Source organism: Schistocerca cancellata, chromosome 1, assembly GCF_023864275.1.
Source record: "Schistocerca cancellata isolate TAMUIC-IGC-003103 chromosome 1, iqSchCanc2.1, whole genome shotgun sequence".
In the NCBI taxonomy this organism is placed as follows: Eukaryota; Metazoa; Arthropoda; class Insecta; order Orthoptera; family Acrididae; genus Schistocerca; species Schistocerca cancellata.
The window spans coordinates 816937035-817203052 of record NC_064626.1 but is presented as its reverse complement, the minus strand read 5'-3'; the positions used below and the strand labels follow the sequence as shown (position 1 = coordinate 817203052).

At 43.1% G+C, this 266018-nt stretch overlaps 1 protein-coding gene and 1 non-coding gene across 2 annotated transcripts; both read right to left on the bottom strand.

The window, feature by feature from the left end:
• Nucleotides 1-122549: 122549 nt before the first annotated feature.
• LOC126188164 (trypsin-1-like) lies at nt 122550-264986 on the bottom strand. The gene is made up of 7 exons (XM_049929682.1): nt 264704-264986; nt 183725-184042; nt 171175-171329; nt 160980-161098; nt 147031-147290; nt 142261-142439; nt 122550-123021 (listed from the first exon to the last, which is right to left on the bottom strand). The coding sequence occupies exons 1-7, from the start codon at nt 264792-264794 to the stop codon at nt 122854-122856; spliced, it is 1290 nt and encodes a 429-aa protein (XP_049785639.1). The 5' UTR covers nt 264795-264986; the 3' UTR covers nt 122550-122853.
• Trnar-gcg (transfer RNA arginine (anticodon GCG)) lies at nt 216612-216685 on the bottom strand. The gene has a single exon. It is a non-coding gene; the product is annotated as a tRNA-Arg (tRNA).
• Nucleotides 264987-266018: the final 1032 nt, after the last annotated feature.

The following is a 266018-nucleotide window of genomic DNA, read 5'->3' as shown; positions in this document are numbered from 1 at the left end:
GCTGGAGGAGGTGCAGCAGAGTCCTAGGTTGACGCCCATGGAGGAGCTCTGTGGGGCTGCGGTCTCCCATTGGTGTGGTCCGGTATGCCGTCAAGAAAAACGTCAATGCTTCCTCTGCAGGAAATTCGTGCACATACTTTTTCATCTGTGTCTTAAAGGTGCGCACCATGCGCTCAGCTTCCCCATTCGATTGTGGATGGAAGGGGGGAGAGCAAACGTGCCGAATACCGAAGCGCCTACAAAAATCCTGGAAGGTCTGCGAAAGAAACTGTGGTCCATTGTCCGAGACCAGGGTGATTGGCAGACCTTCCACAGAAAAGATTTTTGCTAGTGCCTGGATTGCAACTTCTGAAGTGGTTGAGGAGCAGCGAACCACATATGGGAATCGGGAATAAGCATCAATGACAATGAGCCAAAAGCCATTGAGAAACGGGCCCGCAAAATCGATGTGAACACGTTCCCATGCCTGGGTTGCCGGCGGCCATGAAGAGAACACTGCCCTGGGAGATGCTTGTTGGCTCGCACACTGGGAACAGGCGGCCACCAAGTGCTCAATTTCTCTGTCAATACCGGGCCAGTACACATGTCTGCGAGCCAAGGTTTTAGTACGGGAAACACCCCAGTGCCCCGCATGTAATAACTTGAGGACCTCCCTTCGTAAACTTGCAGGAACAACCACGCGAGGAGCTGTATCATCGGTAGCCAGAAGGAGAACTCCTTCCAAGACCGAGAGACGGTCTCGTAGAAGAAAATAATTACGAAGAGGGTCCGAGGCCCGGCCCGGAGGGCGGGACGACCACCCCTGCTGAATGAGGCGAACTACTTGCCGGAGAACCGGGTCAGCCGCCGTTTCCCTGGCGACTCGAGAACTAGTGATCGGGAAGCCATCAACCGCTTGGCGGGACGCCACATCCAAATGAAAACACAATCTCCTCTCGATCAAATGTAGGGTCCGGGCCCACCGGAAGACGGGAAAGAGCGTCGGCGTTGGCATGCTGGCCTGTAGGGCGAAAACAAATGTCATAATGGTACTTAGAGAGGAACAAGGCCCAGCGCTGGAGTCTGTGGGCTGCCCTATCCGGAATCTGAGAGGCGGGGCCAAATAACGATATTAACGGCTTATGGTCAGTGATTAACTGAAACTTCGTGCCATACAAGAAAGGGTGAAACTTGGTAACAGCGTAGACAATGGCCAAAGCCTCTTTTTCCACCTGGGAGTAATGGGCCTGCGCGGGACTAAGCGTTTTCGACGCAAACGCCAGTGGTTGCTCGGAACCATCTGCGTTGCGATGGGCCAGGACCGCCCCCACCCCATACTGCGAAGCATCCGTAGCCAGGACCAACGGCTTATGGGGATCAAAAGTAGCCAAACAAGGGGCTGACGTGAGGAGGCCCTTCAACGAGGTGAACGCTCGCTCGCATGCAGGCGACCAAGCAAAAGGAACACCCTTGTGCAGAAGGCAGTACAGGGGGTGGGCTATAGTGGAAGCCCTGGGAATGAACCGGTGGTAATAGGCTATCTTGCCTAAAAAAGCTTGTAACTCCTTCAGCGAAGTGGGCCGAGGAAGGTTGACAATACCTTGGACCAAACTTCCTAGTGGCTGGATGCCGTGCCGAGATATGGTGTAGCCCACATACTCAATGGACGGTTGGAAGAAGGTTGACTTATGCAGGTTGCAACGCAAGCCCACAGACCTGAATTTGAGAAAGAGGGTGCGAAGGTTGTGCAAGTGGTCCGTCGTGCTGCGGCCCGTGACAATGATGTCATCCAGGTAATTAATACAATGAGGGATTGTCGACGTGACATGCTCAAGATAACGCTGGAATATCGCCGGGGCACTGGATATCCCAAAAGCCAACCGCTGGTATTGGTAAAGGCCAAACGGGGTGTTGACGACTGCCAGCCGTTTGGAGTCCTCATCAAGTGGTATCTGATGATAAGCCTCTGACAGATCAATTTTCGAAAAATAGTGGCCTCCCGCCACAGCGGAGAACAATTCATCAGCACGAGGCAAAGGATAGGTGTCCACCACCAATTGGGAATTAATGGTGGCCTTAAAATCGCCACAAAGACGTAATTTTCCCGAGGGCTTCTTGACAATAACGAGGGGCGAAGCCCACTCACTGGAAGAAATGGGAAGAATGACCCCCAGGGCTGTCAGCCGGTCGAGCTCTTCCTTTACCTGAGGGCGGAGAGCCAAGGGGATCTGCCTCGCGCGTAGAAAACGCGGGCGAGCAGACGCCTTCAACGTTAAGTGAGCTTCAAAATCTGAAACACGCCCCAGGCCCTCCTCAAAAATATCTGGAAAGTCTGAGATCAAAGATTCCAATGAGTGATAGGGAACGTCTTCGGAGACCAACTGTATGGTGTCAGCGATAGAAAAACCGAAAGCTTGAAAGGCATCCAGGCCAAAAAGGTTAGCGGAGCTCGCATCACTGACAACAATAAAAGTAATAGGCCGAGTGACTGATTTGTAAGTCACATCGGTAGTGAGTTGACCCAGGAGGGGAATGAACTGTTTACCATAACCGCGTAGACGCCGGTAAACTGGCGCCAACGGGGGCGATCCAAGGTCGGAATACGTTTGTGCATTCAACAACGAAACTGCCGCGCCCGTATCTACCTGCAGTTGTAACCGGCGCGACCGAACCGACACCTCGATAAAGAGTTTGCGTGCCGATGCGTCGGGAGTCTGGCCTGATGAAACTTCCTGAATGTCAACGTCCATGTCCTCTGTACTTGCTTCCTTCGATTCCTTTGAGGCTGAGCGGCAAACTTTAGCAATGTGACCGTTTTTATGACATTTGCGACAAACGGCCCAACGCTGGGGGCACTTAGACCGATCGTGATGTATATAGCACGACGCACAGGACGGCAACAGGGGCCGGCGGCCGGAATTCTGTTTACGCGCCGCGCGGGAGCGGCCGTAACGGCCGGATTGTACCGCTCGCACGTCGTCCACCCCGGACACAGTCGACGCGGCCGCGCCGCCCTGAACCTCCGCGACGTCGCACCACGCCTCCAGCTGTTGACCTGCTGCGTGAGAGACTTCATACGATTGAGCAATGGACAGGACTTCCTCGAGGGAAGGGTCTTCTAACTGCAGGGCCCGTTGCCGGACCTCCCGATCAGGGGCCGAACGAACAATGACGTCGCGGACCATAACATGGGCATACGACTCCCGCGACTGCTCCGTGACAAAATGACACTTGCGACTAAGACCGTGCAGGGTAGCGGCCCACGCCCGGTAAGACTGATGGGGCTGTTTCTTGCATTGATAGAACTCGACCCTAGCCGCCACAACATGCGTGCGGCGGCGATAATATGAAGACAGCAATGATCACAATGCGTCAAACGACAAGGACGAGGGTTCCTGCAACGGCGCTAGCTGCTGCAAAACTTGATACAGCGAGGGAGATATCCAAGACAAGAAGAGAGCACGACATACCTCCGCATCGGCAACATGAAACGCCTGGAAATGCTGCCGAAGGCGATGTTCATATGCGTCCCAATCCTCTGCCGTCTCGTCATACGGGGGAAAGGGAGGAGGGAACTGCGCCGGAGCAGACGGCGCGGAGAGCAACGCCGGAAGCACTTGTTTCATGGTGGCCATGAGCTCCGTCTGCTGCGCAACCAAAACCCGCACCAAATCCTCCATGCCGTGGAGAAACTGCGAAACCGGAACAACGACGCAACACGCGAAAGAACGACCCTACTCGTCGCCAATTGTGTAGTAACACTGTTCACGTTACGTCGCACTTCACTTAGCGTAGACCGGGACTGTGTCCTAGGCATGCCCGATGTTGACTGACTGCGCACGGCCTGTCCTGCCGGAGTTGTTGTTGTTGTTGTTGTTGTTACGCCGGCAGAGGTCGCGTCCGAATTCTCGCGTGCCCTCTGGTGGACGGGACTCTACTGGCGGCGACTACCGTTCGTGACGCGCCGTGCCAATGTGCGCCTCCCGCGATCTTTCTGGTGGCTACTACACCTTGGATAGTTTGAGAGGATCAGGAAAAAACCCTTCTATGAGACACAGGTTTATGGAATATGTTAATGGTGCTGCAATGTAATGTATGATTTCTTTCAATAGATTGTTCGACATATTAAAAATATCTGTACTGTATGAATTTTTCATTTCTTGGACTATTTTAAGAACTTCATGTTGGCATACCTCTTTGAAGTGTTTCAATGATGATCTGGCCCTATTATGATTTAGGTTTGCTCTCTTCAGATAATCTATACATGTTACATTGGATTTACTGATCAGCTTTTTGATATCATCAGCACAGCTTACAAAATATTTATTGAATGTATCTGCTGGTATTGGGACTGTCTTGTCAAAGTTTCTAACTTCACCTTTAACAGTATTAATTACTGACCAGGCTGTTTTGCATTGGTTTCTACTATTTTTTTATGAAATTTGTGTTGTATCTTAGTTTCGCCAATTGCAACTCTTTCTTATACAGTTTCTTAGTGATTTTTTCGAGATCCTTAATTTCATTAGAATTGTTTACTTTGGCAAGGCGCTTCAACAGCAGTAGCTTATTTTTTAGATTCTCCAGTTCTTTGGTGTACCAAAATTTACCCTTTCTTGTTTTATGGTATTTCTTTTGAACAAGATGGGCTTTTAAAATACCTGTTAAGTAATTGTGGAATGTTTCATAAACTGTTTGGGCACAGGAATCACAGTTTTGAAATAATTTGTCCCAGTTTGTTATGCTCAGCTGGTGTGTTAGTTTTATGAGATTGTGTTTTGTTAATATTAAGGTATTAGATTTTGTTAACTTTTGTGCAGCCTTGCTCTCATCCCCTTTTATAAAATGTCTTAACTCTACTGTTAACATGGAGTGGTCTGAGAAAACAAATTCCTTTACCTTGGTGGAGTACATATCACGTGCACAGTTGACAAAAGCATTATCCAAGCACGCTTGTAGTCTTGTTGGTTCTGAATTTACATGATGGAAGTTGTGCTGCCTTAGCATATTCAGTAACTTATTTACACTGGGTTTGTTACATGTTACATCAAAGCTGGAATTAAAGTCTCCCCCAATTACAGTTACATACTGTTTCCATTTCGTTATGTAGCAGAGTACACTGTCTAAATTATCTAAAAAAGTTTTATCATCTGAGTCAGGGGAATGGTAGATACATACTATGATAAGTTTCATTATATCACATATGATCCTGGTAGTTTCAAAGTGTTTCTCTACACATGCCCAACTAAGATCTAGTTCTCTACACTCTATTTCATTTGAAACATAGATAACAGTACCACCATTACAGTACTGAGATCTGCAAAAACTGTTTCCATATTTATAACCTTCTGGTACATAGTATTGTATTTGTTCTGGTTTAAGCCAATGTTCTGATAGACATAAGAAAGAATACTTATTCTGTGGCAATGACTCCTCCAGAATTTCAACTTTATTTTCAAGACCCTGAATGTTTAAAAATAGGATGTTGTTGTGACTTATCTGTGAGTTAGCAGGCTGGTTTTTCACATTTTTATTTTCTTCTTGGCTTGAAACCATAAAAAATTATCACTGAATGACACAGATGTATTTTTCCTTTGGCTCCTCCTTAAGCGTTGCTGTGTTGCTGCTCCAGTCGTTGTTGGTTCTGCTGCTGTTGCTGCTTCTGCTGATAATGATGGTGCTGCTGCTGTTTCACTTATTTCTGGTGTTTGTTGTTCCATAACTGCTGTGCCTTTCTGTGAATTATTAACATTTGGAGTGTTCACTTGCATTAATAAAATTTCACATTTGTCTTGGAGAGGTGTAGCTTCACTGACAGCAGATTTCACATTGGAGTCTACAGGATACACACACTTCTTGTCCATGAGAGGTATGACTTTTCTATCTTCACACTGCACATTTGAGATTTTATTTACAAGTTCTAAAATTTTTGTTGCTATTACGTTTTTTCCAAGTACATTTAGACGGGAACCATGTGTTGTGTGAAATCTTTTCCCTAAATTGCTGATGTTCACAAATGTTACATTTTCAAATCGCTTGCAAATATTTTGCATCTCTTTATTTGCAGTTTCAATTTCTTTATTTACACAGGACCATTCTATCAAGTCGTAACGGTGTGGCACTGAAAAAACAATAACATTTGTTCCTCTCAGCTCATACAGTTTTCTTTTTAGCGAGATTAAGAGATCGTTTTTTTCGTTCCTAGCTATATCATTTGATCCCGCCAGGAAGATGGAAAAGTCCTTTTTGCTCAGTGAGGAAATTTTTTCTTGACTCATTGACGTAGCAGCACTGAATTTTGCTCCTGGTTTTATTGTACAGTTAAAACTAAAATCCCATAGAAAAGTTGGAACATGTGAGGCAATACTGACCCTATGACTTATCTTAGAAGAAATATTAAGGAAAGGCAAACCTCCGTTTCTAGCATTTGTAGACGTAAAGAAAGCTTTTGACAATGTTAACTGGAATACTCTCTTTCAAATCCTGAAGGTGGCAGGGGTAAAATACAGGGAGTGAAAGGCTATTTACAATTTGTACAGAAACCAGATGACAGTTGTAAGAACTGAGGGGCATGAAAGGGAAGCAGTGGTTCGGAAGGGTGTGAGACAGGGTTGTAGCCTCTCCCCGATGTTATTCAATCTGTATATTGAGCAAGCAGTAAAGGAAACAAAAGAAAACTTTGGAGTAGGAATTAAAATCCATGGAGATGAAATAAAAACTTTGAGGTTTGCCGATGACATTGTAATTCTGTTAGAGACAGCAAAGGCCCTGGAAGAGCAGCTGAATGGAATGGACAGTGTCTTGAAAGGAGGGTATAAGATGAACATCAACAAAAGCAAAACGAGGATAATGGAATGTGCTGTATCCATAGTGGATAAGCAGAGCAAAAATGTGGGTTCGGTTCGAGGAAGTTTTCCAGGATGTGAGGATATGCAACACAAAGTAAACAATTAGTTACAACTTGTATTAAGAAAAATAAACAGATTACATAACTTCTGATATGTTGAGCAAAGCAAAGTACAGGATACAATGTTCATAGATAATTTGTTCTTCTCCACTGGCTAGCTGGTGTAAGTCCGCTGTATGGCTCGTTGTCTTCTGAGCAGGAAGACTCGGTGCTCTTCTTCTATTGGCTGCCGTGCGGCGGGGCACCCTTGTGGTGGCACGCAGCAACTCTGCTGCGAACCTGCATTTCTTCTCGTGGCAGGTGCAGTATTGCAGTTATCGATACTGCAGAATGTAGTCAATTAAATCGGGTGATGCTGCGGGAATTAGATGAGGAAATGAGACGCTTAAAGTAGTAAATGAGTTTTGCTATTTGGGGAGCAAAATAACTGATGGTGGTCGAGGTAGAGAGGATATAAAATGTAGACTGGCAATGGCAAGGAAAGCGTTTATGAAGAAGAGAAATTTCTTAACATCGAGTATAGATTTAATTGTCAGGAAGTCATTTCTGAAAGTATTTGTATGGAGTGTAGCCATGTATGGAAGTGAAATGTGGACGATAAATAGTTTAGACAAGAAGGGAATAGAAGCTTTTGAAATGTGGTGCTATAGAAGAATGCTGAAGATTAGATGGTTAGTTCACATAACTAATGAGGAGGTATTGAATAGAATTGGAGAGAAGAGAAATTTGTGGCCCAACTTGACTAGAAGAAGGGATCGATTGGTGGGGCCTATTCTGAGGCATCAATGGATCACCAATTTAGTATTGGAGGGCAGCATGGAAGGTAAAAATCATAGAGGGAGACCAAAAGACATAAATACACTAAACAGAGTCAGAAGGATGTAGGTTGCAGTAGGTACTGGGAGATGAAGAAGCTTGCACAGGATAGAGAAGCATGGAGAGCTGCATCAAACCAGTCTCTGGACTGAAGACCACAACAACAACAACAAATATATATATTGTTGACAAAGACCTTAATGGCCGAAAGCTATAATTGTGAGAATATTTGTTTGTGCCTATCTGTAACTCAGCATCTCCTCTATATGGTGAGTAGCAACTTTCCTTCCCTAATATTGTTACATATTGTAAATCCATACTCAATGAGGAGAAACTCAGCACAATGGCTGATTCAGATTGTATCAGTCAATGTAAATCAAAAGCACTTGACTGGAACTGACAGATTTTCTTTGCTGCCAACCTGTGTTAGCAGACAGCACTGAGTTTAGCTTACCATTTATTTTGTATGCGAAAGCAACCTTGGTCGGTGGAGTTAACGATTTCTGTGTGTCCTACATCCTGGAGGATCTCTTCACTATGGATCTATTAGAACAAAAATAACATCTGATCTAATTTAAATAAAGCTAATCATGGCAGAGACAATGTGATTGGCAACAACAATGCTAATGTAAACTAAATTGTATTCTGAGCTAATGTTAATATTGACCTGAAACAATGTCAGTCCAAGGTCATACTCTGTTTTGTGACTTTGTTGACGATGCCACTCCCATTGGCCACTGCTTTGAGTGATTTCTTAAAAGTGCACAGTTGGTACATGTAGTAGTAGTAGTAGTAGTAGTAGTAGTAGTAGTGGTAGTATTAATTTCACTGATCTATGAATCATTTTTACAGGGATGTTGAACACATCATGATATAACAATTTAAGAACAAGAAAAGATACATAATTCATATACCAATATTATGAACAGGATCATTGCTGCTCTCCATAAAGCAGAGATGCTGAGTCATGGATAGGCACAACAAAAAGGCTGTCAGAAAATTAGCTTTCAGCCAACAAGGCCTTCATCGAAAATAGACAGGACACACATACACACATTCATGCAAACACAACTCGCACACACAGGACAAGTATCTGGCTGCTGAAGTCATTGTTTAATTCATATATCATGCATTTATGTGCTTACTGGTTTAGTTTGAAAAGGATGGGACAGGTGGTCGGCCGTCATAATATGCACCACCCTATTAGTAGTGGATCAGTGGGCTTTCAAGTGCCAGATTCAAGGTCATGGTGTAAACTGATACCCTGTCCATGCCTCTGGGGAACTATGTGTGATACATTCAAGATCTGAGTGTAAATCTGATACCTGTTGTGTCCATCCACACATCTCAGGCAACCGTACAATGTAAAAATTGCACAAAATTAAGGACACCCATCCATTGTGATGCTTCAATCACCAGATTCAGGGTCACCAATTGTAATAGGACACCCTCCTCTAACATTACCTTTTTTTATTAATTTATTTTATTTTATTTTTTATTTATTTATTTTTTTATAGAAATTACCTATACCATGTATACTATCAATTCTTGTATAGGTGAACATTCTCAGCTGTTTAACTAAATGAACTTCATATGATTTTGTATATGGTGTACTATATTTCAGGCCGAAATGTATAAAAAAGAAATTAATTTGTTGCAATCATTACGTACTAATATGTGTATGCAGTTACAATTACTCTTGTTTTAAAAATATTTGAAATTATGAAATATCTGGCTTATTTAAAATTCATATTATTAATCACACAATCTAATGCTAATTATTCAATTTATTTCTGGATTCATTTATAAAATAATGATATAACTTAGTAAAGATTCTTCTTTTGTCAAGAAAATTTGTAAACTCTTTTGCGATGTAAACTCTTTGGGAATATAGTTATTACTGCAGAATGTAAGGGAATAGTGGCATGCATCTGCTGGAAATGCACATGTTGTTAATTTTGTCAAAAACACTTTAATTGATTGTTGTATGAAAATGGAGCTTAGAAGTCAGTGTGATATAGAAGAATGGGATAAAATAAAAGAACATCATGACAACAGATAGTACTTCATCAGTTATTTAGTCACCTGGAACCCCGTAAGTCAAAATTCCAGCCACAAGAATGTACCCCTAGACACAAGAACTGCAGCCAACAACAACCACAACAAGAGAAAATGATGATAAGTAAAAAGTTTTTCTTTTCTATATCTTATGCCTCTCGAAGGCTTTGAAACTAATGAAGACAGTAAGAAAAATTTAATAGTGATGTGCGGGAGGGTAAGATTACAAGTGTGGGCATCCACAACCGCAATACCAGATCAGATACGTCTAGCATCTTGGCTGTACTTTTACATAACACAAAATCTTTCTCCGTGTCATTCTCCATCTCAGCCATACGACTATGGAACGCGCTCCCCTGTGATCTGCGTCTTATCCAGAACCACTCAACATTCAAGAGGGAACTCAAGACTTACATATTAGGGACGGTATAGCCACAATTGTTGTGCCCCTCTCATCTTTTTCTTTCTCCTCTCCATCATAGCTTCGAATTTTACCATTCTATTTCTCTTCCTCTAACCGATCTACCTCTTCTATATCTCTTTCACCCCATTCTATTGTCTTATGTCTCTGCTTGATGAGAATAACTCACAAGCTGCAAGAATATAACGAGAAAATTCCCAACTAGCAATAGGACTGACATTCATAAAAGAAAAATATGTTTACTTTCATATACATAGTCATTATTATTATTATTATTATTATTATTATTATTATTATTATTATTATTGATTGTTATAATTATTTTTTGATTTTTATAATTATCATTGCACTACTTTTATAATCTCTATTTTTTCCCTTTAACATTAATACTGTATAACATGTTATATGTCCTTAATGTTCTGTAGAAACTGAAATTTGTTGAACCTGAGTATGCCTGGTTAGGTGTAAGAGAGGGCCTGAAGGACCTAATCTTGCCAGGTAAAATAAATGCATAAATAAATAAATAAATTAGCCATGATCTGTTGACTGATAATGAGGTTGTGTCTGTTGCAGAAGAAGAAAGGACAATTATTTGTGTATTTACAGTTTTTATGTTAATGGACTTCAATCACTCAATGAAAGCAGACCTGAGAGCTGCCCACCAAAGTTTGTATCTGTCCTGAGACGCCATGACCGGCCTCATTTGAACTCTTCTGTTGGGAGAGTTAATTTGGAGTTGGAACGGCTGCTTGGGTCGGATGCGGGGCTCATATTGGTGTGGTTCCTGTTGATTCTCTCAGTAGGTGGGACTATACCAGACATGGCCTACATCTCAACAGGAAAGGGAAGGGGAAACTGGCTGGGGTAATAGCAGGAAATTTAACGGGGGGAGGCACTGCCATGAATGGTAAAATACCAGTGGTTACAGGTGTTGGAGCAGCACCTTTTTTAGGATAGGTAAGACAGAAAGATGTCAAGTTCTACGAGAGGTCAGGATTGAAACAAATCTTCAGTTTAGGAAAGAAATTAAACAGCACAATTCTAGCACATTGGATCACCAATCACAGCTGTCAATTATAAATTTTCACCAATCACCATAAATTTTATCTCCACCAAGTTGTATCTCAGTCCTAGGTAATTGCATTGATGAATTAAAGTCACCCAACCCAGTTGACATAATCTGCCTCTCTGAACACCATGTGACCACTGTTATAGCATCTAGGCCTAAGCATAATGAGAAACTCAGACAGGAGAGTACTGCAAATGTTAGAATAAGGAAAGGTTCTCATAAAAGTATAATTAAAAATAATGTAAGTATATTTCATCAAAATATTGGGAGTTTAAAGAATAAAATAGATGAGCTTCTGGTTTGTTTAGAAGATTTAGAAGCTGAGGATGAAATAGATATACTATGCCTGTCTGAGCATCACATTGTTACTGATATGGATAAGGTAAATGTAAGTGGATATAAGCTCTCTGCACATGTAATGAGAGAAAATATGGAGAAAGGAGGAGTTGCCATATATGTCAAAAGTTATCATCGTGCAAAAAGTATAGAAACAAAAAAGTTTTGTGTAGAGAAACATATAGAAGCATGTGCCTGTGAGCTTAAATTAAATAAAGGCACATTTATAATTGTAACTGTATATAGGTCCCCATCAGGAAATTTTCATCTATTTCTGAAAAATTTGGACTCCTTGTTGTGCTATCTGTCAGACAGGGGGAAGCAAATTATTATTTGTGGGGATTTCAATGTAGATTCTCTGAAAGAGGGTAATAGGAAAAATGACCTTGAAGTATTACTCGGTTCTTTCAATTTGACACCCGTTATTGATTTTCCTACTTGGGTGGTAAAGGGTAGCAGCTCACTGATAGTTAACTTCTTTATAGACCAAGATAAGTTTAACCAGATAAATGCTCAGCCTGTTGAGAATGGTCTTTCTGATCATGGTGCACAGCTAGTTACAATATACGACATAGCTCCATTCAGCGATACTAAACAGTCCTCTAAAGTAGTACGTTCACTCAACGATTTAACAATTGCAAATTTCAGGGAGAGCCTACAGCAGTTAGACTGGGATGAGCTGTACCGTGAACCTGATGCCAATTTAAAATATAATTTATTTCATGACATTTTTGTAAATGCATTTGAAAACTGCTTCCCCAAGAAAATAGTTAAATATACTCGTAAGAAACCTTGTAACAAACCATGGCTTACTAAGGGTATAAAAATATCTTGTAACCGGAAAAGGGAAATGTATCTGACAGCAAGAAAGAGTAGTGACCCAGAAACTATCAAACATTATAAAAACTACTGTGTTATATTAAGAAAAGTTATTAAAAAATCCAGAAGTATGTGTATCATGTCTGAAATCAGCAACTCTGATAATAAAATTAAAACAATTTGGAATATTATTAAAAGAGAAACAGGTCAACCAAGAGCACAGGAAGACAGTATTACCATCAAATTGAATGAAAACTTTACGAACAAAAAGTCAGAAGTTGAAAATATTTTTAACAATCATTTTCTAAATGTTGTGGATATAGTAGGATCCAGGTGTTCATTAGAAGATGCTAGGCTGTTAATGGAAGAGGCCATACCTATGCAATTTGATACAATTGAAATCTCACCCACTTCTCCCTCTGAAATTAGGAAAATAATAAACTTGCTTAAAAGCAAAAACTCACATGGAATTGATGGCATTTCCAGCAAAATACTAAAAGCTTGTTCTCAACAGGTAAGTAAGATTCTCAGCCACCTGTGTAATAGCTCTCTGGAACAGGGCATTTTCCCTGATAGACTGAAATATGCTATTGTTATACCTTTGCATAAAAAGGGGGATAGATCTGATGTCAACAATTACCGTCCAATCTCCCTTCTAACAGCTTTATCCAAAATTTTTGAGAAAGTAATGTATTCAAGAGTAGCTTCACATATCTGTAACAATGAAGTACTAACAAAATGTCAGTTTGGTTTCCAGAAAGGTTTTTCAACAGAAAATGCCATATATGCTTTCACCAATCAAATTTTGAATGATCTGAATAACCTAACACCACCCATTGGGATTTTTTGTGATCTCTCAAAGGCTTTTGATTGTGTAAATCATGAAATTCTGCTAGAGAAGCTCAATTATTGTGGCATGAGTGGGACAGTGCACAAATGGATTAATTCGTACCTAACTGGAAGAGTGCAGAAAGTTGAAATAAGTAGTTCTCATAATATGCAAAGATCAGCACATTCCTCAAACTGGGGAACTATCAAGAATGGGGTTCCACAAGGGTCAGTCTTGGGTCCTTTGTTGTTCTTAATATATATTAATGACTTGCCATTCTATATTCATGAAGAGGCAAAGTTAGTTCTAAGGTAGAATATTCAAAATTTTTAGGTGTATCCATTGATGAGAGATTAAATTGGAAGAAACACATTGATGATCTGCTGAAACGTTTCAGTTCAGCTACTTATGCAATAAGGGTCATTGCAAATTTTGGTGATAAACATCTTAGTAAATTAGCTTACTACGCCTATTTTCACTCGTTGCTTTCATATGGCATCATATTTTGGGGTAATTCATCACTGAGGAATAAAGTATTTATTGCACAAAAGCATGTAATCAGAATAATAGCTGGAGTCCACCCAAGATCATCCTGCAGACATTTATTTAAGGATCTAGGTATATTCACAGTAGCTTCTCAGTATATATACTCTCTTATGAAATTTGTTATTAACAACCAAACCTAATTCAAAAGTAATAGCAGTGTGCATAACTACAATACTAGGAGAAAGGATGATCTTCACTATTCAAGATTAAATCTAACTTTGGCACATAAAGGGGTGAATTATACTGGCACTAAAGTCTTTGGTAACTTACCAAATAGTATCAAAAGTCTGACAGATAACCAACAAGTATTTAAGAAGAAATTAAAAGAATTTCTGAATGACAACTCCTTCTACTCCATAGAGGAATTTTTAGATATAAATTAAAAAAAAAAAAAAAAACAAAAAAAAGAAAAACAAAAATATTAATAAAAATAAATAAAAACTAAAAAAAAAATAAAAATAAAAAAAAACACAAAAATAAAAAAGTTGTTATATTAACTTAAGTATGTTGTTAAATTAACTTAATTATGTCATGTATTGGAAAATTTGACTTGTTCCACATCATTACGAAATATCATATTCATGATCCATGGAACTAGTATTAATCTAATCTAATCTAATCTAATATCAACAATGATGAGTATTTCATATATCAACAATGACTGACCAGATGACTTGAAAGAGGGCTTGACTGTGTGATAATTATTACAGTGACATTCGTCAGTGCAGTGCTTCGACACCGGACAATCGTGCCAAACAATGGACTGCAACAAACGGGGACTATGTTGCAAATCCCAGTTCACTTTTCCACCGCTCTTCCATGCTTGTCCTTAATTTGCAGCATTCAACTACCAACATTTCTCTCGGGCCAACTTCCAATGTGGTTCATGGCTGTGAAATATATATTCTCCTCTTATGGAATCACCAACGAAAGTGAAAAATACCTCATACTCTTCAGGCACCTAAAGGACTATCATTATATAATTATGGACATTATCTGTGACAATTTGAATGACAAGTACACCAGAGCAAAAGCCACTTTAATTCAGCTCCCGTCACCAACGTCACAGGAACAATTTCAGCAAGGACATCTTACTGATCAACGACAATGCACCAATCACACTGACGACAATGCCGGCTGTTTCTCAATGCAACACAGGACGTGCCACACCTCCCTCTACGCAGCACCTGAGCAGTACCAACTCTGCTCGACTGCTACCGACAGTGATGTCACGGCCGCTGCTTGCTGGCTCACTTACCTCGAAACAGTCAAAACAAACAGCTGCGTGACATATGGTCCCGCCACGGCTACCACACCCAAATCTTGCTAACAACTCGCCGACACTATGCACGCTTACTGCCCGGCCATTTACTGCCCGCAGCTTTTTCACCCACCCCAGAAGACGATTTCAGCCGTATCAATGCTTCATACAGCAGTGAACATGTTCTCACTCCACCGCCGCCGAGTACTAGGTTTCACATTCATGATCGCACACATGACATACATTTTTGCCTGAACAACTGCAACAGCTACATGAGCAAATTGCGACATACAACTTGTTGGTACAAGATCGGTTACACTTGCTGCAGCTGACACCAACCGAGCATGTCATGCAATGAGATGCTCCTGTCATTGTTCCGCCTCTTATGCTGACGCTTCTTTACCCTACTACCAGCTACAACCAATACCCTGATGATCACACTACATGGATCTATGTCCCAGATGTCACAACTGTCATCATCACGCCGCCTCAAGTGGAAATTCTACGTTACTGATGAGATACAAGCAACTTATTTATGCTGCTGCCACCTTTCCTTGGTAGTTCCAGACACTTCGTTTCTGTACCACAGCATAACCAGCCAGATTCCAGTGCTGCTTGCTTTGCTGCCCTCTTCACTACCTCCACAATGTACGACCAACACATCTGCCATTTCTGCTTCAACGAGTGAGCATCTTTCCACTACGACACACGACCGTGCAGCAGTTTCACGTGAGCAGCTTGCAGCCTTACGACTTGACTGCAGCACCAACAGTGACAGCACACATGTAGCTCCAGTTCCATCAAACTGTGTCACCTCTCCGCGATGGACCAGTAGTTCATCCGCCGATTCGACTTCTTCACGTTCACATTACGTCTCATCGCCTTCCTGCTCTGACCATGGTTTTGCCGACCACGTCCGTCTTCCACCACCTCTCGCTGTCACCATGCCTCATGCACAGGGCTCATGGCCACGCCCCCCAACCTTCGATCATGGCTGTTTCGCACATCAAAACACCGACACTGTCAACTCTGCTCGGAACATCCTGCCATCTACCGCTGTCACACACTCACCATCCACGGAATCTGAAGTGACGCTTCCGTCTACACCGAAGTCATCCGCTGCCAACGTCAGTCATGTGCAGCTTGCTGTTTTCTGCCCTGCTGCGACATCAAGCGCTTCTATAACTCTGTCATTACCGCGAGTGTTACTCATCCAGCATCTCTTATGCAACCTGTTAAGCCACAGCATGCTTGCTCCTTTATGTCATATGGCCAATAACAAACTGTTACCAGACATGTTGCACTTACCGTGGCACTTGCCAGCAAATACTTTGGCAATACATCGCATCGCATCTTGATCGCATCAAAACCCCACTACACCGCACGTCCTCGGCACGACGATGTTCTCCCCACTGACATGCCGCCGCCTTCTGCTTCCACCATGCCATCAGCAGCATGGCACTGCCAACCTGTGGACGTCTTCTGTGCCTCCTTCCCTCCACTGGTTTTGCCTACCAAGACATTGAGAAACAGTCAGATCGCGCCTCACACTAGCGCCTGCCACGACACGATAGGTCACGTGCACCTGCGCCATCAGCCGGCCGGGTGCACACACGCCTCTCATCATCCTTACCTCTGCACTACTGGCAGGGGTCTCTGTGGCAGTTATCGACTGCAAGAGTCGACCCCCCTCATCTTTGAGAACGAACTTCTTTGAAAACTGTTGATCTCAGTGTGTTCCGAACTCTGTATTCGAGCAGATGTGTTTGTACCGACATGATCAAAATAAAGTTAATTCATTATAAACAAGTGAATACTTCATGTTGGGTTCAATATTACCGTACATAACATCTCGACCCCCACACAGTGTTACTGATGTACATAAAACAGGTGATGACTATCCTGGATCTGCCGGTGGTATTTTTGACGTAGATGTGCATGGCAGCTGTGAAATGCCTGAGGTTGGTAAATCTGAGTCTCATAGCTTATTGCAAATGAATGTAGGTGAGGTGTCTGGCTTTGATGGTGATGAGACTTGTGTTGTTAACAATGTTATTGATGAAGTAATTTTGGAAGAATATGATGATGATGATGATGATAATGATGATGAGTATCAGGTATTTTTGGAGTTTAAGAATAATGAAGTTTCGTAGTTACTTGAGAATACAGTTAAGGTAAGTAATGTATGTGATGATGTAAGTGAGAGTCATGGGATACGAGCCCAGTCAAAGCAGTTTTTCATTAATGTCGTGCAGAGTAATGATACAAATAGTGAAGGTAAGTTATCTGTAATCCTAGAGAATAAAGGTGAAAACGTTTTGAAATTTGTTTGCAACCAGATTGATGATAACAGAGATAAATGTGCATTCTGAAATAAGCTGTAGTTAGTCAAAATTTGTATCCAAGTTGGTGGAATAAAGTGAAATAAGATCTAAGTAGGAAATGTAATTTTGACAGTAATATATTTTGTGTTCCTTCCATAATAAATGATGTTAGTTATACTATGGCATCCACTCAGTGTGTTCAATCTCTACCTGACAACATGTGTAACCAAAGTAGTGCTATGATACCAGTTAAGTTGATAAAACCCTGCAAAAACAGTGTGGATGAAGCATTTGATGAAATTGAAAGTGATCTCTTACATGAAGTGTGTAATAAGGGAGATGATGATTCAAATTTTGGATGTCCTTACATTAAGATTAAGACTGATCAGTGGGAAGGGAACGGTTTGATTGATACGGGTAGCCTGATTTGTGGCATATCTGAACAATTTAGAGATAGGATTAAGTATAGTAAGAATTTTGTAGAAATGTCCATTGCACATGTAAAGATAAGAGGAGCCATTGGTAAGCAAAGCAAGTATGTAAAACGTCAAGTACTTTTAATAGTTAGTATAGAGGACAAGACCTATGAACATGAATGCATAATGATCCTTAGTCTAGAAGAAGATATACACTTTGTCTGTAGATTTATAAAACTATGTAATTGTGTTTTGTTTGCCATGGGTATAGCATGTAAAATCGTGCAGTTTCTAGAGTTCTATCTTATCCATTGACTGAGTTTAAATGTGTCTGTAGATTCATTAAACTACATAATTCTATTTTGTTCATCTGGAATTTAGAATGTAAGATGATGTGAATTTTAAAGTTCTATCTTATCTATTGACTAGTTAAAAATCTGTGATCACTATATAATTATGTCCTGTAATAGATTTATGCTTTAGAATTTGATACATATATGCCCTGAGACTAAATGAGTAAGATCTTTTTACAATTTTGAAGTGGGACAATGTTCATAATTTGTGCTGTAAAAATTAGGAATATTTTTTTAGTATATCTGTGTGTAATAGCTTATTAGTCCATTTTTTATTGCATTTAACCCTGTTTATTGATGTTTCATGTGTGAACACTTTTTAATTTCAACTGACATAAATCCCATATAATTGACTTTGAAAAATGACTACGGAGAGCATATCTTGTGTGATCCGAAGAAGGTGTTGAACAAAATATTTATTTCACAAAACAATGTTTCAGGAATTGATGTGAATGCTAGAGAGGAAGTTACCTATCTGCTGGAGCGTGTGATGAGAACTCTAAGGAGGAAACTGAAAGATGTGGGCGGATCCAGTCCCCACATTGGTGTATGGCTGTGACCTGCTGGCAATTGAATTACAAGAGATCATAGGTGCTGGGTAACATACTCAAGCACCTGTCAGCTACATCTGTGTTGTGTCTGATATTTGTGAATTGTTAGCCAAGACTGCTGAAGACAGTGTAAGTCTGCATAAATGCATGTTTTTTTTTCAAGTATGGGGACTGACTTTACAATGCATTATGCAACTTTAAATCACTATGTATTTTTTATTAATTGTAAATTAATCTTCTAGACTTTTATGTATGTAGATTAGTTTGTATGGACAATTAACAAATAGTGTGGAAGATATTTACTAGTATAGACAATATAAATCTGCTTTCATACACTGATTTTGGTTCTCAGGCTACTGGATTGTGCCATCATTCAAAGCTATTTATGACTATGTTTACCTATTGTATCTGACTGGAACTTGAGTTGTCTTCACTTTCATGCTTAACTCTATTTTGGGTACCCCTGGTCATCGCAACTCTCTCTCTCTCTCTCTCTCTCTCTCTCTCTGTCTGTGTGTGTGTGTGTGTGTGTGTGTGTGTGTGTGTTCATTCTGTTGCATTGAAACCTTTTTGCTGGTTTGTACCCGGTGTGGTTTGGATTCATTGGTCGATCCTCACATTGTAAACTTTTAGGCCCCAATATTTTTCCATTATTTCTTCCTTTTATGAGTCAACATATCCTCAAATACTATGGTGTATGTGGCTGATTGACTCCTACTCATGATTGAGTATATTCCTCTAGTCTGTACCCCCTTCGTCGTGGTTTTTCGAGTTGGCTCACTTGTCGTATACTTATGTTCTGAAATTTTTCTCTTCTCTTTTGAGGATTTTGAAGGTTTAATTGTATGGATGTTAACTTACAGTTTATAATTCTAGTAATTTATATCATCTCTGTATTTATTTCTGTAGTTTAGTGGTGTAATGTTGTAGTTTTGACCTTGTATTAGTTGTACTGTTCCACAGATCTGCAAATCTAAATGCCATATCCTGATATATGTATAGATTATGACTTGTATAGTAGATATTTCTCTTACATTTTCTATAATATGTTATGTATCAGATACTTCTATATGTCTATATTCTATCTTGGGCATCATTTTGTATACTGTTTGGCAGACCTGAAAGTCTGTCCCAAAATATTGTAAATATTCTGTTTCCAAATTTTGTGAGAAGGGATATTGTAACAGGATACCCTCCTCTAACATTAGCCTTTTTTTATATATAGAAATAACCGATACCATGTATTCTGTCAATTCCTGTATAGGTGAAGATTCTCAGCTGTTTAACTAAATGAATTTCATGATTTTGTATGCAATGTAATATATTTCAGGCTAAAATGTATAAAAAAGAAACTAATTTGTTTCAGTCGTTATGTACTAATCTGTGTGTGTGGTTAAGATTACTCTTCTTTTAAAAATATTTAAAATTACAAAATATCTGGCATATTTATAATTCATATTATTAACTGCACAATCTAACTCTAATTATTAAATTTATTTCTGGATTCATTTATAAAATAATGATCTAACTTATTAAAGATTCTTCTTTTGTCAACAAAGTTTTAAACTCTTTTGCTTTGTAAACTCTTTGGGAATATAGTTAATACTGCAGAATATAAGAGAGTAGTGGACATGCCTCCACTGGAAATGCATGAGTTTTTTAATTTTGTCTACAACAATGTAATTGATGGTTGTATGAAAATGGAGATTGTGGAGTCAGTGTGATATAGAAGACTGGGATAAAAGAAAAGAAAATCATAGCAACAGATCGTATTTCATCAGTTATTTAGTCATATGGAACTCAGTTAGTCAAAAATTCAGCTGCATAAATGTACCCCTAGACACAAGAACTGAAGACAACAACAACAACAACAACAACAACAACAAGAGAAGATGAAGATAACTTTAAACAAGAAAAATTTAATAGTGATGTGTGGGAGGGTAAGATTACACAATCCACTTTCCTGGTTTTGGCTCAAAAATTAACATCACCCTCCCCCCTTCTCTCTCTAGACCAATAGGAATCAAGTTGCCCCTTCTCCCCTCAGTTACTGTTCCAACTGTGTGACTTTCATCATTCAAGGTCTGTACACTGTAGTGAAAGGGTCATGAAATGCCAGCAGAGATCAACCACTGCCTCCAGCCAGAATAAAGACACCTGTCACATTCAAAAGTATGTATTTATCCACCAATTTCTGTCATTATTATTTGTTTATCAATATATTTTGTATGTTTATACTTATATTTTTTTTCTTTTTCCTGAAAGGACAATGCCCCCTTTATGTGGTATTAACTGAAGTGTTTGCCCAGGACACACATGTGTTCGAGGTTCTGTTGTCTGCACTACCACAGCAGCATCATCCCCCAGTTGGCCTACCAGATTTATCGGATCTTTCATTTGAATATCCTGCAACATCACAGCAGCAGCAGCAGCAGCAACAGCAGCAGCAGCAGGTAACTGAATTATGGGATCAGGAAATGCAGGTGTATTAACAGCAGTCATAGCAGGTGTCGAAGTTTCCTCAACCTGCCTAGCTGCAGATAAGTGATTCCAGAATACTGCTCTTTGCCAATACTTATAATTTGACTGCCAGAGTGTTAAAACGTGTAAATGGAGGCACAGGAGCAGATTGTGACTACTGTGTATTAACAGAAGTCAAGACTGCTCAACATGTTGGTACTAAAGTGCAATATACATATTTGATTGGGACTATCTGTTAAATAGCATAATGGATTTCACTGATAATGACCAATTATGACTAATCTTATACACCTATTGAAATCCATATGTTTGGCAGGAAGGTGTTCATAGTTGATTCAATTTGGTTGAAATCGATCCAGGGGTTTACAAGGAAATTTTTAGCCGTAGCTCTGCTTGCATGTATGGAAATGCAATACTGGAATTAACTACTGGAGATTCATCTGTTCATTTACATCATTTGAGTGTTATGAACTTATGCAGTCTGGAAAGTGGTTTATGTATTGCAGCAGACAGGCTGAGTCCCTGGCAGCCATATGACTTTTCCCTATTCAGTGGCTCAGTAAGCTATTTTCTTGAGCATAGAGTGCATGTGGACAGTTTAGACAATGTCCACCAAAGTCATCATTATCCTCCCCATAAGTATAAAATACATAGAAGAATTCACGGATGGAATACCTGAGTGTATTACTACCCCATAGCTTTGGATATGATACAGCCCAAATTTAAGGTGTGCAAAAAACAATTATTTGCAAAATATCATGAAAAATATTGACTGTAATTTTATATATAAAAACAAAGATGCGGTAACTCACCAAACGAAAGCATTGGTATGTTGATAGAGACAATAAAAAACACACAAACAAACAAACAAACAAACAAACCTCTATCAACATACCATCGCTTTCGTTTGGTAAGTGACAGCATCTTTGTTTTTATATATGTTTTTCCCACGTGACTGTAATTTTATGATGATAAGCAATGTTTATGTAAGTATACAATAAAAATAATATTTCCCACAAACATGTTTTATTTCCTCACATCCCTTTCTGCTATTCAAAAGTTTTATAAAGATGTATAGCCACTTTGGACAACCACTGCTTTGTATACTTCATAACAGCTCACTGGAGTGATATCTGGCCACTGTCAGCAGTGTCAGTAAGCTGACGGAACTCAACTCGCAGTGATCATGTGCTGCTGCTATTCACACATAAGAAGTCAACCTTCTCCAATGGTAAGAAACATCCCATGCACCTGACAGATGAGTGTTCTATGTCACTCTGGCTAAAGACCAACTGGAATTTGCAGCAACCTAACATATGAGAGAGATGCTACCTCTTCCCAGCACTGAGGTAATAGTCACACCACCTCCTCATACAGCAGCAGCAGCAGCAGCAGTTAGGATTCAAAAGTGAATTAAAAGTTAACAAAGGCCTGTAGCCATCAGGGCTAAATGAGTATGATGTTTGACACTTAAACAGAAATAGTTCCCATTATTATAATCCAAACAACTAGCCGAGCGTCAATGACTACATATATTATTGTCATTGTTAAGAAAAAAATAATACATTGAGAAATCATTTTTAATTTGCTCATTTTTAGGACCTTAACATTGCAGTTAAATGGGGAGAGGTCCATCAATTTTATGTTGTGTATTCAGATTATGATGCTTGTAGCAAAGTTCATACTTAGAAATAAGCACATCACTCTTACATACTTGAGGTAGCAAGTGAAATCTATGTGAAATATCACATAACAATGATATAAGTTATTTAGAAAACAACTAATAGTCAATTATGTTCCCACTGTGTCATCTTTCTTTAAGTTCCCTATAAATGTCTAAAAGCAGATTACACACATTTTTAGATCCAACCCATTCAAACAAGTAACAAGTATACTGTGTTCCTCTTCCTTCTCATATTGTCTATATTCCTCTAGTTGAAGCAGCATCACTGTTCAGGAGTAATTAGTTTCAGAATATTTAGGACATCCAGGATTAGTAGATATCTTAAGGTCACTATTATACAGCAGTCATCATTTTCCTTTAAGAATGATGTAATGGATGTGTTCAAAGTAATGGCAGATGCTCTAGTGTTCAGAACTTGCAATATACATTCACTTCCCTTACTCAAGTTAACAACTCTGCATTTATCAGGTTTAATTTACAGAGGTTAATAAATTTTTCACCCAGCCATGTGAGATCTCTCAAAGGGTAAACATGTTGAAATGTGTAGCACCACTCCCCACTGTTGTGACTCGCCGATCATTCAAAGTGCCACCGCGCAATTACGCGCGTCCTCTACGTGCGGCGCTGTCTGCCAGCCATGCAGCAGCTGCGCCACCTAAGCGTCCAGCCGAGCAGTGGCCGCTAGACTGGGACTCAAGGCTCATTTGAATGCTAACGTGTACACATGTCTTGCTTGTCAACTTACTCTGTGACTTATATGTGTTGTGTTGTTCTGAAATATGTGTGTTAAACTTGACGTTATAACAATTGGCAATGAGGATGGGATTTTTCCTTTTCACCGTTGACCCACAGGTTTCCATGGCTACTGTCGAGCAACTATTGCAAAATCTCCTTGAACAGCAAACGCTTCTAACAGCGGCGATTCGCGATTTCGTTGCGGCGTCAAATGCGGGGCGTTTCTTGTCGTTGGCTATACCTCCTTTTCCTCCTTATGACAAGACGGCGGAAGACTGGTCTGATTATGAAAAACGTCTTCGACAGCACTTCTTGGCATTTCATGTCACGGACGAACAACCATGTAAGTCTCTGTTCCTTTCCTGGATTTCACCTCAAATGTATCGGTTGTTGTCGCAATTGGCTCCTTTGAAGGATCCTGTGTCTTTGTCCTTTGCTGAAATGTGCTCACTTCTGTCTGTCTATTTTCAAAAGCAAATGCATGTGGTAGCCTCTCATGTTGCCTTTTATCGTTATCAAAAACAGCCACATCAATCCTATCGCGCTTGGGCTGCTGAACTTCACGGCCTCAGTCGAAAGCGTCAGTTTGTTACTGACGTTCACAAAGAATCCTATGCCGATTCCATGGTACGGGATGCTATTATCCAGTCGGCGCCTGACAAAGAAGTTCGGCAGCGTGCCCTTCAGTTGGCGAATCTGACTCTAGATGAAGTTCTCTCCATTGTGCAGTCTTTTGAAATTTCTCGCGCCGCTGGGGTGCAAATAGAGGCGTGGGGTGATGTTGGGGAAATACAACCTCTGTGCGCTGTTGACAATGCGTGCGGCGCGTCCCCGCCGGCTGACGTGGCCGCAGTGCACTCCCACGTGCAGCCTTGGCCTAGCCGTAAACAACCCGCTAAGAAACTGCAGCAAAACCCCCGGCAACTTCCTTCATGTCCGCGGTGTTTTACGGAACATTCATGCGAGGATTGTCCCCAACGTTGGGCTGTGTGTCACAATTGCAAAAAGAAAGGTCATGTGTCTTCCGTTTGCAAATCCGACCACATACACTATGTTCATGAACATGACGTTGATTCTGTGTTGTCTGTCAATTGCTCTTCTTCCCATTCAGGGAAGTTATTCCTCACGGTCCAAATCCTTGGTTGAGATGTTCGCATGCATGTGGATACCGGTTCTGCTGCCACTATAATTAATTCTCAGACATATCTTCAGTTGGGTTCTCCACTCCTGTCACCTGTCACTCGGCAATTATGGATGTACAATAAACAGAAGATTTCTCTCTTGGGACAGTTTAATGCTGAGGTATCTTACAAATCTGTCGTTCGCACTGTTCCCATATTTGTGGTCGACCAGAGCAACGCAGAAAATCTTTTTGGTTTCGATGCCTTTCGTGTTTTTGGGTTCTCCATAGATGACTCTGTCAATATTGTCTCTGATGCTATTCCTTATGCTCAACTGGATTCCTTGTCGACAACATTTTCGTCCCTTTTTTCTCCTGGGTTAGGCCGTGCAAATGACTTTGAAGTTCATATCACGCTCAAACCCACTGCTCGGCCTAAGTTTTTTCGGGCTCGGCCCATTCCTGTGGCCCTTTGTGATCGGGTAAACTGGGAGTTGGATCGCCTCACTACTTCAGGGGTCTTGCTTCCTGTCACTTCCAGTGAGTGGTCCTCTCCTGTCGTTGTCGTTGCTAAGCCAAATGGTGATATTCGTCTCTGTGGCGATTTCAAAGCCACTGTAAATGCTCAATGCCTCATCGACACTTACCCTATGCCCCATCCTGAAGAACTGTTCACTAAACTTGCTGGAGGCCAGTATTTTTCTAAAATTGACCTGTCAGAAGCTTATCATCAACTTCCTCTCGATGCTGCTTCCTGGCAGTTTCTGGTCCTTAACACGCCTTTCGGCTTCTATCAATACCAACGCTTGCCATTCAGGGTTGCTAGTGCCCTTGCTCTCTTTCAGCGATTCTTGGAACAATTATTGCTCCCTGTCTCTGGGTGTATAAATTACATGGACGACATTGTTGTCACTGGCTCCACCACTGAAGAACGTCTTCAAAATCTCCTCACACTTTTTCATGTCTTACAGACTGCCTGTCTTAAGCATAATCTTCAGATATCACAATTTTTTCAGGCATCTATACGTACTTGGAGTTTCAACTCTCTTGGGATGGTATTCGTCCACTTCAGCAAACTGTCGCTGCGATCGATGCCCTTCCTCGCTCTACATCTGTTAAGGAACTGCAGTCCTCCTTGGGGAAAATAGCATACTATCACAAGTTTTTACCATTTGCGGCTTCGGTGGCTCAGCCGTTGCATCACCTGTTGCATATAAATGTGCCTTTTCACTGGTCCGTGTCATTCGAAGTGGCTTTCCAGAAATTGAAGACTATGCTAAACAGGCTACTTATCGACCTGGCCAACATCTTGTTCTTGCCACAGACGCCTCTCAATACGGGGTCGGTGCAGTCCTTGCGCACCGTTTTTCTGACGCTTCGGAACAACCCATTGCTTATGCCTCCAAAACGCTCACGGATGCCCAACAAAAGTATTCTCAAATTGAGAAAGAAGCTTTGGCCATTATTTATGCTCTTCATAAGTTTGGTGTTTTTCTCTATGGCTCAAAATTTCATCTTGTTACGGATCACAAACCACTTGTTTCCTTGTTTCATCCATCAACGTCACTTCCTGACAAGGCTGCACACCACCTCCAGCGTTGGGCTCTTTACTTGTCTCGTTTCAATTATGAGATTCATTTCTGGCCAACGGCTCAACATGCAAATGCTGATGCTCTGTCTCGCCTTCCCATGGGTCCTGATCAGGCATTCGATAGGGACGAACTTTTGTGTTTCCACCTGGATGTTGCTGAGCAGTGGGTTGTGGACAGGTTTCCCATCACTGGGGACAGGCTGGCAGCTGCTACGGGTTCTGACCCTACCCTTTCCCAGGTTTTACGCTGTATTCAGAAGGGTTGGCCAGATCCCCCATCCGCTAAGACTTCTGATCTGTTGCGGAACTACTACCCTTTGCGCTACCGCCTCACGGCTAGGGATGGTGTTATCCTCCTCTCCACTGACAATGCTTCACCGCGTGTTATTGTACCTGCGTCTTTGCGTGCTTCGGTCTTGCACCTCCTTCACCAAGGGCACTGGGGTGTGTCTCGCACAAAATCTCTGGTGCGCCATCATGTGTACTGGCCTGGCATCGACTCTGAAATAGCACACATGGTCGCTGCCTGCAGCCCTTGTGCGTCACAGGCCGCTGCCCCGAAGTCATCTTTGTCACCGTGGCCTTCGCCTGAGAAGCCCTGGGAGTGCATTCATGCTGACTTTGCGGAACCCTTTTTAGGTACTTATTGGCTCCTCGTAATTGACGCCTACTCTAACTTTCCTTTCATTGTCCGTTGCACGTCGCCTACCACCGTGGCAACCACCAGTGCTCTCGCCCGCATTTTTTCTTTGGAAGGCCTCTCCACTACTCTTGTTACTGATAATGGTCCGCAATTTGACTCATCCGAATTTGCGGATTTTTGTGCTCGTCATGGCGTTATGCAAGTCACGGCCCCGCCGTTCCATCCACAATCCAAAGGTGAGGCGGAACGACTGGTCCGCACATTTAAGGCTCAGATGCGGAAACTTCTGACTTCTTCTGCTGCTGATGATGCGCTTCTCCAGTTTCTGGCGTCTTACCGTTTCACTCCCATGGGCGACCACAGCCCAGCTGAGCTATTACATGGCTGACAGCCCCGCACGCTACTTCATCTTCTGCGGCCTTCCACCTCACGGCCGCGGGTGCCTTCACTTGGCCGGTTCACCACCGATGACCTCGTCTGGGTACGAGGATATGGCAGGTGGCCAAAATGGAGCCCAGGCCACATCTTAAGACACCGTGGCAGATGCCTGTATGAAATCCAGATGGACACGGGTGTTGCAGTGCATCATTCGGACCAGCTTCGGCCTCGTGTGCCAGCAATGCTTGTTCCGAATGCTGCTACACCACCTTTGGCTCTACCTGACACTCGGGATCTTGGCATCTCTCAATAATCACAACGCAGCCCTCTCACCGTCATCGCGATGCCAGCACAAGAACGGACGCCACCAGGAGACGTGCCCATGTAGGAACCGGATGACCATCCTGTCAGAGCAAATCTACTTGCCTCCTCCTCCAATGGACAGTGACACATCGCCTATGTCACCTGTCATATCAACTGGACTTGCTGCAATGGGCAGACTGATGCATGGGGCCCCAGCAGATTCGACCCCTACGTCTCCTGTCATCTCGACCCGTTATCATCGGGGACACTTCCGTCTGTACAGGAAGCCTCCTTCTCGAGACTTTACGGCAAGTCAAACAATGGCTATGGACGTTAGCCATCTCGAGGACATTTCCATCAAGACTAGTGCAACAATTTTAAAGGGGGGAAAAGTGTTGTGACTCGTCGATCATTCAAAGTGCCACCGCGCAATTACGTGCGTCCTCTACGTGCGGCGCTGTCTGCCAGCCATGCAGCAGCTGTGCCACCTAAGCGGCCAGCCAAGCAGCGGCCACTAGACTGGGACTCAAGGCTCATTCGAATGCTAACCTGTACACATGTCTTGCTTGTCAACTTACTCTGTGACTTATATGTGTTGTGTCGTTCTGAAATATATGTGTTAAACTTGACGTTATAACACCCACCACAAGACAGCCATAATGAAAGTATTAGTAACAATGATGATGATTATTAAGAATGTAGCTACAATTTTTTTTCTTTATTCTGCACAGGTGAGGCAAAGTCATCGCAGCCACTGGATGGAATGAAAATAACGCTATTTAATATGACTTGTGAACAGCAGTGGCAGTAAACACATCAGTGTGGGAATGATCTCAGAACACGAGCTCTTCCCAGTGGTGGCTTTCAAAAATCCTCAGTAGAGAGATACAAAAATCATATTATCCCAGGACTAGTGGATTTGTCTATTCAATACTTCAATGATAATTGCTGCCACATTCTACAGCAATGCTTCCTCTCCCTCAGTGATACTAGGCGATCACAAAATCTCTACAGGGGACTTCTCATATCATCAACAAGAACATACATTTAAAAACTTAGTGTTTGCCAGTTACATGATCCAGGATGCTCAAGATAGTAGGTCTGATGGCAAATGTATGTTCACACATTCTGCAAGAAAGTATGGACCACTTTGTTGGAGTTAGCATGCCAAACTCTACGCCCATCGAAAGAAGTACAAGTATGTTTTCAGTTGGTTTCAGTTCTCCATAAAATTCACTGTATTTTAATGTAAAAACATAGTCATCACCATGACTGAGTGGATAAATGCCCCATTCACAAGGGTCTCACGGTAACTGACTGATCCTGCAATGATACTCAAAACCAGAAGAAAGAAGAAGAAGAAGAAGAATGGATCACTCCTTCCTGATAATATACAGGCTATAATTGTTGGACCATCTGAATGCATTAAAAAAATGTTGCTCTGTCATTGCTTCATTGCGTCATTGCTTCAGGCATGTACATATCATCATCATCATCATCATCATTTAAGGCTGATTATGCCTTTCAGCGTTCAGTCTGGAGCATAGCCCCCCTTATACAGTTCCTCCATGATCCCCTATTCGGTGCTAACATTGATGCCTCTTCTGATGTTATACCTATTACTTCAAAATCATTCTTAACCGAATCCAGGTACCTTCTCCTCGGTCTGCCCCGACTCCTCCTACCCTCTACTGCTGAATCCATGAGTCTCTTGGGTAACCTTGCTTCTCCCATGCGTGTAACATGACCCCACCATCTAAGCCTGTTCGCCCTGACTGCTGCATCTATAGAGTTCATTCCCAGTTTTTCTTTGATTTCCTCATTGTGGACACCCTCCTGCCATTGTTCCCATCTACTAGTACCTGCAATCATCCTAGCTACTTTCATATCCGTAACCTCAACCTTGTTGATAAGGTAACCTGAATCCACCCAGCTTTCGCTCCCATACAACAAAGTTGGTCGAAAGATTGAACGGTGCACAGATAACTTAGTCTTGGTACTGACTTCCTTCTTGCAGAAGAGAGTAGATCGTAGCTGAGCGCTCACTGCATTAGCTTTGCTACACCTCGCTTCCAGTTCTTTCACTATGTTGCCATCCTGTGAGAATATGCATCCTAAGTACTTGAAACCGTCCACCTGTTCTAACTTTGTTCCTCCTATTTGGCACTCAATCCGTTTATATTTCTTTCCCACTGACATTACTTTCGTTTTGGAGATGCTAATCTTCATACCATAGTCCTTACATTTCTGATCTAGCTCTGAAATATTACTTTGCAAACTTTGCTGGCATGTACATATATTTTCAAAAATATTATTTCAGCCAAAATACCATCTATTACAGGCAATTTTGCATGGCATTGATGGTGTAATCTATCAGACCTTCAGTGAAGGCAGTGATATCCCACCACCTGAAAAAGTAGAGCCTAACAGTATTATCATATTTGACTATGTTGTAGTGGAAAACCAGGATCAAATACAGATTTTTTTTTTCAGCTGCCATATTGGGAGCGATGTTTTTTATTTGAGCCAAACATATTCCAGGATATCAAAGCAGTTGGTGAGGGAAAATGCAAATCTTATTATTACCTTCAAACAGGACAATATGAATTTTTTAAAACATATTTATGAAGCAGATGTAGGCACTGATGTGACGTTCAATGAATTTATAATCATATATGGGGATTGCTGGAATGTCACACAGTACAAGTTTCTGGTTACTGATAAAACAGAAAATCAAATCTTTAGTAATATAAATGAAACTTCCAGGAGAAGAAGAAGGATATACTATTGTCAACGGCATTAACCATCACAGTATTATCAACATAGATGTAAAGTATGGTGTCAGCAAGGATCAACCATATATACTGGGAAAGCATCCTTTATGTTTAACTGAGTACACAGTACAAATTGAGGATGAGGAATTTCAAAGATTACCCTGGTTTAATAATATTCTTAAAAACTTTGAAACATGGTGAATATTCGTGAAAAGAGATACAAATTTATACTGAAATATTACGTATGACTAACACACATAGGCAAAACAATGCCCCAAATGGACCAAACAATAAGAAGTACAGGGATATTATTGGAAGTGCATTAGGTGGTGTATTTAGTGCTGGTGAAGGTATTGACATTCAGCTTATAAGACTGAACAACAGACCTCAGAAGTATATACATTATATTGACCCCAACAAAATAACAGAATGGGTATGACTGCTCAGAGTATCAGCTGCCACAGGGAATACAGCTCATATGAATGCAATCATACCAATAATGCTGGAGCTTTGTGGAAGATGAATTATTGAACAATAATGGAGACGGTAGTATAAGAACTCCACAAGCCAGCACTCAAGATGCTTAGATGTGTGATAATATGAGGTTTGCGTGATTTACAGAAGGCAGATCTCATAAATGTGAGACAATATTCGTGAGTGAATAAAGACTTCAAATGTATTTTAATGGTTGTAGACACATGTTCCAAGTTTGCTGGGACCCTGTTTGTAAAAGCAAAGACTGAGAAGCAAGTTGCATGGGTGTTTCAACAACTGCTGAAACAGAGAAGAATCATTGCTCAGACACTCATTAGACCAACCATGGATGTGAATTTTACAATAGCTATACTAAGATTGTAAAAGAGAAATATGGAATGCACTACTCCTGGACATTCTCCCACCTGAAATCAAATATTGTGGAACATTTGAACAGAATGATTAAAAAATCACATATTTAGATGCATTTAATCTTTGAAGGTCATACAAATGGCCTGATATTCTCTCACAAATAACTAAGCAGTATAATTGAATTAAACATCATTAAAAAAAGGACATATTGATGTTTGTGATAATGAGCTTCTAAATAAAGTATACAGTCATATTAAAATGGTAGATCTATACAAGCAGAAATTCAATGCGGGTGATTTTGTGTGTATTTCAAAATACAGCACTGTATTTGAAAAAACTCTTACCTACTGAACTAATCAATGGGGATATTTACAGCTTCCAATGTGCAATAAACAAACCCAGAAAATTACACCTTAAAGGACAGCAAAGGTGTAGAAATTTCAAAGAAACTATGAACTGGATGTGTTTCTCATAGAATGAGTGATTGTTGGGCAAACAATGCTTTAGTTAAATGGCTTGGCTTTCTATCATCGCACAAAAGTTAGGGGAATGCTCATGATTTGGTATATAACAGGGTGTATAAACCACAAACAGTGCTGTAGCTTGACGTGTGTGAGGAAACGCATCAGATGTGGTGACATATTCTTGATAAGCTACCAGCTGAATTTAATATCCCTGGATATAACTAATATGGACCTGAAATGAAGCTGAAAAAGCCTCTAGCTCATGGCAATAAAGCTATACCTTCAAGGAACATGATTTAATGTGCACTGCAAAGAAAGCGGCAGAATATCATAGTGCAGATCAAGTTTTAGCTGATAAAGCCAAGCAGATACATTGAAGAAAGGATGTAAATATTGCAAAATTCACAGTTGATAAAGGAATGCATGCCAAACTTAAATTGAGGGCTGGGATAAATTTTCAACAACTTGTACATGCTGAGCATCATACACTAAGGAAGCAGAAGAAAAAAACATGTGAATGTTTAAGACATTGCATCCAGTCAGCAGTGTCAGTGGCTAAAAATGCATTGAAACAGTAAAGAATAAGAAGAAGATTGGTTAAAATTCCTAGGATTCTATCAGTACCTAAGAGATCTGTTCGAATTCTCCATTCCTAATTCCTATCTTGCAGAACTATCAGCTACAGATGCTTTAGCTGGAGGGGCGGCAATATAGACTAAACAATGAAGAATGTACAAAGCATAGAAGAACAACTCCAGGAGTCAAAAAGGCATAATAGCTTGGTGGAAGTTGTTGCTATAGGGAAAGTACTATATTAAAAACTGCACAAGAAAGAACTTGGACTGTTCTTAAAAAACCACCCTAGCTGTAATACATGACAGACTGCTTACAAATACAAATCAGCTTAAATTTGTTAAAAAATTCAGCATTCCAAGATTTAGTGGAAAGTTTGTGGAGAATATGATGCTAAAGATGTTTAGGAAAGCTAAAGAATGTTGGATTATAGATTTAGACGTTGGAGGAGGATGCGGACGCTACTGTGTTGCATATGTTAAAAAATTGGACTGATGTATTCTACTGTGACTCACGTGGTGACTTACACTGACCTAAAGAATTGTACCATTGCTTTACCAACAATCATGTGCTCTACAGTTTTTGATACTACAAGACTCTGATTCACATCTCTGTGAAAATTTTGGCCTCATGTGCCTCTTGACAAATGCATAAAAAGAAGCAGCATGCACATCACAGCATCAGTTGAGGTTTAGATGTTATGTCATACACTCTATCTTGAAACATGAACTACTTTCTGCCAATAGAACTAACCAAGGAGGATTGGAGTACTACAATGATCGGTCTGGAAACATACAACAGCATTCCCAATGTCACTGAGGCAAATAATAAACTACACCTAGGAACTGGTGAAGTATGATAGTGATGATTTAAATGCATTTATAAAACAATATATAAAAGGGTTTGAGCTATGTGTAAACATTAATACTGTGGTATTATTGGTGTCTTCATTAACCACACCCAGCACACCACATGTAGCACAAATCTACATGGGAAACAGCACTTTTAAACCTTCCACAAGCATGCCACTGGCAAGCTCACTATTTTATCATTAACTGTCTATGATGTTTGGCGCCACACATACAAGCCACCAGTGAACTCTGAATTCATATGACGTCTGCCTGTGACTCTGATTGACTGGCCTGCCTTTTTAAGCAGCCACACATGTGCTTCACTCCAGATTCAGTGGATCTTCAGACTTGTATCAAATTCTGTACAGAGACCACAGTGGAAAAATCCATCACTGTAACACAACAATACTAAGCATTATTATTAGTCAGGGGCTTATCAGATTTTATCAGTGTTCAAGACTATTTATTTCTATTAATAACATTACTCTCCTTATATATAACTCAGCACTGCAGAAGAACTCGCATACATTTATGTGCATATTGCAAATAAACAAATTAATGTGTTACTTTTCTGTAGATCTCCGATTGTCTTCCTTGGCCACCTCATTTACTGACTCAACAGATATTCATTGGCAAAGAGTTTGATGTTTAACTGTGGAGGTTGTTAGCAATTTGTAAAATTTTCATAATTTTTGTGTGGAATATATCTATAAAGAGTCTTTAATTTGTGTATGCTATGTCACGAAGGTCTTTCTTTTTGTTTGTGTGTAGGTGTGTGTATTTTTAGGTTGGTAGGAAGTTGTTCCTTCAGTTAGAGCCCCAAAACTACTGTATGAAGACAGTGTTAGTGAAGTGGATGACTTCTTTGAAGCTCAGATGCACATAGCTGCTGCTCGTTTAAAATATTTTTGCATTTGTCATCACTATAATCAGTCTTACAAGGAATGGATTGCTGAACTTGAGGGCATGTCTAGGAACTATGAATTTAATTGCTGTTTTGGAGCCTCATTTCAAGACAAAATGCTTCATAATACCATTATTCAAAAACTTTCTGATAACAGAATGCAGGGTGAGATTCTAAAGCACTGCAACTCCTGTCATGCTCAGCTGATTCCTCCACTAGTCTAAGCCTTCTGAAGCTTTGTGTGAAATGTTATGTAATGCATGACTACAAAAACTGCTGTCTTCACCATGCAGATTGCCAATGGTGCCATAAATCAGGACAAACACAGCAAGTATGTATGCAAAGGAAACACAGAGTAAATTCTATTTCACAAATTTTGACTTGAAACAATGGAAATAAATATGATCTCTTATTCTGAATCTGTACCCACTCCTCCTGGCAATCCACATTGGAACAATGAATGAAAGTGACAGAATTGCACAATGAAACACATAGTGCACAATTTGCCTCATTCTAATCAGCTCTCCTGTAATAGCATACAGCTAAAGGTGTCATCAACCACAATTCAAAGACAGTCTTCTGCAAGCCAGAACAGATGGTCAAATTCAGAGGGCAAATCACAAACTATTCATCACACTGTGGATTTTCAATTGATCTGTGCCATTTCATTCAGATACTGGCGATTCAGTCACAATGATTAATAAAAAGGCTTATGAGCAATTGGAACATCTTCAACAACAAAAACATCACTTTTACTCCTCACATACAGCAACGACGAAAGTATCTCAGTTCTTGCAATGTCCAATATGACATCAGTGCCTTTCACAGTAGTTAAGTCATGTTCTAGTCCCAGTATTTTTGGCATGGATACTTTTGGTTTATTTGATTTAGATATTCATGACAGTGTGCATGATATTGATACGCGAATTTCCCATGCCAGTATTCATCAGCTGCATGAAAAATGTGGATATTTGTTCTCTGTACATTTGTACTCTGGGACTTGGAAAGAATTTTCATGTACAAATTACACTAAAATACTATTGAAAGTCTAAGTTTTACTGTGCTTGTGTGGTACCGCATATCATTCATGATGAAATTGCTTCTGAGCTCAACAGATTATAACAAATCAGAGTTTTTACACTTGTTACTTAAGTTGATGAGCATCTATCCTTGTAAACACACAAAAAGCAAATGGAAAGATAAAGCTTTGTGTCATCTTTAAAGCTACAGTTAATGCTCATACAGTGATTGATTCCTTCCTGCTTCCATGTGTAGATGAATTTATGGATTGTCTAGTAGAGGGAAGCTCTTTTGAAAAATTGGTTTAGCTAATGCTTATCTTCAACTTCCGCTGGATGAAAAAACCAAAAAATGTATGGTGGTTAATGTGCACGTCAACCCATCCATATGCAACAGTCTGTGCAAATGTCTGTGCATGCAATAGATCATTGCAAATTTGGTATGTTCATGTGACACAAGTTCCAGTCTACTACTCACCCTCTAATGACATAGGAAAGAAATTTCAGCGGCAAGTGAGTGCACTCTCATACAGTGACCTCAAAGTTTATTTCATTTATTCAGAAATGAGTAAATTTTATTAGTGTCTGTGTTTGCAACCTGTGTTACTAAAAAAATGCAAACAAAACACATGAAACAGAAAGACAGATCAAAATGGTCTATGCAGTGTCTGCTAGCAAAGGCATTTTTACACATAAATTTACTTCAGGAGTTTCAGGGCAAAATCAACAAATGACATAATTATTTGAGTATGGACTTAAAAACACGTAATTATCTCTTGTTGCTCATAACTCCTAGTATATAAAATTTGTATGAGGATAGCAAATTTGCTTCATGAGCGGCTAGCAGTGAAGTTAAGATTACTGGCAATAGGAGCTACAAGGATCTAGAATTTACTATTGCAATTTAAAAACAAGCACATTAAGCTATTTTTGTTGTCCTGAAGGATGGTTTCATGAAAGCAAGTAAAATACTATACCTCAATTCTGCCAAGTTACAGATAACATGTTTACAGTTTTAGATGTGCCTGAGATATAGTATATTCTTAGAAGTTACTAACGCAACCAATGAGCTATAGTTCAGTTTATTTCTGTGTTGAGTTTGTAACAACACTAACGTTATCCTACTGTATATGTAATAAATTTTTTTTCTTCTGAATTTCAATAAATTAGTATAATCGATGTTCTGATTTCATTTCTTTTTTGTTTCATGCCATTATGTTGAAGAAGCTATAAACAATTTTCGATGTAAATTTTAATATTTATATCAAATTTCAAGCAATGTTGTAATCAAAGTGAAGTGTAACTAATGTTGGAAATATGGTAAGATGTGAAAGTTGTAATTGTATGCCTGGTCCATACGTAGGCAATGTATTAGGATAAGTAGAATGTAAAACCTTTGGTGAAACCCTGTCTGTAGGGGAGCGGTAAAAGGTGGAGGCAGGCGAGCGCGGGAAAATGCACACGGGCACGGTACGGCATAACGGGCTCAGCAGTAGTAGTCGGAGTTGGGCATTGATCTGAGAAACACGTGCTGGATCGAGGAGGCTCTCCTGGAAAAAGTGGTTTCGTTGAGCCTCGGATGCGCTGTTTCCGACGTCTATACAGCATGACAATATTCCATAGGCACTAAATGGAAAAGCATTGCGACGCCATGAAGAAGTAAAGTGCCGATATTTCATGAGCCATTGCTGTAATTGCACGTGTGCTTTGTGCCTCGCCATCTCGCCGCCTGCCTCATCGATACGAACAGGTTGAAACTTTCAGTACTGTATTCATGTGGACCAGTGTTACTTTTGCTACATACTGTTCAATAACAACTTAAATTTTACCAGAACTGTCCTATCAATTAATTATCCTCACAACTAACCTAGACAGGGTCCTTTCCACATGTTGTGAAATCCGAGTATCCCAAGATGAAGATTTAAAGTTTATGTTAATAATAATTACCTGCTGACCTATCAATGTTAAAATGATGTTTAAAGAACTTTGTTGTTAATGAATACTGGATGAATAATATAGGTCTGACCAAGTTGGAAGATAATGTTGAAATTGGTTTAGTAATGAAGTTTATTTAAATTGAGACAAAAATAACGGTAGTTAAATGAGCAGGAAATAAGACAAAAAGAGCGGTAAATCATATTTTGGAAATCTTGAATGCTTAATGCTCTCAATAATCAAACTTTCACTACAGTGATCATAATAGTTTCAGCCCCCCCCCCCCTTTTTCCTTTTCTATTCATTTGAATTCTGAAGTGTACTGAACTGATTTGACCAGCAAAGTTAAAGTCAATATAAAACCTAAATTTATCAGTGTTTTACCCTTCTTAAAATTGACATTGTATGTGTGTTTCAAAAGTGCTATTTCTAGGGTAACCTATGCCCGATTTCAGTCAGATCAATAGACAAAACACAGTTTGTAGTAATCATTATAGTGTAATGTTGTGTTTTTATAGCTTGTCCAAATTAGTACAGAAAGTAAAAATATTAGTTCAGTAGATTTTTCTGGTTCTAAAATTTTCCATATAATGCAGTATTACTACGTGTTGTTATGCTTGCACGTACATCCACTTGTACAGGGAAAAAACTCAGTTAATGCCTAATTAGGCTGGCGACCATATTATTAACAATTGGTAGCATCTGCTGTGTATGTTTCTTGCCCGTCCTAACGTGTAGTTGCACTTTTGACTTGCTTGACGTATCATTGCTGTTATTGAGTGGGTGTAAGTCTGATTTTGCCTCCATTCAGGTACACGTGGTCAACATATTTACTAAAATCCTTTCTTATAAGGTGAAGCCCATCAACTTACCATAGTACAGGCTTTAAAGAGTTAACGTACGCCCGAGCGTAGACGTTACAAGTTCCCTGCCTGAAGTCTACAGGGAACTTTTGCACCAGAATATAAAATTCCATTCCATATATCTGGAAAGTTTTACTTCTAGCATTGTGGTAGGGAATTCTGCAGTTTGTCTCTAAATCACTCTTGTTAAGAACCACATATTATGTTAGGAAGTAAAAGAAGTGTAATAATACAAATAGACTTTTTTCTCTGCTCTCACAACTCTCAAATTATGGCTGAGTGAAAGAATGCTAGCAATCCCCCCTGGCACTGGATCAAAAAGATTTCATTACTTGTTTACTTCATTGCGGTAAAGAGTCTGCATTGAACATTTTTCTTGTTCACTGTCAGGTCCACCTCTCATAATTACTCTGTTAAAAAATTATAAGCAACTGCCTTCTTACCCCTATCACTGTATTCCCCAATTAATTTTCCACAAACATGTATACACTTATGCATTCGAGAAATTCGGTGATGAACAGTCTAGTACACTGATGTGTACCTGTAATTTTAAAATTTACTATGCACACAAAGATGACAAACACCTAACTGAACTAACAGTTAACTCAATCAGGATTTAGCACCAGATTTGTGGTGATCTCTTGTCCATGTGCTCCACTTTGTCTGTGCAGGTTTGTGCACATCTCAAATCTGCACAAATCTACTGTTCACTTGCAACAATCTGTGTGTGCAGATGTGATGTGTGCTAAGATTAGCACAGACAGATCACTGCATTTGGACTGGCCTTTTATCAATACCAGCACCTTACCTTTGGAAGTGCCTCTGTTCTGGCATTATTTCAATGCTTTCTTGAACAAGTGACTTTGAAAGTTCTTTCCTGTTCAATTTATTTGGATGACATCACTGAATCAGGTCAAACACTGGAACAGCATGTAAAAACATTGTAGACTCTTTTTCAAGTTTTAACCGTCGCATGATGTAAAGTTGGCAGAAATGATCATTTTTAACACTGAAATTGATTGTTTGGGACACATCCTTAATGCCCATGGCACTCATCCAACAACTAAGCATTTAGAGATCTCATTGACATTACCTTCTCCTACAAATATAAGAGAACTCAAAGATATTATTGGCAAATTGACATACTATGTCTAATACATTCTGAACACAGTGCAAATTGCCACTCCTTTGCATCGTCTTGGGCATAAAGATATTCCTTTTAAATTGACTGGAGAACACAGTCAATCTTTTCAGAAACTGAAGCATGCATTACTTAGTCAACCACGTCTTACGCATTTAAATCCACAAAAACCAGTAATGCTTGCAGGTGATACATCATCACGTGGAATAGTGGCAGTTTCATCACGCAAGATTGGCAACACAGAAGCCTCATAGCGTTCATGTCCAAGATATTGAAGAACTACAATCAGTTGGAAAAGAAAGCTTTAGCCATAATTTATGGTGTCACAAAATTTCATCATTATCTGCATTGTAGAAAATTTTTTTCTTGTGACTGATCATAAACTGCTGACTGCTCTTTTCCACCCAGTGAAAGATATATGACCATGCAGCATAGAAGCTTCAAATTTATCACCACTTCCTTCCAATCATCAATATGAAATTCTTTATCACCCTATGGGAAAGTGTACAAATGCAGATGCTGTGTCTCACCTATGGGAAATCTGGATTTCAACACTTAAGAAGTTTCTTGTTTTCAAATTTGTTAAGTCTGATTTGCAAGCACTGCAGGCTTTTCCCATTGATTCTCAGTAGATTGCACAGGCTACTGAAACATGACCAATCACTATGATTGCTCAAGTACTACATTCAGATGTATTGGCTTCATAATCCAAAAACAACCTCAGGTGCAGTACTTTGCATATCCTATGCACAACACATCAGCCTTCCTCTCCAGAAAGGTGTAATTTTATTGTGTTCTCCCAGTGAATGGATGGGAGTCTTGATACCAACATCATTGCAACAAAATGTGTTTAAACAATTACATGGAGGACACTGGGGAATCACTTGAACTACGCAGCTAGTGCACCGGCATTGTTCATGGCTCCAGCTTGATAAACAAATGGAAGATATATCAGCCCATTGTCACACATGTGTGATAACCAGGCAGCATCATACCAAGAATTTTTTCAGATGGCCTTGACCTTATGGTCCTTGGCAACATTTTAATATTGATTTTGCTGGTCATTTCTCAAACATACAATAGCTTATTGTCATCAACGCATATAGCAGATATCATTTTGTCCCTCCAGTGCATTTGACTTCTCGCACTAGTACCAGCAAAGCACCCACTTCTGTTTTCTGCTTAGAAGCTTTGCCACTAAAAGCTGTTTTGGGCAATTACCAAGAGTTTCTTTGGCAGAATTTCAACAATTTTGCCAACGAAATAGAATTCAACTTTTCCGAATGTCACCATTCTCCCTTCAATTAAAGAGTGAAGTTGAATGTTTCATTCGCATTCTCAAGGTTCAGATGTCCAAACTTCATGCTTAGCATTCAAGGGAAAATGGTTTGCTGATGTTTCTGAACACCTATCATGCTACGCCTGCACATGACACTCTGGCAGCAGAATTTTTTCATGGTCAGCACCGTCACACACTACTGCATCTCTTCCACCCTTGCCACTCTGTTTCCGATGCTAACTCCACAATGAAACACCACATGAAGGACAAAACCACACAACTGGAAACCTGGAATCATCAGTTGGACATCTGGTCATGCTCATACACGGCATGGTTATAGTGGTTCTACCAAAGATTTTAATTTTTCAGGCATGCTGCCTGCAACCCCACCTGCTACCTCCTGAGCAGTCCTTGCTGGTGCCTGACATCTGCATGCATGGTTCTCTCGAAGACTCTGCTATGAAGATTTTCGACCCCTGCCTGCCTACACAGCTGTTGCTGCCGCTGCAGCCACTGCTACAGCTATTGTGACCATCACAGTACATAGTGAGGGCAGCTACAAACATCAAACCAACATCAACCTTTCAGCCTTCTGCATCCTCAGCATGGCCAAACCTGCTTCCACTGGTGCCACTAGATGGATGTTCTATCTCGGATTTTCCAGCAGATGTTCCCAGTGGCTCACAAGGCATATGTTGGGATGTAGGTTGGTTGGCACCATCTGTACCACGCCATAGCAAACCCCATCACCAGCACCAGAACACAGCCTTCCTCCTCATCAGCCTCCACACCCACACTAAGCAATGGTAGTGCCCAATTTTGGAGGTAGGTATGTGGTACTGCTGGCATCTTTGTTCAACCACACCTAGTGCAATGCACATCTCACACACAGTTATGTTGAAGACAGTATATTTAAACCTCACACTAATGCACTGCTGGTGGGCTTAGTCTTTCATTGCTTCCCATCTCTGATGGGTGGTGACAAGCATATATGCCATCAGAGAACATTGAATTCACATGACATCACTGACTGTGACACTCATTGAAAGACTCTTTTTTTTTTTTTTAAGCAGCCACACTCAGAGCTTTACCCCAGTCTCTGTAGATCTTTAAACTTGTCTCAATCTTGGTCTGGAAGACTAAAGTGAGAAAAATACATCAATTTAGCATGAGGCTACTAAGCATTATTACTGGTTAGAGGCTTATCGGATTGCATCAACATTGTTTCTTTCAAGAACATTACTCTTCTTGTACATAATCCACAACCATAGAAGAATTCACATACTCAAATTTATGTACATTTCTGTTATTAAGTGTAGGTCATGTAAATAAACCTAGTAATGTGTTACATTTCTGTAGATGTCTGATTATCTCTCTTAGCCACCTCAGTTACCAATACATTGCATAAATTTAAAGTAGAGGTGAAAATGATGGAACAGACAACAGAATTTAGTCAGGAAAGTTCAGTAGGACAAGTATTGGGCTTCTCAAGGAGTCAATTTTTTGAGAAGAGTTCTGATAACATTTATGAATTGGAATAAACATTTGATATACCACCAGTTAGCACAATTTGTGTCAGGTGTAATATTACAACAAATTTGTATTGCAATGTGACACATTAATTCATACAGTGTATGGATCCTTCCCTACTCTACAACCAGGATATAAACTTGAAAAGTGCCAAGCAGTGCCATACACTTACCAGTTACTGTTCAGACATTACACAACCTCGAGCTGAATGTTTTGGACAAGGACAAGAATTTAATTGATTTTCAAGCAGGGGAAATAGTGGTATGTCTTCACTTGAAGCAGCAAAATGGGCGTAAGGTACAAAACCAATGTACATGGTCAGCAGTACATCACTTCACAGTGGAAGCACAATGTGATAAAATGTGAGAATAGCACATTCCTTAAAATGATAGGCTGGACACCATGTAATGATGTCACTTGATATAACAGCCCCAGTTCAATATGATGAGTGAATCATTCACAAGAAACATATCTCTTACTCGCTTTTTGCGTCAGTGACATTAGATAATAATAATGAGAAGGATTCTCATTCAACACCAAGATGATTTAACATTTCTGAGTAACACCTTCCTATGTATGGAAGGTAGATTTTAGAGGAAGTGTGGAAGCCCTGCAGTAGCATCATGACTTATACATAATGCATTGACTTTTATGTTTCAAGAAATAAGATATGAATTAAATGGCATACAAACTGACGACACAAGAAATGTTGGAATCACATGAAACCTCAAAATATGGTTTAAAAAATAAAGGATGGTTCATAGATAGATTGATAAGTATTGCTTTAGTGTGTGTATCCTACTCAAAATGTTTATGAGGTACTTTGAGGATATGAAATGCATCATCATGAATGCTAAATGAAAACTAATTCTGGTATAAAATACACTGAAGAGTCAAAGAAACTGGTACACCTGCCTAATATCGTGTAGGGCCCCCAGGAGCATGCAGAAGAGCCGCAACAAGATGTGGCATGGACTCAACTAATTTCTGAAGTGTTTCTGGAGCCACTCTGTGGGGTGTCACATTTTTCTGCTGGAATTGCTCAAGTCTGTTGGAATGCATAATGGACACGAATGGATGCAGGTGATCAGACAGGATGCTGTCAGAGTCATATCTAGACATTTCAGGGGTCCCATATCACTCCAACTGCACATGCTCCACACCATTACAGAGCTTCCAACTGTTTGAGCAGTCCCCTGCTGACATGCAGGGTCCACACACGTCCATTGGCTTGACACAATTTGAAACAAAACTTGACCAACCAGGCAATGTTTCCAGTCATCAACAGTCCAATGTCAGTGTTGATGGGTCTGGGTGAGGCATAAAGCTTTGTGTCATGCAGTCATCAAGGGTACACGAATGGGCCTTCAGCTCCAAAAGCCCATATTGATGATGTTTTGTTGAATGGTTTGCACACTGACACTTGTTGATGGTCCAGCACTGAAACTTGCAGCAACTTTCAGAAGGGTTGCACTTCTGTCACATTGAACAATTCTTGCAGAATCTTTTTCCAGCCACAGAGATGTCGCAGATTTGATGTTTTACTGGATTTATGATATTCATGGTACACTTGTGAAATTATCATATGGGAAATCCCCATTTTATCGCTAGCTCAGAGATGCTGTGTCCCATCATTCATGCGCCAACTATAACACCACATTCAAACTCACTTAAATCTTGATAACTTGCCTTTGTAGCAGCAGTAACCAATCTAATGACTGTGCCAGACACTTGTCATCTTATATAGGCATTGCTGATTGCAGCACTGTATTCTGCATGTTTACTTATCTCTGTATTTGAATATGCATGCCTATCCAGTTTCTTTGTTGCTTCAGTGTACAATGGGTAATAATCCATGCAGTTAAAGAGAGCAGGAAGAGAATAAAATTGTCTTTGAGAAATTGGTATGGAAAATGCTCCAAACTTCCATAATGGATGAGCAGTGCCTGAAATTTTTCAGGTATTGAATTCACATATTTGGCAACTTTTAAGTTCCTGTTCATGGGAACTGTTTGAATATCCAGCTCTACTGATGACATCCAGACAGACGTAGGCCATTAGAATAGCAACTCATTCAGAAATGCCTCAATTGATGAAATGGGCTCTGCAAATTGACTGGAGAGAAATATGGAAGAGGATTCCAGTACATTCAACAATTGTAAACTATCCAGCGGCAAAATGTACTTGAATTCTGAATTTTACCCATACAATAATGTATATCTTGACCGGTGTAAAACATTCTTAGCCTGCTGTGTGAGATATACATGAGGTTTTGCTCTTGTTACTGTGAGGTCAGTGAATTTGGATGCATGCTCAGTCCACAGCAATCTAAAGAGCTAGCTCCAATTGCCATGATAACTATGTAAAACACAATGAAATTATAAAACTGGTACCAATGGACATCTGTACTGAATTTGAATCATCAGACAATTCCCTCCAAGCACTTTAACATTTGTGTTATTGCTGTATGATAACATAATCAATAGGTCACTTCTCACAAACAATTGTGCAGCAAGTTGTATAAATTAAAAGTGTAAAATCACATGTGAGGCATTTGACAATGACACATGGCTGTAGACACATAGGACTTCTGTGAAGAGTGATGGCAATTTGTATTTAAGGATATCATATTCATTGCATTTACAAATTCTGTACATGTAATAATGACATTCTTCACAGTTGTTGTATCACACAGGCCTTTCAGAACAGTAAAGTGTATCAAGATCAAGTCTTGTAGTAATTCTGGGAAAACATTGGAAAGGATTATGAAGATATGATGACACTGCTCAGGATCTTTGATTACATAGATGTATCATTTACACCAGAGGCTGTGAGAAGGTGTCATGCATTCAGGAAAGTTACAAGAACAAATCTATTCACAACCCCAAATCATACAATTGTCTAGCTATTTGACAATTGAAACAAATGTATGGTGAAGAAGGAAAGAATGGTTTTGTGTGTTTTTCAGATAATGTACAATTACTTTTAAGCTGGCTTACCAATATCAGAGATATTGTTTTTAAAATAAAAAACTTTGTATTTTTTCATTCAACCTCTATCGCTGACAAGTTTCAGGATGTGTGACTTTTTGACCACACACACTGCCTATGGACTTGATTGACAACAAGAGATATAATTTTAGATACTATTTTGTGTGTCTTTGGAAATGAAAATGGTTCCTTGCCATCTGTTGCCAAGTATCTATCTGAGCCACTCAGTAGACAAAATCCCAGGCAGTTGAATAGCAAACAGAGTTATACTCAGGATCCACAAACCATACTTGCTGCATGTTTTTGATAAATCACCTCTCTTCCAGTCGTATTTACACTAACAGAGAAATGTATATTTGTAGTAGTAGCAGTAGTAATAGTAGTAGTAGCTTTATTCATCTGTAGATCTCTTTTTCAAGGAAATAGGACATGTCAAAGTATTTACAAATTTAGATCAATTTAAAATAAGCTAATTCATATACAAATATATTTACAGACTTCTAGTTAGAGACAATCATTAGATTTACTCCTGGTATACAATACTTTTTTTTACAAATAACTCATTAAATAATGTAATGGGGCCATTTTCTGTACCACAACTTCCCATTTGCTATCCTGAAAAACTGAGTCATCATCCCTCCACAAAGAGTGAGATGTTGAGCTCAGAAAGAGGAAGATGTGTTAGTATTGTGCCATGCATAGCTTGGGGGTAAATATTTATAGAAAGGAAAAAAAGAAGAAAAAACATAAAGTGAAGGTGTTATGTGGAATGTTGGCTATTTTATAATCATTATTATTATTATTATTATTAATTATTTGTATAACATTTTTATCAAACCCCTACTCTGTTTTAGCTAAGTAATCCTTCAATTTATAAAATGTATTGCATAACAGGTACTTTTTAGCTGCGTTTTTAAATAAGTGTATTTTTGCAATTTTTTTAATCTCTTTTGGTTATTTATTGTACAGTTTTATTCCTTGGTCGAAAATGCTGTTTTGAGTTTTATGTTTATTCTTTCTTGGTAAATGTAAGTTGAGTCTATCTCTTGTTGCATGGTCATGGACAGAACTGTTTGTGCAGTAATTACAAATGTTATTTTTGATGTGTACAACTGACTGGTACATGTATTCACATGGAGCAGTTAAAATCCCCAGTGTTCTGAACAGATCTTTTCAGTGAGCTTGACTAGTATTTTTGATTGTTGTTCTGATGGCTCTTTTCTGGAGTTTGAAAATTGTGTTCATATTTTGTGCATTTGTACCCCAAAAAAGAATGCCACAGCTAAGAATTGAGTGTACATATGAATAATATGTAACTAAAAGACACCGCATGCTACACACTGATGATAGGATTCTAAGCGCATAACATGCTGATGACATTCTGTTTGCAAGCACCTTTGTGTGTTCACACCACTTCAACTGAGAATCAATATTCATTCCTAGACATTTTGCATTTGTTACACAGTCTATAGAGGTGCCATCTACATTTAATTTAACTTTGTCATTTTTCCTCTTCAAGCTGAAATTCATGGCATTAGTTTTCTTTATGTTCAATGTCACTTTATTACTTATTGACCAATTACAAACTTCCTTGAGAGTATCATTTGCTTTCTCTGCAAGGAGTTCTCTTGTTTACTCAAAGACTATAATATTGCAATCGTCAGTGAAGAGGATTTTTTCACCATGGGTAACACTACTCGGAAAGTCATTGATGTATATCAGGAATAGTAATGGTCCTAATATGCTACCTTGCAGAACCGCTATATTAATGTATTTTGGTTCTGATAAGTGTTTTACTAAATGTTTAGATCTATTTGAAGTATGTGTTATATCTACTCTTTGTATCCTATCTGTTAGGTATGATCGAAACCAGTCATTAGCTACCCCTCTTTTTCCTAATGCTTCTAATTTGTTTAATAGAATCTTGTGGTCGACTGTATCAAATGCCTTAGAGAGATCCAGAAACATGCCTGTGACACACTCATCTTTATCAAGAGCATCAAGTACAACTTTTGTGAATTCTACTATGGCTGACTCCGTATTTTTGCCGCTTCAGAAACCAAACTGTGATTCGCTTAAAAGATTGTATTTATTCAGGTAATTCATTAATCTGTCTCTCATAATTGCTTCTATTATTGTTGAGAATGCTGACAGCAGGGAAATGGGCCAGTAATTTTCTATGTCTTCTGCATTACCTTTCTTAAGCATAGGTACTACTCTTGCCTGTTTTAACTGCTCCGGAAATGTCCCTGATGTGAAGGATTCATTTATTACATTTGTTAAGGGGCCTTGTATGATCCCTATGCATTGTTTCAGTACACACATTGATACTTCATCTAAGCCTACTGACTTTTTATTTTTTAGTTTTTGAATTGTTTTATTGACTTCATTCTCTGTGGTTGGAAGTAACATCATTGTATTTAGTGCAACATTATTTACAGATGTTATATTTGTTTGGGGGAATTTTTGCTGTAGCTTCTCTGCAATACCTGAAAAATGCTCGTTTACATAGTTTGCTAAGTGCTGTGGACCATTTATTACTTAATCACCCTCTCTTAGCAGTTTGTTATTCTGTGTTTGTTTGCCTCTCCCCGTTTCCTTTTTTATAACATCCCAGACTGGTTTGCTTATATTCTCTGCATTATATATTATTTTGTCATTAAATGACTTTTTTGCAGCAATCAGCATCTTCCTATAGATCTTTTTGTATCTACATATAATGAGCAACTACCTACATACAGCATGCAGAAGTTAGTCAGCAAGTGCTAGCTGCATGAGCTGATATTGGTTGTGGTAGCAACTGTCCAGTGCTGGATGCCCACATGTGGCTTCACTTACACAATGAAATGTTCATACTTCTTGGCAATAGCATGTCAGGACGCACTGGTAGTAACAACCGTGTGACTGTGCGATGCAGAATAAGATATTGTCTTCTTTGGCCAGTATCCACTTATGGCAGTGATGTCGGAAACAGTGTTTTCTTAACAGCTTCATAGGATTCCACAAATCATTAGAAAAGTATAGCTACATATGAGCTCATGCTGGCAGTGATGGTGGAAGTACTCTCTGGGAACAGTTTTGTGGGGATCTATTTGCTTTTCCCTATGCATTGGGAATAACCATCCTAAATCGCTTGTTTCCTATTGGCCTGATACTGCACAGACTCTAGATGTAGACAGTTTTCTGTTTTCTGCCTCTAAACAAGATGCGATTTTGTGGCAGAAACCGTTTCAGCCTTAGTCTGAGCCTTGACAACATATGTCTGCCTGTGTCTGTATATGTGCGGATGGATATGTGTGTGTGTGTGTACGAGAGTATACCTGTCCTTTTTTCCCCCTAAGGTAAGTCTTTCCGCTCCCGGGATTGGAATGACTCCTTATCCTCTCCCTTAAAACCCACATCCTTTCGTCTTTCCCTCTCCTTCCCTATTTCCTGATGATGTAACCATGGGTTGCGAAAGCTTGTAATTTGTGTGTGTGTTTGTGTGTTTGTGTGTTTTTTGACTCTGTCAACATACCAACGCTTTGGTAAGTTACAGCATCTTTGTTTTTAGATATATTTTTCCCCACGTGGAATGTTTCCCTCTATTATATATATAATACACACACACAAACACACAGACATATATGCATGTGTGCACATGCACATTGTATATAGTTTCAATCTGATGAATTTTGTTTTGTTGCAGGTGGTAGTATACCATCACCACTCATGCAAGATAGCAAGCCAAATGAGTTAAATGAGCTAATAGGCTCTCCGAGTGTGGCAGGTTGTTCAGAATTAATGAACCAGCAGCTATAACAAGCCAATTTTGCAATAGCAAGTACACATTTTTTTATATAAATTTTTGTTTGCATGTGTGTATGTGAATAATAATATGATTACCTGATGTAATGCTTTTTTCCCATTGTAGAGTTTTTCAGTGAGGTTTTGGCAAAGTGGATGGGTAAAGTTAAGCACAGCCCTATGTGTATGTTCACCACACACACACACACACACACACACACACACACACACACACACACACACACACACAGTACAGGTATCATACATGTGTCATTTTGGACAGAAACCCTGAAAGATTTTTTTCATGTATACCACAACAGCATGGTTTCGTAATTTTCCGATAGTCAGCACACATGGTGAGTTCAGGTGCGGATGTTTAGAACCAAGTATGGTAAGTAGCCACCAACACGGAAGGCCATTTACCACTGGCACAACAAATTCATTATGAAGGGTTACTTGTGCCCGGCAAAGAGAAGCAGACGTCCCACTGTGAGTGGATTGAATGTGGAGTGCGTACGAGAGACATTCATAAAGAGTCCAAAGAAATCAGTGTGTCGTGCTTTCTGTGAACTTGAAACGGCTCCAATGACAGTGTGGAAAGTCCTGTGACAGAAGCTGTCTATGAAACCATTCAAATTGGAGCTAGTGCAGCAGCTTAATGATGATGACAAAGACAAGAATTTTGAGTTTTGTTTGCAGTTGCAACAATTGAATGAGGATCGGGATGGCATTGTTGATCGCTTAAGTTTTAGTGATGAAGCCACTTTTCACACTAAAGGGAAAGTGGACAGGCACAATTGTTGAATCTGGGGTACAAAGCGTCCACGCATATGCATTGAATTTGAATGTGATTCCCCAAAGGTTAATGTTTTTTGTGCCTTGTCACATCGAAAACTGTACATGCCATTCTTCTTCACCGAGAGCACTGTCACTTGTTATTCCTACTTAGACATGTTGCAGCAATGGCTGATGCCTCAAATGCAATCGGACTCTCCGTTCATCTTTCAGCAGGATGGGACCCCACCCCATTTTCATGAAGAAGTTCATGGGTACCTGAAAATTGAGCTGCCGCGTTGATAGATTGGCCGCGCTACAGAAGGGGACAGTTGTTTCATGAAATGACCTCCCCGAACACTAAATCTCACTATGTCTGACTGTTTTCTATGGGGTCACATTAAAGATCTGGTGTATGTACCATCTCTACCACATGATGTGGCAGAGCTCCAGGAGAGAATATGGGAAGCGACTGCCACAATCAATGATGCCATACTGGGACGGGTATGGCAAGAATTCGATTACCGTGATTACCGTACTGACGTCTGCTGGATCAGTCATGGTTTGCATATTGAATGTTTGTATGACATCTGTACGGTGTTTAGTTCTTGTGCAATAAATAATTGAAAGTGTTCCCCAACTTTATTTACACCCTGTGTATAAATATATGATATACCTCTGTGTGTGTGTGTGTGTGTGTGTGTGTGTGTGTGTGTGTGTGTGCATAATACTCATGTACGACATAATCTCTTTTGTTTTTATGGAAATACCGAGTGTTGATCATGTCTCTTGTGTAGATAGTGAGGGCTCCTGGGACTTTGCCCAAACTATGAATGTGTATGTGGTATCAGTATTTCACTTAACCTGACAGTGGTGTGTAAAGCTGTGGTACATACCTTATGATGAATTTCTGCAGTTAACTGCTGGATGGCATGTCACACTGCTTTGTGATTCCTCGTAGCTTCTATGAGATGTCAGTAGGATGGTATAAGTGTGTTTTTTGTTTTTGCAACTTTAGTTGAAAATAGGACTTTGTGAGATGCTGTTGAAACAAGTTTGAGGATGTTGCAGCTTGTGAAACCCCAACACATCATTCTCATCTCAAGAAAAAAAGTCAAGGTAGCTATTTCACTGCATTATTGTGATTATTTAGCATAATTCATGACATTTGATCATTAATTAATTGCAGATATGTAATATATGGGTTGTTATGGTCCAGAAGGAAACAAAGTGTGATCACTGTGTGACGAAGCAAGCTGGAATCTCTTGACTTCCTCTCTTGTTTTTTCATCTACCTCCTTAAATTCATCTTATTTTAATTTTTGACTAATTACCATTAACACACATGAGTATAATCTGCATTTACATAAAAGAGAAAGGTTGGCTTGCAGTCTTGAGAAACATAGCACCAGATCTAATTTTGTGCTTAGTCTTGTGTATGTAATTAATTTCCTGTTTTATTTTGACTATTCCTAGTTAATATCTTTTGTTATAGGGTGAAATCAGTATATGTTTTGTGGCCTAGATTCTATTGTTGACTTACAAACAAATATATATTCTATATTAATTATAAACATTAGCAAGAAGAACTACTAGGATTCTTAAAGTATTTATTTGGCTTGATTCAAAAACATATTAGCAAATTAATTAATTCCAAAATAATTCCCAGGTCTGTCAAAAGTATTGTGTGTAAAACTAAGTCCGTTAATTTTACTATTTAAAGAAATAATTTGGCCTAACCTTTGCATTAGATGAAACTTAAAAATAACCAATTTTTTGATGTCTCAAGTTAATTGAATGAGTTGTGTTTTAATTGTAATTTCTATAATTTAAACATTGAACAATGTATAGTTCCCCCCCCATGAACCATGGACCTTGCCGTTGGTGGGGAGGCTTGTGTGCCTCAGCGATACAGATAGCCATACCGTAGGTACAACCACAACGGAGGGGTATCTGTTGAGAGGCCAGACAAACGTGTGGTTCCTGAAGAGGGGCAGCAGCCTTTTCAGTAGTTGCAAGGGCAACAGTTTGGATGATTGACTGATCTGGCCTTGTAACAATAACCAAAACGGCCTTGCTGTGCTGGTACTGCGAACGGCTGAAAGCAAGGGGAAACTACGGCCGTAATTTTTCCCGAGGGCATGCAGCTTTACTGTATGATTAAATGATGATGGCGTCCTCTTGGGTAAAATATTCCGGAGGTAAAATAGTCCCCCATTCGGATCTCCGGGCGGGGACTACTCAAGAGGATGTCGTTATCAGGAGAAAGAAAACTGGCGTCCTACGGATCGGAGTGTGGAATGTCAGATCCCTTAATCGGGCAGGTAGGTTAGAAAATTTAAAAAGGGAAATGGATAGGTTAAAGTTAGATATAGTGGGAATTAGTGAAGTTCGGTGGCAGGAGGAACAAGACATCTGGTCAGGTGACTACAGGGTTATAAACACAAAGTCAAATAGGGGTAATGCGGGAGTAGGTTTAATAATGAATTGGAAAATAGGAATGCGGGTAAGCTACTACAAACAGCATAGTGAACGCATTATTGTGGCCAAGATAGATATGAAGCCCACACCTACTACAGTAGTACAAGTTTATATGCCAACTAGCGCTGCAGATGATGAAGAAATTGAAGAAATGTATGATGAAATAAAAGAAATTATTCAGTTAGTGAAGGGAGACGAAAATTTAATAGTCATGGGTGACTGGAATTCGAGTGTAGGAAAAGGGAGAGAAGGAAACGTAGTAGGTGAGTATGAATTGGGGCTAAGAAATGAAAGAGGAAGCCGCCTGGTAGAATTTTGCACAGAGCACAACTTAATCATAGCTAACACTTGGTTTAAGAATCATGATAGAAGGTTGTATACATGGAAGAACCCTGGAGATACTAAAAGGTATCAGATAGATTATATAATGGTAAGACAAAGATTTAGGAACCAGGTTTTAAATTGTAAGACATTTCCAGGGGCAGATGTGGACTCTGACCACAATTTATTGGTTATGACCTGTAGATTAAAACTGAAGAAACTGCAAAAAGGTGGGAATTTAAGGAGATGGGACCTGGATAAACTGAAAGATCCAGAGGTTGTAGAGAGTTTCAGGGAGAGCATAAGGGAACAATTGACAGGAATGGGGGAAAGAAATACAGTAGAAGAAGAATGGGTAGCTTTGAGGGATGAAGTAGTGAAGGCAGCAGAGGATCAAGTAGGTAAAAAGAAGAGGGCTAGTAGAAATCCTTGGGTAACAGAAGAAATATTGAATTTAATTGATGAAAGGAGAAAATATAAAAATGCAGTAAGTGAAGCAGGCAAAAAGGAATACAAATGTCTCAAAAATGAGATCGACAGGAAGTGCAAAATGGCTAAGCAGGCATGGCTAGAGGACAAATGTAAGTATATGGAGGCTTATCTCACTAGGGGTAAGATAGATACTGCCTACAGGAAAATTAAAGAGACCTTTGGAGATAAGAGAACCACTTGTATGAACATCAAGAGCTCAGATGGAAACCCAGTTCTAAGCAAAGAAGGGAAAGCAGAAAGGTGGAAGGAGTATATAGAGGGTCTATACAAGGGCGATGCACTTGAGGACAGTATTATGGAAATGGAAGAGGATGTAGATGAAGATGAAATGGGAGATACGATACTGCGTGAAGAGTTTGACAGAGCACTGAAAGACCTGAGTCGAAACAAGGCCCCCGGAGTAGACAACATTCCATTGGAACTACTGACGGCCTTGGGAGAGCCAGTCCTGACAAAACTCTACCATCTGGTGAGCAAGATGTATGAAACAGGTGAAATACCCTCAGACTTCAAGAAGAATATAATAATTCCAATCCCAAAGAAAGCAGGTGTGGACAGATGTGAAAATTACCGAACAATCAGTTTAATAAGCCACAGCTGCAAAATACTAACACGAATTCTTTACAGACGAATGGAAAAACTAGTAGAGGCCGACCTCGGGGAAGATCAGTTTGGATTCCGTAGAAATACTGGAACACGTGAGGCAATACTGACCTTAAGACTTATCTTAGAAGAAAGATTAAGGAAAGGCAAACCTACGTTCCTAGCATTTGTAGACTTAGAGAAAGCTTTTGACAATGTTGACTGGAATACTCTCTTTCAAATTCTAAAGGTGGCAGGGGTAAAATACAGGGAGCGAAAGGCTATTTACAATTTGTATAGAAACCAGATGGCAGTTATAAGAGTCGAGGGGCATGAAAGAGAAGCAGTGGTTGGGAAGGGAGTAAGACAGGGTTGTAGCCTCTCCCCGATGCTATTCAATCTGTATATTGAGCAAGCAGTAAAGGAAACAAAAGAAAAATTCGGAGTAGGTATTAAAATCCATGGAGAAGAAATAAAAACGTTGAGGTTCGCCGATGACATTGTAATTCTGTCAGAGACAGCAAAGGACTTGGAAGAGCAGTTGAACGGAATGGATAGTGTCTTGAAGGGAGGATATAAGATGAACATCAACAAAAGCAAAACGAGGATAATGGAATGTAGTCAAATTAAGTCGGGTGATGTTGAGGGTATTAGATTAGGAAATGAGACACTTAAAGTAGTAAGGGAGTTTTGCTATTTGGGGAGCAAAATAACTGATGATGGTCGAAGTAGAGAGGATATAAAATGTAGACTGGCAATGGCAAGGAAAGCGTTTCTGAAGAAGAGAAATTTGTTAACATCGAGTATAGATTGAAGTGTCAGGAAGTCATTTCTGAAAGTATTTGTATGGAGTGTAGCCATGTATGGAAGCGAAACATGGACGGTAAATAGTTTGGACAAGAAGAGAATAGAAGCTTTCGAAATGTGGTGCTACAGAAGAATGCTGAAGATTAGATGGGTAGATCACATAACTAATGAGGAAGTATTGAATAGGATTGGAGAGAAGAGAAGTTTGTGGCACAACTTGACCAGAAGAAGGGATCGGTTGGTAGGACATGTTCTGAGGCATCAAGGGATCACCAATTTAGTATTGGAGGGCAGCGTGGAGGGTAAAAATCGTAGGGGGAGACCAAGAGATGAATACACTAAACAGATTCAGAAAGATGTAGGTTGCAGTAGGTACTGGGAGATGAAGAAGCTTGCACAGGATAGAGTAGCATGGAGAGCTGCATCAAACCAGTCTCAGGACTGAAGACCACAACAACAACAACAATGTATAGTTTCAGTGCCTATTATTGTGAGGACTCGATTTTTGGTCCTGAAACAGGCAATCCACGGCTGTTTTTCATATGGGAAGTCTGTATCAGTTAGAGTAACAATAATGCAGTGGAATTAGTGTAACACCAAATGGCTTGGTGTTAAAACAATGACAGTGTCTGTTCAATTTATTTGAGAAATGGTGTCACACGTGCTGTTCTGAAAGAACTGTGAACTGTGTGGTTTGGTTTTTACTGCTCATGGATGTTCAGCAGCAAAATATTGTAGGAGTATGCTGATATCTGCCTGAAAGCTATTAATAAGGCTTATCTAAATTTACCGATAGTGAACTGGCGATATATCTGTGTAATATCGAGGGGTTGTGAACAATGAGAGTAAAGAACTGTGAAACACAACTGAGCAACTGTCAACAACATCATTTATAGTAGTCAGTGTTGACCTTACACCCCCCACCCCCCACCCTCCCCATTTTTCAGCCAGTATAAAAATGCAGTATGTCGACACCGAGGACTATCAATGAAGAAACAAAGGAAATAAATGTCACAATTCATGATTGATCATGTACTTGATTAGGAGCCAACTGATTCTGATGATGGAGATGAAGAGGATACTGTTATTGTCCGTGAATAGGAGACATCATCAGATCAGGAAGGAGATGAAAATGATGAAGCTGAGATCAGTGTTAGTTTTTATTTGGGAAAAAGATGGAGTGACTAAATGGAGCAAAGTATTTCCACAAACTAATGTTAGAAAAAGGTTGCACAGTAGTTTTATCAACCCTACAGGTGTTGTTGGTGATATCAATCAATGTGTTATATCATTAGAATGTTTCAGTCTCTTTATATTTTCTGATATTATTGAACAAACTGATATGTTTGCAGTGCATAGAAAGTCAGAGAGAGAAGTATTCACAAGAGAATAAACTAAAACCTATAACAAAGCACGAAGTAATGGCAGTGGGCTCCTGCATTTAGCAGGAACCTGCAAAGCAAGTAGAATGAATTTGGAAGAACTTTGGCCATCTGTTGGGACTGGGATAAACATTTTTTGGGCTACTATATCTCTCCAAAGATTGAGATTACTCATGTGCTGCCTTCATTTTCAGGACCAAGATACCTGAGCAGTTAGGAAGGAAGTAGGAAAGTTGGTTCCAATTAGAGATGTTCTTGAACAGTTTGTGATTAATTACAAGCAACCTTTCTTTGTCATTGGATATGTTACATTCGGTGAGAAATCAGTAACGTATGACTCAATATTTGTAACTGATATGTGACTAATAACTCATAGATAATATCCCATTTTATTACTGACACTGTAAATGAATAAAATATAACATTAATCAATAGTAATAACTCACCTTGATCAAACTACTAATTTCAGTGTTAAAATACTCAAAACATGTAAAAAAAAACTAGACATGATGCACACCATACAGTACTGATGTTAGAATCCCAGGCCACACCACTGCTGAGCTAAGACTATTGTATTGACAAGATTGCATGTAATGCTTAGTGAAAAGTTATTATTTTTCTGGGAGACCCAACCCAGACAACGATGCCTTTCTCTAGTATGAGTTCACTGGAGTAGGATTCTATTATTGATGAATGCATACAAGCATATATGCCATAACTGATATTTCTTCTTCTTATTCTGCAAGAATAATTTGCAGAAAAATGCATTGCTTGTGAGATGTTCTTGTTTCTTTCTAGATGCTATTGATAACAATATGACTATAGGAGAGTGGGTTGACACCGCAGCTGCAGAGATCCAACTGAATGGCCCATTCTTCATCCTATCCCAAGCCATGACACCTTCCTCCAGTGTGAGTTCATGGGGTGTGACACAATTCTTGAGGGACAGATATGTTAACAGTAATTCATTTTTTCTTTCTACAATAAAAAATAATTTTGCACTTGCATGCACTACTTGTGAAAATTTTTTGTTTCTAGTTGCACTCAGTAATGATACTGCTGCAGATCAGATTGACTGTCAAGCAGAGATGGATACTATGCTGAAAGAAAACATGGCAATTGACGACAAGCAATAAATCTACAACATTATAGATACTGACAAATTACTGCTTGTTGTTGTTGTTGTTGTTGTTGTTGTGGTCTTCAGTCCTGAGGCTGGTTTGATGCAGCTCTCCATGCTACTCTATCCTGTGCAAGCTTCTTCATCTCCCAGTACTTACTGGAACCTACATCCTTCTGAATCTGCTTAGTGTATTCATCTCTTGGTCTCCCTCTACGATTTTTACTCTCCACGCTGCCCTCCAATGCTAAATTTGTGATCCCTTGATGCCGCAGAACATGCCCTACCAACCGGTCCCTTCTTCTTGTCAAGTTGTGCAACAAACTTCTCTTCTCCCCAATCCTATTCAATACCTCCTCATTAGTTACGTGATCTACCCATCTAATCTTCAGCATTCTTCTGTAGCACCACATTTCGAAAGCTTCTATTCTTTTCTTGTCCAAACTATTTATCGTCCATGCTTCACTTCCATACATGGCTACACTCAATACAAATACTTTTAGAAATGACTTCCTGACATTTAAATCTACACTCGACGTTAACAAATTTCTCTTCTTCACAAACGCTTTCCTTGCCATTGCCAGTCTACATTTTATATCCTATCTACTTTGATCATCATCAGTTATTTTGCTCCCCAAATAGAAAAATTCCTTTACTACTTTAAGTGTCTCATTTACTAATCTAATTCCCTCAGCATCACCCGACTTAATTCAACTACATTACATGATCCTTGTTTTGCTTTTGTTGATGTTCATCTTATATCCTCCTTTCAAGACACTGTCCATTCTGTTCAACTGCTCTTCCAAGTCCTTTGCTGTCTCTGGCAGAATTACAATGTCATCGGCGAACCTCAAAGTTTTTATTTCTTCTTCAAGGATTTTAATACCTACTCCAAACTTTTCTTTTTTTCCTTTACTGCTTGCTCAATATACAGATTGAATAACATCGGGAAGAGGCTACAACCATGTCTCACACCCTTCCCAACCACTGCTTCCCTTTCATGTCCCTTGATTCTTATAACTGCCATCTGCTTTCTGTACAAATTGTAAATAGCCTTTCGATCCCTGTATTTTACCCCTGCCACCTTCAGAATTTGAAAGAGAGTATTTCAATCAACATTGTCAAAAGCTTTATCTAAGTCTACAAATGCTAGAAATGTAGGTTTGCCTTTCCTTAATCTTTCTTCTAAGATAAGGCGTAAGGTCAGTATTGCCTCACATGTTCCAACATTTCTACGGAATCCAAACTGATCTTCCCCGAGGTCGGCTTCTACCAGTTTTTCCATTCATCTGTAAAGAATTCGCGTTAGTATTTTGCAGCTGTGACTTATTAAACTGATAGTTTGGTAGTTTTCACATCTGTCAACACCTGCTTTCTTTGGGATTGGAATTATTATATTCTTCTTGAAGTCTGAGGATATTTTGGCTGTCTCATACATCTTGCTCACCAGATGGTAGAGTTTTGTCATGACTGGCTCTCCCAAGGCCGTCAGTAGTTCTAATGGAATGTTGTCTACTCCTGGGGCCTTTATTTTGACTTAGGTCTTTCAGTGCTCTGTCAAACTCTTCACGCAGTATCGTATCTCCCATTTCATCTTCATCTACCTCCTCTTCCATTCCATAATATTGTCCTCAAGTACATCGCCCTTGTATAGACCCTCTATATACTCCTTCTACCTTTCTGATTTCCCTTCTTTGCTTAGAACTGGGTTTCCATCTGTGCTCTTCATTCAAGTGGTTCTCTTTTCTCCAAAGGTCTCTTTAATTTTCCTGTAGGCAGTATCTATCTTACCCCTCATGAGATAAGCCTCTACATCCTTACATTTGTCCTCTAGCCATCCCTGCTTAGCCATTTTGCACTTCATGTCGATCTCATTTTTGAGATGTTTGTATTCCTTTTTGCCTGCTTCATTTACTGCATTTTTATATTTTCTCCTTTCATCAATTAAATTCAACATTTCTTCTGTTACCCAAGGATTTCTACTAGCCCCCGTCTTCTTACCTACTTGATCGTCTGCTGCCTTCACTACCTCATCCCTCAGAGCTACCCATTCTTTTTCTACTGTATTTCTTTCCCCCATTCCTGTCAATTGTTCCCTTATTCTCTCCCTCAAACTCTCTACAACCTCTTGTTTAGTCAGTTTATCAAGGTCCCATTTCCTTAAATTCCCTCCTTTTTGCAGTTTCTTCAGTTTTAATCGACATTTCATAACCAATAGATTGTGGTCAGAGTCCACATCTGCCCCTGGAAATGTCTTACAATTTAAAACCTGGTTCCTAAATCTCTGTCTTACCATTATATAATCTATCTGATACCTTTTAGTATCTCCAGGGGTCTTCCATGTATACAACCTTCTTTCATGATTCTTGAACCAAGTGTTAGCTATGATTAAGTTGTGCTCTGTGCAAAATTCTACCAGACGGCTTCCTCTTTCATTTCTTACCCCCAACAGATATTCACCTACTATGTTTCCTTCTCTCCCTTTTCCTACTCTCGAATTCCAGTCACCCATGCCTATCAAATTTTTGTCTCCCTTCACTATCTGAATAATTTCCTTTATCTCATCATACATTTCATCAATCTCTTCTTCATCTGCAGAGCTAGTTGGCATATAAACTTGTACTACTGTAGTAGGCGTGGGCTTTGTGCCTATCTTGGCCACAATAATGTGTTCACTATGCTGTTTGTAGTAGCTTACCCGCACTCCTATTTTTTATTCATTATTAAACCTACTCCTGCAATACCTCTATTTGATTTTGTATTTGTAACCCTGTATTCACCTGACCAAAAGTCTTATTCCTCCTGCCACCGAACTTCGCTAATTCCCACTATATCTAACTTTAACCTATCCATTTCCCTTTTTAAATTTTCTAACCTATATGCCCGATTAAGGGATCTGACATTCCTTGCTCCGATCAGTAGAACGCCAGTTTTCTTTCTCCTGATAACGACGTCCTCCTGAGTAGTCCCCGCCTGGAGATCCGAATGGGGGACTATTTTACCTCGGGAATATTTTTCCCAAGAGGCCGCCATCATCATTTAACCATACAGTAAAGCTGCATGCCCTCGGGAAAAATTACGGCTGTAGTTTCCCCTTGCTTTCATCCAGTTTTCTTTCTCCTGATAATGACGTCCTCCTGAGTAGTCCCCGCCTGGAGAGCCGAATGGGGGACTATTTTACCTCGCGAATATTTTTCCCAAGAGGACGCCATCATCATTTACCAATACAGTAAAGCTGCATGCCCTCGGGAAAAATTACGGCTGTAGTTTCCCCTTGCTTTCAGACGTTCGCAGTACCAGCACAGCAAGGCCATTTTGGTTAGTGTTACAAGGCCCCTGCAACTACTGAAAAGGCTGCTGCCCCTCTTCAGGAACCACACGTTTGTCTGGCATATCAACAGATACCCCTCCGTTGTGGTTGTGTGATATTTCCAGCAGAGAGTACGAGTGTAGGACAGTAAATCTTTGACGAGGGCTGTTTGGTTGAATCTGGGAGTGGGGCTGAAGGTGAGGCCTTTGGATAGGACAGATGTTTCGGATTGGGAGAGAGGTTTGGAGGAAAGGTTAACTACTGAATTAGGGTGTTGTGGTTCCAGATTGTGTTGACTGGAATTTTGAGGTTTTGGAGGGAGTGGAGCTGGAAGTGGGAGATTGAGTAGATGGGAGAGACTGGGTTTGTGTGCAATGAGAGGAGGTTGAGGTTTGCTGGAAAGGTTGTGAAGGGTGAGTGAGTTGCCTTTCCGGAGGTGGGAAACCAGGAGATTGGATGGTTTTTTGAGGTGAAGGGTGGCATGCTGTTCTAATTTGCGGTTGGCCTGTAGGAGGATGCTCTGAACAGCCGGTGTGGATGTGGGAGAGGAAAGATTGAGGACTTTTATTAAGGATAGGAGTTGACGGGTGTGTTCATTGGCTGAGTTGATGTGTAGGTGAAGGATTAGGTGGGTGAGGGCAATGGATTGTTCAGTTTGGAACTGGTACAGGGACCGATGGAAAGAAGGGTTGCAGCCAGAGATGGGAGCTTTAAGTGTGAGGCCTTTGGGGGTAATGCTAAATATCAGACAAGCCTGAGAAAATAAAATATGCGAGCGTAATCTGGCTAGGGTGAAGGCATGTTTGCGGTGGGAATGTAAATAAAACTTAATGGGGTCGTTGTGGGGGTGTTGTGAGGGTGACATGGTCCGCCCCCGGTGTAAAACCTGTCCCATGCACCCTCCCACCACCACCTACTCCAGTCCTGTAACCCGGAAGGTGTACACGATCAAAGGCAGAGCCACGTGTGAAAGCACCCACGTGATTTACCAACTGACCTGCCTACACTGTGACGCATTCTATGTGGGAATGACCAGCAACAAACTGTCCATTCACATGAATGGACACAGGCAGACAGTGTTTGTTGGTAATGAGGATCACCCTGTGGCTAAACATGCCTTGGTGCATGGCCAGCACATCTTGGCACAGTGTTACACCGTCCGGGTTATCTGGGTACTTCCCACTAACACCAACCTATCCGAACTCCGGAGATGGGAACTTGCTCTTCAATATATCATCTCTTCCCGTTATCCACCAGGCCTCAATCTCCGCTAATTTCAAGTTGCCGCCACTCATACCTCACCTGTCATTCAACAACATCTTTGCCTCTGCACTTCCGCCTCAACTGACTTCTCTGCCCAAACTCTTTGCCTCTGTATATGGCTGCTTGTGTCTGTATACGTGTGGATGGATATGTGTGTGTGTGCAAGTGTATACCTGTCCTTTTTTCCCCCTAAGGTAAGTCTTTCCGCTCCTGGAATTGGAATGACTCCTTACCCTCTCCCTTAAAACCCACATCCTTTCGTCTTTCCCTCTCCTTCCCTCTTTCCTGACAAAGCAGCCGTTGGTTGCGAAAGCTAGAATTTTGTGCGTATGTTTGTGTTTGTTTGTGTGTCTATCGACGTGCCAGCGCTTTCGTTTGGTAAGTCACATCATCTTTGTGTTTAGATATATTTTTCCCGCGTGGAATGTTTCCCTCTATTATATTCATATCATTAATTTGAACCCAACAATTACGTTTGTTATTGTCACTGTTGCATTTCGAAATCTTTTCTGTCGTCTTATTTTCTCTTTTTGTTTTTGTCGGTAGTTTCACTTTGTATTCAGCTTCTCCTTTTTACCATAATCTGCTATACAATTTTATCGCGCCTATATATACTCAATAATGCGTCACCGACGTCCAAACCATAACAAAAATTTTCCGCTTTCAACACTACTGCTGCTATAAAATCCACCGTTTCTAGTTCACAAACAGTTCCTTTCACCTATTAAACAACCATTTCGGCTTGTTCTGATAACTTTCGCTTTATTTCCATTTCCGTTTTTCCCACATCACTGATAATTTTTAGCCGCTTCCCACAGGCTTTAACATCATTATTTCTTCGCCAGACAATTGTTAGCCTCATTTTCATAATCTGCCACCACAAAACCATTCCTTTTAATACATTTACACGCAGTTTTTTCGAAATTTTCCCGAATTTCTCCATCCTTTAACGTGTTTTGGCGGCAACACAACCACCTAACCTTTGTGCACATCGTTGTCTACCAACCCAAGTTCACCACAGGATCAACATAGCCCAGCTTTAACCAATAATTTTTCGCCTTTTTTCACAACAGATCTCCAGTTACTTTCTAGTTCACCTTTACCTCTCCCCATATATTTTTATATTCATTTCAACCTCATGTTACACTTTGCACCTTCTAATACCATATCACCCTCACAACACCCCCACAATGACCCCATTAAGTTTTATTTACATTCCCTCTGCAAACATGCCTTCACCCTAGCCAGATTACGCTCGCATATTTTATTTTCTCAGGCTTGTCTGACATTTAGCATTACCCCCAAAGGCCTCACACTTAAAGTTCCCATCTCTGGCTGCAACCCTTCTTTCCATCAGTCCCTATACCAGTTCCAAATTGAACAATCCATTGCCCTCACCCACCTAATCCTTCACCTACACATCAACTCAGCCAATGAACACACCCGTCAACTCCTATCCTTAATAAAAGTCCTCAATCGTTCCTCTCCCACATCCACACCGGCTGTTCAGAGCATCCTCCTACAGGCCAACCGCAAATTAGAACAGCATGCCACCCTTCACCTCAAAAAACTATCCAATCTCCTGGTTTCCCACCTCCGGAAAGGCAACTCACTCACCCTTCACAACTTTCCAGCAAACCTCAACCTCCTCTCATTGCACACAAACCCATTCTCTCCCATCTACTCAATCTCCCACTTCCAGCTCCACTCCCTCCAAAACCTCAAAATTCCAGTCAACACAATCTTGGACCACAACACCCTAAATCAGTAGTTAACCTTTCCTCCAAACCTCTCTCCCAATCCGAAACATCTGTCCTATCCAAAGGCCTCACCTTCAGCCCCACTCCCAGATTCAACCAAACAGCCCTCGTCAAAGATTTACTGTCCTACACTCATACTCTCTGCTGGAAATATCACTTTGCCACGAAGAAAAATGATCCTAATCCTACTCCTAATGATCGAACTCCCCAAGACACTATCCAAATTGAACCCTGCCTGGAACAGTTCCGTCCTCCGTCACAGCAGGACCCACCTCCTCTTCCTCAAAATCACCCTCTCCAAACCTTCCAGGAATTTCTGACTTCCAGCCTTGCCTCTCAATCCTTCTTTAAAAACCTTAATCCTACTCCCAACATCACCACTGCTGAAGCCCAGGCTATCTGTGATCTGAAGGCTGACTGATCCATCGTCATCCTTCCGGCGGACAAGGGTTCCACGACCGTGGTACTTGATCGTCGGGAGTATGTGGTTGAGGGACTGCGTCAGCTTTCAGACAACACCACATATAAAGTTTGCCAAGGTAATCCCATTCCTGATGTCCAGGCGGAGCTTCAAGGAATTCTCAGAACCTTAGGCCCCCTACAAAACCTTTCACCTGACTCCATCAAACTCCTGACCCCACCGACACCCCGCGCCCCACCTTCTACCTTCTTCCTAAAATTCACAAACCCAATCATCCCGGCCGCCCCATTGTAGCTGGTTACCAAGCCCCCACAGAACGTATCTCTGCCTACATAGATCAACACCTTCAACCCATTACATGCAGTCTCCCATCCTTCATCAAAGACACCAACCACTTTCTCAAACGCCTGGAATCCTTACCCAATCTGTTACCCCCGGAAACCATCCTTGTAACCATTGATGCCACTTCCTTATACACAAATATCCCGCACGTCCAGGGCCTCGCTGCGATGGAGCACTTCCTTTCACGCCGATCACCTGCCGCCCTACCTAAAACCTCTTTCCTCATTACCTTAGCCAGCTTCATCCTGACCCACAACTTCTTCACTTTTGAAGGCCAGACATACCAACAATTAAAGGGAACAGCCATGAGTACCAGGATGGCCCCCTTGTACTCCAACCTATTCATGGGTCGCTTAGAGGAAGCCTTCTTGGTTACCCAGGCCTGCCAACCCAAAGATTGGTACATATTTATTAATGACATCTTCATGATCTGGTCTCACAGTGAAGAAGAACTCCAGAATTTCCTCTCCAACCTCAACTCCTTTGGTTCCATCAGATTCACCTGGTCCTACTCCAAATCCCATGCCACTTTCCTTGATGTTGACCTCCACCTGTCCAATGGCCAGCTTCACACGTCCGTCCACATCAAACCCACCAACAAGCAACAGTACCTCCATTATGACAGCTGCCACCCATTCCACATCAAATGGTCCCTTCCCTACAGCCTAGGTCTTCGTGGTAAACGAATCTGCTCCAGTCCGGAATCCCTGAACCATTACACCAACAACCTGACAACAGCTTTCGCATCCCGCAACTACCCTCCCAACCTAGTACAGAAGCAAATAACCAGAGCCACTTCCTCATCCTCTCAAACCCAGAACTTCCAACAGAAGAACCACAAAAGTGCCCCACTTGTGACAGGATAATTTCCGGGACTGGATCAGACTCTGAATGTGGCTCTCCAGCAGGGATACGACTTCCTCAAATCCTGCCCTGAAATGAGATCCATCCCTTCGTAACCTCTTAGTTCACCCCTATGAAATCCCCAAGCCACCTTCTCTACCCTCTGGCTCCTACCCTTGTAACTGCCCCTGGTGTAAAACCTGTCCCATGCACCCTCCCACCACCACCTACTCCAGTCCTGTAACCCGGAAGGTGTACACGATCAAAGGATGAGCCACGTGTGAAAGCACCCACGTGATTTACCAACTGACCTTCCTACACTGTGACGCATTCTATGTGGGAATGACCAGCAACAAACTGTCCATTTGCATGAATGGACACAGGCAGACAGTGTTTGTTGGTAATGAGGATCACCCTGTGGCTAAACATGCCTTGGTACAGGGCCAGCACATCTTGGCACAGTGTTACACCGTCCGGGTTATCTGGATACTTCCCACTAACACCAACCTATCCGAACTCCGGAGACGGGAACTTGCTCTTCAATATATCATCTCTTCCCGTTATCCACCAGGCCTCAATCTCCGCTAATTTCAAGTTGCCGCCACTCATACCTCACCTGTCATTCAACAACATCTTTGCCTCTGCACTTCCGCCTCAACTGACATCTCTGCCCAAACTCTTTGCCTCTGTATATGGCTGCTTGTGTCTGTTAACGTGTGGATGGATATGTGTGTGTGTGCGCAAGTGTATACCCATCCTTTTTTCCCCCTAAGGTAAGTCTTTCCGCTCCCGGGACTGGAATGACTCCTTACCCTCTCCCTCAAAACCCAAATCCTTTTGTCTTTCCTTCTCCTTCCCTCTTTTCTGATGAGGCAACCATTGGTTGCGAAAGCTTGAATTTTGTGTGTATGTTTGTGTTTGTTTGTGTGTCTTTCGACCTGCCAGCGCTTTTGTTTGGTAAGTCTCATCATCTTTCTTTATTTATATATATATATATATATATATATAAATAAAGAAAGATGATGAGACTTACCAAACAAAAGCGCTGGCAGATCGATAGACACACAAACAAACACAAACATACACACAAAATCTAGCTTTCGCAACCAACGGTTGCCTCGTCAGGAAAGAGGGAAGGAGAAGGAAAGACAAAAGGATATGGGTTTTAAGGGAGAGGGTAAGGAGTCATTCCAATTCCGGGAGCGGAAAGACTTACCTTAGGGGGAAAAAAGGACAGGTATACACTCGCACACACACACATATCCATCCACACATACAAGACACAAGCAGACTTTTGTAAAGGCAAAGAGTTTGAGCAGAGATGTCAGTCAGGACGGAAGTACAGAGGCAAAGATGATGTTGAAAGACAGGTGAGGTATGAGCGGCGGCAGATTGAAATTAGGAATTAGCGGAGATTGAGGCCGGGCGGATAGCGAGAAGAGAGGATATGCTGAAGGGCAAGTTCCCCTCTCCGGAGTTCTGACAGGTTGGTGTTAGTGGGAAGTATCCAGATAACCCGGACGGTGTAACACTGTGCCAAGATGTGCTGGCCGTGCACCAAGGCATGTTTAGCCACAGGGTGATCCTCATTACCAACAAACACTGTCTGCCTGTGTCCATTCATGCGAATGGACAGTGTGTTGCTGGTCATTCCCACATAGAACGCTTCACAGTGTAGGCAGGTCAGTTGGTAAATCACGTGGGTGCTTTCACACGTGGCTCTGCCTTTGATCGTGTACATCTTCCGGGTTACAGGACTGGAATAGGTGGTGGTGGGAGGGTGCATGGGACAGGTTTTACACCGGGGACGGTTACAGGGGTAGGAGCCAGAGGGTTGGGAAGGTGGTTTGGGGATTTCATAGGGATGAACTAAGAGGTTACGAAGGTTGGGTGGACGGCGGAAAGACACTCTTGGTGGAGTGGGGAGGATTTCATGAAGGATGGATCTCATTTCAGGGCAGGATTTGAGGAAGGCGTATCCCTGCTGGAGAGCCACATTCAGAATCTGATCCAGTCCCGGAAAGTATCCTGTCACAAGTGGGGCACTTTTGGGGTTCTTCTGTGGAGGGTTCCGGGTTTGAGGAGATGAGGAAGTGGCTCTGGTTATTTGCTTCTGTACCAGGTCGGGAGGGTAGTTACGGGATGAAAAAGCTGTTTTCAGGTTGTTGGTGTAATGGTTCAAGGATTCCGGACTGGAGCAGATTCGTTTGCCATGAAGACCTAGGCTGTAGGGAAGGGACCGTTTGATGTGGAATGGGTGGCAGCTGTCATAATGGAGGTACTGTTGCTTGTTGGTGGGTTTGATGTGGACGGACGTGTGAAGCTGGCCATTGGACAGGTGGAGGTCAACGTCAAGGAAAGTGGCATGGGATTTAGAGTAGGACCAGGTGAATCCGATGGAACCAAAGGAGTTGAGGTTGGAGAGGAAATTCTGGAGTTCTTCTTCACTGTGAGACCAGATCATGAAAATGTCATCAATAAATCTGTACCAAACTTTGGGTTGGCAGGCCTGGGTAACCAAGAAGGCTTCCTCTAAGCGACCCATGAATAGGTTGGCGTACGAGGGGGCCATCCTGGTACCCATGGCTGTTCCCTTTAATTGTTGGTATGTCTGGCCTTCAAAAGTGAAGAAGTTGTGGGTCAGGATGAAGCTGGCTAAGGTAATGAGGAAAGAGGTTTTAGGTAGGGCGGCAGGTGATCGGCGTGAAAGGAAGTGCTCCATCGCAGCGAGGCCCTGGACATGCGGAATATTTGTGTATAAGGAAGTGGCATCAATGGTTACAAGGATGGTTTCCGGGGGTAACAGACTGGGTAGGGATTCCAGGCGTTCGAGAAAGTGGTTGGTGTCTTTGATGAAGGATGGGAGACTGCATGTAATGGGTTGAAGGTGTTGATCTACGTAGGCAGAGATGCGTTCTGTGGGGGCTTGGTAACCAGCTATTATACAACCTTTTCGGCTAGTTTTAACATATTTTGCTTTATTTCCAGTTCCGTTTTTCTCACATCATCGATCATTTTTAGCCGCTTCCCACAGGTTTTAACGTCATTATTTCTTCATCAGACAATTGTTAGCTTCATTTCCATAATCTGCCACCACCAAACCACCCTTTTAATACATCCTCACGTAGTTTTTTCGAAATTTTCCCGTATTTCTCCACCCTTTAACGTGTTTTGGCGGCACTAACCTTTATGCACATCATTATCTACCTACACAAGTTCACCACAGGATCAACATAGCCCAGCTCTAACCAACCCTTTTTCGCCTTTTTTCACACCAGATCTCCATTTGCTTTCTAGTTTTACCTTTATCTCTCCCCATATATTTTTATATTTATTTTCATTTTCATTTCAGCCTCGTGTTCCACTTTCCACCTTCTAGTACCATGTCACCCTCACAACACCTCCACAACGACCCCATTAAGTTTTATTTACATTCCCTCCGCAAACATGCCTTCGCCCTAGCCAGATTACACTCCCATATTTTATTTTCTCAGGCTTGTCTGACATTTGGCATCACCCCCAAAGGCCTCACACTTAAAGTTCCCATCTCTGGCTGCAACCCTTCTTTCCATCAGTCCCTATACCAGTTCCAAACCGAACAATCCATTGCCCTCACATCCACTCAGCCAATCAACACACCCATCAACTCCTGTCCCTAATAAAAGTCCTCAATCTTTCCTCTCCCACATCCACACCGGTTGTTCAGAGCATCCTCCTACAGGCCAACCGCAAATTAGAAAAGCATGCCACCCTCCACCTTAAAAAACTATCCAATCTCCTGGTTTCCCACCTCCGGAAAGGCAACTCACTCACCCTTCACAACTTTCCAGCAAACCTCAACCTCCTCTCATTGCACACAAACCCAGTCTCTCCCATCTACTCAATCTCCCACTTCCAGCTCCACTCCCTCCAAAACCTCAAAATTCCAATCAACACAATCTGGAACCACAACACCCCAATTCAGTAGTTAACCTCTCCTCGAAACCTCTCTCCCAATCCGAAACCTCTGTCCTATCCAAAGGCCTCACCTTCAGCCCCACTCCCAGATTTAACCAAACAGCCCTTGTCAAAGATTTACTGTCCCACACCCGTACTCTCTGCTGGAAATATCACTTTGCCACGAAGAAAAATGATCCTAATCCTACTCCTAATGATCCAACTCCCCAAGATACTATCCAAATTGAACCATGCCTGGAACAGTTCCGTCCTCCGTCACAGCGGGACCCACCTCCTCTTCCTCAAAATCACCCTCTCCTAACCTTCCAGGAATTTCTGACTTCCAGCCTTGCCTCTCAATCCTTCTTAAAAAACCTTAATCCTACTCCCAACATCACCACTGCTGAAGCCCAAGCTATGCGTGATCTGAAGGCTGACCAATCCATCGTCATTCTTCCGGCGGACAAGGGTTCCATGACTGTGGTACTTGATCGTCGGGAGTATGTGGCTGAGGGACTGCGTCAGCTTTCAGACAACACCACATACAAAGTTTGCCATGGTAATCCCATTCCTGATGTCCAGGCAGAGCTTCAAGGAATCCTCAGAACCTTAGGCCCCCTACAAAACCTTTCACCTGACTCCATCAACCTCCTGACCCCACCAACACCCCGCACCCCTACCTTCTACCTTCTTCCCAAAATTCACAAACCCAATCATCCCGGCCGTCCCATTGTAGCTGGTTACCAAGCCCCCACAGAACGCATCTCTGCCTACGTAGATCAACACCTTCAACCCATTACATGCAGTCTCCCATCCTTCATCAAAGACACCAACCACTTTCTCGAACGCCTGGAATCCCTACCCAGTCTGTTACCCCCGGAAACCATCCTTGTAACCATTGATGCCACTTCCTTATACACAAATATTCCGCATGTCCAGGGCCTCGCTGCGATGGAGCACTTCCTTTCACGCCGATCACCTGCCGCCCTACCTAAAACCTCTTTCCTCATTACCTTAGCCAGCTTCATCCTGACCCACAACTTCTTCACTTTTGAAGGCCAGACATACCAACAATTAAAGGGAACAGCCATGGGTACCAGGATGGCCCCCTCGTACGCCAACCTATTCATGGGTCGCTTAGAGGAAGCCTTCTTGGTTACCCAGGCCTGCCAACCCAAAGTTTGGTACAGATTTATTGATGACATTTTCATGATCTGGTCTCACAGTGAAGAAGAACTCCAGAATTTCCTCTCCAACCTCAACTCCTTTGGTTCCATCGGATTCACCTGCTCCTACTCTAAATCCCATGCCACTTTCCTTGACGTTGACCTCCACCTGTCCAATGGCCAGCTTCACACGTCCGTCCACATCAAACCCACCAACAAGCAACAGTACCTCCATTATGACAGCTGCCACCCATTCCACATCAAACGGTCCCTTCCCTACAGCCTAGGTCTTCGTGGCAAACGAATCTGCTCCAGTCCGGAATCCTTGAACCATTACACCAACAACCTGAAAACAGCTTTTTCATCCCGTAACTACCCTCCCGACCTGGTACAGAAGCAAATAACCAGAGCCACTTCCTCATCTCCTCAAACCCGGAACCCTCCACAGAAGAACCCCAGAAGTGCCCCACTTGTGACAGGATACTTTCCGGGACTGGATCAGATTCTGAATGTGGCTCTCCAGCAGGGATACTCCTTCCTCAAATCCTGCCCTGAAATGAGATCCATCCTTCATGAAATCCTCCCCACTCCACCAAGAGTGTCTTTCCGCCGTCCACCCAACCTTCGTAACCTCTTAGTTCATCCCTATGAAATCCCCAAACCACCTTCCCTACCCTCTGGCTCCTACCCCTGTAACCGTCCCCGGTGTAAAACCTGTCCCATGCACCCTCCCACCACCACCTATTCCAGTCCTGTAACCCGGAAGGTGTACACGATCAAAGGCAGAGCCACGTGTGAAAGCACCCACGTGATTTACCAACTGACCTGCCTACACTGTGAAGCGTTCTATGTGGGAATGACCAGCAACAAACTGTCCATTCGCATGAATGGACACAGGCAGACAGTGTTTGTTGGTAATGAGGATCACCCTGTGGCTAAACATGCCTTGGTGCACGGCCAGCACATCTTGGCACAGTGTTACACCGTCCGGGTTATCTGGATACTTCCCACTAACACCAACCTGTCAGAACTCCGGAGATGGGAACTTGCCCTTCAGCATATCCTCTCTTCTTGCTATCCGCCAGGCCTCAATCTCCGCTAATTCCTAATTTCAATCTGCCGCCGCTCATACCTCACCTGTCTTTCAACATCATCTTTGCCTCTGTACTTCCGTCCCGACTGACATCTCTGCTCAAACTCTTTGCCTTTACAAATGTCTGCTTGTGTCTCGTATGTGTGGATGGATATGTGTGTGTGTGCGAGTGTATACCTGTCCTTTTTTCCCCCTAAGGTAAGTCTTTCCGCTCCCGGGATTGGAATGACTCCTTACCCTCTCCCTTAAAACCCATATCCTTTTGTCTTTCCTTCTCCTTCCCTCTTTCCTGACGAGGCAACCGTTGGTTGCGAAAGCTAGATTTTGTGTGTATGTTTGTGTTTGTTTGTGTGTCTATCGACCTGCCAGCGCTTTTGTTTGGTAAGTCTCATCATCTTTCTTTTTAAATATATTTTTCCCACGTGGAATGTTTCCCTCTATTATATATATATACATATACACACATATATATATATATATATATATATATATATATATATATATATATATATATATATATATATATATATATATATTTTTTTTTTTTTTTATAAAGAAAGATGATGAGACTTACCAAACAAAAGCGCTGGCAGGTCGATAGACACACAAACGAAGACAAACATACACACAAAATTCTAGCTTTCGCAACCAACGGTTGCCTCGTCAGGAAAGAGGGAAGGAGAAGGAAAGACAAAAGGATATGGGTTTTAAGGGAGAGGGTAAGGAGTCATTCCAATCCCAGGAGCGGAAAGACTTACCTTAGGGGGGAAAAAGGACAGGTATACACTCGCACACACACACATATCCATCCGCATATACACAGGCACAAGCAGACATTTGTAAAGGCAAAGAGTTTGGGCAGAGATGTCAGTTGGGATGGAAGTACGGAGGCAAAGATGATGTTGAAAGACAGGTGAGGTATGAGCGGCGGCAGATTGAAATTAGAAATTAGCGGAGATTGAGGCCTGGCGGATAGCGAGAAGAGAGGATATGCTGAAGGGCAAGTACCCATCTCCGCTAATTTCTAATTTCAATCTGCCGCCGCTCATACCTCACCTGTCTTTCAACATCATCTTTGCCTCTGTACTTCCGTCCCAACTGACATCTCTGCCCAAACTCTTTGCCTTTACAAATGTCTGCTTGTGCCTGTGTATATGCGGATGGATATGTGTGTGTGTGCGAGTGTATACCTGTCCTTTTTCCCCCCTAAGGTAAGTCTTTCCGCTCCTGGGATTGGAATGACTCCTTACCCTCTCCCTTAAAACCCATATCCTTTTGTCTTTCCTTCTCCTTCCCTCTTTCCTGACGAGGCAACCGTTGATTGCGAAAGCTAGAATTTTGTGTGTATGTTTGTGTTTGTTTGTGTGTCTATCGATCTGCCAGCGCTTTTGTTTGGTAAGTCTCATCATCTTTCTTTTTAAATATATTTTTCCCACGTGGAATTTTTCCCTCTATTATATATATATATATATATATATATATATATATGACACCTTGTTGTAGACACCATATTGCAACTTAAAGCCAGTCTGTTGTGCCATGATGACAAACAGTTCGTCTTTTGAGGATGGGATGGAGATGCTTCCACTGTCACACTATTTACTTGCATGATTGAGTGTGTGTGTGTGTGTGTGTGTGTGTGGAGAGAGGTCATCTGTTGTTAATCGTACTAGTCAGTATTATTAATGTCTTGTTCCCAATGTAAATAATAAAAGCATCTATATATTAAGCCTATGGTATAAAAAGTGTCTATTACATAAAAATAATCATACAAGAAAAGAATGATTGCTGTAAAATAAATATTTTCTGTTATGTAAAAAGCTTATCAGGAGAGAATGAGTGAAATTTTTCAAAGACCAGCATGGGTAATAGAGTATATATTATTTACTAGTATTAGTGTAAAAATAGTACCTGTGTGTATATATGTACATAAGAAATAACTCTGTCAAAAAATGCTAGTATTAGCATACATTAATCTACATTACAGAGCTTTGGAAGTAAATTTTTCCAGAAAAGAAAAAAACAGATATTATATTGTGAAAGTGTTATGTGAAATGACAGAGATTTTTTTTATTATTTTTGTTTACTTGTGCTGTATTTTTTACCAAACCCCTATACAATTATATCTACATAATCCTTCACTTTATAGAATTTATTGTTTAACAGTCAACCTAGCTGTAGATCTATAGTAACTCCATAACATAACAGTGGAGACTTTGTCAGATCTGATTTAGCAATTTGTTCATCGCAGAGTTGTTCAGTATCATAATCAGTGGGATATTATTGTCGGAGTAATATCCAACAGAATTTGGTGCTCATGTCATCTCTTCACATTGTCTGGGTTTTAGCTACATCCAGTAAGGACTTTGTGTATTTCTATCTTACTCCTTTACTTCTTTGCATAATTCTAATAAAAGTAATTCACATAATCAGTAACTGAATGCTGCAATCAACAAGAACATAGAGTGCAAAACTGTGCTGGAGTGGTGATAATTGCAATGAAAGAAACAGTTAGCCACTGAATGACTATTCTGATCTCATTTTAACTTTAAAGAGAAAATTATCGGTACATCCTATTATGGAACAGCCCCCAAAAATGTGTCCACCAACTTTGAGAGTGGATGCAACTGTGCCTGCATGGTTTGCTATGGATTGAATGACAGAGGTAGCCATGTGAGTGTGAGTTTGACGGTAAATGAGGTGTGGAAATGGGCCACATGGGAGCCATGCTGAGTTGCCCACAGTGGCACCAGCTTTGAAGTATTTGAGATGTGGTGCTACAGAAGAATGTTGGAAATGAGGAAGTTCTTTGTGGAACCAAAGAGGAAAGGAATGTATTTAAGACACTGACAAGAAGAAGAGACAGGATGACAGTACATATGTTAAGACCTCAGGGAATGACTTGCATGCTACCAGAGGGAGCTGCAGAGGATGAAAACTGAAGATTGTTGTTGGCTGATTCAGTGGAGAGGACCAAACAGTGAGGTCATTAGTCCCATCAGGTTAGGGAAGGATGGGGAAGGAAGTTGGCTGTGCCCTTTCAAGGAACCATCCTGAAGCAATTTAGGGAAACCCAAATCAGGATGGGCGGATGTGTGTTTGAATTGTCATCGCCCCGAATGTGAGTCCAATGTGCAAACCACTGCACCACCTTGCTCGGTGAAAACTGTAGAGGAAGACAGACATTGGAATATATCTGGCACATAACTGAGGATGTAGGTTGCAAGTTCTACTCTGAGATGAAGAGGTTGGGTCACATCAAAGCAGTCAGAAGACTGAAGGGAAAAAAAAGGAGGTGAATAGTCTGAGTGAGTCTGGCAGCCATTGTGGTGGATTACTCATGAGTCACTTGCAAACACGTAGAAATATTTTTGAACTGAGAACTTTGAAGATTTTTCATCAAGGAATGATTCAGAACTTTGAAATTTCACTGTCAACTTTAGTGAGTGGTTTCTGGAACTTGTAAGTTTGCCAATTTGCAACTGAGGAACTTCAAGTGAATAGTATATAGAGTTGTTGCAAGATTCTGGTATGTGCAAGATACTGTTTGGGTTTATTTAAGTTCTCATGTTGGTGCAATAACAGCCAGTATTGGTATTCATAAACTTATGACTGTGAGAAAAATAAGAAATAAATTGAATTTTTTTGACAAATTTAAACCTGTGAAAGAATTGAACTCTCTTTCTTTCTGCCTCCATTCAATCTAAAGTTTCCTCTTTTTAATTGAGGATTTTAGAGCAAATGTGGTGAGTGATTAATTTGATACTATACTTAAATGCAGCCAAATTATGAAAAGAGCCAACTACTCATGGTGGTCCTTATTAGTGCTACCAACTGGAACACTGATTCATTGATAATCTGCACAATAGTGCTGTGGGCTCTGTGCTAATTTTATTATTTTTTGGGTATAATCTTTTAAGAGACAGTTTCAGTTCTCTTTTTATAATGAATTTTTTTATGTGTTAGTGTGCACCTGAATTGAACACTGAATTCACATATAGGGTCTTGGTCCAGCATTGTTCATCCAGAACTGTCCTGGTAAGCAGAGCGGGATTGCTAATGTGAATAAGGCTATGATCTATGAAGTATGTCATAGCAGCAGCAACAACAGCAGCAGCAACAGCAGTCTGCATTCAAGCTATGCCTCTCGCCCAGCCAGGGACAACAACCTTGATCACTGTGAGTCAGTGCATTGTTGCACCACATCATGCAACTTCACAGACAGAAACCAGTGGGAAGCAGTCTACAGGGATTCTACACATGCCTTACTGCAGCAGCAGCAGCAATCTCCAGCATCGTAAGAGCCACAGCAAGCTACAAAGTTAAGTTTTGCACCAGGCACATTAATTGCTGTTTATAATTCTAGCTCTTTTGCTATCCCCAATGGTGAAGCATGAGATAAAGAAGTTTCCCAGTGATTGTAATTCACTGGGGAGTGGGAGTGAGCCTTAGAGTCCACAAAGACAAGAATTAGTGAAAATGATCTAATAGGAGGAAATGCTTACTAGTTTGTTGATTCAGGTGGGGAGTTTAAAAACTGAAATTAAAGCTGAACTAGGAAGTTCTATGGGTAATTTGGACAGTAAAATTGGAAGTTTGGAGAGTTCAGTGAATAATAAAATTGGTAGATTAGAAAATTCAATGAGTATATTACAAAATGAAATAACGGTTGACTTAGTAAAAAATTTGGAGGGCCTAATAGCACAACAGGCAGTTTGAGGAAAGAGATGGAACAGGTGGTTGCTATGAACAATATCAAAATTAGCAAAATAAACAACAGGCTAAGTAACTTAAAATTATGCAGTGCTTCTGTTAATGGAGGGTGGCCTGTAATGAAGGTACCCTATAGTGAGATTTTTTCAGTCGAGAGTAAATACCATGCTGTGGATTTTCTGGCAGGGTACAAAAATTGTTTTATATCTAGTATGTCTGACCAATGTCAGGATAAATTTGTTAAGAGGTTGTTAAAAGGTTCTATCTACATCTACATCTACATCTACATCTATATCTACATGGATACTCTGCAAATCACATATAAGTGCCTGGCAGAGGGTTCATCAAACCACCTTCACAATTCTCTATTACTCCAATCTCGTATAGCATGTGGAAAGAATGAACACCTATATCTTTCCATCTCAAGCTCTGATTTCCCTTATTTTATCGTGGTGATTGTTTCTCATTATGTAGGTCGGTGTCAACAAAATATTTCTGCATTCGGAAGAGAAAGTTGGTGATTGGAATTTCATGAGCAGATTCTTTCACAACGAGAAACACCTCTCTTTTAATGATGTCCAGTGCAAATCCTGTATCATTTCTGTGACACACTCTCCCATATTTCGCGATAATACAAAACGTGGTGCCCTTCTTTGAACTTTTTCTATATACTCCATCAGTCCTATCTGGCAAGGATCCCACACTGTGCAGCAGTGTTCTAAAAGAGGACAGACAAGTGTAGGCAGTCTCCTTAGTAGATCTGTTACATTTTCTAAGTGTCCTGCCAATAAAAACGCAGTCTTTGGTTAGCCTTCCCCACAACATTTCCTTCCAGATTAAGTTGTTTGTAATTGTAATACCTAGGTATTTAGTTGATTTTATGCCTTTAGATTAGACTGATTTATCATGTAGCTGAAGTTTAATGGATTCCTTTTAGCACTCATGTGGATGACCTCACACTTTTCGCTATTTAGGATCAACTGCCAATTTTCGCACCATTCAGATATTTTTTCTAAATCTTTTTTCAATTTGTTTTGATCTTCTGATGACTTTATTAGTCAATAAATGACAGCATCATCTGCAAACAACCTAAGACAGCTGCTCGGATTGTCTCCCAAATCATTTATATATATAAGGAAAAGCAAAGGGCCTATAACACTACCTTGAGGAATGCCAGAAATCATTTCTGTTTTACTCGATGGCTTTCCATCAGTTACTATGAACTGTGACCTCTCTGACAGGAAATCACAAATCCAGTCACACAACTGAGATGATATTCCATAAGCACGCAATTTCACTACAAGCCACTCATGTGGTACAGTTCAAAAGCCTTCCGAAAATCCAGAATTGATCTGAAATCACTTATCAATAACACTCAACACTTCATGTGCTAGATGTGTTTCACAAGAACAATGTTTTCTAAACCCATGTGGACTGTTCAAAAATGGGTAAATTAATGTGCTGATCAGTTTGTTTCATTTGAAGCACTTGAAAAATTGTTTTTGAATGGATATTGGAACCAAGCAGAGCAAAGTAGGTTGCAAAATGATTTTCTGAATTGTCTAGTATACAAGGGAGGGGGGGGGGGGAGGGGGGGTAGATACACCATGAGAGAATTTTGCCAGGAAGAACTAAGGAAGTTGGTGCATTTAGAGAGACCATTGGGGATACTCAGTGAGATTTCTACTTTGAGGAGGAGATTGCTGGAAAATTTGCAGTGGGAGTTGTCATATTGTCCAACTGATTCTATTTAAAAAATTGTAGATTTTATTGAAAATATGATTCAAGCACTGTTCCACAAACCAAGTATTAGGGGAAATAACAATATAAGTAGTCAGAGGGATCAACATGATAATAGGAGTAACAGGAACTGTGAAAAAAGCCAACAATGTCATAGTAGAGAGATTAAAATGGATGAAAGTTGGAGAGGAAATGGGTATGTTTAGTGGTGAGGATGGGTATCAAAGGGGATCATGGGAAAATGATAACAGAATTGAACCAAGGCCATGAACAGAAGTGGAATTAGGAGAGGGGAGCAGAATAATAGAGGACAAAAGGGACAGAGTTCAGATAACTAGTAGTTGTTCCAAATGAGGTTCACTTTGGGGCAAGGAACAATGAAAAAATTAGGACCAAACGATAGGTTAATAATTACAGGGAGAACAGCAAGACTTGTTTCAGGAATAATAATAATAACCATAATAGAAGTAAAGAGGTAAAGGAAGAAAGAATTTGTGAGATGTATGCAAATCTGGGTAATGAAAGTTAGTTTGGGGCTTGAGGTATGCAGCATGACAAAAGAAATGCAAAAAGAAGGAGAAATTTTAGGGAACCTAAATGTCAGAATGGAGATATTAATTTGGAAGTTTGTTTGGTGAAGGAGCTGGTAGTGTAGTAAGTGTTGAAAAAAATACTGTTGGGTTGGCCTCTGTGCTCAATCAAACAGGATCAAATGTGCAACCTGAGGGATGGATGTGTCCTGTGAAGTTCAAAGTGGCAGTGTGAATGACAACAGTAATAATATGGAGCTGGGTCTGTTGGATCAGTTACAATGGATTCTAATGTCATTACTGTTGAGGTCATAGTGCTTAAATCTGGAGGTCTTGTCATGCTGGTAATGGTACTGAGGCCATGGTGCCTGTAGCTAGTGTTTTTGCAAATGGAGGTGTACCTGAGAGTAACCACTCCAGTGATATAGATGAGAATAACTGGAAGTAGGCAGAGAATCCTTCTTCAAATGATTTTTACGAGCAGGCAGTGGGATCTGTGTCTAATTTTTATGAGGAGAATGATTATGATTTGTGGAATGGAGCTGCAAATAATGTTTTTGTCGTAGGAGCTGTATCTGTTGCAGTAGAGTCTAATGATGTAAATTCTATTAATATTTGAGTGAACCAGGTTGGACAGCCACCTTTATTTGTTGAACCATGGGAGAATAAAGAAGTGTGTGATTTTGATTTAAAGGATTGGTTAGACAGAGCCAAGCGTATCCAAAAGTGGGCACGAGAAGAGTGGGCACTTTCCAAATGTGATTATGTTAAGCAGTTAGGGGAGTGAGGAGAGAAGGATGAAGTGTACTATGATGCTCTTACACAAATATTTGATCAGGACAGAGAATTTGATGTATTAAGGGGAGAGTGTGTGCTCATGATAGAAGAGGACAGGATGAGGAGTAATAGAAACACAGTAAATAATGGTTCAGATAGTGAAAAAGAGAATGCAGATAATGGAATCCAGACTTTATTGATTTATAATGATGAATGTCATATGAGTGTGGGTGAGAATACAGGGTGAATCTAGGAAGCTGAAAGCGACTATGAAGCCAGTTATTGGGTAGGTTTTTCAAAATATATTTAGAAAGTGGAACCAAAAATAAAGGAGAAAAGAAAATTTAGTTTTGCTAGGAGGCTAGGGGGTTGAATGTAGGGAGTACAGAATTTCAAAATGTGTTTGAGTTAATATTTGCAGAGGACAATGCAGTATAAGTGTGAAGTGGGGTTCAGATGTGTACCATGGTGAAAGATTGGGAACTTCTAGTAGAGCAGGGTGTTTTAGCCAAGACTGAATTACAGTATGAATATGCTGAAAAGATGAAGCCAGTAATTAATGTTCAAGGGGGAAAAATATGTGAGACTGCTCTGGTAGACACTGTCAGTTACATTAGTGGAATAACAGTAGTATTTTATAATCATGACAGGACTGATAAGATCATCGAATTTCCAGTCACAGGGCTGAGAGTTAAAAATGCTACTGGAAATTATAGTAAACCAGTTAGAAAGGAGACCATATTAGATATAAACATTGGGGGTGAATTTTTTAGTCATATATTCCTCGTAATTCAAACCTTGAGCTTAAATATGGTGCTTGGCACTAATATTTTGTGTAAGCAAGGGGCACATATTAACTATAAGGATCAGGTGTTGGAACTGAATGTTGGAGTAGGCATGAATAATGCAAAATTCAAAAGTGCAATAAATGATGATGACTTAGGGGCACGCTTTCATGTGGCTCAATGTATAATGGGTGAGGTAGAGGGTGAGGTGAGGAAGAGATAAGAAGGAAAGTGAATGATACTAAAGGTACCTATTAAGCAGAAACAGAGGTGTATTTTTGAAGAGGCCAGGTAAGGAGACAAATTTTTTTGTATTCTCTTACGATGAAACCACATGGACCATTTATTGCATCAAGCTGTCCTTGCCCAAATACATACTAGTTAGAGTATCCCAATTTGAGGAAGACACTGGGAGTCAGAAATGTGACTGAGCTGCACCTGTACAAACAACCAGTGCAAAGAGAATGCCTATCTTGGTAATATACTTTATAACTCTATTTAGGGGAGTAATCTGTTGTTTACATGCAAAATTTTCAGAGGAGTAATTTTGATGTGAGTATATATTCATGTTTAATTGTGGGGGTAGAATCATTTTTCTGTTAGATGTAAGAATTTTTGAGGGGCTGATTCAGAGCAAATAGGTACAATTGTGTTTAATTTTGGTGAATGAGTTAAAATGAGCGGGAGATGGCAGAGAAGAGGATAATCATGGTACTATAAGTGGAAATAGCTGTAGTACAGCTTAGAAATTAATAAGTAGCTGATTTGAAGAAGAAACGAAGGGTATTAATTGAAATGTAAGATGGAATTGTGTTTGGAGTTTCTATTTTGTTTTGATAATTGGCATGTGCTGTTACACTCATGCATGTATAGAGATTTGATTTTGGACACACACCAAATAATTCTTGGTGCATGTGCGTCCAGCTGGTGGCCAAACCTGCCCAGCTAATGAAGAGCAGAGTAACTTAATACTACTTTTAAGTCACTGGTATGATGTTTCAAGGGTTGTACTTCTGTATAGTTTAGTATTTTGGTTCACGTTTCTGTAAACAAATGCAATTTTATTGGGTGCACGTACAGCATTGATTAATATGTTGGTGTGAAATAGCATATGTCTTTGAATCCTTTGATAGTAAACTTAATTTAAGATTTTATGTAACACCAATGGGAATTTAGGGTTTTATTCATAAGAGGGCTACTTTGTTTGCTGAACATTTTTCATGACATTAGTCACTTGTAATCAACTCTGAGTGTTAACCATGCCATATGATAATTTCATTTTGATGGGAGAAACATTGTCTCAGCAAAGTAAGCTGCAATGACTTTGGCCTTTCTGTTTTTCAATGGAATAACTTGTTGTGACAGAAATGGAAAGTCTGTACTTAGCAAGATTTTCTTGCAAACACTAGAATCTGTTTATTAATGTCAGGCCTCACCTTGAAATTTGGTGGTGATTTTGTGAATTCTGAAAGGTAGAGGCGATGGGGTTCGATCCAACTGGTGTTCAGACAATCATCAATCACAGAGAGCTCATTGGGTGACTTTTATTTCTAGCCAGTGTCATGTCAGCTAGGTGAGCTTGAAATGGCGCCTATGACCAGAGCTGCATTGTTGTAATGATCGTGGTTGGCTCACCAGAAGATGATGAAAGCTGCAGTGATTTTAGTGTCTGTGCTTTGTTAATATACAGAGAAAAGTGCATCACCAAAAATAGTGATTTTTTTTAATAGTTAAAACGAATTGGGAGAAAAGGGACAATGTAGTAGCAAAATGCAATTTTTTTAACAGTGGAACTGTGCCCAATGGAGTTTTAATTTCAATTGTCTCTTGTTTATGATGTTTGCCAGATAAAACTGTACTTCATATAAATACAGAAAAATGTGAGATGATAGTCATTAGTTTCTAGGTTCTATTTAATTGTTAGGTTTTGTCTATGGATTTATACTTGTGTATTTTTTATGCACAGTAGTACCAATATTCAAATATGTGTACAGGATAGGCTTAGGGTAGTAAGTGCTGCTGCATAAGTGAATTTTAAGTTTTCTTTAAGTTGTCTGTACTTAATGAGTCAGAGAGGTAATAAGAGGACTTGATACTATACTTCCGGCTAATTGCGACACTTCTCTGTGTGAATGGAACTGCAAGTGGTGGTACTGTGATGGTACAGCCCCCAAAAAGTTGTCCATAAAATTTGAGAGTGGACGTGGCCATGCCACATGGTTAGTTGTGGGTTGAATGACAGATATAGCCAAGCGAATGCGAGTTTGACAGTAAAAGAGAAGCAGAAACAGGTCACGTGGGGGTCACACTGAGCTGACCACAGCAACACCAGCTTTGAAGTTCCACCACTAGATGTCGACACTCTTTGAGCCTCTATTGGGTCTTTCAAGAAGTATGAAAAATCCTGGTGATTAGGAGTCATTAAGGATGCTCTGAAAACGTGTTCGGAATTCGCTGTGCTCGCTGGCCTTTGGAGGCAAACAATGGAGTAAAAGGCCGCCATGACAGGCCAGAATAACCAGTAAAATTCTGAATATAAGATATCTCAATTAATAAGTGAACCCATTAAAATACTGGAAAGTCAGTGCCACAAATAGAAGAAGAAAATTACGTTGAGTGCGAGGGTTTAGATGTGCTCTCTGTACATTGTATTGTTTCGGAGTTATTCTACATAAAATATTTTGTGAACAGTATAAACTTTAAAACAGAAACTTGACACCTTTACCTATTTTTATAAACAAAGTTTCTATCAAAGAGTAAAAACACAACTGTTATAAACGTTAGCAACTTTCAAATAAAGAGAGGGATGTTTATTTCATGTGGGAAACTAGTGAAGTTTAGCCATAAGATTAATTAACATGTTGAAAGCAGCGAGAGTATTTTCACGAGGGGTGTTCAGTAAATAATGTAACACATATCTTCATCATCCACATTCGATTAAAAATGAAGAAGTTGTTGTGGTATATTCCTGCTTCAGTCCCTATAGTTTCATGAAGGTACAACATGTGGCGGTGCCATACATAGCCTTCAAAATGGAGTCTGTAATGCAGGTGCATTTCAATCAGAGAGCTGTCATTCAGTTTGTTTTGGTGGAAAATGAGAGCATCGCAGAATGTCTGCGGAGACCTGGCAGTGAACAAAACCATGGTGAGTCATTGAGCGAGATGTCTTATCATCATCGTAACAGGGTCTCGTAAACCTGTCCGATTTCCAGGTGCTGACTGGCCAAATATAACTGTGACTCCTGCAATGTTGGGACGTGTGGACACTCTCATTGAAGGTGATCGATGGATCACAATCAAACACCTTGCTGCTAACTTATGTTGGCTCCAACGTGTACTGATAGAGTGGTACCATGTGGGCATATAGGCCAGTAAGGTGGCATAAGGCCATCGCAAATAACAGAGTTGTATTGAAAGACTATAGAGTTCTGTAGCAAAAAGAGTGGGGAATAACATGGTGTATTGGAATCCCGAATAAAACCAGCCTGCTTTGAGAAAAAAGTGTTGGATTACATACAGAACACCTCTCGTATTCATTACAGAATTTTCATACACCATACTATTTTTAGGAAGTGTGACACCAGACACTCGATAATGGAGTGCGGGATTTCTTTGATTGTGACCCGTTGTCCTTTTCATAATAATGAGCATGCTGCTGTACCACGGATGTTGTGTGCCGTGCCGAACTGCGTTATTGCCTTCTTCGAAGTATTATTGTCAAGTTGGTTACTAGTAGTATCTCTACTAACTAACTAACTTTGTGTTCTGCCTTACGGCAGGTCTTGTCATGGGGGAAGCCTCGTCAGAGAATTCCACCGCATGAGCGTCTAGGGAGGTGATTTCAGTGGTGGTTTCCCGTTGCCTTCCACTGATGATGATGAAAACACAACACCCAGTCCCTGACCGGAGAAAATCTCCGACCCAGCCGGATGTCGAACCCGGGCCCCTTGGAGTGACAGACCCTACAGCAGCGGATCAAATTTCCCGTGTTCTCCTTACGGTAATTAACAACAGATAAATGCAGCGCTGCCTGGAGCATAGTTTGGTTTCACAGAACGCCACCTGTGGTAGTGTGTGCACTGCGCGCTTTCACAGCAGCTTTTTTGTCTTCATCACGAGAAGACATCCAAGAGTGCATTATGCCATAGCTTCCTGCGTAAGGAGTCTTGATGCGTTAGTTTATTTGACAGCAAGAGAACGCTTCTGCCAGACATTCAGTCAAGAAATGAGGCTAATCACCTGGACTTCAGTAGGCTAAAGCCGGAAACAACGATCATTCATATTTTTCGGGGCTGGCATGGCCTGACGGAGTCTGTGACCGATGCTTTAAGTCGTCAGCTGAACCCACTTCTAAGTAACTCAGACCTTGAGGGAGAAGGAAGTAAGCGTCTGGCATCGAAAGACGGCAGCACAGTCAGTTTTACATTTACTGGGTAGTTCTCCAACAGGCCTTTCTCTTTCCTAAAAACATCCGCATTCGACACACATCTTCCGATATTTTCAATTTGTTTTCCGGTGGTGAAAGCTATATAAGTAGCTACCAATATTGTTAACCGTGTGTTATGGGTTTTCACAAATCACAATACTGATTAGTTCCACTCTGTAATTTACTGTACTTATCTGACATCTGGACGTGCCTGAATGGCCATCATTGTATCTCTTATCGAAAGTACTTATAAGAGTTTTATTATGCTGTAACACATCTACTGTGGGGAAGCCACGGGAGAGAAACTTCTCCGACCGACGACTACCTCCTCGCCAAACATATCTTTGTAAGGCGGCTCAGTTCGCTCTATGGCTGCCAGGTACACTACTGGCCATTAAAATTGCTACAACACGAAGATGACGTGCTACAGACGCGAAGTTTAACCGACAGGAAGAAGGTGCTGTGATACGCAAATGATTAGCTTTTCAGAGCATTCACACAAGGTTGGCGCCGGTGGCGACACCTACAACATGCTGACACGAGGAAAGTTTCTAACCGATTTCTCATACACAAACAGCAGTTGACCGGCGTTGCCTGGTGAAACGTTGTTGTGATGCCTCGTGTAAGGAGGAGAAATGCGTACCATCACGTTTCCGACTTTAATAAAGGTCGGATTGTAGCCTATCGCGATTGCGGTTTATCGTATCGCGACATTGTTGCTAACGTTGGTCGAGACCCATTGACTGTTAGCAGAATATGGAATCGGTGGGTTCAGGAGGGTAATACGGAACGCCGTGCTGGATCCCAACGGCCTCGTATCACTAGCAGTTGAGATGACAGACATCTTATCCACATGCCTGTAACGGATCGTGCAGCCACGACTCGATCCCTGAGTCAACAGATGGGGACGTTTGCAAGACAACAGCCATCTGCGCGAACAGTTCGATGACGTTTGCAGCAACATGGACTATCAGCACGGAGACCACGGCTGCAGTTACCCTTGATGCTGCATCATAGACAGGAGCGCCTGCGATGGTGTACTCAACGACGAACCTGGGTGCACGAATGGAAAAACGTCATTTTTTCGGGTGAATCCAGGTTCTGTTTACAGCATCATGATGATCGTATCCGTGTTTGACGACATCGCGGTGAACGCATATTTGAAGCGTGTATTCGTCATCACCATACTGGCATATCACCCGGCGTGATGGTATGGGTGCCATTGGTTACACGTCTCGGTCACCTCTTGTTCATATTGACGGCACTTTGAACAGTGGACGTTACATTTTAGATGTGTTACGACCCGTGGCTCTACCCTTCATTCGATCCCTGCGAAACCCTACATTTCAGCTGGATAATGCACGACCGCATGTTGCAGGTCCTGTGCGGGCCTTTCTGGATATAGAAAATGTTCGACTGCTGCCCTGGCCAGCACATTTTCCAGATCTCTCACTAATTGAAAACGTTTGGTCAATAGTGGCCGAGCAACTGGCTCGTCACAATACGCCAGTCACTACTCCTGAAGAACTGTGGTATCGTGTTGAAGCTGCATGGGCAGCTGTACCTGTACATGCCATCCGAGCTCTGTTTGACTCAATGCCCACGCGTATCAAGGCCGTTATTACGGCCGGAGGTGGTTGTTCTGCGTACTGATTTCTCAGGATCTATGCACCCAAATTGCGTGAAATGTGATCACATGTCAGTTCTAGTATAATATATTTGTCCAATGAATACCCGTTTATCATCTGCATTTCTTCTTGGTGTAGCAATTTTAATGCCAGTAGTGTATATCAAGTGACAGTGCAAAATTTGCCGCATTACTTAGTTATCTAGGTGAACACGTAGGATCGATCTCTGACATTATTCTTTTGCCCGTAGCTGGTAATAAATATCACTCCATGAAATCCGCTCTTCTCTAACGCCTTTCCCGGACGCCAGAGCAACAGTCAACAAATAATTTACGATGAACAAATGGGGGTAGGACGCCTTCACAACTTTGGCGCCAGTTATGCACTCTAGTGCATTTCGGACTGTTGCCAGACCACACATTTCGGACCGTCAAACTCCAGCCTCAAGTTAAACTTACAACAATTTTTTGTGAACATGAATCACTGGATTGCAACTTAAAATTGGCGGACAGAATACTGACGATATTACATCAACAACCTATGAATGCTGCAAGGCCTTCCAGTGTAGCTGACAACAGCCTTGCTGAGCCCGCCGCTTTGCTGCAGCTAAGCCGGACCGAGCTCGGCCGACTGCAGTCGGACGTGACATCAACTCCGCCACAGGTGTCGATGTCCTTCACGCTACCACACCAAATATACTGACAACTGACAACCGCGCCCTTCACGCTGACATAGCAGTACACGGACGGTTTTATTGATTCCACACACAGTTTGGAGATACTGTGCGGAACTGCCGCCCACCATACACGGACCCAAAAGCAATGTGCAGTGTTGCGCACCAGATCATGAAGGCCTATCAAGTTGCCTTACACCACGTCGCATCAACAAAATGTCTTGCACACCACCCTCATCACACGGTAGTAGATATTACATCTTTGACCACATCAATCTACACTATTTCCTCATCGATATGGGTTACAATATGAGTATCTCGGCCCCGAAGTCTACCTTCAGCATCGAGTTTTGTTCCCGCCATAGTTCCATGTGGTGAATGACTCTTCCAACACTGTATATGGGGCCGAGTCTCACACTACGGATCTTGGGCTTGGGGAATTGTTTACATACACCTTCCTTAACACAGATGTCAGTGATGTGGTGCTTGGCACTGACTTCCTTCATCATTTTCGACTGTTACAGGACAGAGGTTCAGAGCACTCTTTTTGCCCGTGGGATAGGAATTGCCCCTCAAGGCGGAAGAATCAGCAATGATCAACAGCATGGGGACGCAGAAGGCAATGGAGACCGTTGCATTAAAGACAAATAATGTATATCTGGGGGACATGTGATCTGTAATTGAAAATGTCATGATGATCTCTCCATTGGAAAAATATTCCAGAACCATTCGGATCTCCAGGAAGGGACTGCCAAGGGAGAGCTGATAATAAGAAAGAGACTGAATAACTAACGAAAGGATGATGTCCTACGAGGTGGGCGTGGAATGTCATAATCTTGAACGTGATAAGGAATGTCGAAAATCTGAAAAGGGAAGTGAAAAGGCTCAATCTAGGCACAGTGGGGTCAGTGAAGTGAAATGGAAAGAAGACAAGGATTTCTGGTCAGATGATTATAGCGTAATATCAATAGCAGCCGAAAATGCTATAAAGAGGGTAGGATTCGTCATGAATAGGAAGGTAGGGCAGGGAGTGTGTTGCTGTGAACAGTTGTTCTCATCAGAACTGACAGCAAACCAACACCGACAACAGTACTTCAGGTATACATGCTGACGTCGCAAGCTGACCATGAAGAGACGGAAAAAGTATATGAGAATCTTGAACAGGGAATTCAGTATGTAAAGGGAGATGAAAATACAGTAGTCATGGGGGTCTATAATGCGGTTTTAGGGGAAGGAGTAGAAGAGAGAAAATGGTCTTGGTGCTAGGAATGAGAGAAGAGAAAGACTAATTGAATTCTGGCGTAAGTTTCAGGTAGTAATAGCGAATACTCTGTTCAAGAATCTGAAGAAAAGGAAGTATTCTTGGAAAAAGCCGGAAGGTACGAGGAGATTTCAGTTAGATTACATCATGGTCAGACAGAGATTCCGAAATCAGATACTGGATGGTAAGGCATACCCAGGAGCAGATATAGACACAGTCACAATGCAGTGATGAAGAGAGGCTGACGTTCAAAAGATTAGTCAGAAGGAATCAATAGACAAAGAAAAGGGATATGGAAGTATTAAGGAATGAAGTTCTCTAAGGCTATAGATATTGCAATAAGGAATAGCTCAGTAGGCAGTACAGTTTTAGAGGAATGGTCTTCTCTAAAAAAGGTAGTCACAGAAGTTGGAAAGAAAAACGTAAATACAAAGAAGGTAACTGCGAAGAAACCATGGATAATAGAAATGATTGGTTTATCGATGAAAGAAGGAAGTACAGACATGTTCAAGGAAATTCGGAATACAGAAATGCAAGTTGCTGAGGAGTGAAATAAATAGGAAGTTCAGGAATGCTAACACGAAATGGCTGCATAAAAAAGTCAAGAAATAGGAAAAAAAAAAGATTGTCAGAAGGACTAACTCAGAATATAGGAAAGTCAAAACAACATTCGGTAAAATTAAAAGCAAGTGTGCTAACATTAAGAGTGCAACGGGAATTCAACAGTTAAATGCAGAAAAGAGAGCACATAGATGGAACGGGTACATTGAAAGCCTGTATGAGGCGGAAGATTTGTCTGATGTGGTAGAAGAAGAGACGGGAGGAGATTTAGAAGAGGTAGTGGATCCAGTATTAGAATTAGAATTTAAAAGAGCTTTTGAGGACTTAAGATCAAATAAGGCAGAAGGGATAGATAACATTCCATATGATTTTCTAAAATCATTGGGAACAGTGGCTACAAGACGATTATTCACGTTGGTGTGTAAATTGTATGAGTCTGGCGAAATACTATTTGATTCTTGGAAAAATATCGACACAATTCTGAAGACTGCAAGAGCTAACAAGTGCGAGAATTATGGCACAATAAGCTAAACAGCTCATGCATCAAAGTTGCTGACAAGAATATACAGAAGAATGGAAAAGAAAATTGAGAATATGTTAGATGATTATTAGTTCAGGTTCAGGAAAGGTAAAGGTACCAGAGAGGCAATTATGACGCTGCGGTTGGTAATGAAAACAAGATTAAAGAAAAATTAAGACAAGTTCATACGATTTGTAGAACTGGGAAAAGCGCTCGACAATTTAAAGTGATGCAAGATGTTCGAAATTCAGAAAAAAATAGGGGTAAACTGTAGGAAGAGATGCGTAATGTACAATATGTACAAGAACCAAGAGAGAATAATAAGAGTGGAAGACCAAGAACGAAGTGTTCGTATTAAAAAGGATGTAAGTCATGGATGTAGTATTTTGCCCCTACTGTTCAATCTATACATTGAAGAAGCAATGATGGAAATGAAAGAAAGGTTCAAGAGTGGAATTAAAATTCAAGGTGAAAGGATATCAGTGATAAGATTCGCTGATGACAGTGCTATCCTCAATGAAAGTGAAGAAGAATTACGTGATCTGCTGAATGGAATGAACAGTCTAACGAGTACAGAATATAGACTGAGAGTAAATCGAAGAAAGACGAAGGTAATGAAAAGTAGCAGGAATGAGAACTGCAAGAAACTTAACATTATGACTGACGGTCACAAAGTAGATGAAGTTACCAAATTTGACTACCTGGGCAACAAAATAACCAATGACGGACAGACCAAAGAGGACGTCAAAAGCAGACTGACCCTAGTAAAAAGGGCATTCCTGGTCAAGAGAAGTCTGCTAGTATCAAATATGGGCCTTAATTTGTGGAAGAAATTTCTGAGAATGTACGATTGGAGCACAGCATTGTGTGGTAGCGACACATGGACTGTGGGAAAGCCGGGACAGAAGAGAATCGAAGCATCTGAGATGTGTTGTTACAGATGAATGTTAAAAATTAGGTGGACTGATAAGGTAAGGAATGAGGAGGCTCTGCACAGAATCGGAGAGGAAAGGAATATATGAAAAAAAACTGCCAAGAAGAAGGGACAGGATGATACGACATCTGTTAAGACATCAAGAAGCAACTTCCATGGTACTAGAGGGAGCTGTAGAGGGTAAAAACCGTAGAGGAAGACAGAGACTGGAATACATCCAGCAAATAATTTAGGACGTAGGTTGCAAGTGCTACTGTGAGATGAAGAAATTGGCACAGGAGAGGAATTCGTGGCATGCTGCATCAGACCAGGCAGAAGTCTGATAACCCAAATTAAAAAAAAAAAAAATTAAAAAAAACTGGACTGGCCTTCAGTACTCTGATCCATCAGGACAGCGGTCGCTCCATTACTGGCGTTATCAGTTATGGCCCTCCAACGCCACGGCATGCTTGTCACATCTGTATCAGATGACACTCAGCATTGTGGCTCAACTGATGAACATCAATGATACCGATCAGAATGTATCGCATCCTGCGTCGAACTGCAACAACTTCAGCTGCGTTATTTCAACATGAGCATGGAGTCATTATGTCTACGGGACGAAAACAGTGCTATACATCAAGCAGTTCGCCAGGTGCTGGAGGAACTCAAGGCCACGTGACGCTATTTGGATGGTTGCCAGGTGCGACATCCACTCGCGCCTGTTACGACAACTTTGCCGCACCATCTCTGTTCAATCTCAGCACAACAACGGCCGTCTACCTAGCAGCATCTTAATCCACAATCCACACAGACTACTCACAAGACCAAGATCAATAATGAGCTTCTTGCTGTTGTGCCCCCCCCCCACCCCACCCCACCCCCACACTGAAACTTCCGAGTCATCGTATGCGCTCCGCGCAACCACAGGTGTTATTTACCCTATGTGCTATTTGCAACGAAATGTTCCACAATTTACCACCACCCGAGGCCATTCTGTCCATCACAGGCCGGACAGATTACCACCAGACAAGGTGCAGTTGATGACCTTTTACAGGCTGGGATCATGAGACATTCTGATAGTTCGTGGGCTTCTCCGTTAAGTTGGTGCCCAAGAAAGACCTGGACGACATTCTCGTCTTCTCCCGTGCACCAATTGCATCTTACACAAATTCTCTACGTGCTCGCTGCCAGTGGCACAGAGTATTAACGATGACAAATGGCAGCCTGAAGCCATATTTCTCAATCACATCGTCGATGCAGACGGTCTTTGCCCTACAGCACAGCAAACAGACGACCTAATCTGCCAGCTGCCACCACCACAGGACTTCTACTACTTGCTACGTTTTCTTGGGACAGTTAATTTCTATCATTCCCCCCTCCCTCATGCCGTCACCATTCAGGCACCACTCAAGGATGTTCTCAAGGGCAAGCTACAGTGGACCCCTCGAATGCAATACCCCTTCGAGGGAATGAAAGACTGTCCCATCAGAGCCATGACGGTGCCACATCCACATCCTCACATAACTGGTAATTACTACCCACGCGATTGACTTCATTGGTAGTTCTGCAAAAAGAAGTGGCAGGTGTACTCCAGCCGCTCCAGTTTTTATTTGCAAGTGGTCGGCCCATGCCCATGTGTACGAAGTGGGTCGTCAGTTCAAAGACGATGTGGAAGCAAACTACTCATCATCTACACCAACCATCAACCTTTAGCAGACTCGATGCGTAATCCTGCTAAGAACATGTGCCCTCGACAGTTCCACCACCTCAGATATATGGCACAGTTCACAAGTGATGTTAGGCATCTGCACAACATGGGAAATATTGTGATCGACTGCCTGCCGTACATCAACGTCCTCTTTGCACAGATCGACTTCGGCAAATTCGCAGAGGCACAGCTGCAAGAACAAAATTTATGAGTTTACTTCACGGCACCACGACCAACTTGCGGCTGGAACATTGCCTTGTTCTAGGCACAGAGGAAAACCTCTCGTGTGACGTTTTACAAAATCACACTCGTCCCCTTGTACACGGCACAGCTTCACGATCTGTCTCACCTTCGCATCCACCCAGTGACACTCGTCACGAATTGCTTTGTGGGGCCTGATGAAAGAAAGGATTGCAGAGAGTGGACACGTGCATGCATAGCCCACCAATGTAGCAAAGTGTGACATTGCATACAGCCGCCCCTTGGTCAGTCTGAGATGCCAAAAGGACGCTTTCAACATGTACACCTCGACCTGGTAGGGGCACTGCCCATATCTGACAGCTGTTGATACATACTTTCGGTTATCGACGTCGTCATGAGGTTAGTGGAGGCGAAACCCTTAAAGACATCACAGCAGAATAGGCGGCCAGGGCTTTCGTCGATACATGAATTTCTCATTTCGGTTGCCTAGCCTCTATAACTACTGAATCGGCTGGCACCCCATCCACCGTACACAGGTCCTCACAAGGTTCTTTATCACAAGGTCCTCACAGTTTACATCTTGCCTCAAGGCAAGTCTCTGATGATTAGGATCAATCGACTCAAGCCAGTGTGAACTTTACGTGACAACACTTCGATCGACGATGCACATCTGCTTGAGTGCAAGAGAGGAACCTCACTGACTATCGACTGCGTCCATACCAAACATTTCTTTGTAATTTGGGCTAGTTTGATCTATGGCTGCCAAGCAATTCACAAAAGATGTGACATTAGTCGAGATGAAGAAGATGGTTGCACTTCTGAAGAACTCTGACGGGAACCAAACTGCGTCAAACAATCAAAGGCACCAGCAGCTCCTCACTTGTAAGGGCTTCCGAAAGTACGGTAAGGATGGAATGGTTCTACGTCTGATAATAAACACCATCAGCTCACCGACCTATGTACTGGCGAAATATGAAGTATCAGGCAGAACTGCTGAAGCCTTCAGGTGGGCACTGTGCGCACCGAGTGAAGAACTCTTATGAGTTTGCGAAACTGCTGAAAGGCATTCGACTCGAGAAAGATAACCTGCTGGTGAGCTTTGATTTGACTTTATCATTCAAAAATGGCTCTGAGCACTATGGGACTTAACATCTGAGGTCATCAGTACCCTAGAACTTAGAACTACTTAAACCTAACTAGCCTAAGGACATCCTGCCCGAGGCAGGATTCGAACCTGCGACCGTAGCGGTCGCGCGGTTTCAGACTGAAGCGCCTAGAACCGCTCGGCCACACCGGTCGGCTTTATAATTCACTTAAATACCTCTGAACGATATGTTGATATTGCTTTCGCAACATTTCGAGCCACATCTGGCGAGACTTTTTCGACAAGCTTTCACTTCCATTTAATTTCAGTGCAGCGAGCGTTTTTATTGGCTGGTGGATGATGCGGCTATGGGATCTCCCGCGGTACTGGAAAAGCCAGTATGTATGAACTCCGCTGTATAAAAAAAAAGCAACACTTTTGAGTAAGAAACTCGGGATTGATCCAGAAACCTGAAACTCAACAAGAAAGAAATTCTTCGGGAAACTAGGCAGTCAAATACCACGAACTGTAAAGAACTTGCAGATGTGCTGAAAAACACTATGAGATTAGGCCAACCCCCAAGAAAGAGGAAAAACAGGTGGCGGAACATTGTGTGTAATCGAGCAACAGAAGAGTGTCTACAAACATGGGAAAGTTTCAGTAGCAACAAAACCCAAGAAAAATGCTAGGAGTTTTTACAGATACAGAGTAGATCATCCTATGCTATGCGAAGAGAAAAACAAAGGTATAATAACTAAAAAACTAAACTCCGTCAGAACAGGCCATGAAAGCCTAACGGAACCGACCGGCCGCCGTGTCATCCTCAGCGCACAGGCGCCACTGGGTGCGGATATGGAGGAGCATGTGGCCAGCACACCGCTCTCCCTGCCGTATGTCAGGTTACGCGACCGGAGCCGCTACTTCTCGACCAAGTAGCTCCTCAGTTTGCCTCACAAGGGCTGAGTGCACCCCGCTTGCCAACAGAGCTTGACAGACTGGATGGTCACCCAACCAAGTGATAGCCCAGTCCGACAGCGCTTAACTTCGGTGATCTGACGTGAGCCGGTGTTACCACTGCGGCAAGGCCGTTGGTTATCATATAAATTGGCTTGAAAAAATTGAACAATTCTTTATTAAGAACAGCGCCGAACATTTTATAAAATTTTACGTATCAGGGCATCAGCCACCTAATCTGCACTTTCGCCTGCTCAACGGATCACTGGAAATTTTCACCCAAGTACTTTCACTCACTTCTCAACTGTCGGCCCCGGCAGACAAACTAGATTTTCAAAGCCCTCGTCCAAATCCGAATCAAAACCGTTATCTCTCGAGGAACGAAATGAAATAATCAGTTCTTTGACAAAAAATAAGTCTCTTTGTAAGACGTAATCATAGCAGAAGTTTGGAAATAAAATGGTACTAATCTCACCCAAGTAACTGACAGAACTGTATCAAACATTTGGAACACTGAACAAATACCTGCGGTAGGGAAATGAGCATTAATTCATCCTCTCCACAAAAAAGGAGACGAAACTGATACGAATAATTACAGAGGCATTTCTCTGCTTCCTATCGTATGCAAAATGTTTTCGAAAGCTCTGTTATTCGACTGGAATGACAGGCAGCTCCATTAAAAGGGGGTATTTTGTAGGGTTTTGCAAATTGTAATCTTGTATAGAACAGATATGCAACCTAACGAAAATGTTGCAAATAAGATGATGCAGTAATTCTGTGGTAATTTTTGTAGACTTCAAAATGACTTATGCTTCCTTAGATAGGCAAACATTATCCAAGACTTTAGAGGAATTCAAATTCGACAAGCAAATAAGACAAGCAACAGACATTAAAGGATACAATCGGCAAAGTTAAATTCTCATTCCCCAAAATTAAATTCACGAGGGAAATTTCGGAATCACTTCAAATCTATATTGGTGTTCCTCATGGGGGTGGACTCTCCCCCTCCTATTTATCACATTTTTTTGCAAAAATATGTGAAGGCATGAGAAGAGAAAATAAAGGAATCCAACTAAAGGATAAAAAAAGAGCAGAGAATGAGCACAGAGTGTCTGGCTTTCGCAGACGATTTTGCTATTCTGCCAAACAACAGAGGAGGAGCCAGACTTGTCCTAGAGAAGCTTCACGAAATCTCCCAGACAAAATGGCCTACAAATCTCCTACGAGAAAACCTGATACATAGAAAGGAAGCCTGCAGATAATATCCCCATTAACCTGGTACAGGAGGGAAGTGTCACAAGTCACGCACTTTCAATATCTAGGAGAGATCATCCACTCATCAGGACTGAACAGAACAGCCAATCAAGAAAGAATATCAAAATTACAAAAAGCATATAAGCTCACGTGGAGTCACTGGAATAAAAAAATCCAGTTCCGTCAATACAAAACTAAGGCACTCTACGCTGTTGAAAATTTTGGACACCTTATATGTCGGATGCCTCAGTTTTACGTGTCGTATATAGTGTTGCAAGACACTGGTTTTTCAACGTGGGACGGGTTCTTGTGTCTATGTTTCACTTGTTTGAGATTCATGCTCAGACAAAAAGAAGAGAGACTGAAAAGCTGGAAAATTCTCAGGAGCAGTTTTTGTGATGGAATTTGGATAAAAAGGCCATAGAGAGAGATCTTCAAACAACCAGCAACGATAGTGGACATCTTTATCAAAAGAAGGATAAAACTACACTCCTGGAAATGGAAAAAAGAACACATTGACACCGGTGTGTCAGACACACCATACTTGCTCCGGACACTGCGAGAGGGCTGTACAAGCAATGATCACACGCACGGCACAGCGGACACACCAGGAACCGCGGTGTTGGCCGTCGAATGGCGCTAGCTGCGCAGCATTTGTGCACCGCCGCCGTCAGTGTCAGCCAGTTTGCCGTGGCATACGGAGCTCCATCGCAGTCTTTAACACTGGTAGCATGCCGCGACAGCATGGACGTGAACCGTATGTGCAGTTGACGGACTTTGAGCGAGGGCGTATAGTGGGCATGCGGGAGGCCGGGTGGACGTACCGCCGAATTGCTCAACACGTGGGGCGTGAGGTCTCCACAGTACATCGATGTTGTCGCCAGTGGTCGGCGGAAGGTGCACGTGCCCGTCGACCTGGGACCGGACCGCAGCGACGCACGGATGCACGCCAAGACCGTAGGATCCTACGCAGTGCCGTAGGGGACCTCACCGCCACTTCCCAGCAAATTAGGGACACTGTTGCTCCTGGGGTATCGGCGAGGACCATTCGCAACCGTCTCCATGAAGCTGGGCTACGGTCCCGCACACCGTTAGGCCGTCTTCCGCTCACGCCCCAACATCGTGCAGCCCGCCTCCAGTGGTGTCGCGACAGGCGTGAATGGAGGGACGAATGGAGACGTGTCGTCTTCAGCGATGAGAGTCGCTTCTGCCTTGGTGCCAATGATGGTCGTATACGTGTTTGGCGCCATGCAGGTGAGCGCCACAATCAGGACTGCATACGACCGAGGCACACAGGGCCAACACCCGGCATCATGGTGTGGGGAGCGATCTCCTACACTGGCCGTACACCACTGGTGATCATCGAGGGGACACTGAATAGTGCACGGTACATCCAAACTGTCATCGAACCCATCGTTCTACCATTCCTAGACCGGCAAGGGAACTTGCTGTTCCAACAGGACAATGCACGTCTGCATGTATCCCGTGCCACCCAACGTGCTCTAGAAGGTGTAAGTCAACTACCCTGGCCAGCAAGATCTCCGGATCTGTCCCCCATTGAGCATGTTTGGGACTGGATGAAGCGTCGTCTCACGCGGTCTGCACGTCCAGCACGAACGCTGGTCCAACTGAGGCGCTAGGTGGAAATGGCATGGCAAGCCGTTCCACAGGACTACATCCAGCATCTCTACGATCGTCTCCATGGGAGAATAGCAGCCTGCATTGCTGCGAAAGGTGGATATACACTGTACTAGTGCCGACATTGTGCATGCTCTGTTGCCTGTGTCTATGTGCCTGTGGTTCTGTCAGTGTGATCATGTGATGTATCTGACCCCAGGAATGTGTCAATAAAGTTTCCCCTTCCTGGGACAATGAATTCACGGTGTTCTTATTTCAATTTCCAGGAGTGTATATGGACATATCCACAGGATGAACGCTGTAAGGCGTCGGGATTTTGGACACCTTATATGTCGGGTGCCTCAGTTTTACGTGTCGTATATAGTGTTGCAAGACACTGGTTTTTCAACGTGGGACGGGTTCTTGTGTCTATGTTTCACTTGTTTCAGATTTAATACACGTGGCATCGAGAGTGACGAGAATAACTCACTTACGTAAATTTGCAAGTTTAAGTTAGGTAGAAACAGGGTGGAAGCATCACTGGAGGGGAAGCCAGTTTTAGTTAGCCACGCTGTGACAGAATGGCCTGCACAGCCGCAGCCTAGTCAAGGTCAAGCGCAGGTGACGGGCACGGCAGACAACTGGGGGAAGAACAGTATACCACGTGAGCGACGCGTGAGGGCATAACTTACCACCCTTAATAAGGGGGCTGACATATCTGGCTGTTCAGTTGAAAGCCAGTCAATTATACGACACTGTACTTAGTAAGTCGTTTGCTGATTGGGCAGCCATGGCTACTAGAAATCAAAGAGCGATTGCCATTGGCTGTTCCATCCAGTGTCCAACCCAACTGTAGAGGGAAGGGAAGCTAGGCTGACGAGACGCGCAACTGCCCAGCGCGACAAGCACTTTCCCATGGGACGTTATTGTGTGTGGTCGGAGGGCATCCCTCTCTGACATGACGACAAGGAAAGGAGATGTACTGGTGTGAACACATTGTTCATCCGGCTCCAAATTTCAGTCGAAAGCAGGCTGAATTAATTTTGTAAATCTCTTGAGCGGAGAATGAAGAGAGCCAATATAGTTAACCTCTTGCGAGAACAGCGAGGACAAAGTAAAACATGGTAGCCATTAAAGGCAGACTAGGGCGAAGTTAACGTTTTTCACTTCACGAAAACGTAGATCCGACGACACATGGCAGCAGCCAAGCCGACGGCGCCGGCCGCGGTGGTCTAGTGGTTCTAGGCGCGCAGTCCGGAACTGCGGGACTGCTATGGTCGCAGGTTCGAATCCTGCCTCGGGCATGGATGTGTGTGATGTCCTTAGGTTAGTTAGGTTTAAGTAGTTCTAAGTTCTAGGGGACTGATGACCACAGAAGTTAAGTCCCATAGTGCTCAGAGCCATTTGAACCGTTTGAACCAAGCCGACGGCACTGTGCAACCAACAAGGTAAAGAACGCAGTACCCCATTAAATGTGAATGTCGTGTCACAAGCCAGTTTTTACTGCAGTGGTACGAAGCTCGAAGTAGGAACACCTGTCTTCCTTGTAGTATTTGCCGCAATCAACGTATTTCCTTCGTGCGCTCGATGACCACGTTTGATTAACATTTGTGGGGAAAGAATAAAATTTGTTAGAGCCAGTAACATTGTTCAGCTCGACATTAGGATAGTGTTCCACCAGAGAGTCTCTCTCTCAGTTAACGTAATTAACTATCTTGAATTCTGTGATACTGTTGATCTTTCATATTTTATGTTATTTGAGAAATTTAATATCAGGATCCCCATGTCTGAAAGGCGATACTTGAGATTTCCCTTGTGCATTGTAATGATCCAACATGTTCAAAAGTGATTCTAATAAATACAATCACAGAGAATAGTTGTTGTTTATTCTAAGATAGAGGTCCTCTTCCTACCTCACTGGAATATTTTAGGAACCGGTGGTGAGCAATAGCACGTTTCCTTACAAGTCGGGTTCAAACTGCGTCATGCACGCTAAGTGGAATTGTGCGCACAATGGAAACATAGCATTCACTTATTACCAACCAGAGGCGTGGTTAGAACACGAACAGATTACCAAGGCAAGTCTTCGATAAAGCAAACACTAGCAAAAACAAGACAAAATGAATCATTGAAACAGAAGAAGATTTTAAAGAACTGGGAGTCACAAGATAACACAAGCAATTGAGAACACTTCGGAAAAATCATAAAAAATCATACGCTCAAACAGAAACGGGAAAGAGAACAGGAAAAGAGTGGTCGGAAGAGTGCAAGACAGAACATATCGACCGTATGAAGATAACCTGGGAAGAACGAAGGGACAAGAGGAAATTGTTACTATAGAAGTTCAAACGTCGGATGGATAAAAACGACGTCTCTCATTGCTGTACTTGTGGACACGGAAGAAACAAGATGGAACTTTAAGTCACTGTACAGCAAACAGACGCACATGAGCTACCTCATTTTCAGATGCCAAAGCTGCAGATGTACGAGTACTGTATATCGATTCCTACATCACGTGCCTGAAGGTGGAATCTTGTAGCTTCGTTATCGGTTAAAGTGAAAAGTAATAAACATAGCTGCTTGGATATAGAAATAAAAAAGAGAACAAATCATTTTTATCTTGTGCTGTGAAAATTTAACTGCGTATGCATCACTTCGGGAAGGCAACGAAAAAACTCGGCTGATATAATTCCTGACGCTGTCAGAGGTGCATGAAGTGTCAGTGACACTTTCTTTATTTAATGGACTGATAATATCTTCCACTGACTTTATCAAAATAATTCCATGATGTGCTGATTATGGCTGACATCTTTTTTCCTGTTTTCAGAGATGACTTTCCTAACAGGGACTTTTTTTAAAAATTTTTCGTGGTAACGTACGTACCCTACATTGGGAGTTCAAGTGATAAGAAGGGGACATATCAAATGTATCCGAGTATGGCTTTTACCAATTCGGCTGTCTGGTGTCTGGAGAACCTCTTTGAGACTCACTTCGAAGCTGAAGCCAATCGATCATGATTTCCTACTGCTTTGCTAAGGCAGCCGTCTTGCCTATAACAAGCCGATGATCGATAGCAACTGTCGACAACTTTTTCATAGTTGATGTTAGTCAGTTTACAAACCACTTAGTAAACATAACATGATTAATTTCTTCGTGGTATTCTCTCATCTTCTTTGATTTGAAAAACAAGAGTCAGTTTGGGAGAAACCTTTGCGAGAAGCTTGCGTGTAGAAGAATGGTAATGCCTTCTGAAGAGGAAGTCAGACATTGTTCCTTTCATTGTATCATCTATCCAGTTCTGCAGAAGGGCGTGGCTAGAACTGACCCGTGTTTCATAAAGCCAAGCACTACGGCGATGTTTAACTCACGGATCTTATTTAAAAATCGCCATCGCAACCCAAAATTATCTCTGTAGTGATGTAAGGTGCGGATGCGATGAGAGCTACGACAGGGTACGGAACGATAAAAATGCGTTGCTGAACGAATAGTCCTATTGTCTCAGTAAAGGGCATACGTCTATTCTGCTTGGAAGCTGAGAACGCGCCGAAGTGGAGGTGAAAAAAATAACTTAAATGGCCTATATAAGCGGTTATTGAGTACTCACAGTTAGCGAAATGATCGGTTGTCAGTAGCCTATCGGGCCGTTATTTCAGTAACTGCCAATGCCGAGCGCCATCTGTTTGCCAGCGTGCACGCTTCCTCCCCTTCGGTTTTGCGCTATTTGATCGCGAATTATTTGACCACGAATAATGAATACATTGACTACGTGATGTTCGTACTACCATGTAATTAACTGACGAATAACTACTAGTACTGGGCATCACCTGTTTACCGATGAATGTGTTTTTAATTCGATCTCGCTCTATCTGGCCGCAAACAAATTGCAGTGATGTTGCGATATTCGTACTAACATGGAAATTACTGATAGAATAACAGGTCATTTCCAAAGATATACAAATACTAGAGGTTATGTGTAACCGGATTAGTGGATAACTGGAGTTTGTAGAACAAATATTTTCTTTCCTCAGCTGCATCATCCCAGAAAATTACACTGCGTACAGTGCTGAGTGACTTTTTCCAGCGTATGCAGAAATGGTAGGTTATATACTAAAATTTAATGCCTCGTCAGCTACACTAATTTTGTGAGCAGTTTTAAAACCTCATTCAAACCTTTCTCACCTTACTCTAGAAAGGGGAACTCTTCGTAGGTCGCTCTCTGACACAGACGAAAGGGCGAAAGAAGGGCAGAAAAAAGGAATACTTATTTTAACTGAGGTGCCAACACTCATTAGTTTCCGAGGAAATAAAAGTTGAAGTTTCAACGTTAATTTATAGATCTATCAGGCGATTTAGAGTAAGTGGGTTAGTAGCACAGTAGTTAAGGGCACAGATTCACATTTTTCCGCCCCCACGTTGAAGTCAAAACTTAAGTTACCTATTCCTTTTTCTTTACTTTTGTTGTTGCCGATGTATGTGACACCATTATCTTTTGTGATATCGTGAAACACATGGAACTGCTGACAAAAGAAGTAAGTTTTCCAAATCTTATTAAAACAGATTTTACCATCAGAAAACTTATCATCTTACATCAGTTAACAGTAATTAAAACTGAGAAACATATAAATTCTGGTATTTCAGTTTTTTCTTTGATTTTGCCTTTACACTTCAAGATAACTAATACATCCCCCATAACGACATGTCCCACAAAAACATTCAAAGTATAAAAAATCGCCGGCCGCGGTGGTCTAGCGGTTCTAGGCGCTCAGTCCGGAGCCGCGCGACTGCTTCGGTCGCAGGTTCGAATCCTGCCTCGGGCATGGATGTGTGTGATGTCCTTAGGTTAGTTAGGTTTAAGTAGTTCTAAGTTCTAGGGGACTGATGACCATAGATGTTAAGTCCCATAGTGCCCAGAGCCATTTTTATAAAAAATCGGAGCACCACGAGCAACGTGCGAAGGCAATTATGCTGCAGTCTCATTTTTAGTGTGAATATCAGCAGGAAAAGAAATGTCGTTAATTTTGCTAAATACTTCGCGATCTGGCGCTAATTTAGTGGCAAACCACAGTATCGAAGCATTTTTTCGAAAGCTGGAGTATGCAACTGATAATGCATCAAGAGGTGCATTTTAATTGCATCGCTTCTACTTGTGATTTCCCTTTGCTGTGCGATGAGGATAGGGCACTTCTGTAATCAGAAAACGTAAATCTTCAGCTGTCGGTAAAAGTATCTGTATGGTGCAACGTTGACAGAAAGGCGTACACTTTAGCGGAATCACTTTTAATGAGCACGTCAGTTTTCTGATTTGATCGACAAACAACCCATCGTGCAAGAAAACTGAAATACTAGATTCGTAAGTTTTTCGTTTTCAATTACTATTGATAATATTAAGTTACATAATATTTCTGATAATAAATCTATTTTTAAAAAGGTTTGAAATAGTTGATTCTTTTGTCAATAATTCAGTTATACTTGTATTAATGACGTCATGAAAAATATTGGCGTCACATACTTTCACAATGAAAGATAAACAAAAAACTTCATAAGGCTGGATATGAACACACATGGCAAAAATTTGAAGCTGTGCTCTTACCCACGACGCTATCAATACATGTCCAGCTAGCGTCCGCGAGGAAACTAATATACTGGCGTCGAAATTTTAACCGTTATTTTCTTGGAAGCTATTGACTTTCACCGCCCGATCTTTCGTCAGTGTCAGACACCGACTTACGAAAGATTCCACTTGTTAGTTTTTCTCAGAAGTAAACCCTGTACAGGAAATAACGACTATCTCATTAGCACTAGTATTTGGATGGTATTTCACTTTGCCAAACGGAGGGAATTAGGCTTCGAATTTTGCCTACGTAACCGATTAATCACGCTTGAAAAAGCGCTTATTAAAAATTTCACTTTTTAGTTGCACAATGAAATTAACTCTCTGAAGCTTCTTACGCAGCTACATTTTACATTACGTCGCGATCATCACCTTATACGAAACACCCATAAACTCGGACACATCATAAACTGAAAGATTCTGGAAACCTGGTCAATTCAAGATTGCAACATATATGTAGTCAGCTCAACTTGGCAGTATTTACCGGTTCAGCAGATATTGCTGCCCGTCACTAATAACGGCAGTAACTACTACATCTTCTGTGACTGCTACACTAAAAAGTAACCGCATCCATATTAACTTATGCCAGATGCAGAGCGATGCTGTTCGTGCATTCAGTTGCACAAGTAAGTTATTTTTGGCTGTTATTTATAACCCCATCTACAACCTACTGCCACACAAACGTTCGTAGTGAAAGTCCAGGTTGTGGCCTACTGCAAATAACGATGTGCAACTTAAATTATGGAGATTCAGGTCCGCCTACTACGCAAATAACACGTTTTAGCCCCTTTGCGTAATCATGAGTGTGTACTTTTATTCAGTTCTGTTAAACGTAAACGTGTTTTAAGTAATAAGTAGTCTAACGAAATTAGGTCTAAAACAGTTTATGGATGTTGTGGTTATTACCATACTTTTTTTACGTTGTCTGGTTCTGTAGTACCCTCGGTGCATTACAGACTTTGCTGTATCCTGGTAGCTTACCGTCTGCATTTAAATGATGTTACTGTCAGCTTGGTTGGCGAGTGAACGAAATATCTTATACATAAGGGTAATTGCGTGTTGCAAAAAATTTTTGAGACTACATTTTGCTATCACTTACAGTTAGTTTCGAAATATCCTTTCTCATCTGCACGCTCATCTGTTGTGGAAATGCACACACAAACACGATAAATACTTAGAGGATCTTCAGTCTGTAAGTACACTTTTTTACTGTATGAATCAGAGTTTACGTCCCCACCACGCCACTGTGTGTCCTCTCCTAGAGATCCTACACAGAGAGGTTGCTGCCTGCTTGGCTCTATTGAATCCCTGTCCATGTTCGCTTCGCTTGTTGTCGTTACCAGTTAGGCGCCAAATTCAAATTTTGTTTCTTTCTCTCTCTCTCTCTCTCTCTCTCTCTCTCTCTCACGCTCGCTCGCTCGTGTGCGCGCTCGCGCGCGCGCGCGCGCGCGCGCGCTCTGTCCAATGGCATTATCCCCATACGCGCCGCAAATGTTTCTAGTTGCGTTTGCTGCTGTCACCCCTCTATTGAACTCAAACAGAAGAAAATGTCTGAAATGTTCCGGTTTCTGCACTTGGCATTCCATTTTCTTGCGTCCACAGCTCCGCTCACTATCTCCTAATGGCAAAACGACAACACGAACGTCAAACAGTGAACTACAAATAGAAACTGGCAATCAATAAATAAACCCATAGCAATCGAAAAACCAACATGCAAAACAAAAACACTGTGAACTTATGCACCAACCTAATATCCCGTGTCCTAGATATCCTCCCTTTCTGTGACAATGTACAAGTAAATGCAAATCGTAAGAACATACTTGACTATCCGGAACATACTATCAATAAGATGTACAAGAAGGACATATTTAACATCCATGAAGCGTCCGCTTGCTTAAAAAAACACAATGACACAAAAGAGATTTAACTTAGGGAGGTAACGCGAAATTAATTAGTCTCCTTGCAGTGCTACAGTCTCTTGCGAAACTCTGAGATAGCACTTATATATTTTCTGCGTAATTTTATTTTCTGTGTCTTACTTATAGGCAACGCTAATACCACATTTCTCTAATGCCACATATAATCCTGAGAGAGCTATCCTTGCGATACGAACAATAAATTTCTCGAAAAACGATGATACATAATATCCGGAATTTTGTAGGTAATGTTGCAATGAGATACGGAAAATTATCGCCTACTTTAGGACGCCCCCACACTTAACAATAAGCCTCAAGTAGTTATTTTTCATCACATCTCCAATGGCATTTTTAAAATGTTTTCTTATTGGGTCGTGTTTAATGTGACCGATGCATTGCAAAAATAACGCTAACAGTTTCATTACTAATTTCTGTTATAGCATTAATAAGCCTTGATAACTTGTATTAATAGGAAGTTTAAAAGTTATTGTCAAAACTCAAGACCACTCTAAAAATTATAGCTCATTTTATGCAGCAAAAGGATGTAAGAGATACAGACAAGTGATGCCAACATCACACAACTCTGATAACGAGTGCCAGACGGCCCACCACACGGTGCAGGATTAAGCCTCACACGCAGCAACTGCTGCTCCGCAGACAGCTATCGTCGAATTTTAAGTCACGTTTATGGCCAACAAGGCGCAAGTTTCGCTCACATGCTAACGTTTAGCCTAATGTCCAAGTTCGCTTTGCATTATCCGCTACTTCAACAGTAGTAGTATCAGTAATAATAATAATAATAATAAAGGTAATAATACACTAACGGAAATAATGAAAATAATACACTAAAGGAAAAAATCGCAACACCAAAAACGAGTTGTGCGATGTGAACGAAAGTTGGTAGGTATATTTGTACATCTGAAAGATGATGTCTGTTCAAATTTGAAGCCAGTCGCATAACCAGGCGCTAATATCGCCAATATGAGTACGAATATTAGGTTTGCTTTAAATAGACGCTGTAACGGAGGCGAGCATTAATTAATTTTGGTATTGGACGTGGTGAGTTGATGTTAGTCAAGAATGCTTTTAAGGTGACAAAGACACCATTATCAACACCTCATTGAGTCTGAACGAGGTCTTGTAATAGGGCTACGAGAAGCTTAATGTTCATTTTGCGATATTGCAGGAAGACTTGGCAAGAATGCAGCCACTGTACGTGATTGCTGGCAGTGGTGATCACGAGAAGGAGACTGGCCTCTGGACAGCCACGTGGCGCTACAGAGAGGGAAGACCCTCGTGTTTGCCGTATGGCTCTGGAGCATCGCACTGCATCTGCAGCAGCAATCTGCGAAGCAATCTGAACTGTTACAATGGGTTACTTCGAGGATAGCTCCGAGTCAGATGCCCTGCGGCGTGCGTTCCACTGACCCCAAAACATTCCCATTTGCGACTTCAAGTGGTGTCAAGCGAGAGCTCATTGGAGGGCGCTGCTGAGGTCTGTTGTGTTTCCTGGTAAAAGCTGGTTCTCCCTCGGTGGTGGTGATGGCCGGGTCTTAGTTAGGAGGCGGCCTGTTGAGAGTCTGCAACCAAACCGTCTGCGTGGTAGTTACACTGGACCTACACCTGGAGGTGGTATGGTCTGGGGTGCGATTTTGCATGACTGACTGCCGAAGTCCTCCCGTGGTTATCCCACGCACCATCATTCAAAATGTGTACATTAATCTGGTGATTCGACCTGTTGTGCTGCCTCTTTGAACAGCATTCTAGGTGGTGCTTTGGAAGAGTATAACGCTCGCCCACATCGCTGTTGTAACCTAACATGCTGTGCAGGGTCTCGAAATGTTGCCTCGGCCTGCTCGATCACCGGATCTGTCTCCAATTGAGCACATATGGGACGTCATCGAACTGCAACTCCAAGTCACCCACAACCAGCGTTAACTGTCCTGTATAGACCGATCAAGTGCAAGAGGCATGGAACCCCTTTCCACAAACTGACATCCGGCACCTGTACAACAGAATGCATGCATGTCTGCATGCTTGAGTTCAACATTCTGGCGGTTACGATGATGATTTCAGGTGAGCGGCGTTCAATGTCACGATCATCAGCGCCCTGACGAAAAGTCAGCATTCCAATCTCATGGGTGGGGACGCAGGCTCTCCCCACATGTGGAGCAGTTCATAATGTATTAAAGTCTGCCTCACTTCTCCAACAGTTTAGGGACAAGACCTGATAGTTCACAAAATTTCACCACTTTTGTAACTCTGGAAGCAGTATCAGTGAGGATAGTGGGCAGATCTCCATTGAGACTGAGGGCTGCCCTAGTACCAGTATAGAGGATACAAGTTGCCAAAATATGCTGAACTGAAAGTGGCACACCACAAACTTGACGGAGTGGTGGAACCTGCTGCTGGAGGAGAAAGCCGTGTGTTAAAGGACTATGTCTGATGCACTGTCTGGTAAGCAGAATCTCCTTCCAGCGGTGAGGCTGACATGAAGTCCGCTATGCTTTAGTGATCGATTTGAGTGACTGCATTTTGGTTTCTGTCACCTGCAACCATTCCGTCTGCCACTGACATATGATGCTTCTGCCAGAAAATGAGATGATGGCATGCAACAGGATTAGTTATTGACAGACAGCAATATCCTAACATGCTTCCTTGGTGGCTTTGTCGGCCATGACGGTTCCCTGTATCCCAATGTGGCCAGGTACCCAGCAAAATATCACCTCCTTGCCACTGTGTTGGAGCTGCTATGAGGCATGGATGAGTTAAATCAGCTGGTCTACTGGATAAATTTAGTGAAGAGCTTATAGTGCACTAAGCGAGTCAGAACAGACGAGAAACCATGTATGGTAATGCCTGTGATCCTCTCCAGAGCCATCAGAATACCATATAATTCTGCATCATAATTTATGGATTGTCCTGGAAGATGCACTTTAAAAACCCTATTAGAGAAACAGCAGAACAACTGAGGACATTGTCTTGCTGGGATCCATCTGTATAATCAATGATAAAACTGTGGTACTTACTTAAGATGGACGAAAACAAAGTTGTAAAAACATAATATGGAGTACAAGTTTTCTTGAACAGTGTTAAGCTTAAAATCACTTCGGGCCTCTTTGACACCAAGGTGGCAATGCTTTCCATCCCTGGTTGTGTATTTGGAACTCCGATAGTTCAGATCCTTGAGACAGTCTGTGGTTTGGTCACAAGGGGCCGATTCCTAAACAACCGTTCAGGGGTGGGTTGGACCACTGCACTAAAGGCCATTGACTGCGGTGACACTGAGATTTTCAGTGCCTGTCAAGTCAAAAGGATAAGTCGCCGAATCCATTGTAGTGGCTCGCCAGTCTCTGCATATACACTCCTGGAAATTGAAATAAGAACACCGTGAATTCATTGTCCCAGGAAGGGGAAACTTTATTGACACATTCCTGGGGTCAGATACATCACATGATCACACTGACAGAACCACAGGCACATAGACACAGGCAACAGAGCATGCACAATGTCGGCACTAGTACAGTGTATATCCACCTTTCGCAGCAATGCAGGCTGCTATTCTTCCATGGAGACGATCGTAGAGATGCTGGATGTAGTCCTGTGGAACGGCTTGCCATGCCATTTCCACCTGGCGCCTCAGTTGGACCAGCGTTCGTGCTGGACGTGCAGACCGCGTGAGACGACGCTTCATCCAGTCCCAAACATGCTCAATGGGGGACAGATCCGGAGATCTTGCTGGCCAGGGTAGTTGACTTACACCTTCTAGAGCACGTTGGGTGGCACGGGATACATGCGGACGTGCATTGTCCTGTTGGAACAGCAAGTTCCCTTGCCGGTCTAGGAATGGTAGAACGATGGGTTCGATGACGGTTTGGATGTACCGTGCACTATTCAGTGTCCCCTCGACGATCACCAGTGGTGTACGGCCAGTGTAGGAGATCGCTCCCCACACCATGATGCCGGGTGTTGGCCCTGTGTGCCTCGGTCGTATGCAGTCCTGATTGTGGCGCTCACCTGCACGGCGCCAAACACGCATACGACCATCATTGGCACCGAGGCAGAAGCGACTCTCATCGCTGAAGACGACACGTCTCCATTCGTCCCTCCATTCACGCCTGTCGCGACACCACTGGAGGCGGGCTGCACGATGTTGGGGCGTGAGCGGAAGACGGCCTAACGGTGTGCGGGACCGTAGCCCAGCTTCATGGAGACGGTTGCGAATGGTCCTCGCCGATACCCCAGGAGCAACAGTGTCCCTAATTTGCTGGGAAGTGGCGGTGCGGTCCCCTACGGCACTGCGTAGGATCCTACGGTCTTGGCGTGCATCCGTGCGTCGCTGCGGTCCGGTCCCAGGTCGACGGGCACGTGCACCTTCCGCCGACCACTGGCGACAACATCGATGTATTGTGGAGACCTCACGCCCCACGTGTTGAGCAATTCGGCGGTACGTCCACCCGGCCTCCCGCATGCCCACTATACGCCCTCGCTCAAAGTCCGTCAACTGCACATACGGTTCACGTCCATGCTGTTGCGGCATGCTACCAGTGTTAAAGACTGCGATGGAGCTCCGTATGCCACGGCAAACTGGCTGACACTGACGGCGGCGGTGCACAAATGCTGCGCAGCTAGCGCCATTCGACGGCCAACACCGCGGTTCCTGGTGTGTCCGCTGTGCCGTGCGTGTGATCATTGCTTGTACAGCCCTCTCGCAGTGTCCGGAGCAAGTATGGTGGGTCTGACACACCGGTGTCAGTGTGTTCTTTTTTCCATTTCCAGGAGTGTAGAATCGGAACTGGGATGGTCCAAAATGTTCCAGTCGATAACTGAATGACCTCATGGTAGACAGTGTCTAACATCTTCAGGTAGGTAGTGTGGGCTGATTCGTAGACCACGCTGCCATCATCTAAATGTTGAGAGGCACCTACATGCCTTGCTCATACTGTGGCATCAAGCAGTCAGGCCTGCAAGGTGAGTGGTCTGCCAAGCGATTGGACTCGTTCTTATTTATCGTGTAACATGAACTCTAGTACTCACAATTAAGTTACAAGTTATTCTCCTGTTTGAATATTACGCAACGGAAACGGAAACGCACATCTGACTATTAGTAATTTACACAACTCTGACTGTTCACTACGCACTGGCAATACCACATTTTCTTTCTTATTTAACGGCTTTGATCAACACGTGGCCATTGCACTGAATATGAATGGTGCACATATTATAAATTCTGGGTATCATGACAACATACTATTCCTAGGAAAAGGCCACCAATCTTTTTCTTTTCACTATCTTATTTATTCCGATAAATTCTATAACCTAAACACACAAATTCTATAATCTACAACAATAACACATGAGAAATTCCGCCCAGTGGGCATGGCTTTACATTGGTGATTCTCTATCTTATGGTCTCGTAATTATTTAACGCTGCCGTGCACTTTCTGGATAGGATAGTGGATCTTTTGCTATATCTAACACTTCGGCTCTCACACCCATCATCACGAAAATTTCCTCCAGACCGAGTGGTACAAAAAGGAACATGCATAACCCACTGCCTCTGAAACTATCTTGTTACTCTCCCATGCCAACCACACATACTTAAATTTCATGAAATACATCACACTGGCAACATACAATACAAAGAATAGTCACAACGTTATAATCACATCACTTTCAGCTTTCCCACTTCAATTAGTATTTATCCCAGTTTCACACGACACTGCCCCACTTTGTAACTTTTCTTTCCTACTATGAACTCTGGAGGATATATGCACGTCTTCCTGTGCAATGCAAGTCAAGTGGCGTTGCTGGATAGACGGCTGACTCACCTTGCTTCTCTCTCAGAGTATTATAGTTTGAATCAAGCGTCACACGGAAACATAACACGCAAAGTAATATTAAGAACATATCACACACGCGAGTCCTCAACTGATACCATGGACGAGTACTTCTCTTTATCCTTTGTCTCATACACAGATTGAGACTCACACAGTACTCACCACATGGAAGTACTCGTCTCTAATTTCAAGTCCTGCACACGCCATTTCTTAAATATTTCCAACTTATAGTACACACGCTAGTAATTCAGCTTAACTCAAGCACTCGGAAGTATTTCAACTTATTGCTACACGTGGTTTCATTGTGACCGTTGGTCACTTCCGAAGATTACTACAATCCCCTTAATATTACCTGCCTGACATTTAATTCTCCCCACAAAAGTTCCCGAAATAGAGAAATTATTATTCCAAACTACTCTTAAGTATTTCACATGCATACCATGTCCCCACTCTTTTGTCTTTACGGAGCACACCTAAGACAGGTCTTACCAACACTAGATCCAGTGGCAGAGTGCTGAAACATGGCCGTTCTTTAGGTCAGCTCGCACCTCCATCAAGGTGGGGGAGCACCTTGCTACCGTATTGGTCAGCCACATTTCAGGCGCTCAAAGCTCAGGTAAATTTCATCTCTTTGGTTCCGCCAAAGGTGACCAAAGGACCGTCTCAAAGATGAGCATATATAGCACATACACTATCTGCGGTTAGCAGACGACCATACATTCATTTATTTTGCAGATCTCACCAAATTGGATGTAGGGATTTATTTTGTGGGAGTGCACATGTGATCAATTAAATAAATAAATTGTTATTCTTTCCTACACTGGTATCCAGCTTAGCTGTATTAATTGAAATTGAGTTATTATTAGAAAAAATATGTTGTTCTGACAAGAATAACGAAGAATGTTGTACCTGTTTTCAATGTCGGGCGGTACTGTACCCTTTCAATGTGATCGAACAAATGCCCTATAAAACAGCAGGAGACGGACCTGTCAGCTTCCAATGTTTTTCTGCTAAGGCATTTCAAAATATTCATGACTGGAAGCCCTTTGCGCATAGGTCTTTCAGGTGTGGGAACCAAGTTAATTTCGTGTCAAATAATAAATCCAAAAAGAGCATAGTTTCTTGAAAATGTAAAACATCGTCCCCCATTGTGAGAACTAGGGGACGATGGTGAGAACTGAAAACCAGTTGTGCTGGCCCAAGTTTCCAGATTCTTAATGGTCAGCTGTAGCTGCCTCGTCGTCGTTGTAAGACCAGAGGAAGAGCAGAAGATTGTAAAGTCATCCACAAGCAAAGAGTATTAGACAGGGCTCCTGACTGCGGAGGAGATGCCATAGATAGTGATGGCAAACATTGTGATGGTTTGGGGGACCACATTTTCTTGAATATAGCAATCAGACAAGGCATTGCTAACGCGATATCTAAAACTTAGTTCTTGGAGAAAGGATTGGACAAGAAGCTGTAGGCATCTGCGGATCCCCATTCATGAAACTGGCGAAGGATGTTGTACATCCATGTAGTGTTGTATGCTTGTTTGAGGACAGAAAACACACAAACCAAATGGTTTCGCCGTAATGAGGGCTTCTGTATCGCCATCTCTAGTAGAATTAAGTTGTAAACGGTGGAATGGTAGCACCTGAAACCGCACTGGGAATGGCTCAGGTGACCTCGGGGTTCGAGCAGCCAGACGAGACGGCGGTTGATCTTGCGTTCAAGAGTGTTACTCATCCAACTGGCAAAGGCTTCACTCTGTTAACTGCTGGGAGCGTTACAGTCCTTGCCTGGTTTCCAAAAATGAGTTAATATTGCCTCCTTCCAAGTCGTGGGGCACTGTCCATCACTGACTGAAACAAGATAGGAGCTGTCCTTTATCTTCAGGGCACAGATGACGAAGAGTGGCATAATGGACCCAATCAGGTCCCGAAACAGTGTCTCCAGCCACAGACAAAGCTGTTTACAGTTCCTACATGGAGACTGGAAGGTTGTAGACTTCTTCATGATGCGAGAAGAAATTGAACTTCCTCATCTCCTGGCATGTCCACCAAGACCACATTACTTGACGAGGCCATAAAGGGATGTGTACTGCCCTTCCCTGAAATCCGCCTTATTAAATCCCAGACTTGCACAGTGGATGTGGACCGATTAATGGAAGTCGTGAATTCCTTCCAGGAAGCCCTCTTCTGTTCTTTTATCACTCACCTCGCATGTGCTCTTTGCAGATCTGAAGGCATGAAGGTTTTCTGTAGCTGAACGGTGTTTGAAGTTCTGCAGACCTGTTCATCTGGCCCTGACTGCCAGTCGACAGTCGTCATTTCACCAAGGTACGGGCCGTCATCTGAGATGGTTACTAGACTGGGGGATCGACACCGTGGATGTCAGAAGTGATGTGGGCCACCGTCTCCTGTGCACAATCCTTTTGTTAAAAAATAGCCTGTCGACTGTACTGAAACTAGTTTGCCCTTTGCATCATCCATCTTTGTGGCGTCCTGTCAATCAATGTCCTAGTTGGCAGATGGATACACACTGGGGACGGGTCGATAGAATTGTTGTGACCACATCTAGTAAGCGTTGCTTCACACAGTGGAGAATGGCAAAACAGAGGCAGCCGGCGACCGAGGCGTTGCGAAGTAAGCGCGGCACAGATAGCCTTGCTGACAGAAGCAGTCTACCAACCGGCTGACGCAAGGACGCACACAGACCGAGTGCCGAGCGAAGCCTGGAGAGTGCTGAGTAAGGGGAAGTGAGGCCAGCACGCTAAGTTACGCTGAAATATACTGCGGGAGTAATAACAAAAAGCTACCACCGAGGGTAAAAAACGTCCTCCTGCCGGATATAAATAGTGGAGAGCAGGCAACAAGAGACAGAAGCCATTAGGAAGCAGTTCGGATCTGGGGAGGCACGTGGTCCGTGTCCGAATGTTCAGTCTTCGTAGGTGACGATTCCGGAAGTCTGTTCCAGTTCGCAGGAGTCATCCGTTCGCCGCCAGATGTCAACTTCAGCTCTGGAGGTAGGCCCGATTTTGGTCGGCACCATGGCTGACTAACTACAGCGAGAGCTTCCAGCAGGACAGGCCGCAGCGCGGACTCGGTCACAGGCGCCGCTGGGGACTGACGCCCGGACTTCACGGCAACCCGCCCACGGCGCGTGGTCCGCCCATGACGGCACCTCGCGGACATCGCGACTGACGGCTTCCCAGCCGCCGGTGCAGCAGGTGTGGGCACCTGACCTCACGGCTCCGTGGGCGAGCGGTGACGCGTTCATCTCAACCACAGGGCATCCTGGCTTCAGCGGAGCACTGGTGGCCTGAGGCTCCGAGCGCGATCAGTGGCGCAAGTTGCCCACATTGTCGGAGAATCTACACAGCAGCAGCCAGACGGAGGGATCCGCAGGGCTGGACAGCGACGACGAGGGAGAAATCGTAAAGAAAGCTCAATAAATACACTCCTGGAAATTGAAATAAGAACACCGTGAATTCATTGTCCCAGGAAGGGGAAACTTTATTGACACATTCCTGGGGTCAGATACATCACATGATCACACTGACAGAACCACAGGCACATAGACACAGGCAACAGAGCATGCACAATGTCGGCACTAGTACAGTGTATATCCACCTTTCGCAGCAATGCAGGCTGCTATTCTCCCATGGAGACGATCGTAGAGATGCTGGATGTAGTCCTGTGGAACGGCTTGCCATGCCATTTCCACCTGGCGCCTCAGTTGGACCAGCGTTCGTGCTGGACGTGCAGACCGCGTGAGACGACGCTTCATCCAGTCCCAAACATGCTCAATGGGGGACAGATCCGGAGATCTTGCTGGCCAGGGTAGTTGCCTTACACCTTCTAGAGCACGTTGGGTGGCACGGGATACATGCGGACGTGCATTGTCCTGTTGGAGCAGCAAGTTCCCTTGCCGGTCTAGGAATGGTAGAACGATGGGTTCGATGACGGTTTGGATGTACCGTGCACTATTCAGTGTCCCCTCGACGATCACCAGTGGTGTACGGCCAGTGTAGGAGATCGCTCCCCACACCATGATGCCGGGTGTTGGCCCTGTGTGCCTCGGTCGTATGCAGTCCTGATTGTGGCGCTCACCTGCACGGCGCCAAACACGCATACGACCATCATTGGCACCAAGGCAGAAGCGACTCTCATCGCTGAAGACGACACGTCTCCATTCGTCCCTCCATTCACGCCTGTCGCGACACCACTGGAGGCGGGCTGCACGATGTTGGGGCGTGAGCGGAAGACGGCCTAACGGTGTGCGGGACCGTAGCCCAGCTTCATGGAGACGGTTGCGAATGGTCCTCGCCGATACCCCAGGAGCAACAGTGTCCCTAATTTGCTGGGAAGTGGCGGTGCGGTCCCCTACGGCACTGCGTGGGATCCTACGGTCTTGGCGTGCATCCGTGCGTCGCTGCGGTCCGGTCCCAGGTCAACGGGCACGTGCACCTTCCGCCGACCACTGGCGACAACATCGATGTACTGTGGAGACCTCACGCCCCACGTGTTGAGCAATTCGGCGGTACGTCCACCCGGCCTCCCGCATGCCCACTATACGCCCTCGCTCAAAGTCCGTCAACTGCACATACGGTTCACGTCCACGCTGTCGCGGCATGCTACCAGTGTTAAAGACTGCGATGGAGCTCCGTATGCCACGGCAAACTGGCTGACACTGACGGCGGCGGTGCACAAATGCTGCGCAGCTAGCGCCATTCGACGGCCAACACCGCGGTTCCTGGTGTGTCCGCTGTGCCGTGCGTGTGATCATTGCTTGTACAGCCCTCTCGCAGTGTCGGGAGCAAGTATGGTGGGTCTGACACACCGGTGTCAATGTGTTCTTTTTTCCATTTCCAGGAGTGTAATTGTAAAACTGCACGCCATCTCAGTCTTTGGCGCAGCCACCGTGTCTGCTGCTAACAAGTAGCAAACGGCCATAACAGAATGTAAATCTGTAGCCTCTTCCCACTGAACTGAGTCTGCAATACCTGGGGAACAAAAACAAAGGTCAGTGGCTGAAAAAGCCCCTGTAGCTGCGGCAAACAGTGTCATGTGATCCGTATTCAGAAGGCAGATATCCTCAGAATGTACGAGTCGGTCGATCATCCGATCCCTGGAGCAAGTGGTAGCCGATCCCCACAGCACACCGTGTGCATTGATGTCCCCCACAAGGAGGAATGGGTGTGGGAGTGCCTGGAAGAGTTCTATCAGCGCGTCTGCATCTAATGCACCATTAGGTGGAAGAAGAAAAGATCACACTGTGATGTTAAAGGGTGCTAGAACTTTCACGGCAATTGCTTGTTTGGTCATGATAAAAGGGACAAGAGTGAAGTGGCATCTGTCATTAATGAAACCAGCCACTCCACCTCTACCCCTGTCTCCAATATCATCCCTCCTGTAGGGGTAGTAACCCCGTAATGCAGGTGTGTCAGTGACTGTAAGAAGAATTTTCTATAAGCAAATGCAGAAGCGTAGATAGCTGTGCCGTGGGGACCCGCGTTTTCCGGCAGCGTTGACCGTTGTTTCCGCTGAGATAGCGGGCAAGGAGCGGCTCTCCTCGTGTGCATCCTGGTTAGGAAGAGCATCAGTTAATTGTGGTGTGCTATATACTGCAAGGTGTATGGAACAACTTGTTAGCAGCTACGATCAGGAGGACTACTGGAGTGCCTACCTGGAGTCCTGAAGCTATTGGCCCCATTGGCATTTATTTGAAATTATCTATGAAGACTGTTCAGTACGTACTGTACTTAAAGACACAGCGTGAGCTGGCCAGGAATCTGCCTCCTTTATGCCTTTCAGTGACTCTTTTTGGGGTTGTATGTGTCAGTTTGGAGGTTTCTATAGGCGCCAAGCTAGTATTGTGCAATGTTAAGCTGGTACTTGAAATCATTGTTATCATTGAATATTTGATACTATTGACTGTAATTTATGTTTGTTGTAGACCTTATGGCCCTTTCTAGGGTGAGTCAATGGTTTTGGCCTGTAACTAAACTTGGGTATGTTCAGCTGGAAGGTACTCGTGTAGGTCATGTCTGTCTTTATGTATGCTTGTATTTGCGCACTCTTACTCCGTGTTGAGGAGCCCTTCGGGATATGGGTGTACATTTTAACTAGCAATCTGCCATTTGGTACATATCCAAATTGCAGTGTTTATTAATCCACAAGAGGTCCCAGTAAAGGTTGTGAATTAACGAGCATTTCGCTCTCATTTAAATATATGGCCGAAAGAATCAGCCTTCAGCAATTGTGAAACGAACCTTGTCGTCCAGGACCGTGTGCCACAAAGAGCGCAGATTCGTCACGAGAGGGGGAAATTCACAGACGTCTACTATGCTGAATCAGACCTAAGCGCTGTAGTGTGCGAGTGAGACAGACGAGAACCTACTTCACAGGGAAATTCTGTAGAAGCCATTTGAGGCCAGGAAGACGTAGCAGTGTTAAATATGGCGGACCTAAGATCGCCCATAAAGGGAGACATTTATGAAAACTATTTAATTCTGTAGTAATTCAGCCAATGAAGCCACAGTAATTTTAATCTACCATCCTTCATAATTGTTCATGGTGATCCCAATAAAACTTGGCTATTGATCATATCTATAATGGTTTAGGATTTACTGTTAAAGTGAAATTAACAAGTTTTGTAACAAAGACCTGAATGCTAAAATCTGAATGCTTTGGTCGATCTGAACGAGCAGCATTTCATAGAGAAGCACATCATTAAAATGACAAATGTTGTAAATATCAACTCTGTAACTATTTGTTTAAAAGATGTAGTAAATTTAAATTACCAGTATTTTCAGTTAAGCATCAGATCATCATTTTCTCCACAAAACACATTGAACGATGACAGTATGGCACTTTATTGAATCATTAGGTAACATAATATTTGTTGTAAAGTTTAGTGCATAATAGTTACTTTTGTTCTTTATTTATTTATCAGAAAGCACATTGGTGCAAGGCTACTGGCCGAGCATTCAAAGCTAAGAAGGAAATTGTATTGGTTTTATGTAAAAATTAATGTTTATTGTGTAATGGATATTATTGTTGCTTTATTTAGAACGTGAAAGTGGTGAAGCTTTGTTTCTTTACATACGTTCAAATGTAAAATAATGTAGAATAAGCCGTAGCCAATCAGATGGACGGCTTCAGGGAAGGGAACCGCACTAGTCAGTTGGGCGACGATGTTCAGCACGCCGGAGACGCGGCCGGGGACGAGCAGAGGGACAGTGCTGGTGCAGACGCGAAAGCGGACGGTCGGTCTTTAGGTAGCTAGGAAGGGAAATGACTTCGAAAATTTCGCGTTCTGTGGTCTCGTGGAACTTAGTCTCTGAGCAGTGAGCAGTCGTGCGCCTGGTGAAGACTAACTTTTCGCATAGTTAACGAGGTGGAGTATCGAACTTTTAATTCGCGATGAGATTGTGAATGACCGAGCTGTGTCAAATGGATATGCGCTCGAGTGTAATAGTAATTCTAAATACGACCACTTTCGCTGTTAGTTTGCTTTCTGAATAAACTTTATTCCAACCAAATCGCAACTGTATGGCCTACATCATTTACGGGTCGTTAATTTAGCACATGATATTATTATATGTTATATTAAGATCGTATGTTTACGCAATTTCTCAAACTTGCCATCAGCCAGACAATTTAATCAAAAGGCCACAAGTGTCTAATTTAGGGCGTGTAATGCGACACGTGTGGTCCAGGCCCTAGACGGTTTCAGCCAAGACATTTCGACGAAGAGGAACCGCATGTGAGCCCGAACATCTTTGGGATGTTAGCTCGTAAGGTATATCTTGACTTACTTAATCTTGTTTGAGTTATTATGTAATTCTTTTAAATACCTTGTACGTTGTTTCTTGTTATTGCTATGAAGGTTTACGTGCAATGTTTATGAGCGAGCCGCTCCTGTAATGAAGTCTTAATAGCTGGTTTTCCTTGAACATAATCTTTAATTGCCAGTTTAAGTAGTGCTGTGTATGTTAATGTCTATAAAACTTGTTTGCTGTTTGTTGATTGTTATACCTTGACAGCCGAGTATCGGCAGCGGTTGACGCCTCACTGTTCTGCTGATCCGGGGCAGGGAAGGGTTTCCCTTCTGCATCGGCGCCTTTCCCGTCTGGCAGGTTGCACGCGCTTCTGCGGATCTCACTCTCCCGCCTTAAGTTGAGTCGTTTATTTCCATTCTTTTGGTATCGTGCCGCGGCGGGGGTATTGCCTGATAAGGACTTTGCTTTAGTGATTTTGAGGAAGTAATTTACTCAGTGTTTCTATTATTGTAAGGTCCTTGTGGACATGTGTTGAGAGCCTTTGGGCAAACTAAGCACTGAGCTTCTTGATTTCTTTGAAAAATGAGTGCTTTTATTGCCATTATCATTTTAATAGTGTTTTAGGGGCCTGGTTATTTATTTAAGCACTTTATTTATGTGTAACTGCCATGTGGCCGATCAGTTAAGTATTACTATTTGCTTCGGTTTTTACACGTGGGTAGCGTTTGGCCAGCTTGGCCGTATCTGATCTGGATGGAAGCACAACAACATTATACACTCCTGGAAATGGAAAAAAGAACACATTGACACCGGTGTGTCAGACCCACCATACTTGCTCCGGACACTGCGAGAGGGCTGTACAAGCAATGATCACACGCACGGCACAGCGGACACACCAGGAACCGCGGTGTTGGCCGTCGAATGGCGCTAGCTGCGCAGCATTTGTGCACCGCCGCCGTCAGTGTCAGCCAGTTTGCCGTGGCATACGGAGCTCCATCGCAGTCTTTAACACTGGTAGCATGCCGCGACAGCGTGGACGTGAACCGTATGTGCAGTTGACGGACTTTGAGCGAGGGCGTATAGTGGGCATGCGGGAGGCCGGGTGGACGTACCGCCGAATTGCTCAACACGTGGGGCGTGAGGTCTCCACAGTACATCGATGTTGTCGCCAGTGGTCGGCGGAAGGTGCACGTGCCCGTCGACCTGGGACCGGACCGCAGCGACGCACGGATGCACGCCAAGACCGTAGGATCCTACGCAGTGCCGTAGGGGACCGCACCGCCACTTCCCAGCAAATTAGGGACACTGTTGCTCCTGGGGTATCGGCGAGGACCATTAGCAACCGTCTCCATGAAGCTGGGCTACGGTCCCGCACACCGTTAGGCCGTCTTCCGCTCACGCCCCAACATCGTGCAGCCCGCCTCCAGTGGTGTCGCGACAGGCGTGAATGGAGGGACGAATGGAGACGTGTCGTCTTCAGCGATGAGAGTCGCTTCTGCCTTGGTGCCAATGATGGTCGTATGCGTGTTTGGCGCCGTGCAGGTGAGCGCCACAATCAGGACTGCATACGACCGAGGCACACAGGGCCAACACCCGGCATGATGGTGTGGGGAGCGATCTCCTACACTGGCCGTACACCACTGGTGATCGTCGAGGGGACACTGAATAGTGCACGGTACATCCAAACCGTCATCGAACCCATCGTTCTACCATGCCTAGACCGGCAAGGGAACTTGCTGTTCCAACAGGACAATGCACGTCCGCATGTATCCCGTGCCACCCAACGTGCTCTAGAAGGTGTAAGTCAACTACCCTGGCCAGCAAGATCTCCGGATCTGTCCCCCATTGAGCATGTTTGGGACTGGATGAAGCGTCGTCTCACGCGGTCTGCACGTCCAGCACGAACGCTGGTCCAACTGAGGCACCAGGTGGAAATGGCATGGCAAGCCGTTCCACAGGACTACATCCAGCATCTCTACGATCGTCTCCATGGGAGAATAGCAGCCTGCATTGCTGCGAAAGGTGGATATACACTGTACTAGTGCCGACATTGTGCATGCTCTGTTGCCTGTGTCTATGTGCCTGTGGTTCTGTCAGTGTGATCATGTGATGTATCTGACCCCAGGAATGTGTCAATAAAGTTTCCCCTTCCTGGGACAATGAATTCACGGTGTTCTTATTTCAATTTCCAGGAGTGTATCACAAAAGTGTCGCCATTTGCCTTACTTTCCCTGGTATTGTTAGTGAAAGGAAAATTTAACGTGATTGTGTACCTCCTAGCTGTGAGGTGGTTAATGGACTTTGGATACCAATCTTATATGTACTTGTAACTAATTTTTTGCTTTGGAGTACGCCTGGAGCTTACTGTTGCAGCTGAGATGCGTGCGTTTTAATGTCTTTGATTTAACGTTTGTTGAACTTATATCCAAGTCCTGTTGTGGGAATGGCGCACAGTTGTGATGCTAGTCGTGAGGGCAGACTGCTGCCGCAGGTTTATTTAATCAATCAACTTTTCGTAGTCTGGCTACCATTGTATTGCACAGTCGACATCATCCTAGAGTACCATATGTCCTTACGCATTGTAATTTAAAAACTGTAACAAATTGTTTGAATTTGGCAAGAATCTTGGTAACTGTTTGTTGTCTTATGACAGGATTGTTATTAAATACAAATATTTGTTTGGGGCTGACAAATGAAGCATTAAATTGGGCCTCCCTTACACGTGCTTTCCTTAAATTAATCTCGATCCTTGTTCTGGGTCTCATTGAGGTTGTGTTTTTTCATAAGCTGTTGACCTTCCTTGTCCTAAGTTCCTAATTTAAGAAACTTAATACACCACCATTTCAGAATTATCTCACAATTCCGTCCGTACAACGTATTAGTGAGGCAACACTGTGCAAACTCTGCTGTATTTTGACAAAAGAAGCAAATTTTAACTCTGCAACAAAAGAAATGTAGGTTTTACTCAATTCGCCTCTCATGATGCTTCTGTGAAAAAGTTGAAGATGATTAACAAGTAAGGTGAAACTAAATCGCTACTTTTGTTGCACTCTCAGCGGAATTCTTTTTAGATACTAACCAAAGCAACGGCGACAGCAGATGTTTCTTGATGGTCATCATGCAAATGTAGGTATGGGGAGGGAGGGAGGGGACTCCACTTAATATTTACAATAAAAATGAGCGTAAGCTCCAGTTTAGAACGGCACTTCGCCTTCATCGCTCGCCAGTTTCCTCTGCAGCTTGTTGTTCACCTGTTTGCAAACCTCACCACTACCGATCTCCCCACACTTGGCCAGGCGCATTTGCTGTCCTCGTTATTATGTGCGCACTCCACCTGAGGACTTGAAACTGGATGTAACTAGTAGGATCTATGTGGCCAGCATTGTTTGGAGCTATACAGTTAACGAATAAATTACACCATTAAATCACACTGTTCATGCTGAGCCACCTGGTGGTACATGTGGTGGACTTATTTTGCATAATACACACATCAAAAAGTTTTGCACCACCTCGGTTCCGAGAGTTCCGGGATCTGTACAGAAAATTGGATTAGAGATCAACATAAACATTTCCGCCACTTTTACTGCTCACGAAAACCAAACATTGCGTGTTGCACCACCATACAGTGAGACGTTCAGAAGTGGTTGTCCAGATAGTTGTACACAACGGTACCTCTAATACCCAGTAAAACGTCCTCTTGCATTGATGCATGCCTGTTTTCGTCGTGGCATACTATCCACAGATTCATTAAGGCACTGTTGGTCCAGATTGTCCCATTCCTCAACGGCGGTTCGGTGTAGATCCCTCAGAGTGGTCGGTAGGTCACGTCACCATTAACAACCCTTTTCAGTTTATTCCAGGCATATTCGATGGCGTTCGTGTCCGGAAAACATACTGGCCACTCTAGTCGAGCGATGTCGTTTTCCTGAAGGAAGTCATTCACAAGATGTACACGATGGGGGCGCGTCCATGAAGGCGAATGCCTCATCAATATGCTCCCGATATGGTTGCACTATCGGTCGGAGGATGGCATTCACGTATCGCACAGCCGTTACGGCGCCTTCCGTGACCACCAGCGGCGTACGTCGGCCACACATAATGCCAACACAAAACAGCAGGGAACCTCCACCTTGCTGCACTCGCTGGACAGTGTGTCTAAGGCGGTCAGCCTGACCGGGTTGCCTCCAAACACGTCTCCGACGATTGTCTGGTTGAAGGCATATGTGACACTCATCGGTGAAGAGAACGTGATGCCAATACTGAGCGGTCCATTCGGCATGTTGCTGGGCCCATCTGTACCGCGCTGCATGGTGTCGTGGTTTCAAAGATGGACCTTGCCGTGGACGTCGGGAGTGAAGTTGCCCACCATGCAGCCTATTGCACACAGTTTGAGTCGTAACACGACGTTCTGTGGCTGCACGAAAAGCATTATTCAACTTTGTGGTATTCCTGTCAGGGTTCCTCCGAGCCATAATCCGCAGGTAGCGGTCATCCACTGCAGCAGTAGTCCTTGGCGAGGCAAGTCATCGACAGTTCCTGTCTCTTTGCATCTCCTCCATGTCCGAACAAAATCGCTTCAGTTCACTCCGAGACGCCTGGGCACTTCCCTTGTTGAGAGCCCTTCCTGGCACAAACTAACAATGCGGACGCGAACAAAACGCGGTATTGACCGTCTAGGCATAGCTGAACTACAGACAACGCGAGCCGTGTACCTCCTTCCAGGTGGAATGACTGGAACTGATCGGTTGTCGGACCCCCTCCGTCTAATAGGCGCTGCTCATGCATGGTTGTTTACATCTTTTGGCGGGATTAGCGACATCTCTGAATAGTAAAAAAAAATGGCTCAAATGGCTCTGAGCACTATCCGACTTAACTTCTGAGGTCATCAGTCGCCTAGAACTTAGAACTAATTAAACCTAACTAACCTAAGGGCATCACACACATCCATGCCCGAGGCAGGATTCGAACCTGCGACCGTAGCAGTCGCGCGGTTCCGGACTGAGCGCCTAGAACCGCTAGACCACCGCGGCCGGCCTCTGAATAGTCAAAGGGACTGTGTCTGTGATACACTATCCACAGTCAACGTCTGTCTTCAGGAGTTCTGGGAACCGGGGTGATGTAAAACTTTTTTTTTTTTTTTGATGTGTGTACTTCTCATGAACCAGTTACATCAACTTGTAGAGTATACAGATCTATTGGTCAGAACAGGAACAAATACAGGGGTGTGAGATACGACACTACAACATCAGCTATGAGTGCAGTAGTTTAAAAGATGAAGTCACAAGAAGAAGAAAGATAATCTCGGGGGGAAGTTTAAGCAACACTGGGAAAGCAACAGCATGAGAAAGGAGTTGAAGATAGAACACGGTTCTCGTTGCGTAATAACGAAATAAAAATGGTGAAATTGTCATGTGCGTATATTACAATGACGACACATCAAAAGGCGCTACCAGAATTACATACACAAGCCAAATACTGTAGAAAATAGTTTGTCCAAGTCTGTAATGTCAGAGACTGTCGCAGTCCCGGAATGATTACTATTGTATATGTTGAAGCAACTGCAAGAAAGACAGCTTTAATTCGTTTAACAGCGATACACGGTGAGATGTCGTCGCAGCAGAAATCACACGGCCATCGACGCGTCACGCAGTCCGCGCCCATCGGCGCTGGAGCGACGCGTGCACTCTGGCGGGGGCCGTCACGTCACGGCCAGACGACGGACTCTATCCAGGGCACGAAGCTGGCGACGCGCGTGTACACGGCGGGGTAGCCGGGCTCGGCGCAGCCCTTGCCGAACGAGACGATTCCCAGGATGGAGTAGGTGCAGTAGGGCTGCGTGTTGCGCACCTGCAGCGGCCCGCCGGAGTCTCCCTGCGAGAGCAAAGCACAGCACAGCACAGTCATCACCACTGTAAGCTGACGCTTGGTCAGGCGAACTGTGGCGGTAAGTCAAATGAAAGCCATAAATATTATTAAAAAATTTACCGTATTTTACGGATTATAAGACACTCCTTAATTTAAAAAATTTACTATTTTTAATTATTAGATAGCAAAGTCAGGCTAAAAAAAATCTTATCCATCTTTTTGATTTGCAGCTCCTTGTATTGGCAGTGTTTGCAGTTAGAATTTTTGGATGTGAGGTCCGCCAGTTATGCAAAACACCGTTTTTCTCAGTACCCAAAAATGTTTTGACACCACTGTGCCATCATCAGTGGGTTTTCGTTTTTATTTATTCTTTACATTTGGTGTGCATGAATTTTCTGGATCACTTTTGTGTTAATTGCTACATGTAGCTTGTCATGTTTTCGTGTGGCAAGCACTTCCATTCTCCGCATCATGCTGAGATGTTGTGATGCATACGTAACTATAAAAAGTGTTTTCCACAAATAACGTAGTAAAACACTTTTCACTACACCAGAATACCTGTGATGCGGAGAATGGAAGTGCTTGCCACACGAAAACATGACAAGCAATCTGTAGTAATTAACACAAAAGTGATCCAGAAAATTCATGCACACCAAATGTAAAGAAAAAATAAAAACGAAAGCCCACTGATGATGGCACAGTGGTGCCGAACTATGTTTGGGTTCTGAGGAAAACGGTCTTTTGCGTAACTGGCGGACCTCACATAAAAAAAAATCTTAGTTTATAAAACCGAATTGACTTTTAAAATCCTCGAGGACCGTCATCTGAACCTTCTCCTCCTCCTTCATCGACAACGTTGTCCTGTTCATATGTAAGGCGGCCTTCACTACCATCGAGTGCATCACTTATGCCGCACTTTAAACATTTAACAATAATGTCTTCTCTCACTCTAGACGACGATTGTTGTGTCCACTGACGCAATTGTTTGAGTGTAGGCCGTGAATACACGTTGGGTTTCATCCATTTGTTCCATTCCTCTCTCATATACTCTTTAAATGGTTTGTTTGTCGAGACATCAAGAGGTTGCTACCGTCAAGTAAGTCCTCCCGGAATAACAGCAGGCTCTATATTTCCCTCTCTCAATTTCTCTTTCACAGAATTTTTAAAGTAACTAGTAAACTGTTTAGCACAAGAAGAGGACTCTCCTTCAATAAATCACCTTTCCTTCTCTCCCACACTCTTAATCCATAATTTCACACCAGCATCGTCCTTTTAACAACTATCATATACATGAACAACACCTGTCGACATTTCAGAAGGTTTTGGCAATTTTTGCGCTTGAAAATGATCATTCGATTAAATTTAGTATCGTCAGTACAACAAGAAAGGACATCAGCGTAGCGCATTTTTCCATGTCCACATGTTTTTATAGTTACACTTTCAGCACCTTTCATGTCAACAGTTCTGTTACTCGGCACATCAAATGGCAGGAGGAGGTTCGTCCATATTAACCGTTTGGTTCAGTTACACAGTTGGTTTATTTCGATGTTGAATAATAAAGCGATGGAAAGATTTTCTCCTCATGCTCTTGTGGCATTTTCTGAGATATTTTCATTTCGGTTCGCTTACTTAGTCCATGACACTTCATATACCTGTAGTACCAACCAACTTCACCCTTAAAGTCGTAAGTTGCACTGTAGCCCTAGCTTATGAGTATGTACTTCAATCATTTTTGTGTTAATTCCAGCCGGTCGCGGTGGCCGAGCGGTTCTAGGCGCTTCAGTCCGGAACCGCGCGACTACTATGGGCGCAGGTTCGAATCCTGCCTCGGGCATGGATGTGTGTGATGTCCTTACATTAGTTAGGTTTAAGTAGTTCTAAGTTCTAGGGGACTGATGACCTCAGATGTTAAGTCCCATAGTGCTCAGAGCCATTTGAACCATTTGTATTAGTTCCAATGCCATTTTGACGGTGTCCTTGAATCCATTTCAATACCTCATCTTCTCGTTATGGCTATTTTGCGATCAGTCCTCTATTTGCACATTATGTCTTCATTTTTTTCAGTTCTTTACTTGCCCTCCAATGGCGAATAGTCTTCTCTCTTGGTGGAGGGCCGAAATACCGCTCTGCTTCCATGTTTTTCTACTGGTGCTATTACTTTCAACTTATAGCCCGCATTAAATGAATACCTTTTAATTTTTTCCATTACGAAAATAGCTACTAATAAAAATGTTGTACTGTTATCGATAACAGAAATCAGTTTCAATTCAAGTCACTGGCGCTGTAGACTGTTCTGGGTTTATGATCGCACGGCAGGAGGGAGACAGTGTCAGTACGTTCCTAAATCTCAACAACTCATGTTTGTCGCATCGGTGCGTTGGTGCCAGCAGTTGAATCCAGTGTAGTCAGGTGGAGATAGGTTTCCGCAGCATCGAATATGGCCATTTTTAAGACTGGCGGGAATTTTAAATCAAACACTGGACTTTTTATATGAATTTCGAGCATTATGCGCACCTGAATTTTGGAGGCAGCTTTTCGAAGAAAAAAGTGCGTCGTATAGACCGTGAAATACGGTATGTGTCATATTCTACACTAGCTGCTACCTACGGCTGCGATCGCTTTGTTACGAGGAGTGATGGTGAGTAAGTAAGCTACTGTATGTGCAGTACCATCAGCTGCTCTCATTTGTTTACCTGTTCAGGCAACCACAGCTCGTGATGCACCCTCCCCCCCCACCCAAGCTGTCACAATGCAAGGTGACTCAGCACGCGCAGTGCGTATAGAGGGGCATGGGCTGGAGCGCGCATCTATGCAGCATGCTACTGAAGCAGCCATACACTATACAACGTCTAAGTTGTGCAACAAATAATGTGGAAGTATGCATTAAACACACTGAAGATAGTATAAGCATTCTATTCATTACTTTGAATCGTTTCACATAACACGTATCAGGCATTAAAAGCATTTTCACAAATATGATAAAGATGAGAAGTCAAAGACTAAACACGCTGTTGTCTAAAATTAAAGCAACAAATCGCTATTTCCCCGTCCTGTATCTAATTCACGATATAATCATACTGAGTGGAGCACATAAAACCGGCCCCTGCGCTGAAAGGAATATGAATGAAGAAAATCAACGTACATCATCACTTTCTTACATTTTTATTGCACAGTTTCATTATTAACTATCTAATTAATAGTTTAAGTAACAGATTTACTTTTATTAGTTTAATAAGCATATTTCAGAAAGGAACCTAAAGTCTGTGTTCAAAATGTTCTCCGACAACATCCAAGCAAAGTTTTGCACGTCGGAGCATGATAAGGAAAACACTTTTCAGTATTCTTTGAGGAATGTTCGAAATTTCTTCACATATGTTGTTTTTTAATGTGTCAAGTGTTCTGGGTAGAAACTAGCCTTTAGAAACCCCAGAGGTAAAAGTCACAATGTGACAAGTCGGGAGAGCGGAGTGACCACAAGCCCTTACTAACGGTCTTCTCTTCTGTATTATCAGTATGTATACGAACTAAGGACAAATCCGACATATGAGAAGTTGCCCCATCTTGCTGGAAGTATGCACAAAATTTTTCGTTTGGAGTTAACAGAGCCGAAAATTCATTGTAGAGTTGCAAGTAAACATGTGTGTTGACGGTTTCGTTGAAGAACAATGGCCCGATAATTCTGTTACCAGACACAGCACACCATACACCAGTTTTTAAATCGTGTAACGGCTTTTGAAGTATTTCATGGGGATTCTCTGTAGCCCAGTGTCTTGTGAGTTAACGTAACCCGACAGATGAAACGAAGCTTCATCCGTCGGAAAAAGGAGGAACGGATCAAGTTGTCCCCCAGCGACATTTTCCAGCAACCTATTACAGTAATGTGTACGCTTACCGTTGTCCGCTTCTTTTACTTGCTGAACAGCACTCACACGGTAACGTTTCATTTTTAAGCCACGAAGGGTGCGTTGACATGACCTGCGAGATATTCCACACGGCTGTGATAATCGTCGTGTTGACTTGTAGGGACTTCTTTCAATGTGTGCCGGAACGTTTGCCACAACTTCAGGTGTACGTACAGTCGGTGCCTTATTTATCTTTGAATTAACAACACTGCTTGTCGAACGCCACTTTCTCACTAGATCCTGAATCGTTGACTTTGTAGGAATATTACTTTCTGGAAACTTTTCCTGGAAAGTGTCACGAACAACTTTAATGTATTCAGACCACACATATTCTTCAACAATGAACACACGTTCTTCAGTGGAGTAACGCATCACAATGAAGTACACAGTTTATAACTACTACTTTCCGTATAAACTATTCACACTTTACTGCTGTTGGAAGGTGGCAAAGAAAGTGACAAGCTAGTAATGCTACTCCCGCGCGTTCGCAGTCCGGATCGGGCCGGTTTTATGTGCGCCACTCTGTACAGACTGTCAGTCAGATGTCCTTGTGATCGTGTTCTGCACACAAGATGGCTTTCCGATCAACCGAAAATCGTGCCAATGATAGCGTCAGGGCACACATGAAACGAGATAGTGTTTGAAGGGTAGCCTCACATCCATAATCGTTGTGTACACAGTCACAGACGGTGCAATATGGCACAGAGAAGATGCTTACTAGGCTATCTGCGATGGAGGGCCATAGAAAGAGCGAAAGCAGGACAGTTGGCAACTGATTTGGATTGATGGTTTAATTTGAATCGTTCTATTGTTTCTCGGATGCGGCGACTGTTTGAAGAGACCGGAATTGTATCCCGAAGACCAGGGCAGGGCCGACCATGTGTGGCTTCAGAAGAGAGGACCGTTATTTGGATGTAACGGCACAACAATACCACCTCAGTACTGCACGGCAACTGGCATCTGAGCTCGCAGCATCTACTGGATGTGTTGTATCGAGGCAAACGGTGTGCAGAAGGCTTCGACAGAGTGGTCTTTATTGTCGGAGACCTGTTGACGTGTCTTCACAGAAGGGAACATCTACAGTGGAGTCATAAAACATGCCACCTGGACAGTCGAACAATGGGCCAATGTTTTCACCGATGAGTCCCGATTTAGTCTCGAGAGTGAGTCTCGTTGGAATCGCATCTGGAGGGAACGTGGAACACGATTTCGGGTCTCAAACATCGTGGAAAGAGACTGATGTCGAGGACGATTCCTAATGGTGTGGGCAGGGATTACTTTTACCACTCGAAACCCTCTTTATGAAATTGTACGGTTGAATCGGCAAGGTTTAACTGCTGTCAGGTATCGTAGTGAAGCCTTGGGACTTCATTTATTATTGTAGCGAAGTGCTGTGAGTCCAGACTTCGTACTGATAGACGATGATGCTCGAACTCAAAGAGCACGGGTGGTTGATGTTTTGTTGGAAACGGAAGATGATGCACCCATGGCGTGGCCTGCTCACTCTCCAGATTTGAATCGCATAGAGCAGGTGTGGGGCGCAGTAGGGAGACAGCTTGCATCTCGTCAGCCTCTATCAGCTACTCTGCAAGACTGCGAGCAACTCTGCAGGAAGAATGGGCGTCATTGCCTCGTCATGAGACTGATGACATCGTTCACACGATGCCCCGTCGTTGTCTCCCTGTACTGCTGCCAGGGGTGGTCACAGTCCATGCTGCGCACATTATCCAGTTGTCGGAATGTATGTGCAAATCCGTTAAGCATGTTGCAATTGTTTACCTTCTGTATTCTTTAAATTGTTTCTACTTTGCTATCACCTGTTTTTACTGTTTTGTGGCGAAGTAAACGGATCCATTCAGAATTTCCATTTGTTGCTTTAATTTTGTACACCAGCGTAGTTTTTTCAAGTAGTAAATATTTTTCCATAATTCGCGTAATGTTCTTCATATTAATAAGTACCTCGTACTACACACTTTGTGAAGCAGTCTGTCTTCTTCCTCAGGGTTCAAGCTCTCTCCGTACCAAATTTCGTTGAAATCGGTTCAGCAGGTTAGTCGTGAAACCGTAACAAACAGAGTTACTGTCGCATTTTTTATACCAATACGGGTGAAACTCCCAATTACGTTATCTTTTTTCCGTGATCAGAATTTGATGCAAGAAAGAAGTATTCGTACCCTAATCTATGCTCAAGTTATATGCGAAAAACCCATGAAAGAAATTAGCCTTTTCGAACAGGCAGACAGACTGATACGAAGGTTTTAGATAAAACTTAAAATCACGATATCTTTTTTTCCGTGATCGGATTTCGATGGAATAAAGCCTAAACGGAGCCCCAAGCTATGCTCAAATTACCTGTGATAAACCTGTGAAAATTCGTCTAGTACTTTTGCAGAAGAGCGTTCAAACAGAGACAGACACGACAGTTTTACGTGTTTATTGTTAGTATACAGAAGATAATCTCATTCATGGTCAAAGCAATTTAGTCAACGCTTACAGGGTGCCTTCATTCCTGTAGAACATATTTATTTTGGGAGAATGCTTAGTCACACGTTGAGTTTTTCTTCCTCATTCGTGGAAAGTAAACACTGGTAGTCTTATTATACAGTGGCTGGACAAAAATACGGCAACACAGTGAGAAATGCATGCTTCAACATAAATGAAGATGTTAGCGAAACCTGCTGCTGACGCTGTCGTATTTGACTGCGACCGGTACCCGTGATATGTCCTCAGTACGTTGCAATTGTCAATAGTGGTCACAACAGTGTTAGTATAGTTGCGAATGCGTTATGCCGGAGCTAAGTGAATTCCAACGTTAGCAAATTGCTGATGCTCTTATGGTGGATGCTTCCGTAACGGATGGGACCGCAGTTTTTAGTGTGTCAACTTCCAAGTACATTTACTCGTAAAAATGCGTACAGGGAAGGTCGAAAAATATCATCCGCTAAGCCAACAACCAGATACACAGAAGAGCATTAAAAAGTAACAGCTGTCATTCATTTGCTGAACAACTTATAGACCAGAAACATAGCACAACAGACATTAATCAACATTCTCAAATGCAGCAACAGCTCCCCACAAAAACTAATCACTGAAGAAAACTATCAAATACAAAAAGCCATAGTTGAAAGAAAATAAGTAATAATGTAATACACAGCTCTCTGCAATGGAACTCTGTTCTCTGCCCCCAAAGAATTTTTAAATAACACCAACCTATAGAGCCCCCCCCCCCCCCCTCACACACGCACACAACCTTCCACACAGAATTAATTCAGGCATAGCCATTACAAGTCCCAAATCGTAATTTTTTGTTTAAATAATCTGTCTACATTAAGTGGTATGTGGTTGCAGATGGCAAACTGTGAAAGAGATCAGTCACTGTAAAAAATAACACATCAAGAAAATCCCACCATGTGGTAAAAAGGTATGAATATATAATTTTATGTATTTCTTTGAAAGTATGTAATTACGATTTTAAAAACTAATATTTAGACGTGTACAAACAGTAAAGAACATTATGTTTATCAGCCATAAAATAAAAGCCCACTGATAATGCTGCAACTGCAGTGAAACATGTTTGGGATTTAAAAAAAAACAAAATTGTGTTTTGCTAAAGGCAGAAAATGGTTCAAATGGCTCTGAGCACTATGGGACTTAACTGCCGTGGTCATCAGTCCCCTAGAACTTAGAACTACTTAAACCTAACTAACCTAAGGACACCACACACATCCATGCCTGAGGCAGGATTGGAACTTGCGACCGTAGCGGTCGCGCGGTTCCGGACTGAAGCGCCTAGAACCGCTAGGCCACTCCGGCCGGCGCTAAAGGCAGACTCCATCCAAAAACATACGTAGTGGACTAAAGTGTATATCGTGTGATCGTGATAGACGTTCATTGAAGAGGATTGTGACGAAAAATAAGAGGACAGCAGCTGCAAAAGTCACTGAAGAACTGAATGTCGCACTAGCGAACCCTGTCAGCACCAAAACACGAAGGGAGCTCCATAGGTAGGGAAGTGCATGGCGAGCTGGAAGTTCCGAGACTGCTCATCAGTGAAGCAAATGCCTGCAACAGGAAAGCATGGTGCCGAAGCCATGAAGCCTTGGCTATTGAGCAATGGGAGCAACTCATTTGGTCAGACGAGCCTTGTTTCAGACTATTCTGAACTTCTGGACCTAGAGTGAAAAATGATGTGGAATATGTAATGACTTGGGGAGCCATATTGTGGTATTCCATGGGCCCCGGGGTTACTCTGGAAGGTTGGATTACTGGCAAGGATTATGTGACCATTTTCACTGATCAAGTCCATCCCACTGTATAAGGTTTCTTCAGCAGTGGCGAAGCTGTGTTCCAAGACGACAGGGCCCCTACTCAGAGCTCGCGTCGTCCAAGACTGGTTTTGTGAGTATGGGAATGAGCTGTCACACATCACCTGGCCGCCAGTCACCAGATCGCAGTAGTATTCAGCATTACTAGTTTCCTTTGAAGAGAAGGGTGAGTGATCCTTATCCTCCTCCGCCACGTTACTTGAGCGTGCCGCTATTTTTCAGGTAGAACGGTGTAACATTCCCTAGAATACAGGACCCGTCTCTTTCCACTTCGAGACGACTGGAAGCTGTTTTGAACGCAAACGGTTTTCCTACACCGTATGGGCCGCAGTAATGTTTTGTGTTTGTGGTGTTCCACATATTTTTCTCCATCCTCTGTACACAGCTGGCCATCAAACTGTAACTGGAGGAAGAACAGGAAACGACACAGTCTTACTTATCCTGTGTAAGCATTACATTAGGAAGAATACACGATTAAATTTGTGGGTGATGTATATAGGATGTAACTCAGCTGCGCACTGGGTAGAGCCAAGCTTGGACGTCGGATTGGGGTACGTCTTTTTATTCTGCTTCAGAGGTCGTAAATCTTAGTGGCTGCAGAGTGGTCACGTGTCAGCCTCTCGGCAGCCCAACTGGGTTCTGCGAGTGCTCACTGATTTTCAAAAAGCCTGCCAAACTGAGGCAGCCATGAGAATGTTGCAGCTGTCGCTGGCTAATCCTGAATACTTATTTAGTCACCCAATCGCTGTTGCCGAGCGCTACGTGCATCACTGCCAGAGAGGGGAGAGAGAGAGAGAGAGAGAGAGAGAGAGAGAGAGAGAGAGAGAGAGAGAGAGAGAGAGAGGAGGAGGAGGAGGGGGATTGTAAGCAGTCGAAACTACTGCCAATAAAAGCGAAGATCCAACAGTCATTGGGCAAAGTGATGCAGAGTGTTTTGTTGGAACTCTCCTGGTGCGGTGCTGGTAAGGGAGAAAACGTTGCATGAGCGCACTACCGAAAATCTCCAAACAAAGTTGCAGAAGGCTGTCAAGGCGAAGCGTCGCGGGGAAGCTGTCAGCTGCAGTACTGTTGCTCCACGGCAACACACGCCAGCTCAGCCTGCACAGAACGCAGCTTCACATGCTGCCTCTTTGGGCTATCAAATTTAGACTTACTCCCGTATCATCCTGACATGGCTCCTAACGATTGCTTCCTCATTCCTTCAGTGAAGCAACCATTGCTTGCCAGGCATTTCCAGAATGATGACAAGACCATTTTTTAGGTGGAAAGTTTCACGAACAGCCAAAATGGTGTTACGGTGTTGTGACTGTCAAGATTTATTAAGAGGTCGAATGTTACTGATCGGTCACGAAAACTGACAACGGCCAGGAGAGCAGTGTGCTGACCACATGCCCCTCCGCATCCGGTGACGAGTAAAGGCTGAGCATAACATGGCGGGCGGCCAATACCGTTGGGTTTTCAAGACCTGTTCGGAAGGTGTTTGTTGGTTTTAAATGTTATCGATATAAAAAGTGTCATGGACGCTGTGAGAAGACTGGAAACTTTGTTAAGTAGCAACGTGAAGGCATAGCGCTGGAGAGAGACGCTGGATATGGTCAGCAGGAAATAGAACGAGCAAGCGAAACGGTTAACACACCTCAGGCGAAAGTTGTATGCCACAACAGTCACAGTCGCTGTCAGGACGAAAAAATGATGTAATCAATGGAAATAGTCACGGAAAGCTGACCTGGGGGCAAAACAAGGAAATGTTGGACCTTGCGGTGTCTTTGTAGACTGTTTTAGGACCTGCGAGAAGCTTCTGAAAAGATTTTGGTCACTAATAGGGCCTTCAGGGAAGCAGGGGAAAGCAACACTGCGACGAGAAACTCATCGAAATGCCTGAAGATTGGTTGGTTGGTTTGGGGGATGAAAGGGACCAGACTGCTACGGTCATCGGTCCCTTTTTCCAAAGACAAAGAACATCCACAGAGAATAAAAACGAGGAACAGAATAGATCACAGACGATACAGAACAAGAGAAACGGAGACAAGGACAAGACAAAACGAACTAAAACCACACAGAGTGTGACAGTGGTTGGCCGACCATAGAAAAAAAAAAGGAAAAGCCAACCACTTAGAAACACATTAAAAGATCAGTTTAAAATCATAGGCCAAAGGCCAGAATCAAAACAAAAAATAAAACAGAAACACTCAGATGAAAGAATAAAAACTCCCTGCCCTAATAAAACGTAAAACTAAGGCAGCCATAACAGGGTCATCGGATAAAACGGCAGGGAGCGTATCAGGCAGCGCAAATGTCTGCCTGACCACAGCTAAAAGGGGGCAGGCCAACAGAATGTGGGCCACCGTCAAAGCCGCCCCGCAGCGACATACAGGAGGGTCCTCCCGGCGCAGTAAATAACTGTGTGTTAGCCGGGAGTGGCCAATACGGAGCCGACAAAGGACGACTGAGTCCCTGCGGTTGGCTCGCATGGAGGACCGCCACACAGTCGTCGTCTCCTTAATGGCACGGAGTTTATTGGGTGTAATCCGATCGCGCCATTCAGCGTCCCAAAGCGCAAAAACTTTTCGGCGGAGGACCGCCCGCAAATCAGCCTCTGGGAGGCCAACATCCAGAGATGGTTTACTCGTGGCCTCTTTCGCCAGGCGGTCAACATGTTCATTGCCCGGGATACCGACATGACCGGGGGTCCACACAAAGACCACAGAGCGGCCGCAACGCGCAAGAGTATGCAGGGACTCATGGATTGCCATCACCAGACGAGAACGAGGAAAACACTGGTCGAGAGCTCGTAAACCGCTCAGGGAATCGCTACAGATAACGAAGGACTCACCTGAGCAGGAGCGGATATACTCTAGGGCTCTAAAGATGGCGACTAGCTCAGCAGTGTAAACGCTGCAGCCAGCCGCCAAGGACCGTTGTTCTGAATGGTCCCCTAGAGTTAGCGCATACCCGACACGACCAGCAACCATCGAACCGTCGGTGTAAACAATTCCAGAGCCCTGATACGTGGCCAGGATGGAATAAAAGCGGCAGCGGAAGGCCTCTGGAGGGACCGAGTCCTTCGAGCCCTGTGTCAAGTCGAGCCGAAGGCAAGGGCGAGGAACACACCACGGGGGTGTACGCAGAGGCGCCCGGAAAGGAGGTGGAACAGGGAAAAACCCAAGCCCACAGAGAAGCTCCTTGACGCGTACGGCGATCGGACAACCCGACCGGGGCCGACGGTCTGGCAGATGGACGACTGACTGCGGGAACAGGACATGATAATTTGGATGCCCGGGCAAGCTTAGAACATGGGCCGCATAAGCGGCCAGCAAACGTTGGCGCCGGAACCGCAGTGGAGGTACACCTGCCTCCACTAGTACACTGTCCACAGGGCTGGTGCGGAAAGCACCAGTGGCAAGGCGTATCCCGCTGTGGAGAATTGGGTCCAGCACCCGCAACGCAGATGGGGATGCTGAGCCATAAGCTAGGCACCCATAATCCAGGCGAGACTGGATTAACGCCTGGTAGAGCCGCAACAGGGTAGAGCGGTCGGCGCCCCAGTGGGTGTGGCTCAAGCATCTCAGAGCGTTTAGATGCCGCCAACACGTCTGTTTAAGCTGCCGGATATGAGGCAGCCAAGTCAACCGGGCATCGAAAACCACCCCCAAAAACCTGTGGGTTTCCACCACAGCAAGGAGTTCGTCGCCAAGATAAAGCCGCGGCTCAGGATGGACTGTTCGGCGCCGGCAGAAATGCATAACGCGGGTCTTGGCTGCCGAAAACTGAAACCCATGCTCTACAGCCCAAGACTGCGCCTTACGGATAGCGCCCTGTAGCTGACGTTCAACAGCTGCAATGCCAGTAGAGCTGTAATAAAGGCAGAAGTCGTCAGCATACAGGGAAGCAGAGACAGAATTTCCCACGGCCGCAGCGAGCCCGTTAATGGCTATTAAAAACAGGCAGACACTTAAAACAGAACCCTGTGGCACACCGTTCTCCTGGACGTGGGTGGAACTATAGGAGGCTGCGACTTGCACGCGGAAGGTACGATACGACAGGAAATTGCGGATAAAGATCGGCAGAGGGCCCCGAAGACCCCATCCATGAAGCGTAGAAAGGATGTGATGACGCCATGTCGTATCGTACGCCTTCCGCATGTCGAAAAAGACAGCGACCAGGTGCTGACGGCGGGCAAAGGCAGTACGGATGGCCGACTCCAGGCTCACCAGATTGTCGGCGGCGGAGTGGCCTTTCCGGAACCCACCCTGAGACGGAGCCAGAAGGCCCCGAGACTCCAGCACCCAATTTAAGCGCCGGCTCACCATCCGTTCAAGCAACTTGCAAAGAACGTTGGTGAGACTAATGGGACGGTAGCTGTCCACCTCCAGAGGGTTCTTTCCAGGTTTCAAAATGGGGATGACAATACTTTCCCGCCATTGCGACGGAAACTCGCCCTCGACCCAGAGACGGTTGTAAAGGTCGAGGAGGCGTCGCTTGCAGTCCACTGAAAGGTGTTTCAGCATCTGACAGTGGATGCGATCTGGCCCGGGAGCGGTATCAGGGCAAGCGGCAAGGGCACTCTGAAATTCCCACTCACTGAATGGAGCGTTGTAGGGTTCAGAAGCGTCGGTGCGAAAAGAAAGGCTCCGACGTTCCATCCGCTCTTTAATGGGGCGGAAGGCCTGGGGGTAATTCGCAGAAGCGGAACTCATAGCAAAATGCTCTGCTAAGCGGTTTACAATGACGTCGGAGTCAGTACAAACTGCTCCATTCAGTGAGAGCGCAGGGACGCTGGCAGGGGTCCGATAGCCGTAGACGCGTCGAATCTTGGCCCAGACCTGCGAAGGAGTGACATGGAGGCCAATGGTGGACACATACCGCTCCCAGCACTCCTTCTTGCCTTGGCAGATAAGGAGGCGGGCCCGCGCACGCAGCCGTTTGAAGGCGATAAGATGGTCTAAGGAGGGATGTCGCTTGTGACGCTGGAGCGCCCGCCGGCGATCTTTAATCGCTTCAGCGATCTCAGGCGACCACCAAGGCACAGCCTTCCGCCGAGGGGACCCAGAAGAACGGGGAATGGCAGATTCGGCGGCAGTAACGATGCCGGTGGTGACTGATTGAACCACCGCATCAATGTCATCACTAGAGAGAGGCTCAATAGCGGCAGTGGAGGAGAACAAGTCCCAGTCAGCCTTATTCATAGCCCATCTGCTAGGGCGCCCAGAAGAGTGACGCTGTGGTAGTGACAGAAAGATCGGAAAGTGGTCACTACCACACAGGTCGTCATGCACACTCCATTGGAGAGACGGTAAGAGGCTAGGGCTACATATTGAAAGGTCAATGGCGGAGTATGTGCCATGCGCCACACTGAAGTGTGTGAAGGCACCATCATTTAAAATCGAGAGATCGAGCTGCGACAATAAATGTTCAACGATGGCGCCTCGACCTGTTGCCACTGACCCACCCCACAGAGGGTTATGGGCGTTGAAGTCGCCCAATAGCAAGAAAGGTGGCGGCAATTGGGCTATCAGCGCAGCCAGGACATGCTGCGAGACATCACCATCCGGTGGAAGGTAAAGACTGCAGACGGTAACAGCCTGTGGCGTCCACACCCGAACAGCGACAGCCTCTAAAGGTGTGTGGAGAGGGACAGACTCGCTGTGCAGAGTGTGAAGGACATAGAGGCAGACGCCACCCGACACCCTTTCATACGCTGCCCTGTTCTTATAATAACCCCGATAGCCACGGAGGGCGGGGGTTCGCATTGCTGGAAACCAAGTTTCCTGAAGAGCTATGCACAAGAAAGGGTGACGGCTGATAAGTTGTTGGAGCTCAGCTAGATGGTGGAAAAAACCGCCGCAGTTCCACTGGAGGATGATATTGTCCATGGCTGAGAAAGGCGTGAAAGGACTGGGAAGGCAATTTACGCCGCTTGTTCACTCACTGCCACCGATTCAGTACCCGTACGAGAGGCATCCATGGCGTCTGAGGGACCAGCGAGATCAAGGTCCTCAGCGGACGCTAGAATCTCGACTGCATCCTCAGACGCAGAGCGCGAAAGGTGCGGTGGGGTTGGCGCCACCGCAAGTTCTGTGGCCTTAGAGGTCTTTCTCTTGGACTTCTCTCGCTGAACCTTGGGTTGCACCGGCTGGGAAGGCTTCACCGATTCAGCCTCCGGGACAGAGGAGGATCGTGAAGCCCTACGCCCGGCCGCTGGTGAGGACTTATGCCACTGGCGGCCGTCATCCTTCCCGCTGGTGGAACCCTGGGAAGGGAGGGTCCCAAGGGAACTCTTATGGGCGAGAGTAGCCGAAGAAGTTAGACGCTTCTCCGGCTGAGAAGCGGGGACGGACGTCCCCGACGGGTGGGAGGAGGTTGCTCCTGAGGTAGGTGGTGCAGGAGCAACCGGTTGGGTAGAGCCCCCCACAGGCAAGGGGGCAGGAGGAGTCGTACTGCTTATCGAGCTGGCTGGAAGTCTCGAAACTGATGGGGCTAGCACAGTTGTCGTAGCAGCTGCATAAGAAGATGTCATTCTCACAGGATGGAGTCTGTCATATTTCCTTTTGGCCTCAGTATAGCTCAGCCGGTCCAGGGTCTTATATTCCATAATTTTGCGCTCTTTCTGAAAGACTTTGCAGTCAGGCGAGCAAGGTGAATGGTGCTCCCCGCAGTTGACACAGATGGGAGGCGGGGCACATGGAGTATCGGGATGAGATGGGCGTCCGCAATCTCGACATGTGAGGCTGGAAGTGCAGCGGGAAGACATATGGCCGAACTTCCAGCACTTGAAGCACCGCATCGGGGGAGGAATATAGGGCCTGACGTCACATCGGTAGACCATCACCTTGACCTTTTCCGGTAACGTATCACCCTCGAAGGCCAAGATGAAGGCACCGGTAGCAACCTGATTGTCCCTCGGACCCCGATGAACGCGCCGGACGAAATGAACACCTCTACGTTCTAAGTTGGCGCGCAGCTCGTCATCAGACTGCAAAAGGAGGTCCCTATGGAAAATAACACCCTGGACCATATTTAAGCTCTTATGTGGAGTAATAGTAACGTTAACATCCCCCAACTTGTCACAAGCAAGTAACCTGCGTGACTGGGCGGAGGATGCCGTTTGTATCAGTACTGAGCCAGAGCGCATTTTAGACAAGCCCTCCACCTCCCCAAACTTGTCCTCTAAATGCTCGACGAAGAACTGAGGCTTTGTGGAGAGAAAAGACTCCCCATCAGCTCTCGTACAAACCAAGAATCGGGGCGAATAACTATTACCTCCATCCTGAGACTTACGCTCCTCCCACGGCGTGGCCAGAGAGGGGAACGTTTTCGGATTGTACTTTTCAGCATTAAATTGAGCCCGAGAACGCTTAGAGACTGCTGGCGGCTGGCCGCCAGCGAGAGATGATGTACCACGCTTCATTGCGGGTCATCCGCCCTGATGCCACCTACTCCGACCAAGGGCCCTCCCCACGGGCGCCACCCAGCCGCAGCAATAGCCACCTGGCAGGATGTCCATTGCCGGGAGTCCTGATGCCCCAGGGAGACGGGCATCTACTCCTTGGCATACGTGGGGAGTTAACGGCGCAGGCATCAGTAGAGCGATCCCTGTGTTGTCAGGGGGCTACAACCAAGAGGGTACATGGCGGCCCCACCACAACGGACTGGCTACCGTGCTGGATCTTAGGTGCAAAACTGTCCAAGGTCGTCGTCACAGTTAAAATAAACACTGCAGAGTGCAGCGTGGGAATCGCATCCAGGGACGTATCCTCGCCCAAGAGATGGAAAACGAGCGGAACACTATTGCAACGACGAAAAAGCCGGCTAAAGGTCTCAATGCACGACGGATACAGTGCACCACGTAAGGCGCCCTTCCCCAATTGGCTCGCTCTTCGGAATAATTTAGAAAGATGGAGGTCAAACCCGAGAGGGGACCATCACATAAGGCCGAAACATGTGAGACTCCTTTTAGTCGCCTCTTACGACAGGCAGGAAGACCGCGGGCCTATTCTAACCCCCGAACCCGCAGGGGGAAATGCCTGAAGAAGCGGTATATAAACGGCGTACGGGGGCAGCCTCGGTAGTAGCAGATGAGTTAAGCAGTGAGAGAGCTGACAAGTGAGTCACACAGCCGGGGCAGCAGACATCACCAGGGAGCAGCTGAGCCGTCGGAAACCGTCACCGTAAAGTGACAGTTGAATGATGCTGCAGGAAACTACTAGAAGACTGCACACATTCGACAGAGGCGTAGATTCTCCGGTAAGTATCCAGCCACAGTTTTTGCACTGCATTTTGTACCTGTTAGTAAAGAACAAACTCCGTAGAGACTGTCTTTAGAAGTAGCAAAGAGTAATTGTATTTGTCCGTCCGAATATACAGAGGAACAAGCGGCGCCTTACACTTGGGTTCTAGTGTTTAGTTGCGTGAGTCGCAACGAGGTTAATTTTTCGGTGTATAAGAAGGAGCGAGTGCTGCCTCTCACTCGTCTTCTTACCTTGATTCGAGTATTTGATGTTATCAGAAATATTCACCACGGAAGCACTTGTCTCTGACAGAGAAAGGCAGTACTCAAGAAATCGAGCTTGCTAGAGCAGAAGCATGTAATCACTGATGGACTGAAGTCCATTATAAGACACCTCTCCGAAAAATAAGGTGTTCTTATTTCGTATTGGGAAGTTTTTGCACCCTTATTCACTTCGTAGAAAACAACTCTTCTCCATTCGAACAACACTTCTGCTAAGTATCCTAGGATACTTGTAAGGTGGCAGCTTGAATGAATGTTAATTTCACACCTTACATGAGATTTTATACGTCGTAATGAGTAGATGGATATGTCACATAACATACTTCGGTGATAGTAAGAAAATTTGCCTATCAAAATGTACAGTATGTAATGCAAAAAGGTATGACACTCGATTCGAAGGTATTAACACACCGAACCCAAATCCTGCATGTCAATGAGCAAAAGGTGAAAAAAGCTGCTGGAAGAAACGCTTTAGTTTGGGACAGACTCGGGTTGTGCAGCTATGGCCCACATACAACGAAAGGGATTTAACAGGGGATTGGTGACCTGTGGCGAGGGAGACAACAAACGCATCAGGCAATACTTTGAATGCAGCACGTGACGGCCTAGCGCTGCCTGCGATAGAGAAATTCTTTAAAATATAGATTGGGTAATTTGCAGATGCATACAAACAGGCCTGAGACACAGTTAAAAGAGTCGCATTTACTCATCATGTGAAAGATCCATGGTGCTCTCGTGATGCACGCATGTAACTTTTAGGCGTCAGGAGTGGGCACAAAATGTCCAATTGGCTGAAATAAACTCAGAAAGAGTAGAAGTGGCGAGATTACGGAGCAGTTTGAAGGTACGCCCTTTGCGATTTGGTAGGGGGTAGTTTTCACGAGATGAGAGGAATGCTCCCATTGGTCTAAAAAGGCCGTAATGCGAAGCACAAAAGGGCACTGGTGGGGGGGCAGTTTGCTACGAAAGACAGAATACCGAAAACTTCAAGCACTCTCCTCTGAACCAGCATCAAGTGTAGAACAGGGCGCATCATGCTCTGCACGGCGCCAAAAAAAGGAATTTTGTGTGAACACTGCGTCCACTTTGGCTGACACTCAGCTAGAAATTAGCTGAAGAGAAGTTGAGCTCCGATAGCGGAGAAACGAAACAGCCACGTAGTTAATTGTTCTTGTGAGAACAGAGAGGGGTTGAAGTATACACGCTGCTCCATCTATGCACGTGTGTATCGCCATATTTTCCAGACTAGGGATGAGTGCATGTTTTCTCGCCTAACAAGAAACACAGGGCAGTTTCAGCTGATTTTGATTAGCTTTTTATAGGATTTTCAGAGGGCGAGAGCAGCCATGCAGCAGACAACACGTCGCAGCTAAAGGTAAATGCCGCTGGCAGAGGCGTAAAATTATTGGACCTGGACTACTCTCAACAGAATCCGTACTGGCCATGGCCGATGCAGGGATGCTCTCTTTAAGTGGAAGAAGCTGCCTAATCCAGCCAGTGACTGTGGGGCTCCATACCATGTTGTTCACCACATTGTCAGTGACTGCAGGATTCGAGCCTATCACGGTGCTGAAGAGGACTTCCTGCTAGCAACTCCAGATGCAGTGCGCTGGACTGGAGGACTGGATATTCAGTTGTAAAGACAAACTTAAGTTCCTTGTGTGTCAATACATACATATGTATATGTAATTTAATTTTATGATATGTCTGTATTAGCCATACGCTAAATAAATAATTGGACCACCAGCTTGTGTCCACTCTGAACACCAGCAATCTTGAGTACTCTTTTGAATATCTTGTCACAAAAACTAACCATCCTCTGTAGACTTGATTGTCGTCCTAAATGGTACCGAACTTAGAACCGGAATCGGATGATTCCACGTAATATTGGCCAACTCAGACAGTGCTTCACTATCTGGACGTAAGAAAAACTTGTAGAGAACCTTATATTTGAATTTGATATTGTTGTGTTCAGTGTTATTTCTGCTAATCAGGACATAATACATTCTCTTGACAATTGTACTGAGATTGTCATGTCAGAATCTATTAAATCAGAATGCTTCATTGATACCAATACAGAGATTATACCAATTTTGTACAGCTAAGCACCAATGTGCTCTGTCGTAGAATAAGGGTCCACCCCTACCCCCAATAACTTATTCTAGTGACAGTTACTTTCTCCCTTTCACTTCGTTGAAGGTAAGTTAGCTGATCTCAGTCCACAGTGTCGTCAACGTCCTGACTGGGACGCGGCAATGTAGACTTCCACAAAAAAAAAAAGGTATCCGCCAAGTCATCTATCGTTGGGAAAACGTGCTACATTAAAGGACGAGTATGGAGAGAAGTTCCAACACCACCACTTAGTTTTATGACTGCGTGGTAGTTATAACTTTACGACTAATTCTCGCACTACAGTGTTTTTCTGTCCACCGTGTTGTACTAGTTTGGCCAGTGAAACACCTCCACTACGAACTGGTATCCGTCCGCCAACCTAGGGCGCGAGACTCACCTGACAGCTGTCCTTGCCACCCTGGGGCTCTCCCGCGCACAGCATGGAGTCCAGCACGCCGTTGGGCAGCACCCTGCGGTAGCCGGCGGAGCGCTCCAGCAGCTCCTGGAAGATGGACACGCACTGCGCCTGCGCCGTCAGTGGCAGCTCCACCTTGAGCAGCGACTGGCTGTAGCCCGCTGCACACACAACACAGGAAGACACTTACAGGAAGCAGAACATCGCTGGCGAGACCAAATTCACTGTGGCTCAAAGCACTGCTGACCTCGAATGAAATGAAAAGTTTGTCAAGAGACATAGAAAATAGTACTCTTTGCTAAAACAAAAATAATAAGTTATTGTAGTAATCAGTCTGAAGACGGGTTTGATGCAACTCTTCTTGATGTCTCAGTGTATTTCCTATCCCTTATTTTAGTCAAGTTGTGTTACAAATCTCTTTTTTCTCAAATTCTATTCAGTATTTCTTCATTAGTTACTCGATCTACCCATCTCATCCGTAACATTCAGAATCTACAATCCACCTCTTGTATGTACTGTTCATGTCAAAGTTTCGTTCCCAAAGTAGACTACACCCGAGAGAAATACATAACACTTTCAGGAAAGACTTCTGACAGCTAAATTTATGCTAGATATTAACATCTCTCTTCCACAAAAGAGTTTCTTGCCGTTGCAAATCAATTTTAAATCATCATTATTTACTTACAATCTTTAGTTGTCTATTTGTCCAAATAGCAAAACTCGTCTGCTGTTTTCAGCGCCTCATTTCCTAATCAAATTTCATCGACACTATCTTTTATAATTCGACCTTATTATTACTATTGCCTATTATTGTTCAAGATACAGTCCACTCATTTCACATGTTTCTTTACGTCCTTTGCCGCAAACTTTAAAGCTTTATCTTTCTTCGTGAAACTTGACAAGCTTAAACAACTTATTTCTCAACATATCCTCGACTGATATTAATGTATTTGTCTCTCAAAAATCAAATCTGTTTTATACATTAGCAGTTAACATCACGATATTACGCAATTAGACGGAAACTTCTTCCCTTCGCCGGCCGGAGTGGCCGAGCGGTTCTAGGCGCTTCAGTCTGGAACCGCGCGAGCGCTACGGTCGCAGGTTCGAATCCTGCCTCGCGCATGGATGTGTGTGATGTCCTTAAGTTAGTTGTAAGTTGTAGGGGACTGATGACCTCAGAAGTTAAGTCCCATGGTGCTCAGAGCCATTTCTTCCTTTCAAGCCTCTTTCTTTCTGGCTATAAAACAGGAAATGTATGACGTGGGACCATATATGGGGAATAGAATGGTTGAGAAACTGTTTTGAAAGACATCATGGTCGTCTTTATTTATAAAGTCCACAGACAAAGGCGACCATGATGTCCTTCAAAAAGTTTTACATGACTGAACTCCAGCCAATGAAATTTCAATCAGATGAGAAACATTTCAAAACTCAGATCGTGTGCTTTTGGGAGCACGCTCACCGGGCTGGTACAAGATCATTTTTCTGCGATTTAATATGAACAGCTTTTACTTCAACTTACTACGCAAAGGGTCTAACAACGTTTTGTAGTAAGAACATGATCGATTAACAATATCTCGCTTAAAATAGGTCGTCTTTACCCATCCCACCAACTAAATAAGGTTCACTTTTTGTTTTGTACTTTCATCTTCGTCTAACCATTGTTTTGACTATAATTTTGTCTCTGGTGCACAATGGGATATCCTTATTTCAAAAACGGCTCTGAGCACTATGGGACTTAACTTCTGAGGTCATCAGTCCACAAGAACTTAGAACTACTTAAACCTAACTAACCTAAGGACATCACACACATCCATGCCCGAGGCAGGATTCGAACCTGCGACCGTAGCGGCCGCGCGGTTCCGGACTGAAGCGCCTAGAACCGCTCGGCCACTCCGGCCGGCTATCCTTATTTCGTCTCCTGACACACGTCCATAATCTCGTCTGTATTATTGTTTCTTTTGTTCGGGCAATATATTCGCTCTTGTTGTAATTTGTAGCTACCTTATAGAAGTCATGTCCGCAGCAGTACTGCAGGAAGAACGACTACAGCAACCGATACAAGGCACTGAAGACTCTGCTTTGAGTACAGCAGGGACTGGAAGTGGTGGTGTTAGTGTTAGAACTGGATTGTTATTGTTACTGTAACTGTAATGAAGGCCTATTGGTAACACGATGAAAGCTACAATAGAATAAGTAAAATAAGGGAACTCAAACAAAACGGCGATCCTATAACTTTCTGACATGCTGTACAGTGAAACCGAGGTGCAAAAGACGACCTTTAGAAAACGTATAGCAATAAAGAAAAGCGAACCAGAGCTCCGATTCACGACCTTAGCTTCGAGTCGAGGGGCTACAACGTGTAAAAGATGAGGATTCCACATATTCTTGCACAAGCGTTGGTACTTTTTACATTGAGTAAGAAGCTATTCGGCTTATTGTCTCAATAGATTTGGTATCTGGCATATTCTACCAACCACTGGGAAGTGCAACGTCGAGGGTGCTTTCCATGGTAGCAATTATTAAGACTTCTTGCTTTAGCTCCAAAGTGCATGCTGGGGTTAATGTAATTTTGTCTTTACTGTCCCTACGGGAATGATACAAAGGGGACTGTAGTATATTCCTAGATTTCGCTCTTAAAGCTGATTCTTGAAAGTTTAGAAGCGGGAGTTTGTGACGTATGCCTTCAGGCGTCTACCAGTTCACGTTTTTCAGCACCTCCTATTTGGTACAGGTCTTAGACGCTTGAGCAGTATTCTAGGATTGGTCGCACGTGTATTTTGTAAGCAATCTTCTTAGCAGACTGATTACATTTTCCCAGTATCCTACCAGTCTGAATGTGCCACCTGCATTACTTTCGACTGGGCCTATGTAGTCGTTAAATTTCCTTTTTCCTTTTTTTTGGGTCGTGAGTCACTTCAGAGTATCGTTTATGCCCAAAATTGCCAATTATTTGTTGGATACATTCTCATCAGTGTGTCCTCCTACAGCTTTTAGATTTTACACCTCCCTTTAGTTGATGTTATTCCCTGATGTATTCTATCATGCTGTCCTCCCTCCTTATCGGTGTTTTCCACATATTAGTTTCCTCCATAGTTATGAGGAGAACCTCATTTCTAATCCTTCCAGCTGATTTTCTACATCTTTTATAGCGCCAAATCTCAAATGATTCGATCCTCTCCTTTTCCGGTTTTCCCACAGTACAGCATTCACTTCCGTGCCACAAATACATAATGGACAGTGAAACGAAAATGAGACAGATAGAAAAAAGTAACAGACAAGACGGCCAGTGGCTTCACTGAAAAAAGTTTGCGGTTACCTACGAAACCACGATTGTAGGCGGCCAGTGGCTTCACTGAAAAACGTTTGCGGTTACCTACGAAACCACGATTGTAGCCAGGCGTGCACCTCTTCCTCCGAAGCAAATTGACACTCACGAATGTCCTTTTTCGGATCTCCAGAAATATGGAGGCCCCATGGGGAGTTATCGGAATTGTATGGAAGATGTTTAAGGGCTTCCCAGCGAAATTTCTGCAGAGCAGTGGGAACAACGTTGGCAACATGTGGGCAGCCGTTGTCCTGCAACAGAATGACATGTCCGTACACCTTCAAGGGCGTTCGGACTTGATGGCGCGCTTCGGTTTTTGCAAAATGTCCACATACTGATGTGTGTCAACCGAAGCGTGCCATCAAGTCTAAAAGCTCGCAGATGCTGGCAAACGGCGTCATTCGGTTCCATGAGAATGCTCGCCCACATGTTGCCAATGTTTTTTCGGGTATGCTGCAGAAATTTAGCTGGGAAGCCCTACACATGCTCCACATAGTTCCGGTGTCTAAACATGCGATTTCCATGTTTTTAGGCGGTAAAGAAAGATATTCGTGGGCGTCAACTTTCTTCAGACGGAGAAAGTTGGTTGTTCTGTATGCAGTCGCAAACATTTTTCCATGAAGGCGTCGACCGTCTTTTCTCACAGCGGGTTAAATATATTAGCGGTTGTGGCTACTGCTTTTGAACTAATAAACGATTTTCTTACTTTTTCCCATCTGTCTAGTTTTCATTTGACTTCTCTTTATATATTTTCAGAAATTTCTTTCTCAGGCTATGGTACAGGGTGACAATTATTGAACTATATGAAATGAAATCGTCACAATTACTGAACGTTTTGCGTTAGGACGCACAAACTGCACACCTGGCTGCGGGGCATGGTGGGAATTAGTATCCGAATGTGTGGTTTGGTTTAGTGACGAAGTCCACTTTCATTTGGATGGGTTCATCAATAAGTGAAATTGGCGAATTTGGGGGGGCTGAGACTCCGCATTTCGCGATAGAACTAACTCACTTATGTTGTAGTCATAGGATCCCATGTTTCTCGTTTCGTACAGTGCACAGTTCTACACTCCTGAATGGTTCAAATGACTCTGAGCACTATGGGACTTAACTGCTGAGGTCATCAGTCCCCTAGAACTTAGAACTACTTAAACCTAACTAAGCTAAGGACATAACACACATCCATGCCCGAGGCAGGATTCGAACCTGCGACCGTAGCGTTCGCGCGGTTCCAGACTGTAGCGCCTAGAACCGCTCGGTCACCCCGGCCGACTCTACACTCGTGGACATTCCAACCAAGTTTCCAATCCTTGCAACATATCAGAATCTTATCAAGACGTGACTGAGGAGCTTTTTCCAGCCAGTACTTCTTTACAGTGAGTGGGCAAGCAGCGGGTGTCTGCCCCGCCTGCGGGAAGCCTCACCCCTCTCGGTCTTGCCCCAACCGGTGACGATGGCCCTGGGGTCCCGCGGCTGCAGCTGCGTGCCCAGGCAGGCGGGCCGCACGAACTCGTTGAACTCTGCGTCGGCGTCGAGCCGCAGCAGCCCCACGTCGTTGTCCTTGAGCGGGTAGCGGTAGTCGGGCTGCCAGATGCGCCGCTCCACGCGGAAGTCCTGCGCCGTCAGGTGGTCGCCGCTACCCTCCGGATCAAGGTCGCCCAGGCGCACCCAGCGTGGCGGGCCCCTGTGCACGGCACAGAACACGTCTACGTTAGTCGCAGCTACGACCAAACGTACGACAGCTGTTAACAGACGCTTCTAGATTAGATTACATTACATAGACCTATATGAAAAGTGTCATGGCGGCTGCAGTGTAACACGTGTTAAGTTCGGCTCGCGAAATTTAGTTGAATTCGAAGGTGTTCTCGCAGGTGGTGTTGTCTAGTACAAGTGGAAATCGTGTAAACAACAGTGTTCTGTGCAGTAGTGCTATTTTTTTTCTGTGCTCCGCCAATATATTCGAGAAAATGGTAAACAGAAGAGTCAACAGCAGCGCGTCCAGCAGCGGGGAAGCAGCAGGTGCGGCGGCGGGCTCGCTCTTGGCGGAAGGTGTGGCCGCGGCTCCCGGCGTAGCGGAGCTGGTCCGCTCTGAGGTAAACGCTGCACTTCGCGATAAAAACAATCTCGATCTGATAGCAGGCACTATATCAGATACTGTAACGGCAGCAGTATTGGCCAAAATGCGTGAAACTGTTGAGGCCAATACTGCCGAAATTACAGCACTAAAAAAGTCTGTGTCTGAATACGAGAAAAAAGCACGAGAGTTGGAAGTGAAACTATCTGCCGCAACAGACGAGCTAGAACAGTACCAAAGGCGAAATAGTCTACGACTGTTTGGAGTAGCAGAAAATAAGGAAGAAGACAGGGACAACCTGCTTATACAGGTTGCGCGTGAAAAATTAGGCGTTGAAGTGACCAAGGCAGACATTGACAGGCGCCATCGGGTGGGACGAAAACCACCAGGTGCTACCAAACCTCGTCCTATAATAATTAAATTTGTCTCATACCGAAAAAGGGCACAGATCTTTTCCCAGAAGAAGAAGTTAGCAAGGACAGGGCTTACAATAAGGGAAGATCTGACACACGAACGGCTAAAGATTTTAAACAGTGCCGTATCCCATTTCGGTCTTCAGAATGTGTGGACTCAGGATGGCAGAGTAATCATTAAGACAGCAGCTGGAAAGAAGACAGTCACAAACATGACAGAACTGAATAGTATTAAGTGAAGCTACTCGAGCCAAAAGTGCAAACTTAACACCATTTGCAAATTATAACAGTCTTATACCCAGATATAGTCTTGTAATTGTATTAACTTTTTAATTATACCCATATTTGTACCCTCAACTAATTGTTTTTGTAACTGTATTAACTTTTTACTATTTTCTTGTGTCTGTAGCTCTAACCATTACTTAATTTTAGTTACTGCTAATACTTTTTTCATTTTCTCAGTTTATTCTCTTCCATTCTGTAATAGTTCTATTGCAATTATTAGTCTCTCCTTTAGTTCATTAATCACCCATCTCTTCGGTTTAAACTGTTCATAACAAAAATCACTATCAGTATCACTTTAGCAAATTCAATCTAATTGTAGCTTCCTACGATAATCACTACCAGTATCACTTTAGTAAATTTCAATTTAATTCTAGCTTCCTACGATAATCTATTAATTATTAAGCTTACTTCTCTCTGCTGGCAGCATCGGCCTCTTAAAATCACTCCCCTTTCCCTTATTTCCACCCTAAGCTGTTTCAAATACGCTAATTACATTTCTCCTCTTACGACATAGGATACACGGTGACACACAGCCGTCACTATTTTGGTCATATTCTCCTTGCACCGAATACCACTAATCCATTTTCCATACTCCCGCAACCTCAGGAAATCTCTTGCAGTCGCCTTTCTTTCAGCACTCGCGGAGTCACAAACAGGGAGCGCAAAATCTCGGACACCCCTGTGTTATGTCACTTGGTGGAAGCACCGGCCAGTGCCCCTCGCGGCAGGTAGTGCCTAACAAAGGGACAAACCAGTCTGCCACCCTACTCCAGGCTGCTCAGCGGAACGCGTCAGAGCTTTTAGCAGTTCACTGAAACATCCAGTCTTTACCTGCACATTACGAAGAACTTAGCCTCCTCTTCAACCAACTAAACTACTACGTAATCCTCTTATCCGAAACGTGGTTGGAACCACACATATCCTCTGCATCTATTCATCTCCCAGGGTCACATTTCTTAGGGCAGACAGATCAAAAAAGCGAGGTGGCGGGGTCGACGCGTATATACGAACAGATCTCAAAGCGAAAGTCTTATGTACGTCAAATCCTGCTGAAGAAAAAGAGGCTGAATTCATGTTCATTGAAATAAATATACAAAGTCGGAAATTCTTGACTGGCGTCGTGTACAAGCCGCCAAAAATAAGCTCAATGAGTTCCTTCCAGTCGGAATTACATTCACTTCAGTGCAATACGAACATGTCATCGTAATGGGTGACTTGAACATAGACCTGTTAAGAGACACTCCCTCCGCAATAAACCTAAGAAGACTGTTTAGTTGAAATAGCATGAACATTCTTCCATTGCAACCTACACACCATACGGCGCACAGTCATACTCTTATAGACGTAATCGCAACGAAACAGACTGACAAAGTAAGAGATGTTGGTCAAACATCGGCCCCTGGCCTCTCAGCACATGATGTAATATTCCTGGCCTACTCTGTGCAGCCCCCAAGGATCAAATCGCGTTACATAACTTGTTGGAACATGAAACGTATTGACCTTGACGCTCTAACAGCCGATTGTTCAGAAATCTCATGGTGTCAAATAATCAGAGAACCTACGATCGACGGCAAAATTAATGAACTTGGTGATAAACTCACTGCCCTCTATGACAAACATGCACCTGTACGCACAATCCGTGTAAGAAAATCTCCTGCTCCATGGCTGACAGCTGAATTACGTCAAATGATGACTAATAGGGATGCTGCCCACAGGCGTTTCAAGGCAGGTCCGAAACCCGAGCGTTTCGAAGAATACAGAAAGCTACAGAACAGAGTGAAACAATGCATTCGCAATGCTAAAATCAGGCACGCTCGCTCCCCTGTATGCAGCGATCTGACGCCCACGACTCTATGGAAGAATCTCCGTAGCTTGGGGGTCGGAAAGGCAAAATCGGAAACTATTTTTCATGTGTCAGCTAACGAATTAAATGAATTCTTCTCTGCACCTCTGAATACCCGCACGGCTGATAATTACCGTCCACAAGATTCCCCAAACAGGATAACTAACAACGATACCTTCCATCTAAAACATGTAACAACAAATACGGTAAGAAAAGCAATAATGAGAATCTCTTCTGATGCAATAGGCAACGACAGTATCGGTATAACCATGATTAAGAATGTTGCCGATATCTTAGTACCTGTCTTAACTGATATATTTAATTTTTCCCTCGTGAACGGAATATACCCCACTGCATGGAAAAGAAGCATAATTTGACCCATCCCTAAGATCGAAAACCCGCAACTGCCTAGTGATTACCGACCAATTAGCATACTGCCTGTTGTTTCCAATGCACTTGAACATATTGTTCATGACCAAATTACTGAACACTTGCATGAATTCAGCCTATATGACAAATTTCAATCCGGTTTCCGTAAATATCACAGCACAAACACTGCTATAATTAAAGTAACTGATGACCTGAAATATGCCATCGACAATCGAAAGGCAACAATATTGACGCTACTGGACTTCAGCAAAGCTTTTGACACTTAACTTTGACATATTGCTCAGAAAAATGCAACAGCTTAATTTCTCTGATAGTGCAATGAGGTGGTTTGAAAAATACTTAAAAGACAGACAGCAATGTGTTGTCTGCGTAAATGAAAAATCTTCCTGGAAACATGTTTCCTCGGGAGTGCCACAAGGATCAGTCTTAGGACCACTTTTGTTTTCTTTATATGTCAACGATATTTCGTCGGTTCTGTCCTCCTGTAAATATCATTTCTATGCCGACGACCTCCAGCTCTACCTAAGCGTCAGACCTGAAGATGTAAACACTGCAATCGCTCAAATGAATGATGTTCTGTCTTCAGTAGTGACATGGGCAAAAAACCTGGGGCTTAAACTAAATGCAAAAAAGACGCAAGTAATCTTAATAGCCCATCAGAAATTAATAAGTTCAGATTTCCCCGAAGGGCTACCTCCTATTCTGCTCGACGGTACTCCAATACCATATCAGAAAACAGTTAAGAACTTGGGTGTAACTTTGAATGAGCATCTCAACTGGGCGGAGAATACAGTCGCAGTGTGCCGAAAGACGTCTGCTTGTCTCTATGCTCTCAAAAAGTTTCGGAACATATTTCCACAGGACTTGAAACGCCAGCTCGTGCAAGCACTCGTTCTACCGAACCTCCACTATTGTGATGTGATTCAACAAGGCACGAGAAGTGAAAACAAAAGACGGCTAGAGCTAACCATGAATGCCTGTGTGCGTTACACCTGCAACATTCGCCGATATGATCATGTTAGTGCTTCATACTCCGAGCTAGGGTGGCTGCGGCCGGACAAATTGCGTGACTACCTCACTCTATGTCTACTTCACCGACTCCTCGTCGCGCAAGCACCCCAGTACCTTGCTTCAGAGATTAAAAACCTGTCATGCCATCATAATCGAAACACGAGGTCACTCTTATTTGGTATCCTAACTGTGCCCACGCACAAAACAAAAACTTTTGCAAACTCCTTCTCAGTTGCCGCTGTCCGCCTCTGGAACAAACTGCCTCTTACCTTGCGCAAAATTCAATCTCCTACTATCATCCTCATAAAGTTCTCCACAAAATTAATGTACAAGGCCAATCCTCTCATCTGTCAAATAGCAAAGCTAGCGTCTCCTATCTCGCTCCTGAGATACCTTCCTCTTCATCTATCTCTATTAGCCCGGCAATCTTCTTTTCCTTTATATTTCCATAATTATGTTTCATCATGTCTCTCTATTCTTCTCCTCCCTTCACCATGAGTCTCCCTCATACTCCCTGCTGCCAGCACTCCTATCTAAAATCTGTCTCTTCAATAATGTCTAATTATAACAGTATTTATGATCTACGAATATAAACTCTATATGTATGTGTTTTTCCAGGTGTACCTTTCTAATTGTTTATTTCACTTTTGTACTAGATGTAGTTTAACATGCCTACTAAAACATATGAATGTAAAATAAGTAGAATACCTGGTTAGATGTAAGAGAAGGCCTGATGGCCCTAATCTTGCCAGGTTAAATAAATCTATAAATAAATAAATAAATAAATAAATATATTTTTTGCACAACAGATCCATAATGAAGAGAGCCTAAAGGGTGTAGACCAGGGATGTTCATCCTGGAGTCCGCAGGCTGCATGCTGCCCAAAGCAAGTATCAGTGCGGCCCAAGAAGTGAGCGTCTGTCACACGATCGGGAAAAAATCTTTAAAGTTTCGTCCATGTAAAGTTATGATGAACTGAATATATTTAATTTCAGACTTCCGCCATACGCTGCTGTTCTCTCTTCTTTCAGTGGTTCATCCTATCCCCCCCCTTCCCCCCCCCCCCCCTATCAAACAGTGGTTACCGTTGGTGTTAAGTACACTACTGGCCATTAAAATTGCTGCACCAAAAAGAATTGCAGATGATAAATGGGTATTCATTGGACAAATATATTATACTAGAACTGACATGTGATTACATTTTCACGCAATTTGGGTGCACAGATCCTGAGAAATCAGTATCCAGAACAACCACCTCTGGCCTTAATAACGGCATTGATACGCCTGGGCATTGAGTCAAACAGAGCTTGGATGGCGTGTACAGGTACAGCTGCCCATGCAGCTTCAAAACGATACCACAGTTCATCAAGAGTAGTGACTGGGATGTTGTGACGAGCCAGTGGCTCGGCCACCATTGACCAGACGTTTTCAATTGGTGAGAGATCTGGAGAATGTGCTGGTCAGGGCAGCAGTCGAACATTTTCTGTATCCAGAAAGGCCCGTACAGGACCTGGAACATGCGGTCATGCGTTATCCAGCTGAAATGTAGGGTTTCGCAGGGATCGAATGAAGGGTAGAGCCACAGGTCGTAACACATCTGAAATGTAATGTCCACTGTTCAGAGTGCCGTCAATGCGAAAAAGATGTGACCGAGACGTGTAACCAATGGCACCCCATATCATCACGCCGGGTGATACGCCAGTATGGTGATGACGAATACACGCTTCCAATATGCGTTCACTGCGATGTCGCCAAACACGGATGCGACCATCATGATGCTGTAAACAGAACCTGGATTCAACCGAAAAAATGACGTTTTGCCTTTCGTGCACCCAGTTTCGTCGTTGAGTACACCATTGCAGGCGCTCCTGTCTGTGATGCAGCGTCAAGGGTAACCGCAACCATGGTCTCCGTGCTGATAGTCCATGCTGCTGCAAACGTCGTCGAACTGTTCGTGCAGATGTTTGTCGTCTTGCAAACGTCACCATCTGTTGACTCAGGGATCGAGACGTGGCTGCACGAACCGTTACAGCCATGCGGATTAGATGCCTGTCATCTCGACTGCTAGTGATACGAGGCAGTTGGGATCCAGCACGGCGTTCCGTATTACCCTCCTGAACCCACCGATTCCATATTCTGCTAACAGTGAATGTATCTCGACCAACGCGAGCAGCAGTGTCGCGATACGATAAACCGCAATCGCGATAGGCTACAATCCGACCTTTATCAAAGTCGGAAACGTGATGGTACGTATTTCTACTCCTTACACGAGGCATCAAATGTTCAAATGTGTGTGTAATCTTATGGGACTTGACTGCTAAGGTCATCAGTCCCTAAGCTTACACACTACTCAACCTAAATTATCCTAAGGACAAACACACACACACCCATGTCAGAGGGAGGACGAGAACCTCCGCCGAGACCAGCCGCACCACGAGGCATCACAACAACGTTTCAGCAGGCAACGCCGGTCAGCTGCTGTTTCTGTATGATAAATCGGTTGGAAACTTTCCTCTTGTCAGCACGTTGTAGGTGTCGCCACCGGCGCCAACCTTGTGTGAATGCTCTGAAAAGCTAATCATTTGCATATCATAGCATCTTCTTCCTGTCGATTAAATTTCGCGTCTGTAGCACGTCATCTTCGTGATGTAGCAATATTAATGGCCAGTAGTGTATATTATGTGCGGCCCAAAAATACTCGTCTTCTTCTAGTGTGGTTTAGGTAAGCTAAAAGGCTTGACACCTCTGATTTAGACCATGGCATGAAACAAGACTACATAATACATAAAAAAATCTAACGTCTCTGCGACAGATTCTGTGTGAATTAGGCCTCATGTAGTAAAATACTATAATTTAAAAATACGTTTATTTAATAAGCAACTTTTTCACATAACATATAAAGGTACAGTATAGCGTGTTTAAAAAAGAATAACACGATTTCAAAACTCCATTTTTATTACTAAAAGCATACTACAAACAGAGTGAATCGCCAAATACAAAATCTTGAAGTTTTAGCTATGCTATTACAAATGCTCTGTGTCCATCAGCAGCAGTACGAACAACATCTAGACAATAGCTAAATTCGTCATAAACTTTACACAATGTATCTGCTTTTACAGATGTTATGGAGGCTGTTATTCTGTTCTTCACTTCTATGTCACGAGGTATAGGACAGAGGAACACATTTTTCTTCAATATATCCCCGGAAAAATCGTGTAGCGTCATGTCTGTCGATCTTTGAGGTCAAAAATGTAGGGCAATGTCTAGGGGTCCTGTGCGCCCTATCCAGCGTTGAGCTATCTTTAAACGGTGCAGAACTGGATTTTTCCACAACTTCAGGTCGACTCCGGTGACTCCACTTTCCAATAGAATCGAGCTCCAACACACTGGCACCACAACGTACGTCAGTGTCTCAACGACGCTCTGCGTCAACGTTGGATAGGGCACACGGTACCCCGAGACATTGCCCTGCATTCTTCGCCTCCAAGATCGACAGACATGGCTCCATGCGATTTTTTCTTCTGTGGATATGCGAAGGAAACTGTGTTCATCTCCCCTTTACGTCATGACATAGAAACTATGGAGAACAGAATAACAGCCGCTGTAACTGCTGTAAGAGCAGTTACATTGTCTAAAGTTTATGACGAATTTAGCTATCGTATAGATGTTGTTCGTGCTGCTGCTGCTGGTGACACACACAGAATTTACTATAGCATAACTAAAACTAAGATTTTGCGAGTATTTTACGATTCATCCCATGTTTGTAGTATGTTGTTATGAATAAATATGGAATTTTGAAATCAGATCATTCTTTTTGAAACATCCTGTACATTACGGTAGCCACCATTCAATTTCCTATATTACTCCAGTGAGCATGTACAGAATTTCGATTTTACGTAACACTGTAAATATCTGATGTTATTAATTACATCAGTCGATCCTACTAAAAAATTCGTCAGTGGAGTAGTAGGAGTGATCAATAAACTAACATTATCAGCAGTGCTGCAGCCGGAGCTTCAGGCAAACCTTAGCAAGCAGCCAAGCGACACGCGAACCAGCCACCAACGTCATTCTGCAGACCGAGCGAGGTGGCGCAGTGGTTAGCACACTGGACTCGCATTCGGGAGGACGACGGTTCAATCCCGTCTCCGGCCATCCTGATTTAGGTTTTCCGTGATTTCTCTAAATCGTTTCAGGCAAATGCCGCGATGGTTCCTTTGAAAGGGCACGGCCGATTTCCTTCCACATCCTTCCGTAACCCGAGCTTGCGCTCCGTCTCTAATGACCTCGTCGTCGACGGGACGTTAAACACTAATCACCACCACCACCACCATTCTGCAGCTGCGCACTGGAACAATGCTGACGCAGTACGCTACAATGCGGCGCCTTGCTGTCAGCGATTGACTGTGTGCTACACGGTGTACAACAACGTGGCGTTTCCGCAGCCGACACGTGTTGGGAGTCTCTCACCTGTGTTAACACACCACCTTGGAGGGAGTATAAGAGCTCCCATCTCAACCGGTAGAATCTTTGCATTGGCACTGTGCTTTCAACTGGTGAAGGCTCTGTGTCAATTCGTCCACTGTTACACTACTCAAGCCTCATCGAGCACCATCACCAACTAGGCGAATTCGCTATTTACGAGCCATCAGCTAGTCCTGATGGTTCTGGGCCTCGAACTGGGTCTTCTGAGGTGAGACCACCTACAACGCAGTGGGTGTGCCTTTGCCTGACACTCCGGCCAGTCTCAGAGTGTGCTGGGTTTCATTGGGGGACTATCCTCCTCCCATCAGCATCACAGAGCGCCGGTGGTACTCTGCTGCCACCTCGCTTGGACTTGCGTCACCTTGCTGACACGGCGACGAGCGACAGCAAGGTGAGTGCCCGGCACTATCTCTCCATACCTCTGGGTATAACACTCGCTGTCCACTAGCCACGATCAGCGTCTGGGCTGCTACAGTTATGTACTGTGTAGGAGGCATCAGGTGTAAGCAAGCTTGTGAGTATGCATTCTTTATTCTACACTCATTACAGTACAGGAGAAACCATACCACTGGCTCCCACACACTCAACTCTGGAAACCGGCCAGCCCAAAACAGTACCTACATTGGTGAAGGTAGCTGTCTCGTTGGTTGGTTTAAAGAAGGGAGGAAGGGACCAGACTGCGAGGTCATCGGTCCCTTGTTCCCAGTAAAATAATTACACAAGGGAAATAAGAAAAGAAAGGAGATGTACAGCGCAATAACAGGAGAATGGAAGAACCAGAAGAAGACAGGACAACCAACACTATTAGGGACAAAACAGGAAAAGAAAACCACAGGGAGAAACAAGAAACAGGTAGAAGGGATAAAAACAAGGGAGCACATGACTGTAGCTGGCCGACCACTAGAATAAAAAGGAAAAACCAGACACTCTACGAAACATTAAAACATCCAGCCTAAAAGCATTAGAGTGAAGAACACAAAGGGACAAAGGACATACGCAAAAACTTATATAGAATGATAAAACCCACCGTGACGTAAAAAACGTAAAACTAAATTAACTGATTAGGCATTCTCAGCTAAAATTAATGGCAACGAGTCCAGTAACTGAAGAGTCCACCGCAGGGCAGCCAAAGAAGGGCAGCTCACCAAGGTATGGGCCACTGTCAGCCGGGCGCTGCAGTGACACTGAGGTGGGTCATCACAGTGCAGGAGGTAGCCGTGTGTCACCCAAGCATGGCCAATGCTGAGCCGACGGAGAACCACAGAGTCCCTTTGAGAGGCCTGCGTGGAAGTCTTCCACACATTCTTAGTCTCCTTAATGGCACGCAATTTGCTGTGCGTACTGAGGTTATGCCATTCCGTCTCCCAGTGCCACAAAAACGTGTGATATAGTATTGAACGCAGGTGCCGCTCGGCAACACCAGTACTGGGGGAGCAGTGCGAAATGCAGAAGTTGTCTGCATACAGAGAAGTTGAGACAGACGGCCCTGCAGCTGCTGTCAGACCATTAATGGACACTACAAATAGGGATACGCTCAATATAGAGCCCTGCGGGACCCCATTCTCCTGGAAATGGGTGGAACTATGAGAGCACCAACTTGGACACGGAAAGTACGAAGCGACAGGAAATTTTGGATGAAAAACAGGAGTGGGCCTCGGAGAACCCACTCGTATAATGTGGCATGGATATGATGTCGCCAGGTCGTGTCATATGATATTCGTAAATAAAAAAAAAGGCAACCACGTGTTGGCGTCTGGAAAAGGCTGTTCGGATGGCCGACTCCAGGGACACAAGAGGATGGCCGACTCCAGGGACACAAGATTATCAGTGGTAGAGCGACCCTGGCGGGAACCGCCCTGACATGGAGCCAGTGGGCCACGTGACTCCGGGAGGCAACCCAACTGCTGACACACCATACGTTCCAGGAGCTTACAAAGAAAGTTGGTGAGGCTGATGAGCCGATAGCTATCCACATCAAGCGGGTTTTTGCCGGATTTGGGCACTGGAATGATGGTGCTCTCCCACCATTGCGATGGAAAGACCCCATCGCACCAGATCTGGTAGAAGATTGCGAGAAGATGTCGCTTATAGTCATATGAGAGATGTTTAATCATCTGACTGTTGATCCGATCTGGCCCAGAAGCAGTGTCGGGGTAATGTGCAAGGGCACTGAGGAGCTCCCACTCTGTAAATGGAGAGTCATACGATTCACTGTGGCGTGTAGTGAACGAGAGGACTTTCCCTTCCAGCCGCCATTTGAGAGTGCGAAAGACTGAGGGGTAATTCTCTGATGCAGAGGCTCGAGCATAGTGCTCAGCAAAGTACCCGGCAATCGCGATTGCGTTGGTAGATAACACACCATTTATGTTAACACCAGGAACACCTGTTGGGATCTGGACCTGAAAACACGTTTGATCCCTGCCCAGACTTGGGAAGGTGATGTAGGGCACCCAAGGGTCGAGATGTATCTCTTCCAACACTCCTGCTTCCGTCGTTTGATAAGTTGGCGAACACAGGCATGGAGCCGTTTAAAGGCTATGAGGTGCTCCAGGCAAGGGTGACTCTTATGCCGTTTTACAGCTCGCCGACGTTCCTTAATTGCTTCAGCGACTTCTGGTGACCAGCAAGGGACTGTCTTTCGCCAGGGGCTCCCTAAAGAGCAAGGGATAGCGTTTTCTGCCGCAGAAACGATTGTTGTAGTCACCTGCTCAACCATCACATCGATGTTCTCGTGTGGGGGAGATTCAACGGTGACAGCAGAGGTGAAAGTTTCCCACTCTGCCTTGCTTAAAGCCCATCTGGGGAGGCGTCCGTGGGCCTGACGCCAGGGCAGTGACAGGAAGATGGAGAAGAGGTCACTACCACACAGGTCGTCATGTGCTCTCCAATAGATAGATGGGAGAAGTCCTGGACTGCAAATTAAGAAATCAATGGTCAAGTAACTACCATGAACCACACTGAAATTTGTGGCGGCCCCAGTATTTAAGAGGCGGAGGTCGAACTGAGACAGTGAAGTTTCGACATCTGTGTCTCTGACAGCAAGCATGGTACCACCCCACAAGGGGTTACGGGCGTTAAAATCTCCCAAAATTAGGAAAGGTTTAGGGACTTGATCAATCAGTGCAGCTAATTCATTCAGGGGTACTGCACCATCTGGTGGAAGATATACCTTGCAGACAGGTATTTCCTGTGTCATCCTTATTCTGACAGCCACAGCTACAAGAAGGGTTTGAAGGGGCACAGTTTCACTACAGACTGAGTTTAGGATATAAACACAAACACCACCTGACACTCGATTATAGTCGCTACAGCTCCTGTAATATCCCTTATAGCCGGGTAGGGCAGGGGTCCGCATTGCTGGGAGCCAGTTTCCCTAGAGGCCAATGCAGAAAGCAGGTGTAAAGCTTAACAGTTGCCGCAGCTCGGCCAGGCGGTTGAAATAAACCGCCGAAATTCCACTGGCGGATGATGTCATTGTGAGACTGGGAAGGTATGGAACATTCAATGAGGCAGTTTACGTCTCAGGGTCACCTGGTGCCACTGACTCATTGCTTGAGCAGTCTATATCCATTTGGCTTAGGGTCCAGCGAGATATATGTCCTCAGCGGACACCAGAATCTCCACCTCATCCACAGACGCAGAGCTTGCAGGAGGCGGTGGTGTGTATCCCGCAGTAATTGCCTTGGTCTTGGGGAACTTCCTTTTGGATTTCTCTCGCTGCTCCTTGTGTCTCCCTATCTGGGAGGGCTTCACTGGTTCAGTCTCTGGGACTGAGGATGAGCGTGAAGCCCTATGACCAATTGCTTTTGGGCTCTTCAGCCACTGGTGGGTGTCATCTTACCCACAAGCAGAAACCTGAGAAGGGAGTGACCCAAGGGACCCTTTCCTAACGAGATGAGGTGAAGAAGACTTACACTTCTCCGGCACAGAAGTGGGGACTGATATCCCCAATGGTTGGGGGGGGGGGGTGTTGCTCCGAAACTGGGTGGTGCAGAAGCAACAGGAAGGGAATTGCCCCCACCATCAAGGGGGCAGGTGTAGTATCCAGCTATGAGAGGTGACTGGGGTTGGCGGAGCTGATGGGCTAGAACTGTTGTTGTGGCAGCATAATACAATGTTACACGTATAGGATGTAAACGTTCAAATTTCTCCTTAGCCTCAGTGTAGGTCAGTCGGTCCAGGGTCTTATACTCCATGATTTTCCTTTCTTTCTGGAGAATCGTGCAGTCAGGCGAGCAAGGCGAATGGTGCTTTCTGCAGTGGACACAGATGGGAGGCGTGGCACATGGAGTATTGGGCGTCCGCAATCTCGACATGTGATGCTGGAAGTACAGCGGGAAGACATATGGCCGAACTTCCAGCATTTAAAGCACCGCATTGGGGGAGAGATATAGGGCTTTACATCACAGCGGTAGACCATCTCGTGATATCTGCCTAGTAAGCGAGAAGACGCAGGTTCGAGTCCCGGCCGCAGCACAAATTTTAATTCACTTCTTCAGCTTCCAACGTTATCTGATGGATTTTTTACCAGATAACATCCAATGACTAGTCCACGTTCGAAGCCACTGAGCTCTCCTGACACCCATTCTGATCTGACTGCATCTCTACTGGCAACACATTACTTCCCCCCCTGTTTTATGCTGGCCGTCTCTCGTGACTTCTAGTGGTCAATTCCTCATTACATGCGGTCGTACAAATACTTTTAATCAGATAGTCTAGGCCGCTCCTGATCCGTCGAGATCACTCGATTAAATGCCACCTGACATTGTCCGAACGACGGGCTGGAGCGTCACGCAGCTGTCGGAGGCTGCCCGCCGTCGGGGTGCCTTTGGAAACCTGCAAGTGCCAGTTTGCGCCCCTCAGTGTACTCACACGCCGCTGTTGGTGTAGTCGTCGAGGCAGTGCGCCGCCGTCAGCACCCAGCGCTCGCTGATGAGGCTGCCGCCGCACAGGAACTGCACGCTGCTCTCGGGGCCGAAGCCCACCGCCGCCTGCAACAGCACAAAGCACACGCAGCCACTCTCAGCTCGGCCGTCAACAAGTGCTGCTCCACGCAGGGGGCCCGAGGCACTTCGCCACTTGCCTCAGCACAGGAGGCATTGGCAGCGAACGAGGTGCAGGCCTCACCAAAACTGTCTAACGTACACCACCTTCACTTCTAGTGCATTCGTCTACTGGACGTTGTATAACGCAACGTCCTTACTGACTCACTGACTCATCATCGCTTGCACCAAACCATTAAGGATAGAAATTTGAAATTTGTGGAGGGTGTTGATCTTATACTGTAGGCGCTCTTTAAGAAGGGATTTTTCGATATTCCATCCGTAAGAGGGTCAAATAGAGGTGAAATTTTTTTGAAAATACGCCGCTATTAAGGCAGTTTTGTAGCTAGACCTACGAAAATTGGTATTTCGTTTCTCGGTCAGAAATAAAGAAGTAAGTGTTTCAGCATTTTTTAAATTTAAACCCTGTGAAGGCGAAACAGTGGGTGAAAGTTCTTTTTTTGAAAGTCAGTCATTATTAAAGAACTACTAAAGTATTTTTAAAGCAACAGGGTTGTCTTTGCGAATTCCACCCTTAAGGGTTCAAATATAGAACGAAATATTTCATTATGAAAGCATTTTTAAAGCTAAATCTATAGAAATTTTAGTTTGGCTTCTCGGACAGAAATAAAAAAACACTTGTTTAACTGTTTCTGGAAATTCAAAGCCCATAAGGATAATATAGGGGATGAAAACTGTACGGAAATATTTCATTATCTAAACATTTTTGAAGCTAAATCTATAAAAACTTATTTGGCATCTCTGCTAGAAATAAAAAAAATACGCATTTCATTGTTTTCAGAAATTCAACCCCTAAGAGGGTGAAATAGGGGGTGAAATCTTTTATGAAAATATTTCATTACATTAAAAAATTTTTAAAGCCGAATATACGAAAATCTGTATGTCACTTCCTGGTCAAACATAAAGAAATAGCGTTGGGGGACGAAAGTTTCTAGGGAAATACCACCACAAGAACGCAAAAGGCATGATTAAAAAATCCTTGGACTCCAGTTACCAGAATAGTTTTTCGGTCAGAAGTACATTCGGAAAGATCATCCTTAAATGGCCTTTAGTAACATGAAAAGTTCGGATTGTGTTTGCAAATATCATAAAAATTAGATAGAAGAAAAAAAGACTATGCGGGCAGTCGAATTAAATCAGGTGATGCTCGGGGAATTAGATTAGGAAATGAGACAAAGTACTAGATGAGTGTTGCTTTTCGGGGAGCAAAATAACTGACGATGGTCGAAGTAGAGGGGATATAAAATGTAGACTGGCAATGGCAACGAAAGCATTTCTGAAGAAGAGACATTTGTTAACATCGACTATCGATTTAAGTGTCGGAAAATAATTTCTGAAAGTATATGTATGGAGTGTAGCCATGTACGGAAGTGAAACATAGACGATAAATAGGTTAGACGAGAAGAGAATAGAGCTCTCGAAATATGGTGCTACAGAAGAATGCTGAAGATTAGATGGGTAGATCACGTAACTAATGAGGAGGTACTGAATAGAATTGGGGAGAAGTGGAAATTGTAACACAACTTCACTAAAGAAGGGATCGATTGGTAGGATATGTTCTGAGGCATCAAGGGATCACAAATTTAGTATTGGAGGACAGCGAGGAGGGCAAAAATCATAGAGGGAGACCAAGACATGAATACGCTAAGCAGATTCAGAAGGATGTCGGTTGCAGTAGTTACTTGGAGATAAAGAAGCTTGCACAGGAGAGAGTAGCATGAGAGCTGCATCAAACCAGTCTCTGGACTGAAGACCACAACAACAATGCAGACCATAGAGTCTACGGTAGCGAAGCAGCGGGCACTAAGTTAGTCGCTTCATATAACACATGCAACAATGGTAACTGAGGACAGGTAGATTTTAATAAGGTAATTGAGCTAAGTAGATTAAAAAATAAGTCAATAAACATAATAAATGAATTATGTTATTTGGACAAAAAAATAAATGACAACGGTAAAACTAAAGGGGATATAAATGTACAGATGTGGAAGGAAAGCAGAAATGAACAATTACCCACAATGCCCATGTAATTAAAAACCTAAGGAAGATGGTCGCGATGTTTATCTCTTCGTCGTGAATGGTCGAGACTCAACCGATCCGAATGGGACAAGAAAGATGTGACCACATCTTAAAGTGGAGTTACAGGGAAACTCCTTTTCCTGACTTGGTTTTAAAATCTTGTATGAAACGACACTTCCTGGGCGCCAAATTCAAATGATTTATAAATATATTGTTTACGTAACCACTACAGCCGAAAGGTTAATCAGCCGCAGGAGGCACCTTGATAATACTGTGTAACACACCTCTAGCCTTAAAAATGGCTTGCATTCGTCGAGTAAAGAACGCCACAACTTTTCTCAGCTATGACGTACTGAGCTGCAGCAACTCATTCATAATTAGATTCCGTGCAGCTGCCAACCTGCGGCGAACTTGCTAAGTTTCACCCGCTGCTCTAATTAACCCCAGACATTTTCTGCTGGAGTAGTATCTGGTGATTTAGTGGGCCCGTCGAGATGCAGTAGTGTGCCAAAGTGTTGGTCACACCAGGGACATGCGTGTGTAGCCCTGTGAACAAGGCTATTATCTTGGAAGATGGGAATGTACACCCCTACTCATCATGAACAACACTTGGTCACCGACAGCATTGCAGTAAACCTCCTGGTTCGTGGTCACAGTAACCTGAACGAGTGGGTCAAAGTCATGGTACCAGAAATCCCTCACTCCTCCCCCCAAAAACATCACAGAGCCACCCTTGTGTGAACTACTGCTTCTACACACCGTGGGTTAAAAGCATTGTGGCCGGTTGGCGCACTCAGTAACTTTCAGCACTGGAAATGAGGAAAAATCGCTACTCATCGGTCACACTACAGACCTTCAGGCTGCTACAGTCCATTCTTTGTGTTTGCCCATTTAATACATGCAAGCAGTGTATCAACCCCTTTTTAATGCCATATTACATGGTCGCGAATGGTAAACGACTCCTTGCAGATACGTTGGACAGTCAACATTGATATACCAACAAATCGGAGAACTGAATTGACTGTGTGCTCACAGCCACGTTCAAACACCATAGCTCCATCCTGCCACCTTTAAATCCATCTTACTAACTTGATCCATGCAACCAACTGGTACATATACACTACTCCACTGCCATGATTTACGTAACCAGTTGGTCGTAGGTTCTGTTCTAAAAATGAACAGCTTAGAGACAGAAGTGATGATACTTTCTGCAGGACCCGACCATCATTTTGCAGGACAATGCTCAAGCACGTATAGTGCAAGCTGTTACTGATTTGTTTGACTGATGGGGCTGCCAAATGCTATACCACCTACTGCACTCCCCTGATATAAGCCCTCGTGAGTTCAACTATATTTCTAAACTGCAGGAAACACTTCACGGCATTCGCTTCAGAACTGTACAAATTCGTCGGGCATTAGACCCCGCCGCTCGAACTGTCAACACAACTGGCACTGTTAAGAGTATCCTACGACTTCCACACCACTGGCAACGGGTTATACACAATGCTGGTGACTACTTTGAAGGTCAGTAAAACTTTGAAACATGTATCTATTTTGTACGACCTGTAAATAAATAGTTGCCACTATTAAAGTTCCAATCCTCGTATAATCAACGACAGCTCTCTTTAAATATGGATAAACGTTTAAGATAATGTCTATAACAATGGGAAAGAATCCGACAGTATCTGATTACGAGATTAGCAATGAACATATTGAACAACTAAACTCGTAAAGTATTTAGGGGTTGTATTAAGAAGCAATATGAAATATGAGGATCACGTACAATTAGTACTTGTGAAGGCGAATGGAAGAAGTAGATTTGTAGGAAATGTTCTGGGAAAATGTAGTGCAGCTATTAAGGAAATAGTGTTCATGATACTAGTGCTGAGCGCCGCGCTGGATTAGCCGAGCGGTCTGGGGCGCTGCAGTCATGGACTGTGCGGCTGGTCCCGGCGGAGGTTCGAGTCCTCCCTCGGGCATGGGTGTGTGTGTTTGTTCTTAGGATAATTTAGGTTAAATAGTGTTTAAGCTTAGGGACTTATGACCTTAGCAATTAAGTCCCATAAGATTTTTTTAAAAAAAGAAAGAACTAGTGCTGACCCACACGAATGACCGCGCGGTTAGAGGCGCCATGTCACGGATTGTGCGGCCCTTCCTGTCGGAAGTTCGAGTCCTCCCTCGAGCATGGCGTGTGTGTGTGTGTGTGTGTGTGTGTGTGTGTGTGTGTGTGTGTGTGTTGTATTGTCGTTAGCATAAGGTAGTTTAAGTAGTGTATAAATCTAGGCACCGATGACCTCAGTAGTTTGGTCCCTTAGGAATTCACACACATTTGAACATCGAAAGAATTCATATATGCACTGCTAGGATCAGATTGATATACACCACATGAAAGTAAAACAGAAGTGTTCGGGGAAATTAAATGGGAATCCTTGGAAGAAAGAAAACGTGGTTGTGACGTAACCCTGCTGTTTAATTTTCGAGAACCTGCATTCGAAGAAGACTGTTCGACCACTATACTGATACCATCAAATATTTAGCAATAGGATCTTGAGAATAATATACAAGGACGTGCTGAAAAGTAATGCCTCCGAATTTTTTATTCTGTTCTCAGTATCGGTTGAGGTATTACGTATCATGCATATTAGTCGATTTTCCCGCTTCATTGGTACGGGTGGCACGCCTCTGCCAGTAGAGGGCTCTGAATTGTAGCGTTTAATGTGGCGCTGTTAACGTAACTTTGTCGGTGCGTGAGAAACACCCAAAGAACTGAAAACACGATTTCGAAAAATTTTGTCCACACATGGAACACTCTCTCCTCCGTATGAGAATGGCAACAAACTGTTGGCATACAGACATACACAGAAAATTTGACATATTTTTACATTCAGGTTGCTAAGTAATCGTGACTTATTTAGTCTCATATTTGAAAAAAAATAAAGGTCTATTACACAAGTAGGTCGATCGAAATATTGTACCACTTTTGCAACCTCATTATGGAGACTTGGAAACTCTACCTGAGGAAAGCAGTGTAGACGTCCTGGACAGTTTTGGGATAACGTTGCAGGTCAATCAGTTCATTTGGGCAGTGCAAAAGGATAGGTCCAAATGGGAATAGGCACGTGAGGAGTCGGAAAGGAAAGTGGGTACTCCAGTGTTAAGGCAGAAGAGGTTAAGTTGGTTAAGATCAGCCAGGAGGGCACCTCAGACAGGCCCTGGGAGAACCCCAAAGGGCCATGTCATCCATGGAGCGAGGGGTAACAAGAACACAACTATAGGTGCCAGACGGGAGAACACAGGGTTTGCGACTAGCCAAAAATTTCGAGCTACTGGGTAAGGCACTTTTTCCTTTACCCGGACCTCTTGGACAGCCCGCTCATTAAGATACACAGGACAATCCCGAGAGGAGGCGGCATGACCGCCATTGCAATTGATACAAGGGAGGGGGGAGGAGGAGGACAGTCGCCCTCGTGCGCATCCCTACCACAGGTTACACATTTGGCTGGGTGTCGACAAGACGTTCTAGCGTGGTTGAAACGATGACACTGGTAGCAGTGCTTCGAGTTCGGAACGTACGGCCGGACTGTGGTAATTTTACAGCCTGCTTTGATATTGGATGGAAGCACCACTTTATCGAAGGCGAGAAAAAGACTGCGTGTTGGCACTAAGGAGGAATCTACCTTTCTCATTACAGGATGGACGGCAATGACACCCTGACCAGAGAGGTAAGATTGCATTTCGGCCTCGGTTAGAACATCGAGAAGACTAGTGTAAATAACACCACGTGAAGAATTCAAAGTTTTATAGGCCTGGACACAAACGTGATAGCCGTGGAGAAGCGACGCGGCAAGCAATTGTTGTGCTTGAGACTCAGAAGTAGTCTCCAAAAGCAAAGTGTCATTCCGTAAACGAGAGCAGGATTTCACAGGGCCGGCAGTTGCATCAAAACCTTTCTGAGTAATAAACGGTTTTACCGTGGCGAAGGACTGACTGTCTTCAGTACGTGAGACCACGAGGAACCGTGGTGCAGCAGGAAGGGCCTTTGAATCATTATCCTTGTTACGTTTACGTTTCGTAGACGCTGATTGTGAAGATGATAGATTCATTTCGGGAAAATCCCCATGATTGCCAGCGTATTCGATGGCGCACACCTTCCAACTGGGCGCCCCCTTCACAAGGGGGCGCACCCGCCTTAGGTGATCGTTCACACCTCAAAACCACAGGTCACCCCTCTCGAACACATGACAGAGGGGCCAATCGGAGATTTGGGAAGGTAGCAGCTCAGGCAGTCACCCCTCCCTGGGCCTGGCCTGCACCAGGAGGTACGTGTGAACCCTACCTGTAGACCCGGGGCTGGGAATTAAGCGTTACCCAGTCACCTGTTACGCGTCAGACGCGTGGGCCGACCTTCAGGAGCACACTGAGAGGAAGAAGAAAGAGGAACCTCCAACTAGAGGAGAAGAGAGACGAGGAAAGGAAAAGGTAACGGAAAACAGTGGTGAGACTGTTCTTGCGTCAGCGACAGACAATGCGAAACATTCCCGTTAACACCCCAGACATGTTCCCAACGGAGGGGAAAAAGAATAGCAACAGGAATCAAATGTTAAAAATGTGTGTGAATTCATTAGGAACCAAATTGCTGAGATCATCGGTCCCTAGACTTACACACTACTTAAAGTAACTTAATTTAACCTATGCTAAGAACAACATACACACATACCCATGCCCGACGGAGGACACGAACCTACGGCGGGAGCGGCCGCGCAATCCATTACATGGCGCCTTAAACCGCGCGGCCACTCCGCGCGGCTAGCAAGAGGAGCGACCTGCAGAACGGAAGGGAAACGATGCTGCAAAGGCTGGGGCCAAGTTGCAGCCAAGAACGAACCCGCAAAAATCGTGTATCTTTATTTTTGGTTTGGCACATTGTAGTCTTACAAAATCAGCAATCCCTCTGATATAGATCTTACGTTACTGAAAGCAGTAGACGTCAAGAGGTTGGCAATATCATCAGCATAACATCTTTGCTTGGAAAGCTTACATCTAGAAGGGTACGATTTCACGAGTAATCATGCAGCAATAGGCTCTTTTCACTTGTTACATGTTAACCAAGGTCTGTAGTTAGAAAAATTTACATGTGTTCTTTAATTATTTTTCCAATTTTACTTGCCTCCACATCAATGTTTCATAGGCAGTGTGTGTATTTAAAATATCTGGGCCGAAAGCGCCTCGTGCTACCTGGAAACAGATGTACAATTTGTCTGCTATTCTGTTTGTCACTGATAAAGCCATTGTGTAGCTGTGGTAGAGCTATGTACAGACTGCAACACACTAACTGTAGTTTTCTTTCCTCCGTGAGACGGTGTTGTTTATGAAGACATTTCATACTGGAATCCTCTCTGGTCACTGTTCCAAACATTTCTCCGAACCATGCTCTGACATAAACTTGTTTACTTCCTCCGGAAACTGTTGTGCTTTCTGATGTATACTATTATCGTCTTCTATGTGCTTACGAGTGACAAACGTAGTAATAAGACTGGATGAAATGCCATATTCAGCCTTACGATTGTCGATAGAAGAAACCGAAGCTTTAAAATTGTTCAAGGTATCCATTTTAGAGCTTCTAGCGCCCACATTTGCTAATTCCAATAGTGAACGATCCATATCACCTCGCTCTATCGTCGGCCGCGGTGGCCGTGCGATTCTAAGCGCTTCAGTCCGGAACCACGCGAGTGCTACGGTCGCAGGTTCGAATCCTGCCTCGGGCATGGATGTGTGTGATGTCTTTAGGTTAGTTAGGTTTAGGTAGTTCTAATTCTAGGGGACTGATGACCTCAGATGTTAAATCCCATAGTGCTCAGAGCCATTTGAAACATTTGAACCATTTAAACCTTGCTCTATCAAATTGCAATATTACATGCTCTTTTATAGTTTGTAATTGCAACAGTCTGTCCTTTGAAATGAGTCTGTGCTCACCTTTTGCTAGATACGTAATTTAGAATTAATCTGTATGTGATTTACTTTTAATACACTTACAGCACCTCATTAGTTTGCTACAGCAAGTGAAGCCACGATTGCAGTAGTCTTCATAAATGTTTTCTAGTACGCTGTCATCAATATCTTTTAAGAAACTGGTTCTCGATTGCGTGGGCGGAGATAGGTCGTGCTCACTTTGACTGTACTGTTCTGTTCTGTTGCTCTGTATGTAGATAAACGTCGTTTTCTGCTTGGCCAGCCGCCCTCGGATTCAGGTTCTTCCTGTCCTTCAAAATCAGTATATCTACCCAGCGCAACTTCATTTATTTCTGTGTCATCCCCATTACATTTCTGAACTATTATGTTATCTAATCACTGAAGAGCCACTGCCTAATATCCTGTAGGACCCCCGCAAGCACGCAGAAGTACCGCAACACGACGTGGCATGGACTCGAATAATGTCTGAAGCAGCGCTGGAGGGAACTGATAACTTGAATCCCGTAGGGCTGTCCATAAATCTGTAAGAGTATGAGGGATGAAGATCTCTTCCGAACAGCACGTTGCAAGGCATCCCAGATATGCTCAATAATGTTCATGTCTGGGGAGTTGGATGAACAGCGGAAGTGTTTAAATTCGAAGAGTGTTCCTGGAGCCACTCTATAGTAATTCTGGAGGTGTGGAATGTCGTATTATCTTTCTGGAACTGCCCAAGGTCGTCGGAATGCGTAATGGACATGAATGGATGCAGGTGATCAGACAGGATGCTTACCTACGTGTCACCTGTCAGAGTCGCATCTAGACGTATCAGGCGTCCCATATCACTCCAACTACACACGCCCCTCATCATTACAGAGCTTCCACCAGCTCGAACAGTCCCCTGCTGACATGCAGAGTCCATGGATTCATGAGGTTGTCTCCATATCCGCAGATGTCCATCCGCTCGATACAGTTTGAAACGAGACTCGTCCGACCAGGCAACATGTACCCAGTCATCAACAGTCCATTGTCGGTGTTGACTGACTCAGGCGAGGCGTAAAGCTTTGTGTCGTGCGGTCATGAAGGATACACGAATGGGCCTTCTGCTCCGAAAGCCCATATCGATGACGTTTCGTTGAATGGTTCGCAGGCTGACACTTGTTGATGGCCCAGCAATCTGCGGAAGGGTTGCACTTCTGTGACGTTGAACGATTCTCTTTGTTGACCCCTTTCTTGCAGGATCTTTTTCCGGCTGTAGCGATGTCGGAGATTTGATGTTTTACTGGATTTCTGATATTCACGGTACACTCGTGAAATTGTCGTACGGGAAAATCCCCACTTCATCGTTACCTCGGATATGCTGTGTCCCATCGCTCGTGCGCCGACTATAACATTACCTTCAAACTCATTTAAATCTTGATAACCTGCCATTGTAGAAGCAGTAACCGATCTAACAACCGCTCCATACACTTTTTGTCTTATATAGGCGTTTCCGACCGCAGTGCCATATTCTGCCTGTTTACATATCTCTGTATTTTAATACGCATGCCTATAGCAGTTTCTTTGGAGCTTCATTGTATATCCATTGACCGCAATTTCATTTACATATTCAGCATGTCGCAACTTTGTCTCTAATGTTTGGACTGCATTCGTACGATTAATTCTCTTCATGATGTCATTGTATACAGTTTGCACAATACCCCACATGCGAACACTTCAAAAAACACATTCGTATAGCTGTTATACTTCACCCATCTCGAGCGCTTGTTAGTGCAGCTACAACACGCAACTGTCTTATGGTGTTAGCAGACAAGTACAGAGTTTTGGATGGATGGAAATGACACAGACCTCTGTTTTTATGCTCGAGTGTTAGTCTAAGCACGGTTTCGAGCGGTTTCTAGAGTTCGGGATCAAAGGTGTCCCTTTAAAGTAGAATATTCAAAAGCTTTATCCTTTAAGTGAGTACCAGCTGTGGGTAGGTGAGCGACTGCCTTACGACCGTACTGGATAAAGGGAAGGGGATGGAGGTGACTCACCATGTGAGGGAACTCCTTGGGTTCGGCGGGCACGCCGCCGATGATATAGGGGGCGCCCTCGCCGCCGCACAGCGAACGGTTGATTTTGGGCGCTCCGTCCACCAACACGGGGCTGTCCTCCAACCGGAACACGGCTTTCCCCCACTCCTCGCACTCTGCAACACGAACAGTACAGCAGGTAGTGACATCGCTGTAAGTGCAGTTAAGAGGGCGCCGTCCTAAGTCCTTTGAGTTGGGCCGCTTCTCCTCCTGAATGCCTACCCCCTCACCATTCCGAACAAAACGTCGCCTTCACGTCGTGTCTCATAGCCAGCCCCTCTTCCTCCTCCTCCTCTACATTATACCATTCTCCAGCCTCAACCCAATTCAGCCAAAAAATGAAATAATTAAAATAAACTTAGGATTTTTTTAAATTTTAAATTCTCTGTTGAAACGAAATACAATCCTAACTGTGATATCTTAGAGAGATCGCTTTTCAACACCAAAGTAATCAATGTGAATTGATAACACAGACATTAGCGAGGGAAATCTGCAATCGTCAACGATGTATGGGAGGTGCTCTTGAAGAGCACGCCTCCCCTCTTAGCGCAGCAGCGCCCTCACACTGAGGTCAATGTAGTGCCGACCTAGCCTGAACTCTGTCCAGTTCATGACCTCATCTGAAGGGCTCAAAATTATAGTATAGGACCAACGTGATGATTGACCTGTTCATTTAAATGTGACATTAGAGCAGTTTGTTAATCTGTGCATCAAGTAATGCTTTAATATTCAATAACAGTTTTAACTTATTAAGCAGTTCTGTGACAAACAAGTGTGCCACAGGCAAGTAAATCTTTTATTCATTTATGTAATAAAGTGAACTAATGTGAGTGTTCCAGTGTGATGAACCTTCTCCAGAGCTGTCACAGAACCAACAGTTGTGGCCAGACAAGAGTAGTTTCGCCTGGCCATAACAATAATAATTTTTCCTTGATCCATCCATACATGAAATACCTATTCGTTCATGCATCATTGCACATAACAAATACTGCACACTGATGAAGCTACATTTTAGTTAAATACAAAACCAAACCGTTTCTTATGAGACTCTGCATTTAGCTAGTAATAAAACCTGTTTTCGTTAATTAGAAAAAGTATTAAAGTTAATTACAACCTTGAATAATATCATAAAAGTGAAATAACGTCTGACACTATACTCTAAGACAAAACAGAACGGGTAGATGATTTCTAAGAACTACTGTAGCACATCATTCATAGCTCTGTGATATGAAATAAAAGGCGCTTTATCAATGAGATCGCCTCACACTGGAAGCCAACTATACGGTAAATTCAAATTTCACACAGTAAAATCAAATAGCATGGGGTTATGAGTTTGAGGGGTTCATAGGCAAATGATACGGATTAATTAGAGGATTAAAATATGAAATGTGTGTGCTTATTACAGTATCATTTACATAAATACAAATTGCAAGGCCGATTTGACTTGGAGTGGACACGACTCAGATATGAAGGGGTCAGAGGGGGGAATGAATCATCTCACTACCTTTCGTCATCAGTAGTGTGGTTGCACCCACAAGAAAGACAGACCGTGGCATGCACGTCACATCACGTGACACTACGGGTATTACAAGTGCCAATATCTTCCTCTGGCAGGGAGCGTCCTATTTAAGGCGGGTTTAGTAATTCTTAACAGCATGTTTAAGTGGATGCAAGCTCTCGATAACACACGACAAAGTTAAGATCTATACTGGGTACTTTTCATTGACATACTGATTTCCTGTGGGCTCTGCATGGAGCCGAGCGTTCACGAAGTGTAGCGAGGAAGCCGTCTAGTGTGACGTCACGAGTTCGTTGCGGAGCCCGTATTTCTCGTGGGCCGCGTCGTGTGGTCGTGTCGTCGGCAAACGTTAGGTCGGTACGGTGCGTCGCCTCGTAGTTCAGCCTCGGTTAGTTGGAAGTCTACTGTCCTCATAGGTGTAGGGAGGCGTATGTTAGGCAAGGAAACTGCAGTGTGTAGTCGAGCGCTTAATTCCCAGGCGCTGGATTACCAGGATTCTTCAGTGTAACACGGACCAGGAAAAAATCAGTCACAAAGTGACGAACATTCAGATGTGAGTAAGAACAAGAATCAGAGTCAGCAGACTGTGTAAGCCGCTGGGTTGACGAGCCTCCAGGTCCTATTCCTTTCGCGCTGTCTCACTCACTGTCCTTTCTCCCCTTTCGTGGTCCCTTAGCTCAGCACTCCCCGAAGTTTTCGTAGTCTGAACCTTGTCGTTGATGGACCAAATTTACACCGCCACTAACTGAATTATCGCTGTCTCCCGACAAAAGCTCCCAGTGCTGATTGATCGCTGTCTTCTGACAAAGCCTGCCAGTGCATGATGGAAACCTCATGCCCTGTGTGGGCTGGTGTTTGACTCGGCAACTGGCGTTGGGCGCAGTCAATCCAGCACATTGTTCCGATAAATTTTCGCATTTCCTAGTCTTCCCGAAAGCAGCCACAGGGCAGTTGCTTATAAGGGCTGTTTCTGTGTTGGAGCTGCATAGTCTTATGTCTGTGCATCATCCGAGATTGAGCCGGTGTTCTTGATTTATAAATATCATTCTTACTGTCCAGCAGCAGGCCCATTCTTCTTCGGCAGTTCCATAGTTTCACCCACCCTCCCTCCCTCCCCGTACGCATTTTTGACGCTTTTGCGTCTACGCTCCATCTCAGTGCCAGCAGGCGTCCGCGAATTATCAGCACGTTTCTCGCTTTTTAAGGCAGGCCGAAATATTATGCAGCAAGCCAGAAGTTTCACACATCGCCTCTGTGATCCACGCGCTTTTGTATCTATGCATCACCCCATTTCCTGCATAGGTTTACGACACTGGTTTTTCCCATTGTCCACCATGGTATCTATTCCCAAGAAAGCGGAGGGCATCCACTGGCCTCCCTCTGCGAGGGGTGCAGAACGCTCGCACGTCCACCCTTCCCAGTGCCGTCTCCGTCGGCGTTCCAAGACACACCCCTCGTCCTGAGCCGCTGTCGCTTGGAGGCGGCGAAGTTATTTCAGTGCATAAGTTTGAATGTCCAGGCCTAAATGTAAACTACTAACGAAATATTCTTTAAATGGCCATACAATGCAGAATTTCACGTCCGGTATATATGTGCTTGATTTTGTTTCACGGGTATTAGGCCTTGGTTCAATGCATGTTTCTGTACCTAGCAGTCCGTTTCTTAAAGCTCAAGAAATCATCTCCGATAACTGTTTCACTCTTAAACAAGCTCATCAAACTGAACTGCTTATACCTGTCCGTACAGCAGTAGGATCGTGACGCCATCAGACAACAGCCTAAGATCGGGTAGTCGCGTCGACGTGTGTTATGGAGATTTTAACAAGGAAGAATTGGCGCTGCTTGGTGTATTTACCATAAGGCTCACAAATTCTCATTTCAGTTTTACTTTCCTGTAAAAGTTGTTTGTGTGTTTTTGAAGGACTCGTTTTTGTTGAAATTAGTCCGCAGCTAGTGGTCGTGCGGTAGCGTTCTCGCTTCCCACGCCCGGGTTCCCGGGTTCGATTCCTGGCGGGGTCAGGGATTTTCTCTGCCTCGTGATGACTGGGTGTTGTGTGACGTCCTTAGGTTAGTTAGGTTTACGTAGTTCTAAGTTGTAGGGGACTGATGACCATAGCTGTTAAGTCCCATAGTGCTCAGAGCCATTTGAACCATTTTTTGTTGAAATTATTTTTATGGTTTTGAAGGACTGAAGTAGTAGGTACATTGGATGGGGATGGGATTCTCGGACAGAGTCTTTCGCCATTGATGTAATTGATGACGTCATGACATTTCACCTACCCATCCCCCCTCCACCGTCTAACTTAGATCAGTTGCCCTGCGAGTAAAATGGTGAGAAATTTAAATTTAGAGGGAAGTTAAAATTTTAGTGGTTTTTATCCACTCTCGTGTCACCAGGGATTTTGTCCTGAACCTAAATTGGCAGGAAATCCAAGATGGCGATCTGACATGGCGAGCAGGGCATACTGGCCCTACAATGTCAGAATCCAAGAGTTGGAATAATGGGACAGGATCTATGACGTTAAAATCCAAGTTGGCTGACATGGAATACTGGCTCCATAACGTCACAATCCAACACTCCGTCTTCTTGTTCCTTGGCATATTTTACTCTCCACACTTGCAGTTTGTAGAACTTATTTTATAATGTTTGCAAAGACAGATCGTGATTGCTTGGCACGATCTGGATACTCTTCAGTGTACAACCACAGCGCTGCTGTAATACAGTAGTTTGGCGACATTCATCATAAACAGTGTTCACTTTTTCGACTGTTGTATGTATTGTGAATGTCTCAATAGCTTTATTGGCAAGTTATGTGATTGTTACAACTGCAGAACATAGACTTATGGACTTCAAGTGCACAGGTAAACATAAGAACCATACCTAAATTACATATTTACTTGTATTTGACATACTAGCCCAGACGCTTGTGGAACCTGTTCTCCTGACGCCGGCACAGTGGTTTGCGGCGCTGTTATCTTGATACTAGCTGGTCAAGTCTTATTCACGTTATATCGTTGAAATTCTTTTAGAAGCTTCTTTTAAATGGCGCAGTAAAAAAGAATATAGTTCTATTAGGAAAAAAGGCGGTGTCTTAATTCGACGACTATAAACGATAAAAATCATCTGCGAACGTCATTAAATTCGCCATATTGTCCGATATAACTTGGCGAAAACCGCACCTCGATGTATTTATTTATTCTGCCTCTCGCTTTAAGGATGGTTCCTTATATGCTAGCCCAATGCACTGGATTTTGAGTCTTTAACGTTACCATGGAAGCAATCACGACGCGTTTTTAAATCCCACCAACGCATCATTTCGTGACCAAAAAATGTAGATGTCTTCAACTGCATTAAAATACAGGGCTGTTTCTTGATTAGTCTCTACAGCATTTGTAAGGACTACATTTAAATTGTGACTCAGTTGTTTGTTGCACACTATTGCATGCGCCACGTATCCTTCGTCGTAGCCTTAGACTAAACTTTTACTCATTGGTAGGGCCTTGCGTTCTTTATATTCAATTAACTGATGCTTTTATCCTAAAGCGGATTGATCTTTGACCTAGATGAAGGATCTAAACGAGTGACTTAGTTGCACGTCACTTTAATTTCCAAAATAATCTTACGTTATTTTAACGTAGGGAAGACGTCTCTTGACTTATGCAATTTACTGTTGTTTTCAGTTTTCCTTCTCGTTTTAATTTTTCCTTACTTTTTCCTGTTCTTTGCTTTCCAGAAGTATCTTATTCGCGGGTACATTGCCCGGTCATCGCAGCCCCGATACGCTCCTACAATTATCGTTGGACTGTTTCCTTAATTATGTGGTGATTATTTCCCGCTTTTCCTCTTAGAGTAAACAACATAGCACGCAAGACGCTACGCAGTTCTCAACAATACAGGGGCCCCTGCGGCTGCCGACGCCGTTGCTTAGCAACAGTTTGAGACGAGACGAGACGACTGGCGAGCTGCGTGAGTGTGTGTGACTCCATTCTGTGAAGAGTCACGAAAACCGTGAAATGCAGGAAGAATATGAAGCAACGGCAGCAGTCAGAAGGTGAGACATCAAATAAATGAATTCTGCAAATCCTTGGCACCCAAATAGTAGGCGCTAAATCGATTGCATCTTCCTGCGGATGCGTAACAAATTCTCACAGGCATGTATAGTTAATGAATATGTAGGTCTCCAACACTGCAGTTATATTCAGAGTAATTAGATTTTGCAAACAAGATATCCGGGCTGTTCATCAAAGTTTATCTCAGGCAGTTTGCGTTGAGGAAGAATTAATTTTACGTATATTGTAATTATCGGAAAATCAGAATAACGTAGCATATACATTGTCGGGTCAACAGAAGCGTCCGATCTTACCCGTCGGCTTTGACCCGTGACGTAAGCGTGTTGTGGTGTGTGACGTCATTACGGCGCGGAGTTTGATTTGCGATTGTGGCGTGTTTGTAGATGTCTTGTTTTTGTTTGTCGTGCTCTCTGGTGGTGTGTTCATGGTTTTCGTTTGTTTCGTTTGTTTCGTGTGGTGGGGTCAGTTTTCTGTTGCTCAGGTGTTGGATTTGAAGCGGAATTTCTATTAGTGAGTTAATGGTTAATTTAATGCTCATTGCTGTACGTCGGGTGAGTTTGTTATTGAGTGTATTTGGTTGTGGTTTTTTGTTCAGGAATGGATATGAAAGACCGCCTTAACAGTGTTCGGTTGAGGGCGATGATGGGGGAGACAGCTTTAGAGCTGATTAAATTTCTTCAGCTATTTGGCTTAATTGCCGAGGTCGTGAAGTGCGGTGTGTGCCGTGAACCTATGAAATTGGTTAAAGTTCCGGACTCTCGGACCAGGGACGGATACATGTGGTGTTGCCGGAAAGATGGCGTATGGCGTTCTGTAAGGCGTGGTACCTGGTTCGAGAAGTCTAGATTGGCCATGCGTGAGATTGTGCTTATTACGTATTATTTTTGTTATAGTTGCGGGCAGGGTTTTTGCGCGTTTGAGACTGGTGTGAGTGAGAGGACTGTTTTAGACTGGTATTCCTTTTGTCGTGAGGTGTGTTCCGAATTTATTAAGTACAGGGGTAAGTTGGGTGGGCATGGGGTGGTTGTGGAGGTGGATGAGTCGCAGTTTGGTAAAAGGAAGTATGGGAGGGGGAAGTCTGTGGCTGGTCTTTGGGTGTGGGGGGCTGTTGTTCAGGGGGGTGGGGGTACTGAATGTGTTTTTAGGGTTGTGGAGGGGAGGTCGAAGCCTGAATTAGTGGGGTTAATTGAGGAGTATGTAGAGCCGGGGTCCACAGTAGTTTCAGATGCGTTTTCTTCATATAGGGGGTTGGGTAAGAGGGGATTTAATCATTTAGTAGTGAACCACAGTCTAGAGTTTAAGAATTATGATACTGGGGCTTGCACTAACACAATTGAGGGGATGTGGGGAGCGGTTAAGTCAGTTCTTGGGAGGGGGAAGAGGCGCTCTTCCAACCTTCAGTCTCATTTAGATGAGTACTGTTGGCGGAAGAGTGTCCCAGAGGGCTATTGCATTCTTCGGGTTTTTTTAAGGGCTGTGGGTAAAATGTATAGACCGAAAGTGGTTAGTTAGGGTGGGCTGGGTAGGTGGGTGGGTGGTTTATTTTGTTGTATAGTGTTTGTGTGTTGTATTTTGGAGTTGTGGGGGAGGGGGTTGACGTTTGGGTGGGTTGGGTTTTTATTTTAGTTCAGTATTTTTTCGTTGGTGTGTGTGTGTGTGTTTTTGTATGTGTGTGTGTGTGTGTGTGTGTGTGTGTGTGCGTGCGTGCGTGTGTGCATTTGTGTGTGATTGTGGTGGCCAATCTAGTTTGTGGAGCTGGAACTTTTTTGAGGTAAGTTCCGTTTTTTTTTTTGGTTATTTATGTATGTTTTGTGTATTGGGTATAGGTTGGAAACATCCGATCTCACGCGTCGGCTTTGACCCGTGACGTAAGGGACCTACACATTGATCTGTAGCGTAGCCCTGAATACGAGGTTAGGTTGGGAGTTTTTTTTTTGGAATGCGGCCGCGGCAGCGGCCGCCTATGATTCGAAAATATTGATTTGACACTAATGAACATGTATACGTAATATGAAGCAATTTGATGAACATATTGATCTGTAGCGTAGCCCACTTGAGGTTAGGTTGGGAGTTTTTTTTTGGAATGCGGCCGCGGCAGCGGCCGTCTATGATTCGAAAATATTGATTTGACACTAATGAAGCCTGTGGGGGGATGGGGGGGCACTGCAGACTACCCCCACCGCATAACGACACATGATGATCAAATTTTGAAAAAAAATGAAAAATTTTTTCCGTACCTGCTAAACTGCATAAGTGCCGATGTATGTAGGTGTAAGGGAAGCTTTCGTTTCTTAGTTTTCTATTGGGGGATGTGATCGGTACGTTCTGTTGAGCTATATAGGTTAAGGGAAGTGTCCGATTATGGATAGGAATGTGTTTTTTGGTATTTGGTCAGTTTTGTGATGTTGATTTATTTCGTTGTTTTGCGTGGTTTTGAATGGCGGTCGGTGGCTACATTTCTGTATATTTAGTTTCTCCGCACCCAAAAACCCCTAATTTCCCACGCTTGTCCCGTTACAGTCATTAGGCTTTTTGTGAAACTTGTGTATTTCAGTGTTTACAATACGTATGCGATGTTTTTATATCCGCCATATTGGAATTGTTTATAGTCGTTTCCGCGGTATTTGTGACGTCATGGGTCAAAGCCGACGGGTAAGATCGGACGCTTCTGTATTTCCACATTGTCCTACGAAGTTTGTTTGTTATCGCACGCTGCCTCTAAGACGAGTTACCAGGGTCATCTGGTTAGAATCCTGGTAGTGATAAATTTTCGTGACCAGAATTTGGTAGGGAAAGGAAGGAGAGGTATTTCTAATCTCATTTGACTGCGTGGCAGGGGGCCTGGGTTAAATCTTTATTATCTGAACTGTTGAATGGATTAGTGAGTATGTGTGACGCTTTCGGTGATGATCCCACCCGACGGATGGTTGCGAACGTCAGTCTACTGTGCTATACAAGAAATCACAGTAACACAAATCGCACACACTTGTTACAATACGCTGAATGATTAAGCATTTCTATGTGGCTCAGACACCCAGTAAAATGAGTTAAATGTCATGAATGACAAGTATGCAGTTTTCATATGTTATTTGTAGCGGTTGTAGTCTCTTCTCGTTCATTCGTTACTAGCTCTAAACATTACCTACAATCCGCTAATTGTTATACATCTCTATAACAGACGCAGCAATAGCTGTTTCGTTTTTGTTGGGATTTAAGTGTTTAGAGACGCAAGTAACTACATTCTTTCAAGTCAGGCTTTCAGCAAATATCGCTGGTGACCTCTTCAACAAAGACAAAAACAGAGGGAATATTTAATTGACATCGGAAGCTACAGTTAACGGAAATAGCGTTATATGTATCCAGTCAAGAGTTGTTTATGAAAAGGAAAATGGAAAACAGTAGGAAGACTAACAGAGAATTTAGTCTTTAGAAGAACCCGTCAGGACGGCTTAGTCTATTCCAGAGAGAGGCGCTGGATACCAGAGTCAAGGAACTAATTTCAGCTGAAGTGCAGGAACGGAGTACTTAGCTCTTACGATGCGTGCTGCAATTGTAATTTCTTCCGTTTTTGTTCCCATTGCCCGTAGCCAATCGGGTAACATACGATAGCCAGTGAGAATCGCGGATTCTAATGATTTGTTTCGGCGCAAGCTATGACTTCACGCAAAAGCGATTTCAGTACCTCTACTTTCGTAATGAACACTAGGAGTGATTAGACCTCTAAGTCTCGCGATAATGGATGTAGGGTTGATTACTGAGTTTCGTAATAATTTTTATTTACGTTTCTTGGAATATTGTGAGATTTCTTGTTTTATTTTTTCGTATTTCAGTGTAGCTGCTTTAACTTGCAGGGCGAGACAGCGAGATGGCGCATAAATTGCGGATTCATTGCTAAACACAGGTTGTACACGAAATGTTCTCGGCCTATGAACCTTGCAGCCCGGAAAGATAGGTATGATGACGTACAGAGACTGCGCAGATACTTATTTGTCACATTAGTATTCGTCAAAAAAGTTGATTAGATGGAAACAGAATCACTATGGGAGACACACTGAAAATAACTTGTTTGTGGATTAAAAAGGTGTAGCACTAGTTTCATTGCTGAACACCTGCATTTATCAGATCATGCTGTTTAATGTTTCATTTTTTGCCGCGAAGTTTTATTGTGTAAATGGCGAGAGGCTTGAGGAGCTGAGTCGGTTGTAGAGACTGATCAATCTATGTTTGGCAAGAAGAGGTGTGAAAGAGGTGATAGGCGCGTTTTCGGCAGATGGGTGTTTGACGGCATGGAGTGAGGAACCACGTTCTTTGAAGTCGTTCGCAAAAGAACAAAACATGTTCTCCTGAATGTGATAAGCAATGTCCGATGGTCTTAGGTTTTTTAAAAGTAGTTTTACATGACTGAGCCTCAGCTAACGAAATTTCAATCGGATGGTAAACATTTCAAAACTTAGATCGTGTACTTTTTGGAGCAAACTCACTGTGTTGGTACAAGATCATTTTTCTGCGCATTAGTTTGAACAGTTTTTACTTCAACTAACTACGCAGAGGGTTAAGTCCTACTTGTTTGGATATATACGTGGAAGAAGAAGTGGAGTCAGGAAACATTTATTTATGCAGTTCAGAGAACGTGTTTCTAATATTTGCATTTCGGAATAATTAAATCATGCGTAGTCTTGCTTATGAAAAATGTTTTGTTGTTTTTTTGCGAATATTGCATGATTTTCGAGTATGTGGTTAGGCATGAACCTAAGAGCACAGCTTAAATTGCTGCGAATGAAATGAGCAGTAGTCCTAATCACATTTACCGTATTATTTCTCAAAACTTCTTTCTCTTCTTTTTTTTACGAATATTTCGCGTCTTTCGAATATGTAATTAGGCAGGAACCTTAGGGTACACCTTAAATTGCTGCGTGTGAAACGACCATCAATCATTTTAACAGTACTGTTTACCTAATTAACTTTACCGTTCCAGAATGAGATTTTCACTCTGCAGCGGAGTGTGCGCTAATATGAAACTTCCTGGCAGATTAAAACTGTGTGCCCTACCGAGACTCGAACTCGGGACCTTTGCCCGCGAAAGGCAAAGGTTCCGAGTTCGAGTCTCGGTCGGGCACACAGTTTTAATCTGCCAGGAAGTTTCATATCAGCGCACACTCCACTGCAGAGTGAAAATCTCATTCTGGAAACATCCCCCAGGCTGTGGCTAAGCCATGTCTCCGCTAAATCCTTTCTTTCAGGAGTGCTAGTTCTGCAAGGTTCGCAGGAGAGCTTCTGTAAAGTTTGGAAGGTAGGAGACGAGATACAGGCAGAAGTAAAGCTGTGAGTACCGGGCGTGAGTCGTCCTTCGGTAGCTCAGATGGTAGAGCACTTGCCCGCGAAAGGCAAAGGTCCCGAGTTCGAGTCTCGGTCGGGCACACAGTTTTAATCTGCCAGGAAGTTTCAACTTTACCGTTATTTACGAATGTTACGATTTTCGAGTATGTGGTTATCAGGAATCTAAGAGCACAATAATATGTGCATAAAAATTTACTTACGATATCACAAACCATGACTCCGCAAAAACGCTGCTCAAGATGCAGTTCACTTACGACCGCTCCCAATTAGCCCTCTTCATCTATCAGGATTCACTGCACCGATAGCAACAGCACGTCATTAGCTGCCTTTTTTGCTGGAAATATTTCGGCACTTTAAGTACATTTTTGGTATAATATACAACATTACAAACGAACAATATCATTCGCTACTGATGCCCGACCCATGTTTTATCGTATTTACTTCCCATAATTCTTCGAGCAGCTACCAACTTCACAACGCAATGTAATATGAGAGCTAGGTACACTGTAACTATACTTTTACCCTGAATTCGGCTATCTAACGCAAATACTTTTTTGTATGGGTCTTATAGCAACTGGATGATTCAGCTGGGCTCCACATACTACACTACTGGCCATTAAAATTGCTACACCACGAAGATGTCGTGCAACAGACGCGAAATTTACCCGACAGGAAGAAGATGCTGTGATATGCAAATGATTAGCTTCTCAGAGCATTCACGCAAGGTTGGCGCCGGTAGCGACACCTACAACGTGCTGACATGAGCAAAGTTTCCAACCGATTTCTCATACACAAACAGCAGTTGACCGGCGTTGCCTGGTGAAACGTTGTTGCGATGCCTCGTGTAAGGAGGAGAAATGCGTACCATCACGTTTGCGACTTTGATAAAGGTCGGATTGTAGCGTATCGCGATTGCACACCATCGCAAGCGCTGCTGTCTGTGATGCAGCGTCAAGGGTAACCGCAGCCACGGTCTCCGAGCTGATAGTCCATGCTGCTGCAAACGTCGTCGAACTGTTCGTGCAGATGGTTGTTGTCTTGCAAACGTCCCCATCTGTTGACTCAGGGATCGAGACGTGGCTGCACCATCCGTTACAGCCATGCGGATAAGATGGCTGTCATCTCGACTGCTAGTGATACGAGGCCGTTGGGATCCAGCACGGCGTTCCGTATTACCCTCCTGAACCCACCGATTCCGTATTCTGCTAACAGTCATTGGATCTCGACCAACGGGAGCAGCATGTCGCGATACGATAAACCGCAATCGTGATAGGTTACAATCTGACCTTCATCAAAATCGGAAACGTGATGGTACGCATTTCTCCTCCTTACACGAGGCATCACAACAACGTTTCACCAGGCAACGCCGGTCATCTGATGTTTGCGTGTGAGAAATCGGTTGGAAACTTTCCTCGTGTCAGGACGTTGTAAGTGTCGCCATCGGCGCCAACCTTGTGTGAATGCTCTGAAAAGCTAATCATTTGCATATCACAGCATCTTCTTCCTGTAGCACGTCATTTTCGTGGTGTAGCGATTTTAATGGCCAGTAGTGCAGTTGTTCGCCAGGGTTGGGGGATATACTCACTCTGTTGACTTTTGGACAAGGCAGCTCGTTGTGTGGTCGCCCTGGTGTCCCTCTGCGTGGTAGCGGTTGCAGCTGTGGTACGAGGCGTCGGTGCACTGTAGGCGGCGGAGGAGGCGGCGGTGGAGGCGGAGGAGGCGGCGGTGGAGGCGGAGGAGGCGGCGGTGGAGGCGGAGGAGGCGGCGGTGGACGGCGTGGCGATGCCGGGGCAGCAGACGGAGTGGCGCGAGCAGGCCGTGGGCTGCTTCCACAGCACGTGCCGGCAGCGGTGCAGCGGCTGGCACACGCCCGACTCGCCGCTGCGTGTGCGACACGGCGACCCTGAGGACCGGCCGTACGATTACTCTCGACTCTCACTTATCGTACCACATAATAGCTCATCCACCAAAACAAAGCGACTGACAGTCGAGCTTGTAAGAGGGCGACGACAGCTCTTCGCCTTGGACAATATGGCTATGGCAGCAACAGCTCTGCGTTTATTTTATTTTACATTTATAGCATTTTAACATAAAATACACTCTAAGATAAAGAAAACACGCACCATGTAGGCATTATCCGAATGGGACGGAAGGTTGGTTTGAGGGATAAAGGGACCAAACTACAGGGTAATCAGTCCCTTGTTCCAGACGCAAACAAGGCTCAGGGTAAAACAACTCCCAAAGTACGTTTGGTAAAGGAAAAGGTGGGATGGAAATCTGTAGATGTGATGTACAGTCTTAGACATAAAAACTGACCGCCGGCCGGCCGGCCGCCACTGAGACAAAGTGCGAGTCGTTCACTTAAGGTGTCCAATAAAACCGACCGCAAGTCCGGCAATCTACACAATCTGGCAACACTGTAAGATGCAGAAGTGTCAGGAGGAAGTGTTGTCTACTTCGGAGAGGTTGTCGTGGTGTCTGAGCCCGTGATCTACTGCTAATCGTCGTGCAGTCTAAACTTGTAGTCGCGTGTTCGCGGCCAAGTGTAGCTACTTTTTTCAAATCACGTTTCGGCCCTCGTCTAAAGTTACGAGTTTGACTGAGCATCAAAGATAATTCGTTTCACGTTCTACCCACCAGAAATAACAAATACTTCCAGTAACAATTACGCAGGACAGCTCGTGGCTGCGTCGCGATCAGAATAGCTTACGCTCGAGCGTTTCCTCGCGCTGCAGCGGCTGCCGGCCACCTTCCAGACACCACCCGTCACCTCAAATCCGGCGCCGCCCAGTTGATCACGTCACGGCGCGGCGCGGCGCGGCGCTATCAGTGTATATATCAACTGTCTTTTTCGAATTTGAAGTTCTAGTTATCTTGCAGTTTAGCATTGGATTTTACATACTTGAAAATCATGAACTTCCGTTAAGCGTTGCAAAATTGGGTCACGGGTGGAAAAACGTGTAACTTTTGCAACACAATATTTATTTTTGGTATAATAAAGGGGTGCGTGCAGAGGAGGCAGCTCGATTGATTTGAGCTGTGTGTGGAGCGAGTGCTTTTGGCAAAAATGCGCCAGAAAGAGATTCTCTTGTTTCAATAAAGGTCTTTCTGGTATGAATGATTTTTCACATTAAACAATCTGGACTACTGATATAATTGATGGGCTACCATTTAACAATCATGCATTTGCATTCAACGGGCAAGGTTCCGAAGTCTGGTGCAGGAGTACTGCATGCTCTAATTCGAAACAACAAGAATTAACGCAGTGACCATTATTGCAATTTTGCTTGAACGTCATCAGGTCGCTCACTGAACATTCCTATGCAATACTGTTACTGCTGACGAGTTATGATGCCTTTATCGGTAACTTCCTACGAAGGCATGAAAGGCTGAGCCCTACAAAAAGACTTAAACTGGAGAAAAGAGAAGTGTGAAATAATGTTTTCCATCTGATAGCTCTAAAAGTGTGCTTTGCTCTACGAATTCTTCCCAAGGGTGTGTGCATCACAGCTGGAATTTTTTGTCAACAATTAAGACATTTTTGTCGCAGTGTAAGAAAATCGATCGACCAAACTACACTCCTGGAAATGGAAAAAAGAACACATTGACACCGGTGTGTCAGACCCACCATACTTGCTCCGGACACTGCGAGAGGGCTGTACAAGCAATGATCACACGCACGGCACAGCGGACACACCAGGAACCGCGGTGTTGGCCGTCGAATGGCGCTAGCTGCGCAGCATTTGTGCACCGCCGCCGTCATTGTCAGCCAGTTTGCCGTGGCATACGGAGCTCCATCGCAGTCTTTAACACTGGTAGCATGCCGCGACAGCGTGGACGTGAACCGTATGTGCAGTTGACGGACTTTGAGCGAGGGCGTATAGTGGGCATGCGGGAGGCCAGGTGGACGTACCGCCGAATTGCTCAACACGTGGGGCGTGAGGTCTCCACAGTACATCGATGTTGTCGCCAGTGGTCGGCGGAAGGTGCACGTGCCCGTCGACCTGGGACCGGACCGCAGCGACGCACGGATGCACGCCAAGACCATAGGATCCTACGCAGTGCCGTAGGGGACCGCACCGCCACTTCCCAGCAAATTAGGGACACTGTTGCTCCTGGGGTATTGGCGAGGACCATTCGCAACCGTCTCCATGAAGCTGGGCTACGGTCCCGCACACCGTTAGGCCGTCTTCCGCTCACGCCCCAACATCGTGCAGCCCGCCTCCAGTGGTGTCGCGACAGGCGTGAATGGAGGGACGAATGGAGACGTGTCGTCTTCAGCGATGAGAGTCGCTTCTGCCTTGGTGCCATTGATGGTCGTATGCGTGTTTGGCGCCGTGCAGGTGAGCGCCACAATCAGGACTGCATACGACCGAGGCACACAGGGCCAACACCCGGCATCATGGTGTGGGGAGCGATCTCCTACACTGGCCGTACACCACTGGTGATCGTCGAGGGGACACTGAATAGTGCACGGTACATCCAAACCGTCATCGAACCCATCGTTCTACTATTCCTAGACCGGCAAGGGAACTTGCTGTTCCAACAGGACAATGCACGTCCGCATGTATCCCGTGCCACCCAACGTGCTCTAGAAGGTGTAAGTCAACTACCCTGGCCAGCAAGATCTCCGGATCTGTCCCCCATTGAGCATGTTTGGGACTGGATGAAGCGTCGTCTCACGCGGTCTGCACGTCCAGCACGAACGCTGGTCCAACTGAGGCGCCAGGTGGAAATGGCATGGCAAGCCGTTCCACAGGACTACATTCAGCATCTCTACGATCGTCTCCATGGGAGAATAGCAGCCTGCATTGCTGCGAAAGGTGGATATACACTGTACTAGTGCCGACATTGTGCATGCTCTGTTGCCTGTGTCTATGTGCCTGTGGTTCTGTCAGTGTGATCATGTGTTGTATCTGACCCCAGGAATGTGTCAATAAAGTTTCCCCTTCCTGGGACAATGAATTCACGGTGTTCTTATTTCAATTTCCAGGAGTGTACATCACGTCTGCTACTGTATGATAACGCACTCTGTTGATTTGAGAAACAGAACTATCCAGGAAATTGATAGGGAAGTCATCTCTCAGGCACTTGTTCCTCTGATCGTATACTCATAAACTTTTGTCTTTACTTCTCTTGAACGGTTAACCGTCAACGCAATTCATTTGTAGACGAAAATGCTCTTCAAATTTCACTGGTTTAATGACATCGTTTCTACCAGTACGTTTCTACAGGCGTAGAATTTGAAAAGTACTTTACCATTGTCAGATTGTTTTAGATATTGTGAAAGAATGTACTGTTGCTGATTAACTTCTCTTTCATGATTACTCTTGCGTTCAATAAACTAATGGAAAACGCAATTGAAGCATTCACTGTACTAACTTATTCAAGTCACTACAGAAACATCATGACGGCAGTCTCCCTTAATAAAGCATTAAGTGTCTGTAAGACGATTGTGTCTATTTTAACGCGAATTAGTAGGATATTACCGACTTCTGACTTCTAAAAGGTCTGTATTTACTCCCTGTCCTGTACCACACTCAAGTATTATGAAAATGTGGCAGTTCATAGATAAAATTACGTATTCACAACAACAAAAAATATGTCGGCAAAAACTAAAAGTGGTATTATGAATTTTACACTACCATAAGGTTTTCGCTCTGACGGTAAGGGGTACTGAAAGTGGCAAGACGAATTTTGCTCGAGCGTTGTCTTACGATTCCCTTATTGAGTTTCCATCTTCCTGCTTGTAGCTCTGCTACAAAAGAATTAAAAATATGGCTTTCAACGAGTCTCGAAAGGCGAACGAAAGCAGCTTGCACCTGGTAGGCAAGCACGTTGCCTCTTTTACTTTTTTATTTTTTAAGTTTTTGTTTTTACTTAATTTTACTTTTTGTATTTTGTATTTTTTATTTTTTGTAGTGTTTAGACCTCTTCCAATTCAGGCGTTGGCCCTATCACCCACACTACCCCCAAACCTATCTAACCTAAACAGAAAAACAAAGCTTGTGCCACCGCCACTTTAATCGTAAAGCTAACTAGGACAGTCGTGCGCCACCACTTCAGGCTCCGCCCACGAACAAAAATTAAATATGCCTCTGAACATTTTATTTAAAAAAAGAAAATGATAAAGGAAGGGGTAAAATACTTTATTGTATTTTATTTGTTGTTAATTTTGTTCTTATGTTTTTATTTGTAATTCTTTTTTGTTCTGTTTTCTTTCGGGGGTGTCCACAGCAGGCAGACGGCGGGATGTCTTGGTCGTGTTCTCGTTAAGCGAGGGTGAAACACCCTGTAATTACCGTTGATGTCTCTCATCATTCCATCACGTGCGATATATCAGTCTCTTCTCACACCCGGTACATCACAACGGTCTGGAGGGTGCGTAAACAACGACCCCAAGTAATTCGCAAAGAGCGTACCATACGACGCTTTGCGCCGTAAAATCGTGTAGTTGCTCGTTAAATAGTGCCAATAATCTAACAACCCTGCAACGCTCTCATTAAAAAAGTATGACAATGCCATACCCTAAATCCACACCGTGGCGTTATGACGGGTACTTGGGAAGTAAGTGACGTGGGGATGGGCCTCGGAGCTAACGAAGAGGTGCGGCAGGTGTGTCTTACTTACTAGCCCACTAATCCCTACGACAGATAAATCGCAACATAAGAGACGAGAGTAGTTGTATTTCCCGTGTGGAACGATTTTCGTTGACTCAAAAGTATTAACTAACATCCTTATTTCACATCTGATGAGAAAATCACATTATTCAGTTGAAATGACACTGTAATATCAAGTTAATTTAGCAGGATAGTTCTGTGCCATCAAGGAAGTAACTCGTCGGTCAGACATATTCTGCGTTGATGCCAAGTTTCAGTTATACTGTCAGGAAGGATACCAGCTGATGTGTTCTGTGAATGACCTTGGAAGTGACTATAGCTTCGTCTCAAAGTTGTGACTGGCAAGGGCCGAAATATCCTCATATTTCAATGGTTCTTATTCACATTTCTGTAACTAGGTTTAGGGGCTAGAGTGTAATTACTTGTAATACATCGATGCACTGAGTGAAAACGAAACGCCATAAATTAATAACTGCGATAATTATTTGTGTTTTACTGTCTTAATCGGACCGAAACCTTGAAAGCGTATTCACCAGACACAGTTCACAATTTTGGAGCTTCTCCAGTCGTCGACTTGGCAACATATCCTTGCTATACAATATTATTATTGAGATCACTGTCATTGACACACCCACCAAAAGACAGGCATGATCTGACTTCCGTTGTCAGCTTTTCTGACGGATATTCTGCCGTTGCTCGAAATGTGAAGACTTGGCGAATTCGAATATTCCATATTGTGAAAATCTGATGTTTCTATTCTTCCAGCACTAACATTCAAAAAATAGTTACAATAAGCGGGAGAAAAGCGCCTATGATTCAACAATTAATAATGCAGTCATAATTAGTAGAATTTGATAAACTCCATCTGTCACCTGATAATTGTGAAAAACTACTTTTTTCATCTGCACAGCTCCACCGTATGAACTCAAGGGTTTCGTAGGGTTCCTATACTTAATTTCGTTGTGATCGTTTTCAGTGACAGTAGAGGAGGAGCAATACCATCTGACTTGAAAGATAATTTTCTAGCGGGATTTTATTTGGCTACAGTTGCAGTAGCACAACCAGTGAGATATCAAGAATGCAAGCATTCACTCATTGCTGTAGTATAAGCTAGGGTAGAAAGAAGCAGGATTCCCACGAAGTAAACGATGAGAGACAGTGTAATTAATGTATAAAGTAACCATATCGCAAAGGTAAATTTTCCAAATCGCTGTCACTTACTAAATATGAATTGTTCAGAAAATTACAACTATACTTAGTGAAATGAGTAGGTTAATGCAGGTCCAGTCCGTCACTATCACTGAGTTTTCAAACATTTTCCGAATAGCACTTTATATATATATATATATATATATATATATATATATATATATAGGGTGTTTCAAAAATGACCGGTATATTTGAAACGGCAATAAAAACTAAACGAGCAGCGGTAGAAATACACCGTTTGTTGCAATATGCTTGGGACAACAGTACATTTTCAGGCGGACAAACTTTCGAAATTACAGTAGTTACAATTTTCAACAACAGATGGCGCTGCAAGTGATGTGAATGATATAGAAGACAACGCAGTCTGTGGGTGCGCCATTCTGTACGTCGTCTTTCTGCTGTAAGCGTGTGCTGTTCACAACGTGCAAGTGTGCTGTAGACAACATGGTTTATTCCTTAGAACAGAGGATTTTTCTGGTGTTGGAATTCCACCGCCTAGACCGAGCGAGGTGGCGCAGTGGTAGCACACTGGACCCGCATTCGGGAGGACGACGGTTCAATCCCGTCTCCGGCCATCCTGATTTAGGTTTTCCGTGATTTCCCTAAATCGCTTCAGGCAAATATCGGGATGGTTCCTTTGAAAGGGCACGGCCGATTTCCTTCCCCATCCTTTCCTCACCCGAGCTTGCGCTCCGTCTCTAATGACCTCGTTGTCGACGGGACGTTAAACACTAATATCCTCCTCCTCCTCCACCGCCTAGAACACAGTGTTGTTGCAACAAGACGAAGTTTTCAACGGAGGTTTAATGTAACCAAAGGACCGAAAAGCGATACAATAAAGGATCTGTTTGAAAAATTTCAACGGACTGGGAACGCGACGGATGAACGTGCTGGAAAGGTAGGGCGACCGTGTACGGCAACCACAGAGGGCAACGCGCAGCTAGTGCAGCAGGTGATCCAACAGCGGCCTCAGGTTTCCGTTCGCCGTGTTGCAGCTGCGGTCCAAATGACGCCAACGTCCACGTATCGTCTCATGCGCCAGAGTTTACACCTCTACCCATACAAAATTCAAACGCGGCAACCCCTCAGCGCCGCTACCATTGCTGCACGAGAGCCATTCGCTAACGATATAATGCACAGGATTGATGACGGCGATATGCATGTGGGCAGCATTTGGTTTACTGACGAAGCTTATTTTTACCTGGACGGCTTCGTCAATAAACAGAACTGGCGCATATGGGGAACCGAAAAGCCCCACGTTGCAGTCCCATCGCCCCTGCATCCTCAAAAAGTACTGGTCTGGGCCGCCATTTCTTCCAAAGGAATCATTGGCCCATTTTTCAGATCCGAAACGATTACTGCATCACGCTATCTGGACATTCTTCGTGAATTTGTGGCGGTACAAACTGCCTTAGACGACACTGCGAACACCTCGTGGTTTATGCAAGATGGTGCCCGGCCACATCGCACGGCCGACGTCTTTAATTTCCTGAATGAATATTTCGATGATCGTGTGATTGCTTTGGGCTATCCGAAACATACAGGAGGCGGCGTGGGTTGGCCTCCCTATTCGCCAGACATGAACCCCTGTGACTTCTTTCTGTGGGGACTCTTGAAAGACCAGGTGTACCGCCAGAATCCAGAAACAATTGAACAGCTGAAGCAGTACATCTCATCTGCATGTGAAGCCATTCCGCCAGACACGTTGTCAAAGGTTTCGGGTAATTTCATTCAGAGACTACGCCATATTATTGCTACGCATGGTGGATATGTGGAAAATATCGTACTATAGAGTTTCCCAGACCGCAGCGCCATCTGTTGTTGAAAATTGTAACTACTGTAATTTCGAAAGTTTGTCTGCCTGTAAATGTACTGTTGTCCCAAGCATATTGCAACAAACGGTGTATTTCTATCGCTGCTCGTTTAGTTTTTATTGCCGTTTCAAATATACCGGTCATTTTTGAAACACCCTGTATATATATATATATATATATATATATATATATATATATATATATATATATATATATATATATATATATATATGTCTGACCAGGTTCGAAACCAGATTTGTAGTGTCTTTTCTTTCGGACATGTTCGAAAGAATAGACACCACACGTATATGGATACACAGGGTGTTTCAGGAGGAATAGTAGAAATTTTTGCAGGTGGTAGTATAGATGAATTGCATATAAATATGTCAACTTTTATTGAGTACAGTGATACAGCTGTTAGTACGCAACCCTAACAAACTCAAAACATAGGAAAATGACTTTCGAAGTTGATTTTCAAAAATTCCCCACCAACTTCCATGCACTTTTGACTTCTCTTAATAAACCACGTGTAGCTCTTCTAAGGTCGACTTTGCGTTCTTTTATGAGGGCTGCACTATTCATAATGCGAACGACCAATTCGGCTCTTGGTATTACTTTTTCTTTGTAGACTTCGCCTTTCAATCATCCCCACGGGCAAAAATCCTAAGGGATAAGGTCTGCGTCCTTGCTGGCCAATAAAAGTGCCCATGTCTACTGATCCATCTTCCGGGAAATGTTAGGTTTGTATGATATGTCACCTGACGACTAGAATGTGCATGAGTCCCGTGGTGCTGGAGGAACATACGCATTCTTATAGCCAAAGGAACCTCTTCCAATAATGCCGGAAGCTCATTTTCAAGGAAGTGTAGACAACTGGGTCTTATAAGCACCAACAAACGAAACGAAAATGCATTGAATCCAGCAGTATGTACTCAATAAAAATTGGACACATGTAATATGGCATTTTTTACGCAATTTGTCTATAGTACCACCTCCTACAATACTTACTATTCCCCTGAAACATCCTGTATAATTATTCAGGTCTCAAAGGCCCATCGAAAGATGTCAGTGCTAGACTCACGTCATCGTCCGAACCCTCGCTGGAATATAGTGTAGCTGCGAGCGAGTGGAGTAATGGACAGGGATACCGCGTATGTGGTATGCGCCAAAGATGGGAATTTGAATCGGACGAGGTGCGTGTGTAGACAGGTCCTGCGGGGAGATTGACCGTTGCGTCCCGATAGTGCAATGGTCAGCGCGTCTGCCTACTATGCAGGAGGTCTACGTTCGAACCCCGGTTGGGCACAAATATTCATCTGCCGCCGTTGCTGTATTTCAACGCCATGTGACAATGTGGACGTCTCTCCTTCGATATTTAAGACGCAATTGTTTTTTGAGGAAATACAGGTAATTTGCGAACATTTGCCGTAAACGTAACGGGACTTGAACGGCATCCATTCCTTAGTCATTGTTTTGTGAAGGCGCTAATCTATGCCATATACATGCGAATCAGACTGTAGCGCATATTTAGTCAAATAACTAATGGTCAGTATACAAGTATTTACGAACAGTAGAAGCAGGATTGCAGCGAGGTGATCACTTAACCAAGTGCAACATAGAGTACATGTGTAGTGAGTCATTTCAGCTGCATAGCTGACGGTAATATTTGTCAAGCAATTCACTGCAGAATTAATGTAATACCCTCACGATGATCTCTGTAGTCATACTGTATCATTAGCAGCTCGTGAATGGAGTACTACGTTCGTTAAATCGATGTCGAATAAAGAAAAGCGACGACGCCACCACACTATCTTTACTTAGATAGTCAGCGCTAGATAATGTGCGCACAGCATTAACGTTACTGTAAGCATTTTGACAGCGTAACACCACCACATCCACTGACAGCCTGTACCATCATCATCACACAGTTGTTACTCACAGTGATTACAAGTTGCTGATGTTTGTCAAGAATAGCGGAAAACTCCTCACGACTGTGTAGTTCCATTTGCATTACGCCTTGGACAGAGAGAATCCTAAATAACTGTAAGAGGGTAGCCATCGAAGGGAAGAGTCCACGTATTGTCTCGAGTTGTTGCAGTTTGATATTAATGTAGTTCCCGATGGTTTCACACTAACGGGTTCTTTTGGCTATCGGGATACTCATATGAGAATTCCGAACGTGTAATTGCTAGAACACTCAACTACCTTAATAACACCTCATTTGGGATTGAATATGACTCGGAAAGCGACGTTAATTTGAAGTTTCCGTCTCCTGACGACTTACTGAATTAAGTCTGAAGTGCACTCACAGTTGTGGTGCCTGTAGAATGAATTCTGTGAAGTATTGTGGCAGCTGGCAGTCATTTCTGAATACACACAAGTGCAAATATCTTCACTGCTCTAGGGGAACTCGTCTTTGTTGCATTTTTTCCATACGGTAATTAGCACAATGGCATAAGGCTCATTCTGCTGAAGAACTTGATGCCCGCAACTCCTTCAATAAGAATCTGCGAGTGGTAGTAGTAATGCATGAAAGAAAACAGACTGTTGGACAAAAGAATGGAGAGCTCCCTGCTTTTTGCGTTTCCGATAGGGCCTACGATAAGAATCTGGTGTCATATTGTACTTCAGAATCCTAAACTGTTTATTTTTCACTTCATACTAAAAAGCTATGATATGAGAAGAGGAAATGACTTACATGCTTCTCAGAAACTTTAGTTTTTTGTGTTTATTTTCTCACTTCATACTGAAACAAGGACGTCGATATGAGAGGACGAAATGAAGTACACGCTTACAAGACATAATATTTCCTTGTGTACTACTACTGCGTGCATGAAAGCTCTGCAGTTAATTTTTGTGTGTTGGATGAATTTTGGTATCACCTCATATTACTTTATGAGAAGGTTCCTATTTTTTGGGATTCAAATAGAGTGGACATTTCATCACTGGTTAATATTTTGATGACTAATGACATGAAACCAGTTCCGATTGCTCCATGGCACCAGTGAGTAGTCTCTCACACTGGTTACTATAAGAACATACAGGTAGTGATGTCTTCTCACTGCAGTCAGAGCCAAGGTGATTTCTTTCTGTTTATGGCGAAGCGTCTGCTGCAGTGTCCACGCTCAGCCAACATAAACAAATCGCGGCGGCATTGGGCACTGCTAATAGCTGCACTTGTCACGAGCCGCGACAAGCGCGCACTGTCTCTGCTAGCGATATTATGGAGTTAATACAAGGTACTTAACGTAGTATGTAGGACATGGATTGGGTAAAAATTTAGTTTGTAGTAACTAGCCATTGCATTAAAATACTTTACAGTTATATTTGATGCAATATTTATTATTGCTTGTCTCTCTGATGTTAATAGTGTTGTTTCAAATTGTGCGTGAACACGCACACACGCAGACACACGCAGTCATTGAGTCCAGTGAAAGTGACGAATGCTGTCTGTTGAACAACACTCGCACCAATCAATTACGCAGATACACAGCGACCGAAAGGTGTCTCAGTTGTTAGCAACAAATTCCAGCTGTGATGTACACACACTTAGGGGAAGAATTCGTAGTGCGAAACACACTTTTGAAGCTACCAGTTGGAAAATATTATGTTCACACTAGTCATTGCTCCAGTTTACGTCTTTTGGTAGGGCTCAGCATTTCATGTATTAGGAAGTTAACGATAAAGGCATCGTAACACGTCACCGGTAACAGTAGTGCACAGGAATGCTCAACGAGCGACCTGATTACGTTGAAGCAAAACTGTAGTAATAGTCACGCCATTGATTTTTGTTTTTTCGAATTAGAGCATGCAGCACTTCTACACCAGATGTCTAAACCTTGCCTGTTGAATGCAAATGTCGCATGATGGTTAAATGGTAATCTATCACTTATATCAGTAGTCGAGACTTTCTTAATGTTGAGATTCATTCATGCCAGAAAGATCTTTGTTGAAACAAGAATATCTTTTTCTGGCGTGTTTTTCCCAAAAGCACTCGCTCCACACACAGTTCAAATATTTTTTCCACCTGCGACCCAATTTTGCAACGCTTAACTGTAGTTCATGATTTTCAAGTATGCAAAATCGAATGCTAAACAGCAAGATGATAACTAGAACTTCAAATTCGAAAATGACAGTTGATACATACGCTGACAGCGTGGCGCCGCGTTCACATGGGCGGCCCCGGATATCAGGCGGCGGGTGGCGTCTGGCTGGTAGGCGCTGCAGCGCGAGGAAACGCGTAAGCTGTTCTAATCGCGACGCAGCCACGAGCTGTTCTGCGGAATTGTCACTGGAAGCATTTGTTATTTCTGGTGGGTAGAATGTGAAGCGAATTATCTTCGATGCTAGAGCACTTGCCCGCGAAAGGCAAAGGTCTCGAGTTCGAGTCTCGGTCGGGCACACAGCTTTAATCTGCCAGGAAGTTTCATATCGGCGCACACTCCGCTGTAGAGTGAAAAATTTCATTCTAGAAACATCCTCCAGGCTGTGGCTAAAGCCATGTCTCCACAATATCCTTTCTTCCACGAGTGCTAGTTCTGCAAGGTTCGCAGGAGAGCTTCTGTGAAGTTTGGAAGGTACGAGACGAGGTACTGGCGGAATTAAAGCTGTGAGGACGGGGCGTGAGTCGTGCTTGGGTAGCTCCGTAGGTGCAGCACTTTTTATACAAGCAGTTATTCGGCTAAGCACTGATTGATAGAGTTGCTGGATGTCCTTTTGATGGATATCGTGCTCAATCTGTCCAACTGGCACGTTAGATCGTTAAAATCCCAAACTTTTAGGAGGGCCTTGTCCACAATGCTCGAAACGTTCTCCGTTGAGGAGAGATCCGGCGACCTTGCTGGCTAAGGTAGGGTTTGGCAACCACCGAGTCAAGCAGTAGAATTTCTCGTCGTATGCGGGTGGCCATTATTTTGCTGCAATGTAAGCCCAGGATGGCTTGCCATGAAGGGCAACAAAACGGGATATAGAATGTTGTCGCTGTGCTGTAAGGGTGCCGCAGATGACAACTGAAGGAATCTTGCTGTGAAATGAAATGGCACTCCAGATCATCACTCCTTGTTGTCGTACTGTATGGCAAGTGACAGCCTGGTTGGTATCCCACTGCTGTCCAGGGCGTCTGCAGACATCTTCGTTGATCACCTGGACTCAATTGGTAGCAGATTCTCATCACTGAATTCTACTCCAGTAAATGAGGTTCGAGGCCGAAGAGGTGTCTGGAGACGCCCTCGACAGCGGTGCGATACCAACCTGGCTGTCACTTGCCATCCAGTCTGACACCAGGTATGATGGCCTGGGGTGCCATTTCATTTCATAGCAGGACCTGTTTGGTTGTCATCCGTGGTAGTGATGGCCTGGAGTCCCCACCTGGGGAAGTTTGACCGCTGAGTTGCAAGTCTTTTCAGTTGACGTCACATTGGGCGACTTGCGTGCCGATTATGATCAAATGATGAGGACAACACAACACCCAGTTCCCGAGCGAAGAAAATGTCCGACCTGGCTGGGAATCGAACCCAGGTACGCTGCATGACACTCAGACGAGCTGACCATTCAGTTAAGGAGGCGGACACTTACAACTCTGTACACTTTACACGAGATAAATGTTATTGCGCATAACACTGTGTAATAGACGTCTCTGGGCTTGAACTGGACCGTTCACCCACACAACGTGCTCGTCCTCCATGTCACAATTCGACCCCAGCTCCCCACTTCCCGCTTTGCGACAGTACTATAGACAAAAGAACTGAGTGAGAAAACAATTATTTGCATGCATACCACCTAAACGCAGTAATGTTTCTGAAAGTCTTCAAGAGAATAATGAAGAAAAGGAGATCCAGAAGTGCTTTATTAGCGTTGTGACTATACTTAACAAAATATCTGTGTCTGCCTTAGCGTTTTGACACAAATTTAATTGTAATTCGTGATATTACCGTCACATATAGCTATGTGATAACTGATTCATTCTTGCCACCATTTAATGGTTAATTTCTTTTAGAGTTTACTGGGCACATTTGCGAGGAGGAAAGCCACCCAACTAGTGTGGAAAGGTCCGTTGATTTCTCTCGCCGGCCGGGGTGGCCGAGCGGTTCTAGGTGCTACAGTCTGGAACCGCACGACCGCTACGGTCTCAGGTTCGAATCCTGCCTCGGGCATGGATGTGTGTGATGTCCTTAGGTAAGTTAGGTTTAAGTAGTTCTAAGTTCTAGGGGACTGATGACCTCAGATGTTAAGTCCCGTAGTGCTCAGAGCCATTTTTGCCATTGGCAGTCTACATTTTATATCCTCTCTACTTCGGCCATCATCAGTTATTTTGCTCCCCAAATAGCAAAACTCCTTTACTACTTTAGGTGTCTCATTTCCTAATCTAATTCCCTCAGCATCACCCGAGTTAACTCGACTACATTCCATTATCCTCGTTTTGCTTGTGTTGATATTCATCTTATATCCTCCTTTCAAGACACTGTCCATTCCGTTCAGCTGCTCTTCCAGGTCCTTTGCTGTCTCTGACAGAATTACAATGTCATCGGTGAACCTTATAGTTTTTATTTCTTCTCCATGGATTTTAATACCTACTTCGAATTTTTCTTTTGTTTCCTTTATTGCTTGCTCAATATACAGATTGAATAACATCGGGGAGAGGCTACAACCCTGTCTCACTCCCTTCCCAACTACTGCTTTCCTTTCATGCCCCTCGACTCTTATAACTGCCATCGGGTATGCTGTATACACTCGTATACAGTAATGCTCAACGTAAGACCCGTTATCAGTCTACGGCAGCAGATAATTACATAATGCTGTATTGTATTCATGGTAATGACAGTCCATTATATTCATATTGTGGTACCAAAGGATGTGCTAAGGCCCATCGCTGTGAAAGTATATCTACAACATCTTTGCGGGTTAAGTGAGGGACATTTAAAGAGGGAAAACAATGACTTTGGGTTAATTGCAGGGATTATGTACATCTACGTAGATGTGGATGACCGGTCTGGAATTCACACTTAAGAGCCTGGAAGAGGGTTCATCGAATCACTCGTACTGTTCACTACCGTTCCACTTCTGAACAGCTCGCGGGGAAAACGAACACTTACATTTTTCCGTGAAAGTTCTGATTTTTTTATTACAATGATGATCTCTCTCTATGTAGATAGCGTTAACAAAACATTTTCGCCTTGGTCGGAGAAAGTTGGAGACTGAAATTTCATGTAAACGTCTCTCTGCAACCAAAAACGCCTTTGTTTTAATGATCACCACCGCAACTCACGTATCAATATCCATGACGCTCTCCCCTGGTTCGCGACAATACAAAACGAGCTGCTTTTCTTTGAACTTTTTCGATGGCTTCCGACAAGCTTACCTGGTAAAGAGCGAATTTAATAACGGTACATAAATAATTTCCAAAAGCATGCGACGAGACAGCATTTTCTATTTTTCATTTTTCTAACGCTTGAAGTGTGTGGGGGAACGTGAGCAGCAGAATAACGAAAAAGAACACGTTCCGATAAACTGTCGCGTTCAGTAAAACAGCTTTCACTAAACCGACCGGAATACTATCAGCTTCTGATTTACTGTTTGCGTAGAAGTGCCGCTATGTCAATGTCTGAAGTCTTCTGAACAGATAAAGGAGTTCGGATTTTTCTGGTGGACATAAGTCATACACGTATCACGCCAATACAACTCGCTAGGCTATGTTGAAACTGCCAACAGTATGTGACATGACGAAGATAGTGACAAAGTTCTTCAAAGTTTTTCATTAGTAATGCTTTAATGTTTCCGCAACTAACTTTCAAGGTTCATATTGATTAAGGTAACTCTATGACTGCGGATACTTAACAACTGGCCAAGGTCCCCTCCCCCCAAATGCCACACCAGCCGCTACAGTAACAAACAATGGACAAAGAGTTATAGATTAATCTAGTTTAAGACTGTTTATTTTAAAGTAACATTTCTCTATATGGATGTATGTATAAACGCCTGATGATGAACGGAACATGTTCGAAACGCGTTGTATTATGTTAGATTAAATATAAAATAAAGAAAATGACTGGTAGCAGAAATTAGAAATAAATAATAACTCTAGGTACAAATAAGGAAAAAGGAGGAGGGAAGATTTAAAGTTTAACATCCCTCCACGGCGACGTCAGTAGCGTGATGGAGCCTAATCTTCATCGCTACTTTGACCTTAAGCAATTTACGGAAACCATGGGACACCTAAATACAGATGAGAGGACGGGGATCTGAACCGAAGTTCTGTCAAATACGAGTCCACTGTGCTAACCACTGCGTCACCTCACTAGGTTTGAGACACAGAGTCAGCGGAAGACCGTAGCAGAAGCCAAATAGGCTAAGTGACAGCTGATGGACATACTTTATTGCATGCTATGCCCTCAGGTATTTACCTGTGCTCTTGTTTCATGTTCACGGTCCGACGTGCCCAGGCTCGAGGCAAACGTCACGTCCTTATCACAGGACTTTCCACAGTTTGACAACAGGCTACAGTGTAGACGTGACAAGAGAGATCCAGACAATCACGGTGGGATCTTAAGCTAGACAAACACGCAGGTGTAACATTCTGGGTACAGTGCAAGCAAGTGAAGTTGCCAAATGGCAACGTTATTAGTTCTCGGATTTGGAGGTCTATCAGTCAAGTAAGAGAGAAATTTGCAGCATTTACGTCTAGTGGTGCAATGCAATATTGACAATGTACTACAGATCAGTTTAGAACAAAACCGATACCTTTACGTCATAATTGGCTTTGCTCTGTCGTAAATTTCATTGACTGATTTCAAATACCATAAATGTCTGGGAATACCTCAGGGGATCCTGAAACATTTATTACATGCTGCACAAGTTCTTAAAGCAAGAATGATGAGAAAATCATCTATGCCGATTATTGAGTCAAATGTATGTTTTCGTACACAATAGCAGTTCGGCAACTAAGTCAGTTATCTCTGTCATGTCTATCTTGAAGCTCTCGTTTAAGTTTACGTTCAGGGCTCTACAAATATAGCGCTAGCATCAATAATTTTCCTGAGACTGAGAATATACCTCGGAATGAAATCTGACATTACTTCGGTACGTATGCAGTTTGGATGGAGATGATACTACACGATATGTGCTTTCGCTATTATTGCACATGGATCTATTCAACAATCTTAGTAACATTATTTAGGCGAAGTATATATACAAAAACGTTTCTTAAGCTTTGCTCGAAAATAGTAACCAACTACTAGAGTAGGACTATTTCTGCAACAATCCTTATCTATTCAGATTTTGTTCGACCACTATCAAGGTATTCATATTGAAATTAATAGGCTATCACCTTGATGTACGATTTCTGTAGTTTCCCTGAATTTCTATCGGCAAACGTCTGGTTGGTTCCTGCTATAATGCTACGGCCAACTATGTGTTCCATCTTGGACAAACTAGATCTGGGAGTGTACCAGTATGTATGAATGTTTTCTTGTTCTTAAACGGCAATACCATGATATCATCGACATCCTTGTAAAAGTGATCTAAGGATGAATACAGCTAGTATTACTATTACAACTGTAGGCTTGTGTAGACTTGCCGAGCCGGCCGGAGTGGCCGTGCGGTTCTAGGCGCTACAGTCTGGAGCCGAGCGACCGGTACGGTCGCAGGTTCGAATCCTGCCTCGGGCATGGATGTGTGTGATGCCCTTAGGTTAGTTAGGTTTAATTAGTTCTAAGTTCTAGGCGACTGATGACCACAGCAGTTAAGTCGCATAGTGCTCAGAGCCATTTGAACCATTTTTTAGAATTGCCGACGCGGATATATGGTTGCGCGTGGGGACCAGCAAGCAATGACTAAGAATCTAAAAAACTAAGCAATTACATATAAACACACAACAATATTCCAAAGACTTCGAGTTATCTATTTTTCATTTCAAAGTGAAAGGGTAATAGAATGCAGCTGACAAGCATCACGCCAAGTTGAAAATCGCAGCGCTGGCTCAAAAACTCTCAACAAAGAATAACGCACAAACAAAATGCGAGACGTAGTGAAGTGACCGTCAGTGGTCTAGCGTAGAAAATGTCTTGCGCCTTGTGGCAATATTGAACAGGGAAGTCAACTTGAAATTCTTGAAGAATGGGATCTCAGATGTTCATGTGAATGAAAACACGACGGAAGTTGGTGGCTGGTGATGTAGGGTGTATTTTAGAGACTTTTAGAGGGACTCAAATTCATAAACATAGATATGATGGATACATTTTGATTGGTAATATTGAGCCGGACGCAAATATACTCACCTTTTGGTAAACGCGCACTTACTGTGTCTCCGCTCTTTTCGTTGCAAGCTGCTGTTGGTAACGATTTCCATTATGAATGATGGGAAGCGAACACGACGAATCGTTAATCGGATGTGGGTAACCAATTTGAATTTTGTTCGTAATTCTCTATGCTTCGTAAATGACATTGGCCTGCTATTATGTTCCAAACTAACCACAACCTCGGATATCGTGACACGTTCGGAAAAGAAACATGACTAGCTTGATCGATTCTCATTGGCTACCCTATACTATTACCCAATTGGCTACGACCAACGAAAATGAATCGCCAACAGCAACACGGGACGGATGAGGCACTGACTGCGTAAGCGCACGTTAGCCTTGCTTTGAAACCGTCCCCACGTTCTCAGAAACTCTGAAGCACACTGTTAGCTCTTAAGGCCGTGCTGTCTTTTTTTCTGAGTGCATTACTCAGCAAATGGCACACCAGTTGAAGAGGCCCTGACTATATACCATCAGGTTCCTCTCAGAGTATGTTTATACAATAGATCCGTATTTACCAATCATACACTACCGATCGCTCGTTGAAAGATTTGTGCCTGAAGACAGGAAAGTTGCAGAAGTCACCAGAACCCAAGAAAAGGAATAGGAGTAACTGGCTGAATTACAGACCCATATCGCTAACGTCGATTTGCAGCATGGTTTTGGAACATGTGCCGTGTTCGAAAATTATGAGTTATCTCGAAGAGAACGATTTATTGACAAACAGCCAACAAAATACTGAAAATACTGTTCTTGGGAAACACAGCTAGCTCTTCATTCTCAAGAAGTAATGAGTGCTATGGACACGGGATGTAAAATTGACTTCATATTTTTGGATTTCCAGAAGTTTTTTGACACCATACCTCACAAGCGACTTCTAATGACATTGTGTGCATGTGGACTGTTGTCTCAGTTGTGTTACTGGATTCTTGATTTACTATCAGAAGTGTTCATAGTAATTGACGAAAAGTTATAGGGTAAAACACAAGTAATATCCGGCGTTCCACAAGGTAGCTTTATAGGCCCTTTGCTGTTCCTGATCTACATAAACGATTTAGGAGACAATATTAGTAACACTCTTAGATTGTTTGCAGATGACGCTGTCTTATAAAGTCATTAGACGAGCAAAATAAACTGCAAAACGATTTAGAAAATATATCTGCCTAGTACGAATGTTCAAATGTGTGTGAAATCTTATGGGACTTAACTGCGAAGGTCATCAGTCCCTAAGCTTACACACTACTGAAACTAAACTAGCCTAAGGACAAACACACACACCCATGCCTGAGGGAGGACTCGAACCTCCGCCGGAACCAGCCGCACAGTCTATGACTGCAGCGCCTTAGACCACTCGGCTAATCCCGCGCGGCTGCCTTGTACGAAAGCTGACTAACTAATAGTGTGAAGTCGTCCACACGACTATCAAAACGAGGCTGTTAAATATCGGTTGCACGATAAAACACACAAATCTAAAGGCTGTAAATTCAACTAAATACTTCATTATTAAAATTGCGAATAACTTAAGTTGGAAATATCACAGATAATGTTGTGGGGTAAAGCAAACCAAAGACTACTATTTATTGGCTAAAAATGGCTCTGAGCGCTATGCGACTTAACTTCTGAGGTCATCAGTCGCCTAGAACTTAGAACTAATTAAACCTAACTAACCTAAGTACATCACACACATCCATGCCCGAGGCAGGATTCGAACCTGCGACCGGAGCGGTCGCTAGGTTCCAGACTGTAGCGACTAGAACCGCACGGCCACTCCGGCCGGCCACTATTTATTGGCAGAACACTTGTATGTTCTCTTCTGGAGTATTGCTATGCGCTGTGGAATCCGCGTCGGATAGGATCGAAGAAGGGCATCGAAAAAATTCAAAGAAAGGCAGCTTGTTTTTTAATAACGCGAAATAGAGGAGAGTGCCATAGATACGATAAGTGAAATGGGGTGACAATCATTAAAACAGAGGCGTTTTCAACCACTTAGTTTCTCCTCAGAGTGTGAAAATATTTCGTTAGCGGCCATCTTCATAGGGAAGAATGATCATCACAATAAGGTATGAGAGATCAGAACTCGCAAAAGATTTAAGTGTTCGTTTCTCCCGCACTCTGTTCGGGAGTAGAACGGCAGAGAATTAGTTTTAAGGTGGTTCGATGAACCGTCTGCCAGACAATTGTGAATTGCAGAGTAATCATGTACGTATAGAGGCAGATATATCTACTGATGTCGCTTTTATATTCCACAATGGATGTATATTTTCCATTTAAAGACGACTGTGTTTTGATATTCGCTGGTGTTACTTTTGACGTTAAAATCCCAAAACTAGAAAACATCGATACAGCAGCTACCTGCCTAGTTGCTTAGTAGTAAACACAGTATTTGCATACCACAGAAGGGGATAAAACAAAAATACATATTGAGATACACCTGACGAATGCAACGTAACAGTTGGAACGCTTAGCGAGGATGAGTGACACACGAGTACTGTTGAACACCGTTGTATTTACACGTGTAGTGTAGTGTACACTAAAGCAGAGTTAGCTCACCGACGGCAGCGGTGGTCTGCGCGAGCGCGGTGTCCGCGGCGAGCAGCAGTAGCAGCAGCAGCGGCAGCAGCGTCGGCGCTGCACTCCTCGGCGTCGCGGCCATCACTGACGTCAGCCCCCAACCAGCCGGCGCAGCTTCGCTCTGCGTGACGTCACACGGTCACCGGCGTTTCTTCACCGGTATTTCCCGACAAGTGCGCCACCACTTGTGAGGATGTGGCGTGTGTCGCAACCTTGGGCGTGTCTACTGAAGTGACGTGTATAGTACGCCTTTACTAGACCTCGTCTCCTTTTTCAGATCTACTTTTGATCTTTCACAATCTCAACGTCTAGGCATAGAGTTCGTTCAAAAAAATGGTTCAAATGACTCTGAGCACTATGGAACTTGAGGTCATCAGTCGCCTAGAACTTAGAACTACTTAACCCTAACTAACCTAAGGACATCACACACATCCATGCCCGAGGCAGGATTCGAACCTGCGACCGTAGCGGTCGCGCGGTTACAGACTGAAGCGCCTAGAACCGGTCAGCCACAGCGGTCGGCTCATAGAGTTCGTAAGGCGAACTTCTCACAGTATAATGTTACACTGATAGCACCGAGGTCGAGAAGCTTTTTTCAGTTTTTCTGTTAGTGGCTTGATTTCATATCATCCTCAATATATATATATGTTGCCACTTTTTTTTTTATTCTCCAGGCACACCAGCTTATCTTCTGCAATACGGATCTTTTACCAGCAGGCTAGATCAACGTTTCTTCTAATCCACAGCGAAAATCTTATGCAGGTCTTTTGCAAAAAATGGCTCTGAGCACTATGGGACTTAAAATCTATGGTCATCAGTCCCCTAGAACTTAGAACTACTTAAACCTAACTAACCTAAGGACAGCACACAACACCCAGCCATCACGAGGCAGAGAAAATCCCTGACCCCGCCGGGAATCGAACCCGGGAACCCGGGCGTGGGAAGTGAGAACGCTACCGCACGACCACGAGATGCGGGCAGGTCTTTTGCATTCTATGAACCCCATGCTAAAGACGTACCTGACTGTTCGCGTCCAATTTACAATCCAAAAGATTGATGAACCTTTATATAAATATTCTTATCCTCCTGGTCAACGTATACTTATAAATTCTAACCCATCTCTCCCCATTCTACTCTACATCACGTCTCCCCTCCATTCGCTTCCGTTCTTATCAATTATCTCTCAACAAACAAGTTTTATAAACATAAACCCTTCAAACAACATCTATCTCCGCACTCTGACCAACCTGTTTCGTTGCTAGCCGACAACCTACATCTAAAAACAACCATAATTATAATTCCCCAGTGCAGGAACTCCAGGCGACTTCTATTCATCCACCAGTTTAATCTACACGGTTTCTTCAATATCGTTTTTAAACAGTCGGGTCATGCAGATTTTTAAATAACATCGTCCTCTTATCATCATCTTAGTAACTACTGCTCATAAAAATATCGTAGTCTTTATGAAATCCTGAAGTGCCGAAGTCTATGCCGCTGAAAACTCTCATACTTAGATAAAACAGAAATTATTAATTTAATGAAAGCGAGAAATTTCGATCTCGCGGATTTTTAATTGTTCTCTACTATGAAGCCTATTTGCATGAAGAGAAACTGAAATGTGAGAACAGTATTTCTTTCCTTCCGTTGCTACGTGACAGATAAAGCTGGGAACACAAAATTCTGGTCTGATTAGATCACACAGATAAATAATAACGTGGAATTTTCCTTTACCTTTGCTTTTATTTGAGCAGGTGAATTATCGGAGTCCCAGACGTGCACTCAGATACATTACTAAATATATTTGACTTTGAAATCTTTTTACGCAGTATTATTTAGATAATTATACCTCTTATAATAACGGCTAATTAAATATGGCGGAGCTCTATAAAATACCACGCAGTTCAATGAGCTGGTGGACGAGAACTGATCTCTCTGGCGTCCTTTTCGTCACCGTATAGAGACAGACAACTAAACACCCAAAGGATAAAATATCTGTGACTTGCAACACGCATACGACAGACAGCTGAATGTCCAAAGAGTAAAAAGTAAGTCTTTGTCTTGCAACAGATCGCAGACGACAACATCTCTAAATTATTTCCTAGTAAAATGAACTTGCTGTGTGTGTGTGTGTGTGTGTGTGGTTTGAGGTTTTCGGGCGCTAAACAGCGTGGTCATCAGCGCCCAAACGCATAGAAACAGGAACACATGCGGTGAAGGGACGAAGACGGACAGCGAACAAGGAGAACGGCTAAAAGACACAGGCCTGGCGCAGTTCCAAATCCTCACATATAGAGGCAAAACAAGAGGAAAGGAAACGCACTAAAAAAGGAAAGGAAACACAAGGAAAAGAGAACAGAAATCGAAGTGAAACAAGTAGGTAATCGTGACTGGCGGACCTCTTACCTAAAAACTGGGTGTGCCAGTCACCCAGCAGCACATTAAAATCCTCTCCCTAAAATCCGAGGCAACAAATTGGACAGGACACAAAACCGTAAGACCTTAACCACAGTCGTTGCGTCGTCTTGCAAAATAGAGGGCAAATCCGGTGGCAAGGAAACTACTGCCCTCTGGTCAGAGAATAAAGGAAAGTCAAGTAAAATGTGTCGGACTGTAATCTGGACGCCACAAGCACTGCAGATTGGGGGGTCCTCCCGCCGGAGTAAAAAACCATGCTTTAAGGGACTGTGCCCAATGCGGAGGCGAGTGAGGAGAACCTCATCCCGCCTGCAAGACTGGTAGGACGTACGCCACGGCCGCGTGGTGGCCTTGACCAGACGCAGCTTATTTTCACCGACTGCCAGCCACTCCTCTTCCCACTGACGCATAACACGAAAACGCAAAAGGGAGGTAACAGCATGGAGGGGGACGGCACATTCAACAACATGAGGGAGGGAACATGCATCTTTGGCAGCCACATCCGCCAGTTCGTTTCCCCTAATACCCACGTGCCCCGGTACCCAGCAGAAAGAAACCTCATTCCCCTGCCGTTGCAGGTGGAGTAGGGCATCATGGATGTTCTGGACGATCGTATCCGCTGGGTACAAGTGTTGCATGGTCTGAAGGGCACTCAGGGAGTCAGAACAGATGAGAAACTCAAGACTGGGAACACATCTCATCCGCTCCAATGCCCGCAAGATCGCAAACAATTCGGCATCAAAGATGGCAAACGCTGCAGGAAGCCGTAACTTGACGACTCGATCAGGGAAAACAACAGCACAACGAACAGAGTCCCCCTGTTTAGAGCCATCCGTAAATACTGGTACATGGCCGGGATGCTGGTTTAAAATATCGTAAAATAAGGAGGTAAAAACAAACGCAGGAGTGCAGCTCCTCCGGTACTCTGACAAGTCTAAAAGGACGCTGGGCCTCTGGAGCAACCAGGATGGCAGACGGGTAAAACCCTGGAGTTGGGGTGCCGCACGCTCCACACCAAGGGACTCAAGCAAATGCTTGGCACGAATCCCAAATGGTCTCGTTGCCCTGGGACGACTGGAAAAGAGACGTTCCATAGGCGGTCGGGCAACAGTAGGGTACGAAGGGAAGGTAGGACAGGCAAGGAATTGACACACCCGTCGCACCATGAGGAGTTCCCGGCGGATGGCGAGCGGCGGTTCCCCTGCCTCAGCACACAGGCTAGGAGTGGGACTGGTACGGAATGCACCAGTGGCCAGCCTGATACCCTCATGGTGTACTGCGTAAAGAATCTTCAGATACAGAGGCCTCGCTGACCCATACACGGTGCATCCATAGTCAAGACGCGACCGGACGAAAGCCCTATAAAACTGCAGCAGACGCGCCCGATTTGCTCCCCAGGACCGATGGCTCAGACACTTCAAAATATTCAGTGCCTTCAGGGCCCGCACCTTGAGGTCTTTAAGGTGCGGCAACCACGACAACTTGGAATCAAAAGTGAGGCCCAGGAACCTCACAGTGTTTCTAAAAGGAAGAATGGTGTCCCTCAGACGCAATTCAGGGGAGGTAAAAGCACGTTGTGAACGATTAAAATGAACACACACACATTTGTCTGCAGAAAAGGTAAAACCCGTCTTCGCAGTCCATGCCTCTAATCGCTTTAACTTGCTGTGTTGGAGACGTAAAAATGCAACTGAGATGCTGCACAACCTACTAGAACTCAAGGAATGAAGGACTGAAATAACAGTCAAGAAAAGAAAGTGAAATACTAAAATGTCATCGGATAATCTTGGTTATGTTAATAATATTCTCAAATCTGTAAAATGGCGTTCTTCATTATCACTACTCGAATTGGTAGATTTCGAATGCTTTCAGGAACCAGAGAAGATGCTAGAACGAAATTTTCACTCTACAGCAGAGCGTTCGCTGTTTTGAATCTTCCTGGCAGATTACAACCATGTGCCGGACCGGAATTCGAACACAGAACCTCGCTTTTCGTGGAATATTCTCAGTGAATGAGCACTTTTCAAGACCAACCTTCAAAGCTTTACAGCTTTATTTCCGCCAGTGCTTCTCCCGTATCTTCCAAAGTTCCCAGGCGTTGTTCTCCATACCCTTCAGTTCTGTCACTCTTCAAGATTTGCCATACCTAATACCTGATTAGAAATCTCTATAGAGAATCACGTGCTTGGAAGCAGAGCTTCCAATCTTTTGGTCAACGAACTTTCAGAACACAATACAAAGTTAGAAATGTTGTCATAATGCGTTTCTAACATTCCTTTCTTTCAAGAATGCTGTTCCTGCAATGCAACTGCGCTAGCTGCTTACAGGGACCTATGCAGCTATGCTCATTACCAACACAGGACGCAACAGCGCCGTCTTTACTGTTAATTATCATATAATCTTTTATTAATGAAAATAGAAGACATAATTAAATATAGTGTCTAATACATGCACACATCAAGAACCTTAAACGAAAAAAATCTGTAGAATTAATAGTAAAATCATAAAACTGATCGTGCTCACGCCTTCTGCCGTTGATTTGTACCTGAGGTCTGATAAGTACTAAAAATGGTTCAAATGGCTCTGAGCACTATGGGACTCAACATCTTAGGTCATAAGTCCCCTAGAACTTAGAACTACTTAAACCTAACTAACCTAAGGACATCAAACACCATGCCCGAGGCAGGATTAGAACCTGCGACCGTAGCAGTCCCGCGGTTCCGGACTGCAGTGCCAGAACCGCTAGACCACCGCGGCCGGCTGACAAGTACTCTTCAGTGATATGTGCTGATATTGTACATTACTGCTTGTATTTATAAGCCCTCAGGGCTATAATACTAGGCATGTTTAAACAAACTGTGTCTTCTGTGTGTTCCTACTTGTGCAGTTGTGCAGATTTAGTATGTTATAGTGCAGTATGATTATTTTATTCCGGTTTTATCTACAACACTGAAGATGGTCACGCAGTAACTGAAATCGATTTGCAACAGAAATAAAGATTTCTACTTCAAACCTCCACGTAGTGTTGTGGTTGTGGTGCACGCAACTCTTGATGGAGCCCTCATTCACATGATAATGTTTCAAGTAATGTCAAAAATAAACACAACACTTACCATGAAGCTTTATTTATCAGGACTATAGCAGACAAGCACCGTAACACACTGGTTGGTTCGCTGACGTGAGACGCCGTTGCGCGAGTCCGTCAGAACGCTCTCGAAGCCAACAAAGGCGGCATTCGACGAAATAAACATCACATACGTGCTCAGACTATTAAGTTTGAATACAAACTCAGTCTGGTTTAACATGACGAAAGTAAAGTGCCTCAACAGCGTTAAGTTGCGGGGTTTTGTTCGTGATTTTGGAGAGAAATTCTTCAGCAGTGACGGAGAAACATTTTTTTGTGAACTATGGAAAGTTAAGTTAGTGCAGTTTAATTTGCAGCAGTATTATAATACCGACAAACACAATAGCTGTGTGGAGAGAATGATGAAAACGAAAAAATGGTAGAGTCTGCTATTATTTTGAGCAAACATCTTCAACCACTGAATGATTCTTCAAGGACGTGTATAAGATGATGGTGTCTTGTAACATCTCCACGCTTCAGACAGTTCTTGGAGAAGTACACAACATATCAAGTTCCAGGTGAATCTCCATTAAGAAATTATCCTCGCAGGAGATGCTCAACAAAATACGAATTAGTGTTGCTCACCAATAGGTCTGGGTGTCTATAGATGAAATCACCTATGCGGGTGGACGTTATGTTGCAAATGTTGCTATCCGTGTTCTTCAAATTGACGGGCCTGGAGAAATGTTCCTCCTAACATGTGAAGCCCTCGACAGAGTGAACCACTCCACAATTGCCATTTTGTTTGACAACTCTGTTACGATGTTGTGGTCAGTTAGTGTGAAGAGAGAGAATGTTTTGCTGCTAGTAACAGTTGGTGCTTCATACATGGCTAAAGTAGCCAAGGGGCTTCTGATTCTCTACCCAAACATAGTGTACGTCACTTGCCTCGGACATGCGTTACACAGAGTTGCACAAGAGGTGCCATCAAGTTACCTTGGTGTGGAGAAATTAGTTGCCTGAGGCAAGAACATTTGTCCAAAAGCTCCGCTACTTGTGTAGAAATTCAGGGGACAAGCACCTACACTGCCCTTCCTCCCTCATTCTGTTCTTATACTATGGGGTTGTTGGTTTTATATTGCTGAGTATTATTCCACCAATTACCCCAAAATAAAAAGACAGTCTTTTGTGAGCTTGATAACAACGATGCAAGTGCTATCAAAATTGTGAAAGAGGGCTTTGCAGATACCTTGTCCTGAAACTTGACGTACATCATCGCCAAATTTTCAATGGTATCAGAAACCATCACACGACTGGAAACTGCTGGTACTCAAGTGCGTGAAGCTCTGGATATTGTGCAACATGTACAGAATGAGTGGCGTCGAGCTCGTGGTCATGTGACTGACAAAATGAACAACAAATTGCAAAGCGTGCTCCAGCGGAATCCTGGATATTCTACAATATGCAACATTAGTGACAGTCTTTCCGGCAATGCCACAACATTTGAAGACAATGAACCAGGACTGGCCTATATGGGCCCACCGCCTTCAGATAAGCTCCTGTGACGTCCTGTGATGTGATGAAGAGCTTTTCTAGGTACAAAACTATCCTCAACGACAACACATTATAACTTCGAAAATGGAGAAGCTGTAAATGCACGTTGTGATCCAGTGCAGCTGTGCAGAAACTGAAGATTGACAAGACGTGTTAACTAGTTCGGAACACCGTGAAGAAGTGGTGTGCAGTAATGACAACGTGGTTTTATTGGTTGTATAGGAATCACTGCTTTCACTGCACTTCGTGATTTTTTCAGGCACATGTAAATATTTAAAAAATAAGTGATAATTAGTTTGAAACACCGCATAAAGTAAGTACTATACTCACAATTTGTTGAGAAGTGAAGTTTGTATTACATGGCATGTAAAAATATCACAAGAATATTTTAAAATAAACTTATGTAAAGTCATATTTTATTTTTAAGATCGTATCTGTATAAATTTAAACTCATAAATACTAACATATTTCGCTGTTTTTAGGTAGTTAAAATCGTGTCCGCAATTAATAACAATTTGTTTACATCAGTGCTCAGTACCCTCGATTAGCTATCAAGGAACTGCAGTTAAGAGAAAAACATCAACTGGAAAAGCATTTGTGCGAAACTTTGAGAAGTCTATGTGCCATGCATTTGAGTTATGGAATATAAAGGCAACAACCTTTCATAATTTTGGCAACTCAGTACTTTACACGACATAAAATTGTAGTGCGCGCTCGTAGTTACCAGGCCGGCCGCTGTGACCGAGCGGCTCTAGGCGCTTCAGTCGGGAACTGCGCTGCTGCTGCGGTCGCAGGTTCGAATCCTGCCTCGGGCATGGATGTGTGTGCTGTCCTTAGGCTAGTTAGGTTTAAGTAGTTCTAAGTTCTAGGGGACTGATGACCTCAGATGTTAAGTCCCGTAGTGCTGAGAGCCATTTGAGCCGTAGTTGCCAGTATTTCACTTAGCACCAAGTTCGTTAACACAGGTCCGCGCCCTGTGGCAATACGAGCGAATAAATATGACAACTTCAGTTGTTTCTCCCTATGTCGCGGTAAATTAGTCTTTCTGCCATATTTTTCTTAGTGGCAGGTCTTTTCCTTTTTGCCCTGGCTTACCCAGATTTCTGTGGTTTGCCGGTTCTACCTGCGGGCTTGTGTACCGTGTCGAATATCTCGTTACGATAACTCTATTGATGGGCGCGATTACTTGCCTGCATTGCTTTCTGCAGTCTGCCAGGTCGCTATACCAAGCAAGAGTGGAGTATCTCGTGTTAAACACACCTAGAAATTTTCTAGAATTACTTGCGATTTTCGTGAAATTTAGGTTTAACTCCAATATAGTTATAGACGGCTATTTTTTGATGATATTATTTGATGTGTTAATATTTGTAAAGGAAAATGGTATATTTGAACTGCGTTCAGAGAAACGGTTGTTGGGCAATAGTATCTGTGTCTACGATGGCAGCACTGTGGAGACGTAGAATCTTTGACAGCCAGTAGTTGATAGCTGCGGTGTGCAGCAGGCGGATTTTCGTGAGTGTGCACTTCAATGCATGAACGCACTTTTGGAACTATATGTGTTGCAGAGTTATTACGGGGACGAATGATGACGCAGAACGATGGTTGGATAGCATACACACATAAAACGTTTTGAAATGAAGAACAAGGTATTATTTGATGAGATAAAAAATTTATATTAGAACAAATAAGCCCTCGGTCACAAATATTAAGTCAAAATTGACCAGGTTTCGACGCTATTATGAGCGTCGTCTTCAGAATTAGACTAACTGTTCTAAAACATATTAGGTATATAATACATTAATAAAATTAAAGTTTGTACTGACTGGAAAAGATGCAGTACTTACAAGTCACATATTAAGAAAGATCTAAGCCGCAGAGGAGACGTCATGAATAGTTGTGAGATGGCGAGCCGCTAAGGGCTGCTCGTACTGTGAACAAGGGCTGCAACAAGACTGAGGTGCGCACTTTAGAAAGTGTGGGCAAGTAAACATGGTGTTGCTACGAGCGCCATCTAGTAGCCGCAGAAACAACTAGGCTACTGTACATTCAAAATTAGACACATGAAATTGTGATGCAGCTGATTCAGGCATAACTAATAATAATAGGATGAAGTTACATATTTATATGCTTTAAATAGAGGTACATTTTGTAACGTAAAAAACGTTAGTTATGACAAATTTATTTTTGTAGACTTGTATTGTTGGTCTACTTCACACTCGTCACAGCCCAATTTTTGATAATTATTCTATTGATTGATCTTCTGAGGTAATTCACCGTCACCATGGAAGTTATTAAGTTAAATATAAGGATCCAGAATGAGATTTTCACTCTGCAGCGGAGTGTGCGCTGATATGAAACTTCCTGGCAGATTAAAACTGTGTGCCCGACCGAGACTCGAAGGATGTTAGTTTGTGTTGTTCAAATGGCTCAAATGGCTCTGAGCCCTATGGGACTCAACTGCTGAGGTCATTAGTCCCCTAGAACTTAGAACTAGTTAAACCTAACTAACCTAAGGACATCACAAACATCCATGCCGGAGGCAGGATTCGCACCTGCGACCGTAGCGAGTCTGTGTTGTTGCCCCGGATGATGATTACACGAATATTTTGTCAATATTTGTAAGCGGTGGGTCCTTGAGGTACGGCAATACGTGAACATGAGAAGTAAGTTTAAACAGTTTTATTAACAAAGGCGGATTACAAAACACGCACGCTACACGCACCAATCATCACTGTGTCTGACATCCTAACACCGGCTAATTACGGTCGTATCGAAAGGCTCCATGGCGAGCTAAGAAAAGAGACATATTCGCACCCGAGGCCGCGCTAGTTACTGAGCGAGGTGGCGCAGTGGTTAGACACTGGACTCGCATTCGGGAGGACGACGGTTCAATCCCAGGTTCGGCCATCCTGATTTAGGTTTTCCGTGATTTCCTTAAATCGCTCCAGGAAAATGCCGGGATGGTTCCTTTGAAAGGGCACGGCCGACTTCCTTCCCCATCCTTCCCTAATCCGATGAGACCGATGACCTCGCTGTCTGGCCGCCGGAATGGCCGAGCGGTTCTAGGCGCTACAGTCTGGAACCGCGCGACGGCTACGGTCGCAGGTTCGAATCCTGCCTCGGGCATGGATGTGTGTGATGTCCTTAGGTTAGTTAGGTTTAAGTAGTTCTAAGTTCTAGGGCACTGATGACCTCAGAAGTTAAGTCCCGTAGTCCTCAGAGCCATTTTGAACCTCGCTATCTGGTCTCCTTCGCCAAAACAACCCAGCCGCGCTACTTAATACTGCCCGCTGCGGACGGCGGCCAGTCGCGTACTCCCCGTCGCAGTGCGGCCAGACAGGTGTCTACTGACCAAGCAGATTGTCAGCATTCCAGACAGGTCGGCTGGCGAGCGCGTGGTAACGAACCGTACGGCTCCGCGCAGTCCGTAGACTCTTACATAAATGAATTTTCATATTAGAGTCTAAAATTGTTTTCTTTGAGAAGGTCCTTTCTAACAGAAATTTCAGTACTTAAAGGTTGAACTATGTGATTCATTGGCATTCTGTCTCAAAATTATGAACCCAATTTCCCTGAATCAGCTGTAGTTAGTTTTGAGCAGTATATTTTTAGCTGTTGCGGAGTCTTGTTGTATTGCAGTTTCTGCAGTTTTTGGTTTTGCAGGTGAGATTCATAATACGTGATTGTTTCTTTTCCTTTGCGCAATGTACGTTCTGTAAGTTTCTGTATTTTACCTCAGCCATATCTCAGTGCAGAATTTTTCGAATGTTTCATGTTACGTTCTTATACAGGTTGACATTATTTTTTTTATGCAGTTCCATTCTTTCTTAAACTGTTCACACTGACCAATAGGACGCACTTTTGGAAGTATGTGAGCTGCAGATTTATTACGAGGAAGACTGATGACTCGGAACAATGACTGGATAGCATAGGGACATAAAAAATGTTTTGAAATGAAGAACAAGGTATTATTTGATGAGGTAAAAATTTATTGTTATTTTTGCAGACTTGTATTGTTGCTCCGCTTCACTATCATCACTGCCGAGTTTTTGATAATTATTCTGTTATTGATCTTGTGAGTTAATTTACTGTACCATGGAGGTTATTAAATAAACGAATTTTCATATTAGAGTCTATAATTGTTTTCTTTGATAAGTTCCTACCTAACTGAAATTTCAGCGCTTAAATGTTGAGTAAAGTGTTTCATTGGCATTCTGTGTCAAGATTATGAACCCAACTTCCCTGTACCATCTGTAGTTAGTTTTTAGCAGTATTTTTTAACTGTTGCGGAGTCTTGCTGTTTCTGCCAGTACCTCATTTTGCAGGTTGCGGAGTCTTGCTGCTTCTGCCAATGCCTCATTTTGCAGTTGAGATTCATAACACGTGGTTGTTTCGTTTCATTTGCGCAATGTAGTTTCTGTTAGTTTCTTTATTGTACCAGGGCCATATGTCAGAGCAGAAATTTTTGTATGTTTCCGGTTACATTCTTATACTGGTCGATATTACAGTTTGGTTCGCTTTTTTTTATACTGTTACCTTTTTTTTCAAACCGTAGACACTGACCTACTCTACTGAGCCTGAAATTATTGGCTTACTTATTTATTTGCTGACGGATACGATCGGTTTTCACACATACATGATTCTTTTCAGTTTCATGTAAGTGATGTGGCTATGAGCTCAGTAGCACATTTAGGTTGTCAGTTCAAATTCTCAAGTTTGTATTGCAGATAACACGCGCTCAAGTATAGACTACTCACTTACATAGTCTTCGAAAGTTAGCTGAGAAATTTGTAAACTGAAATGCACTATCTGATGGGAAGTGTCCGGACGCTCCTAAACAATGAGGAATGGACCGCTAGATGTCACAAGAAACGGACCCACCCGTATAAAAGGAGACGGGGAGTACTGAAACTTCCTGACAGATTGAAACTGTGTGCTGGGCCGAGACTCGAACTCGGGACCTTTGCCTTTCGCGGGAAAATGCTCTACCAACTGAGCTACCCAACACGACTCACGCCCCATCCTCACAGGCTTACTTGCCAGTACCTCGTCTCCTACCTTCCAAACTTTACAGAAGCTCTCCTGCGAACCTTGCAGAACTAGCACTCCTGAAAGAAAGGATACTGCGGAGACAGCCTAGGGGATGTTTCCAGAATGAGATTTTCACTCCGCAGCGGAGTGTGTGCTGATATGAAATTTCCTCTCAGATTAAAACTGTGTGCCGGACCGAGACTCGAACTCGGGACCTTTGCTTTTCGCGGGCAAGTGCTCTACCTACTGAGCTACCCAAGCACGACTCACGTCCCGTGCTCACAGCTTTGCTTCTGTCAGTAAGGTCTGCAAAGGTCCCGAGTTCGAGTCTCGGTCCGGCACACAGTTTTAATCTGCAAGGAAGTTTCATATCAGCGCACACTCCGCTGCAGAGTGAAAATCTCATTACGGGGAGTATTGTTTGTCAGTAGCGAAGCAGTAACAGCAGAACGGCTTGGTCAAGAGAGATCAGCGACTTAGAGCGTGAACTGGACATTGAATGTCACCTGTGTAACAAACCGTCCGCTGTGGCTGAGCGGTTCTAGGCGTTTTAGTCTGGAACCGCGCTGCTGCCACGGTCGCAGGTTCGAATCCTACCTCGTGCATGGATGTGTGTGATGTCCTTAGGTTAGTTAGGTTTAAGTAGTTCTAATTCTAGGGGACTGATGACCTCAGATGTTAAGTCCCATAGTGCTTAGAGCCAATTGAACCATTTGAACCTGTGTAACAAATACATGTCGACTGACGGTGATATGGCTGTGACGTGGAAGAGCGAAGGAACAACCACTGAGACCAGGCAGACGTCATGTACTGACAGGCAGCGACCGTCGAGCATTGCGGAAGGTGGTTATAAAAATAAAAAAAAAAAATACATGAATCAGTGGAGAGAAGCACTCGTGGGCTCCAAAGTGTTACCCTCAGTCCAGCTAGCACAATGACTGTGCTTATGGACGAAAAAGAATGGGGTGAGCCACGCCTGATGTCGTCTAAGGAGTGATGTGAAGACTGGAAACGAGTGATTTGGAATTATGAAGCCCTCTGTACCCTGTGGCAATCCCTTGGAGGAGTTTGGATTTGGCGAATGACCGGAAAACTCTACCTACCATCGCGCGTGCGCCAACACTGAAGTATGGAGGGGGAACTGGCTTTACCTTGTGAGGGTGTTTTTTGTTTTTAACGTGTGGTTCCCTTATTGCGCTAAAGAAAACGCTTATTGCAGAAGGTCAGGAACACATCCTAGAGCATTATGTACTGCGTACAGTAGAGGGAGAATTGAGAGAGGATGACCGTCTCAGCATGACAATGCAGTCTGCCAAAGTAGCTACTGTGAGACAATGGTTTGTGGAATGGACTGGCCTCCCCACAGTCCTGACCTGAACTCAATGGAACACCTTTTGGATGAGTTAGGACGTCGGCTTCGCTCCAGACCCCACAGTCCAACATCACTACCTCTCTGGTTTCTGCTCTTGAGCAAGAATGGATCGCCATTCTCCCACAGTCATTCAGAAACGTGACTGAAAGTTTCCCCAGCAGAGTTCATTTCGACGCAATGGCGAAGAACGGACACACAACATATCAGTGTTCACTAATAGGTGTCCGTATGATTTTGATCAGATTGTTTTTGTCAAACTATAAACACTTAAGCGTTAAATATAAACAGTTCAGTGTCGCATGTTGTGGTCCCTTTTTAGTGATATTTATGAAAACAACTACGGTGTTTTTTTCTTTTTTTCCCCACGTCAGGTTCCGTAGGACCGAAGTGAGGAGCAAATCTCCAAGGTCATGGAACCTGTCAGCACGTGACATTACAACATGAAAGTAATAAGAGATAAAATAAAATGTTTATGAACCAAAAATAAAGTCAAGCCATCAGTTTATGTAAACGCAACCAACAATATAACATAGGAATCAGCTTAGTTTTTCAAGGAACTTCTCGACGGATTAGAAGGAATGACCACGAGGAAACTCTTCAGTTTCGATTTTTGAATTCTTGTGGTAGCTTATTGTAAATGGACGCAGTAGTATACTGCACACCTTTCTGCACCAGAGTCAACAAAGCGCGATCCAAATGCAATTGGATTTCTGCCTAGTATCAACTGAGTGAAAGCTGTTAATTCTTGGGAATAAGCTGATTAAGCTGATATTGTTCAGAAGAAACGACAGTAAATAATATGTTTATTGAGAGGTCAATGTCAGAATACCCAGACTAATGAAAAGGGATCGACAAGAGGTTCGCAAACTTACACCACTTACTGTCTGAAACAGGCTGTTTATGGGCCAAAAATATCCTATGAGAATGGGAAGATATACCTTCTAACGCACTGCTTCCCGAGTGGGAAGGCGTGCCAGTCCCCAGCACGAATCCACCCCGAGGATTGGTGTCGAGGTCCGGTGTGCCGGCCAGCCGGTGGATGGTTTTTAAGGCGGTTTTCCATCTACCTCGACGAATGCGGGCTGGTTCCCCATATTCCGCGTCAGTTACACTGTTTTGGCGACTACTGTGCAAACACTATTTCCACATATGAGTATGCAATAATTATTCTACCACGCAAACATTTGGGGTTACACTCGTCTGGTATGAGAGGTTCCCGGGGGGGTCCACTGGGGGACGAACCACACAATAACCCTGGGCTCGGTGTGGGTCGGCGGTGGGGTGGGTTGACTGCTGTGGCCTGTTGGGGGGTCGTGAACCACTGAGGAATACGGCGAGACGAAGCCTCTCCGTCGTTTCTAGGTCCCCGGTTTAATACATACATACATACTTCAGATACCGTTCGAGTAATAAAAATGGCAGTTTAAGCCTTTGAACCAGATCCTGAATGTTGGCTTTCCACGAAAGCTTACTATCTATCCTAACATCTAGAAATTTGAACTGTTCAATTTCACTAATCATATGCACGTTCTGTGAATTAAAACGTCGGGTTTTGTTGAATTGTGTTTTAAAAGCGGTAAAAACTGAGTCTTACTGTGATTTAGCGTTAGGTTATTCTCTACAAGCCATGAACTTATTTATGTCTTGAACTGCTCTAGTTGAAGCAGTGCCAACATTTCACACAACATCCTTTACTAACAATCTAGTGTTATCAGAAAACAGAAATACTTTAGGATCACTTTTAATACTAGAGGGGATATCATTTATACAGGGTGTTACAAAAAGGTACGGCCAAACTTTCAGGAAACATTCCTCACACATAAATAAAGAAAATATGTTATGTGGACATATGTCCCGAAATGCTTAATTTCCATGTTAGAGCTCATTTTAGTTTCGTCAGTATGTACTGTACTTCCTCGATTCACCGCCAGTTGGCCCAATTGAAGGAAGGTAATGTTGACTTCGGTGCTTGTGTTGACATACGACTCATTGCTCTACAGTACTAGCATCAAGCACATCAGTACGTAGCATCAACAGGTTAGTGTTCATCACGAACGTGGTTTTGCAGTCAGTGCAATGTTTACAAATGCGGAGTTGGCAGATGCCCATTTGATGTATGGATTAGCACGGGGCAATAGCCGTGGCGAATGTGTCAATCGTCATTTCAGTGCAAATGTTCTCTTTACGGATGAGGCTTCATTCCAACGTGATCAAATTGTAAATTTTCACAATCAACATGTGCGGGCTGACGAGAATCCGCACGCAATTGTGCAATCACGTCATCAACACAGATTTTCTGTCAACGTTTGGGCAGGCATTGTAGGTGATGTCTTGATTGGGCCCCATGTTCTTCCACCTACGCTCAATGGAGCAAGTTATCATGATTTCATACGGGATACTCTACCTGTGCTGCTAGAACATGTGCCTTTAGAAGTACGACACAACATGTGGTTCATGCACGATGGAGCTCCTGCACATTTCAGTCGAAGTGTTCGTACGCTTCTCAACAACAGATTCGGTGACCGATGGATTGGTAGAGGCGGACCAATTCCATGGCCTCCACGCTCTCCTGACCTCAACCCTCTTGACTTTCATCTGAAAGCTCTTGTCTACGCAACCCAGGTACCAAATGTAGAGACTCTTCGTGCTCGTATTGTGGACGGCTGTGATACAATACGCCATTCTCCAGGGCTGCATCAGCGCATCAGGGATTCCATGCGACGGAGGGTGGATACATGTATCCTCGCTAACGGAGGACATTTTGAACATTTCCTGTAACAAATTGTTTGAAGTCACGCTGGTACGTTCTGTTGCTGTGTGTTTCCATTCCATGATTAATGTGATTTGAAGAGAAGTAATAAAATGAGCTCTAACATGGAAAGTAAACGTTTCCGGACACCTGTCCACATAACATATTTTCTTTCTTTGTGTGTGAGGAATGTTTCCTGAAAGTTTGGCCGTACCTTTTTGTAACACCCTGTACAAATAAGGAACAGGAGTGGCCCCAGCACTGATCCCTGCAGCACATTATCAACACTGGAGAATGACCTTTTGCTGTCCATTATTAAAGTAAGAGGTGAACCAGTTGTGAAATACTCTCCGCATTCCATGATGTCCAACTTCTGGAGCAATATTTTCTGGTCAACACAATCAATCGTGTTAGTTAAATCAAAAAGGATGCCTAGCGTTCGAAACCTTTTGTTTAATCCATCTGGTACCTCACCAAGGAATGAGAATATAGCATTTTCAGTTATTAAACCACTTCTAAAACAGAACTATAAATTCGATAGCAAATTATGTGAAATAAAATGATGAATTATCCTTACATATACAGCCTTTTCGATGACTTTAGCAAACACCGATGGCATAGAAATGGGCCAAAAATTGGTTACATTATCCCTTTCTCCATATTTATAAAGCGGCTTTACTACTGAGCACTTTAATCGTTCAGGAAACTGACCATTCTTAAATGAAAAATTACAAATATGTCTAAATACAAGGCTAACAAGTGCAGCACAGTACTTTAATATTTTGCTAGGTACTACATGACATCCACGAGTGTCCTTAGTCTTCAGTGATTTAATTATTTACTCAATCTCCCCATTGTCAATATCACAGAGGAGTTTTTCAGACATCAGTCTCGAAAAGGCATTTTCCAAGATAGTTATATGGTTCCCTGAGAAACCAAATTTTTTTTTTAATTCACTAGCAATGCTCAGAAAGTGATAGTTGAATGCTGTACATATATCTGACTTATCGTAACAGAAACATTTTTACTACGAACTAATTTTATATAGGGTGTCCCACTCAAACCTCCCTGATTTCAAAGAGCCAGGGAAAAAAACCACAGTAGATACGACAAAGAAAAATGTACCACATTGTAGAGCATCTCAAAGAATTTATTTATTTGTCATCAATACACCTCTACATGTGAACCATTTGTGGCATGAAGAATATCGAATCTATATTCCGTTTCTTGCAAAGTTCTTTGTAAGATTTCCTCTGTTATTTTTGCAATCGCATTAGTGATATGATGTTGCAACGTAGGAATATCGTCCACTTTGGTCGCATACACGCGGTCCTTCACAAATCCCCAAATGAAGAAATCAAGCGGCGTAATGTCGGGTGAACGTTGTGGCCAGGCAATGGGTCCTCCACGTCCGATCCAACGATTGGGAAATTTCCTATCCAGGAACTTGCGAACAGCCGTTGACCAATGCGGTGTAGCTCCATCTTGGTGAAAAATGATGTTGGGTTGCAAGTCTTGTATCTGAGGGTACACAAACTGCTCCAACATGTCCAGATACACTGACCCATTTACTGTCTGTTCCTCAAAGAAGAACGGTCCAACAATCCTGTCGTGCATTAGCCCGCTCCAGGCGTTTAGTTTAGGGCTGTCACGAACGTGTTCAATGACAACGTGGGGATTTTGTGAACCCCAAATCCGAACAATATGCCTATTAACCCTTCCTGATAGTTGAAAGGTTGCCTCATCTGAGAATAAACATCTTTCCAGGAAGCTGGCATCCATATTAATGCGCTGCAGCATATCCGTAGCAAATTGTTGTCGGTGTGGTTTGTCGTTCGGCGTCTGATGTTGCAGAATTTGCACTTCGTAAGCACACATACGAAGACGCTGGTGTACTACACGATGCAATGTTGATCAAGGTACATCAAGTTGCCAAGATGCTTGAGGAATTGACTTACTTGGGCTTCTGAGAAACGTTTGTCTGATGTCCTCCACTGTCTCTTCTGAAACTCCGTAACGTGCACCGCCAGAATGTTTCAGAACACTTCCTGTTGCCAGAAATTTCCTATACCATTCCTTAATTGTTTTCAAATCAGGTGGATCACATTCATACACACGACGATAATTTCTTTGCACAGTAATCGGCGATTTTGTTTCCGCTTGCGCACGCTACTGTGGAGTCGCCATTATCACTTTATACGAGCATGCTGCACTCTGGCGACGTTGTTTGGCACTTATGACGCAGGAATATAAATTATTTGAGATGCTCTACAACGTGGTGCATTTTTCACTGTCGTATCTACTGTAGTTTTTCTGTCCTGAGTCCTTGAAATCAGGGAGGTTTGAGCAGGACACCCTGTATTGTCGACCTTGTGCTGCTGACCAGTCACTTCCTTCATGAATAACTATATGATTTTAATTTTATTCTGTGAATTAACTATTCTATTGCATACCACATACTCTTCGCCTTTCCAATAACATTTTTAGGCAAACCTCAAACCATCATTAGTTTCGTCATATATTGACGACGTATTGACTTGTACATTGCTAAGATTAAGGCTGGTGGAAGCCAACGAGGGCGCTCCAGAACAGGAAATCAGTGACACAATGCAGAGGGTAGGTAAATGTGTTAGCGTGTAGATTACTGGAGATAAACAGTAACGCTAGAGGCCTGCGAATTGCAGATACTCTGGGCAGCTGTCCCAGGGGACAAGTTTCACTTCAGAGAATTAACTGGTAACTCCATCCACTGCCTAGACGCTGTTTCAAGGGGTCGTAATAGAATATGTTCACAAAAGGGCATGTCTTAGCAGAGGCAACAAGCTTGATACTTGTTCCTGAGAACCACAACGTCAATGAGTTCACATTGGTTAGAGTGCTACAACAGCTATCACTACTCACGAGCGGCGTCTGGGCGGGGCCAAGTGACGTGAAACACTCTTATTGCTGGTCATAATAGGAAGGTCAGTGAAGTTTAGCTTTCAGCTGAACGCTGTTGCTACCAAACTTCGAGTTTATTGATGTAAAGGCGAGGAACATACCTACCTACTGAGTAGGTGAAGGGGAGGAATCTGGTTGCCTGGTTGCGATAGGCCGGATATACCCATGGAGGTCCAGAGCCACTCGTCAGATTGAACGAAACCTGCGAACTCCCGGGGAGTGGTGGGCCGACAACAGGGTGGAAGAAATAAGTACCACAATCCTTTAAAACCCCAAGTTTTTTTTGTATTAGAAGAAGTTGTCAGTCAGACCGTTGGAGCACCAACTCCGTGTCGCTCGTTGCCAACTTCAGGTAAGCTCCGACAAATCTGTTTTTCTCACTTGACGTACTACTCTCAAAGTTCGTACTTTAAAATGCTGCAAGTGATTGCTGTTTCTGTTAGCCTTCCCCCACGGACTCAGAGACTGACTTCCGTTGTGCAGCTAGTTGCATCCTTTGCTTTTTCTAATGTTTAGAACTATCCTTCAATGTAGTACTTAGACATATTGCAGATAAATAATGTTAATCAGACCCCAGAGTTCCTTGTGTCTCCTGCTGCTAGCATCCTTTCGAAATCCAAAACCCGTGACTCTCGTCGATGCTGATGCAAGCAGTCTACCTGCCTTCACTGGAAGTTTGTCTTCCTGCATTTACTCTGGAGCACTCGGAAATTGCAGACTGACCTGTAACTGTGTTTCCTCTAACCTGGGTTAGGACACGACTGGTTTTTGGAGGGTTGAGGAGGGGGTTTGTGACTTCCATCACTCTTGTTGCATCCGCGCTTAGCTGCTGCCCCTCTGGTGCTTCTATCTTTCCTGAAGCAGGACCGACCGTCATCTAACTGACCATCAGTTTTATTTTCGACCCTTCTGTGTGTTATACTGGTCAGCAACCGGGTGCACGAGTTGTTATCTACATCTACATTTATACTCCGCAAGCCACCCAACGGTGTGTGGCGGAGGGCACTTTACGTGCCACTGTCGTTACCTCCCTTTCCTGTTACAATCGCGTTCGGTTCGCGGGAAGAACGACTGTCTCAAAGCCTCCTTGCGCGCTCGAATCTCTCTAATTTTACATTCGTGATCTCCACGGGAGGTATAAGTAGGGGGAAGCAATATATTCGATACCTCATCCAGAAACACACCCTCTTGAAAACTGTACAGCAAGCTACACCGCGATGCAGAGCGCCTCTCTTGCAGAGTCTGCCACTTGAGTTTGCTAAACATCTCCGTAACGCTATCACGGTTACCAAATAACCCTGTGACGAAACGCGCCGCTCTTCTTTAGATCTTCTCTATCTCCTCCGTCAACCCGACCTGGTACGGATCCCACACTGATGAGCAATACTCAAGTATAGGCCGAACGAGTGTTTTGTAAGCCACCTCCTTTGTTGATGGACTACATTTCCTAAGGACTCTCCCAATGAATCTGGGATGGTTATACAGTATAAACTGCTTTGTGTTTTCAGCACACACGCGCAGCAGAGGTTGCGTACGGAGCGTAGCAGGGAGCGGGGCCAATAGCTGGTGGGCCGTGGGCAGGCGGGTGACCCAACCTCGTCTGCCAGGACGCTGGCGGTCACTGCTGCGGGCGATAACCGGTTCCGCTGCGTCTGCGGCTCGCTTCTCGCTCTGCTGTTGCGCAAGGCGCGCCACAAGGTTACAGTGGCGACCGCGTTTCACGTTCCTCACACTGTAATACAATGTTTCAAGTTTCGTCAGAGCTACTCTAGTAATGTGTACTCGTACACCTCGAGATTTGTCTGACTCGCTATCTAATAATGGAATAAGAGCTGATACGCGATTGGCTCGACTAATATTTAACTAACAGAACCCAGCATTAAAGTCTGCAGGCTTTCGTGGCCATTATTACTGAAGTTAAAATCTTCTGGGTTATTAGGCCGCGTCATGTTTCTTCTAAAATGATCGACGTTTCGACCCCTCTGCTGGGATCTTCCTCATGATCTTCTACACAGTAGTGGACACCAGAAGATCCTGAGGAAGATCCCAGCAGAGGGCTCGAAACGTCGATCATTTTAGAAGAAACATGACGCGGCCTAATAACCCAGAAGATTTTAACTTCAGAACCGAGCATGTTAGACTCGAACAGTTAACATTCTACAGAAACGAAAATAAGACCGGGCCCGTCTCAAGGAAGAGTAGCACTCCCGCTAAAGTCTCAGTATACGTAAGAGGTTTAACACGCAGGTCAGCTGCACTATAAAACGGCTGACGATGCTGTTGCGTACAGGGAAGCGTCGTCGTTGGACGACCGTGGGGAAATGCCGAAAGACTTGGATAAAATTTCCACTTGCTGCAATGAGGGGCAGCACTCTTTAGGTATGCATAAATGGAAGATAAAGGTTGTAACACAGACAAAGAACTCGAGAGTACCTAATTACAAGATCAGTGGTGAACATCTCGATCAGGTCACACTGCGTAAGTTGCAAAACCCCATGGTGTGTGAATGTGAAATCGTACGGGAATGATGAAACTATCCAGACTCCGTCACGCACCGCTTTGCAACCGATGAAAATTTTAATTGCCGACGGAATAGCTATCTCAAAAACGACCATAACATGGAATCATAAGGTGGGGAATTGCTATAAAATCTTACTGAATTGCATTTTTACTCGATCGACAGATAATAATAACAATTAATTGAAGGAAACTACAGGTTACTTCTAATGAAATACAAATAAAATTAAATTTATGGTATATTATGTTAAAAGCAATGACGTAGCAAAAGACTTACCAAAGTGACTGTCACAAAAAGTGATTGCAATAAAGGTATGAAGCAATTGGGAGACCACTAACGCATCATACCTGCACATTCAATCACTGATACGAATGCAACCCACCAATTGTTTTAGTTACTCCAGTGGTTGACTCAGTAATGAACGAAAACAGTACTATCATTGGAATCGTGCTTAACGGTACTGTGGCTACGGTACGTCCCCTTTGCAAACATCAATGCTCACCTATCGCCGGTGCTGATGCATACTCCCACTAGTCTACTATGGCGGTAAGTCGGCCGTGCTAGATCGCATGTGAAGTACCTGAATGTTTGCCTCAGGACTCGGACACCTTGAAGCCCCAACCACAGTTTACCTCAAAATCCCTGAGGTCTACAACCAGCGACCATTCACCTTCCACATGCAAATCAAGAGTGTCCGTCTTCACGTGTCCCTGTCTCCGACTCAGCTGTTTTCACCGTTCCGGCCACAACCGCCAATCAATGACATTATTGCTCTCTTCCGCCAATATCGTGAAAACTGCTACGTTTAATAAATTCCCACCACAAAACATCTGCGGACGGAGGCTAATCGGAGCACATCTTCCTCGCTACTTTGCTCTAGAAATTCCCGTCTGACGTCAGTAGGTGATTTCTGAATTCCCAGAGGCCTGACCAACGTCACTACAACCTCGCGAGGGTTCCCCTCTCACCGCGTAGCCCCACACATTCCAAGACTTGTGATTTCTCACCATTAATTCTAGGCGGCAGCCAGCACTTGAGATAACCGCCCTCAGCCTTCAACAGAGCCGAAACGTGTCGAATACCGCGAACGCCGTCTCAACTTGATTGACAGAGGAGCCCTGTCAGGTCGCTCCTTGACACGCGCAAGCTGGAACAAAGCCTCCCTGTCACTTTCAGAGTTTTATGCGAACTGAGCGGTTCTCACGCATTCTTAGAATGAAAGTACAAGCCTCGACCGACAACCACTGCAGTTTCATAAAGTACATTTCCCAGCATTAAATGACGACATGAGACTTTTAAATGACGAAACTGAAGTGTCCTGCCTGTCGCCATGTAATGCTATGAGAGCCTGACTGCCCTGTTTTTAAAACTAATTTGTGTCTGATTTTATTATGAGAAGCTCAGTAATGTAAGTAAATACCAAGTGAAGCGCAGTTGGACAGCAAGAAACTCTTTAGCGCGCAACCCCTGCATCTTGAATCTTTGAGTATGGACACAAAAAAAAGAGGACTGTTAATTCTGTATTTTGTGGAAAGAGGGCGTGTTGCTAGGTCGTCGCTCAGAACGTATTCTTACATTTAATGAAAATTGATATTTTAGTGATAAAACCAAGTAAAGTATGTGCAAGAGTTGCCAAACTTTTATGAACACAAATTCTCCGGAAGTGAAGAATAGAAATATCTTGTTTTTGGATAAGGAGGTGAACTTCATTGTCGTCGCCGTCTGTCAATCGACAGAATTGTAAGTGTACGAAGTTCACTAAAATACAGGAAAAGAAATGCATTCTCTATAGTTTTCATTCAATACATAACAACCTATCATAATTTCTTAATTACAGTAATTGGTTATGTTAGTGTACAATAGTATGGTGCTGAACTTCGCTGACCAATTTTGATGTAGCAGGACGTGTAGTTTGAAGGAAGTTTGTGTGCCAAGCAATCTCCTTTCCTCACGAAAAGCAGATTGCTGTTTGATCTTATTTACTTACAACAGTGACCACTTAGGTATGTTACTCTACGAAAACATGGTCTCAAAGCTATCCGCAATACGGCCAAGTAACCAACAGAATGGTAATTTAAATCTTAAAGAACAATAACTTCCTCCAAATTATAATACGTCGCCAACTGGTACAGGAGCTGCTCAGTTAAGGAGGCAGCAACCAAATTTCAGGTACCAGTTACGACTTAAAGTAAAGTCTCAATCAAAATCGATCTCCCTCTCTCCAATCACATATATAATTATTCATATTATTAAGATAAAAGTCATTTTATAGCCAGTCGTGACAAGGGACGGATGAATTTAGCATATAAATGAAAGGAGGCAAGCCAGAAGGCTTCTGACCTTTCAGAGTATCTAGGAGTAATACTGAGAAGTGATACGAAATGCGACGATCACGTGAAATCGGTATTATGGAAGACGGATGGAAATCTTTGTTGTAACGGTTCACTAAAATTGCGGTGCAGCTGGAAAAGGAATCGCATAAAAGATGCTGGGAGCAACCAATTCTGCTATATTGTTCCAGTGTTTGGAATCAGGCTTAACAGCTTGAATAGACATCCTTAGATGAAAGATGGTGTAGTTCTAGCGACACGCTTTTGGGTAAATTTAGAGAACTTCTGTTCGAAGAAGACTGAGAAAGCATTATGCTGCCATCATCGCACACCTCACGTAGTGCTCCTGAGAATATGATAAGAGAGATCAGGGCGCGTACAGAGGCCGCATAATCCTTTATCGTCTCTTATAAGTGGTCCGTGCCTACTCGTCATCACCGATTTTCTCCAAATTTATCGTATACGCAAGGCTTGACGAGAAATGAAAGTGACATAATTGGGAGCTCCAGATAGCCAAGTGTTTAGAAAAAAATAGCATTTTTGGCGTGGGTCAGACGAATCATGAGCCATGTACGAGGGGCGTTTGAAAAGTCCGTACAAAGTCCGAGAGATGGCACCACCGACTCGTATAAAGGTCATGTTTAGTTAGTAGCACATTTGGAAAGAACGCACACCAAGTTTCAGCCATATTGGTCTACTTCTTTGTGTGGCATTCGTGTGAATCAAGGAAGTCGAGTGATTGTCAAACAATGGACGGAAAAGAATTTCGTGTGGTGATTAAACATTACTTTATGGAAGGCTAAACGCCTCAGGAGAGTAAAGAGAAGCTCGATAAACATCACGGTGACTCTGCACCTTCGATTAGAACAGTTTATAAGTGATTTCAAAATTTTCGGAGTGGTCATATGGGCACAAGTGCTGTTGATCGTTCTGGACGCCCTGTGAAGGTTACGACTCCAGAAATCATTGATAAAATCCATGATATGGTGATGGATGACAGAAGAGTTAAGGTGCATGAGATTGCGAGTGCTGTAGGCATCTCGAATGAACGGGTACATGATATTTTGCATAAACATTTGGACATGAGAAAGCTATCCGCAAGATGCGTTCCGCGATTGCTCACGCTTGTCGGAAAACGTAATAGTGTGAAGTGTTGCAAGGATGGTTTGCAGCTGTTCAGGAAGAATCCGCAGGACTTTAAGTGTCGTTTCGTCACTGTGGATGAAACATAGATAAATTATATACTCCTGAGACCAAACAGAAATCTAAACAATGGGCTACCAAGGGAGAATATGCACTAAAAAAAAGGCGAAGACCATTCCTTCGGCCGGAAAGGTTATGGCGACTGTCCCTTGGGATTCGCAAGGGATAATCTTCATCGACTATGTGGAAAAGGTTAAAACTATTACAAGTGCATATTATTCATCGCTATTGGACCGTTTGGAAAACGAACTGCAAGAAAAACGCCGGCTATTGGACCGTGAAAAAGTCCTTTTCCATCACGACAATACACCAGCACACACCTCAGCGGTTGTGGTAGCAAAATTATTGGAAATAGGATTCCAACTTATTTCACATCCCCGCCTTATTCTCCAGACTTGGCTCAGTCGGACTACTATTTGTGCCCCAATTTGAAGAAATGGCTGGCGGGACAAAGATTTTATTCAAACGAGGAGGTGATTGCAGCAACTAATAGCTATTTTGCAGACTTGGACAATTCTTATTATTCGGAAGGGATCAACAAATTAGAACAGCTTTGGTCGAAGTGTATAAGGCTAAAAGGAGACTATGTCGAAAAACAAAAAAGGTTTACCCGAAACACGTAAGTAGTTCTTATTTTTGCACGGACTTTTCAAACGCCCCTCTTATGTTAGCGTAGTCTCTAGGTGGCGGTTGGCGCAGCGGAAACTAAACAGAACGATCATCCGAAGATCATAACGTCGACTCCCATAGTAGCAACTTTTCTTTGTTCTCAATTTTTATGTTACTCACACGGCACATAAACCGAAGTAATTATGAGTGTATTGTATACTCTCCAGTCACATTACTGTGACTACCAGTCGAAAGCCGGAGTCAGTGCGGTTCTGAAAGAGGGATGTGAAGCCACGTCGAGTCCAGCGCCGTGGCCAGCTGGGCTACGTTTCTTTGTTGAGGACCCACGACGCGAATTGCTAGATCGAGGTGGTAACACACAGATTCTCGATTGGGTTTAAATTCGGGCAGTTTGGTTGCCAGCCGAGTACGGCAAGCGCATTATGGTGCCATTGGAACCACGCACGTATACTGCGAAACGTGAGATACGTTGCATTGTCCTGTTGGTAGTTGCCACAGTGCCGAGGAAAAAAACAAATTGGAGGTAGGTGCGGACAGGGTCCCCAAGGATAACTGCATACTTATGTTGATCTATTGTGCCTTCCAGAACGACGAGATCACCCAGGTAATGCTGTGAAAACAATCCGTAGCACATAACAATTCCTCGTCCGCTTGCAGGATGTTTGCTTTCAGACGTTTCACACGGATGGAGCAAAAAACGTGTTATTTGGAAAGGCCACCTTGTAAGAGGTATGCGATGTATGCGCTGCCTGCAACAGGCAAGACTTAGCAGAGTCTCTGACCAGAGAGCAGTATGTAGTTAGTTGTTGCTTGTCGCTAGTCGGCATTAGTCTTCAGTAGTCGTCAGTAGTCTTGAGTGAGTCGGCAGTAGTCGACAGTAGTCTGCGTGAGTCTGCAGTAGTCGGCGGTTGTCGGCGCGTGTCGGCAGTCTGCTCTGGTCGGGACTCTGGAGGATGGGTATTATTGTAGAAGGTAAAGAAGCAGCCTTGCGCATATCTAGTAATGTATGTTAACTGTCATCCAATTTCTTAAAAAAATGCCCCAATAATAATTTTTATAATATAAAGTAATTAGTTTTTTTAAAAAAAGCATTCATTTCAATATAAAGTTTTTATTCAATGGATTATCTTTCCTTTCATGAATCACAAAGCATAGGCCAGCATTGCACGGAGCTGTGCCGAAATTTTTTTATGTAAGAGCAGATATATTCGCAGTTTTTATTGAGGTAAGAATTTTTGCTTTTTTTATTCAGAATACAGGACCGAGGCGCAGCGCTGCTGTCGTCATAAAATTTACCAGGTTACTGAATTTTTTTATTATTTTGGTGTTTAGGAATTTTTCTGTTTCGAACGTAACATTAAATGAGAAAAGAATTTTGTGGGAACATTAAATGTGAATGCATTTCTGCACGGAGACTATAAATGGGAACCAATTTTGTTCAGAGGTTACAATACACAAAAATTCATTTTTAATATTATTTCCGTGGGGAGTTTACACATGGTTCATATTTTAATTAAATATTTCCATGGGGAGGTTACACTTGGCGACATCTGGCCAGGATCGTATTTCTTTGTGAATCTTCTGAGAAGTAGTCATATATCTGCTCTTATGTACTTAAATGTAGTTTGCATCTGGCGCAACGCATTTACTAATTTGTCACTCTTTCTTTCACAGATCATCGGCAATTTGTTGCTCTTTCTTATAATTGTGTTTGTTGCATTTTTGCATTGTCCTTGTTTCATTTGTGCTTAATTTTGATGCCGCGAAAAACTGTTAACAGTACATCGCGATGTGCAATGAGTGAAATAGTCGACTCGAATAATTTGACCGATAGTACTAGCGACACTCAGTGTAATGATAATAATCCCCTAATTGTAGACAATCAGTGCGTACCGACCACTAGTAATGATTTTGATCCTAATGATGAACAAATAAATTCAGTTGTGTCGTCTGTCAATTTAACGACAATTGATGACGCGGCACGTTCTGTTACAATAAACGCTGCCCAGTTTAACACGCCCGATTTGCAAAATTTGAATTGTGTACAGATGAATTTTTCTAACGAAAATGAACAGTGTACTCAAAGTACGACAGATTTATTTGATTCCGAGGTAGTGACAAACAGTGCACATCCGATTAGCAGACATATTCAAGAATCACAGAATGACCAAATGGTTACAGAAAACGTGACAATTGCAGGTACGTCATCAAACAGCACAGAGAATAGAGTAGGTAATATTGGGTTGTATCAAATTATGGCAGTATTGCTACAACAGAATGAAAAACAAGACAACCTTAATGAAAGTTTCAAACAACTTAGCGAACAGAACAAACAACTTAATGAAAAACTAGATAACAATTGCAAACAGCTTAGTGAACAGATTACAGCCGTTGCCGTGCAATGTCATGATAGTAAGGAACAATTACGTGAGGAAATTAAGGCTTGTGTTAGGAACAGTAGTGAAGAAATTAGATCTGTGGCACGAGAATTAAATAATAGACATGTAGCTACAATTAAATTACTTAGAGACGAAATTAGTGCAGTCAGTAAACAATTCTCTGAAAACGCAACACAGTTACGCGACGAGTTTAAATTAATGTCAGCAGAACTTTCACGCACACTGGATGCAAAAGTAGACGCAAAATTTGAACAACAGAACAGCCAAATTGACGAACGTTTTAATCATCACCTACAAAACAGTGAAACGCGTTACCGTAAATCCATACAGGAACAAAATAAAGTAAAACGACAAGGCATGGAAACAACTACTGCACAGAGGCAGGAAGATAAACGTAAATTGTTTACGAAAGCAAAAACATACGTAGACAACAATATTGCTACAGTATCAGACGAAATTAATACTATCAAACAGTTGAACACCGAATTGCGTGATGAAATTTCCGATCTTGAATCAAAAACAGATACACACACAGTAGACTTTCAGACACTGACCGACAGACTTCAACAATTAGAACTAATACAGGATTCCGATGTCATCAAAGCAGACGTTAAAACATTGAACGAAACCACACGTAAAATACAAAAACAAATTAATGCTTGTGGCACTAAAAACGATGATCAGGTAAAAATACTGACTGAAAAATATGATGAATTGGCCAGTCGTATTGACGTTATTGAAAGTAATAATGACAGCAAATCAGACGATACTTCACCGATTTCGTTTAATCAAACACCTGAATTCCAAAATTTACAGCAGACGATCAGTGAGGTAGATTCGTCCAATAATACATTACGTAGAAAATTGTCAACTTTACAGCAAGAAGTGACAGAGATGAAAAATGTTTCAGTCAATAACACGTCACAGCATACGGCACATTCCGAACATTTGTCACACTTACACAGCCAGTGTAACTTAGGTAATTTACAGAGACTACGTGACTTAGAATACGAACTGACACAGACAAACAGATTCTTGTGCAATCCTGAACCTGTTCATACATTCAGAGACGATAACGTTGATTATAAGCAATTTTTATGCGTAAAAAAATCTAAGGTATTTGTAAATGACAGAACACAAATACATCGTTTGGACTGGATACGACAATTTGCTTTTGTATTTTTATCAGCTTGGCCTGTAATGCAGAAACTAGAATTGGCCTGGATACAACAATTTGTTTTTGAATTTTCACCGGCATTGCCTGTAACACAGAAACCAAAATTTATTTGCAGCGCGTAAATGACCTCAGGGGATTCATTATGCTTCGATGAATATGTGCCGTAGCGTGCACAGGGCCCCGAGCCGTAGTAGTGCTGTTTCATCTTTAGTTTTCTGCACTACTGCCTTCTCTTCTACTATCCTTTATATCTATCAGAACAGATCTTCAACTATCGATCTATCTAGGATTAAGAATGAGTAAAGAAATCTGATATGACGAGTTTTACCGAAAGTGACAGTTTTCATTAGACACTCCAGAACTATCACCGTAACTTTAATAACAGACAAAATTTTAATTATCAGTATCGTCAAAATTATCAGTAACAGGAACCACATTTTGGTAACAATAGAGGTTTTTCCCAACAAAAGCATTAAAGCCAGCCGGTTAGCATACCTAACCAACAATGTAATATACAAGGTCAACCAAGCTTTAATGTTTCGCCGCGTACACGTATAGCGTCGGCCACACCAAATAGTAGCGCACAGCAACAAGGAAATTACTACGTACAGAAAACACATCATTTCAACTCGTATCGCAACGCGCCGTATAGCAATGATTATCATGACAGACGTAAAAGTAATGAGCACAATTTTCAGCGTACGTTTAATAACAGTCGGTCTTACCAGCAGCAAAATCATCCGCAACAACAAATTATCATGAATGAACCAGACAGTAGATATCATCCCGAACGTAATACGTCAGGAAGAAATAACAGAACAATACAAATAGTTGAAATGCCACAGCATACTCCCGCAAATGATAGCACGTCAGATAGAATTTGACTAGATACAGTACAGGTTGCATCTTCCAGTAACGTAAGCACTACTTTTGACACGCAGAATGTTGTTCACGAAAATGTTATTAGTCTTGACGACATCCGATACACACTTTTACATTAAAAGGCAGAATCAGAACGTATGTAGACGACATTCTTATTGCAGAAGCTAACTGGTCTGAACACAATCTGATTCTTGAACAACTGTTGCAAACTTTTCGTGCACAAGGACTCACAGTTAATCTCAGTAAATCGCACTTTGGCAAAACTTCTATAAAATTTCTTGGACATGTAATTTCAGCAGAAGGCATTGCACCTGACCCGGAAAAACTTCAAGCTTTACGTGACATTACTGTTCCTACGACGAAGAAACAACTACGCAGCTTTTTGGGTTTAATTAACTTTTTTCGTAAATTTATTCATTACTCTGCTTTAGACACCCCTAGATTATGTCAATTGACGGGTAAAAACACTATTTGGTCCTGGGATAGGCAAGCACATTCTGAATTTATGAACCTGAAAGAAGCTTTGCTGAATGCACCATTTTTATCACATCAAGATCTTACTAGAAATTTTTCCATTGCTACCGACAGTTCTAACACCGCTTTAGGCGTACACATTTTTCAGGAAATTGAAGAAGATGGCACTACAGTAATTAAAAACATCGCCCTTGCGAGTCGCATTCTGTCACCTGCTGAACGCAATTATTCTGTTACAGAACTTGAAACACTGTGTGTTGTATGGGCATTTACGAGATTTCAGCATATTCTTTATGGAAGACATACTACCGTTTACACAGATCATAGAGCTATACAGTTTTTACTTTCTGCTAAATTTACACACGACAGGTTAAGTAGATGGTAACTTTATTTGCAGGAATTTAATTTTACAATTGTTCACATTCCCGGTATACAAAATATTGTAGCAGACGCACTATCCCGTTCTCTCAGCAACAATCAGCAAGACATCGCTACCAACTTCTGCAAAGCAAATTTCAGCGTCATGTACATTCAACAAGTTGCATTTGAGAATTTCATTTCGTCGTCATTACAAGACATAGCACAAGAGCAGAGTAAAGACAACGTGTGGGAAGAAATTAAACACCTTTGGCAAGATAGGAATAATGTTGCCATTAGAAACCATTGCACTGTACGCAATAACATTCTGTTTCGCCGCTCTCACCCTGACAGCAACAATTGGTTATTATGCATTCCTGATGAACTTGTTAACAAATTAATATGGTATACTCATTTAAGTTACGTAATTACGGAGCCAGAAAATGCTTTCTTATACTGAGACAGAACTGTTATTTTACCAACATGGAGAAACGTATACGACGAGTTTTAGCGTCATGTAAAATCTGCCAGAAAGCTACGTCAGACACAACTTCACATATTCCTCCATTACATCCCATTGTACCTGTTAAATTGAGACATTTGGCCACTGTAGACATTTTTTGGTCCGATTCCCAGAACTAGTAGAGGTTTTTGCTACATCTTTGTCGCTGTTGAACTCACTTCAAAATTTGTTACCTTCACTCCGTTACGCAAAGCTACTGCTAAAACTGTTTGGAAAGCATTTGTAAAACATTTTCTATTTCTTGTAGGGCATGTATTGAAAGTAATTTCCGACAATGGACCACAGTTTCGATCTGCTATATAGACACGTATGTTACGAGCTAGAAACATTTCTCCGATCTATATATCTAGATACCATGCTTCTTCGAACCCTTGTGAACGACTAATGAAAGAAATTGGTAAACTGTGTAGAATATACTGCCATAAAAAACATATTGATTGGGACACACACATACTCTCATTCCAGGATGTAATTAATTCCATACCAAATGAATCTACTATGCTATCTCCGTCTGTTATACTGAAAAATGTTGAACCACCTAAGAAAATTAAAGAATTTGTGACCTTTCCTACATCTCGTCGACTACGATACCATGAAATAATTGACATTGCGCTGAACAACATCAAACGTGCCGCAGAGCGCCGGAGCAGACAGCAAAAACAGGTTTGTACACGCCGTGACTTTCACATTGGACAGAAGATATTAGTACGCACACATTATTTATCTAATAGAGGAAAAAGTAGACGTAGTAAATTTGAGCTTCTATATGCAGGTCCATATCGAATTCGCAGCATTCCTCACCCCAATGTAGTACACGTCGAAACTTTGAGAACCAGAAAAACCAAAGGGAATCATCATATCTCCAACATCAAACCCTTTATCGAATGAACATACTTTATGATTTATCACACTGTAATGCCATTTCCTGATTTTTTTATGACCACTTATGCAATTATATTCACATGAACACTTACTGATGATTATCGTATTTTTCTTGGCAAGTGCCCGGCAAGGTAAGGTTAGCAGGTCGCTTTTCTTGTCGTTACACATCAGACCGTGCACATTTTTCATGTATGTATGATTGTTTTCCTGTTTTGTTTGTATGCACTATGAAATATTTAAGTTATAACAAACACCAGTTAACTTTGACATTTTGCCTTATGATATCTCAACATCGTGACTATTTTACATTTTTTTGCTGCTACATTGTGATACTCTGTGTACATTTTTGCGCCTGCACACTGTCTATGTTTTTGACATATTACGTTTTCTGTCATGCTATGCTGTATGCTCAATTATATCACTATAAACCAGTTTTTATTTAGTGGGTATATGATTTAAATGCAAGACTTTAATCATTGTTCATCATTTTCAGGAAGAAATAACATGTAAAAGAAATAAATTAAACAGAAATGGGACTTTCACCTTCGAAATGAACGAAAGAAGATGCAATACCTCGACACGAAGAGTAAATGGATCAGAATTAACAAGCATTAACAAGAATATACTATACACATCGTATGATAGCAGTCTTAACTAATTTTTTCTTTCAGAATACGAGGCGATTGATGCAGGCTGTCAGACAGAACTACACATCTTAGTTTTAGTGATGAAATATGCTAGAAATAAGGAACTCTATACTATGAATAGTTGTATAATGAATAATGAAGTGACTTTTTTGCAGATGATAATGAATAGTGATGCAGAATATCCTAATACGGATAATGAAGTTTTTCCTTACAGGTGATGATAATAATGGAGTTATGTTGATATGGATAATGAAGTTTTTCTTTGCAGGTGATGATAGTGATGATAATGAAGTTTTTCTTTGCAGATGAGGATAATGTTGAATTTTATGTATTTATGCTATGTAGTTATTTAAGTATTTGTTGCAGTTCGTTTTGACAGTATGTCTTATGTCGCATGGTAGGATGAATGAAGGTTTTGGAAAGGACAGCTAGAGAACATATATATTTTACACGTTTCATTACCTGTTAATTCGAAATTCACTACTTTTCAGCATAATATGCGTTTCTTCTTTCAGCTTAATAATCCATTTTGTATTTTTTGCAGGAGAAATTATTCATGAAATTAATGTGCTATAAGCAGTTGGTCATTAAACCTGTGTCATTCATGAATGTGATCACATATACTCTATTTGTTTCATAACCTTGCTACAGTTGACTCATGACGAATGACGTTACACATCTTCATTTGCAGCAATAACTCAAATGCAAATATTATCATGCCCCAGCAATTAATTATCGATCCCAACGCAATACATTGCTAGCACAAAAAAAATGTATTACCAGTCCCAAATAATGCTACCAATTTAAAAGAGTTATGAGTAATACTGAATGATGTTTTCTAATCACTGACTTTGAGTAATAGTTACAGAGTGTTACATTTTAATTATGTCTTATGTCACTTGAATGATGAGTTCTGAGTAATAGTGAATGATATTTTGTAATAATGCATGCATGCTCTACACTCATTAACTCCTGTTTTGAATGATGACTTCTGATGATTTGTAACTGGCCAATGAGTGCCAATAATTATTTTTAAATATGTCGTATCTCACTTGAATGATGAAAAAATGTTTTGTAATATTCCATACTTGCTAGACAACGAATGCCACTGTTTCTTATATTTTAAATTTATATTATGTCACTTACATGCTATATATATGAATACCAGTAGCTTGATGCTACACTCATTAGCTCCTGTTTTGAATGATGACTTCTGATGTTTAGTAACTGATCAATGAGTGCCAATAATTATTTTTAAATATGTCATATGTCACTTGAATGACGAAAAATGTTTTGTAATACTCAATACTTGCTGGCCAACGAATGCCACTGTTTCTTATATTTTAAATTTGTATTATGTCACTTTTATGCTATATACATGAATACTAGTAGCTTGATGCTACACTCATTAGCTCCTGTTTTGAATGATGACTTCTGATGGTTTGTAATTGGTCAATGAGTGCCAATGTTCTCTGTAAATAGATAACTTATGAACATTATTCTGTAATACTCCAAACATGGTACAGAAATGTTCAGTAACTGGGCGATGAGTGCCTCCAATTACTCAAATCAGTTGTTAGACTAGTGTAATTCTCAATGAAGAATAGCATGTGGCTTAATGTCCTTCACCTTCTGACCTAATTACCAGAAATTACTGCAATATCCGTTTGTCCTGTCTATCCTCATGCTCATGGAGCACTATATTTGGTTTTTGCACGAATTCTACGTTGGTGTACCTTACAAGAACGTGGTGTTGACACGACATGCTGTCCACCACCTTGAGCGATGGAGATGTTATTATGGTCCCACTAATGCACTACTAAAATGATAACATGGAATATTAATACGACATTTCAGTGTCTTGGCTACACTGACTAATACTTCAGGGAAAAGAACTTCAGATTGTCTCACTTGGTGTTGTGCTTCTGTAGAAAGATATGGACTCTCAGTGCAGCTGCGTGCAACCTAATGTGCTACAACCATGATGCAATCCTTCCCTTTCCTATCCTAGTTCTTGTAAAATACTAAAAAAAAAAACTACAGTGCGTGTGCACTTTATGTCATTTGTTAATATGATTTGTACTCATTGTGTACACTTTTTGTGATTCCTTGATATTCTGCACTACAGTGCGTGTGCACTTATGTCATTTGTTAATATGATTTGTATCCATTGTGTATACGTTTTGTGATTTGCTGATATATTCTGAACTACAGTGCGTGTGCACTTTATGTCATCTGTTAATATGATTTGTATTCATTGCGTATACATTTTGTGATTTGCTGATATAATCTGAACTACAGTGCATGTGCACTTTATGTCATTTGTTAATATGATTTGTACTCATTGCCTATACATTTTGTGATTTCCTGATATGTTCTGTACTACACTGCGTGTGCACTTTTGCCATTTGTTAATGTGTTTTGTACTCATTGTGTATACCTTTTGTCATTGCTTGATATGTTCTGTACTCAGTGCATGTGCACTATATTTTATTTCATGTTCTGCACTTATATATATGTATATATACTGTGATTGTAAACTTAGTTAATTAAGAAAAATTTGTTGCTCATGGCAAATCCAATTGACTCACCATCGCTGCCCAATTTTTGCCCCACCCCCCCAGTGGAGGGTTATGTAAGAGGTATGCGATGTATGCGCTGCCTGCAACAGGCAAGACTTAGGAGAGTCTCTGACCAGAGAGCAGTATGTAGTTAGTTGTTGCTTGTCGCTAGTCTGCATTAGTCTTCAGTAGTCGTCAGTAGTCTCGAGTGAGTCAGCAGTAGTCGACAGTAGTCTGCGTGAGTCTGCAGTAGTCGGCGGTTGTCGGCGCGTGTCGGCAGTCTGCTCTGGTCGGGACTCTGGAGGATGAGTATTATTGTAGAAGGTAAAGAAGCAGCCTTGCGCATATCTAGTAATGTATGTTAACTGTCATCCAATTTCTTAAAAAATGCCCCAATAATAATTTTATAATATAAAGTAATTAGTTTTTCTTTAAAAAAAGCATTCATTTCAATGTAAAGTTTTTATTCAATGGATTATCTTTCCTTTCATGAATCACAAAGCATAGGCCAGCATTGCACGGAGCTGTGCCGAAATTTTTTTATGTAAGAGCAGATATATTCACAGTTTTTTATTGAGGTAAGAATTTTTGCTTTTTTTATTCAGAATACAGGGCCGAGGCGCAGCGCTGCTGTCGTCATAAAATTTACCAGGTTACTGAATTTTTTTATTATTTTGGTGTTTAGGAATTTTTCTGTTTCGAACGTAACATTAAATGAGAAAAGAATTTTGTGGGAACATTAAATGTGAATGCATTTCTGCACGGAGACTATAAATGGGAACCAATTTTGTTCAGAGGTTACAATACACAAAAATTCATTTTTTAATATTATTTCCGTGGAGAGTTTACACATGGTTCATATTTTAATTAAATATTTCCGTGGGGAGGTTACAACCTGTCGCCACTCAATGGACGTACGGTTGCGGTATTTGCGTGCAAATTTCAGCCTCTGTCACCGATGAACAGCAGACAGTGTGGGAGCACGAATCAGGCGCCTGCCACAGTGGCGCAAACGCAACGTTCGATAAACGGTCGTTGAGGAGACACTACTGTCAGTCAGCCCCTTGGTTCATCTGGCCGGTCAGTTGTTCAACATGTACATTCGCCGTACACATCTCCACACTCATCGTTCACCCCTCATCTATGGCTCGCAATACATCAGAGTTGCCACGCCATTTTGCCATGCATGTTCTACTTTAAACAAGCGGCAAGCGAACTGTTTATAATCTAGCAAAGAACTACAAAAATTCAAATGGCTCCGAGCATATTATTTTAGCAGGACGTTGCAAAGACGACATTGAAGCTTTTCAGGGACTGTTACAAGAACTGGAAATTGACACTGACAATCGCGGAACGCGAAAACAGGAGCACAACAATTACAGGTCACATCTGTCACAATTCCGCGATGACAGAAATAATACACGACAAGGGTATTCTTATAACGTAAATCGTGACCAAAACAGACACCACCCGTATGACAACCGTTGGCAGAGTAGTAATAATTACAGGGAAAGATCACCTATCCGCAGTAATGACTATCACAGAGACAATCAGAGAAACAGACAATATGGGAACCAAAATAATTATTATTACGGGAGACAGAATAACTTTAGACGCAACGGTCCAGCGCGCAGTTATGATTCAGGGAGAAATTCTCCACCACTTAACCGACAAGAAAGAAACTACAGTAACTACTGACATGACGACAGACGATGTGATCGTAACGACAGACCTGAATTGCATCAGAACTGGCGGGATTTAAACAGGGTAGGGCCTTCTCATCACGTTGAATTTGTAGAAGTTAGGTCTCCAAATCCCAATAACGACGCGCGCCAACAAAGAAACAGACAATGACACGCACCGCAGGCAGCCACTTGCGCCCACTGGCTCAGGGAAAAATAACATTGACACTAACCTTGAGCAAAATTCCAGTATTCTTTACGGATGAATACCGCATGATAATTGCATTCAAGTTGAAACTCTGCATACTGAGAAGAGCAAAGGGTTACACCACATCTCACATGTAATACCGTTTATTGAGAGATAATCTGCCTTTTAACTTTGTCTTTGCCATATAACTTTTCACTTTACGTTACTAGTATGCTTTGTCAGACTTAGAATCTGTTTGCGGTGTTTCTGTTTCATATCTGCACAGTTTTTCTGTATTATTCTGGAAAGTAAAACATGTTTTAGTAGTAACTTTTGTGGTATAGCTACAATGAGACAGCCTCTTTCGTAGCACAACAATACGTTACAGCACAGTACTTTCATCATCACAAGAATAAGCGTAATAACTAAGATATCTCTACGCAAAGCATTTCACTTTTGTTTATCATGAGGTAAGTACATTGGCTTCTGCAGAACTTAGCTTTCGGCGGAAAATAACTACGACACTTCCACAGAGATTATCTTACAACAAGATGCACATTTAGCGCTACAGGACACGCATTTCAGTGATTAATTTTGTACTTAAAACATTTATTTTTAAAGATATTTGAATTACAAAGAAAGTTTTCCGTGATACATTTCATTCCATTGCTGTAATCTGTAACACCTGAGGGTATAATTACATTAATCCTCAGGGGGATACACGCTTACTTTGTGTATCACGTGTTTGGCAAGCACAAGGAGCCCTAGCTAATATGGTATTTGCTTATACAACTTTACACATCGGTACCATATTCCTCTAATACATAAATTACATAGCTATATGATCATTCAACTGAGACACAAACATTTTTTTTCTACATGAGTGACAGATGTTTACGTAATTACACCGTTGGATAACTTCACACTTACGAAATTGTATTCTGTCTGTACTTTGTGAACTCTTCATATTTTTTCAGAACCATTGTGATACTATGAGGGCTTTGAATGATGTATTTGGTATGAGATCATGATTTTTAAAGTACGTTTGAGGTAGATGACACAACTGAAATGAGAAGAGAATTTTTTTTTAGGTTTTGAAATTATTGGAGGAAGCTACGACGATTTTGAGATTTGACTGAGGTGTTATGATGTTATTTTTATGACGACGATGTGTATTATGCTGTTGAGATATGTTTATGATCAATAAGATGATGCTACCATATATGAGGAATTTGATTATGCTACGTATTTCTTATGATGAAATATTGAAGAAGTGTCGACGAATATGTATATGTATAATAAGGTAAGGAATAATGAGTAGTGGTTAGGGACTCTGACTTGTGAAAAAGGATGTTGGAAACCAAGAATCGTACTTTAAGAGTTATGAAACGTGTGTAAATGCGTGAATGTACCACAATACCGCCGAAAATTTTTTGGACACTGTTATATTTACAGGATTTTGTTTCTACACATTTGTAACGCTAATTCTCGACCTCTGAAATTTTTATATGAGACTGCCACTGTAGCGGAAACTCCTGTCGTAAATATTTCAGTAAGAAAGGTAAGTGACCTTGACGTAATGCGTTTTGGGCGCCCAGCTGAGAGGTAGTCGTCTGACAAAAGAAAGCCATTAGGTGGAAAAAAAAAGAGGCCATTATCCTCGCCATTGACATTCCTTTACAGAAAGCATCGCAAATACGACACGCTCATTACTTGGAAAGATACTTACATCTGCACACCTGATTATGACAAGCGTCTTTCTACGAGAGTTGAGAGAATTTCTACTAACTTATGAAATGTCACATGACTATTGAATGATATTTTTATGCTTTGCTTTTCATAGTTGCTTTTTCTTACGACGCTACTAATGAGTGACAATTTACAATGTTGCTTTTGCGGTGTACCTGTTTTATATCTGCACAGTTTTTCTGATTTATTCTGGAAAGTAAAACATGTTTTAGTAGTAACGTTTGTGGTATAGCTACAATGAGACCACCTTTTCCGTAACATAACAATACGTTACATTATAGTACTTTCTTGATCACAATAAGCGTAATAACTAAGATATCTATACGCAAAGCATTTTACTTTTGTTTATCATGAGGTAAGTACATTGACTTCTGTAGAACTTAGCTTTCGGAGGACAATAACTATGACACTTCCACAGAGATTATCTTACAGCAAGACCCACATTTAGCGCTCCAGGACACATATTTGAGTGCTTCATTTTGTACTTAAATCATTTATTTTCAAAGATATTTCAAGTACAATGATACAAAGGTTTTCCGTAATACATTTCATTCCATTCTTGTAATCTGTAACTCCTGAGGGTATAATTACATTAATCCTCAGGGGGGTACACGCTTACTTTGTGTACCATGTGTTTGGCAAGCACAAGGAGCCCTAGCTAATGTGGTATTTGCTTATACAACTTTACACATCGGTACCATATTTCTCCAACACAGAATTACACAGCCACCTGATTATTTAACAGAGAAACAAACATTTTTTTTACTACATCAGTGACACATGTTTACGCAATTACACAGTTGGGTAACTTCATACTTACGAAATTGTATTTTGTCTGTACTTTGTGAACTGTTCATATTTTTTCGGACCCATTGTGATATTATGAGAGCTTTGAATGACATATTTGGTATGGGATCACGATTTTTAAAGTACGTTTGAGGCAGATGACACTTTTGAAATGAGCAGAGAATTTTTTTAGGTTTTGAAATTATTGGAGGAAGCTACGACGATTTTGAGAGTTGACTGAGGTGATACGATGATATTATTACGATGACTATGTGTATCATACTGTTGCGGTATGTTTATGATCAGTAAGCTGATGCTATATGAGTTATTTCATTATGCTACATATCTGTTATGATGAAATATTGTAGAAGTGTCGACGAATAAGGTAAGGAATAATTAGTAGTGGTTAGGGACTCTTGTTTGTGAAAAAGGTTGTTGGAAACCAAGAATCGTACTTTAAGAGTTATGAAATGTGTGTAAATGCGTGAATGTATCACAATGCCAGTGAAAATTTTGTGGACACTGTTATATTCATAAGATTTTGTTTCTACACATTTGAACCGCAAATTCTCGACCCGTGAAATTTTATATATGAGACTGTCACTGTAGTGGAAACTGCTGTCGTAAATATTTCCGTAAGAAAGTTGAGTGACCACCTGCACGTAATACGTTGTGGGCACCCAGCTGTGTCAGACGCCTGGAGAAAAAGCCATTAGGGTGTGCCTTTCCAGAGGCACAGGTAGAAAAGAAAGGGAGGCCATTATCCTCGCTGTTGACATTCCTTTGTAGAAAGCAACGTAAATACGACACCCTCAAACTTGAAAACATGCTAACACTGTGGAGCTCTTAATTTATGATATTTACTGCAATGTCTAATGAAATGACGAGAAATATTTTTATGTCTATACACCTGATTATGACTACTGCTTTCTAGTTGAGAGAAATGCCGTATGGCTTGCTTTATATATTTATTTGCTCATTTTCTTTAATATCTAGTTTCTAGCTGCACTGCAGCATTGTTTAAAATAAAATTTTATGAATGTACTAATATAGATATTTTATGCCTACAGATCCAGTAAACAATAACTTAAAAAAAAACGAAGGAGCACAAAAAGACATTTCCCTTCACAGGACTTGCATACATAATTTTCTTTTCAACTACTTGGTAATATTTTTCGTAGAATAAGTTGTGGTGCACCACTTTAATTACAGAGACATTAAGATGTGATTATACATTTCCCTTATCTGCATTGTTATCTTTGGTGTACTATTTTTTCTGCTTTAGCTTTGTCATGCTTAGGTATAAGTTATAGCATTTATTGCTGATGTTTGCCAAGCATAGTGTTACTGAATTTGACTTTGGATTACGCTGTTAAGCCAGTTTTACTACGGATTTATTTTCCTTGTTTGCTGCACAGTGCCGTATATTAGTTGTAATATTGCAATTGCTTTGCCAATGTGAATTTTTTCTCATTGCTGTTTGTGTTAATTATTTTGTGCTGCTGCATTGCCTCGTCCCTTAGTTTAGCATCTGAGCTCAGTAGATTTAAGTTAGCTTAAGAGGGGGTAGCCTATAAGCATCTGAGCTCAGTAGATTTAAGTTAGCTTAAGAGGGGGTAGCCTATAAGAGAATGAGTTGCGATGAATTTAAAGAAATGCATTGAGAAGTTATACGAACAAAGTACAGGTATAGGTAGGATTTTCTTGGAAATAAATAATGAGGTAAGAAATATGTGAAATAAATACAGAAAGCATGCTTGGATAAGATTTTTTTGGCTGGAGCAAATATCGAAATAAGACGAAAGATCTATGGAATGAAGTTTTGGGTTGGACTGCAGTACCAAATGTTACACTGAAAACGAACCCTGTCCTTTCCTTTTGTGTTATCCCACTATATGTTTGTGTACCCTTGTGTATTTGTTTTCTTCCTGTCTCTGTGTAGTTTCATAGAATTTTTTCTTCTTCTAATACTAAGCTACATTCACTATGATGAGGAATACTGTTATCCTCAAATATAATTGGCATTAATAATATGTTATTTACCTTGTAAATATGCTTAGACATTATTTATTCTGTTTTGTTTTAATGCTCATGTGTAAAGTTGATGTTTCAAAAGTTATTCAGATCTTTTATGTATGTACTCATGTCATAACTCCTGTAACACTGATGTATATGTTATTTCTATTCTTTTGTAAATCCTGTATTACTACAAATGTTATCTGTATTGTTATGTTTTAATGATGTATTTTGTACCTTTGTTATTGTATTTTTCTGTTATAAAATTGTAATTGACACCAGTTCATCAAATTAAGTAACTTGTAAGTTACATTTCACTGCACACGTTTCTGTTGGTCATACTATATGGACAATATGTAAGAAGTAGGGACTGTTAGTGTTTGCACGTGTGTTACTAATTCAGCAAGGGACTGGATAACAGCGTTGCTGGTTCGAAGGACATTTCAAAAAAATGTTTGTGAGTGGACAAGTGGTGGTTCATGGACTTGCTATATTGTCCGCAAGACTATTCGATGGTGATTGTGCACCTGCACAGTATCAACAGATGGCTGCTGGCCATCTCTACAAGGACTACAGTGGGTCTACACCTTTGATGATCCACCAATACCATTATTTCTACAAGGACTACAGTGGGTCTACACCTTTGCTGACTCACCAGTACCATTATTTCTACAAGGACTGCAGTGGGTCTGCACCTCTGGTGGCCCACCAATACAGTAATCTCTACCAGGACTACAGTGGGTCTACTCTGTGATGACCTACCTACCAATATTCTTCAAAATTTCGACTGACTCTGCTGTGGGTTTGCTCTGTTGTGGACAAATACCTGTCTGCATGTCAAGAGTCAGCACTGTCTTTCCGTTGGAAGGACAACACTACTTCTTCAAGATTGCATGGAAATCCACTACTTCTGTGTGCATTTTCTTTTCCTGCTCAGACTTTGAGAAAAACACTGCAATGTTACTATGATGAATGATCAGGACTGTCTTTATGGACTGTGAGAAAATTTTGGCTTTTGACCAGCATTGTATCAATAAGTGTGTGCATTTGATTTCTTTGTTATTGTAATTACGATTATGAAAAATTTTAACAAATATGTATTGCCCAGTGCCCAAAACAATTTGTAAAATTTTTTGTGGGGAGCATGGGGGCTATGTAAGTAGGCTGTTTAGGTTCTTATATTAGTAACGCCGCCGACACGTAACGCTCTCTGTATGAAAATCACTGGCTGTGCTGTGTGCAGTCTGTGGCTAGTTTGCATTGTTGTCTGCCATTGTAGTGTTGGGCAGCGGCAGCTGGATGTGAACAGCGCGTAGCATTGCGCAGTTGGAGGTGAGCCGCCAGCAGTGGTGGATGTGGGGAGAGAGATGGCGGAGTTTTGAAATTTGTCATGAACTGCTATATATATGATGACTATTGAGGTAAATACATTGTTTGTTCTCTATTAAAATCTTTCATTTGCTAACTATGCCTATCAGCAGTTAGTGCCTTCCGTAGTTTGAATCTTTTATTTAGCTGGCAGTAGTGGCGCTCGCTGTATTGCAGTAGTTCGAGTAACGAAGATTTTTGGTGAGGTAAGTGATTTGTGAAAGGTATAGGTTAATGTTAGTCAGGGCCATTCTTTTGTAGGGATTATTGAAAGTCAGATTGCGTTGCGCTAAAAATATTGTGTGTCACTTTAAGCACAGTCATGTATAATTTTTCAAAGGGGACGTTTCAACCTGACCAAGTAGCAGCGGTTTCAATGGCAACAGACTCGATAGTGATCGGGAGAGCGGTGTGTTGACCACATTCCCCTCCACACCGCGGCCAGTGACGCCGTTGGCAGAAGGTGACACGGCGGTCGGTCAGGTCCGACTGACCCTTCTCGAGCCAGGACGCGGAACTTTATCTTTTTATAAAAAGAACACGTAAGTTTTCAGACTTTGCATTCGTGGTAAATCTGTAGTAGCTGAAGACATAACACGAGACAGGCCACCCACTAAAATGCATTGAAAAGAGTTTACTGCTGGTGCACGTAGTGAATAAAGGAAGGATACTTGACCTGCTTGAAGAACTAGAAATGGCAAATTACGGAGATAAATTTGATAATGTACTTAATATACGAGCGGAGAGATAAATTTAATAATGTACTTAATGTACGAGCGGGAGAGACAGGTAACGGATTCTTCAACGGGTTCATGGATCTTTTTTGAATTTAGCAGCAGTAAAATTTACATAAGCAGTTTGCAAAAGTAAGTGTTGACAATATTGTTTCTTAATGTCTCCGGTGACATCTCTGGAATACAGTGGAACCACTGGTGGCTCAGTGAAGTCAGCTGAAGCCGTGAACTTGTTTGCAGATGTAACCTGCGTACGGGAAGGCAGCTGTGTGACAAGCAGAAGCGTTTGGTGTTACCACTAGAGAAAGGGGAGCACTGTGGCGAACGTGCATTAGTGTGAGGAAGCAAAGCAGAGTGCTGCCATTAAGGACTTTACATCCGAATTTCTTTATTTTATTTCTTGATTATTTTGTGCTATTTTAAGTGCATTTGTATAAAGTGTTGAACACAGACAACCACATACGGGAGCGTTACTCCCGAAACTCGTATCTGCGGATAATACACTACGACCAGCACCCACCGCGACGTGGATGCCGCCTTGTGGCGTTGCGGGCACGTGACGCAGTATCAAAAGTACGTAAGCGGAGCAGCCACGGACGGGGGAACACCCAAGCGGAGATATGGGCTGCAGATGGGTAAATCCATTGAGATAAGCCACTTTGACAGAGGGCAGATTATTATTACGCAGAGGCCGTGAACGAGTGCCTCGGAAACGGCGAAGCTGGTCGGACGTTCACATGCTACTGTCGTGAGCATCTACGGAAAGAGGTAGAAGAACAGTGAAACTACCGTTAGGCGCTAAAAGGTTGGACGTCCACGATTCTTCACAAAATGGTTCAAATGGCTCTGTGCACTATGGGACTTAACATGTGAGGTCATCAGTCCCCTAGAACTTAGAACTACTTAAACTTAACTAACCTAAAGACATCACACACATCCATGCCCGAGGCAAGATTCGAACCTCCTACCGTACAGTCGCGCAGTTCCGGACTGAAGCGCCTAGAACCGCTCGGCTACCGGGGCCGGCTGATTCTTCGCAGAAAATGGAGTTCGGAGGCTTGTATGCTCTGCGAAGTAAGATAGATGGTGACAGGTGGCACCTCTGCCAAAAGAGCACAATGCTGCACGCACAAGTGTTTCGGAGCGCACCATTAATCTTACAGCGTTGAACGTGGAATTCCGCAGCAGACTACCCCTACGTGTTCACATGTTGACATAACGACATCGCTAATTACGATTGCATTGTAGACGGGACCATCGGGATTCGACTGTCGGTCAATGGAAGCATGTCGGCTCTTCGGATGATTCACATTTTTGCTACTCTAGCTCGTTGGTAGTCTCCACAAACGCCGTCATCGAGGTGAACGGCGGCTCGAAACGTGCGGCGCTCCACGGACGCAGGCTGGTAGGAGCAATATTGTGCTATGTGAGACATTCTCCTGCACTTGTGTGGGATCTATGGTGGTAATCGAAGACACGCTGACAGCTGTGAACAACCTGCATCCCTTCATGCTTGGTGCCATCCCCGACGGAGATGTAATTTTTCTGCAGGGTAACTCTCCGTTGTCTCGAAGCTATAACCGTGCTGCTGCAGTGGTTTGAGGAGCATTATAGTGAACTCACGCTGATATCTCGGTGAAAAATTCGCCTGATGTAAATCCTATGGAGCCCATCTGGGTCACTCTCGGGCGGCATCACCGCGTACGTAAATTAGCGGCCCGTTACTTGGGGGAGTTATGTGACCTGTGCGCAGACATCTAATGCCACATACCTCCTCAAACCTACCAACAAACTTAAGGATCCTAGATACGCAGAATCAATTTCGTATTTCGTTCCAAAGACAATAAACAAGCTATTAAGCAGGCTGTCGTAATCACTGTATGTGTCAAATTTGTGTGTCGTATGCCATATAATGGAAACGAAACTTCTCAGGAATTAAGTTCCAAGGATTAGAAAATTTTTGTAGTCGTCTGTGTTGGTAAAGATCTAAAGCAATATAACAAATTAAAAGAAAAATAGCCTGTAGCGTGCCAGGTGGCTTCCACGGAGGCCGGAACTCAATGAAATGTGGAGCTCAGCAGTTTTTCACAGCAGCTGATGCAATGGCTCTACTTACTTTACCCTCTCACCTCTCAGGGACGTCAAAGTTCACAAACACCTCCATTTAAGGAAAATATTCGCCCTTTGGTTGGGAGCCTCTAACAACCCTACCACAACAAAGGTCAAAAATTAATTATGATTGTAGTGTTGCTCACGCTGCTTAACACTGCATTTTCGGGCAACAACAAAGTTATATTATGTGGCAGGTGTCATTAGAGCACAGTTACTAAAGTGATGTCTTGAAATAAAGAATAAACTAGGCGGCACTCATCTTTTCGGGTTTCGCCGGCCGCGGTGGTCTAGCGGTCCTGGCGCTGCAGTCCGGAACCGCGGGACTGCTACGGTCGCAGGTTCGAATCCTGCCTCGGGCATGGGTGTGTGTGATGTCCTTAGGTTAGTTAGGTTTAAGTAGTTCTAAGTTCTAGGGGACTTATGACCTAAGATGTTGAGTCCCATAGTGCTCGGAGCCATTTTTTTTTCGTGTTTCCCACACTGGTCTCCTTGTGAACTCATGGCTCAATCGTCGAAAATCTAGGTAGTGATGATTCCAAGCTCGGATGCAAAGAGGCCTAGGTGTTATTCTGCGATATTCAAAAGTTTTATAGATGTGTTTCATAAACCATTCTTGAAGATTAAACTTTTGCAAGTTAGGACAATGGTGATGTAAAAAAGTAATCAGCACTCCGAATTTAAGTTACACTTCTTTTTTATTACTTTTGTTGCAACATCACTTCACAATATAAAACATACTTGAAAATATCTTCCTCACTGTTAAAGTTCACATTTCATAAACTGACTACAATTTGCGTCTTTTCAACATGACGACCAAGACTTGACTCTCCAATAACCGCTTACGCGCCCAAAAATCAGAGTTACAAGTACGTCAAAGATCATAGTGACAAAAGAAAGAATACACATAAGAATAATATCATTGCAATATAAACATATCGATGTATCAAAGTACCTCTACATTAATGAAATCAAATCTGAATGTTGTCACAGAAATATGTTAACTATTTTACAGAAACACAGTAGAATATTGCTGGTATCGAGAGGTTGAGGTGAGGTTCCGTAATGGTTACGTAATTCAAGTACCATTACAAGCCTATGACAGAAGTGTGCGCATTTTTGTCAGTCCCCGTGTGTACGCCTGGGACCAGAACATCCACATGGCATACGTCAAGACCCAAGTGCTATAAACTTGTCTTCTGGTTGGTGGACATGATGCTGTGGCTCGATAGTGTTGCGTCTTGTTTTGCTTCGGACAGGCAGGCCTAGAGCAGGAACTTGTCTACTAGGACATTTCTTCAGAGCGCGTCCAGTTCCCGTGAGAGGCGTTGCTTAAACAGATGATTCACACTATCACTGGCACACATGACATGGAATTATGAGGAAAACTAGATCCAGGAGACGCACATGCTGCGGCGCCGTCTCATTTCTTCCTGCTCTTTTCCTTGCACATTCTATTTTCTATTTTCGTACACGCTTGTTTTTCTTTTTTGTGACAGACATACATTTGTATGCCGAAAACAATTACGAAATGTTTGCTGTATGGATATAACTCCTTTTAATTGTTTTCCTGATAAATCGTATAAAATGATAACGTTGATGAAGATGGTACAGTTACATACGTAACTGATAAAAGGTATCTCAAACGGAACCGTGCTTAAAACTGCTGTAAAAGAAAGGTGAATAAATAGCCAAAGAACTGTTCTGATATGACTGGATTATAATTTTGGGGAATGGATCTGTTAGTCACTCTAGGGTGCTTTAAAACTCGTACCTAATGGTTTGTGTATACGTCGAGACAATATACAAAAACTTAGAAGTATTTGTACATTCCATCCACTGTTTCCTAAAACGGACGCAAATTTCTGCTTGTTTTATGAGTATACAGCGCAACAATTAAGATATCGACAATGTTCTTATTTATGGAAACCACGGCCATGTATTATTTCCTGAAAGGTAACACTCTCGCCATTTGATTGGTCTTTTTTTCCTTTTGGAAACTGTAGAGTTTTCGGCTCTATAGCCATTTTCAAATTACTGATAATTGTCCTGTGGTAATTACTGACTCTGGATGCCGTAACACATGTCAGCAATATCGAATGCAACCATATTGAACACTGACTATACAGTGAAACCGTCAACATGGCTTATAGGGTATGTCGAACAAGCATCAGATTCCAATTTATCAATCCAGACCACAATGTAGAACCTGCAACAGCTGTACACATGTTTCACCTCTGATATAAAGTGGCTGCCTGACAAAAAGTGTAAAGCATCCGTAAGAGAGGAGGAAATGAAATGTAATTTCAAGGACTGAGAAGATATAAAATGTTATTGCAATAGATATAAAATCGAGTCACATTTACAAAGAATTTGGCAATACGTCACCACTTATCAGTATGACGTAGCACTATAATCTGGCCCGGATGACTGCACTTATTCGGTTGGGAAGGGTGTCGTACTGCTGTTGTATCCTGCCCAGTAGCAAACTGCGCCACGACTGTTGTAAATGGTCTTTGATGTCCTGGATTCTGGCACTGGGACGGAGTTTGCATCCGAGCTGATGCCAGACGTGTTCGGTCATGAACAGATGTGGGGAGTTACATCTCTCCGTGATAACCTTTCGAAGAAATTCTACTTTAATAACACAAAAATTATTCGAAATACAATCCTGCCCCAGTAAGATAATTAAGCTTCAGTAAGATATTACGCATTGTCTCTATCTACGAGAAAATCCGTCTCATTCTTTAGAAGCGTACCGGGGCTACCACAGAAGAATGTACACTGAAGAACCGAAGAGACTGGTATACGTGGTGTAGGGCCCCCGCGAGCACGCAGAAGTGCCGCAACACGACGTCGCATGGACTCGACTAATGTCTGAAGTCGTGCTGCAGGGATTTGACACCATCAATCCTGCTCCTGCAGCGCTGTCCGTTAAGTACGTAAGAGTACGAAGAGTTGGAGATCTCTTCTGAACAGCACGTTGCATTGCATCCCAAATATGATCAATAATGTTCATATCTGAGGAGTTTGACGGTGAGCGGAAATGCTTAAACTCAGAAGAATGTTCATGGAGCCACCCTATAGCCATTATGGGCGTGTGGGGTGTCGCGTTTTCGTGCTGGAATTGCCAAGTCCGTCGGAATGCACAATGGACATGAATGGATGCAGGTGATCAGACAGGATGCTTACCTACGTGTCACCTCTCAGAGTCATATCTAGACGTATCAGGGGTCCCTTATCATTCAAACTGCACACGTCCCACACCATTACAGAGCCTCCACCAGCTTGAACAGTCCCCTGTCGATAAGCAGGGTCCTTGGATTCATGAGGTTGTTCCATAACCGTACACGTCCATCCGCTCGATACAATTTGAAACGAGACTCGTCCGACCAGGCAACATGTTTCCAGTCATTAACAGTCCAATGTCGGTGTTGACGGGCCCTGGCGAGGCCTAAAACTTCGTGTCGTGCAATCATCAATGATACACTAGTGCGCCCTCGCCTCCGAAAGCCCCTGTCGATGACGTTTCGTTGAATGGTTCGCACGCTGACACTTGTTGATGGCCCAGCGTTGAAATATGCAGCAATTTGCGGAAGGGTTGCAGTTCTGTCACGTTGAACGATTCTCTTCAGTCGTCGTTGGTCCCGTTCTTGCAGGATCTTTTTCCGGCCGCAGTGATGTCGGAGGTGAAATGGTCGTACGGCAAATCGCCACCTCATTGCTACCTCGGAGATGCTGTGTCCCATCGCCCATGAGCCGACTATAGCCTCTCGTTCAAACTCACTTAAATCTTGATAACCTGCCATTGTAGCAGCAGTAACCGATCTAACAACTGCGCCAGACACTTGTTGTGTTATATAGGCGATGCCGACTGCAGCGCCGTATTCTGCCTGTTTGAATATATCTGTATTTGTATGCCATTACTAGTTCCTTCGGCGCTTCAGTGTAAATCTGGCAGAGAGAATAGACCCAAAAGGAAATCCAATTACCAAATTATTCAATTTTACAGATATATCAATCATATCCTGTAGTCACAGAAAAACAAAGAAATATTATGAGCAGAAAAATGCAAGTTTTAACAAGAGTGGGACTTGCGATTTCTTAAATTTTTCACCTTTTGTTCCAGAGGGTAAAAGTCGAAGTTGTGAGAACATTTGAGATGGAAAAGTTATTTGCTTACTGATTTTCTGTCTGGAAAATTATAGCTCACTATGAGAATAGATAAAAAAACGGACAGTGTCTACATCATCATCGCTATTGGAACTAAGACTTAAGGCATTTTCTGCTTCACAAAGTGACCACGTTACCACATTGCTGTCAGAAGTTCATTCTTATCACCATACTGATTGATAACACAGATAATTTACGACGTAAAATATGAGATTAATTGTAGATTCTTCATGAAATAATCTTCCTGGAATCAAATCATAAATTTGATAACCTGATGTTATACATTAAGTGAGAATCAATCAAGTAAATTTAGCAGGGTAATCCTGTCCTTTCCAGGAAGTAAGTCGACGATCATTAAGTTGTCAACTATTCTCTACAATGTTTGCGTGTCTGCATTGCACTGGTGCCAGTAAGAATCTGCTTCCACAGCTGATGTGTTTCTTGAGTCGGCTTGCACTTGAGAAGCTCGGACTCCAAAGATGCGCCAGCCCCAGCTGCTACTTACCTTCATGAGGGCCAAAATACGTAAGGTATAGGCCAATGAGTTTTACTCAGATTCCTGTAACTACGATTTGAGTTTATATCACAGCTACAAGTAATATCCAGATGCATGCGACTTTACAGAGGCACGTACCTGAAGTGACAGGTGATCAGTAATTGTGGCTTTCAGAGTAGATAATCTAGACACTTAAAGAGGCTGGTTTTGTTAATAAAAGTACACGATATACAGAAAATAGCTAGTTGTGGGAGATATTGTTTATAAACACGGGTTTGGCGGGGCTTGTTAAAATGAGATTAAACCATATTGTTTCCATGGGAACTGACACGATTTACTTGCTGTGACGTGTGGACTATTTTTTCTCTCTTTTTGACTGGCTTCCTGAAACCGCACTGATAAGCTAAAACATTATGACCCCTTAGTTAAAAGTGTATTAGTCCACTTGTGGAATGCTATTCAGCAGTGATTCTGCGTGCCATGGATTCGACAAGTACCTGATAGTTTCCTAGAGACTTGAGGCACCAGATGCCTACGGACGGGTCAAACACTTCCCGTAACTTGCGGGCGATTGGCTTGTGGGCGCGGAGCTGGCGCCTGATTGTGTCTCAGATGATTTTCATCAGATTGAGATAAGCCGCATTTGATGCCGAAGAAATCAACGTGAGACTCTGTCATGTTCCTCAAACCATTGCAGCACGATTCTGGCTTGTGACACAGACAGTTGTTCTGCTGGAAGATGTCGTCGCTGATGAGGGACACATCAAGCATGCTGGTTAACAGGTGGTCCCTATTAATGTTCACGTAGTCCACAGCTGTCATGGTGCCTTCGATTACTACCGCAGGACCCATGGAAGCCCAGATGAATGTCCTCCATAACTTGTACTGCTCCCACTGGCCTGCATCCTTGGCGCGCTGCTTGTTTCCAGCACCAGTTCGCCTGGATAACGGCGTATCTGGACACGACCATAGACCTGGTTTAACAATGATTGGGATTCATTCGACCAGGCGACACGATTTCATTGATCCGCGGTCCAATCTCGTTGATCCTGTGTTCATTGTAATCATAACTGACGATGTTGTCGGGTCAACATGTGAACACGTAGCGGTCCTCTGCTGCGGAAGACCATGTTCAACACTGTGCGCTGAACGGTGTGCTCCAAAACACTTGTGCCTGCGCCAGACTGTACTCTGTTATCACATCTGCCACAGATCGCCATCTATCCTATTTTCGAGAGCGGGCAACCCTCTGATACCTATGTTCTGTGACAAGGTATGGACGTCCAACTTTTTGTCGCCTACTCGTGGTTTCAGTATCCCTCAACCATTTTGCATAGATGCTCACGACAGTAGCACACCAACAGCCGACCAGGTTCGCCGTTTCGGAGATGTCGCCCCCAGGCACTGGGCCACAACAATCTGGCTTTTGTCAAAGTCGATTAAGTCGGCGGGTTTCCGCGTTTGCGCCATTTAGCGTCGCTAGAAAGATTCACCATCCGCATCTGCTCCGCTCATATACTTCTTTTACCACGTCACGTGACGTCAGTGCCATGAGGTAGCACACAACCTCGCGGTGTTTTGGTTATCAGCGTATGTCTGCTGAGCATTACGATGAAATTACAGAATGCTACTTGGCGGTTGTGTTGAGAATGACAGCGTGCATGTTTCCTGTTAAGTAGTAGGAATTTGGAACTTACCTGAAGGTAGTCTGACTCCTACAGAAATGATGATGGTACAGAGCTGACGACTGATGTATCCTTGCATAGTGGGTCACGGCGAGGCCAGTGAGCTTTATCTAAACTACTTCGTTAATACCAAAGAAAAGGGAGTTGTTCTGAATCCATCAATACATTTTTTTCCGTAATAGCGTAAACGGATTGCATAGAAAGACCGTACTGCATCGCACCAGGACTGCAATGGTAATAATATCAGATGACAGCAACAGAATAAACATGAAGTCCCTTCGCTACCTACTCGAACAGAGTCAGTCCATGTCAGAGGTAGAAGTCGCGGAAACTGGAACCCCTGTCGACAGCAAGCTTCCTTTTAGTTTTAATTTAGTTGGTCAAGCAGGTGGCACATAAATCACTGGATACCTATTTCTTATTTTATTTGACCCTGATATGTTGAAAATGTTGCTTCTGGACGGGAATTCGTTCTCGGATCTACCCTCTGCCAGGATCTGACAAATTTTCTGAACGATTCATTTTCATCATTTCGTTGGTTACCCAAATTTCCAAACTCCTCAGGGTCTCCACGAAAGATGTGTGTCTGGGCTCGAACGCTGATCCAGTGTATCGTATCATTTAAAATCCTGGCACGTGCACTGGTAAAAATTGATAATTTTAATTTTTTACGTGTCTTCGTTCGTCGTCAACAATAAACATAAATGGTGGTTTCGACTTCCCTTCAGGTACAGAATTTTATGTCACGTTGTTTCTAGTTAAAACAGTAGAAAATATCACTGCTGATAGAAGAAGCGGATATTCATCATCTGTTCGTGACTAGAAAAAAACGACGACAGGTGCCGGGTACGAACCCCGTAAGGCAAAAATTTTTCATCTCGTCGTTTCAGGTTCAAGAATCTCGCTATTAGTGAATAAATTTGATATCTGACAAGTGATTGCGCTTCGTTAAGAATCCCCCAAATACAAAACTTAATGCTCTATAATTTCGCGTTTAAACATGTACACATTACGTTATTTGTGAATGAAACCATATTTAACATCTTTCGTGGTTAACAGGGTCAGTAGTTACTAGATTGGAGTCTCGGTCCTGGAAAATGTTTCATCATGCAATATCAAGTTCAGACTCGCTAACGACATTGGCCAAAAACTAGATCTTACACGTATCTTCATGCCCAGTCAGCAACGACGATTGGTTCTGTGTTCCAGTCTCGGCCAGGCAAGAACGCTTTGATAGTTGTATACTTGTCTTGGAGCCAAAATATTTCACATGACGAATTTCGGATTACTACATCGTCAGATCTGTGGTAAAAGAATGCAGTGTAAGACAAGACTGAGAAATATACATTACAATAAAACAAAAAACTAACGTACCGTTGACATCAGTATACAATGTCTTGTCAATTTTACTCATCGCACTATTACATCAGTGCCCAAATTGGCTCAGGCAGTACAAAATGTTATAAGGTAAACAATTTTACCACCAGGCGGCTTCAATGACAGCATCATAATGGTTATGTATGTATCTAATTTATGGTAATGTATACATTTCTCAATTTTGTCTTACATTGTATTCTCATGCCACAGATCTGATGATGGAGTGACCCGAAACACGTCATAAGACGTTAAATAATAAAAATTTTGGCGAGCAAGGCATTTATAGTACTTAACGCCGACGTTGTCGCAGATTGCCTAAAAGACTTCTTGTCTAAAGTGACGAAAGCTTAGTTAGTTAGCATAGGAAATGGTTCTGAGTTTGAATATACATCCATAACAAAAAAGTTCGTCATGTCATTGGAAGTTGATACTTCTGCATAACTAGCTGCTGATGAATACCTCAGATGTTTGATGTCATTTTCTGCCAGGTAACAAGGGTGATAAGTGACCGTTGTACTGAACACTGATCCACGTGGCATTACGAGTACAGTGAAATTACTTGTCACACCCTGTTGATATTGAGGTTTACATGGAGCGCTTGACGCTGTTAGTTTCCGGCTTTCTAACTATTTACTTCATTAACCAGTTCATACAAAACCACTCGCCAAGCGAACGACCGTTAATAGATGACTGGAAAAGCTGTTAGAGCGAAGGAACACTTCGTACTATCACAGAACTTCGGGAGTCCAAATATTATTGTAAAATCTATTATTTAAAAATATTTAGTTTTGACTATGGATGGATGAATGATTGTTGAAATAGAGTTACGGATATTAATTGTCTCAGACACTAATGACAGCAGTAACATTTTTGAAATATCAAAAATGGTTCAGATGACTCTAAACACTATGGGACTTAACATCTGAGGTCATCAGTCCATTAGACGTAGAACTTCTTAAACCTAACTAACCTAAGGACATCACACACATCCATACCCGAGGGCGGATTCTAACCTGAGACCGTAGCAGCCGCGTGGTTCCGGACTGACGCGCCTAGAACCGCTCGACCACAGTGGCCGGCTTTGAAATATCACTGTCATAAATTTGAGTTGTGAGCATTAAGAACTGTTTCATCTCTAATTACGCGTTTGTGGTATTTGCAGTATCGTGGTATTGATACTCATTTGGATTCAGTACCACGTAAAGCACTGCTCTCGAACTGTCATTTCTTGTAACCATTTTGGATAGTCAAACAACTATACTGAAAACTGCTTTGTTGTGCTTCACATTTTAAGCCGTTTTTATGAGATATAATGACGCTTAAGTGATCATTTCTGGCACGCAAATATAAGTTGTTACGAAACCAGTTAAGTGCAAAATCTGTGCAGTTCACACGTTGATTTACTTAACCACGCCGTTCTTCAATGATAAGCTACGTGACTAACGTCTGGAACTTTTCGTAAAGTTTAAATACCTAGGAGTCATAGTAGGAAGCGGTACGAGATGGGATGATCACGTGAAATACGTATTAGATTATACGAATTTAAGAATTACACTGGTTAGGGGGATTCTGGGAGACTGCTGTCTACCTGACAACGAATCCGTATTATGAGGCTAGTGCCGCCGATAACAGAGTACTACTCCAATCTGTACTATCCTTACGAAGTAAGCATGAAAACAGACACCGAATGGGTTCAGAGAGGCAGTGGTAGAAGCGTAACAGCTACGTATAGATGACACGAAAGTATAACAGTGATATGAAAGTATAACAGTGAAGCTCAGAGAGCCGGCCGGAGTGGCCGAGCGGTTCCAGGCGCTACAGTCTGGAAGCGCGCGACCGCTACGGTCGCAGGTTCGAATCCTGCCTCGGGCATGGATATGTGTGATGTCCTTAGGTTAGTTAGGTTTAAGTAGCTCTAAGTTCCAGGGGACTGACGACCTCAGAAGTGAAGCCCCATAGTGCTCAGAGTCATTTGAACCATTTTTGAAGCTCAGAGGACTTAAACGGCTGTGTCTGCAGTAAATACAACTTTGCCCTTACGAAGCCCTCATGGCTAAATGTAGAGAAATGGTATTCCATGGAGACCGTACAAAAATTCAGTTGCCATCGTCGCAGGTGAGACTTAGTGATAATGAGAATGACATGAGACAGATTGGACGGATATTGAGGCCTGGGGTCGTTTTAGCTCATTGCAAACACGACTGCAATAGTTCAGAAAATCATTGCTATCGTTTGAAGTTCCCTTCACCATGTACTGTTATGGAGTACATACGACCAGAAAAGAACAGTCAGTTAAGTATTGGTTGTTCATGTATGTGCGAAAAGTGGCACCCTAAAAATAAAAATACAAATAAAAGTAAAAAAAGTTACAGGAAAGAAGTATGTGTACTAGGAAGAAAATCAGTGTTTAGTGCACTGAAGGAAAAAATCCCGACACCACGAAGGGGCTGAGCAAGATAAACGGAAGTTGGGAGGCGTTTCTACATCTGAAAAATGACGTCTATTTGAATTTTCCACCAATCGCATAAAAGTGGCGCTAATGGCAGCACTATGAGGGTGAAAATCAGGTTTGCTTTAAGGACGCACTGTAACGGTCGTGAACGTTAGTTACCTTTGAGACTGAATGTAGTGAGTTGATGTTAGTCAAGAATGTCTTTAAGTCGTCACTATTAACAGGTCACTGAGACTGAACGAGATCGTGTAATAAGAAGCTGGATGTTGGTTTTGCGATTCTGCAGAAAGACTTGGCAGGAATGTAGCCGCTATACATGATTACTGACAGCGGTGGTCACGGGAACGTGCGGTTGCAAAAAGACCGGGCTCCAGACGGCTACGTGGCACTACCGGGAGGGAAGACCGCCGTTTTCAGTGTGGGGCTGTGGCCATTGTAATGTGTCTACGCCTGAAATTTGAGCAGCACAGTGACACAACAAGCTGTTAAAAATCAGTTTCCTCAAGGACAGCTCCGAGCCAGACGCCCTGCAGCGTGGATTCAACTAAGCCCTAAACCACCACCGTTTGTGATTTGAATGTTGTCAAGCGAGAGCTCGTTGGAGAGTGGAGTGGAGGTCTGTTGCGTTTTCTGATGAAAGATGACTCTGCCTACGTTCCAGTGACGGCTGTGTTGGTTAGAAGAAGGCCAGGTGAGCGCCTACGTCCATACTGTCTGTGTACTGGACACACTCTACCTACATCTGGAGTTAACGCCTAGTGTGTGATTTCACACAACAGCAGGTGCATTCTCGTGGTTATCCCACGCACCCTGGATGAGAAACTATGCGTCAGTCTGATGATTCGAACTGTTGTGGTGCCATTCATGAACAGCATTCCAGAGAGTGTTTTCCAGCGGGGCAACTCTCGCCCGCATACCACTATTGTAGCGTAGCATGCTCCACAGAGCGGTGACGTGTTACCTTGGCCTGACTGATCGCCAGCCCTGCCTCCAGTTGAGCACGTATGGGACAAAAAAATGGTTCAAATGGCTCTGAGCACTATGGGACTTAACTGCTGAGGTCATAAGTCCCCTAGAACTTAGGACTACTTAAACCTAACTAACCTAAGGACATCACACGCGTCCATGCCCGAGGCAGGATTCGAACCTGCGACCGTAGCGGTCACGCGGTTCCAGACTGTAGCGCCTAGAACCGCTCGGCCACCCCGGCCGGCCGTATGGGACATCATCGGATGACAACCAGCACTAACCGTCCCTGTACTGACCGACCAAGTGCAACGTGCTGCGAACTCCATTCCACAAATTGACAACCAGCACATGTACGACTCAATGCAAGCCCGTTTACATGATTGCATTCAATATCCTGGCAGGTATACCGGTTAGTAAGTATCTGCACACCTTTTAGTAGCCATTCATATGGGTTGTGTCCATCTTTACGACGCCTTTAACTCTGCTGGCGATACTTTCAGTGAGGTATATGAAGGTCTGTAGAGGAATTGCAGTCCATTCTTCCTCAAGAGCCGAACCCAGAGAAGGTTGTGATGTTGCACGCTGGGGTCTGGAACAAAGGCGAGTTCTTGCGAAGCACAACTAACCATTTATACTCATGAGGTAATGAGTGCTATCGACAGGGGATGTCAAATTGACTCCATATTTTTAGATTTCCAGAAGGCTTTCGACACCGTTCCTCACAAGCGTCTTCTAACCAAACTGTGTGCCTGTGGGATATCGCCTGAGTTGTACGACTGGATTCGTGATTTCCTGTCAGAAAGGTCACAGTTCGTAGTAATACACGGAAAGTCATAGAGTGAAACAGAAGTAATACCCGACGTTATCCAAGAAAGTGTTATAGGCCCTCTGTTGTTCCTGATCTACATTAACGACATAGGAGATAATCTGAGTAGCCGTCAGCTGTCAGTTACCGTCTTGTAAAGTCATCAGATGACCAAAACGAATTGAAAAATGATTTGGATAAGATATCTGTATGGTGCGAAAAGTGGAAATTGACCCTGAATAAAGAAAAGTGTGAAGTTATTCACATGAGTACTAAAAGAAATCAGCTAAATTTCGTTTACGCGATAACTCACACAAATCTGAAGGTTATAAATTCAATTACATACAAATACAATTACAAATAACCTAAATTGGAACGATTACATAGATAATGTTGTGGTTAGAGCAAACCAAAGACTGCGATCCATTGGCAGAACACTTAGAAGGTGCAACAGGTCTACTAAAGAGACTGCTTACACCACACTTGTCCGCCCTATTCTGGAGTACTGCTGTGCAGTGTGGGATCCGCGTCAGGTGGGACTGACGAATGACATCGGAAAAGTTCAAAGAAGGGCGGCTCGTTTTGTATTATCCCGAAATAGGGGAGATAGTGGCACAGACATGATACGTGAATGGGAGTGGCAATCAATAAAACAAAGGCACTTTTCGTTGCTATGGGATCTTCTCATGAAATTTCAATTTCTCCTCCGATTGCGAAAACATTCTGTTGGCACACACCTACACAGGGAGAAGTGACCATCACGATAAAATAAATCATGGTTCACACAGAAAAATTTAAGTGCTCGTCTTTCCCGCGATTCGTCCGAGAGTGGAACGGTACAGAGACAGCTTGACGGTGGTTCATTGACCCCTCTGCCGGACACTTAATTGTGAATAGCAGAGTAAACACGTAGATGTAGATGTACAATGGCTTTTCTCGCGTTTACATTAACCTGTGAGCTTATAACGTTAATCACTTAAATTTGTTATGTAGACAAATGTATTCCCGAGATTTCATTACTCCACATTATTTCTTGGTGTTAAGATTTTTTTCCGTCAATATATTTATTGCAACGTGAAATTTTATGAAAACTAGGTCTATCACGAATGAGATTTTCACTTTGCAGCGGAGAGTGCGCTGATATGAAACGTCCTGGCAGATTAAAACTGTATGCTGGACCGAGACTCGAAATGACGTCCTTTGCCTACCTTCCAAAACTTCACAGAACCTCTCCTGCGAGCCTTTCAGAACTAGCACTAGTCGAGGTACTGGCAGAAGTAAAGCTTTGAGGAGGGGCGTGAGCCGGCCAGTGGTGGCCGAGTGGTTCTAGGCGCTACAGTCTGGAACCGCGCGACCGCTACGCCCGCAGGTTCGAATCCTGCCTCGGGCATGGGTGTGTGTGATGTCCTTAGGTTAGTTAGGTTTAAGTAGTTCTAAGTTCTGGGGGACTGATGACCTTAGAAGTTAAGTCCCATAGTGCTGAGAGCCATTTGAACCATTTTTGAGGGGCGTGAGTCGTGCTTGGGTAGCTCAGACAGCGAAAGGCAAAGGCCCCGAGTTCGAGTCTCGGTCCTGCACACAGGAAGTTTTAGGTGTATCACGGATTTACTGTGCGCTTTCAGTGTTGGTTGGATGCTACGTAATCCTAGGAATTAACGTATCGAATTCTAAAACCAAGAGTTTAGTGAGGTAAAAATTAGAAAATTACGCTACTGAGGTAGTAATTGTCCACAAAGGGTTCCGGCAGCATCAGGTAACGTACCTCTTCTGAGGTGGTTCGGTGAAGCGTGGGTGGCCGCCTGTGCGGTCACCAGCACCAGCAGCAGCGCCGCCACCTTCGCCGTCAGTTCCATGGCTGCTCTTCTGGCTCTGTCTGGGACTCGCGGATCTCGCCCGTCTCCCAGCCAGACTTCGCGTGATCGCTCGTCGCGACGGTCTCTTATGCCTTCCGCTGCCGCACGTCACTGTCTTTCAAGCCGCAACCTTCCCGTTGCCCACATGTTGCAGCTTCCTGTGTACATCCACAGTGCCTGCAGACGTTTTGTTCCTGGTGGCGCAGGTGTAACTTAACGGATGCTGAGGCCGCGTACGGGAGCGCTCGTTTTTAAAAGCGCGAGCCTGTCAAAATGGGCGATGATTAGCGAGCCTGTGGGGTGGAGGGAAGGGGAGAGGAGGCTTAAGCACGGCTCCTGGCTATCAGGTAAACGTCAGGGCGCGGGGGAGACCGGACACGTGGTGCTTTTCCCTGCCGCCAAGATACTTCACATCCAGATGCACGGAACGAAATGGGTTTTATGGCGAGGATACTCACTCAAATAAAATACATGTACAAAGGGCGTTCAAAAAGTTTTGCGCAGTCGTCTCTATTTTTTTTTATTTTTTGCAGGAGGTGAATGAAATTTTTTGTCAACATACTTGGAACCTTTAGCTATACATTGAGCCTACTCAATGTAGCCTCCATCAGCTGTGATACATCTGGCCCAACGTTCTTTCCAAGAGGTACATGCACATTGGTAAAATTCTGTGGATTGACTTTCACAGCATCACTTGACACAGGAAATAAGATCTTTCCCACTATCAAATGTTTTATCGCGCAGGTGGGCCTTCAGACGACCAAAGAGGTAAAAATCTGAAGGAGCCAAGTCCGAACTGTAGGGAGGATGAGGAACAATTTTCCATTTTCCTGATTTTTCTCCTGCGTCTTAAGGGCACCCAACGTGCCCTAGTGACTGTACCAGTGGTACCACACTATCAAATGACAAACGAGTAATTTCTGCAAGCTGTCGTGTCGTCACACATGTGTCATTTTGGATGATTTGACCAATGGTCTCCTTATTCACATCACTCACTGCCGTCGATGATTTGCCGCGTCGTGGATTGTCCAGTAGAGAGAAATCTCTTTAAACCTCTGCAACCACCGCTGGATACTGCTGCGATCCACTGTGCCCTCCCCATAAACAGGGAGCAAATTCCTGTGAATCGATGTGGCAGATTCATCGCCGGTTTTGAAGAGGAACTCCATCACTGACCGTTGTCTCAACTTAACATCTACTTCACGGTCCATTATGGATCACCTG

Bases quoted from the DNA above. Each gene is read 5' to 3' on its own strand.
- LOC126188164 (XM_049929682.1), bottom strand. From the start codon at position 264,794: ATGGAACTGACGGCGAAGGTGGCGGCGCTGCTGCTGGTGCTGGTGACC. The intron at 171,330-183,724 runs GTGAGTATATCC...TTCGTGTTGCAG, and splicing joins CTTGTCCAAAAGTCAACAGA to AGTGCGAGGAGTGGGGGAAA. The intron at 161,099-171,174 runs GTGAGTCACCTC...GTGCTGTTGCAG, and splicing joins CCAAGGAGTTCCCTCACATG to GCGGCGGTGGGCTTCGGCCC.